Below are 288,358 nucleotides of genomic sequence, written 5' to 3'. Positions count from 1 at the left end.
GGTGAAAAGATGAAATTCCTCCCAACTTAACTTCTTTATTGTTACTGAGGTTTTCTCATAAAACAACAAGATGGATTTGTTAATTTAAACTTCATGTTTGTATTATATTATTTATAAGGGGAATATTAATTGAATCAAGTCATGAGGATTTCCCAAAGGGGAAGTGGTCATTGATATCCTCGCCATTTTCTGGAACTCTGTACGCCTAGTTTCGTCAGCAACAAGTGACAATTTCGGGGACTTCACACAAGTATGTAGGGCACTCAGCTCAGGTGGGTAGAGCACTCCAATGAAGCTGGTACATCGCTGTTATCAAGCGAGTAGGTTAATCTAATCAAGTAAGGTTGAGGGAATGCGCTGACTGCAGGTTTGCAGGAATTCTACAGGACTTCACTGCATGACGGCAGGACTTCACTACAGGACTTCAATACTGGACTACAGTACTTCACTACAGGACTGCAGGACTTCACTGTATGACTGCAGGACTTCACTACAGGACTTCACTACTGGACTACAGTACTTCACTACAGGAATGCAGGACTTCACTACAGGACTTCACTACTGGACTACAGTACTTCACTACAGGGCTGCAGGACTTCACTACTGGACTGCAGGACTTCACTACAGGACTTCACTACTGGACTACAGTACTTCACTACAGGACTGCAGGACTTCACTACTGGACTGCAGGACTCCACTACAGAACTTCACTACAGGACTACAGAACTTGACTACAGGACTTCACTATTGGACTGCAGGACTTCACTACTGTACTGCAGGACTTCACTATTCTTAAATTACAGGAATAGGGTGCTGTCTGGGCTGTAGTTCAACATCAGTGTTTGGCCTTGCTCCCCAGCACACTCTGTTTAACAGGGATTTGGACAGCTGTCAAGACAATGCAGCACAGCTCTGTTCAAAATGCAGGACGTCTGTTCAACCATTTCCAATCTGTTTCTGGGTGCGTTGGATTACATCCTCACACCACCCATGCATAGGAAGTTCAACTAAAACAACCACAAAATGTGGTAAATCAGGATTATTGAAACAACAACAAAATGCTGTAAATCAGCATTATTTAAACAACCAAACAATGTTGTAAATCTGGATTATTAAAACAGCCACACAATGATGTAAATCAGGATTATTGAAACAGCCACACAATGCGGTAAATCAGGATTATTGAAACAGCCACACAAACCTGTAAATCAGGATCATCGAAACAACCACACAATGATGTAAATATCAGGATCTTTTAAACTCCCATGCGATCTTGAAAATGAGTGACATTCCACTCCAGCTGCTCTGGACCCAAAACGGCCTTTGCCTGGCTAGTAACACAACCCACCTGACAGCACTAACCGAAGCCTGTACATGTCTGTGATCAATATGGAGAACACGAAAGGACGTATCCTACATAACACCCTATTCACTTTACAGTACCCTACTTTTGACCATCCCTACGGTTCAAAGGGAAAGCAGGAAGAGTGGAACAGTCTGCCACTGAGACGCGTCCGGTGTCAGACAAAGCTCCGCCCGCATCCTCTTGGCCAATCCAAAGGGACGTTGTTCCGTAGCGTCTGAGTGGAAGGCCATGTTGTGCATCCCGTTCCCCCCCTACAGTGCTCTGGGCTCTGGTCAACTAGGGTGCGCAGGGGAACCGAGGCGGTGCGGTGTGGTCCAGTCCAGTCATTAAAACAGAAGGAACTGGGTCGGGCCCAGGCCCTGAGCCGTTCACCAAGGACGAGGCATTCTGGTGAACAGCACCGCACCACACCGGGAAGAGGTTCGGGGCCCGGGGTCTCCGCATGTTCACTCAGGAAGGTCATTAATCTAATGGAAAAGGTTTGTTAGGCTCCACTTGTCTCTACTGGTTTGTGTTCAGAACATCAGAACCTGACTGCTATGTGTCTGTGTGTGTATGCGTGTGTTGTGTGTTTGTGTGCAGAACATCAGGATGTGACTTGTGATGGTCATGATGGCTGCAGCCACAGGGGAGAATGAGAGACGGGACAGGAGGGGAGAGAAGGAGAGACAGGAGGGGATGGAGGAGAGAGAGGGAGACAGGCAAGACAGAAGGAAATAAGGGTAGAGAGGAGCAAAAGCTAACTCAGTCAGCCGTACAGTACAGTATACTGTCTTGACTGTCGGACCAATTTAGCAGATCAGGAAGAGGCTTGTTCTCCCTGCCTGACATTGTGAACTCTGACAACTGTACTATTAAAACTACATCTATAATTAGGCTACAAGCATTGGGACATTGTTCTTTACATTTTTTGTTAAGAATGCAATTATGCCTGCTGTTAATAGAGAACGTTTTTGCCCTAATTCTATCCGGTATGCCAGATTTGAACGTGGCCAGTCTTGACTGGTGATAGAAAGTTCATTTGTTTTTACCTAATCGGGTCTTTGAGTGGTTCAGTGAAACGCATACATCTTTCGGCTGGTTTCCTTTAAGTCCAGAGCTCCCCATGACCCACTGCTGGCAAATGATAAACTGAACTCTAATTCAAAAATGAAGCTTATTGCTAACATGCTTTAGACTTGTACATGTGTGCTAAAACCTGATAACTTATTTATAATTTATAAAAACATTCATAACTAGTAACTTACTAAGTCTACAAAAAAAGTGTATCTCTTAATGAATTTTAAACTACCGTAGGTCAACTACAGTGAATTTTTATATTGTCTGCTGTGATGCCAATAAACCGAGCACACATTGTGTTTAGCTTCAGATTTGAACTTTAAATAGTAAATGACAGGCTTGATGAATTACGCAAGCCATAAGCTGTTTTCACAGGAACCACTTTGTCGGGAGGAGGAGGTGTGTGAGTGGGAGAGAATAGCGAGAGAACACAAATAATTCGCAAAACGGACTCAAGTAGTGTTTGATATCAGGACGAGACTGATTCATATGACTGTATGACCATATCATGAAACTTGAAATGAATGAATAAATAGATTTTGAAAGTCGCACTGGTGCAACCAATTAAAGCTTTTACTTAAAAAGCCATCAGAAAAGGACTTCAAAATGCATTCTGGAGCCCTGTCCTCAAAGTGATGGTTCATCTTATCTACTGTAAAGAGATGATCCAGCCTTAAAGAGACGGTTTAGCCTCTGGGTATTATTATGTACATTTTAAGAAAAGCTAAACAAAATTTAAGGTTACTTAAACTCCACGGCGAGTGGAGTTTAGACCAAAAAGCTCTATTTTTGTCTCATCAGACCACATGACCTTCTCCCATTCCTCCTCTGGATCATCCAGATGCTAACTGGCAAACTTCAGACGGGCCTGGACATTCACTGGCTTGAGCAGGGGGACCTTGCGTACGCTGCAGGATCAATGTCGGCGTAATGTGTTACTAATGGTTTTCTTTGAAACTGTGGTCCCAGCTCTCTTTAGGTCATTGACCAGGTCCTGCCATGTAGTTCTGGGCTGATCCCTCAACTTCCTAATGATCATTGATGTCCCATGAGGTGAGATCTCTTGTTGTTGCCTTCTCACCAAGCTGCTAGCTGCTTGTCCTGTAGCCCATCCCAGCCTTGTGCAGGTCTACAATTTTATCCCTGATGTCCTTACACAGCTCTCTGGACTTGGCCATTGTGGAGAGGTTGGAGTCTGTTTGACTGAGTGTGTGGACGGGTGTCTTTTATACAGGTAACGAGTATAAAGCATGTAGGGATGAGGAGCTGGTTTGGGATTCATACAAAGTCTGTGTCCTAAATGACTCTCTATCCCCTAGGGAAATACTACAGGACAGTTTACCCTAAGTAATTATAATCCACATCTTCATAAAAAAACGAAATGTAAATTCATGGGCTTGAGTTAAAAGTTTAAACTGATTTTAACTATTTGAAATCCTCTTGTACTGAAGTTCTGTTATCGTTTCATAGACTTTCTGCACCTACTCCCTGTAGAGGTTATATGTGGATAATACAGTGCGGTCTAAAGTAGTGCACTGCATTGGGAATAGGGAGCCATGGGCATCTGGTGTACTATTTAGTGCAACACATTTGCACTGGACCCGTATAGCGCTCCCACTGGGCTCTGATGAAATCTAGTGCACCTTGGGGTTGTGAGGGTGTAATTTGGGTCGCACTCTCCATCTCGCTAACCTGCCTGCCTGGTGTTATATAAGGAACCTCAGAAGGCGCTAAGACTGTGAAAATTACAGCCATAGAATTTGAATTAGAAGGAATTACAATGTCCTATTTCTATTAAAACTACTGCCTGCCGTACATGCCGACAGGAGTGAGGGAAACGCACCCGTCAAAAGCGGTAAAACGTCTTTATCCACTTCCTCAGGGTTACGGCAAACGGATGAGAAATTCAGCCAAACGCTAAATGCATGATTAGTCGGGTTGGGTGACGGCGAAGGCTTTTAATGAGGTGCAAGGATCGCCATCTTGCTATTTCCATCAGTAATGAGGTCCTCTGAACAGGACTAACTAATCCCTGGCAGTCTGACTGGTAACACCTTTAGACCTACGGCTCAATTCAGTAGGTGTTTTTCCAACAGTTAGATTACCTGACAAACGGGTCTTGGGTACTGTATAAAATCCTTTGGCTGCTCTATCCCCCTGCATCCCAATCACCCCCCCCCCCCCACACCTTTACTCGTCCTCTCTCACTCTGTCTCTCGTTCTCACTCTCTTGCTCTATGGGCTTCCTCCTCCCTCCTGTCTCATTCCTTCCTCTCCCTCTCCACATCCACCTCTTCCATTATATGGGCCTCGTTCTAATATAGAATAAATATGCATGTTTTAACGCTTATGTCTTTCCAATCAGTGTTTTAGGTATGAGGAACGCTGTGATTCATCTTCATCTACGCAACACACTTTGAATAAAAGCATCCCTTGAAATGGCATGTATTATTACTATTATTATGTGTAAAATAAATATTACATTTCAATGAGTCATTTTATCATTTTGTCAAATTTAGTTTGAGTGTGGATTGACCAGATTCTATTATAGTCACACTGGTAGATGCAACCGCATAGGCTGTGGCGCGAGCTGGGTGTTCATTTCAAACCATCCTACCATCGTATCTAAGCCGATATGATATACCAGTACTGCTGATCGCGTGCAGCCTTGACTGGACGTACGCAACACAACATGATCAGTTTGTACATTGACAAGAACCAACCTTTTTTGACAAGGTAGTTATTATAGGGTAAGCCAGAGGAGTTACTGCTTCCACCTTAGCACCAAACTTGGCAATTGGACAAGAGCAAGGCTATATCATTCATAAGGCCACCATTGGAGTTGGATCAGTTTGAAATAAGTACGGTTATTGGAGGAAGATTGGGTTTTTATTAAAGTGGCAACCAGGACTTTTCAACAAACATTTTGGACATAAAGAATTATGATATTGATCCACCGGTTCTTGATGAATATAGCTCATAAATGCCTCATGGGCTTTGTTTAACAACTGTTGTACCAGAATCCAGTGTCAGCTTGTTGAACTCCAAGTAAATCTAAAGAAACACTCTACAGCCTCAAAACATTATTCTGACTATAATGTGGATATCATGGATGGTCAGTCGTTGCATCAAACTCAACTTAGACTCCAATTGAATGTATTTTAACATACTTTGTTAGAAACAAGTGTGGACTATTTGTTATTAAAGCGAAAATGAAAGACATAACCACAGAATACATACACAATGTATTTTTCCATTACTGTTGGGTACATAACAGTAAATTGGCTATTTATATGGAGTACAAGTCAGTGAGTGGGTGTTTGTTCAGGTTTATGGACATGTAGGTAAGTGAAGCAGTTTTTTCCCTTCTTTTTCCAGTTGTCCAATCTATGATGAGCCACTGTTTTCTAGCATTTTTAAGAATGCTACCATCTTTTTGCTGGACCGCGTAAGCGGAGCCGACCAAGAGTGAATGTCATATTTATTGAGTGACTGATTGAGTGACTGACTGGGTTACGGACCACCCCTGGTTAAATAGCGTAGTGGTTAACGATGTGGACTGCCATGTGGGCAACAGGTGTTTGATCCTCGCCACGGACAAAGCATGTATTAGGATTTGTTCAAGATAGACACTGTGACTATTTCTGTGGGATTTTTCAAGTGCACGCTTTTTGCGGTAATATAGACCACAACCCCTTGCGCAAAAAGAGGATGGGTTTCCACAAATCTCTCATCATTTTACTTGACGAAAAGGTTAGTTATCGTCACCTATATTGATAGTTATTGTATCAATGTCATTCACAAATGAAAGAAAAATAATTGTTGTTGTGCCATGAAATGAAATACTTTGGCAGTGAAAAGTTCATCTTCAGTCTCGCTAGAAATTGCTCAATTCCATGTAGTAAGTAAATAGAAGTAGACCTGGCAATTAAAAGCTATACAGTTTATAGATAAAATTTCTGGTGGAAGTAAACCTAATAAGAAATGTTAATCAATTTAATACAATGATTAATGGTATCTAACTAAATATTCAAACTTGTTAATGCGAGACAAAAGTTTCAAGTTTCAAGGTTTATTTGTCAAACGCACCGAACAACACAGCGTCATCCTGCACAATGAAATTCTTTGACATTCGACAATTACGCAGTGAGGTTTAAGAAGGATATCCAGTGTAAGCAAAAATATAGCCAGACAAAAAAAGAAAAAAACGCTATACATAACACTCACGTCAGCCATGGTTAGGGACAGAGTGTAGTCGTCCTTAAAATGATCTAATGTTGAGACACAATTTTCTGATGAGGTTATATGTCTGAATTCGTCCCAATACTGGCATACTAGCGTACTATATACATAACAGTACATACTTCACCATCATCCGAAGTACATACTTGTAGTACGTAGTATGTCGTATGCGATTTGAGATTCAGCCAATGCTTCATGATTTCCTCTCAGTTCACAAAGCGTAGTAGTTAGCCATTCAACTGTTATTGCATGGATGACCATCTGCAGTTATCTTTGTAAAAGAGTACACTTTAGTTCCGTTAATAAACGTTCTGTTGCCCACGCAAAAATCTAATGGCTGGGATAAAAGTTGTATCTGGAGAATATACAGAGGTGGACTGACAACCTGCGAGCCCTGTGGTCTTGTGGGAACATCCCTGACCTACAATATTTTGACCCTGGTTCAATTCCCTTTTCATAACATTCCAATTTTTGTCTCAGAAATATTTATCCACTCTGTACTTTTCAGCCAGCGCACAGCAAAATGTATCCACTCTGTAATACCATGAATCTCATATATTTAGGAGAATAATTGTATTACGTGACCCTTTTATCCTGTTATTGTTTTCTAAAGAAACAAACCAGCCATGGAGTGATTAGAGTCATTGTTTTAAGGTAGGCTGTATAGGTATATCCTAGCCATCTACAGTAATTGTTGTACAACAGTACACTTTAATTCCATTAATAAACGTTCTGTTGGCCATGTTATTTCAGCAAAAATGTTATGGCTGAGGTGAAAGCTGCATTCCCGCTGTTTAAACAGCGTTATGGTTAGAGACACAGTCTGCCACATAGAAAATCGCAGATTGAAACCAGCCAGGGACAATGACATTAATTTCATCTAATCGCAGGCTGGCTGAACTAGGCTTGCCTGGTTCCTTTTCTGGTTATACCAATCTACTGTAACTAGCTAGCTTGGTTAACACCAATGGCAGGCTGAAAACCTGGAACAGTTACTACTCAATCTGCGACATGTGACTAGAATGTTGTTGTGTAGTAAAGCTGAACACTTTGAATCTCGTTAACATCCTTTGCTCAGGTTGGGTGCTTTTGCAATACTAGCGCAAAAACATGCATGCGTACATTCAACTTTGGGAGAACCTCTAAGAGTACTAATCAGGCTGTTTAGGAAAATTCCTACAGCATGGTCGTGGTGGCAGGTGAACGCTGTCTGTTTTTGTTTTTTTTGTCTTTCATTTGTTATTACTCTATGGCTGTGTACTATAACAGCAGCCAGACAGTTCAGTGCAGGGCCAGCAACACAACAAGTGTTAAAGTATGCATGTATGCATGTGTGTGGGTTCTAGGCGGTTGTGGTTGTTGGGTGCTGGGTGGCTTACCGTGTGCATCTGTATGAACATCACTCCAAAGGAATGGCTGATTCCACGGCAGTGGTTGTAAACATTCACATTTTAATGTGCATTTCAATATGCACACAGGCAGCCATACACGAAATGAATACAATTACAAAAAGGGTTGAAAGTAGAAGAGCCTTGCCTCACCTACGCATGGCAACAGGTGCTGGTTCCCCTGTGTGTGTGTTTGTGTGTGTGTGTGTGTGTGTGTGTTTGATACGTGCTCCTACACAGCAATACGCTACCCTGTATATCACGCATACAGGGATGCTATGCAAATGTGACATATGGTAATGAAATGACATTCAGTGTGTTAGCTGACTCCAGGAGACTAGCAGAGAACAGAGACAGAGAGGCTGAGGGAGCTACAGAATCAGGTAGAAAGGAGAGAGAGAGAGAGAGAGGTGCTGAATGACAGAGGGAGAGGATGATAGGGAGAGAGGGAGGGAGAGAGAGAGAGAGAGGTGCTGAATGACAGAGGGAGAGGATGATAGGGTGAGAGGGAATGTGAGGGAGGAAAGTGGTGAAGTTGTAATCCGTGATTGCTGCATCCATTTCAGTTTTAATATAGGCTAGATACCGGCTGATCCTTGAATGTCATTTATTAATATCTCATGAGGTTAGTTCAGTTGGCGTGCCACATCAGAACCATTTGCGACAGCTTGTGATACGTCACCAGAACCTGTACTGTGAAAGCTGGTGTTGCCACCAGAACCCGTACTGTGAAAGCTGGTGTTACGCCACCAGAACCCGTATTGTGAAAGCTTGTGTGACGCCACCAGAACCTGTACTGTGAAAGCTTGTGTTATGCCACCAGAACCTGTACTGTGAAAGCTTGTGTGACGCCACCAGAACCTGTACTGTGAAAACTGGTGTTGCCACCAGAACCCGTACTGTGAAAGCTTGTATTACACCACCAGAACCCATTCTCTGAAAGCTTGTGTTACACCACCAGAACCAGTACTGTGAAAGCTTGTGTTGCCACCAGAACCCATACTGTGAAAGCTTGTGTTACGCCACCTGAACCTGTACTGTGAAAGCTGTTGTTGCCACCAGAACCCATACTGTGAAAGCTTGTGTTACGCCACCAGAACCCATACTGTGAAAGCTTGTGTTACGCCACAAGAACATGTACTGTGAAAGCTGGTGTTGCCACCAGAACCCGTACTGTGAAAGCTGGTGTTGCCACCAGAACCCATACTGTGAAAGCTTGTGTTACGCCACCAGAATCCGTACTGTGAAAGCTTGTGTGATGCCACCAGAACCTGTACTGTGAAAACTGGTGTTGCCACCAGAACCCATACTGTGAAAGCTTTTGTTACACCACCAGAACCCATACTGTGAAAGCTTGTGTTACACCACCATAACCCATACTGTGAAAGCTTGTGTTATGCCACCAGAACCCGTACTGTGAAAGGTTGTGTTTCACCACCAGAACCGATACTGTGAAAGCTTGTGTTACTCAGCAAGTGTAATCATTTGATGTCATGGGTGCTTTGTCCTTGCCTCCATTCCTCTGTCTACAAATCCGAGAATGGGTAAATATTTCCAGCCCTATTCCCTTTCCTGCTTTTTATCAAAAACATTGTCTGCTTGGCCATTTTGTTGTTGTTTGGTCTGCAAATTGTAGCTTTAAATGGAGAACATCCATCTACGAACCATTTATGAATTTATGAAGGGTTTAACAGATTTGAAGGAAATTACATTATTATCAGTGTAGATAGTGCTCCACAGACACACAAACACACACACACAAACACACACACAAACAAACACACACACACAGACGAGAGTTTCCTCTGGTTCTCTCCATTATGTTGACCAGCGGTATTCACATCTTACCCCAGAGGTCCGGAATTATTTAACTATTACCTCATGAGGTCCAGAGTACTGCTGGGTTTCTTCTCTTCACGATAATTAATTTGGGCCAACTGTTGTCCCAGGCCTAAATTAGGTATCTGATTAGAGGGCAATAATAAAATACAGGCATGGAGTTTTAGGTACAGATTTGATTTTGAAAGAATCTACACTGTACTTGGCTGTTCTGGGCTGTTTGTGTGTCTGTGTGTGTGTCATTTTGACCACTGAAGGGAAAAGGTGGTTTTATCAACAACACACGGTTCTGCTGTCAAAAGAGTCTGGTTTGGTAACTCTAGTCACACATTTGTTTTCACAGACAGAATGTTTAACCTTTAATGGATGGACCAGAATTTATTCCATTTTCAGTTTCCTTTCTCAGCTTGGTAGTGTAGCTACACCCTAATTGGTCAAAAGAAATGCAGAGGATCTCAATTGTCTTTGCCCAACTATTTTCACCTTACATGACTCCAGACAGAGTCCCCTGACATCATCCATGATATCATCCATGATGTCATCAGTGAATTACATAATCTGTGACCAACACGGCGACAACCAGAAAAATAATGCTCATCAAAACTATATGAATGGAAATTGAAATTCCCCAGGATATCAGTGCTTTCAAGACAACAGTGACAAAATAGCTCCTACTGAGAAATCATTTTGAATCTTAAGTAGGAATTCGAATTTCACACAACATCCTAGAGAGGTGTATTTTTGCCGGACCGTGTAATTTTCAAAGTACGAATCCGTGCATGTGTTTTGGGTCAGAATATACACTCACCTAAAGGATTATTAGGAACACCATACCAATAATGTGTTTGACCCCCTTTCGCCTTCAGAACTGCCTTAATTCTACATGGCATTGATTCAACAAGGTGTTGAAAGAATTCTTTAGAAATGTTGGCCCATATTGATAGGATAGCATCTTGCAGTTGATGGAGATTTGTGGGATGCACATCCAGGGCACCAAGCTCCCGTTCCACCACATCCCAAAGATGCTCTATTGGGTTGAGATCTGGTGACTGTGGGGACCATTTCAGTACAGTGAACTCATTGTCATGTTCAAGAAACCAATTTGAAAGATTCGGCTTTGTGACATGGTGCATTATCCTGCTGGAAGTAGCCATCAGAGGATGGGTACATGGTGGTCATAAAGGGATGGACATGGTCAGAAACAATGCTCAGGTAGGCCGTGGCATTGAAACAATGCCCAATTGGCACTAAGGGGCCTAAAGTGTGCCAAGAAAACATCCCCCACACCATTACACCACCACCACCAGCCTGCACAGTGGTAACAAGGCATGATGGATCCATGTTCTCATTCTGTTTACGCCAAATTCTGACTCTACCATCTGAATGTCTCAACAGAAATCGAGACTCATCAGACCAGGCAACATTCTTCCAGTCTTCAACTGTCCAATTTTGGTGAACTTGTGCAAATTGTAGCCTCTTTTCCCTATTTGTAGTGGAGATGAGTGGTACCCGGTGGGGTCTTCTGCTGTTTTAGCCCATCCGCCTCAAGGTTGTGCATGTTGTGGCTTCACAAATGCTTTGCTGCATACCTCGGTTGTAACAAGTGGTTATTTCAGTCAAAGTTGCTCTTCTATCAGCTTGAATCAGTCGGCCCAATTCTCCTCTGACCTCTAGCATCAACAAGGCATTTTCGCCCACAGGACTGCCGCATACTGGATGTTTTTCCCTTTTCACACCATTCTTTGTAAACCCTAGAAATGGTTGTGCGTGAAAATCCCAGTAACTGAGCAGATTGTGAAATACTCAGACCGGCCCGTCTGGCACCAACAACCATGCAACGCTCAAAATTGCTTAAATCACCTTTCTTTCCCATTCTGACATTCAGTTTGGTGTTCAGTCCTGAGTTTGAATCTATTGAGAGCCATGAAACATGAAAAAGTTAGTTGTTATTGATAGTTATTGTATCAATATCATTCACAAATGAAAGACAAAAGTACGTTGTTTTGCCATGAAAGAAAAAAATATGTTCTTATGCAATGAAAGAAATCGCTTTGGCAGACTCGCTAGCAATTGATCAATTCTTATGACTATTCCAGTAAGTTATTAGATACCAGTAAAGCTTATTACTGGCTAATACACTGTTAAAACGGCCAGTGCCAAACGCCATACATAGACGCTTTTTGTGGTCGAGGTAAACTTAGTAAGAAACGTTAGTCAGTTTAACTGTATCAGTGTCATTCACGAATGGCCATATAACTGTTAAAATGGCCAGTGACAAAAGAGGATTTGTTCAGGATAGAGACAAGAGGCTATACTGACACCCAGCAAATATGCAGCTCTGTGTTGTTGTGGTTAATGACACAGCCTTTCATGTGGGTGACCCGGGTATGAATCTAGAGAGGGTAACATTTTCAATTGCGGGCCAGCTGAACTAGGCTTGCCTGGTTTCTTGTTTCTCTACGGTGAAAAAAGTTGTAGTTCAAGCTCAATATTATACAAAAAAGTAACCTTTAAGTTAGATCATATGAAAACATTGAGTTGTAAATGTTTTTGTCATTAGGATCTCTTAACATTGATAATCAGACAAAACCTTTTTTTATTGCCTCCATCTTTATCAAGGATGCCAGTAATTCTAGAGGGAATATATGTGTATTTTTGTGTCATCATCACTGTTCTTTTGCATTGGCACCATTTACCTTCACCTTTATACCATTAAAGCATATTCAATATGATTTTAATGAATTGATCTTTTCAAGGTAGAGGGAGCAAAAGAGATGTAGAAATATTTTATATTATTTTCCACAGAGGATGTTGTCACTTCAAAATATTGTATGGAAAGAGTAAGGACAGATGAAATCATTGTTTACAAGCCATAGTTACTTGAACGTAATCACACAAATTACTGAATGGAATAAAAGCTTGAACTCAGTAAAATAAATCTGCATTCCAACTACTATATCATTATATAGTTGTGCTCATAGGTTTGCATACCCTGGCAGAAATTGTGAAATTTTATTTAATTGCGAAGTCTTTTATTTAAGGATAGTGATCTTATGAAGCCATTAATCATCACATAGCTGGTTGGCTCCTTTTTAAATCAGAATAACAGAAATCATTCAAATGGCCCTGATCAAAGGTTTACATACCCTTGAATGTTTGGCCTTGTTACAGACACACAAGGTGACACACACAGGTGAAAATGGCAATTGCTGGTGAATTTCCCACACCTGTGGCTTTTTAAATGGCAACTAGTGTCTGTGTATAAATGGTCAATCAATTTGTTAGCTCTCAGGTGTATGCACTGAGCAGGCTAGATACTAGGCCATGGGGAGCAGAAAAGAACTGTCAAAAGACCTGCGTAACAAGGTAATGGAAAATCATAAATATGGAAATGGATATAAATAGATATCCAAAGTCTTGCAAATCCCAGTCAGTACAGTAGTGTTCAATCACTTATTAAGAAGTGGAACATTTGGGGATCTCGTGATACCAAGCAAAGGTCAGGTAGACCAAGAAAGATTTCCGCCAAAACTGCCAGAAGAAATGTTCGGGATACAAAGAAAAACCCACAGGTAACCTCAGGAGAAATATAGGCTGCTCTGGAAAAAGATGGTGTGGTTGTCTCAAGGAACACAATACGACGATACTGCATGGTCAAGTTACCAGAATGAAGCCTTAACTGCGCCAATGCCACAAAAAAAGCCCAGTTACAATATGCAACACCTTGACACGCCTCACAGCTTCTGACACACTGTAATTTGGAGTGACGAGACCAAAATAGAGCTTTATGGTCACAACCATAAGTGCTATGTTTGGAGAGGGGTCAACAAGGCCTATGTTATGACCTACAGTTGAATGTGAATCTCATAAGAAATAAAAATCTGTTTTGCTTTCTCACATATGTTTTCTTTACAAATGGTACATATATTACCAGTTCTCCAAGGTTATGCAAACTTTTGAGCACAACTGTATGTAGTGCATTACTTTTGACCACAAAAGGGGCAGACACATGGTTTAGGGCTTAGGGCCCTGCTAATTGCTAACGCACATTTCCTGAATGTGTACTACATTTTCTCAAAACTATGAACATGTTTTCAAAACTGACGCCATATCAATTAAAATTCAGACTCCTCATACAAAACGGACTCAAAAACCATGTTATCTGTTGTATAAATGTTACAAATGCCACACCAGCATCAGATACAATGACACTACTAAATACCCATTGAAAAGTGCTGTAAGAAACTCAAAAAACTATTATAAAACGGTATTAATTAATAAATAACCTTAAGGTGTTCCAGATTTGTCCCTACTAATTTCATACTTTCCATAAAATTTGACCGTGCATTATGTCTAGAGATGGTGCTGAAGTGTACAGAAAGTACAGAAATACCATAATTGTTCATTTTTGTTGGGGGTGTTGAACTATAATTTACCATCACTTGAAACTAAGACCAATAAGACAAGAGGGAAGTGTTTTTAACTGTAGGGTTATACTGACACCCCAAAGAAGACAGCTTGCCGGTCGAATTGTTGGTATTAAATTGTTGCATTGGAGCATACAAGTGTTATTCTTTACCAGTGTTTCAATTCACCAGCTAGCACCTTGCCTAACTAGGTGCGTGTTTTCTCCACTTTTTACTTATAGGGTTATACGCATGAAAATAATTATTCATTCTGTCTCAACATCCTGTCTCAGACCTGGGACAGTAATATTTCTATTTTGGGAGATATTTTCTGACTGTTTCTATACGTTGAAGAATGCAGTTTTCTTTAACAGTTCTGCGTGTGCTAATGCATACAGATTCAGAATACAGAAAACAGGATAGTCAGCACAGTGGTCAGATAGGTAATTTATTGTAAATGTATCTTTATTTCTTGAAGTGCAGACAATGCAAAAGTGAAAAAGCTCAGGTTAAGATGTACCCAGCTTCCATACAATACAGAACAACATGGTCAAGTCCAGTGAGATGATTGTTCTTCATCCTCCCTCTCATCCATGTCTTCGTCTTCCTCTATCTGTTGTCATCCATCATTCCAAAACACAGGTGAGCTTACCTGTGGCCCTTTTTATTCATGCCAAAATCCTGACTGCATGTTGACAAATTATACTTGTCAGTGTTTATACTTCAACCACTGTGTTGAGAACGTTAGAATCAAAATGATTTGGCTTTGGCTTCAATTTCCACATCAACTTCCAGCATCTGCTCCCTTTTCTCTGCCCAGAGCTGCTCTTCGGGGGTCCTTCATTCTTCCACTGACGAGGCTTGATTGGAAGCAGGTGTGCCTCATCAGGGGTGGCAGCTGGGCTGCGTTCAAGAGCCCTGTGTTCTTGAATGCATCTGAGCTCCCTCCTCTTTTGCCTCTCCCTCTTATATCTCAATCCCCTCTCTCCCCCCTCTCCCCTCTCTTCCCTTCTCTCATCTCCACTCTTTTCTCCTCCCTCCTCTCTGTTCTTCCTTCTCTCCAGTTCTTTCCAACTGTCTTTGTCTCCTTCCACTACTACACATAATTTTTTTCTTACTTGTTACTCAGTGACTGTAGCATCATTTAAAAACAGGAAAATGACAGCAATATAATTTAACATGAGACAGATTCTGCAGTATCCTTTAACATGACAGCGACACTGTAGTATCCTTTAACACGAAACCATCTCTGTAATATCATTTAACATGAGAGAGACTGTAGTTTTCTTTGAAGGAAGTAGGGAAAGGATACAGGAAGAGGAAGACAGAAGAGGCTGGAGAAAGGAGGGGAAGGACAATTATTTGGTTGAGGTTTGAAAGCGTATAATTGCCAGATAGTGAGGGAGAGAAATAGAAAGAGATACAGAAACAGGAAGATGAAGAGAAAGAGGGGCAGAGAGGAAGAGCTAGACACGGAGTGAGAAAGGATGAGAGAGATGCTAATTGTAGCAGCAAGGGGCGGTGCCATTACAAGGCTGTTTGGGATTTAATGTGAGAGGTTTGAGGGGAACTAGAAAGGGAGATATGATTAGAGAACAGTGGGTATAATAACTGGTAGGGAAAGAGAGATCTAGAGTGAGAGATAAGGGAGAAAATAAGAGAACAACAAGGATATAGGAGACGGAAGAGGAGAGAGGAGAGGTGAGATAGGTGGAACAAATGGAGTGTAATTGTCCGCAGTCTCCGGAGTTCTGTCAGTCTTTCCCGGCGAGTGGTAACAACCATATCTCTCTCCCTCCCTCACTCGCTCTGTGGACCAAAGTACTGCTATAGGCCGAGGGGCCTGGTAGTCATTCTTAACCATGTTTCAGGGGGAGCCGAAGAGCAATTTGGAAGACAAGGAAGAATGTCACACAGGGATCGGAGACTTTGGACATGGTGGAGATGCCTGAGGGGATACGGGCAGCGAGGCTGGGGGTTCAGTATGACTACTACTTACTGGGGAGAAGCCCTAGAATATTCATCAGTACATTGGACCTTCAGGGAGTGTTGTGCTTGGCCAATGAGGAGGGCGATCCGGAGTAGGGTTTTGAAATCAGGTTTACATGGCATGATGTCCTAGGGAAGACGGGTGTGCTAGTGTGGGCTCCTGGCCTAATAAAACATGTAGGAAATTCTAAATTCCCTACCTACTTTTGAAAGGGCTTCATGCATTACAATGTTTACATGGCCAAAGCAAGGGAAAGAAATAATAATAATAATGATAATAAATAAGTAGTAGTAGGTAGAAGTAGTAGGTGGTTGTAATAATTGTAGTGATCGTAGTAGAAGTTAATAGTAGTAGTAGAAATAGTAGGTACAAATAGTAACTTGGTCATAAATGAAACTGATTTTCAGAGTCAAGTATGGCGAGGCGGAGCAAACATTTCCAGTGGCCTTGCCAGTTCCTTGATATATAAATGTTGAATAGGTTACGGTACATTAAAATATTTCTGAATTGTTAATCAAATGAAATGCTATTAATTCTAAACAGAGTCTGTCATTTGGCTTCGTCTCAAATGCATTTTTTAAACAGCACCTTTACTGCCCTTTCAAACAGGACCTCCACTCTCTCAGTCAGACCTGAGACAGAAAGTAAACAACCACAGACCAGAGACAAAGTTGGTAGGCGTATAGAAATAGTCTCTATTGGAGGTCAGAAGAATAATTAAAAGTCTATACTGGTGGTCAGAAGATCACTTAAAATAGTTTATACTGGTGGTCAACAGACCAATACAAAGAGTCTATACTGGTGGTCAACAGACCAATAGAAAGAGTCTGTACTGGTGGTCAACAACGGATGGTGTTAACAAAGTCTTCCAATTCCATCCGTATACACATTTTGATTGTAGTGTTTTCTAATCAACCATCAAACATGACTAAACCACAAATTGCGTAATATAAGATAATTAATCAAGAACTTGAATTATTTTGCAAGTGACTGTATGTTTTGTAGGATTTTGTGATGTTCCCCAGTCACTGATTGACATGTCATTGTGAGTGCATTCTCATAGGAGCATTATACTTTGTAGCGGTGTGGAGAACAAAGAGGCCTGACGCGGAGCTGCAGGGAAGCCCTAGGGCGTTCATTGTAAATCTCAACACAAACTAAAGGGAAAACAAAAATACTCCACGACCAAGGGGTCAATGAAGGTAGCTGGAGTGCAGGCCTGAGGACCCAGCCTTCACTCTCTGGAACACACAAACCACAGTCAGCTTTTCAAGACTCTCTCCCACCCATACCTGTCCAAGAGTCCGTTTTATCCTGGCCCTGACGAGGCCTGTTGGACTCCAGGTGTGGCTTGTCAGGGCTGTTGGTTTCTCCTCTGATGTGCCCTATGGGTACGGTGGCATGACACTGCCCATCCACTCCGGCGTCTCCACGCCACAACTTGTATACACACCACCATTCAAAAGTTTGGAGTCACTTAGAAATTTGCCTTTTTTTCATAAAAACATACATTAAATAAATTGCAGTAGGACATATAGCAAAATCAACATTAGAAATAATGATTTTTTTTATTGAAATTATTATTTTGTTCTTCAAATTTAGCTTTCGTCTAAGAATCCTCCATTTTCGGCAATTACAGCCTTGCAGACTCTTGACATTCTCATTGTCAATTTGAGGTAATCTGAAGAGATTTCACCCAATGCTTCCTGAAGCTCCTCCCACTAGTTGGATTGGCATGATGGGCACTTCTTACGTACCATACGGTCAAGCTGCTCCCACAACACCTCAATAAGGTTGAGATTCGGTGACTGTGCTGGCCACTCCATTATAGACAGAATACCTGCTGGCTGCTTCTTCCCTAAATAGTTATTGCATTGTTTGTAGCTGTGCTTTGGGTTATTGTCCTGTTGTAGGAGGAATTTGGCTCCAGTCAAACGCTGTCTACAGTGTATGGGCATAGCATTGCAAAATGGAGTGATAGCCTTCCTTCTTCAATATCCCTTTCACCCTGTAGGAATCTCCCACATTACCACCACCAAAGCACCCCCAAACCATTGCATTGCCTCCACCACCTTGACAGATGGCATCAAGCAATCCTCCAGCATCTTTTAATTTGGTCTGCGTCACACAAATGTTCTTCGTTCTGATCCAAATACCTCAAACACAGATTCGTTGGTCCATAAAATGTTTTCCCAATCTTCCCCTGCCAGTATCTTTGCTCTTGTGCCCATATTCATCTTTTCTTTTTACTGTCCTGAGAAATAGCTTTTTTTCCAACTCTGCCTCGAAGGCTAGCATCCCAGAGTTGCCTCTTCACTGTTGACGAGTTTCAGAAGAAAGTTATTTGTTTCTGGCCATTTTGAGCCAGTAATCGAACCCACAATTGCTGATGCTCCAGACACTCAAGTAGTATAAAGGACAGTTTTATTTCTTCTTTATACAACGTAACAGTTTTCAGCTCTACTGTACTACATAATTGCAAAAGGGTTTTCTAATGATCAATAAGCCTTTTAAAATGATAAACTTGTATGCCCTGTAGATATTCCATTACAATAGCCATTTACAACAATAACAATGTCTACACTGTATTTCAGATCAACTGGATGTTATTTAAATGGACAGAAATTGTGCTTTTCATTCAAAAACAATTACATTTCTAAGTGGCCCCAAACTTTTGAACGATATATATTTTTTGCGCTTCTCTAAATCTAGTAATCTAGTAAATTACCAATAACGTGGTGTTGAAGTGTATGCTTGTTATGTTTAAATAAAAAAAGAACTGTTTATCTGTACACAGGAAGTCACTTTCATTCAAAGCACAACAGTAATTAGCCAATGGGCTTACAGTACTTGGATATGTAGGTTGGGATGTCTATAAAGCTGAGGTACAACCAGAAGTTCTTTGAGATGAAACTGAGTTTGTAAGACACTGTGTATGAAGACCGAGTCTGTAACATCATGAACAATAGACTATCATGCTGCAATAAATAACTGAATTACTCTCTCCCTTCACGCCCATCATTATTTCAACCAATGTACGAAACAGCTGATTTCTAACAGTGGTTACATTAAGAGAGTGGAAGGTAAGCTAAAGACACTGGTCCTCAGGTGATTGCACAAAGTCTCTCAAGTCTTCCAAAGTTATTTGGGCAAAAACACGATTTGACATTTGCACAGGATATTGTTTTCACGGAGGAAAGGCGTCTGCTGGTGACGATACTGTGGAGGATTTTCCTGAGGTTGCTGTTGACACAGATTCCACAGTAATTATTGTGATTAACTTTGTCTCCACTTTTGTGGATTGGGGTGATCAGGCCTTGGTTCTACTGGAGAAGGTACCAAAGCTGAAGATGATGTTAAAGAGTTTAAGTATAGCCAACTGGAATTTGGGGTCTGTGCTTATCATTGCATGTAGGATACCATCAATACCCCAGGCGTGTTTAGGTTTGAGGGCTTGTATTTAGTCTAATGTAGTTTATTTTCTCGCCACCAGTTCTCCATCTTTTGTCCTGCTGTCTCTCCCCCTGTCTTTCCCTCTCTCTCTGTCTATCTATCTTTTCTCTGATACAGAAAGAAATGTGAGTACTGGTCAATTAGTGTAACTGGTATGAACTGCTCAAAACTCAAAAGACATACCTAAACATATTTTAGTCTTTTAGCAGACTTATACTGAGCCAGAAATTAAGGTTAATTGTGCTTCACAATGAGAGAACAAAATCTGAGAGTTGATCTGGCAACCATTCCTTTACTGGTCACACACAGACAAAGAACACACACACACAAACAACCAAAGAACACATAGACACCCATACACACAAACAAAGAACACAGACACACATACAGATACCTACTGATATCTCTCTCATCTTAGTAAAGGCCTGCTGATATCAGTGTCTTCTCAGTAAAGGCCTGCTGATATCAGAAAATCGTGAATTTGTGCTGTTAGCGGTATTGGCTCGCGTCTTTCAGAATATCAGGTCAACAAGGCGGCCATGTCTTGCAATTTACATGTCCTTATATAAGCGGCAGCTATTTACAACACGGCCGACAGACCCCATTACATTGGACCCAGCGTGTAAAATACAGAACCAATTGTGGTTTGCAGGGTATAACAATGTACTAGACTGTGTTTTGATAGACCCTGAAACCTCGTCGTAGCAGTAAATTGGAAGTATCCTCGCCAACAGCAGCGTTCTGGTATACGTAATGAGATACAGCGGGTTCGGCTCCGTGCTGTGGTCTGAGGCGTGCCGGAGCAGTTCGTTTCCCCTTGGATCTGGGACCGGTCCGGATCTGCTGTAGCTGCATCCATCAGCGTTGTTCTTGTTGTAGGATGACGTGCATCATCGTGGGTGACAGGAGTCTTTACGACCACACAGAGGTCCGCCACAACCTCATCAGAGACAGTCACTGGCTCATTCTGGTGTCAGTCCTTGTCCTTGCATTCAGCACAGTTTTCCGTCAGCTGGAAGTCCCAGAAGTCCTAAGGATATGTGCCGAGTGTTGGGGATTTATGGAAGTATGATCAAAAATGCTAAGAACACACAGGCGATATTCAAATTCCAATACGATTTTTGGCTCCCAAAGAGTGGTGAATGACAGGAGTGTCATGCGAGCCTGCCCACACACTTTGTCTGTCCGTTAACTGTTTTTCGGTCCAGCCAAAAGTAGGTCAAAAGTAGTTTTTTGAACTGTATGTTAATAACGTAATTGTTTACGCGAAATTATTTTGACTTTGTGTTTATGTCACATCACATTAAATGAGTAGCTACATATGATCACAGTGTATTGGATACTTCAGGCTGTACCATGAAATCGGTAATAAGCATTATTTGTTTCAAAGCACTTCTATACCATATCCAAATAGACCCTAACCATGTAACGTTGAAGTAGTGCAGGACAGAGGCGCGGAGGTTCATGACGAAGGTTCTTTAATCCAAGCAGTAAGCCAAGATATAAACGTCACACGAGACAGAGGCGTTGCATGAAACAATGACAGACAAGAAACACTGGGGCAGGGGAAACTTAAATAGGGACATATCAAGAGGCAAATGAGGAACAGGTGACCAGACTAAACGAGACATTGTGAGACCAATGAACCAAGGGGAACCAAACTGAACATAGAAACCAAGAAACTAGAACAGAAAGACATATAACATAGAAATATAACAGCCGGCAACAAACCAAGTGGCCCCAATGCTCTGGCCAACTCATTGACTTTTGAATAGTCACTGTTAAGTATGTTCAGCGATTGATATACAGGTTTCAATATAGAAGCCAATAGCAAACGCAGCACATCACCATAATCTATCAGAACACATAAGTTAGCTGCACATATTCATTTCTATTTTGACACTAACAGACTAATTTGTGTCTGTAAAAGAAAACACATTTTATTCTTTAGCTTCTTCACCAGCTAAGTGATGTATGTTTTAAAAGACAGATTTTCATCTAACCAAATCCCAAGTTATTTGTAGGAAGGAGCACATTTTATGACAGAACAGTTTAAGGGTAGTCATTTTGGGGTTATCCAAAAGTAAATTGTTTGACCTATAAAATATATCATATTCTTACTTTTATTTACATTTAGCACCAAGCTAAGAACCAAAGGTGAGTATTATAATATTTTGTCAGACTGCAGGTGTGCCACAGCCTGTCTAAGCAAGAGAGCCTGTACAGTTCTGTTTAATCAGCATGAAAATTACATTCCTCAAAGAGTTACAGATGCCTGTAACATACAGAGTGAAAAACTATGAACAAAAGGATATTTTTCCTAATTCTGAATTTTTCCTCATATCCAACTGTCTCCAACCTTTAACCAAAACAAAAATAGCTTTACTTAGGTGGGAATGAGTGAAATTAGATTTTTTGGAAAACATTAACACACATATGACTATAGTATATTAGATACTGACTTGGTAAGGTAATTGTATAGTTACAGTGGATATAAAAAGTCTACACACCCCTGTTAAAATGCCAGGTTTTTGTGATATAAAAGAATAAGACAAAGATAAATCATGTCAGAAATGTTTCCACTTTTAATGTGACCTATAATGTGAACAATTCAATCTGAAAACACCCTTAAACTAATACTTTGTTGAAGCACCTTTTGATTTATTACAGTGGATCCACTGTACCTCGACAACATATCAAGAAGCTATTCATTAAAAGTCTATTAGCATCTTATAACTGGCATTACGTGCATCACTGCGATGACTGCTAAATCTCACCATTATGGTTGTGCTCAAAGGGGTGAATCTGCTGCGCCAAAAGCCTAAACCACATTTTGAAAGTCAATGCTGATTTATAAGCCCCCTCTGTTATGACCCTCAACTGCACAATTTGATTGGCGAAACTGAGCCTAAAGACTCCCCGGCATGGACGTTCACACGTCAATGACCTCGGCCAGCAGCAAAGGGCCTGTAAGGGCCCCGGGGAGGGGCCCACCAAAGGCCATATATCACCGTGGTCACCAGTGGCTTGGCCTTTTGGCCTGCTGATGACATTACTCCATCATGGTAACAATGCATCTACAAAGAGCTGCTGTCTGATCAGCGCAGCTCCTGAGCAGCAGATCTATCTGTAGATGTGTTTTGTGGTGATTTGAGGACTATTTTTTATTTCTTGTGTACAATATTGTTTTTCTGTGTTTGTATTTTTTAATTGTGTGCGCCACTCTGTTTTGTCAAGTCTTGCAGCCATATGCCTTTATACCTGGTTGTCATAATATATACACATTGGTTATGTATTGACTTGCCTAGTTAAAAAACAATGAAATAACCAAAATAAACATGAAATCCCTACAATGGATGTGGGCTAAGTTCTGTTCCACTAAATAAGAATGAATCCCCTTCCCCCTGATTCCCAGACAGGATTCTGGGAAATTTCAGCTCAATGAGTCCATAGCGATGTGGATTTTACCACAAGGAGCTAAAAGTGGCAACACAAACTTAGGTTTTTGTCTACAGGAATCTGAAGAGGCTTTTCCTCATCATCTTTGGGTGTTGGGGGTTTGACTTATCATGTTCAATATGACAATCAGACTACACACTGATTCAACTCTTATTCAAGTTAATGGTTCTCAAACCGCAGGGTATGTGTGTGTGCGTTTCTGTGCATCTCTGTACGCGGTGGTGTGTGTGAGCGCCTGTCTTTGTGAGTATGTGGGTGTGTGCAAGTAAGCTTGATTTTTTTTGTGCCCATTTTTGTCTGTTTGCAGAAATCGCATCGCCGTGAGGAAAGACACAGCTTCAAACACAAGGACACAGCTCATCCTCTCCTCTCCCCTCCTGTCTTCTGCCCTCCTCTTTTCTCCCCTCCTCCTTTCTCCCTCCATTCTGCCCTCTCCTCTCTCTACCTTTCTTCTCTCCCCTCCTCCTCTCAAACACCTTGCCTTCTCCCTTCCACTCCTCTCTTCTCCTCTCTGACTACCTTCCCTACATTTCCCTTCTCCTCTCTACCTCCCTTCAATACCTTTCCTCTCCCCTCCTCTTCCTTTCCTCTCTTCTCCTCTCATCCAATTATGTTTTATAGACTCAGAATGAATCGATTACTCTGTAATTGGCTCCATATCTCTAACCATCACCCGTAGCCTTTTTGCACACATTATTCACACGTGGAGTTAAAACGTTTAGAGAGAACCACGGCTATTATCAGGATGCTGTTGTTGGCCAAAGAGATGAAAATACAATCAGTATTTAGATAGGACGAGAGACAGGCCCGGGATTCAACCCACCGCGGGTCACTCCACAGCCAACGTCAGGCCTTTACCCAGACATTTGCAGAGACTGCATTCATGGCAAATGCTGTGTGTTTCAGCTCCAGCATAAATTAATCATGGTTGAAAGTGTGTTACAGTGTGCCACTCTGTAACGCAGCTTGGATTACCAGACTGTGTGTCCACACCAAAGATGCATTTGATTGTTTCAGTGGTATCGGCAGGCCTGTAGTGCTCAGCTGGGACCGATAACTTACACAATAAGAGATCACATTTCTCACTTAGAGTTCTCAATGAGTTCTGGTCTGAAGTAATGCACTACATTATATAGGGAATATGGTGCCATTTGGCCAACTCCTAAGTGGTGAACTATATTGGGATTAGGGTGAAATGGACTCTGGTCTAAATTAGTGTACTACATAGAGAATAGGGTGATATGGGCTCAGGTCTGAACTAGTGTACTACATAGGGAAAAGAGGGACATTTAGGACAGAGAGACTGTATATTCATGTAATTATCCAGTCAGTCCCATGAAAGCTCATATTTGTAAAGTGTTGTCAAGTTCCTACTCAGAACCAATCCATCTCTCTCTTCCTCACTCCCTCTCTATCTGCTTCTTTCAGGAAGAAAAATACTCCCCTCAATGCGGAGTGAAAATCAACAAATCAAAATTCCAGGCAAAAATTTATCTTGTATCAATTTAGATGTTCTCATTCAAAGAAATGTACGTTTGCCATCTCACCTTTAATTGAATCGTCTATGTACGCTGAACTGCAGCTTCTCTGAGAGACAACGTTGTTTTTGTGTGATTTTCAACTACGCCTCGTCTCCCTCACATTCCAGCTCAGAAGCAAGTGCTGGGTCTGTATTCAATATTTACCAGGTAGACATGGCAGCTCATTGGCAGAGGAAGGGGAACGTGTTGTTACTGTATGGATTCAGCACTGAATAACAGTGTAAATAAATCTCCTGGGGTCACCAAAACCAGAGAGACGTAAAAGACTGCTCACTGCAACACAAAACACACAGACACATAATAAAAACTGCTCTCCGCAACACAAAGCACACAGACACAAAATGACTAGACTGCCTCCTGCAACACAAAGCACACAGACACGAAATGACTAGACTGCCTCCTGCAACACAAAGCACACAGACACGAAATGACTAGACTGCCTCCTGCAACACAAAGCACACAGACACGAAATGACTAGACTGCCTCCTGCAACACAAAGCACACAGACACGAAATGACTAGACTGCCTCCTGCAACACAAAGCACACAGACACGAAATGACTAGACTGCCTCCAGCAACACAAAGCACACAGACATTTAATAAAGACCGCTCACCACAACACAAAGCACACAGACATTTAATAAAGACCGCTCACCACAACACAAAGCACACAGACATTTAATAAAGACCGCACACCACAACACAAAGCACACAGGCACGTGATAGACTTCACACTGCAACACAAAGCACACAGACACACAGACTGCAACACGACACACAGACAGGTAATATAGACTGCTCTCTGCAACTCAACACACAGACATGTAATAAAGACTGCTCTCTGCAACTCAACACACAGACACGTAATAAAGACTGCTCTCTGCAACTCAACACACAGACACGTAATAAAGACTGGTCTCTGCAACTCAACACACAGACACGTAATAAAGACTGCTCTCTGCAACTCAACACACAGACACGTAATAAAGACTGCTCTCTGCAACTCAACACACAGACACATAATAAAGACTGGTCTCTGCAACTCAACACACAGACACGTAATAAAGACTGCTCTCTGCAACTCAACACACAGACACGTAATAAAGACTGCTCTCTGCAACTCAACACACAGACACGTAATAAAGACTGCTCTCTGCAACTCAACACACAGACACGTAATAAAGACTGCTCTCTGCAACTCAACACACAGACACGTAATAAAGACTGCTCTCTGCAACTCAACACACAGACACGTAATAAAGACTGCTCTCCGCAGCACGACACAGATATGCACACACACAGAAAAAAACTATCCTCGAGACCAGGAAAAGGATTACCTGATTTCCCAATCCCCTGTTCTTAAATCTTATTGTAGTCTTAACCCAACGTTTACATCCTCTTAGAATCTACTGTTAGAACACGCCTGCATTGATAGGCTCCATATGAAACACATCTGAACAATACGGTATAGTAATGCCTTATGTAGGAACATTATATATGTATACACTGTACTGAAATAACTTCTGTATTAACACATCTGTTATCGCTCTCTGGTTTAAACTTTGGTATAAAATTTTAACTAAACATATAAACATGATAACTAGAACAACCTTTTTTTTGCAGCCCATGCTGATATTCTTAATTTAACCTTACCTAACCCTAACCTTAACATCAATAACCTAACTTTACCCTAATGCCTAATACTAAAACGAATCCCTAATGTCTAAAGCCAAAAATGAACACACTGATTCAAACACTAACCAAAACCAAACTCCTAAGTCAGAAATAGACTATTTCCTTGCCTGGAACCACCCAACAACCTAGCGACAGACACACACAAACTCAGGAAGGAGCGATGACATCCTGTATGATTAGGTATACCTCTTTAAGGAGCATGTTCTTCGACATACACTATCAAGGATGTCATTTTGAGTAATAAGGAGTGTAATTTTAAGGTATTATAGTCATGTTGTAGAAATGCCTTTAAATCAAGGAAAGTTTAGGTGCAGTCAGGAATATGGCAGATGTACTGGTTCCTTTTTGCCACAAAGGCCCCCCTGGGTAAAAAAATTATATTTCAGGACCACCTTACATGAGAGATGAAAGTCTTCTATTTTTTCTCTAAACGTATTTGAAAAATTGCAGGTTTTCATTGTATTCTTTAATGTGTAATTGCTTGTTGCCAGTACTCTCAGCCTACATTGCTTGATAATACATGTCCTTGCAAAAAAAATTATGTTAATGTTGAACAAATACAGAATGTGAGAATTGTAAATGCTGCTCACTCAACTCAGTGTGCACTGTTGCTGGCTTCTGGTAATAATCTGGTCACGACATGGAGAGATCTTTGACAAGGTAACACGCATGTCATCCTCAAGGGTTAGCCTTGCCCGGCATTTAGTTTTCAGGGCTGTCCATTCATTCAACTTGTCAAATCTTTTATCGAGGGGCCAGAATGTCATGTTTTAAAAATGTCAGCAAGACTGAGCAGAGAATTTGAAATGGTCAGGTGAGAGGCAGTAGCTAATTGGCAGACATTCCAGGTTTGGCAGATTTTATAACAAGAAATGATTGTATGAATTATTAATGAGTTGACACAGATAAAAGAAACAATTACCTTACCACAGGCCTCTACCTCTAAACCATTTAAGTCTCTGTCACATTTTCTGGATAAAATGTACTATGAACTGATGCATTATTGGTCAGCCTTTGGAAAAGGAATCCCAAAGAGCATTTAAAAGAGGTTTGAGAAAAAGTAATACAAATGCATGTATTAGGACAGGGGTGCAAAATAATATATACGTTTTTGGATATCCCAGTGAGCACAGGTAGATCAATAATCAGGAAGTGGAAGCTACATCACAACACCCAGCCACTGCCAAGTAAAGGTTGTCCCTCAAAACAATTAGACTTGTGAAATTAGCCTTATGGCCCTTTTCCACTGCATGATACTGGCTCAACTCTACTCATGTCTACCCGCTTTGGGAGCTTTTCCACCGCTAGTTCTACTCGCCTCGCCTTTTCTGCTTTTCCATTGGGCAAAAGCAGAGGTGTAAAAAGTACAAAGTAAAAGTACTCAACTGGGTTCGGCTGTGTTCACCACTTTTGGGAAGTATCTAATTAAGATCTAAATAACCAGGTAAAGGGAGTTCAAAACTAACTAGTGATCAATTAGCTATCAATTTAACCCTTCTTTAGGAACTTCCCAAAACTGGTGAACACAGCCGAGTACTTCTACTTTGTACTTTTTACACCCCTGGGCAAAAGTTAGGATAGAACCTAGTATTAGATACTTTTTTAGTACCTGCTCCGCCAACGTTCCAAACGAGCTGAGGCGATACCAAAGGGTGACGTGAAAACACGGAAGACTTCTGATTGGACAAGAGTGACTCAAAGCATGCAGCAAAGCAAAACAAGCTGTTCTGCTGTTAGCCGTCCAGTGTCAGAGAATGGTTTCATGAGACGAGAACGGCTAGTCTTTGCCAGTCTGTCCCAGGGGTCCTTGCATAGAAATGTATTAATTTCAGTGCTAAGGACCAGACTAGAAATTTAAGCTATTGTATTTTCCCAGAACTCCTCTTGGTTTGGACCTATGTTCAGGCGTTGAAATCAACTCCTTATCCCTGTAAGAGACCCACAAAGACGTGCAGTTTTTGTAGCCTACAAAAGGACCTCGTCTTTTCCCTCTGGGTTTTTCTATAGGCTAACTGGCATACATTGCATTGGTCAAAGTATTAATGTCAATTAAAAAAGAAGCAGCCTAACAAGCTTTCTAACATTTTTGCAGTCTGCAATGTATGACAAAAGTTTATGCTCATGCGTGCTTCCTCGCTACTATCGGTATAAACGTGCACAGTAGGCTACTCTTTGAGTCAGTCCGTGTGGTATTATAGCCGGCAATTAACAAAGGCTGTTATTTATACCATTTAATCGAGATGGATGGGTTAGGTAGTTTTTTTTAAATGTGTTGGTGTTGAAGTGTATACACTTAAATCTAAAAGAACATTGCAGTTATGTCATCTTTTGTACTGCAGGGTGATAATTCTAATCTTATACTTTTTCACTGTTTATCAAACAGGGTCTGTGACCATGTTATCCAGATGTAGTTTACTTTTAATCTGCCACTTTATGTTCCAAGCTTGTCAATTTAAAAGAAAATTGATGGAGTTCATTCAATAAATGTTTCTGAACACTGCAGGGTTTACGTTACTTGGCAAATGTTGGCTTTTCGCCGGTATCAGGTGTAGTTGTACGATATCCTCCATTGTTATTCCCGTGTGTCGTGTTGGAGGTGGCGTCACAGCAGTTTTACTGTGATGTCAGTATGGGAGGGTACAGGGTACTATCTGCATTGGAAAATGACCCAAGGCGGGGCGTGTAGAGCCGAGTTGAGCTGGTACATAGCGGTGGAAAAGTCGAGGTGAGTAGAGATTATTGTGGCTGGGAGTAATGGTGCAGTAATGGTGCACCAGTTAAGAGTTCTGCATAACACTGGCATGTATGGAGGGGGGATAGAAACCGTTAAAAAAACCATCTGAAAGCTCAAAAGATCCACCTGAAAGCATAAGAGTGGATGCAGGTGAGATGAGGAAAAACTATTGAGATTTCTGGCTAAATCTCCAAGGAATGTATGTGACAAAAACATACCACTGCACAAGCCCCAAAACTAAACATCCCTGCAGTGATGTGTGGTAGTGGCAGCATCATTGTGTGGGGATACTTTTCATCTGCATCCAACAGTGGTACAGTCACATTTCAATCCCATTCAAAATCTGGGGCTGTATTTAAAAATGGTGGTCCACAAGCATTGCCCAACCAACTTAAACACCCTGGATGTACCAATGTTGGTACATACCTATCCCAATAGACTTAAAGCTGTTATTGCAGCAAAAGTTGGGCAACAACATACATAAATGTGTCAGGGTTGAATACTTACGCAAGGAGAAACATTCAGTTGTTTATTTGTCTTACAAATATAACCCAGCATAAAACTAATGTCACCACACAATAATGGAGTTTGTTTCAGTGTTTTGAAATCAAATATCTAACAGAACGACATTTCAATATACTATTTGTAATTCAGTAATGTGAGAGAATTTGTCACGGATTTGAATAGTTTTTCAAGGCACAGTATTTCAAGTGCTATGTGGATTATTTATTTAGTCAAATTTATGTCAAATAGTTATATTTTACCATGATTCTTCCTTGTCATCTCAAGGCCCCCCTGGCAGCTCTCTGAGGCCCCCTTTGGGGCTTAGATCCCCCTGTTGTGAGCTGCTGTTCTAAGATTTTATAGTTCCCTGATCATCTCATCTTCATCCGCTTCCCTGATATAGATATCTTTTACTGTAATCCGTTTTTTTAGGCACTACTCAGAACACAGGAGGACATCGGAACACACAACGTGTTCCCATGATCCTCTGTGCTTCCATCAGAATTATTCTGGTATTGGCCTGCTCATTATGCCCTAATCGTTAGGCTACATAAAATATTTATCAGCACATCTCATAACACCAAATTATCAACAATGAAATGTGACAAACTTAAAATAACCACTGCAAAATGCCTTCCAGAAGAATTCTTGACATTTCTGTTGCAGATTAAAAAATGTCAGGACAACAAAAGCAAAGACAGCAATTCTCTCTTAACAAAACAAGAACTTTGACACTTCCTGAATTCCCAATTGAATTTCCCTTTTTTTATTATTCTAGCTAATCCTGAGTTTCATTAGAGTCATCTGTAAGTGCTGGTGTATCATTCGTCTGACACCCCTATGTTAGAGGAACGTTAATCACACCCTGTTCAATCCCTTTCTAAGCCCCCAGCTTGGGGATCAACACTTTTCTTCTAACTCCATTACAAAAATCAATGCCTTCAATTCTGGAAAGAGACGTTTGACCAAACTTCAGAGTCCTTCAAAGCATCACATTAAAGCGATAGTTAGGGGTTTTTGCAGTAATGCCCTTTATCTAATACCCCAGTGGAAGATGAACTTGAGGATACCATTTTTATGTCTCTTCATCCAGTAAAAATTATGTTAAGAGATACCTATGCAACCTAATGCTAGCTAACATGAGCCCAATGCATGGAGGTTTATGGTATCTACTAGCTGCAAATACCACTTTTCCAATCATGTGTATAAAATCTGCTTGTACCATGTCCAAAGGAGTTCCAGTCATTGCACTAATTTAAATGAACAAGTGTATTAATGCTAGTTAGCAACTTCTTGAAACTGCACAAAGCGTTAATGTTTTACAATTATTTATTTCTGGTTCTGTGTTCCAGCACTTTGGATTTTAAATGATTCATTAACTTGAAGTGCAGACTGTCAGATGTTTAGTTTAGAGAGGGGGGATCTGGGGAGTTGTAAGCATTGCCTCAAACAAGCAACTGGGAACAGCAAGGCTGATCAGGACTATTAATGCTAGATGCATGTACCTAGAGTCTTCAGCTCTTTAGCACTTCATATTTAATTGGGTTCAACGCTTTACTTAAACTACAGTATTACAACCAACAATCTCTACTGACTGGGTGAAACATTCAATTCTTTGTCAGTTTGTTCAAATATGTTTTTGTTCTATTTTGATCTTATAAAAGCAAGGGGTCCCTTGACAAATTTACATAAAGTACACCTATTGAAATGTTTTAATAGGTATACTTGTGGGTATTACTGAAGTGGAGGGAGGGGGTCATGTCTGTGGGTATTACTGAAGTGGAGGGAGGGGGTCATGTCTGTGGGTATTACTGAAGTGGAGGGAGGGGGTCATGTCTGTGGGTATTACTGAAGTGGAGGGAGGGGGTCATGTCTGTGGGTATTACTGAAGTGGAGGGAGGGGGTCATGTCTGTGGGTATTACTGAAGTGGAGGGAGGGGGTCATGTCTGTGGGTATTACTGAAGTGGAGGGAGGGGGTCATGTCTGTGGGTATTACTGAAGTGGAGGGAGGGGGTCATGTCTGTGGGTATTACTGAAGTGGAGGGAGGGGGTCATGTCTGTGGGTATTACTGAAGTGGAGGGAGGGGGTCATGTCTTTGGGTATTACTGAAGTGGAGGCGCTGTATCCATTACACTTTGAGCAGCCAACTGGCCAACATTAAATATTGCTCATTTCCCAACAAGGTTGCTCTCCTCAACAAAACATGGCTTTATTGTTTCCATTTTGGCTAAATAAATAAATAACACATGAAGACCAAAGGCTCCTGCTGCTGTTGACATCTGTGACGTGCTGGGTGTCGAGGACCATAACATTTCATGTAGAAAAAAAAAAACATATGGTGCAAGTGGGTCTGATTAGATTTGTCACTTTGTATCAGAGCTCAGTAGATGGTCCTGTATCTCTATCTCTCTTTCTCTCTATCGCTCTTCCCTTCTTCTCACTCCCTCTACTTTCTTTCTTGCCCGCATTGCACTTTTTCCATACCTTTCTCTCACTCCCCCTCCTTCCCACTATCTCTCCTTTTCTTCTTTCATTCCTCTCTCTTGCTTGTCCTCCCAGTTGCTCTCTCTCTCTCCTTCTCATTCCCTTCTCTCTTGCATCGCCACTCTCTCCGCTGTAACTCAGTTTAGGCAAAGTGAATAGTTGGTCAGCGGATTTGCATAATGTACTGTATGTATCTTCAAAGTGCCGTCAGGAAGTTATTGGTAAGAGATGGAGTCTGTTAGTGAACTGATTTGACTCTTTATGGATTCATGACCTGGGCTTGAACAGTAGTAGGATACAGTAGTACACATACCACGCACACGCAACACTCGCACACACAGGCGCCACGCACACACATACACAGGCATACACCACAAAAATAAGTGGTTCAAGTAAAAGCTTTGAAATATTTCTGTAGCGCTTGAAGTAGGAGTTTAATCGTAAACCCGTCATATCAAAGGCCTGACTGTTTTGTCACATTTATGCCAGTCATAATCACATCAAACTCCTGACTGGTCCTATCAATGCTAGTTGACAAATACAGCTTAGTAACTTTCTATGCCTATGTGAATAACCATATGAGTTTTACAATTTGCAATTTATTACATTGTGGCACAACCAGTACAGTAGCTATAGTTAGCAAAGTCTCTAAGGCAATGTGACACTGTTATCACATGCTGGTACTATCTGACTCACTGTTATCACATACTGATACTATTTGACTCACTGTTATCACATACTGGTACTATTTGACTCAGCTGTACTAAATTATATTCACTGCATCCCCATTCATTGAATCTGATTGTGAAAATCTGATTGAATATGCCAAATGATTATGCAGGGATATTAAAACTTAATCAACACTTAGGATTCAAAAGAGTGGTGTTTTATTCTTTCAATAATGTTGCACTATACTATTATATTCCATCATGTTATGTACCCTAGAATACTGATGCTTAATCATGATGTGATCTAGCAGACATTCAGCTTTGATCAAACCCTATTAAACTCACCAGAGTAGCCTGTCTAGTAGAGAAGCGCATGTAGAGAATAAACACATCGGCAGAATGCTAAAGGTTTTCCTCCTTCAGCAGACTAAATATACTGAAAAAGTCATATCCACAGCCAGTAATTACATATAATATGGATTATTCAAGAGCAAGTCATTTAGTCATTAAAAAGTCATTAAATGCTTTTAAGCAAGCCTGGGTCTGGATCTGTTTGTGCTATCACCCTAAGTCCATTGTTCACTGTCAAACAAAGCATGTTGAGTTGTTATGAACACTGAGCTGATATAAAAAACATTATATTTTTGCATGAAATGCTTTGATCATTGTTTTACTGTCACTCTTTTGCATGGAGGCAGGACACAAGTGCAAAGGTTATCAAGGGCAAATGTAATAAGGCGTATTGAGAAACAAAAGGCACAAACGGTAGGAACAGGCAACAGTAACCTCAAACAATGACCAACAAGAAACCCTGGGGCAGGAGGAACTTATATAGGGACACAACAAGGGGCAAACAAGACACAGGTGTAAAGAATGAGGACAAGGACAGGCTGCATTAAAAAAACAAAAAAAGACTAAACCAAACAGAACAGAACCTTTTTACACTTACACTAATTTACACTAATCCTCTCTACTTGTCCCCGGTCTGGGTTTCACCCATCATCATGTCCATGCATATTGACAGATCATTATGACATTTCATTTAATGTAAAGGCAACCAGAAGCAATGTTTCTTGTTGTTTCTCACCAAGACCACCTTTGTGCTGTTATTTACACAAACATGACATTAACGGATTCCCAATGGCACTCTATTCCCTATGTACTGAGTCTATTCCCTATGTACTGAGTCTATTCCCTATGTACTGAGTCTATTCCCTATGTACTGAGTCTATTCCCTATGTACTGAGTCTATTCCCTATGTAGTGAGTCTATTCCCTATGTACTGTGTCTATTCCCTATGTACTGAGTCTATTCCCTATGTACTGAGTCTATTCCCTATGTACTGAGTCTATTTCCTAGGTACTGAGTCTATTCCCTATGTACTGAGTCTATTCCCTGTGTACTGAATCTATTTGTTACGTATTGAGGATATTCCCTATATCCCTAAGTATGTGCCCGAGTCAACATGGAGGTGGATCACAGCCTTCCTGTCCATCAGGAGGCAGCACATGAGGTTGGGGAAGCACTTTTCTAACCACCTGACCATCAACACTGGCTCCCCCCATGGCTGTGTCCTGTCCCCCCATACTCTTCTCTCTGTACACCAACAGCTGCACCTCCAGTCACCATTCTGTCAAGCTCCTGAAGTTTGCGGATGACACCACTTCCATCTGTCTTATTTCTGATGGAGACGAGTTCTCCTATAGGTTGGAGATTGACCGTTTGGTATCCTGGTGCAGTCAGAACAGCCTGGAGCTCAACTCCCTAAAGACAGTGGAGATAATAATGGACTTTAGAACAAGCCCAGCTGGCTCCCGAGTCAACTCGGTGGAGTCCTTTCGCTTTCTGGTCACCACCGTTGCCCAGGACTTCAAGTGAGAGCTACACATCACCTCTCTTACAAAAAAGCACAGCAGCGGATGTACTTCCTGCGGCAGCTGAAAAAGTTCAACCTGCCAAAGACTATGATGGTGCCCTTCTACACTGCCATCATAGAGTCCATCCTGACCTCCATCACAGTCTGGTACACTGCAGCCACTGCCAAAGACAAGGGCAGGCTGCAACGCATCATCCGCTCTGCAGAGAGGGTGATTGGCTGCAATCTGCCATCTCTACACAACCTCTATACCTCCAGGATGCGGAGGCGAGTGGCAATGATTGGGGCTGATCCCTTTCACCCTGGAAAATGACTATTCAGAGCTCTCCCCTCTGGCAGAAGGTTGAGGTCTATCAGAACAGTTTCTTTCCTACAGCAGTTGGCTTCATGAACTGCCCCCAGAAGCAAACTGACTATAGCCCAGTCCCCACATACACACACAACAATCAACTAGTCAAATCTATGAACCCTCCCCTCATAAACACACAACCCTCAACTGGACAAATCTTGCATCTTAAATATTGTTTTGTAATTTATTAATGCTCAGTCTACTGTTTTTATGCTCATTCCACTGTTCTTATTGTTTTTATCTCTCTTATTCCTTTTGTATAAATTCTTGCCCCAACGGACTTAAACAAATTGTTTGTTGTTAAACTTACTTGGCAATAAAACCCTTTCTGATTCTGATGTAGTGAGTCTATTCCCTATGTAGCATATCTATACATTTTGTAAGATATTTTACTATGTATCAGGCCTATTCCCTCTGTAGTTAGCATATTCCCTATGTGGTTTACCTATTCACTACTGTAGGTAGTGAGCCTATTCCCTCTGTAGTGTGAGAAAGCATGTATTTTCCTGATAATATAGGTGAATTTTTGTTTGATACTTTTGTGAAAGAACACAACACAGAGGAGTGGTACTTTGCTACCTTGTGCTATATGAAGTATCGTATTGCAGTTGGTATCAATTATTGAGGGGCCCCAGACAACCCAATAAGTGTGTGTGTAGAGCCTAGAACTCAAGAGGGGACACTACACCAGGCCCTAATAAGGTTAGGATGTCGAATACACTTATGTAAATGGAAGACAGCCAGATGTGGAGGGGATGTGCTGAAGGTTTGGTCTCATATAAATGTGCTGTTTAACACAAAGATATTTGGAGAAGAACAAAGACATCTGGAAAGAACAAGGAGAGAGAGATGGAAATAAGTCTGAACAACATGGAATGCTTCTCCCCCAACTTGGGTCCATTATTATTCTGCAAAAGAGCCAGAAGCCAACAGTAGTGAGCATATTCCCTATGTGGTTGGCCTATTCACTAGGTAGTGGGCCTATTCCCTGTGTAATGAGCATATTCCCTATGTGGTTGGCCTATTCACTAGGTAGTGGGCCTATTCCCTATGTGGTTGGCCTATTCACTAAGCAGTGAGCTTATTCCCTGTGTAATGAGGATATTCCCTATGTGGTTGGCCTATTCACTAGGTAGTGAGCCTATTCCCTGTATAGTGGGTATATTCCCTATTTAGTGAGCCTCTTCCCTATGTAGCAAGCTTATTCACTAGGTAGTGAGCTTATTCCCTATGCAGTGAGCCTATTCAATATGTAGTGAGCCTATTCCCTATGTGGTTGGCCTATTCACTAGGTAGTGAGCTTATTCCCTATGTGGTTGGCCTACTCACTAAGTAGTGAGCATAGTCCATGTGTTGTGAGTCTATTCCATGTCTAGTGAGCTTATTACCTATGAAGTGAGCCTATTCAATATGTAGTGAGCCTATTCCCTATGAAGTGAAGCAATTCACTAGGTAGTGAGCCTTTCCCTATGTAGTGAGCCAATTCACTAAGTAGTGAGCCTTTTCCCTGCATAGTGAGCCTATTCCCTATGAAATGAGCCTATTCACTATGTAATGATCCTTTTCCCCATGTAGTGAGCCTATTGTCTATGTAGTGAGCCTATTCCCTATGTGATTTGCCTATTCACTAGATAGTGAGTCTTTTCCCTATGTAGCAAGTCAATTCATTAGGTAATGAGCTCATTCTCTATGTAGTGAGCCTTTTCACTAGGTAGTGACCTAATTCCCTATGCAGTGAGCCTATTCACTAGGTAGTGAGCTTATTCCCTATGCAGTGAGCTTATTCCCTATGCATTGAGCCTATTTACTAGGTAGTGAGCGTATTCCCTATGTAGCGAATCTATTCTATGTGTAGCAAACCTATTCCCTAAGTGGTTTGCCTATTAACTAGGTATTGAGCCATTTCCTAAATAGTGAGCCTATTCTTTATGTTGTGAACCTATTCATTAGATAGTGAGCCTATCCACTATGTAGTGAGCCTATTCCCAAAGTAGTGAGCCTATTCCCAAAGTAGTGAGCCTATTCTCAATGTAGTGAGCCTATTCATTAGGTAGTGAGCCTTTTCTCTATGTAGTGAGTCTATTGACTAGGTATTTGGTGTTTTCCCTATGTAGTGAGCCTATTCACTAGGTATTTAGCCTTTTCCATATGTAGTGAGCCTATTCACTAGGTATTTAATATTTTACCTATGTAGTGAGACCTTTCCTTATGTAGTGGGCTTATTCCCAAAGTAGTGAGCCAATTGCCAAAGTAGTGAGCCAATTGCCAAAGTAGTGAGCCTACTCCCAATGTAGTGAGCCTATACATTAGGTAGTGAGCATATTCCCTTTGAAGTGAGCCTATTCCCTATGTTGTGAACCCATTCATTAGATATTGATCCTATTCCCTATGTAGTGAGCCTATTCCCTATGTAGTGAGCTTATTTACTAGGTATTCAACCTTTTCCCTATGTAGTGAGCATATTCCCTTTGAAGTGAGCTTATTCCCTACGTAGTGAGCCTATTCCCTACGTAGTGAGCCTATTCCCTATGTAGTGAGCCTTTTCCCTATGTAGTGAGCCTATTCATTAGGTAGTGAGCATATTCCCTTTGAAGTGAGCCTATTCCCTATGTTGTGAACCCATTCATTAGATATTGATCCTATTCCCTATGTAGTGAGCCTATTCCCTATGTAGTGAGCTTATTTACTAGGTATTCAACCTTTTCCCTATGTAGTGAGCATATTCCCTTCGAAGTGAGCTTATTCCCTACGTAGTGAGCCTATTCCCTACGTAGTGAGCCTATTCCCTATGTAGTGAGCCTTTTCCCTATGTAGTGAGCCTATTCACTAAGTATTTAGCATTTTCCCTATGTAGTGAGCCTATTCACTAGGTTTTTAGCCTTTTCACTATGTAGTGAGCCTATTCACTATGTATTTAGCCTTTTCCCTATGTAGTGAGACCTTTCCCTATGTAGTGAGCCAATTCACTAGGTATTTAGCCTTTTCCCTATGTAGTGAGCCTATTCACTAGGTATTTAGACTTTTCCCTATGTAGTGAGCCTATTCACTAGGTAGGGAACCACTTCAGGTTAGTCCGTGAGGAAACCTTCTGAATGTCACCACTGGACCTGGAGGCCATACTCTGATCAGCACCTTGTATACACAAACACACACACAGACACACATATGCACATTCAAACACAAACACGCACGTCATACATTGTCAGGGCAAGTTACTGGAATGCATTTATATGATGAATATTCATGATATCTCTTGATTATCAGTAAAAATACATTTTAATAGGAGAAACCAGATTTCCACCATGATTTACATATTTACCTCTGTGGTACAGTGTATTTACATTTCATCAGTTTAGCAGACGCTCTTATCCAAAGTTTCTTGCAAGAGACATCAGGGTTACATCCCAACCTCAAGGGCAAAAATAGTGTTTTTACTTTTTTTAAATAGTTTAAATAACTTATGACAATTAATCTACCAATTTATATACATTTTAGTTTAATATATATATATATATATACTCACCTAAAGGATTATTAGGAACACCATACTAATACTGTGTTTGACCCCCTTTTGCCTTCAGAACTGCCTTAATTCTACGTGGCATTGATTCAACAAGGTGCTGAAAGCATTCTTTAGAAATGTTGGCCCATATTGATAGGATAGCATCTTGCAGTTGATGGAGATTTGTGGGATGCACATCCAGGGCACCAAGCTCCCGTTCCACCACATCCCAAAGATACTCTATTGCGTTGAGATCTGGTGACTGTGGGGGCCATTTCAGTACAGTGACTTCATTGTTATGTTCAAGAAACCAATTTGAAATTATTCAAGCTTTGTGACATGGTGCATTATCCTGCTGGAAGTAGCCATCAGAGGATGGGTACATGGTGGTCATAAAGGGATGGACATGGTCAGAAACAATGCTCAGGTAGGCCGTGGCATTTAAACGATGCCCAATTGGCACTAAGGGGCCTAAATTGTGCCAAGAAAACATCCCCCACACCATTACACCACCACCACCAGCCTGCACAGTGGTAACAAGGCATGATGGATCTATGGTCTCTTTCTGTTTACCGCAAATTGTAGCCTCTTTTTCCTATTTGTAGTGGAGATGAGTGGTACCCGGTGGGGTCTTCTGCTGTTGTAGCCCATCCACCTCAAGGTTGTGCGTGTTGTGGCTTCACAAATGCTTTGCTGCATACCTCGGTTGTAACAAATTGTTATTTTAGTCAAAGTTGCTCTTCTATCTGCTTGAATCAGTCGGCCCATTCTCCTCTGACCTCTAGCATCAACAAGGCATTTTCGCCCACAGGACTGCCGCATACTGGATGTTTTTCCATTTCACACCATTCTTTGTAAACCCTAGAAATGGTTGTGCGTGAAAATCCCAGTAACTGAGCAGATACTCAGACCGGCCCATCTGGCACCAACAACCATGCCACGCTCATAATTGCTTAAATCACCTTTCTTTCCCATTCTGACATTCAGTTTGGAGTTCAGGAGATTGTCTTTACCAGGACCACACCCCTAAATGCATTGAAGCAACTGCCATGTGATTGGTTGATTAGATAATTGCATTAATGAGAAATTGTACAGGTGTTCCTAATAATCCTTTAGGTGTGTGTATATATATATATATATATATATGTATACTTTTTTGGAAACGGGTTGTGTACTCAACTAGTCTAAAGAAGGCCAGTTTTATTGCTTCTTTAATCGACTTAACAGTTTTCAGCTGTGACGGTTGCCCCGCGTGGCGTGATGTGCTCTCACCCTCTCCAGGGCTCCACCTTGCCAAACAAACTACCAACTGGCTGTTTCTTGTTGATCATTCTCAACTGGGCCGCTCAGTTTCGAGACGTTTTTGACCAACTCACAGAGGGGCGGGATGGGGGCGAGCGGCTTATGTGCCTTAGGCAGGGAACGAGCACTGCCTCGGAGTACGCTCTGTCATTCAGGATGGTGGCCGCGTCCAGTGGCTGGAATGAACTGGCTCTGTGGACCGCTTTTTGCAGAGGAATGGGGACTGAGGTCCAGATGGAGCTGGCGTGTGTAGACGTTTCCATGCCGCTGGACGTCTATATCGCCCGGGCCGTTGCCATCGATTGGGCTGCCCCGTGACCATTACGGATTTGACGCGCCACACCCATCCCTCTCCCTCTCGGGTTGAGCCGGAACCTGAGCCCATGGGACTGGGAATAACGAGGCTCACCGCAGAGGAGAGAGAGTGACTGAGTCTACGGGGTCTGTGCCTGTTCTGCCGTGAGAAGGGGCACTTCCGGAAAGGGTTGTGACTCGGCCCAGGCGCGGAACAGGAAGTGGGTGAGTAGCCAGGCAGCGCAGGCTGGCACAGTAGGTGCCTTGCTTTTACATAATATAGCAGGCCCTTTCTGTTGCTCGGTGGTGTTGTCTGGCTTTCCTTCTCATACATCCACAGCCCTGATTGACCCCTGGAGCTGTGGGGAGCTTCATCGACCGTTCCCTGGTATCCGCTCTCGGTGTGCTGTTGCGTGTTTGAGGTCCATCCAGGCTTTAGATGGCCGTCCCGTGGGGAAAGTTCCATTACCCAAGTGACCCGCCTGCTCACTCTCCCCATCAACGGCTGCCTTTGAGAGAGGCTGGAATTAATAGTGATGTCATCCATCCACCCCATCATCCTGGCTCCAGAAACACAACCCCAACATTACCTGGAGCAAGCAGAAGATCCTGAGATGGCTCCCGGAGTGTCAGAAGATCTGCTTTACCATTACGTGTGGAGCTACATCAGTGGAGAACCGTGAGGGCGCCTTCCCAGCCAACATCCAGCCGGAGTATGCAGACTTACGTGTGGTGTTTTCCAGTGAGAAAGCCAGGTGTCTCCCTCCTCACCGTTCTTGGGACTGCACCTTTGACCTCATACCAGAAGCCGTGACCCCCCAAAGCCGGATCTACCCCATCTCGGTGTCTGAAAATGACGCCATGGAGACTTACATCAAGGAAACGCTGGAGCAGGGACACATCCGCCGCTCTACCTCCCCTGCTTCAGCAAGCTTCTTCTTCATCACGATGATGGACAGGGGGCTTCGGCCCTGTATTGACTACTGGAGGCTGAACAACATCACAATCCAGTACAGGTACCCGATGCCCCATGTCCCTTCGGCCATCGAGAGGGGGGCACGCTTCTTCATTAAACTCGACCTCCGGAGCGCATTAAACTCGACCAACCTGGTGCAGATCCGGGAGGGAGACAAGGGGAAGACAGAAGACGGCCTCTCTGAGTATTTGGTCATGCCATACGGGCTGGCCAAAACCCTGCAGTGTTCCAGTCCCTCCTCAATGAGGTATTCCGGGATATGTTGAGGAGGTTTGTGGTAGTTTACATCAACGACATCCTGGTGTACTCCTCAACATACCTGGAGCATGTGGCCCACGTGCGTGCTGTCCTACCATGTCTGTGCGACCACCAGCTCTACGTCAAAGGCAAAAAGGACTCACTCCACCAGCCCATCGTCTCCTTCCTGTAGTACCGCATTTCTCTGGAGGGCGTCCAGATGGTGGAGCTGAAGGTAGAGGCGTTAAGGTCATGGCAAGTCCCGAATACCATCAAGGAACCGCAGGCCTTGATCGGATTTGTCAACTTCGGTTCAGCAGGGGATTTAGCACCATTGCCACGCCACTCACATCATTGCTGAAAGGCCAACCTCAGCGCCTCCACTGGAACCCGGAGGCAGAGAAGGCCTTCCTCGACCTAAGTGCAGATTCACGAGGTGGACACGTTCAAGGTCGGAGTTTGGGCGGTCCTCTCCCAAGGGACTCGTGACTCTTATTCCATGAAAATAACCAGCTCATTTGGAACAATAAATTCGTGAAGGGCAACTAGGGAGTTGTAGTGAGATGTGCAGAGCATTTCCTTAGTTAGATTTGTTGAAATGACCTTAGCATTTTTGTTCATTAATGTGAGAAGTTGTTTAATACGCTGCAGTATATGTACAGGCTATCACTAGCTATAGTAGTTAAAAGTTTACATTGGTAGTGCTAAAATGTATAGACAAGAGCTCAACAATCAAACAGATGAATGTGCATTTGCTTTACATGTCCACTGGCTTTGCATCATTTTATATGAACAAGCAGCAATCTAGCATAAACTACTGATCTGATTCGCGGTAGCCAGCGTTGTGTGAGATTTTAAATGCCTGCACCACTGACCAGTAGTTCTGCCGGTTGTCAACTCGCTCCCAGCCTTATTTTGGTTTCTTCAATGTCGTCTTGAATAATTGCTAGTCAAAACATTTTTGAAAATGTTTTTATTGGCACAATAATTACGTAGGATAGCTACTTCTGCAGTGCTGAATGTGTGAGCAATGTTTGTGGTGCCATTATTCCAGCTCCACGGGAAAACATTTAGACGTTCTAACCTGACAACATCCCAATCACTGCTCTACAGAACATACATTTCTGTTGATCTGTTATTAAGGTTTGCACCAATAATAAAACCACAAGGCTGCATGACAGGCTACATCCAGAGGGTTCAATACTGAAGCATGCATATATGTGTATATATATGTGTATATATATATTGCATCACAATACTCAATCACTGACACAAAAGTGAGTTGCGCAATTACAGTTCAATGCTGAGAAGGCAGACATGATTTGTTTCAATAATAGAAACCGATTTTAATATTCAGCTTCCTAACATACTAAGTAATGCCCTAGGTATTGGTAGGTAGGAGCCCATTCGACCACAATCATTGACTATAGTCATTTTGAAATCATCCAAACCTAGAGAACCACATACAATTTGTTTAAATTGCATGTTGTACCAACTTCACATCTGCTACTTTATTTTGTAGGTCCTGAAAATCCGACTGTAAGTGTGAACTGCATGTGCAAGAGAGGGAGCAGCTATGTTTAATATTGTGATAGGCATGAATATTAAAATTACTGTGGCATTGTGTCCATGCTATGGTATCCGTGTGAATACATTGTTATGAATTCTGTCTGTGTATCGCCTGTCAGTATATCACAAGTATAGTGGCATATCCATTTCACCAGTCCAAATATCCTCTGCAAATAAAGGTGATTCTGATAGATGTCAAGTTACGGTACACTGCAAACATTATTTTATTTGTCAGGAGTGGAGTGTGAAATGTACTGTTTTGTCCCCAAGCCACAGTGAGCAGACGTTTCCTGTATGGTTTGGGTCTAGCTGCGCTGACATTCAACAATCAATTAATTGCATTAATGAAACAACTGAGCCAAATAAAGCAAAATAAGTGATTTCATGTTCAGACTCCTGAAGTTTAATTATTGCAGATCTAATTTCCTCCCGGCACATTTGTTTGTTGGTTGCAGCGGGAAAGGCAGAGCTGCAGGACTGTGTATCAGTCTTGCCATAGGACTCGTTGTGGGAAAACCAATGACTCTAAACACGAAACACGACTCTTCAATCAGAAATAAACTGATGTTTAAAAGAAGGAATAACTTGTAAACTGTGCACCACTAACGCAGACACACACACACACAGCAAACTTTGCTTGACATCAGGGGAGATCGGAATACATTTTCGTTAGACATCTGATTTGTAGTAACACCAACCTAAACCTGACCTTTAATAGTTACCCCAATAGACAAATTTTAACCAAACTTAACTCAATGTTGCTGTTTTAATCACAGTTTCTGGGCATGAATGGGGGTCCTCAGTTAGAAGCCCGGTTATCTAAGAGTAGAAATGGACGAAACAGTGTCTGTGCCAACATTCCTAACAGTCTGGGCAACTTTCACAAGGTTACTGGAAAGATACACTTTTAATCGTTATTTTCCTAGTAGTTTTCACTGCCTGAGTCTTATTAGGTTTCCACCAGTGCTTTCCATCAGTCACCCTGACAAACGTAAAACCCTAGTCATCAGTGACTCCATTACCCACATTATTAGACTAAAGATGTATCATCCAGTGATCATGCATTGTCTACCAGAGGTAGATAATGTAGAGGCCAGTCTGGTGTTGGTGCCAAACTGGCAATTATAGAGTACAGAGATATTTATCCACATTGGTCACCAATAGCGATAGGAGGTAATCTAGTTAGGAAGATGTATTGACATCAAATCATTTTCTCTGATCACCTCCTAGTTAGGGGTAGTGATGAGATCTACAGCAGACTCACACAACGTAGTGGCTGGCAGAAAACAATTCTGGGATTCACCGTCAAAAAGAGGGAAGCCCAAACTACTGAAGAGTGACTGACTCCAGTCTAGTTGGTGGTGCTCTTCTCCAGGTACATAGACAGTCCTGTAGCCTCACCGTGAGATAAGAAGGGGTCAGTCAGGCATTTGGTCTGCTCACTGTGGAGTCTGTCACTAGTACAACAGAGTCAAGAATGTACTGCAAGTTCACTCAAACATCTAGCCTGAAGTGTCACAGATGGGGCTGTCCAACTGGTACCTTTTGTGTTGCTCAAATGTTGCTCAAATGGTTGGTGCGTTGCCATGGAGACCTGTCCCGTGTGTTGCCGAGGACTGTGGATTTGCGCCCAGCTGTTGAGCCATGGAGTCTCAGTGGAGGATGCCCAAACGTAACACTGAGTCACAAAAGAGTCTATGTAGTGTCTTAAGATAATCTGCAGACTATCAGTGCAATTGTAACCACCTACTAACCCTAACCTTTATCCTAATCCTAACCTTAACCCTAACCATACCAAGCAGCTGCTCATTAACGCATTGTAATACTATCAACAAACTATCTATTGGACATCTTCCGATGGAAATTGGGACTCTCAAAATGAAGTGTATTGTGCAAAAATCAGGATTTGATGATTTCATTGGTGTGGCATAGTGTGGTCAGCTCAGTCCTCTCCTATGAGACTGTGACTGAACCTCAATATAGGGCGAGTGAATGCAAACATGGTGGCGTTTACCACAGCAATCCTTCTCCCAGTTCAGTCATGAATACAAAAGACTGATAATACCTCATCTCAAAATGCCCCTACTCAAGGTTAAATCCCTTACTTCAAACACAATCGCCATCAATGAACTAATCACTGATCATGAACTGCATGTGATTGGCCTATGTGATACCTTAATTAAGCCTGATGAATGAACCACCCTTTCTGAGGCCTCACTTCCTGGTTACGCCAGGAACCATGTCCTTGTGCTTCCTGCAAAGCTGGATGTGTGGCTAACATTTCAGAGATCAACCGTTCATTTGTGGCCAATGCAATGACTGCATTTTCACCTCTTGATGTCATGAAATGTATGTAGTCAATCACTTTTTATAGCTTCTGTCGACAGACCCCTTTGGCCATACAGAGGATTTCTAAATGATTTCCCAGAATTCCTAATGGACTTTGTAGTCTTAGCAGAAAATTGGGACTTTGATGTTCATTGCTGAAATGCCAGAGTTGATCAAACGGGATTTTGTCCAGCATGTTACATTGCCACAATCAGTCCGGGTGTTCGATAACCGTTCAATTCCACCACGCGAACAACAATAATCAGCACCCCCAGCACCAAACATCTTCCCTCTGCTCTGGATCTAAGGTATGTTTTGGTGTTCCTCAAGGTTCTATTTTAGGACTTTTGTGTTCACCATACACACTGCCTCTTGGTGAGGCCATCTTGAAAAATGTACTTTTAACTTTACTTACAATAATGCTATGTGTCTCTCCAGCTACCCAGATAAGACACTCAAACATGTTAAGTTGTTATTTTCATTCTTTTATTCAGTGTACCTTCAGTACAATTTCTGACCGAGCGTAGTCTGGGGGTACCCAGGGGTATGAAGGCTCTGGGTGGAAAAATACATGCGTGCTGCCTCTGTCTGGCAGTCTCCCTTCTCTCTACTGGGACACTCTGCCTACGACTTTACTGCGGGGGCTGAGTCACTGGCTTACCCCCGCTCTCCCATGCCGCTCCCAAGTGGGTTTACCCCGTCACGCCAGGACTTTTTACCGTACTTGATGTGAGTGTGGTTGAGTCACTGAGAAGATCAGTGGTCTGTTGAAGTCTCTTTGGTGGTCTTGAGCTATTCTTGGCAGAGTGACTGGGGCTTTTGTCCCTGCCTGGCTGGCCATGCCCGGTGATATTCTTGGATGAGGCCACAATGTCCCCCCGACTCTCCCCACCTCAGTCCCTGGCATTTATTCTGAAACAGTCTATGAGAATTGGGTTTAGGGTCAGGCAGTACTGTCCGGTGTTTTGTCTCAGCTGATGTCCCATTGAATATTTGGTATGCTCTCTCTAATTCTTCCCCCTCTCTCACTGCAGGACAACCGAAGCCCGAGGACCAAGCCCAGGGCTAGTTGTCCTTACGACGACTCCTCACCGTCCTTGTCTTAGAGACAGGGTGATGTCACTTTTAGACTTAATTATTTAGAACGCTCAGTTATGAGAGGCCAACTGACATTTACATGGAGCATACTCTGAAGGAGCAGTTTTTCTTGCATATTTTGATTAACTATTTGATGTAAAAAAGCTATGTTTTCATAATCTTTTTCACACAATACTTTTTTGGACTTTTATCTAGACATTTAGTCTAGATGTCTGTACATGCACATAACTGTTGATTTCAGAAGGTCTAGTGTAAAAAGGCTTTCTTTGATTGAAATAGATAAATAGCAAATGTTTTTGTGAGGTGTTCAAATGTAAGTAGGTCCATTTCTCTTTAAAATAATTTTGACTATTTCATTGAAGCTTACTTCTTTGAAATACCAGTTATTTGTCCTTGAACCGTAATGTTAGAGACGGGGCAACCGGCTGTGGAGCCACCAGCGCGTATTTAACATAAGTCTTATTAGCCTGTTCGTCTGTGTAGATTTAATTGTAAAATTCATCCTGCAATGCAATATTAGTTTCTTCCTGAACGTTTGCAGCCTTTAATGGGTCAGTTTCATTGCACAGAACTGATGTAGTGAAGTCAATCGTTTAACCTTGGCACTCCAATTTGAAAATGTACGGGGCAATCCAGCTATCCAAAGAAACTTCAAGCAATTCTACCTCGCTCATGTTTTAGTTAATGTTAGACTTCATCTTATTTCTGTGCAGGATCTACGTGCAGAAGTGTGAGTGCTATTGTATGTTATCTTGACATTTATTGCTTTGCTGTAGGCCTACTTGGCTAATACAGTTCCCCTTTTCCCTGAAAGCTTTCCCATCTATTTTCTTGTTTGTATTACATTTGATACTGGTGCATCGACTGTTGATGTACTTTCAAAAAGGCTCTCACACATCTGAGCTATGCCAATTAGATAACTTGAAAGGAAAGAAACTGGCACACTGCTCTTAAAAAGCTTATCACTGTATTTTTTTAAGCTTAGAGTGGGCCTCTTGGCCTTCGTCAGATGTTTGCACTCTACTAATCTAAATACACCATCTTTAGCATTATAATAATTGACTCAATTTCAATAGTGCTTTTGATTGCAATCTCAACAAGGCGCATCAAAAGCAGAGCCAGCGTCGAGAGTAGCACAGCTAACGCTGGCCAACCAGCAGACACCAAGTCTTTATGTGCATCCACCAAGATGGCGAGCTTAATGAGAATATTTTCTGATGAAGATCATGTCAGATGGCTATCTCCTACTTGACCTCTGCACAGTTTGTGATGACTCAGCGGCTCTGGATGCCGGAAGGCTCACAACACACATCACATCAGTAAGGTTAGCGGTCGTCCTCATTACCCTCTGCCACAGCAATGAGTTCCTCTCACGCAGCTACCATTACTTAAAAGCATCAGACGTCCTCTACCGATACGACTAGCTCTACTGCATGTTCAGGGTGACTCCTAAATGCACTGTTCCAAATGCTTGCTACTTGGCAAAAAAAATATAGAAAAAAAACAACAGGCCTCTGGTGTTATGATGGCGCTACATACAATTGTTTTCCGTTTTATGTGTGAAACGTTAACCCCATGGTACGAAAACGCCGCAAAAATGTTTTGAACAGTTCGGGATCACAAGTCAAAAGCTCACTCATCACCGAATTCTGCCTTGAAAATCACAGACACGACACGAGTCGCAGCCTGAGCTTCTTTGTCTTCCAAGTTCCCATTGGTCTTGAATGCTCCTCTCCCCTAATCACTATGTCAACTCTCCTGTCCGACCCCCACACTCCTAAAGCTCAGTCCTGTAGTGGCTCTGGTCTAAAATGATGCACACTAAGGGGGCAGGGAGCAATTTGGGATTCATCCAGTCTCTGGGCCAAGTGTTATAATTCCTGCCTTGTGAATTGCAGTAAGAAATATATAATTATATTAGCAATGTGTGGTGCAGAGAGATTTGTGAACCCAATTTGTTTCACATTACAGATATGCATGGGACTTACCAAGTAAATGCTCTGATTATAACAGAGAATGTAGCTGCTGCACTCCTTGATTGCTTGACACTGAGAGCTACTGAATGAATTGCTATGGTTTTTAAAATCACAAGCTGTGGGTGGGTGGGTGGGTGGGTGGGTGCACTGGGCCAACGTCAGAAACCATACTGTATGTTCTCTCTAGGTATATATAATGTTAATTTTGAATTAGCATAATACCGAATATTGAATTCCCTCAATGAGTGTTGGAGGGGACAGAGAACATAAGTAATCATTGCCTGTGTACCTCTTTCTTTTGTCCCGCCATCTACACAACTTTGTATTGTGCACCTTTAACCATCACACTTTCTTTTTTAGTATGCAATACATTGACATTTTGTGAAGGGTAACTTTCTTCACCTATCCTTTCCTCACTAATCCAGTGGGCCCTTTATGAAGCTGTGGCAGTATGGAGATCAGGCTGTCAACATCTGGGTCTTACTTCATTTCCTGACAGCGTTTGATCAGCGAGCCGGGGGCCCAAAGGCATGCTTTCCCTACATTGTGCACTGCCTTTGACTGGAGGCCATACACTGGTGCACTACATGACGTACAGGGTGTCATTTGGGACATGCATGGGGTGAGATATGATCTAAAGACAAGGAGGAATGCTTTAGTCAGCAAGACACGAGTGCACTGTCCCGTGGCATCCTGCCTCCCATTGGACCCAGTCAAAAGTACCGCTATTCATATAGAATAGGGGGCCATTTGGGACTATTCAGAGGTGACGCAATAGAAGAGAAACGCTTGAAGTACAAGGTTCCTTTCTAAACAACAGCAGCATATATACACTCTCAACAACAGTAGAAGGTGAACACTCTCAACAACAGTAGAAGGTGAACACTCTCAACAACAGTAGAAGGTATACATTCTCAACAACAGTAGATGGTATACACTCTCAACAACAGTAGAAGGTGAACACTCTCAACAACAGTAGAAGGTATACACTCTTAACAACAATAGAAGGCATACAATATCAACAACAATAGAAGGTATACACTATCTACAACAATAGAAGGTATAAACTATCAACAACAGTAGAAGGTATACACTCTCAACAACAATAGATGGTATACACTCTCAACAACAGTATAAGGTACACAGTCTCAACAACAGTGGATGGTGAACACTCTCAACAACAGTAGAAGGTGAATACTCTCAACAACAGTAGAAGGTATACACTCTCAACAACAGTAGAAGGCATACACTCTTAACAACAATAGAAGGTGCACACTATCAACAACAGTAGAAGGTATACACTCTCAACAACAGTAGAAGGTGAACACTCTCAACAACAGTAGAAGGTGAATACTCTCAACAACAGTAGAAGGTATACACTCTCAACAAAAGTAGAAGGTATACACTCTTAACAACAATAGAAGGTACACACTATCAACAACAGTAGAAGGTATACACTCTCAACAACAGTAGAAGGTATACACTCTCAACAACAGTAGAAGGTATACAGTCTCAACAACAGTGGATGGTATACACTATCAACAACAATAGAAGGTATATACTATCTACAACAATAGAAGGTATAAACTTTCAACAACAGTGGAAGGTATACATTCTCAACAATAGTAGAAGGTATTCAATCTAATTAAAAATAGAAGAGTGTATTCTACATAAACAACGGTGCTGGTCTTTTACCTCTCCAATGCATGGCTAGCATGCATATTAAAGGGTGCCCTATTCCCTAAGCAATGCGCTACTATAGACCAGGGGCCATAGATTCCTGAAGTGAACGTAGTCGGGGAAGAGCCTGTATGCAGCCGATTAATGATGTATTTTCTCGAAGGAGGGTCACCTGTGGCAACAGAGGCAATCCCAATCACACCCTCTTCCCTATCTAATGCACTAGGACAGATGGGAGTCCAGTGAGTGTGGTGTCATTTGGAACACACTCCCTCAACATGGGATAAAGATACAAAACAATGGATTGTATACCTGCAGGCAGAGTGAAGGAGCCAGTCAACTGTGACTGCATGCATGTGTGTTTATGTCTGTGTGTTTGTGTGTGTACGTGTGTGTGTGAGTCTGTGTGTAAGCATCCAGTGAGGAGGAAGAAGAGAGGCTGTCATGCCCCAGGGCCTCTATTAATGAGCAAGCAGAGGAGAGGAAGCAATGGTTGTATAGTGGAGAATAAAGCACTATCACATGACATGGTCACACTTCCCTTCATCTACTACAGAACATGAAATCTGTATTATGAAGAAGAAAATCACAGAGAGCATACCAACGCAATACAGAACATCACATAGAACGTGACAAACGTCTCGCAGAATGTAACACTCGACAGGAGATAACATAATTTACAGTGGAACATAAATTAATCTAGAACATAACATAGAACATTGCAAATGTCGTTAAACATAGCATGCTGACGTCAACAATGCTGTGTGGAACACAATGTATTGTTGAACAGTACAGCATCGCATAGAACTTGACCAAGAAGATGACAACATGTCGTCGGTCGTGTTGTTTAAACCTGAAAGCTGATTGCCTCATAGCTGTGGTGTATGAGACCGTATACAATGGGAATGGCCTGACTTGGCTATTTGGCTGCTCTAATTGCATTGGTAATTGGTTTATAAGTGCAATAAGGCATCTCAGAGATTTGTGATACATTGTCAATATAGCATGGCTGAACACTGAGTCCAGGTGCTACATGATGAGTTGTGTCTGAGAACAGCTCCGAGTCATGGTATATCGTGGTCATGTACCACAATACTGATGTTTAGCCCCATTCAGTTTCATCAATATGAATGCGGCATCTATAGAATATTACTGACCATGACAATGATGAAACTGAGTGACGGAGTTGCAATACATGCAATACATGCAATACATGCAATACATCCCGATAACACAAAAAAACATCACAAAATCATATACAACCCCATTTCCAAAAAAGTTCCGACCCTGTGTAAAATGCAAATAAATACAGTGTGGGTGGATGAAAATCACAAATCTTGTTATTGCCATCAGCGAAATAAGTCCACATTTAGGCTATTATTTGTATGTGCATTTCACACTATGTTGAGGTAAAAAAAATTTACTAGGATGCTTGTATGGCTGTCAAACCAAATATAAATGTTCATGTCATCGTCACCAATCGACCGCAACAGCGTTCACTTATTTTATACTTGAAACAGAATTTGTTTTTGTTATGTTATGCCGTTAAAACAGACAAATATCCAAACTGGACTTAAGCTCCTAATTTGTAGGCATGTTACAGTAAATTAATCATTGAGAATTTGAGTCTTCTTCTATTCCATAAGGTCTGCGTTCCATTGACCACTTCACCACATTCCTGCTGCAACAACTCCATGCATTCTACTTCCATTTCCATTACCATAAAAACAATTGCATTAATGTAAAACACTAGTGTACTATCATGATGCCACAATATTAGTAATATAAATTAACAACCGTCTACTCTCCAAAACGACATTAGTATTTTTAATAAAAACAGTGTACTCACAGTACTACAGCAGTAGTCATATCAAAACACTAGTACAGAGTTTGTTTTATAACCCCTTGTTCCTGTCTGCGGGTGTTCTCTCTGATGACAGTAGGAACACACAATGTCTGGAATAGTGTGGTAAATTGTGCTATGTGAAAGGGATCTGTTCCCGGCCTATATGGAGGAGTGATAAATCCTGCTCTTGCCACCAGAGCAGTGCTCAGAAAACCTTGAACTGATTGATAGAGCTCAGAGGACCAGAAGGGATGGAGAGAGAAATGAAGAAAGAGGAGAAGAGAGAAGGAGGAGAGAGACAGTTAGAGAGGAGAAGAAAAAAGGATAGAAAAATAAGGGAGGAGATGAGAGAGGAGGCGAGAGGAGGAGTTGCTGCCATTACTCACGCGTTTGTGTGTATATTTGCAGGGGGTGTGTGTGTGTGTATTTGCGTCAGTGTGTGAGTGTGTGTGTGTGCGTGCGAGTGTGGTGTGTCTGCATTTCAGAGAGAAGGAGCTTTCCTATGGGTGTCTATCACTGCCATTTCTCATTTAGCTGACAGGTGGTTCTCAACCCTGTCACTGTATCTGGCATATGATATCTAACCCAATGCCTGGCTCAGGGATGGGCTCTTTTTCTTCCTCTCACAGAAACAAACTCCTCTCCTCAACTCTCTTCTCAATCAGAGGACCAGAAATAAATTCTGCATTATCACAAACCTGTGCACACTGACCTTTAAGTAGTTAACCTCTAATGATCATGAAGAGGAAATGCCTTGGAGATATGCCAGATGGAAATGTGTATTCTGACAGACCACTGTCATAAAATGTTTAACTTCAATCAAAACCACAGAGATAAGGAATAACTGTAAGATTATATTAGCAGGAACCCTGGTTTCTTTCAGGAACACTCCCCTCTCTCCCTATCTCACTCCCTATCTCACTCCCTAACTCACTCCCTATCTCACTCCCTGTCAGGTGGTTTCATTCATCACTCAAATCCGTCCCCTTCTGACTCCAATTATATTTCACGCTGCTCCACCTGTAGTACGTGTGCTGTTGGGAGAAAGAAAGAGAACTATTCCCCATGTTTCACAAAAAAGCTCAGAGAAAAAGGCGGTGAAGGTTCTGGAACCTGCCATTTGCATCTGCATGTAGGTGCAACAGTACTGGCTCGTGGGTTTGTGCGTTGGTGGGTCCGACAGTCAGACGGCATGTATGCACAAGCAGTCCATTTTTTATATTTCTTACCTAGTCTTTTGAACACTCAAATCAGCACTGAAAATGATCGGATGTAAAGGGATTTGGTGTGAGGGGGGCAAAAGAAAAAGATGTGAATAGTACCATGATCTAGCCCCTTCTCAAATTAATCTTTCAACTTTAAACTACACTGGGGATTTGATGAACTGCCGATTTTGCTGGTTTTCCCACTTACAAAGCATGTAGAAGTCAGTAATTTTTATCATGGATACTCTTCAACTGTGAATGACGGAAAAACTGAAATCCAGAAAATCACATTGTATGATTTTTAAGTAATTAATTTGTATTTCATTGCATGACAAGTATTTGATACATCAGAAAAGCAGAACTTAATATTTGGTACAGAAACTTTTGTTTGCAATTACAGTGATCATACGTTTACTGTAGTTGTTGGCCAGGTTTGCACAAACAGCAGCAGGGATTTTGGCCCACTACTCCATACAGACCTTCTCCAGATCCTTCAGGTTTCGGGGCTGTCGCTGGGCAATACGGACTTTCAGCTCCCTCCAAAGATTTTCTATTGGGGTCAGGTCTGGAGACTGGCTAGGCCACTCCAGGACCTTGAGGTGCTTCTTATGGAGCCACTCGGGTTGTTGTCATGCTGGAAGACCCAGCCACGACCCATCTTCAATCCTCTTACTGAGGGAATAAGGTTGTTGGCCAAGATCTCGCGATACATGGCCCCATCCATCCTCTCCTCAATACGGTGCAGTCTTCCTGTCCCCTTTGCAGAAAAGCATCCCCAAAGAATGATGTTTCCACCTCCATGCTTCACGGGTGGGATGGTGTTCTTGGGTTTGTACTCATCCTTCTTCCTCCAAACACGGCGAGTGGAGTTTAGACCAGAAAGCTACATTTTTGTCTCATCAGACAACATGACCTTCTCCCATTCCTCCTCTGGATCATCCAGATGGTGATTGGCAAACTTCAGACGGGCCTGGACATGCACTGGCTTGAGCAGGGGGACCTTGCGTCCTCTGCAGGATTTAAATCCATGACGGCGTAGTGTGTTACTAATGATTTTCTTTGAGACTGTGGTCCCAGCTCTCTTCAGGTCATTGACCAGGTCCTGACGTGTAGTTCTGGGCTGATCCTTCACCTTCCTCATGATCATTAATGCCCCATGAGGTGAGACCTTGCATGGAGCCCCAGACTGAGGGACATTGACCGTCATCTTGAACTTCTTCCATTTTCTAATAATTGCGCCAACAGTTGTTGCCTTTTCACCAAGTTGCTTGCCTGTGGTCCTGTAGCCCATCCCAGCCTTGTGCAGTTCTACAATTTAATCCCTGATGTCCTTACACAGCAATCTGGTCTTGGCCATTGTGGAGAGGTTGGAGTCTGTTTGACTGAGTGTGTGGACAGGTGTCTTTTATACAGGTAACAAGTTCAAACAGGTGCAGTTAATACAGGTAATGAGTGGAGAACTGGAGGGCTACTTAAATAAAAACCAGAATTCTTACTGGTTGGTAGGTGATCAAATACTTATGTCATGCAATAAAATGCAAATTAATTACTTAAAAATCATACAATGTAATATTCTGGATTTTTGTTTTAGACTCCGTCTCTCACAGTTAAAGTGTACTTATGATAAACATTACAGACCTCTACATGCTTTGTATGTACGAAAACCTGCAAAATCGGCAGTGTATCAAATACTTGTTCTTCCCACTGTGTATCTACTATTGAGTAACGTAGAGACTGAGTCGGTTCAGGTGGCTAATCTGTTGTGTGTCACCCTAGATTGCAAGCTGACACAATTCATCAGATTCCACCAAATAAGTCCTACAGCCCCTGTTTTATCTGCTGGACTATTGCCCGGTTATGTGGTGAAGTGACATAGGCAGACTGCAGTTGGCAGAGTGTAGACAATGGCCTTAAGATGAGCACTAATATATATTGATGTCAATCAGTCCTGGCTCAAAGTGGACGAGAGACTGACTGAACCATTAATGGTATTTCTAAGAGGTATTGAAGTGTTCAAAGCACCAAACTGTCGATTCAATCAGCTAACATACAACTTAGAAAGCCACATATATCCACAAGACCCGACACCTGGGGTCACTTCACAGTCCCTAAGCCTAGAACACCAGGGATCACTTCACAGTCCCTAAGCCTAGAACACCAGGGGCCACTTCACAGTCCCTAAGCCTAGAACACCAGGGATCACTTCACAGTCCCTAAGCCTAGAACACCAGGGATCACTTCACAGTCCCTAAGCCTAGAACACCAGGGATCACTTCACAGTATCTAAGCCTAGAACACCAGGGATCACTTCACAGTCCCTAAGCCTAGAACACCAGGGATCACTTCACAGTCCCTAAGCCTAGAACACCAGGGATCACTTCACAGTCCCTAAGCCTAGAACACCAGGGATCACTTCACAGTCCCTAAGCCTAGAACACCAGGGATCACTTCACAGTCCCTAAGCCTAGAACACCAGGGGCCACTTCACAGTCCCTAAGCCTAGAACACCAGGGGCCACTTCACAGTCCCTAAGCCTAGAACACCAGGGGTCACTTCACAGTCCCACAGTCCCTATAGCGTCACTCAGGGCCAGGGGGTGATACAGGAATATAGTGTCACTCAGGGCCAAGGGGGTGAGACAGGAATATAGCTTCACTCAGGGCTAAGGGGGTGAGACAGACTGAGCCCTACTTTTCCCCATTTTATATCAACAAATTGGCCAAGGAACAGCTCCTTCAACACTGTCATCAAATCCTCATCTCCCCCCTCTCGGGGCTGAGCGTCTAAAACTCTGCCTCTTGGACTGCATCCTACTTCCTGCAGCTCAACACTCTACAGACTGAACTACACAGGACCACGCCGTAAGACAGTACTCAAACTGCATAAAACCTTAACCAAGCTCTCACTCCAGTAGAGACATGTGAGGGGTGTGTTCATCCAGTTGCCAGTCACACCTATTTCTGTGAAGAGGGTGTGGGCAAAAATGTACGTTTTTATCGGTTTTCTCCTGAACCTTACTTTAATTGTGTCCCAAACGGACACGCCCCTTTGTAGCTCACTCCTTTCCAGCAGAGGCCTATGGGTCAGCGTGCACTATGTAGGGAATAGGGAGACATTTGGACCTCATTGCCAGTCAGCCAGGGACCAAACTGCTCATTACAGCCTGAATGTATTATCTAGATTCTGGAGTGTCTGTCTGTCTCCACACCCTGAGATATCATCACTCTGAAGAATAGAGTGAGGTACCAGCTTGGCACATAGTCACTTTAAAGATAATATCTAAGAGTCTTGTCCCACGCCCACAACCGAGCCCCTCCCCAAACAATATAAATGTATATTAGCCAAAACTAGGGCAGGGTTGAAGCAGAATTTCAATAGAGTGCATTTTTGTTTAGACACGCAATTTTGGCAGTAACCGCCACCAAGCCCGGAATATCAATCATCGGATGTTAGCGTGATGTGGTGGAGGGATATGGAGTCAGAAGTCAGGGAGAGATGGAGCGAGAGAGGCAGGGAGGCTGAGGGAGACAGAAAATGACAAAGGGAGGGAGAGACCACGATAAAGAGTGAGAGAGGGAGGGGGAAAGAGAGAGACAGACAAGCAGATGGAGACAGAGAGATACTGAGCCGTCTTCGGGGAGATACAGGGAGGGAGAGATAGAGAGATACAGGGCAATCTACTGAGCTCATACAAAGTGATAACTCAGACATTTATAGCATAACCACAAGCACCATTTATTTGTTTCTACTTTAATTATCTGTCTGATATGAATATTGAATATGAAGCACAACCTTCAGACACACATCCACAAACAAACATCCACACACTTGCTATTCATCTGATAACTTACCTCCCTGACATTACTCTATACATTACCTAGCAAAAGTACCCTTCCCTACATTACTCAGTAATGTTAGCCTTCCATACATTACTCAGGACCATTAATTCTGTTTTCAGATGCGCTTTCCATTTTTTTGAAACTGTTAGTGGCAAATAAAAGCTGGAGATAAAGAGTGGGGGAGACAGGGAAAGACAGCAAGATAGAGGGAAAGACAGAGGCAATAAAAGAGATCAAGATAGAAAGAGTTAGAGAGACCAAGATTCAGAGAGAAAGGGGGGGGAGATGTAGAGAGAGGGAGAGAAAGGGGGATTGAGAGAGGGAGAGAATTAGACAGAGAGAAAGGGAGAGATATACATGGAGGAAGGGATAGAGAGAGTTGATGGATCCTGAGGGTTTAGTGTATTGGGCTTAATGGAGCCTGGTTTATGGTATAACCATGAACTGTTGAAATATGAATTGCAGAGCACCACTCAAACTGCTGCGCATCGAGTACTTAAATCACAGCGGCGTAATGCATAAATAAGGTTTGGATGCTTCAGTTGGCAGGATCATTGTACATTCGATAAGGTTGCCACATGTTTCTCTGAGGCGAAAGAAGCCAACATATCCTGCACAAATGGTATATTTTAATTCAAATTTGAGAACATAGACGGAAGTATGATTAAGAATAATAATTAATAAAACTATACTGTGCCCTCTGTAAGTATTGGGACCAGGCTTGGAATTTCGTTGTTTTAGGGGCAAGGCCATTTGGCCTTCAGTGTCACAAAAATGTTTAGGGCAAAAAGGCCACATTGCCAGGGAACAATTGAGTAAAATAGGAGGATTTGGAGCTTACAAATAAACAACTTGAATTGCTGATAAGAAGAAAAAACATGCGTGACATAAAAACATACATTATTCACTTTTTTAATATAATTCTTTGAATAATAACAGCTTATTATTACTGATATGGTTTCTCCAGATAAAAAGTTCAATTATGTTGTTTTAATCCTTGAAATTAAATCTACTCCTCGTTCAATTTTTATAGATTTTGGAAATCAGGAGTTTTAGTTGAGAGCATTCACATGTCGACACCAAACAGGCAGCTGCATTGATAGTCAAGTCACGTTAAGGTTAACTAGCTAACATTACCCACTTCCCAGTTGCTCATGAACGCTCCAAAACAGACGTTTGATTCAGTTAAGCCCTAAACAAGTCAGCTATCTATCGATAGCTGATGTAGTCCATTCTTGTGGTTGTTCTCAGTTGCAAACTACAAACAAACTTACAAACAAACAAACCGATTGCTGACCATGAGATTTTTAAAGCAGAAGGAACAAAAAGGGCGTACAATGACTTTCCGGCAATAATGAAATTCATACGCTGATTGGGGCAGTGAAGCTTTTTCTTCTCATGGCTCTATTCTATATATGTTTTTATTTAATACAAAACATTACTATTAGGTTACAGATGTGAAGGTTTTATTTGAGGGTATTTGTGTTTTGATTTCACCATTTAGAAATGACAACACCTTTTAGTCTGGTGAGTTCCATCACAATTTCTGCTGGCATCAGAGAACTATCAATGTCTAATGTTGATTCTAGGCTTTGTGTTATTAGTGTCTAGTCTGGTTTTGTTGTCTGTCAAGCCTTTATGGCTGATCACTAAAAAAGAAAAGAAAAAAATCTCTAACATAGCTTTAGACTTAACAAAAACAACAGATCGGAATATCATTAATATCAAGGGAAGCACTTGTGACCTCAACAATCGCAAACAGTGAAGAAAAAAATGAAACATCCATCAGGTCAGGGACACTCTCCTGGAAGTATGGACGGACGTGCCAGCCTCTATCATAGATCACTAGCAAATCCCTTAGATGGGTATGGAGCATGGAAGTTCACTTAAGTGGTCCAGGTGAGTGAGCGCGACCTCAAGCACTGACCCACATGACTACCTGCTTGGGTGAGCAGGATGGGGAGAAAAGCAGAAAGGCCTTGTACAGATGCTTTGAAGGGAAGCATAAAGCAGTGTTTGACTCATCCATGCCCATTGGGAGTTGTTGCAATGAGACATAGGTACAACTGGATATCAAGAAATTGGGGGAAAAAATGAGGTTACATTGGGTTGGAATATTTTCAGCATATTTTACCATTTAAGTTAGCTGATAACGCATTATCATTCATGCCAGTAACCTGGGAACAGTTAGGGTTTCGTCATCTTGCCTGCTGACCAGTACAGACGCTTGACATGCTACCACCTGCTTTGCCAGTTTAATTTACTATGGAGTTCGGAGTTACATTGTTGCAGCACAGGGCTGCATTAAAGTTCAAACACATTGGATGCTTATCTGAATACATATTAAACCGTTCCTTTCATCAAAGTCTCCCAAATAATCTGTTTCTTATATAAAGCTGTGCAGATATCTACTGGCATGGGAGTCAGGGCTTGTCATCTAGATATTTAATGTAGGCCGCCTTTTTAATATTTATTTTCTAAAACATGCTAGTCATAATTTACAAGCTACTAGTACATATTCTTAAGTACAGTGAGGGAAAAAGTATTTGATCCCCGGCTGATTTTGTACGTTTGCCCACTGACAAAGGAGATTACTTTTAATGGTAGGTTTTTTTGAACAGTGAGAGACAGAATAACAACAACAAAAATCCAGAAGAACGCATGTCAAAAATTTTATAAAATGACATTGCATTTTAATGAGTGAAGTAAGTCTTCGACCCCTCTGAGTAGGTCTTTGAAGTATTTTTATATGCTTGCACTGCTCTGCGTCTGTCCACCACTTACTCCCGCAGTAATTTTGATGCTCCTTGTGCTCATGGTTAAGCATTAGCTTTTTCAAATCAATACCCAACAAAGGGAACCTACAGACATTTCTGAATTAAACTGTTATGTGAATCACTAGAATTTAACACAGATGGTGGCCAATTAACTTGCTGTGTGATATGGAGGTGATTAGTTACACCTGAAGGTAATTTAGGATTGCTTTTACAGGGGATGGGGTGGAGATTTAATACATCAATTGATGTGATATGTAAATTTTTCATGGTGTGTAGATAAGTGAAAATATTATGCAGAATGTACTATAAACTCTGAGGCACTGGCACGAGAAAAAGTAGACAAATAAAGGTAGTGTTGACTTTCTTCAGGCATTGACAGCAAAACATGTAAAGGATGTTGAAGGTGGTGTAGACTTTCCTCAGGCAGTGTAGGTCCAAAAAGTCAACATCATAAGCCCCGTGTATACTTACATAACTACAGCCTGGACCTGCCACAGTTGGAATCAGCCGACGGAAAGGCAGACCATCCCGGTGTAATATACTGTTCACTTCACGTCTGCTAGATAACTGGTCTGCCGGATCTCTCTTCTCTCCATCCCTGTCTGGTTTAGCCTCATTAGTGAGTTTAGAGGAGAGGAGGAGGAGAGAGAGAGAGAGGGGAGGAGGAGAGAGAGGGGAGGAGGAGTAAGGGAAGAATAGGGGACAGGAAAGGGCTTAACAGAGCGTGAAGACCAGAGTCTCTCTAACACAAACTGAGGCTGCCTCCCGAAAGGCACCATGTACCCTCTCTGTCTTCCCACTCTCTCCCCTCTTTCTCTTCTCTGCACCTCCTCCCTCCCCCTCACTCCCCTCACTCCCCATTGCTCTTCTCTCTCCCTCCTGAATCCATTTTGATTTCACGGTGTGACACAATAAAATGTGGAAAAGTCCAAGGGGGTGAATACTTTTGAGAGGCGCCGACTGCTGGCTTCAGGAGACTTGATTTAGACGCTGTGAGGTCATTCGTTGCATTCAGCCTGTTGCTGTGAGAAAAAACCGGGGGGAGATCGCTTGGTAATTGTCTTGAACACCCAGATTTCCCCCATTAAAACCAATCGACCTACCCATAATGAGGCCTTCTCTCAGGATCTGTGGCATCTTGCAAATTACAGCCATGCTTCTCAATGCACACAGGTCCATGTGTTTTTCATAACTGTCATCATAATCTCCTGAATCTCCCTGTAACAAAAGAGAATCACTGACTGAGCACAGTGGAATGCTTGACATGTTATCCTGTGGTTCTACGTACATTTTAGTAATTTCGGGAAATACTTTCATCCAGAGAGCATATTTTTACAGGATATTTATAGCCTCCAAGGACTCGGGCACTGTATTCAGTAGCACAGAGGTAATTCAGCCCAAACACCCACTAAACGTGGGCAAAAACTGTTCAATGAGCCAAACTTCGGTAACTGAACTTGGGCAACAATAAAAGTCAAATAACAAGATTTGTCAGCAAACGTTTGTCTATCACATTACTGCCATAACACCACATAGGAATTGAAGTATTATTGTGTCCACAGTCAATGAAATATCCTCCTGTGGTCCACAGGTCCCCACGCTTCACTGAGTTGCCTTTGAACAGCGTTGACTAGCTTGGTATCCTTACCTCAGAAAGTGACACAAACGGCTTTTAACCCTAATTTAACGCTGTCGTGTTAGTATCGTGGGCAGCACATAAGCCATGTCGTGTTTTGCCGATTGCTATTTACGGCAGTCTCAACTACATGGACACATTTCTGCATGGCAGCCTTTCTTCCTTCATTCACAAGTTGTAATGTCTATGTTTTCATCATTTGCCAACTAGCTAGCATTAAAGCACATGTACACAGTATACACACAAACACACGTTTTTAGTGCACAAAATAATTAGCCCAAATGAACTGTGCGCCTCACTCAATTAGCTCGTCACAAGGCTAGCTCGTCACAAGGCTAGCTCGTCACAAGGCTAGCTCGTCACAAGGATAGGGGTGCACAAAGTGTAAGTGGGCTTGGGGGGTGTCAGGCTTTACTCAGCAGTGGACACAGGTCTGGATAGATGTGAGCATTTCTCACTTTTACAACAGAGCACAAGACACTCTGGTTTCAACTCAACTATGGTGGCCATACCCATGTAGCCTGTCCTGGCAAAGAGAGGGTGCATGCAGGACAGGGAACCACTTACACAATGAGCAACTTATTTTCTAAAATAATGATAAATATAGGAATTTCATCATTTTGTAGTAGTCACACGCCAGTCCACTGGTCCCACTGACACACCAGTCTACTGATCCTTCTGACACACCAGTCTACTGGTCCCACTGACACACCAGTCTACTGATACCTACTGACACGCCAGTCTACTGATCCCTACTGACACACCAGTCTACTGATCCTTCTGACACACCAGTCTACTGATCCTACTGACACACCAGTCTACTGGTCCCACTGACACACCAGTCTACTGATACCTACTGACACACCAGTCTACTGGTCCCACTGACACACCAGTCTACTGATCCCTACTGACACGCCAGTCTACTGATCCCTACTGACACGCCAGTCTACTGATCCCTACTGACACGCCAGTCTACTGATCCCTACTGACACGCCAGTCTACTGATCCCACTGACACACCAGTCTACTGATCCCTACTGACACGCCAGTCTACTGATCCCTACTGACACGCCAGTCTACTGATCCCACTGACACACCAGTCTACTGATCCCTACTGACACGCCAGTCTACTGCTCCCTACTGACACACCAGTCTACTGATCCTACTGACACACCAGTCTACTGATCCTACTGACACACCAGTCTACTGATCCCTACTGACACGCCAGTCTACTGATCCTACTGACACACCAGTCTACTGATCCTACTGACACACCAGTCTACTGATCCTACTGACACACCAGTCTACTGATCCCTACTGACACACCAGTCTACTGATCCTACTGACACAATAAGGGTTAACAAGGCTTACTGACTGACTGGTTATGATGGAGGGACAACTGGCTGGGTAGGATTAAGGATTAACTAGGCTGGCTGACTGACTGGTTATGGTGGATGGACAGCTGGCTGGATAAGATAAAGGATTAACTAGGCTAACTGACTGACTGGTTATGATGGTGGGACAGCTGGCTGGATAGCAGCTATACACCATCATAGTTGCTCTGCTGACCTCTGACAATAGCTTGGCCTTCATAGTGTTCCATTCCAGGTGTTTCCAATTAGTTCGAAATATCATTCTGCTATGGATGACTAACTCCACAAATATTATGATTGTATCCTATGCACTACGCAAATTAAACACTTATAATCATATGATCACTATATGTTCAGGAACACTTAAAACCACTTGCAAAAGCCAATTTGGTGGTTAGTTGGCATAGCTATATGTGTAATGAATTAAGTAGTTCCTATTAACTTAAATATAGAACTATTGATTACATTGTAATCATATAATTTGATGACCTGATATTTTCTATAGGTGGAAGGTCATATATCTCTAATTACCTGATCTTTTCTAACGGTTAAAAGCCATATGATCTGATGTCTTGATCTGTTCTAAGGGTTAAAGGTCACATAACATTTAGACCTGATATATTCTTAGAGTTAAAGGTCATGTAATACCTATCTAAGGTATTATAATTACGACTACTTTGCAACATGATTTTAAGTCCACATAAAATGTTGTACAACACATCCACTTATGTAGGGGGTTCTGTAAAATGCCTAACCTCCAATTGTCAAGGGTGTTCTGTAAATGACTTCCACTTGTCAAGGGGGTTCTGTAAAATGCCTAACCTCCAATTGTCAAGGATGTTCTATAAATGACATCCACTTGTCAAGGGTGTTCTGTAAAAGGCCTGACCTCCACTTGTCAAGGGGGGTCTGTAAAAGGCCTGACCTCCACTTGTCAAGGAGGTTCTGCAAAAGGTCTGACATCCACTAGTTTAACAACAGATCTCTTTAGCAGCTCCATGCCTGTTTTCAGTCTTTCAGGAGCATAAACACGTGTGTGTTTGTCTGTAGAACCGGCAAGGTGTGTAACTTCAGAATGTTTGAGGCGTGTGACGGTCGTTACGTTCATAAATCACAGAGGTGTTATAATTAGCTGTAATTGTGATGTCATGCTAACTAGCAGAGGAAAATAATTGCACTAATGTCTCCTCTGTGGCCACCTCTCCACTGATTCGACAGGAGAGAGACAGACAGCCAGAGAGAGAGAGGGGACTCTGAGAGGACAACAGGGTGAGTGAGGGAGGAAGAGAGATGATTCAGTAGCAAGAAACAGGTGGAGGAATAAATGGATTGTGTCAGGCTTTGACAGCTCCTCTCCCATGCATACACAGCACACTCACAATGAACGCAACCAGAGAAATAGGAGAAAATATAGTACGTCTACATTAGGGAAGAAGTGGCATATTGGAGGATGTGCTTGACTGCCTAAAAAACAGCATGACAAATATGGCGTTTTCAGTTTTAGAATGTTTATGACTTACAGAGTGTGAACGTTGGTAGTTCTTGTACTACAATCCGGTGAGAACATTGGTGTGTTGAAACCTTACAGCTTAATGAGAATGTTGGTGTGTTGAAGCCTTACAGCCTGGTGATCATTTGTGTGTGTTGGAACCTTACAGCCTGGTGAGAATGTTAGTGTGTTGAAACTGTACAGCCTGGTGAGAATGTTAGTGTGTTGAAACTGTACAGCCTGGTGAGAACATTGGTGTGTTGAAACCTTACAGCTTAATGAGAATGTTGGTGTGTTGAAGCCTTACAGCCTGGTGATAATTTGTGTGTGTTGAAACCTTACAGCCTGGTGAGAACATTGGTGTGTTGAAACTGTACAGCCTGGTGAGAACATTGGTGTGTGGAAACCTTACAGCCTGGTGAGAATGTTAGTGTGTAATTAGATGGTTTGACTAGATGGAGCCTCCTCTGACATCACTATGATAGAACCACACTAGTGTTGTGGTGTTGGGCAATGGGGAGGGGGTGATGGTATTGGCAGGTTAGGGGTCACTTGTGTTGGGAGGGGTGTGTGTGCGTGTCTGTGTGTTGGGAGGGGTGTGTGTGCGTGTCTGTGTGGTGGGAGGGGTGATGATTCTGCAGCAGTCCCAGAGCTCCAACTAGGGGAATCTCAAATGGCCTCCCATTCACTTCACAGTGCGCTACTGTAGACCAGGGACCAAACATAGATGCCAGTGTAACGGCACTCACAGATCACCAGTTTGGGTAGGTGGGGTTGGGAACTTTGGGTGGGAATTGTAGGGAAGCATGAATGGAAAGGTAGCTGTGTTTCCTTTGCGTGTTTCATTTCCAGCACCTCCGCCCGTGTAAAAATGTCAATGCGAAGTCGTACAGACATCTTTACTGTGTCCATTCAAAGACCGCAGAAGTGCCTGTCCAGCTCGAGATACTTTTAGTAACATGGCTGCTTGGTTAACTCACTGTGGTTTATAATGTCCCTCACAGAATAATTGCTTCCATCTCTGAGTCTTAATGAGTAAATTTAAATTTGATTCTTTTGTAAGCAGCTGTTTAATGATGACTTTGTTTATAATCTGGCTTTAACAAGGACATTGAGTACAATGACCTTGTTAAGAGACAGAGAGATGGAGGCTAGAGAGGCTGCAGCCAAGTTCAAACACACACACACAGAGACAGACACTGAACCAGCACTGGCAACCAAGCAGACAATTAGGTATCACTCCTTGTTGAAGAATATCGATTTTCGTATCCTCAGGTGTGACCAGATTATTGAAGCGGTGTGTACGATACATGTCATTACCAGAGAGGAATCTGATAGTAAAAAAGTGCTTTTTAGCCAAATGCATTTCTCGAGTGTGGTGGTGGTGGGGGGGGTTGCTTCTTCAAACTGTTTAAATAAGAATACAAATGGCAAATTACTACCATTGGCAGTGTAGTGCCGGGAAAATACAGAAACCTTCCCATTGGCCATGGTTGGCTGGAGATGCTGGACTTATCGTCAGCCCAGTTATGCTTGGCCTGCAATGGCCTTCGTGTGTGTCGGTTAATATCAAGGGTGTTTTAAAAGATCACAGCCATGGAGAACGTGGCACTACTCTCAACAATAACTCTGAATGTAGCTGGTTCTGTGACGAAAGAGAAGTTAACCGGTACCGACAGACCAGGAGCTTCTGGCCTTACCGTTACTGGCGACATTACAAGAAAACAGTTGTGTGGTAAAAATCTGACATTGTGCCACGCTGTCACAGGCTGCTGGACTGTTGCTAGCTCATCGATACATGCGTATGTTTTTCCAGGACAATAGCCTACAATTAACAAGGTTTAACAGGCTTGCTCAAGGACAGACACATTTATTTTTCCACCATGCCATCTTGGGGATTTGATTTAGCTGTGTATGTTTGCCTACATTTTCCTTAAGTTAAAATAGCCTACCACTCAGTAGGTAGCTTTGAGGCTACTCGGTCTTGAAAGCTTTACTAGTCTACCCTACTCTGTCTTTACTAGTCTACCCTACTCAGTCTTTACTAGTATACCCTACTCAGTCTTTACTAGTATACCCTACTCTGTCTTAACTAGTCTACCGTACTCTGTCAAACAGAGTCTGGTGACTACTTAAAAAAGATGGGTGGGGCTATGACTTTGACTCCTTAAGCACAAAAATACAATTCTGAATATATTTTGACTTTTTGCGTAAATGGCTATGTTTTGATCAGATTTGAGAGAGACATCCTGTTTACACATTGTCTCAACATGTAGCTTTTGTCCAGCTTTTGTCCACTTTCTGATTGTGCCAGCATTTTTGTCAGATCCCTATTTGTTTAAATAGACATCAGGTCAAGAAGAGGATGAAGGCCAGATGGTAATGGCAGGTAAAAACTGGGCTAGCGAAGACAGAAGTTTACACATGAACATTTGAACTTGAAACGCAATCACCAAAACCTGAAACTAGCACCAAGTTCCTAAACCAAGTCTGCAAAATTCCAAGCACAATTCCTGCTTTACACTCAGTTTTCTATTCTATGTCACACTTTTTGCAAAACACTACACACAGTTCCCTACAACATTAAACATTTTAATATGTTTTGTCCCTTTGGAAAGCAAAGCCAATCACAATGCCAAACTCTATACGGCAATTAGAGCTTTTTCTGGTACCAGTCATATCATATTTGTGCCTCTTCTGCAGAACTGAGAGACGGCCAGACCATGGTGGAAGACACCGGCTGTTCACACCAGAACAGGAGGCCACTATTGTGAACATGGTGGTGGTAAACAACACTATTAGACTACAAGATATCCAGAACCACATAATTTTAAACAACAGAATATTCAATAACTTTAATCAGGTGGGCATCTCTACATTGGATTTTGTATTACTGCGTAACCGAATCAAAATGAGTTTACCATTTGAGCAAAACTCAGAGAGGGTTAAAGAACATCATATTATATCAGCACTGTATAGACACATTACAGAAATGTAATCCAGTGTATTGTGCCTCACCATATTGACTTCTCAAGGTCTAGTTCACATATTGTCATGTTGTCTGTTTCAGAGAGTCTTGGAGCTGGATGCAGCTACAATTCATTTTTGAGTTTTGCGCTTGGTGTTTGTGGTTTTGTGTTTAGAGTTTTGGGAAAATAGGCTCAGCAAATGTGTGTAAACAATCGTGAAAAAAAAAAAAACAGGGTACACACATGCACTCACTCACACACTTACACACAAGATACACAAGTACAATTAGGGTACCGGTAATGCTGCTGAAAGGCATTTTCACATCTCTGTTGTGAGGAAATACAGGCAGAAAGCTACCAACCATGCCAATTCAAGCCCTCGCTGAGAGGGGCTTGTTTTCCAAACTGCACACTATTCCCATGCAGTGCACCGTTTTTGACCAGGACCTATAGCATTAAATATGTAATAGTTTGCCGTTTGCGACACTAGCAGGAAAAGCTTTGATATCCAGCCAGGACCTGGACCGTCTCTTTAAAGTGTCAGTTTGACAAAATATAAGTGCAGGGCTGCGTGGGATGTCTGTCTCACTGATTGTCACTCAAATTACTTTGAAAACAGGAGAAACTGTTTTAATTCTTCATGAACCTGTTCACTCCTCTCTCTCTTTTGCTCTTTCTTTTTTTCAATCTGCTTTAATGGTGTGATGTAACAATGTACTGTATATGCAGTTTGGAAATAATGATTAGTTTACAATGAAACATATTTTAATTCAAAATATTAATAATTAATATTGTCACACAGGATAGTAAGTAGAACATTAGTAAAATGCTGAAAGTGGACTGAAAGAAATTGAAAATCAATACACATCAATAAATAACAATGGCATCTGGCATGTTTGTTGATGTGTCAGGTATTATCCCTTATGTCCGGGAGAAATGTGTTGCCAATTCCAGAAAACTGAATTTATCATAAAGGATAACCAATCTTAATTTGGTTTCCCATCCTTGAACAGGAATAGGACAGAAATGCAGTCACATTTGCCACGACATTTTGAACAAGATGATGAAATGTAGATTATTTTCTAGAGGTGTCAATCAATTAATCAATCAAATGTATTTATAAAGCCCTTTTTACATCAGCAGTTGTCACAAAGTGTTTTACAAAACACCCGGCCTTAAACCCCAAGGTGCAAACAACAGTAGTGTTGAATTTCAGTGGCTAGGAAAATTTGATATACTGCATTTGGCCTTGAAGTGACAAAATCAAACATTTTACCTCAAATATCTCCGGGAAGATGCCCTCTCTTGGTATGAGAGAATGTGAATGTTGGTGTAAGAGCTGAGTTGTTATTACCACCCATCATGATGGCTTGGTTTAGAAATCACAGGAAGCAGGCTGTAAATTGTTTTGTGAATAGTGATGGTTGTAGGCCAAACAGTTTTTCTTTTGCAATAGCCTGTGAAAACTTTATAACCAAAAATAGAAGTATGATTTGAGCACATACGACCAGGTAATATCTATTTGAACAGCCCCCTCTAACTGGTAATTACTATGGAGAAACTAATCTGTCATCTTGAGTTCTGAGGTCTCCCACATGCTGTCATCTCATGTTACGTACTTAGGAGACAACCCTAAACCAGCCTATCTGATCCAATTAGTCAGTTAATCATCAAGCCTTTTGATGAATTGAATCAGGGTTAGGATTTTCCTAAAAGAAAGTATGAACTACTATGGCCGATCACTGAATATTGTGTTGTCCCCCCTTCAACCGACCAATGGGAGTGTTTGAAACATAACCAGTACCTGGAGAACGTGAAGGGATTTTCGTTCTTTATTCATTTCTGTCAGGGGCAGGGTATAGTATATGTTTTAAATCAGGGCTGGCCAACCCTGTTCCTGGAGATCTACTGTCCTGTACAGAAGGTTTTTTCTTCAGACCACAAGGATGTATAATATAATCTTAAACTTCACCTGGTCTACAATAGATTCTAAAAATGTACCTGGTCAACAATCTAATATATAATTCCAAATGGTCTGGAATATATAAAAAAAATGTACCTGGTCTACAATATAATCAACATTTTTTCCTGGTCTACAATATAATTAAAAAATGTACCTGGTCTAAAATATAATCTAAAAATGCACCTGGTCTACAATATAATCTTAAAAATCACCTGGTCTACAAAATAATCAAAAATTCCTCCTGGTTTACAATATAATAAAAAAAATTCACCTGGTCTAAAATATATATAAAAAAACAATGAATTAACCTGGTTTACAAACTAATCTAAATATCCATGTGGTCTTCAATATAATCTAAATACATGTAGTCTACAACATAATGAAAATACACAGTCTACAATATAATCTAAATATCCTTGTGGTCTACAACATAATGCAAATATCCTACATCAGTTCTGTCAGACATGTCTGACAGCAGACAGAGTGCATGCCTTTTCATAGATCCCAAACCCCTGAGATTTAAAACATATCTTCACAATCAGAACAAAAGACATAGAAGACACTAAAGCCTATTCATATCCAGGCTTAAATATAAGCTCTACATGTAATTTCTGCTTGGCTGTCGATGAACTGAAAGATTAAGCAAGAAAGGCTTTTTAGGGTATCAACAGACAAATCCACATTTACATACCAATTAAAACCTGGCGCAAAATGTTATAAATCTACAATTGAACCAATGGACACAATGGAAGAAAATGTGTGGTCCAATCAAGATTTTAAAATGCATTATTGTATATGCTGATATTGTACATGCAATAAAGGTAATTAATGAACAAATGTTTCATAAAGAATATGTAAACAGGAAGTCCTAAGATGTATTTAGGTGGACATAAAATCATGTGCTCCTCCGACTCACCGAAGTGGATATAAAATCACATTAACAACCCCTGACATAACGAGGTGGATACAAAATCATGAAGTCATCTAGCATAACGAGTTCATAGCTAACCTTTTAGAAAATCATAGCTAACCTTTTCTCTCTATTCCTCGTGATGGTTTGGTTCCCTGTCTGATCCGCCTGATCCCAGGCTCCCACTGGTCCTCCTATTCCCTAAGCTGTGCACTGCTGTACATCTCATATGGGCCGCCTGGGAGTTGGTTTTTGCTTGTGACATATTTTTTAAATCTACTCCCACAAGCTTCATGGTGTCAGTGCTACAGAACAAGCTTTTGTTTTAACATGTAGATATACATATTTGGAGTAGGAATTGTCGGCATCTTATTAGAAATAATCGTAAACATCTGGGAAAATATATTATGGTGCACTGTAGTTTAACTCATCCCACGCCCTTTAACATTGTACAGCTGTTGATGTAGTCGCGGGAACCTGCAAATCTGGGTCGTTGACACTTGTTTCATGTTCATGGTGTAAAGAGAGAAGGCAGGGGGGTTTAGAGAGGGGGAAAGGAAAGAATAAAGATTGAGAATGATAAATAAAGTGCAAGAGTGAGGATGGTGAAATAAAGACTATCACCTGCAAATGAAACTTGAGGAGCAGTAGAACAAGCTTAAAAATGCACATTTTTGTTAAATAACTTTTTAGTTCTATTCGGTTCTATTCTAAATTATGTTACAGTTCTATTTGGTTCTACTATAAATTCAGTTTCAGTTCTATTCTGTTCTCAACTCGTTTTTCATATGAAATGGCATCCTACTCCATAACAAGACAGCCAAACATGTGGCAGATCCTAGTGATAAAGTAGTGTGCTATTCAAGGTGAAGGGTTTCAATTGGGACACACGCTCCTCCTCTGCCTGTGACCTCTGACCCTAGAGAGGATTGGTGTGTCTCAGTGATTATACATCTACCACAAATCCGAATCTAGTCTCTAAACCCTTCACACTTGCTCTGAAGGCCCTGCATGGGGACGTTCTTCTGATGAAACCCTGAGGGTGACTTCCACAGAGTGGCGAGTGGTCCAACAAAAGCATCAACTTTGGGACACACTCGTGACTTGAATTACACAATTCATTGTCCAATTTTTAATCACTAAAACAACCGTGATGTTCACATTTACAAATCCCTCTTGTGGTTACCTTGTGGTGCTATATAATTGGACAGGTCTGCCCATTGTGTTGCGTGAAATTGCGCCAGCTAGAAAATAACCCGATGCCTCATGGGATTCCACTCCACTGGTGGAGGTTGCATAGCCGCACCAGGAAGGAAGGGGTCACCCTCTGATTCGCCCCTGTACCCAGGACAATTATCGCTCCCTCAGCTTGGTGACACTTGTACAAATGTCGGATGCCACTTGGAGGGACTAGGGAGGAGTGGAGGAAGGAGGGGCCGCCATGAAAGCTGCTGGTCTACTGCGTATGTCGATGCAAATGCATGTGTGTGTACCTGTGTGTGTGTGTGTGTGTCAAGGGAAGTGGGAAAGTTCCAACCTCCGAGTGGGAGAATATGGGAGAATAGACCTGAACGCTATTTGAGAGACCTGAACGCTATTTGAGAGCTCTGAGAAGTAACGTCGGGTATATAATAAGTTATTATTCAAAGTATGATATTAGAAAAGTTAATCATGTATGTTTTTATGTCATGCATGCGTTTTTCTTATCAGCAATTCAGTGGCCTTTTTGCCCTAAACATTTTTGTGACACCAAAGGCCAAATGGCCTCCCCCTAAAATGACGGAATTCCAAGCCTGGTGTGTACGTGTTTTCATCTCACAGGTCACATTAGAACCAGACATGCTAACCAGAACAGTAAAACATAAACAAATTGCCCTTATTACGACGTTTTCCCCAGAAGGATAAATTCAAATTCTGTTTAGAGATTCGGTTTGGGTTCAAACTTACAATTGGGGTTAGTGTTAGAATTGGGATTACCTTTAGATTTTGGCACCACAGGTTAAATTTAGGCCCTGAGATGAACATCAGGTATTTCAACATGAAATATTCCTTTAAATATGAAACATTGATTACTTGGTCTTGTGTGTTGTACTTGGTCAATCTAAAATGTGCTTGAGGTATTCTGAGTTGTGGAAAATGTACTTGTGAAAATAATACCAAAGCAATATAAAGAAAATGGTCAAAAACTGAGATCTCTTCAATAGATAAACAGAGAACCCTATGGTCTGTTAATAATAATATCAAAACATCATATTATTGGTTCTCATTTTCAAATTTCTATAATATCAGAACTTTGGAAATCTAAGAGTTTAATTGATATCCAAAGACAAACCATTAAAGAGGTGACCCCAGTCCCACCACTGAAATAGCAAGACATTATTATAAATACATGTTATGTTACTGAAACCACTACCAACCCAATTTCAATAATCCATCCCAAACCAATCACAAAACAAATCAATTGCAAATACATTACAAAATACCTTAAGTAAATTTCAATATTTTTTTGACCATGAGTTGGCCTTGCCATTGAGCACAGCCTTGTCATTGAGATTGGTCATCACAGGCATTAAGTTTTAAAGATAAAGTATGTTACAAGTGGCATAATAGTTGTGAGGGTACAAATGGCAATTCTAAATGGCATTCTAAATGTGCGATCTAGGCAAATTGAAGGAGTAAGGTAGCATGTGCAACCGCGATACAGAGATAGCAGCAATGAGGTCCCTGAGGTAGACATGTATATGTAACAGATGAAAAATGCAAGTACAATGGCAATTCTAAATGTGCAATGAAGGCAAATTAAATGTGCAAGGTGCATGTGCAACTGAAATGCAGGGATAGCAGCAGTGAAGTTCCTGAGGTAGACACGTACCTGTAACTACTGAAAACGTCCATCAGACTTTGCAAGGCAGTGTCAGAGTTGTACAAAGGGAGTAGTGCAACAAGGTTTCTGAGAGGCAGGAGGGGTATGGTTAGTGATGGGTTGCAGAGTTCAGCCGGATTACTTCCGACTGGCTACGGAGCAACCGCTATACCGCAAAATGCTTTCGATTGTGCAGCGATAAAAGTTCACAAGGATCTTGGAAGGCAGGCAGGCTTTCTTCAGTCTCCTGAAGAAGTACAGGCGCAGCACCTGTAATTACAATATTCTCACTATTAACATTTCTACCAGGAAATTAAAATTACAACTGTGTCTTTCTAACTACTAACCCACCACCAAGGACATTAACAATACAAATGTGTCTTCTCACAATTATTGTTGCCATTTTAACTGTATTGTCGTGTTAATGAGTATCAATTAGTGATAGCATATTATCATTTCCTAGATATGTGTCTATGTGTATACCTTGGCAAGGTACCTATGTGGTTACACTTTCCATGCTGATAAAGCTTTTTGAATTTAACTAAATTGGAAGAGAGAGAGAAGATGCGCAAGAGCAAGAATAAGTAAGATAGCTATTAATTAAAGTGAGAAAAACCCAGAAAGAGAGAGAGAGAAAGGGATGGAGAGAGATGGAGGGGTGGAGAGAGATGGAGGTAGAAGGCACAGGGTACAGAAGGCAGTAATAATCTTATCCATGTTAGTCAATTAGCAGACGCTCTTACCAAGAGTGATTTCCAATTGGTGAATTCATCCTAAGATAGCTAGGTGAGACCACCTCACAAGCCAGTAATATCAAAGTACATTTCATTGAATGAAGTAGCTATCTGCTAAGTCAGTTCAAGAAATTGAATAAAATATATAAAAAATGAAAACAGATTAAAAAAGGCGAGTCTGTGGAATAATTTTAGAAGTTCCTTAAAAAGGTACTGTACGCTTCCAGAAGATTTGCTGTCCTAGCTTCAAGGTAAGGCTGGTTCCATTACTGGACAGAGAACAGTTTTAAGTGGGCTGAGAGGGAGCTGTCGGGTTGGGACAGACAAGAGACCAGCCAGAGGTGCTACAACCAAGAGCTAGGGGAATCAGGTGATGTTACATTTAGCTGGATGCCACAAAAACAGCAACAGTAATTACAGGATCGTATTCAATGGTGGAGTGGCACTTATGTAAATATAATCATTGTAATAATGACTTACAATACCCATTACAAAACAGGTTGTAGTGGCAGTTATGTAAACATAATTATTGTAATAATGACTTACAATACCCATTATAGAACAGGTTGTAGTGGAGATTATGTAAACACAATGTAATAACAAACATACAATACACATTATAGAACAGGTTGTGGTGGCGAATATGTAAACACAATGTAATAACAAATATACAATAACCATTGTAGAACAGGTTGTGGTGGTGATTATGTAAAGACAATGTAAAAACAAACATATAATACCCATTATAGAACAGATTGTACTGGCAGTTATGTAAACATTATGTGGTGATGAACACCCATTGTAGAACTTGCTGCAAGTATAATTTACGAATCCCATCCTTCCTGTTCTTACCCTTCCTGTCATCCTTTTTATCTGTCCTGTTCTCATCCTTTCCTCATCCATCTGTTCTAATGCCTCCTTGTCATCCCCCTTTCCTTCCCTTCCCCAGTGAATCTATCCATCTCTCAGCCTTGCTTTGCATCTGAAATATGCCACTACAAATACGTCACAATTAGCACCCTAATGGCCAAGGGCATACAGACTGGCTGTATTCTGCATTCCACTGAGTATGTGTGTGTGTGTGTGTGTGTGTGTGTGTGCAAACAAGTAGGTATAGTGTTTTGTGTTTTGATAAGGTAATAGAATAGGTTGAATGATGAGATGATCTTTGTTAGGCTGATGCTGAATAATCATGTCCAGCAGGTTTGATCTTCGTTAGGCTAATGCTCAATAATCATTTCCAGCAGGTTTGATCTTCGTTAGGCTGATGCTGAATAATCATTTCCAGCAGGTTTGATCTTTGTTAGGCTGATACTGAATAATCATGTCCAGCAGGTTTTTTATCTCCCATCACAGTGGTGGTTGTATAGTGTTGAACTCTGACAGTAGAGCATGGTGTTTTCAATACCAGCATTATGGGATCAATTCCCACAGTGGGCCAGGCGTGCAATATGACATCTGATCTAAAATCTAGATCAGATGTTCTAGATCAGGTGTCCTCGATCAGAAGTCATAGATCATATGTAAAAGATCAGTATTGTAGGGAAACCGAGTCGGTAGCCAGTAGGATCTGGTGGGGAAAGCGAACATTTATCTTTGTGAGGCCTTATAATAGTCAAGACTATTTTTTGAAGGTAACGAATAGGCTATCATAACCTTAACGGGTTTATTTAATTTAAATAATCCCATAATAGTTATTTTTCAAATAACGCGCTACTCAATTTCCCTCAGTGCAACGTAGCTTTACGTAGAGTTTAGGATGGCAACAAAAGGATGCAAAGATGGCAGCACAAGCACTTACTACATAACTTCATGACACCTACCAATGCCACGTTCCCAGCTCTCATTCATTTCAAATCGATGTGTAGCGTCGACAAACGATTGGTGCAGCGGACCGCTGAGCTGCGCAACTCAGGCTTGGGAGCGGGAAGCAGTTTAATTTTTCGACCAAGTCACCCTCGCCTACAACAAATTACCGGGTTTGTTGTTAAGTTCTGCTGGAATCTGTTGGCTGTTGGACAACTAGGGTGACCAGACGTCCCGTTTTTCCTGTGACAGTCCCATATTTCAATCCGTTTTCAGTTAGAAATCATGTTTTGTCCCGAATTTTCACTTGGTCCTGTTTTTTTATTGGTCCGACCTACCGTCCATTCGAATGTGACAGGTTGTTTTGATTTACCACCACTGTCAGTTTTAAATTGCTTATTTGCTTTAGATCCAATCACATTTTAGTTCTCGCAGGTACCCAAGCGCGCGAAATCCCACCTCCCTGTAACAACCATCCATGAAGATAATGTTATTTGTTTGTGTATATGTTGCATTAAAGTGCATAGTGCACAGCTTTCAATGACAAACTCATTGAAGACAAGCTGACTCTGAAAAAGATTGGTTCCTGGAAAAGTACAACAGGCCACCGATTGTTCTGAATCATTTCAAAACAGATTTAGTTATTTTTTACCTCTGAATGAAGTCATGAAACATTAATGGATTATGCACGCTATTGTAAAGAGATTTAAAATTGCAGATATTTTTTATTTTTTTATTTATTTATTGTTCACTGCAAAGGATCTATCTAGTATAAGTCTCTACAAATAAGTGACCAACATGTGAATATAGAATCAAAGGACGTACTGTATCTTAAAGTAACCAAGTAACTATACGCCTTACTTTCTACAGCAAGTAACTAAGTCATGTAACTAGTTACGTTGTGGGAACACTACATGCAACTATGTCAGCTATTTTGATTAACTGATGCCACACATAAAAAAGTGATCTTGTTTTCTGGCCTCACAAGTATGATCCCCAGTGTTTAAGAACCCCAGGCTCACAGGCAAAAAGCAACTAATTTAAATGGTGGTGCTTTGAGCAGGCTTCAGTGTGAACTTCCTAATACATTCAGGGGTGCAAAATAGAGCTCTGCTGAACTTCTGTTCTTTACCTCCTGGTTTGCTTTACTGTGTGTCCTCACACTCTCTGCCTCTCTCTCCTTTTACTTTACTCTCTCACACTGTCTTTCTCGCTCCATCTCCCTCTCCTTTTCCCTCTCCATTACCCTCTCTGTTTCCCTCTCCCTCTGCCTCTCTTTCCTTACCATTTGTCTTGGTCCTGGTAATTGATATTGATTTAAGAACAGTAGTTGTTATGCTTGGTAATGAGCAAAGCAAAATGTATAATGTACACCCCCCCCCCCCCCACACACCCACACACACACACAAACACATAGATTAATTTTGGTTCGAACCACCAAAACTGCCATCTTGGAATCCATTATTCATCTATTTATCAAGTCAAGGTCTTCTCAGGTCCTTAATGTTGGATCCGTTCCGAAATGGACTCCTCTCCCACCCAACCCAATAATTATGCATACTTACAATACATAAAAAACATACCAGCTCTGAATGGACTTGATTACAAAGAGATCTCTCCTGAAAATTACATGAAAGAAGAGAGAAAAAGACCTGTGCCCGTTTGCATCCGAGAGAGTCATTCGAACCAAAAGTCTAAAGAGAATTTTCTTTGTAAGCAACTAGCTATTTACTGCAATAGTTAAGTGATAAAGTGACTAAGTGATCTAAATGCCTGCACAAGTTAGCGTTGGCATTCACAGACATGTTTCATCACTTTCTGTCCAAATTATGGAGCAATTCAAACTGAAACATACTATCGAGAACACTGGAGGCCTGAAAAAACAAAATCTAAATAGCATGAGGATGTTTTTTGGATGAACTAACTTACGCCTTTCCTGTTTTTCGGTGGCACTGTACACATAGCTAGTTATGCAGCAGCCTGGGGAACTTTACCGGCACTTAAAGGCTATAAGAAATAGAAATGTGAATCACTTCATTAGCTATAGTGAACCTAATGTCATCTTAAATTATCATGTTGTTGTCAAATAGCAAATATGCAAGTTTCCATTTCGTTGTCAGGCGGATTGGGACCAGGTTGGTAAAAATCATGCATTGACAGACAGGCCAAAGAAGTGGGTGTGCAATGTTGACATCTAGAAAACTTGGAATTGGTTTCTGTACTGTCCCTCAGATTTGCGCTCATCTAGCTCTGGTTAGTTCATTGCTGTTTGATTTGTACTCTGACCTTCCCAAATGTAATGACCACTGTCTTGGTAAATACATATTCGTATTCAAACTATTTTCTAAAGTCACACAATGGCCAGTAAACACACAGCGAAAGAGACGGCACTACATGTGAAGAAAACCTTTATTTGCATATAGGCCTACTGATTGCTAAATCAGGTTCTGATGGCACAGGTCTGGGTAGCATTTAAGGCTGACACATTTTTATTCACTGGTGTGAATTATAATACAAGTTAAGCCGCTCAGTTCCCAGGTCAGATCTCTGACTTTTGGTTCCAGTGGATCCGTGAAGACCTTTATTATCAAGCACTTCACTAATTGAATCAGGGGTGCCAGTTTAGCTGAAATGTGAAATGTTTGGGGGGCCTCAAGGGGAGGCCATGAACTAATGCTTACGTTTCCCATGACTGTGCTGTTGTAATGTTAACCCTGTTTAGAATCCTCTGTTACTTAGAGCATTTAGAGCACCTGGCTGACCCAAGGTTGAAGCTTCTTAAGAGCTCTTAGAGCACCTGGCTAAACTGTAATGAGGCCTTTCGAACTTAGAGCTGCTAAATCTTTTAAAGCATTCAGTCAATCCTGTGCTAACGTAGTACTGGTTTACAGACTGGCCAAAACACCCATATTCTCTGTGTTCCCTGTTTAATTGTCAGGAGAAGAGCCCAAAGCTGGTTTCCTCTGGTGACGCTGTTCTCTGGTGTCGCCGCCATGGCTGCTGTCACATTGTCCTTTCACTCATACCCTCAGGTTAGAAGTTCCTTTTGAGAAAGAGTCCCAAATCCCAACCCGTCCCCTTTATCTTTTGGACTCTATCCAGCCCTGGATAAAGGAGGGCACTACACCAGCAATAGGATGTGATTTGGGATGAATTCTGTGTGATTAGCTCCTCCCCCGCCAGCCTGACAACGGATGGATCTACAGTGACACAAGAAAAGACGGTTTAGCATGAATTTAAATGTATTAACACCTTTTTAATCATTCTGCGGCAATGTTTCCCCAACGGCACCCTATTCCCCACGCGGGGCGTTCATCTTCGCCAGCGCCCAGCGGGGAGCAGGGCACTATGTGTGGAAACTAAGATGTGATTTTGGAGGCAGGCGCTGGCATCACAGCAGGACTGAGTCAGGCATCATGGAGGAGCTTACATCTACCGCCTCGGTGGGTCAGTGTCTTTAAACCACGACAGCGGCTTCACTCATTTGGCAGAACGGCACCTCTCCAATCACAGTGACTTCAGAGGGGCGACTTCAGAAAGCACCCAAATTCCTTCTGATGTGGGTCGAGCGTTGTCACGAGAACATTAGAGTTAAGTCCAAAGCATTACATGTAGCCGTTTACTCTTCAACCCTGATTTATGTAATAGCTTCAGTAAAGGAAGATATTAAACTATACAGTATTGTAACAACTTCCAAGTGGCGAGATAGTTTCACACTATGTCTGCAGAAAGATTGTATGTATAATAAGATGTAGTTACTCATTGTACACCCATGATCATGATTCCATCACAGAGGCTCCAGTAGCAAGAGCAGCTGCCAATATGCAGTATTTAAACAAGTGCCATCATTTATTGAGTGCTGCTATTTCCTGAATGATTCCTCTGCTCCAAGTCCCGTCCTCATGCAGCCAGTCCAGTGCCTTTATATAACATGTTGAAGTCGACTGTACAGGATATCTGTTTACCTACTGGAGCTTACAGTACTCGATTAAATAGGATATACATCTGTTAACTACAGTAGCCTATCATAAAAAAAAATATATATCTGTATTACTGTTGTTAAAGTCCTATCTATATATACAGGTTTTTTATATGCCCTTTGAAATGTTCTTTTCCATCTGAGTCATCTTCCTTGTGGTGCATGGGATTAAGATGAATTTGAGGCTTTTATTAGGCACCGTTAAACCAGTATTTCGCTTGTTAGTTATAACCCCCAGAGTAGTTTACCAATATTAATATAAAAATACCAAAAGATAAAATATAAAAAGAGCCAAAACATTATGACCACCAGCTTAACATGCTCTTGGTCCTCCACTTACCACCAAAACAGCGCTGACACGGCTTGTTATGGACTCTACATGAACCCTGAAGGTGTGCTGTGGTATCTGGCACCAAGACATCAGCAGCAGATCCTTCAAGTCCTGTAAGTTGCAAGGTGTGATGCAGTGTTTGTTGTGACACATTCCTCTCGTAACCCTCGTTGAAATATTCTGTGACTTGTGCCACAGTAAACCTTCTGTGGCACAAGTCACAGACGGGAACAGACGGGATAGCCTTTGTCGATGAGTTGATGAGCCTTGGGCACCCAACACCCTGTTGCCAGTTAGTGGTTTGTTCTTCCTCGGACCACTGTTGGTTGGTACTCACCACCACTGATCAGGAGCACCTTACAATTCTTGCCGCTTCAGAGAGATATCTGACCGTAACAGTTTGGCCCAGAGTTACTCAGGTCTTTACTCCTCCCCAATTCTCCTGCATCCAACAAACTGACAACAGGAACTGATTGTTCACTTACCATCTGATGTACCCAGACCTTGACAATGCGCCCTTGTTAGGAGATGATTAACGCTATTAGCTTCACTGGTGAGTGGTCGTAATGTTTTGGCTCATCAGTGTATATTCCTGTTCATGATATAGACTACAGTAGTTAAACAGATATCCTGTACTGCCAATGTATATATAATGTGTATATAGACATACAGAAACATACATACACACACACACACACACTCACCCTATAAGGATAACTATGGCATCCTACTGTATAGGATGAAGCAAAGTATATAATTATAATACTGTTGGGGGGCAGCCATACCAAAACAGTGCAAGGCTGGCTGGGAAATAAGCATGAATTCAATTAAAGGTGAAGTTTCTTGTGTCTTTACTTTGGTGAAAATCAACTGAACAGTTTGTTTGTCACAAACCAAGAAATATTGAAATATACCATACAGCCACCGTGGGCTACCCAGTGTTTTAGGGAGGACAGTTGAACAGAGCAATGGCACTGCAATGTGCTGGGTTTAGGAACTGAATAAGTGCGCCACAACTGTATGCGTCCGTGTTGTCACTCCACAGAAGATCAAGACTCTGTGTCTCCAAACGTGAATACAGATGGTACATAACATTTGTCTCTGTTGGATATTTTAAGACTTAAAAACAATTATTGTAAGGTGACATTTATTTTGTGTGACGGGTTGAACATTCAGGTGAACAAAACCAAGCGAGACAGCTTGAATAAAGAGACAAGGGGCTTTGTTTTCAGTTCTCTCAGTATAGAGTTCAAGTGTTGTTCTGCTTTGCTTTCTTTCCTTTTCATAACAAATACGAACAGATATGCAGAAGCACGGGTATTTGTGTCTGGAAGTACAAAAGTAAAACAAAAGACAACATCCGGCATTAGGCATCGGCCAAAATAAAAGAAACAGGTGGGATAAGTACCTACATATGCGAGCCTGTGGCTATTCAAGGGGGAAACATCTATGGTTCTGACTATCAGTAATCAACAACTAAAGCAACACTCCGTTATACAGGATAAGTCGGCTTTAAAAGGAAGGAACTGGCATCAAGATGCTTCTCCCCAGTATCTGCTCAAAATAGGCTGATGGCTAGATGCTCTACACCTAAACAGAGGGAGACACAGAGCTATTAGTGGACCCAGGTGTGACTAATTGAGGATTACACTGATTACCTAACCTCTTGAGAGGTCACTGTCATGACATCTTCCTCTGGTTGTCCAATGAACTACTACAGTTGGGAAATATTTTTAAGACAAAACATTAAGAACGTTAAAAAGGCTATGAAAACATTATCAGCTGGCCCTTATACTCAAAATGTTACACTAGTCGGCCTTTGTGAAGTAATTTCTTCTTTGAACAAGTGTCACGATTTGGCACCCCTAGAGATTTTGTATGACCCAAATATTGTAACATCTAAACCAAATAGGGTAATAGTATAGAGGTGCCCAATTTCTGTACTGTATATATTTTTCAAACTCATCTGAGTCATTAGGAACTCAAATGGTAATACTACTTCCTTTTTCTGTGGGGTATAAATGAGGTGACACGCATGCCTTTCTTCATCAAGATGGGAAGGTCAGAGAAAACACAAATTAAAATGCAAAAGGTGGTTGACCTCCATAAACAAGAGAATGGCTGTAAAGAATAAGAGAATGGCAGTAAATACCTCTTTCCACTACTAGAGCAATAAACCTCAAGTTTACAGTAAATCAACTGGTGTAGTGATTAAACTCCCTGAAAGACAATGCAGGTGTATGTCCCCACAAACAGCGAGGAGGATTACTGAAGATGTAACATTTTCCATAAATTGCACTTAACAAAATTATAAACGCAACACTTTTGTTTTTGCCCCCATTTATCATGAGATGAACTCAAAGATCTAAGACTTTCTCTATGTACACAAAAGGCCTATTTATCTCAAATATTGTTCACCAATCTGTCTAAATCTGTTTTAGTGAGCAGTGAGCACACATATCAAGATGCTGATTAGACAACATGATTATTGCACAGGTGTGCCCTAGGCTGGTCACAATAAAAGGCCACTCTAAAATGTGCAGCTTCACTGTATTCGTCTGGCCATGCAAGAACTGGGATGTTTTCAGCTTCCAGGAATTATGTACATATCCTTGCAACATGGGGCCGTGCATTATCACGCTGCAACATGAGGTAATGGTTGTGGATGAATGGCATTCAAAATGCCATCAATAAAATGCACCTGTGTTCGTTGTCCTTAACACATGCCTGCCCATACCATAACCCCACCGAACCACAACATGGGCCACTCGAACCACAACATTCACAACAAACCGCTCACCCACACGATGCCATACACGCTGCCTGCCATCTGCCCTGTAAAGTGAAAACCGGGATTCATCCGTGAAGAGTGCACCTCTCCAAAGTGCCAGACGCCATCGAACGTGCCCATTTGCCCACTCAAGTCGGTTACGACGACGAACTGCAGTCAGGTCGAGACCCCGATGAGGACGACGAGCATGCAGATGAGCTTCCCTGAGAAGGTTTCTGACAGTTTGTGCAGAAATTATTTGGTTATGCAAACCGATTGTTGCAGCAGCTGTCCGGGTGGCTGGTCTCAGACGATCTTGGAGATGAAGATGCTGGATGTGGAGGTCCTGGGCCGGTGAGGTTGCATGTGGTCTGCGGTTGTGAGGCCGGTTGGATGTACTGCCAAATTGTCTGAAACGCCTTTGGAGGCGGCTTATGGTAGAGAAATATTCAATTCATCTGTGGCATTGTGCTGTGTGATGGAACTGCACATTTTAGAGCGGCCTTTTATTGTGGCCAACCAAAGGCACACCTGTGCAAAAATCATGCTGTCTAATCAGCATCTTGATATGCCACACCTGCAAGGTGGATGGATTATCTTGGCGAAGGAGAAGTGCTCACTAACACAGATTTAGTCAGATTTGTGAACAATATTTGAGAGAAATGGGCCTTTTGTGTACATAGAGAAAGTCTTAGATCTTTGAATTCAGCTCATGATAAATGGGGGCAAAAACAAAAGTGTTGCGTTTATAATTTTGTTCAGTGTACATTGGAGAATTTCAGAAGTTTTCAGGTCACCAAGTCTCCAAACTACAATTACACGCCCCCCTCCCCATGCCATCAAGCTATTTGGCATCTAGCCTAAAGAAAGACTCTGCTCTTATCTACTTACTGTACAGTCATGTGAAATTTTAAGCACCTCCCCTGGAATGTAGTTTTTGTTCACTCTGATATCTATGCTAAATTCCAACCACATTCACTGATAAAGGCAACCCGATTTTATAAATCACGCAGAAAATTATACTTTGAAAACATTTATACAATAAAAACAAAGATTATATTTCACAGTGTTGAATATACATGCCTAACTTCAAAAGCATGTGTAGCCGTATTTTTCTGAAATAAGCAGTCTTCCATCAACTGGCAGGAATTTTTTACCCACTCTTCACAGCATTCCTTCAACTGTATCATGTTTGATGCAGTGAAACATCTCAACCTTCGACTTCTGTCCAGACCTTATTGTTCCAGAAGCTTTGGTCTTTACCCAGGTGTTTTCTGTAAAACATCAGTTGTGTCTTGACATTATTTTTTGAGAGCAGATGCCTTTACTCTTTTGACATCCCATTAGGGGCAATTATGTGCAGTCTCTTTCTGACTGTTGACTCATGCACTTTGACATTGACTGTGACAACAGATGCCTGTAGATCCATTGATGTTACCCTGGGATTTATAAAAATGTCTATTATCATCTTTTGTTCATGAAATTGTGCAAAAATAAATGCAAACAATAAACAAACTATTTGTTGTGTTTTGGGTTCAAACAAGTGTCAGAGCTGTACAGATGAATTACAACACAACTGCTAAAAACAGAAAGCATGGTATTGATTAGAAGGATTATTTTCTGCAAAACAGAATAGTATTGGCACCCCTACAATCAATATTTTGTGAAGCCTCCCCTGGAGCGGATAACAGCACTGAGCCTCTTCCTATAAAGTCTGACAAGGTTGGTGCACACTTTGGGGGGGATCTTTGACCAGTCCTCCATGCAGGACATTTCAAGATCATTGACTAAGTCTTAGATTTGTGCTTGTAGACTGTCCTATTCAATTCAAACCACACGTTTTCAATCGAACAACCCAGATGGGGAGGTGATCATTGTAAAACATAGATTTTCTGGCCCAGCAACCCTAAATTTGTCGATTCTTTTGTATTTTGGGGGTCCATCCAAGTCTCCGCCAAGACTTTATCTCCTGGAGGGCAAACAAGGTTTTGGGCTAAAATATCCTAGTACTTAGTAGAATTAATTAAGCCATCAAACCTAACAAAAAAAAATACGATACAGCACCATATTTGACTGAGGGTATCAGTTGCTTTTCCTTGTATGCCAAACCCTTTTGCTGCCAAACTTTGCCAGTGGTGTGTGGGGACAAAAAGTATAATATTTGTCTCCTGTGACAATAACACAGAATCCCAATTGTAGGTCCAATTGGCAATGTTCAGGCACCTTAATGTGTGGGTTTGGCTCTGTAAGGTCTTTCATGCAACCCTTAGAAAGACCTTGTTGACATGGTGGTGTTTAACAGTTGATTTTGAAACTTGATATCACCAGGATTCTGTGCAGTTCTGAAACTGTGATTTTTGGATGATTTTTTGCCTCTTCCACCATCTTGCTCACTATGCGCGGGGGCAATATACAGTTAGGTCCGGAAATAATTGGACACTGACACAAGTTTTGTTATTTTGGCTGTTTACCAAAATAACATCCAGATTGGAGGAAGGGTTTAGGAATTACAGCTCTTTAATTTATAACCCCCTCTTTTTCAAGGGACCCACAGTAATTGGACAATTGCCTCAAAAGCTGTTTTATGGACAATTCCCTCGTTATTTCTTCATCAATTAAGCAGGTAAAAGGTCTAGAATTGTAAGCTGTTGCTGTGAACCCACAACATGTGGTCAAAGGAGCTCTATATGCAAGTCAAACAGGCCATTCTTAGGCTGCAAAAAAATCCATCAGAGAGATAGCAGGGACATTAGGAGTGGCCAAATAAACAGTTGGGTACATTCTGAGAAAAAAGAATGCACTGGTGAGCTCTGCAACACAAACAGGCCTGGACGGCCACATAAGACATCAGTGACGGATGATCGTAGGATCCTTTCCATGGTAAAGAAAAACCCATCACAACATCCATGTGAAGAACACTCTCCAGGAGGTAGGTATATCATTATCCAAGTCTACCATAAAGTGAAGCCTTCACAACAGCAAATACAGAGGGTTCACCACAAGGTACAAACCATTCATAAGCCTTAAGAATAGAAAGGCCAGCTTTTGCCCAAAAAAACTTCTAAAAATGCCAGCCCAGCTCTGGAACAGCATTCGTTGGACTGATGAAACTAAGATCAACCTGTAACAGAATGATGGGAAGCAAAAAGTATGGAGAAGTCTTGGAACGGTTCATGATCCGAAGCATACCACATCATCTGTAAAACACGGTGGAGGCAGTGTGATGGCATGGGCATGAATGGCTTCCAATGGCACTGGGTCACTAGTGTTTATTAGGGGTATAATGGTAAAGTTTGGTACAGGACCTTCGGTTTGGTTGCGTTGTGATCCGATTGAATAGTCTAGTTTTAATCACACAAGTTACTTTTTTGTGTTCGAAACGAACATTTTAAATGAGTTTCTAAATGATGGATCTTGGAGCCGTAACATAGCAACTGAACTAGCCTATAACATGTAACTTTGTTTGCTGGGGGTGGGCAACAGCCAATCGAGAAAGGCATGTCTGGTACACTTTTCCTTTTACAACAGTTCCAACCTTTCCTATAGCAAAATGGACAAACATTTTCTCATTCGTATCGTTGGTTGGGAATGCTACTAAAAAGCAGGATGACATTTAATTTGATATTATAAAGTTACGTTGTCATCCAATACAGAAACCTACAACACTACAGGGGCCTCCCCCAGATAGGGCCACAGTGTCACTGGACCCCCCTGTCTCAGCCCCAAGTTCGTACGCTGCTATATTATTGTTGCTGCTTTATTATTCTCCTTCTCCACTATAAATCCTTGTAGATCAAAGGAATGCATTTTCAAAATGTTCCCAGTCTCCTGCTGTTTTAAACTTAGGAGGATATGAGGTCCTGGCCCACACCTGAGGAGTACCAGGCTTGAAAGACCCGTTGCTGTCCCTGTCCAAAGTCCTCCTGGTTGTGTTGCAGATCAAGACGATACCTGACGATTTCAGCTGCCAATGCAAGGACAACACTCCCCCATGTTGTCCCTGTCCTTGTCCATGTGGTCATGCTTCCGACCTGGACTAGGATTAAATAGACTCAGCCCACATGCATTTATTAATTATTACAATTTTTACTCTTAATATGTTCACCCGGCACAGCCAGAAGAGGACTGCTCAGCCCTCTAAGCCTGGGTCCTCTCTAGGTTTCTTCCTAAATTTCGGCCTTCCTAGGGAGTTTTTCCTAGCCACTGAAATTCAACACTACTGTTGTTTGCTCTTTGGGGTTTAAGGCCAGGTGTTTTGTAAAAGCACTTTGTGACAACTGCTGTTGTAAAAAGGGCTTTATAAATAAATTTGATTGATTGATTTTTATTCAACTCCTTGAATTTAAGCTGAAAGTCTGCACTTCAATTGTATCTAAGTTGTTTCAATTCAAATCCATTGTGGTGGCGTACAAAGACAACATTATGAAAATTGTGTCAGTGTCCAAATATTTCCGGACCTAACTATAAACATGTATTCTCTTTTTCTTTTATGAATAAATGACTGCGGAGTATAATCTTTCATTTGTTAAATTATGTGTCTATAGTATCAAAGTGAAATTAACATATCATTATGCTCTAATGCATATAAAAAAAGACAACTTCTTCACATTAACTATATATTGTGATGCTTTTGTCCTGTCAGTGTCTTTCTAGCAGGGAGAGAACACAGCATTGGCAGAAGAACAGGACCATGGACAGCGCACAGCAGGAGCTTGCTCCGGTTGAACGAGACACACATCAGGGAAATGCTAGAAGAGTCGGAGGCCGTTTGTTTTCTCAGTTTGGTTTTGGTTAGTTTGACTTTTAAGAAAACACCCGTCAAATTCATTTAAGGCAGTGTCCTTTGCTATTTAGGCTAGAATGTGGTGAGAATGGGTTCATGTGGGGGCCTGTTAACAGTAGCTTTTTTATATATGTATATGGCAACAACCAAATACTTGTCTTTATTGGATGATTCCCAAATGCACAAGGTAGGGAACTTGAATAATAGTCAAAGGCATAAGACAATGTGGGTACATATGTTAATCCACAAGCGTTAAACAGCAGAGATCTGCAATTTATGCACAGCATGGACGCTGTTTGTTAATTCAGCTATCATTATATGTTTTAGTGAAAATGCATCTGATGACAAAATTAACACATAGCTTAGACTAGCAGGATTTTTTTTTACATAATGACAACCTTGCTCCTAGTAAGATGTTAACAGGTGGGCATACAGTGTCTTCGGATGAGTTGGAAACGAGAGGTTGAAGGAACGCACCAATAGGGGTGGGGTGGGGGGGGGGGGGGGGGCGGGGGGGGGGGGTGCAAGGAGACTGGGAATAGCACATCCTACATTAATGGATGTGTACTAATGCGCTTTTTTAGTCACCCCCGTTTTGATGGCGCTACTATATACATTTATAGTGAGAGGCACAAAATGGACACATCAGTGTTCTGGGCACAGCAGGGCATTTATTAACAAAAAGTAACTGAGGAAAAAGAATCAAAACCCAACCATGCAGAACAGTGTAGCGCAGCGCAGAGCCGGGTAGCGCAGCGCAGTTTTCTTGTCTGTCTTCTGCTTTTTATCTTCACCCCGACAAGGCCTGCCCCAACATGGACGCAGCTGAGGGTGCATTTGCGCCGCATACTGCGACAGTAGAAATACCCAGTGAAGGCACCTTTTATATTTTAGTCCATGAACAGATGCTCTTACTTGGGGCGACTTCTAGTTAGTACATTCATCCAAGGATTGCTAGGTGAGTCAACCACAGAACACAAGCACTTACGTATCACACATCAACACCATGTGGCACAACCAAATACCAGGACTCACAACCATATACTGTGTAACGTATCACATCCACAGTCTGCTCTCCCCTCCCGTACCCTCCTCTCCCTGTTGCCTATTCGGGGCTCCTCTAATGTCCTCTCTTTTCAGAGAGTAGAGGCCTGTCTGTGGAATAGAATGGTCTCTTAGTTCGTGCATCGGCGCAATGACATCATAAATCACCTATGTATCTAGCTGAGCCTGGTGCCTTTGAGACTTCTTTCTTTTGACACATCCCTCTCCCTTTCCATAGCTCACAGAGGAGATTCAACAACTCTGTCCATGGCTCACAGAGGTCATTCAACAACTCTCTCTCCCTATGGCTCACAGAGGAGATTCAACAACTCTGTCCATGGCTCACAGAGGACATTCAACAACTCTCTCTCCCTATGGCTCACAGAGGAGATTCAACAACTCTCTCTATGACTTACAGAGGACATTCAGCATCTCTCTCTATCTATGGCTCACAGAGGACATTCAACAACTCTCTCTCTCTATGGCTCACAGAGGACATTCAACAACTCTCTCTTCCTGTGGCTCACAGAGGACATTCAACAACTCTCTCTCTATGCCTCACAGAGGGCATTCAACAACACTCTCTCTCTCTATGGCTCACAGAGGACATTCAACAACTCTCTCTCTCTCTATGGCTCACAGAGGACATTCAACAACTCTCTTCCTGTGGCTCACAGAGGACATTCAACAACTCTCTCTCTCTATGCCTCACAGAGGACATTCAACAACACTCTCTCTCTCTATGGCTCACAGAGGACATTCAACAACTCTCTCTCTCTCTATGGCTCACAGAGGACATTCAACAACTCTCTTCCTGTGGCTCACAGAGTGACATTCAACAACTCTCTCTCTCTATGCCTCACAGAGGACATTCAACAGCTCTCTCTCTCTATGGCTCACAGAGGACATTCAACAACTCTTTCTCTCTATGGCTTACAGAGGACATTCAACAACTCTCTCTCTATAGCTCACAGAGGACATTCAACAACTCTTACTCTCTATGGCTCACAGAAGACATTCAACAACTCTCTTCCTGTAGCTCACAGAGGACATTAAACAACTCCCTCTCTATGGTTCACAGAAGACATTCAACAACTCTCTCTGTCTATGGCTCACAGATGACATTCAACAACTCCCTCTCTATGGCTCACAGAAGACGTTCAACAACTCTCTCAATGGCTCACAGAGGACATTCAACAACTCTCTATATGGCTCACAGTGGACATTCAACCACTCTCTGTCCCTATTGCTCACAGAGGACATTCAACAACTCTCTATATCGCTCACAGTGGACATTCAACCACTCTCTGTTCCTATTGCTCACAGAGGACATTCAACAACACAAGACAATAAAAAAGTGTATTTACTTTTTCGCAAAAAATATTCCCTTTCACGAGACAAAATATTAATTAAGTCAGAAATGCTGAAATGCATTAATTTTATATTTACCATTGAGATCTTTCTTGCTCAGTATTGTTCCACTGTCCTCAAAGAGTTACTGAATCTCCTTTCCTTAATGTTGCTTTTCACATCCTGCGCTTTAGCTGTAGAGCGAGGCTATGGTAAGCGGTGATCATTTCCCTTTGTCTGTGTGGATGACCTCTCCACTCCATTTGTTCACATACAGTACATATATTGTTCCCTTACTGCCTCATAAACTGAAGTCTTGTCGTAGAGTTGTTTTTCTCTTTCTGCCTCATAGACTGTACTCTGGTCACATAAACTGTTTCCTGTCTGCCTCCTAAACTGTAGGGTAGACACAAATATTCGGTTTTCTACCCCGTAGACTGTTTTCTACACATGTAATGTTCCCTTTCTGCCTCATTGACTGTAGTCTGGTCACATTGACTGTTCCCTTTCTGCTTTGTGGACTGTGCCTACTAGATAGACAGTTTCCTTTGTGCCTCATAGACAATCATCTTGTCACATAGATCGTTCCCTCTCTGCCTCGTAGATGGGAGTTTGGACACAAATATTCTCTGTTTTCTGCCTCGTAGACTGCCTCCAGTCGAACTGACGTTTCTGTTTCTGCCTTGTAGACCATAAGAAAAAGAAACATGCTGCTGTAAGAACAAGGATTTTTCCCCCAGAATTTTTATGTTCTTTTCTAACTCAGTCAAAAGTCTAAAAGCAAACAACAATTGAAAATGGCTGCATTACCGACCTGGCAGAGCATCACCAGCGGAGACACCCAGCAACTGGTGGGTTCAATTGGCTGCAGGCCTCAGGCGGATTTATAGCACACAAAGAATATCCGACTAAATACAATGTATAAGTGCATAATTGGGAAATGATATCAACTCTAATGAAACAGAGGGATCACAGGGATCTGGTCAGATACGGGAAACACAGGGATCTGGTCAGATTGGGGAAACACAGGGATCTGGTCAGATGGGGGAATCACAGGGATCTGGTCAGATGGGGGGATCATAGGGATCTGGTCAGATGGGGGAATCACAGGGATCTGGTCAGATAGGGGAATCACAATGATCTGGTCAGATGGGGGAATCACAGGGATCTGGTCAGATGGGGGAATCACAGGGATCTGGTCAGATGGGGGAATCACAGGGATCTGGTCAGATGGGGGAATCACAGGGATCTGGTCAGATAGGGGAATCACAATGATCTGGTCAGATGGGGGAATCACAGGGATCTGGTCAGATGGGGGAATCACAGGGATCTGGTCAGATGGGGGAATCACAGGGATCTGGTCAGATGGGGGAATCACAGGGATAGGTTTATATTTTAGACACAATGCTAGATTCCTTTCTGAATGCTCTGACATCCCAAAATGCTAATTCCCATGCAAAGTCCTGGGGGAATGCACCCGCACCAGATGCTCACAGTTTTGTGTGTCCCATTTTTAACAGAAACACCAAATGGGATACTTCCAATGTGCTCATCCAGCGACAAAGTACCACATTTGTATTCTAAACATGTTCTCTTCATGGCTGAAATGATCTTGACTGGCATACTAAAGAATGAGCACTGAAGTGAACATAGTAGCTCTCATTTATCTATTCAACATGAAATAGAAGACTACATGACCAAAACAGAACATATTACGTTCCCTAATTACAGTCGTATATCAGGGATAATACATCCGGACATTCACTTCCTCATATTCCATATGAAAGCCGACATGAGGATGCTTCCGGGCCAACGGAGTATCTGCCTGCAAGGTACTGCATGTCTAGCCTACATTCCCGCTGTCTGGAGGTCTCCGGTTATAAGCTGCTGCTGAGAGCGCGCGGAGCGGCGTGTCTGTGATTGGACTCATCCGGGATTTCGAGCTCACACACTCCGCGCGCAGGTGAACGGACTCCGACAGAGCGAGCAAGGGGAGATAAAACAACGCTTACGGACGGAGCGAACCAAATCCATTAGAAATAGAGAAAATCAGTAAACGTATGCATTTAACCCATGTTTGACCAAAGGGACAGTTTATTTTGTCTCTTGTTTGTTTAAAAAATATTCTCATTTTAATGTCTCTTTATTGCGTCCAGCCACCCTATTGCGGACAGCTCCAGACTTTGCGCACCACTGTCTGACGTACAGTCTATATCAGTTAAAAGTTGTAACTATTACATAGAATGTTTTTCATGATTCTGGTTTTTCAAACCATGCTTTGGAATCTAGCGTCTACGTAACGAGGAGAATCATCCCTGAACAGCACCGTGTGTTTTTTTTTATCCTGTCTCTGGTGCCAGTTTCCACATCAAGAGTGCATACATCTCTTATATCTCCAACCACACTCAGGATTGTTTCGTTAGGCTACAAATACTGTTGTCGCCTTGCAGAATGGACTCCGTATGGCTGTTCTTTCTCCAGCTCGCTCTTTTTGGTGAGTTCTGACTTCTGACTTTATTTTAATTAAAATAATGTTAAGTCATTGCGCAGGGTTTGGCAGTTGGTGAGAGGTGAAAACGAGACTTATATTTGGTGTCTTTGGTGGAAGTACTGAATTCTGAAATGTTGTTTTTGTCTGGTGGAGTAAATAAATGTAAGTAATATTTTTGTGGAGGTGGAGTAATTCAATCCAAGTAATGTTTTTTTTTTCTTTTTCAAACAGTGTTTGTAAACACTATATTCCCATAAGCTATATCCATGTTCGTTTTAAGGAAATAGACAAGCTACAGTTCTAAGTGAAAGTATTGCGCTTGTAATGTGGTGTAGTGACTTGCAATAGGCTGTAAAAGGCTGCAGAAGCATTGTGTATATTCTATACCCTTTTCTACATGGTTTCATTTGAAAATGCTTGCGGTTGTTCAGGTCTCATTTAACTTCATAGACGCACATTCATGCAGCCTACTCGGTTTAGGCTTATGCGGTCGCCTATGGACGTGCTTTGGTCCAGCACATTTGGAGTGGGGTGATTGAATCTTAGAGTGTGTGTGTGTGTGTGTGTGTGTGTGTGTGTGTGTGTGTGTGTGTGTGTGTGTTTACAATATGCAATGCATCGTCGTTTTCTCAAGCATAGTCATTTTAAGTGTGTTACGGTGAATCGACAAATGTGTCTCAACGCTATGCTCTGATTTCTCAATGCTTGACTTTAGGTGTGTGAGAGCTGCGTAGACTCTAGAGCATTGCGTTACAGTTATTTTAGCTGTGGTCCTTATGAGCAAATACCTAATATTTTATTGTGAATGTTAAATGGCACCATTCGAGTATAATAACGTTTTATAAATGCACCTAAATGTAGTTATATTTGTATATATATAGAACGTGTTTTACAATACAGCAGTGTTATAAATATACAGTGGCTTTGGAAAGTATTCAGACCCCTTTACTTGAGTCACATTTAGTTGTGTATAGACCTTATTTATTACATTATTATTGTCATAATTTCACCCTCAGTATTCCATGATGACGAAACAAAAGCATGTTTTCAGGAATGTGTGCCACTTAATTGAAAATACTAGTGTACATAAGTATTTACACCCTTTGCCATGACACCCCAAATTGTGCTCAGACGCCTCCAATGTCCTTTAATCCTCCTTGAGATGTCTCTAGAACCTCAGGTTATTGAGTTGCACCGAGGTCCCTCTGAGTTTTTTGAGAGAAAAAATGTAAACTGGCATTGCGAGATCTGACAGCAAATCTCTTTATTTTTTGGGATCTGAAAATAAAAACATGTCTGTCATCCTCTTCTAAAACACCGGCTTCCAAGATAGGCAATTTTGGGTTTTCAGCATGAAATGTACAACTGTGTGTCGAGATAGAATTGTGTCAAGGTATAGCATCGATCTGGCATAGATCTGGGGAAGGTGATTGAAAAGGTTATACAAAAATGGCTAAAGCATTGAATGTTCCCAGGAGCACAGTAGGTTCAATCATTGTGAAATCAAAGAAGTTTGGCACCATCAATATTCTTCCTAGAACCGTCCCCCAAATTAAGTAACCAGGCAAGTAGGGCCAACGTTATGTGGCAATGTGACCAAGAACCCAATCGCCACTCTAACAAAGCTTCAGAATTTCTCTGCTGGGATATGGGAGAACCTGCCAAAAGGACATGCCTCCTAAGAGCATTATTCCAGTGACCAAAATCAAACAACTAGGCTCGAATGCCAAGTCCTGTGTCTGGTGAAAACCAAGGTACCGCTCATCACCGGGCAAATACCATGCCTATGGTAAAACACGGTGATGCTACGGGGATGCTTCTCAGGGGGAGGAAGTCAGGTCAGGATTCAGAGAAGGATGAAAAGATTAAAATTCAGAGTGGTCTTAGATGAAAACCTGATCATGAGAGCATGGGGGCTCAGACTAGGGGGCAAAGATTAATCAGCACAACATCGACCTGAAACACAAAGCAGAGACACCACTGGAGTACCTTTGGGACAAGTCTGTGAATGTTTTGAGTGGGCCAGCCAAAGCCTTGCCTTGAATCCCATTTTAAATATCTACATGGAAACCTGAAGATCGCAGTTCATTGACGCTCCCCATCCAATCTGACAGAGCTTGAAAGGATCTACCACCAACCCTTGGGGGAAAAAAACTGTCCATATGCAGGTGTGCAATGCTGGTTTACTCATACCCAAGAAGACTTCAAGCTGTGAACACTGCCAAACATTCTTCTAGAAAGTATTAAATAAAGGGTCAAAATACTAATGTATTTGAGATATTTCAGTTTTTTGTTTTCAATAAGTTGGCACATATTTATAAAAACATATTTTGTCCTTTGACCTCATGGGGCATTGGGAGTAGATTTATATATAAAAAAAAGATTAAAAAAAAAGAATGAATCAACTATAAATGTGCATTAACTTAACAAAATGTGTTGTAAAAATGAAGGGGTCTGAATAATATCCAAAACCAGTGTTTGTGTATGCGTGTATATGTCTGTGGGTGAGCAGGATGGAGAACCAATTAAATAAAAAGCAGTAATTCCCTCAGAAACAGGTCCTCTGCGAGAAAGATTTAGTTAACCGACCATATAACTACATTACCTATCCATCATAAACAGATCCTCCACAAGAGAGAACTAATCACCCAACGATTACAACTACATTACCTGTCCATCAAGGGCAGGTCCACCACCAGTGAGGGTTAATAAACCAATCATACAACTACATTACCTATACTTCAGAAAGAAGTACACCTCCAGAGAGAACTAATAAACGTATAATACAACTACATTATCTGTCCATACTCCCTCAGTCTCTCTCTCTCTGTCTCCCTATCTCATTCCTGCTCTCTTTCTGTCTCTGTACATCACTGTTTCTTCATCTCGGTCTGTGTCTCTCTCTGTCAGTCTCTCTTCCTCTCTGGGCCCTAGCTGCTAAACCATCACCACGTCTTCACATCGCAGCTGGAACCAGGCTGCTAAACAATCAACACACTATCACATAACAGCTGGACCCTGGCTTCTGAACAATCACCACACCATCACATCACAGCTGGACCTTGGCTTCTAAACAATCACCACAACATTGCATCACAGCTGGAACCTGGCTACCGAAAAAAACAAAAATAAATCACAACTCTATAAAATCATAAAAGATCTCACAGTGTCACATCAGTATTCAGCAATTATCCAGATGGGAGCTGAACATCTATTAGTGGACTCTGGACAACCAACCTGCATTGTTGTGGCCCAGAATGGTCATTTACTGTGCAAAAAAAATGACAAATCTTCAGCCGACAGAGCCAGAAGAGGATTGACTACCCCACAGAATCCGGTTCCTCTCTAGGTTTCTTCTTAGGTTCCAACCCTACAAGGGAGTTCTTTTAGCCACTGTGAATACATTTTTGTTGTTGCTTGCTCTTTGGGCTGGGTATCTATAAAAGCACAACTGCGGTTTCTAACCCTTTCAGGCCTGAATTATGTTCCGGTTTTTCATAAGACATCCATAAATGAGACCAAATATTAATAATACATATTAATTGTATTTTTTTGTCCATTTCAATTTCAATACAAATTGTTGGTCTATACTTTAGGTTTCTTCTCTTTTTAGGCCACAAACCTGTCAAATATATCAATGAATATGAATAAAACCATTGAAAATGTTCATTATTACTGTGTTTGGAGCGAAGTGCTTTCCATGGCTCTCTTCAATATAGTGGATTGTTTTCAAATTACGACATGCAGAGCCATACTGCCACTTCATTGCTTTACAAGCGTCCAATCTCCTGAACTTCAGGCTTTCAATGAGACAAAAAAAGGGCTGTTATGTGATGTTAAAATTAATGTAATTGAATGATTGAAAATACATTTGAACATAAGGCAAACGTGTTAAAGAATGACATCTGTACTTGTTTATGTCCTAAACTAAAGGCTTTGATGAAGAATTATTTTATTCCGATTTTGAAATCAATCGGTTTTGAATAACTTACCATGTCTTCCTGAGCATTGTTCTGAAGCTGACAGTGCGTTCAAAAAACCTGAACAATTTAGGTGAAGGAACCAAGATGTTAGGGAGTACACTGTAAACAAACTAAGCTGGCCTGCAGTCGTTTTCTACAAATCTGGCTTGTTCTTTTGTCTTAAAAAATATTTAACACAACCGTTAAGGTTTGGAATAAGAGGAGGAATAAGAGGAGGAAATCTTAGAAATATCTGAACTGTAAAACACCATAGCAGGAGTTTCAACAAAACTGGGATGATCGCGAAGGAGGGACTATGATGGACCAGGATCAGGCATTGTAAGGAATGTGAAATGTGAATGTGATATCTTGGTTCTGTACAGTATGGCTAAAAGTTAGTAAGCTAGCTGGCTAATACAGGTCATCACTTCTGAATGGAGAAACACCTGTGTTGCAAGCATAGCAAAGATTTTACTTGCTAAGTTTCACTAAATTGAACAACATGAATTGAAGCGAGCAATATACAGCATTTTGTGAATTCCTTGTTCTATTTTTAGTATAATTTACATAATATGTAAGTGTGGGATCCTAGCTAAGATTTATCAAGTCTATTTATTCTTACATTTGTCTATCAGGGAGATGTAATTGGTGGTTTACCACAATCAAAGCCAATCTCCAAGTAAAAGGAAACCTGGAGCAACTTCAATAGAGAGTTCTTAGATATCAATCCTGCTGGTAATACTGTGAAGGTTTTGCTATGGACTGGACATAAATTCTATTAGGATGAAATGTGATGTTGTGTGGGGTTAGGAAAAAGCAAATTATGTTCAATAAATTGTAGGCTTTTTGGAACTGGAAGTTACATAATTGATCTGGTCTCAGTAATGCCTGATAATATAGGTGTGGATACTTTTTTTTTCCATATCATTTGGCACCACAGACTGACTTAGTGCGTAAATGCTGGTGTGGAACAGTTTTTCATTTTTCAGCTGGTAGGGCAGTATGCTGCTATTAAACCAAAACAAACTGTTGCATGGGTGGCTAAGGAGATTTATGAACCAATACACCAGAACTTATGGTTGGACCTGGTGGAGCATGTGTCCTGAAGGGACAGTGCAACACAATGGTGTCGAACAGTTCGCTTTTCCACCTACATCTTCTTTCAGTGGTTCCAGTGGTTCCCAAACTCTTTTGTTACTGTACCACCAGCAGAATCCTCATGTTCATTTCTCTAGCAAGCCTATGGTGTCGTGACTTTTCTCAAGTATGGAAGTATGATATCTGGAATGGCTATGTCCCCCCAGGGGTCCTAGGACCCCTGGTTGGGAACCACTGTTCTTAGACAACCACCCATGAACACAGCCAAAATCACAACACCGGGCAAGATGGATTGCATAGCTGAACCACCGTTGCAATTCCGAGTCCTGCTCCTCTAGCACTGTGACAGAAATAAGTTAAAATGAAGTTTCCAGCTCTGGCGTCGACATCCCACTAATAGACACTGCTGCCTAATCACGGCCACTACACAAATGGCAATTGAGGACAATTTGGATGTAATGGCCCGCCTCAGTGCCCTTCACTTCTATAGTGATTGTGCCTCTACAGTGGTCTCCAGATAGGACTCCTGATGTGCTGGGTGTGTATCAGCCTTGTTTGACTTTTTGTCCCATTCCTTACATCATACACACAACCATTACTAAGTCTGTGCGACAATCAGGTTTTAATATGCCTCCTTTGCCATCACTTTGTCCTTGTCCGTTTACACTAATGACCACAATTGGATCGGAATGTTTCTTAAAGTTATCCACGCCTGTCCTTACTTAAAAATAAGAGGCTTCAGATGTCTTTATCGCATGTAGATGAGCAATTCAGATTTTGGACCATAAATCCTGTAATTTTCCTTTATGGTAGAGTGAACATTCATCAGGTTGAGGCTAGGTTTAATGAGAGGGATGTGTATCACTGTTAGAGCAGTCTGCCTAACCACTTGTCTGACTCCTCAGTCGCTCAAAGCCACGGGATCACAGGATGCCAGGAGTCAGGAACCCTGTTGCGGTTCTCTAAACATGTCAGAAATCAGGAAACCTGTCGGGCTCCTCTGAACAAGTCAGGAGTCAGGAACCCTGTCGCGCTTCTCTAAACACAGAGATGCCATTATAGTCCTTGGCGCTCACCTCTGCTCACATCAAAGTATAGCCGTTCGTCATGACACTAACACACGGCTACTTTTCAGCGAGCTGGCACAGAGGCGTCCCTCTTTCATAGTGTTTTTTCTGCTTTCCCCTTGTCAGGGAGATGTCAACACTTTAGAGAATATTTTACGGTGGGCCATCTCGCCGTCCATCAAGACACATTGAGGCACAGCCATTGCGGCTCCAGCTGGAGCCGGAGGCAGCTCCAGTCACTGCAGGTGATGGCAGGATACTAATGTACTCTGAGTAGCCCTGCTGCTGCTTTGTTTACACAGTGGAGTGTTTTTATGTGTGTTGTTTGTTTATATATATACAACACACTGGTACTCCTCTTCAGCACCACCCCCCAGACTTCTCCCATCCCCTTCATTCCACCCCCCTCCACCCCTCCCGTCTCCACCCCCCTCCACCCCTCCCGTCTCCACCCCCCTCCACCCCAATCTCAATAAAGGTTGGACTAAAGACACTGCTTACACGTAGTGAGTATTTCTAGTTTTAATTTGTCTCTAAGCGTGGTGATGGTTCAGTGATTGCACTGCAACATTCTCATCATGTTGTAATAATATGTTTAATAGGTTGACTGGCTTTCTGCTGATGTTGTTTTCATGAAAAAAAATCCAATCCTACATTTTGGACAGAAATGAACTGAGAGACTGTCCTTGACTTGAAATTAACTGAATGACGTACCTTGAAATTAAATAAACTGAAAGACTTATCTTGAAATTAAATAAACTAAAAGACTTACCTGGATGTGAAATAAACTGAATGATTTACCTGGATGTAAAATAAACTGAATGATTTACCTGGATGTGAAATAAACTGAAAGACTTACCTTCGAATAAGGATATTACTAATAATATCATTAAATTCTGTGTATAGGAAACAAAGATTTCCTCAATACTCAAATAATTTCTCTGTATATAAATGAAACAGCTCCTGAATACATTCATAAAGTTTGAAGTCTGAGACGTTATAAATGCCAGTTTTCTTCAATTAGCTTTTTAGAAATCTTGCTGTTGTTGCTAAGGATTTTTGAGCTGCTCACAGGGAAACAGGTTTAAACCAGACTGTAGGGTGAAGTCTGGGATGGATCTTAGGTTCTGGTAAAATCAAAAGAAAGACAACAGAGGGCCTGCTTTATATGGCAGAGCTTTAGGACTAGACGTATTTGGTAATACACAGCCCAAACACACACCCAAACACACACAAAAACACACATATCACACACAAAAAAACTACACAAACGGTAAACAACACAACATTAACCATTTCACACTCCTCATCATTCTTTGCATGACTGAGGTGAAGTGGTGACATGGTGAGAGGGCGACATGGTGAAATGAACAGCATGGTGAAATGGTGGCCTAGTGAAAAAGCAACATGATGATATTGTGACCTGGTGAAATAGTGAACATGGTGAAATAAGCAACATGGTGAAATGGTGACCTGGTGAAATAGCAACATGGTGAAATAGCAACATGATGATATTGTGACCTGGTGAAATAGTGAACATGGTGAAATAAGCAACATGGTGAAATGGTGACCTGGTGAAATGGTGACCTGGTGAAATAGCAACATGGTGAAATGGTGACCTGGTGAAATAGCAACATGATGATATTGTGACCTGGTGAAATAGTGAACATGGTGAAATAAGCAACATGGTGAAATGGTGACCTGGTGAAATAGCAACATGGTGAAATGGTGACCTGGTGAAATAGCAACATGGTGAAATGGTGACCTGGTGAAATAGCAACATGGTGAAATGGCAACATGGTGAAATAGCAACATGGTGAAATGTTGACCTGGTGAAATAGCAACATGGTGAAATGGTGACCTGGTGAAATAACAACATGGTGAAATAGCAACATGGTGAAATGTTGACCTGGTGAAATAGCAATATGGTAAAATAGCTTCATGGTTTAATGGCAATCTGGTAAAGTGGTGACATAGTGAAGTGGTGGTTTGAGATTTTGATGAATTACTGGAATTAAGGAATTAAAACATGACCCCCCACTTCTCACCATATGGAGTGCAATATGCCCAACCTATATAGGGTTAGGATGCCATTAGGAATGGAGTTGGATTTAACAGTGGAAGTGAAGGACAGACAAGCCCCGGTTATGTTTCAAACCTGTCTTAGTCCTTTGTTGAGGGAGATTACACCGCAGAGACAATTACCCTGCTAGCGAGTCCCGGAACGAATACGACATTTATGTAACTAATACCCACAGGTAGAAGCAGACAGAACAGGAAATAAAAGCCTGTAATTTGTCTGAAGTGATTGCATTTGAATAGACTTGTCAGGGTAGGATAAGGTAAGGTTGTATAGCTGGAACTTTATGGCATGGAGAGACAGAAAGGTGGTGGAGGGATGGAAAGGTTTTGGAGATATTGAGAGATGGAAAGGTAGAGAGGTGGTGGAGAGATGGTGGGGTGAAGACATGGGGATGGAGAGATGATGACAGACCTTTGACATTCTCCGTAAATGTCAATGTGGTGACAACTGCAGGTTTAAGCTCCACTACATTTGTGGAGTACTTCCTTAGATCACACAAGAAGTTGTCCAGGTAGCGGTCCTCTCAGGTCTGGACCGTTATTAGGGCTCTGTACTAGTGCCAACAAACCCTTGCAACTTACCCAGAATGCTGTGTTCAGCTGACTGTCATCTGCATGTGTGCCTGCCTGCCTGCCTGCCTGTTTGTGTCACTCTAAAGGCCAATCTCGAAACCCCTATGTGGCATCACGATTGCAAATGTGGACAGACAGATACAGCAACACAAATGAGATGTTCCAATTTTGGGTCTCCACCCTCTTCTTTAAGCAACAAGGCCTGAGGGGTTGTGGAGGCGATGTGGCCCTCAACCAAACACCACAAAACCTGAAGGGCCGTACTGCTTTTATTACCCGGGCACCATCACAATTAGAATGGCAAAAAAGCATGTGATGTCATATCCGTGCCATACATACCCACAGACCATCGCTTTTAGCCAATCTGCATTCAGGGTTTGGACCCCTCAAGTCATCATATAGGTGGTGCCAGAGCTTTGGAACCTCAACTGGCCATTCCTACAGCACTTCCTGGCCTCAGGGTGCACCGCAGTTCTCCGTCCTTACGGTACATCACAGCAATGTCCAACCGGCGTCCTTTTATCAAAGCCTCGTAAATAGTTACCGCACTGTGCCTGTACATGTCAAATATGTTACAGTGAGGAGTTTGGAGGGGAGGCGGTGACTGGTAGCCATTGTGACGTCTCCTCTCCGGCTAGGCCCTGGGACCCAGGGAGCTAATTGAATCCTAATCAAGTTTGGTTTAGGTGTAACACAGCTCATATGTGGCTCGGCCTCTGGTGAGCCTCATTTTGTTAGGGCTGTCTTCTTTTGTTGTTCAACAATGGATGATGTTTAAAAACAGGATGATGTTCAGCATAGAATGACGTTCATCACAGGATTGTGTTCAACAACGGATGATGTTCAAAACAGGATGATGTTCAACAATGGATGATGTTTAAAAACAGGATGATGTTCAACAAAGGATGACATTCAAAAATGGATGACGTTCAACACAGGATGGTGTTCAACACAGGATGACTTTTAACAATGGATGACGTTCAACACAGGATGATGTTCATCACAGGATGATGTTCAACACAGAATGGTGTTCAACTGAGGAATGGTGTTCAACACGGGATGATATTCAACACAGAATGGTGTTCAACAACGAATGGTGTTCAACAATGGATGATGTTTAAAAACAGGATGATGTTCAACAAAGGATGATATTCAAAAATGGATGACGTTCAACACAGGATGGTGTTCAACACAGGATGACTTTTAACAATGGATGACGTTCAACACAGGATGATGTTCATCACAGGATGATGTTCAACACAGAATGGTGTTCAACTGAGGAAGGGTGTTCAACACAGGATGATGTTCAACACAGAATGGTGTTCAACAACGAATGGTGTTCAACAATGGATGATGTTTAAAAACAGGATGATGTTCAACAAAGGATGATATTCAAAAATGGATGATGTTCAACACAGGATGGTGTTCAACACAGGATGACATTCAACAATGGATGATGGTCAACACAGGATGGTGTTTCGATACCGGATGACGTTCACCACAGGACACACAGGATGATTAGATTAGATTCAACTTTATTTTCATTGAACAAGTACAAGTACAGTACAATGAAATGCAGTTAGCATCTAACCAGAAGTGCAAATAGAAAAGGGCAGAACATTTACAAGTATTACTTATATGTATAATACAAGTGGAATGTATAGATTTACAATTTGCAATGCAAATACAGTACAAATGGCAATACTAAATGTGCAAATAGAGGAGGGCAAAAAATGTACAAGTATTAAATATAAAGTATGTTACAAGTGTGATAAATATATTTCTAAATGGCATACTAGATGTGCAATCGAGGCAAATTGAAGGACTAGGGTAGCATGTGCAACCGCGATACAGAAATAGCTGCAATGAGGTAGACATGTATATGTAACAGATGAAAAATGCAAGTACAATGGCAATTCTAAATGTGCAATGAAGGCAAATTAAATGTGCAAGGTGCATGTGCAACTGAAATGCTGGTATAGCAGCAGTGAGCTTCTGGTAGACACATACCTGTAACAATTGAAAACGTCCTTCACAAGACTTTACAAGGCAGTGACAGAGTCCAGTAGTACAGAGGAAGTGGTGCAACAAGGTCTGTGAGAGGCAGGGGTTATGGTTAGTGATGGGTCGCAGAGTTCAGCAGGGTTACAGTAGATGGAAAGAAACAGTTCCTGAGCCTGTTGGTGTGGGAACGCATTGAAAGAGACCTGTACTGCCTGCCTGATGGTAGGAGGGCGAACAGTTTATGGCATGGATGTGAAGTGTCCCTGGTGATGCTGCACGCCCTGTGCTGACACCGCTTGCACTTGAGGTCTATGATGGTTAGGGGCTGGGCACCAGCCGTTTCACCACCCGTAGCAAAGCCTTCCAACCGCAGTTAGTCTTTCTGACCAGGGCTGAGGAGTTGAGGGTCCAGGAGAGGTCCTCGGAGATGTGAACACCCAGGAATTAGAAGCTGGACACACGCTCCACCTCAATGCCGTCGATGAGCACAGGGTGTGACTGCTGCCTTTAGACTTCCTGTAATCCACAACGAGCTCCTTGGTTTTCTTTGCGTTGAGGGCCAGGTTGTTGTCAGTGCACCATGCCGCCAGGCGCATGACCTCCTGCCTGTAGGCTGACTCGTCATTGTCACTGATCAGGTCTACCACTGTGGTGTCGTCTGGAACTTGACAATGGTGTTGGAACTGTGTACAGGAACACAGTCGTGGGTGAAGAGGGAGTACAGGAGGGGGCACAGCCCACAGCCTTGTGGAACACCAGTGTTCAGTGTCAGGGTGGAGGAGGTGAAGTTGTCTAACCTGACAGACTGGGGTCTGTTGGTTAGGAAGTCCAAAGTCCAGTTGCGGAGAGAGGGGCTGATCCCCAGGTCATGGAGTTTGTTGACCAGCCTTGAGGGGATGACCGTGTTGAATGCTGAGCTAAAGTCTATGAATAGCTTTCTCAAATAGGTGTTGGGTTTGTCCAGGTGGGTCAGGGCAGAGTGCAAAGCTGTGGAGATGGCGTCCTCTGTAGACCTGTTTGACCAGTAGTCAAACCGGTAGGTATCCAGTGTCGGGTGGAGGCAGGACTTAAGGTGGGTCAGAACTAGAATGCGACAGGTCGGAAGTCATTCAGGCTAGATGCTGTTTACTGCTTTGGCACTGACACAATGGTTGCGGTCTTGAAGCACGTGTGAACAATTGCCTGGGCCAGTGACATGTTGAAAATGTCAATAAAGACCTCACCCAGCTGCCCAGATCATGTTCTGAGCACACACCCGGGGACGCCATCAGGACCAGCAACACATGATTGTCGATACAGGATGCTCAGTGCGTTAAAGATTGGATGAAGTGGGGCTCATGTTTAACATGCATGTTAAAAATCTAGAGAATTTAATATTTTCTAATGGTGGAGTGTATGGAGTTCATTCTTAGATTATGGGACTTAATGGTACTCATTCTAATTGGCTGGAACTGTGTGGCGCTCTTTCTGATTGGCTGGAACTGTGTGGAACAAATTCTGTGGTACCTTATCAGGCTACTCACTGCTCAGTTTGTTCAGATGGAGGTAGAGTCTTGAGGGGTGCTGTTCACTGAGACAGTAGGACACAGTGGTGTTCTGTGGAGTTCTGAAAACACAGAGGGTGATCTGTGGTGTTCTGAAGACACAGTGTTCTGTGGTGTTCTGTGGTGATCTCAAGAAACAGAGAGTGATCTGTGGTGTTCTGTGGTTTTCTGAAGAAACAGAGAGTGATCTGGAGTGATCTGTGGTTTTCTGAAGACACAGAGGTTGTTCTGTGGTTTTCTGAAGACACAGAGTGATCTGTGGTGTTCTGTGGTGATCTGAAGACACAGAGAGTGATCTGTGGTTTTCTGAAGACACAGAGGGTGTTCTGTGGTGTTCTGAAGACACATAGGGTGTTCTGAAGACACAGAGAGTGTTCTGTGGTGTTCTGTGTTGTTCTGAAGATACAGAGGGTGTTCTGTGGTTTTCTGAAGACACAGAGAGTGATATGTGGTGTTCTGTGGTGATCTGAAGACACAGAGAGTGATCTGTGGTGTTCTGAAGACACAGAGGGTGTTCTGTGGTGTTCTGAAGACACAGAGGGTGTTCTGTGGTGTTCTGAAGACACAGAGGGTGTTATGTGGTGTTCTGTGTTGTTCTGAAGATACAGAGGGTGTTCTGCAGGTCAGCATAACGACAGGGGTTGGTGTTCTGTGGAGACAGTGGGTGGTGTCAGGGTGGTGTTCTGTGGAGACAGTGTGTGGTTTCATGGTGTTTTGTAGAGATGGTGGGCAGTGTTCTTTAGGACAGGATGAGCGGGTGGTGTTCTATAGAGACAAATAATTTGGTTCTGTAGAGACGGTGGGTGGTGTTCTGTAGGACAAGATGAGCGGGTGGTGTTATGAAGACACATAGCAGGTGGTGTTACGTAGACACATAGCGGGTGGTGTTCTGAGTCCTGGGTGAGATGCCAGACTGACAAGATCCTATTGAAAGGTACACATGGCACTAAACCAGAGGGGGCTGGCACTTGAATGTGCATTGAAATGGATTTTATTATGTTACTTTGCCTTTCTAAAATATGTTTAAAAGAAAGAAAACGGCAAAACGATATCTGCTAAGCCTCTCTGCACTTTCTGCAAATAGGTCCCATCTGTCTCTGAGAATGCAGCCTGGAATACTGTGTGTGTTACATCTTACATTGGAGAATCAGCTTCCCATCCGATTTCCTGTTTTCGCAGTCTCTTATAATTCAGCAATGGTTTTACATGCGGCTTTAATTTAACAAATGACTACTTCATGTGAATTGTTGTTATTGCAAATGAACAGACAGGATCAGGCAAATTACATGGAATACCGTGGCCTCTTAAGAAACACTGCATGTACGGTGCGATGGAAAAACAATTAGATCGAGAAAGAATACAAATCACACATCTTTGAGATGCATTTACCACATGCATTTACTGTTTCAGAAAACACCTACAACACGCTTACATTTGTGAACATTCTCAAGCAGACGTTCGTATTGATATATCACACACTTTGAGTAGAAATTATCGCACGCATGGTTATTGCACAGATGTGTGTACACAATGGACGCTTGATAAATGGGTCTATTAACAGAGGGAATACAAGAACAACATGCCTCTTTGAAAGCAAAATATAATTCTAGCCATAATGCCAAAAACATTGGATGCCCCTGATGTAACTCCAACCCTTACCCCTGCTCTAGTCCACTGATTTAACCCTAACCCTGCTTTAGTCCCCTGATATGACCCTGACCCTGCTCTAGCCCTCTGATGTAACCCTAACCCTGCCCTTGCCCCCTGATCTAACCCTAACCCTGCTTTAGTCTCCTGATCTAACCCTGCTCTAGCCCCCTGATATAACCCTGACCTTGCCCTAGCCCCCTAATATAACCCTAACCCTGCTCTAGCCCCCTGATATAACCCTAACCCTGCCCTAGCCCCCGATCTAACAATAACCTTGCTTTAGTCTCCTGATCTTACCCTGCTGTAGCCCCCTGATATAACTCTAACCCTGCTCTAGCCCCCTGATCTATCCCTGATCCAGACACTTACTGGTATTGGAAGTTCTTCCTTTTTCACATGCCTACCAGAGGCATAGACAGAACTACTGTAGCAGTGTGAAAACGCACAAGCCACAGTTAGGCAGGACGTGCAGCGTTCCAGGCATAAGTGGAACCAGGAGGATGGGCAGACGTGCAGTGTTCCAGGCAGAAGTGGAACCAGGAGGATGGGCAGACGTGCAGTGTTCCAGGCAGAAGTGGAACCAGGAGGATGGGCAGACGTGCAGTGTTCCAGGCAGAAGTGGAACCAGGAGGATGGGCATACGTGCAGTGTTCCAGGCAGAAGTGGAACCAGGAGGATGGGCAGACGTGCAGTGTTCCAGGCAGAAGTGGAACCAGGAGGATGGGCATACGTGCAGTGTAGCAGGGAAGCGGTAGAACTGGGGGCGTAGACAGAGTGTGATTGCGCCAACGTGGCTTGGCCAAAACACAATAATGCTGTGACATATTTAAATGAAAACCATTGCAATCCAGTTGCATCATCTCACACGCGATAACCCAGGATATATGTGACAAAAAACAGCTAAACGAATGCCCATATTAAATAAGCATGTCATCACTGCCAGCCAAGGAGACATAGAAGCTGCAGAACGAAATACAGCAACACACTGCTGAAAAAACTGGCGAGAGAGACAAAGAGTGAGAGAGAGACGACTGCAGCAGACAAGTGCTGTGAAGTGTCTTCAGACTGACAGTCCAACCTCATGAAATAATCACTGATGCTCAGATCCACCACTCCTACTAAAAGTATCCACAGTACAGATTATACAGGTGTATCCAGGACATGGTCAGTGCGTTGGCTGGAGTCAAGGGAGATAAGTACAGCAGAGGAAAATTCATAAACAATCATTGCACATGCGCAAAAAGGATAGAAAAGTGTTGAAAGCTCAAACGTACACACTTTGAACTCACCAGCACACTTGAATCAATAACAATATGAAACTGCCCAAACAAGGCAGGCATAAAAAAAATTAATCACATAATATCAGAGTGGAATAAAGTATGAATAGCTCACTTTGAATAACCAAAGTGCTACGGCATTCAAGCATGAGGACATTAAATAATTACACATAATACCAAGACTGGTATGAATATTGTATTCAGCCGCTCACTTCGAATCACATACATATAGGCCTGACTTAGCAAGGAAGACATTAAAACTAAAGCTAAATAATAAATAAACAGTATTCGGGTGGCCAACATTTCCTGTCCATATCTTGTTATATAGCAAAAGGCATAGACGTCTAGTCTTGTTTAAGTCATTGCTTCCCCTCTGAAAGACACTATGGGACAAGGTTCTTGAGATGTACAGGCATCATATAAGAACTGATGGACATTTTACTCCAGCCTGTAATGGAAGAGTAGTGACCGTTAGTAGTCCATTGATGTTATGAAAAACGTCAGGGACTGGATTCTACTGACCTTGCCCTAGTTTCCCCAAGTTTACTCAACAGAGACATGATAGTGATCACATCCTTTTAGTGCGGAATTCCTCAAATCCAAACATGGCCCTCAAAGCCTGTTCCATTGCATTTTTCTATTGCAACCCCCGAATCAGGGACTTCTGTTCTCACTCATCATTAATTGAATCCACCTGGTTTCCCGGATCTAAATATGTCATGGATTAGGGTGTTGCTATGACAAAATCAAGTGGAACTTGCAGTGAGGGCCATATTTGGATATCGCTGAACTAGACCCTGGGTGACACGTCACTGTTTCAGTATTATAGTCCTGGACCCTGGTATTCACCACTGTTTCAGTATTATAGTCCTGGACCCTGGTATACAACACTGTTTCAGTATTTTAGTCCTGGACCCTGGTATACAACACTGTTTCAGTATTATAGTCCTGGACCCTGGTATACAACACTGTTTCAGTATTATAGTCCTGGACCCTGGTATACAACACTGTTTCAGTATTATAGTCCTGGACCCTGGTATACACCACTGTTTTAGTATTGTAGTTACAGTCTTCAAAGGCTTTGTGAGAGCACAGACAGCATGGAAACTCAACTATGCCTTCTCAAAATGACCTTCAACATGTTAAAATTTTGAAAAGTGGCTTTTCAAAATGTATTTGCGCAGTAAAAGTTGGCAAAATATTATCTTTGTTCCTTTTGGGTCAATTACAAATAAAATGCTGTTGACTGGCTAGTTACAAAAAGCCCAAGACCCATACAAATTGTCCCAGCTAATGACTGCAACAGTCCAACATGGATAAAATGCAGAAGATTGGGGTTTCGCGCCCAAGGTGGGGTGGATGAAATGTGAGTGGAAAACCTAACTGTTATGGCATGTTTGATGTCTGTTACTGTGGAAGATGGCTTCCAAAGGTTAGGGAGAAAGAATGTTAAGCTGCCTAGGGGGCGGACATCCGTGGTGCCTGCTGTGTCACCCATGGCTTTTTCCGGCGTTCTGGTCGGCGCTGGCATTGCTCTCTTCGGAGTCCGTGGTGGACATTATTCATGTCCCTTTTGTAGCTGCTGGAGGAGAGTTGATCCTTCTTCGCTGTAAGGGGGTTCATTTTTTATTCGGTGTGTGGGATTGGGGGAGCGTTGCAGGGGGCTGGCCCCTTCCTTCTAACGGAGAACCATTTCTGTACTCTTAGAATGTTCTCTGTTTGGCCCAAGTGGGCCTTGGGGGCACATTTCTCCTGGTCCTGGCTTGGTCAACTGCATGGGAGGCCTCCTTCTTTGATGCCTCCTTCCTTCGCTGCCTCCGGCTGATGCCTCCGGCTGATGCCTCCGGCTGATGCCTCCGGCTGATGCCTCCGGCTGGTGCCTCCGGGTTTCGCCAAAGGCTGTCTTGGGTCTGGGTCCCAATTCTCAGATCTCTTTCAGTGTCTGTGGACCAAATGGGGGGGGGGGGGCGGGGGGGGGTCACATCCCCCGTGTCCTGTGCACATTTTGGAAGCGACCAGCTCTCGGACATAGTGGTGCCGGCAGAGTGACGGTCGCTTTCTCGCGCAGTAAGGCTGTCTCCACTGCGCCGCAGGTTTAACTTGTGTGTGAGGCATTATCATCCTTCTGCCACAGCTCCGAGTCAGGCCCACTCCGGCTTATCCTGGGGCTCCTGGGGCTAGCCTGCCCAGGGCCCGCATTTAGTAACCTCCCCGTCCGGCTTGTGCTTTCCACCAGTATGGCACAGAGTGACCGGCCGAAAGGGAACTGTAGATTAAAACATATAACGTGCATAGGTCAGACTGGGGAGGTGGTGCCCCTCGCAGGTCTGCACATGCTAAGCCTTACAAGGTTTGACTGAATTGGTGTTCAGGTCACACGCGTCGGTGTGCGCATGCTTCCCCTAGCCATAAAGCGAAGTGTCTGGACTAGGTAAAACGGACTTCTGTATTTTTGCCCCACAGAAGTGCAATGAGCTGGTCCAAAATGTGCTGTCTTGAATGCTTCTGTCTTCAATACATGTAGAGCGTTGCTGGAGGTTTTGCTTGAAGGAAAATGTGTCTGCTTGCTATGCATGATTCTGTAAGCAATTGTAAAACATTTCATACAGATTGCTCCTATTTTAACATATTTAATAACACATTGCACTTTTATCATATGTAGGAATGTTGTTTAATCAGGTGATAAATGCCTTTTATTGAAGAAAATAATGTCTGAATGTCTGACAACAACACAGAGCCCAGGGGTTTGAAATGTAGGCAAGATAGATCCCGAGGGGAGGCCTGACATGGGGAAAACTTGAGACGGTTGAACACCAGACGAGATGCTTGAATTCTGGGTAAGATGGAGGGGTTTGATGATACAAGCAGGAAGCCCGACCAAGAGAAGCGTTGAAAATCACACTTGCTCGCACGCACGCACAAACACACACAGACACAATTATAGTTTTTCCTGATTGCTAACAAGCATCAGTCAATACTAAATCCACTTTTGCAAAACTCTTCATACAGTCTGCCTTTTTAACATGTATCTTAGCCAAACAGTCGATATCACCTCCAAAACTCACTAAAACCACCAAAACACTTCATACATGTCTCAAAATAAGTAATACTAACTCTGTGATCGTCTTACATCATTCAGGACAGAACACATCTTCTCAACATTAAAATGTCCTAACCGCAGATATCCGATTTATTACATCATACAAAACATGCTTATATCTGTTAAAGACCAGGCTTTACAGATTGATAGAGGTCGTATTACTGAGGTGATCTTCTACTACTGTGCATTCAACAGAGGCTACAGTAGGCTAATGGGTTGCCGAATGAAGTGTGTCACAAAGTGCGACCTGGTCCCTGTGAAGTGCTGTAGGGATGATCCAAAGCAGTGCACTACTCAGGGTGAAGGGCATGATTTGGGACACAGGCATACAGGAAATTAGATTCAAAAGCTTTACTGAAAGGTACAAAGTGGTTTAATTAAATGTATACTTCTCCAAGGACTCAGTGCAACATGTGAGTGATATCTCTTTGCGAGGCTTTCCTTCTTTGTCTCTGTAGTCAATTCACTTTAATTGTATTATAGGGTATGCCTATGTGTGTGTTGATCTGTGTGTGTGTGTATTATGTGTATGTGTGTGTATAACAATCTGTCTGTGTAAGCGTGCATGGACATGGATATCTCTCTCTCTCTCTCTCTCTCTCTCTCTCTCTCTATATATATATATATATATATATATATATATATATACAAACCCGATTCCAAAAAAGTTGGGACAAATTGTGAGTAAAAAAGGAATGGAATAATTTACATATCTCATAAACGTATATTTAATTCACAATAGAATATAGATAACATATCGAATGTTGAAAGTGAGACATTTTGTCATGTAATGCCGAATATTGGCTCATTTTGGATTTCATGAGAGCTACACATTCCAAAAAAGTTGGGACAGGTAGCAATAAGAGGACAGATAAGGAACAGCTGGAGGACCAATTTGCAACTTATTATGTCAATTGGCAACATGATTGGGTATAAAAAGTGTCTCTTAGAGTGGCAATGTCTCTCAGAAGTCAAGATGGGCAGAGGATCACCAATTCCCCAATGCTGCGGCGAAAAATAGTGAAGCAATATCAGAAAGGAGTTTCTCAGAGAAAAATTGCAAAGAGTTTGAAGTTATCATCATCTACAGTGCATAGTATCATCCAAAGATTCAGAGAATCTGGAACAATCTCTGTGCGTAAGGGTCAAGGCTGGAAAACCATACTGGATGCCCGTGATCTTCGGGCTCTCAGACGGCACTGCATCCCATACAGGAATGATACTGTAATGGAAATCACAACATGGGCTCAGGAATACTTCCAGAAAACATTGTCGGTGAACACAATCCACCATGCCATTCGCCGTTGCCGGCTGAAACTCTATAGGTCAAAAAAGAAGCTGTATCTAAACAGGATCCAGAAGCCCAGGCGTTTTCTCTGGACCAAGGATCATTTAAAATGGACTGTGGCAAAGTGGGAAAGTGTTCGGTGGTCAGACAAATCAAAATTTAAAGTTCATTTTGGAAGACTGGGACGCCATGTCATCCGGACTAAAGAGGACAAGGACATCCCAAGTTGTTATCAGCGCTCAGTTCAGAAGCCTGCATCTCTGATGGTATGGGGTTGCATGAGTGCGTGTGGCATAGGCAGCCTACACATCTGGAAAAGCACCATCAATGCTGACAGTTATATCCAAGTTCTAGAACAACGTATGCTCCCATCCAGACGTCGTCTCTTTCATGGAAGACCTTGCATTTTCCAACATGACAATGCCAGACCACATACTGCATCAATTACAATGTCATGGCTGCATAGAAGAAGGATCCGGGTACTGAAATGGCCAGCCTGCAGTCCAGATCTTTCACCCATAGAAAACATTGGGTGCATCATAAAGAGGAAGGTGCGACAAAGAAGACCTAAGACAGTTGAGCTACTAGAAGCCTGTATTGGACAAGAATGGGACATCATTCCTGTTCATAAACTTGAGCAACCTGTCTCCTCAGTCCCCAGATGTTTGCAGTATGTTATAAAAAGAAGAGGGGATGCCACACAGTGGTGTATATGGCCATGTCCCAACTTTTTTGAGATGTGTTGATGCCATAAAATATAAAATGAGCTTATTTTTTCCCTTAAAGTGATACATTTTCTCAGTTTAAACATTTGATGTCATCTACACTCACCTAAAGAATTATTAGGAACACCTGTTCAATTTCTCATGAATGCAATTATCTAATCAACCAATCACATGGCAGTTGCTTCAATGCATTTAGGGGTGTGGTCCTGGTCAACACAATCTCCTGAACTCCAAACTGAATGTCAGAATGAAAGAAAGGTGATTTAAGCAATTTTGAGCGTGGGATGGTTGTTGGTGCCAGACAGGCCGGTCTGAGTATTTTTACTGGGATTTTCACGCACAACCATTTCTAAGGTTTACAAAGAATGGTGTGAAAAGGGGAAAACATCCAGTATGCCGCAGTCCTGTGGGCGAGAATGCCTTGTTGATGTTAGAGGTCAGAGGAGAATGGGCCGACTGATTCAAACTGATAGAAGAGCAACTTTGACTGAAATAACCACTCGTTACAACCGAGGTATGCAGCATAGCATTTGTGAAGCCACAACACGCACAACCTTGAGGCGGATGGGCTACAACAGCAGAAGACCCCACCGGGTACCACTCATCTCCACTACAAATAAGAAAAAGAGGCTACAATTTGCACCCAATAGAGCATCTTTGGGATGTGGTGGAACGGGAGCTCTGTGCCCTGGATGTGCATCCCACAAATCTCCATCAACTGCAAGATGCTATCCTATCAATATGGACCAACATTTCTAAAGAATGCTTACAGCACCTTGTTGAATCAATGCCATGTAGAATTAAGGCAGTTCTGAAAGCGAAAGGGGGTCAAACACAGTCTTAGTATGATGTTCCTAATAATCCTTTAAGTGAGTGTATACATACATACACACACACAGTACTCCAGTACCTCATTCAAGGGAATTTCTTCTGGGAGCAAGGTTGTGTTGTGATACTTGGGCTGTGTTATGGAACTGTGGTTTGTTGTGGCAGTTTGGCTGCGTTGTGATCCTCTGGCTTTGTTGTGGTTGGAAAACCAAACGCATTTCTTTTTCTCTGGAGAAGAATGGAGACGTCACACAACCATTCCATTACGATCGCTTTTTAGATTCTATTCTGTAAAATGTCATGTCCACGTCCCAGCGTTTGGGAGTAGGGAGGCAGAGTACACAGAGAAATGGAAGGATGACGAGAGCAAATATTATTCTGGAGTCAGGAAGTAAGGGATGTAGACAGAGAGAAACGAGAGAGAGAAGAGAAAGAAAAGTGTAGAGGGAAAGCAGCAGTGAGAAGGAGATCTCAGACACCTGCTATAATCCTAATGGGCCTTTGAAGCAGAAACAGAAGGCATACAAGCACACACACACACATATATATATACACACACACAAAGACAGATACACACATACAGTATCTCAAAAAAGTGAGTACACCCCTCACATTTTTGAAATAATTGTATTATATCTTTTCATGTGACAAATCTGAAGAAATGACACTTTGCTACAATGTAAAGTAGTGAGTGTACAGCTTGTATAACAGTGTAAATTTGCTGTCCCCTCAAAATAACTCAGCACACAGCCATTAATGTCTAAACCGCTGGCAACAAAAGTGAGTACACCCCTAAGTGAAAATGTCCAAATTGGGCCCAAGTTGCCTTTTCCCTCCCCGGTGTCATGTGACTCATTAGTGTTACAAGGTCTCAGGTGTGAATGGCAAGCAGGTATGTTAAATTTCGTGTTATCACTCTCACACTCCCTCATACTGGTCATTGGAAGTTCAACATCATGGCCAAGAACTCTCTGAGGATCTGAAAAAAATTATTGTTGCTCTAAAAAAAGATGGCCTAGGCTATAAGAAGATTGCCAAGACCCTGAAACTGATCTGCAGCATGGTGGCCAAGACCATACAGCGGTTTAACAGGACAGGTTCCGCTCAGAACAGGCCTCGCCATGGTTGCCCAAAGAAGTTGAGTGCACATGCTCAGCGTCATATCCAGAGGTTGTCTTTGGAAAATAGACGTATGAGTGCTGCCAGCATTGCTGCAGAGGTTGAAGGGGTGGGGGGTCAGCCTGTCAGTGCTCAGACCATACGCCACACACTGCATCAAATTGGTCTGCGTGGCTTTTGTCCCACAAGAAAGCCTGCAAACAGTTTGCTGCTGACAAGCAGACTAAGGACATGGATTACTGGAACCATGTCCTGTGGTCTGATTAGACCAAAATGAACTAATATGGTTCAGATGGTGTCAAACGTGTGTGGCAGCAACCAGGTGAGTAGTACAAAGATAAGTGTGTCTTGCCTATAGTCAAGCATGGTGGTGGGAGCGTCAGGGTCTGGGGCTGAATGAGTGCTGCCGGCACTGGGGAGCTAAAGTTAATTGAGGGAACCATGAATGCCAACATGTACTGTGACAAACTGAAGCAGAGCATGATCCCCTCCCTTAAGAGACTGTGCCGCAGGGCAGTATTCCAACGTGATAACGACCCCAAACACACCTCCAAGACGACCTTGCTAAAGAAGCTGAGTGTCAAGGTGATGGAATGGCCAAGCATGTCTCCAGACATAAACCCTATTGAGCATCTGTGGGGCATCCTCAATCGAAAGGTGGAGGAGTGCAAGGTCTCTAACATCCACCAGCTCTGTGTTGTCGTCATGGAGGAGTGGAAGTGAACTCCAGTGGCAACCTGTGAAGCTCTGGTGAACACCATGCCCAAGAGGGTTAAGGCAGTGCTGGAAAATAATGGTGGCCACACAAAATATTGACACTTTGACATTTTCACTTAAGGGTATACTCACATTTGTTGCCAGCGGTTCAGACATTAATGGCTGTGTGTTGAGATATTTTGAGGGGACAGCAAATTTACACTGTTATACAAGCTGTACGCTCACTACTTTACATTGTAGCAAAGTTTTATTTCTTCAGTGTTGTCACATGAAAAGATATAATCAAATATATTGAAGCCTGTATGGAATCAGAGCTGTAATGTTCTCCTTCATGTTGAAAACTTTATGCAGTCAGAGACACTACGTCCTCCATCATATTGAAGCCTCCCTGTATGGAGTCAGAGTTACAATGTCCTCCATCATATTGAACCCTGTATGGAATCAGAGTCACAAAGGCTTCTTTCATACTGTAGCTTTTATGGAATCAGGGTCACTACGTCCTCCATGATATTGAAGCCTTTATGGAATCAGGGTCACTAAGTGCTCCATTGTCAGGGCTGTGATTTAAATTCGCCCTGGTCTTAAAAACTTAGCAGAACTGAACCTCTCGGCCACAGCGTCACACAGAGGACAAGCCTGTAACCAGTCACAGTGCAGGTTGGTGAACAATGTCAGGTATGTGGGTGTTATGGCAGGGAGCACTATGGTGACCGTGACCGGCTATGGGAGATGTTGAGAATGTCAGTGAAAACACCTGCCAGCTGGAGAGCAAGATCACAGTCATCCGGAACAGCGTGGGCTCCCATGCATGGCTCTGTATCGTTTACCCCAAAGCCTGGCTAGGAGGCCTTCAACCCAGCTGGACGGGCAGGCATGAGACAATTGGTGGCAGCTTTCTGTGAGCTTCCGTGTGTAAATGGGGAGAAGGAGGACCGAGTACGGTGACTAAAGGCAGTTTTGAGGGTCAAAGGTTATGCACGCCTGCAGCTGAGTAGAAATGGTCCAACTTGGTCCAATCTGACCTCGGGTCATCCAGGAGACAAATGTCGACAGGAAAGGAGGAATGTTTCTAACCTCTGGTCGCGCAGTAGGCATTATGCCAGGAATTACACCTGATTTCAGTCTCCTGCCTCAAGAACTGAAGTATCCAGTCGGGACTTGTGGTTCTACAGTCTGTTTAGTGACACTGTCAGATTGTGGTGGGATATCAAACTGTCAAATATACAGGAGCTAAACTTCTTGTCATATGCAGCTCTTCAGCATATGATGAGGTATTCTAGTTCCTATGAACTAGGACTTGGGGGGGCTTCATGAGTAATATCCCTGAGACTCTTCAAAGAGGTAAGGGAAGCTTGTCTCACCAATAGGGTGCCAGGACAGAGAAGAGTTTTAACTGGGCAGGCCTCCAAAATGGCACCCTATTCCCGAAACAGTGCACTACATGAAGCGAGAGCCCCTATAAGGGAATGGGGCGCCGTTTGGGAAGCAGTGTTTGCCTGCAGTCAGGCTCATTCAATTTGAGGAGACTTTTAGCTGAGCTCTGTCATGTGGAACAGTGAATATGAGAAGGAAAAGCTGACTGATGCACACTGGAGGCCCTGCTGTGATCAGAGGCAGAAAGGGGAGGGGTGGACTAACAAATGGAGGTGCAGCGCAATTCTCGGGCCCCTATGATCTCCAGAGTCAACCAGACACATCTTTCTTCTTTACATTTAATTAGCGTCCCTCTCTCCATCTCTCTCTCTTCATCCCCCCATCCCCGTCTTTCCCCTCCATCCCCCTTTCTCTTTCCCCTCTGTCTCTCTTCCTCTCTTCTTTCATTCTGCCTTAATCTTTCAAATCCCTGTCTCTCATCCCTACTTCTGGTATGGGTGACCCTGTCCCCTCTCCTTGATCTCTAAGGTCAGTCTGTTTCAGAGTTTTGACCTTTAAGATTTCAATTACCGGGTGGTCTGGGTTCCAAGCGTCATCTCCGGGGGCCCGTATGAAACCGTGTGGCAGGTCAGGTTATCTCTCCTAAGGGTTCATATATTTTCGTCTGGCCAGAGAGAGAGAGCCCTGTGTCCCAAATGGTACCCTATTTCCTGTATAGTGCACTGCTTTGACCCAGGGCCATAGGGAACTGGGCGCCTACTGAGTTGATCCAGGGCTACTTACCGAGTCCATATGCTCACTACATTAGAAACATTAAATATCATAGGTCCTCTGGTGGAATACAGATAGTGACCACCCTGCTTCCAAGGCACTGAGCAATACGGGTAATTGGTGTAAGAATTCATTGAAATGCTGCTGTGTGTGAGAGCCGGATGATGGACATGAAGGGAAGAAAGAAGAACATAAGAAAGATGGACTGTAAAGAGCCCGGAATGAGAGGACCTGTGGACACTACAGGACTGATTTAGTTTGACGACAGGACTGATTTAGTTTGACTGCTGATCTGATTTAGTTTGACTGCTGAACTGATTTAGTTTGATGACAGGATTGATTTAGTTTGACGACAGGACTGATTTTGTTTTACTGCTGATCTGATTTAGTTTGACTGCTGAACTGATTTAGTTTGATGACAGGATTGATTTAGTTTGACGACAGGACTGATTTTGTTTTACTGCTGAATTGATTTAGTTTGATGACAGGACTGATTTAGTTTGTTGACAGGGCTGATTTAGTTTGAATGCACAACTGATTTAGTTTGACTGCTGGACTGATTTCGCTTGACTGCTGAATTGATTTAGTTTGATGACAGGACTGATTTAGTTTGTTAACAGGGCTGATTAGGTTTGACTGCACAACATATTTAGTTTGACTACCAAACAGATTTAACAGTATGTCTGTCACCATGACCTTGTGTCCAATAAGAAATCTCAAAAGGCTGTTAGAGATCCTGATCAAACCAAGGTTAAAGGTTAAAGGCTATGTCTAATACAAACCTGGAGGATCCATTTACTTGTTATGCCTTCAGGAAAAACCTATCCAGTGAAACTCACAGTTAATGCATTCATCTTAAGACGCCTAGGTTGGACAGCCAACTACCCAGTAATAATAGTGATATGTGCACTACAGTATTCCCCCAGCTATCCGCGGTTCCACATTTGCAAACTCAAGTCCCGCGTAAATTGTTCAAGAAGCCAGAAATTCTAAAAACACACTAATTTCAGCCATCCAATGTATTTAAGTGTTTTATATCTTCTATATTCTATATTTTATTTACATTTCACAATATATTTACAATATTATGGTGCAATAAGACCATGTGTAGGGTAACTGGGGTAATGGGGCATGTTGTGTAGGGTAACTGGGGTAATGGGGCATGTTGTGTAGGGTATCTGGGATAATGGGTCATGTTGTGTAGGGTAACTGGGGTAATGGGGCATGTTGTGTAGTGTAACTGGGGTAATGGGGCATGTTGTGTAGGGTAACTGGGGTAATGGGGCATGTTGTGTAGGGTAACTGGGGTAATGGGGCATGTTGTGTAGGGTATCTGGGATAATGGGTCATGTTGTGTAGGGTAACTGGGGTAATGGGTCATGTTGTGTAGGGTAACTGGGGTAATGGGGCATGTTGTGTAGGGTAACTGGGGTAATGGGGCATGTTGTGTAGGGTAACTGGGGTCATGGGTCATGTTGTGTAGGGTAACTGGGGTAAGGGGTCATGTTGTGTAGGGTAACTGGGGTAATGGGGCATGTTGTGTAGGGTAACTGGGGTAACGGGGCATGTTGTGTAGGGTAACTGGGGTAACGGGGCATGTTGTGTAGGGTAACTGGGGTAACGGGGCATGTTGTGTAGGGTAACAAGGATAATGGGGCATGTTGTGTAGGGTAACTGGGGTAACGGGGCATGTTGTGTAGGGTAACTGGGGTAATGGGGCATGTTGTGTAGGGAAACTAGGATAATGGGGCATGTTGTGTAGGGTAACTAGGATAATGGGGCATGTTGTGTAGGGTAACTGGGGTAACGGGGCATGTTGTGTAGGGTAACTGGGGTAACGGGGCATGTTGTGTAGGGTAACTGGGGTAACGGAGCATGTTGTGTAGGGTAACTGGGTGTTAGGGAGGGATTTTTAAAGGTTTGTCACATATCCGCGATTTTCCACATCGGCAAGGGTTTGCAGAACCGATCCCTGGCGGATACGGGGATGAACTGAACTCAGTTAGGTAGCAATTAGCAAACCCAGAGCTAGCTAGGAATACAAATAAATAAAGCTGGAAAATGGTTATCTCCTATAGAAAACCTGGATGAACCTGGGTTGAATCTGATGAGACTGATAATCCCAGCTAATTGGTTGAGATCCTACCTGATAACCCCTGCTGATTCGTTGAAATGGATCCCGATAGCTCTGGTTGATTCGTTGAAATCCTGCCTTGTAACGTCAGCTGAATGGTTTAGAAGGGTCCTGATAACCCTAGATAAACCCTAGAAGTAGCTTCTCTTCCTCTCTCTCTCTCTCTCTCTCTCTCTCTCACACGCACAAACGCCAACGCAGACACGCACACACGCACACGAGACATTTAGGGATAGAGACAGAGTAGAGGAGGAATATCCACAGTAATTTAAAGGCTACTTTCTTTAAGATCAATGACAAAACTGCCCTGCACTAAAAGTATATTTCATTGGGAATTAATTTAGAGATTTAGGTAATTGAAGAATGGAGTATGGGTTGACTGACATTTTTTTTTCAGGGCCAATGCTGAAACCAATTATTAATGATCAAGGAGTCCAATGACTGATACTTGGGGCTGATATACAAACACCAACACAAAATGTTCTTTACATGCATTTAAAAATATGTTTAATTAAATACTAGAAAACCGAACATTTAAACATTATATTTTGAAGAATAAAGTGCAAGGACCTCCAAGCAGCATTTCTTGTGAATTCAAATTAAAAAAAACTAAATAGCTCCCCAAACCAGGTACATTTGACTGTTTAATATTTGACGGGTGTCAAATTTATGAATATAGTAAAAGTTAACTGTAACTTTAGCATTTCTGTGGTGTAGCCATCTGCAATGAAAGGGGATTTCAAAAGAGAAAGTTAAGAGGGTCAAATATTAAAATATACCGAAATTACATACAAAAATTGAAGCTGCGAGCAGCGTTTCAGGGGGCCAAGCGGGGCACAGGAAGCATCTCACTGCATGCTCTCACTTGAGAAATGTTTTGCTATTTAAAAATGCCCAATGCCACTAGTAGTCAGGATGTCCAATTGAAGGAGAGGAAATCAAAACAAAACGACCTTGAAACCAGAAAAGGAACCAGGCAATCCTAGTTCAGCCGATTAGGAGGGATGAATATTGTTGACGCTGGCAGGTTTCAATCCCTGGTTTTCTATGTGACAGACTGTCTTTAATCATTACATTATTTAAACAGCAGAATTCAACTTTTACCTACGCCATAAAATTTTTGCTGAAATAAAGTGGACAAAATAACATTTATTAACGGAACTAAATAGTAGTCTTGCACAAAGACTATATAGCTAATAGCTTCACATCCTATTTATAATGAAAACAATGACTCCAATCGCTTCATGGCTGATTTGTGTCTTTGGAAAACAATAACAGTATATAAGGGTCACGTAAAACAATTCTCCTAAACATACGAGAATCATGGTATTACAGAGGGGATATATATTGTTGTGTGAAGGGTGGGAAGTATCAAGTGGATATACATTTCGGAAATACAATATTTGGGACACCTCAAAGGGGAATTGAACCTGGGACAGAATATTGCAAAACAAGGATGCCCCCACTACACCACAGGGGCTACTGTTTGTACCTACAGCTCTTTATCCTCTCCAAATGTAAATTTTACCCCAGCCATTACAATTTTGCTGAGATAAAGTTGGCAACAAAACTTTTGTAATGGAACTAACGTGTACTGATGTACAAAGATTATTATAGATGGCTAGCTAATAGCTATACATCCTACTTATAACGAAATCAATGACTCCAATCACTCCATGGCTGGTTCCTTTCTTTGGAAAACAATAACAGCATAAAAGGGACACGTAATACAATTATTCTCGCAAATGATAGTATTTTAGATATGTATTGTGGAAAGGCATTCATGAGATAGAGAATTTGGAATGTCTGAGAAGGGATTTGAACTGGGATCACGATATTGAAGGACCGGGATGTTCCCACTACACCACAGGGCCAGCTGCCTGACAGTATAGTCTCATCGGGTTGTGATCTATAATACCCGAAAGAGCACATGCATATTTTGAAAATCCACCAGAAACATTTACAATAATATAACTTTTAAAGACAATGGTCCAGTTGTCCTTTACACCAATTGTCATCCAAATCCATTCAGCTGTTTCGGAGGAAATGTCGTTTAAGTGTGTTTTTATCAACAGCAAAATCGTTAGAAACATCGGTTATGTTTATAGCGCCACCAAGAGGTATTTCTGTATGGGAGTTTTCCTGTTCATTCCTAACAGACACATTTACGAGGATGATTCGTTTCATAGCTGTTTGATGTTCCATTTGTGTTTAATGGACGTCTAAAGTCATAGACCCGCCCAGCTCAATTTAATTCGCTGATTTTGGCCATCTTGTTTGAGATATCAACTAACTTTATATAACATTTAAAGATAATGGTTCAAAGGTCCTTCACACCAAACAGCATGCAAATCTGTTCTGTGGTTTCGGAGATGTCGTTTAAGTGTCTTTTTATTAACGTCAAAATCGTGAGAAACATCGGTGATGTTTATAGCACCCCCAAGATGTATGTCTGTATGGGACTTGTTCTGTCCATTCTTGAGAGACATATGTACTAGTATGTTTAGTTTCATAGCTGTTTGATGTTCCATTTGGGATTAATGGACATGTAAAGTCATTAACCCGCCCAGCTCAATTTCATTCGCTGATTATTTGAGATATCAACTTTCCTTGTATAACTTTTAAAGATAATGGTTCAAAGGTCCTTCAAACCAAACAGCATGCAAATCTGTTCAACGGTCTCGGAAGAGATGTCGTTAACGTGTTTTTCACCAAATTCAAAATGAAGGAAAATCCAAGGGGCAAATTTGAAAGACCCCAGAGACTTTTTTGGTCAGCATGAGAAGGGGTATATCTGGAACTTGGTTGCATGTCTCTATGACATTCGGTTCATGAGATCTGATCTTCACTTTTTCCATTTTCGACTGAGTGCTACAGCGCCACCAAGAGGAGCATGGGTACCGTGATGGCCAAGGTCCTTTGGACCTTGGCCGTCTACAATCAGGCAAAGATTGGAGCGTTTTGAACCAGAGGGGACCGAGCTATGGACCTCTGAAAATGGCCCGGGAGAATAATAATAATAAATATAGCTGCAAGCAGCGATTAAGGGGACCAAGTAATGACAAAAGGAAACTTTGAAGACCCATGGAAGATACACTCACCTAAAGGATTATTGGGAACACCATACTAATACTGTGTTTGACCCCCTTTCGCCTTCAGAACTGCCTTAATTCTACATGGCATTGATTCAACAAGGTGCTGAAAGCATTCTTTAGAAATGTTGGCCCATATTGATAGGATAGCATCTTGCAGTTGATGGAGATTTGTGGGATGCACATCCAGGGTACGAAGCTCCCGTTCCACCACATCCCAAAGATGCTCTATTGGGTTGAGATCTGGTGACTGTGGGGGCCATTTCAGTACAGTGAACTCATTGTCATGTTCAAGAAACCAATTTGAAGTGATTCGAGCTTTGTGACATGGTGCACTATCCTGCTGGAAGTAGCCATCAGAGGATGGGTACATGGTGGTCATAAAGGGATCGACATGGTCAGAAACAATGCTCAGGTAGGCCGTGGCATTTAAACAATGCCCAATTGGCACTAAGGGGCCTAAAGTGTGCCAAGAAAACATCCCCCACACCATTACACCACCACCACCAGCCAGCACAGTGGTAACAAGGCATGATGGATCCATGTTCTCATTCTGTATATGCCAAATTCTGACTCTACCATCTGAATGTCTCAACAGAAATCGAGACTCATCAGACAAGGCAACATTCTTCCAGTCTTCAACTGTCCAATTTTGGTGAGCTCGTGCAAATTGTAGCCTCTTTTTCCTATTTGTAGTGGAGATGAGTGGTACCCGGTGGGGTCTTCTGCTGTTGTAGCCCATTCGCTTCAAGGTTGTGCGTGTTGTGGCTTCACAAATGCTATGCTGCATACCTTGGTTGTAACGAGTGGTTATTTCATTTAAAGTTGCTCTTCTATCAGCTTGAATCAGTCGGCCCATTCTCCTCTGACCTTTAGCATCAACAAGGCATTTTCGCCCACAGGACTGCCGCATACTGGATGTTTTTCCTTTTCACACCATTCTTTGTAAACCCTTGAAATGGTTGTGCGTGAAAATCCCAATAACTGAGCAGATTGTGAAATACTCAGACCGGCCCGTCAGGCACCAACAACCATGCCATGCTCAAAATTGCTTAAATCACCTTTCTTTCCCATTCTGACATTCAGTTTGGAGTTCAGGAGATTGTCTTGACCAGGACCACACCCCTAAATGCATTGAAGCAACTGCCATGTAATTGGTTGATTAGATAATTGCATTAATGATAAATTGAACAGGTGTTCCTAATAATCCTTTAGGTGAGTGTATAGGCAACAGAATTTCCTCACAACGGAGGTGAAAGCTTTATCATTAGCTAAGTTAACGTTACTTTTGCTAAACTTAGCTTTCATCTTGAAAAAAGCATACAAAATATATAAGGGCAAGTATACTGTTATATATTAATAGATAGCTAACGTTCTTAGTAGGGTATCTAGTTGCATTAGCACTGATGTCATTACACAAAAATATCACTTCATAGATAAAACAAACATTAGCGCTAGTTACCTTTTACTGCAACAAAGCGCATTAGGCAGGGAATGTAGCGGAAAAGGTGTTACTGCATTAAAAGCCATTGCTTTCGCCTCCATTGAATAAAAACCTTTATCATGTTTGCCCTACTAAACGGGGGCCCTGAAAAATCGCTTTCCAACGTCTCTTTTGTTCTTCTAGTAGACTACACCAAAACACTAATTTAGGCATTTTCAGTGGATTAACGTTATTCCACAGAAAATCACAGAAAAAGATCGTAATGATTGTGATGTTTGTTGCAATTTCAGTTTAGATTGTGATGTTTATTGCAGCAAAGTCAGTATTCTTACCTTTCAGAAACAGCCTCTCATTTCAGCCATGCATCTCTCTGCGTTCCTCTTTCCCATGTCTCCCACAAATATGACGTACAGTGTTGATTGGCTTTTTACTCCTGATGTATAACCAATCTGATAATTCTGTGGGCGGGACATTGAGCAATACATGCAGAAACCTTTCAGAGCAATACGGCTGCCAGAGAAGCACACTTAAAACAAGGGGTTTTATCAGGAATCATATGAGACAAATTAACGATTGCGATTATTGTAAAAAGTATGAATATCGGATCCAATTATCAGCCAGGCTGATAATGGGTCAACCCCTAGAATAGAGACAGAGTAGAGGAGGATTAGAGACAAAGTAGAAGATATAGAAGAAGAATAGAGAAAGAGTGGATGAATAAAGACAGAGAAGGAATAAAGATAGAGTATAGGAGGAATAGAGACAGAGTAGAAGAAACACTGAGACAAAGTAGTGGAATAAAGACAGAGTAGAAGAGAAATTGAGAGAGTAGACGTGGAATAGAGACAAAGTAGAGGAGGAATAGAGAGAGTAGAGGAGGAACAGAGAGAGTAGAGGAGGAATAGAGCTAGAGTAGAGGAGGATTAGACACAGAGTAGAGGAGAAATAGAGACAGAGTAGATGAGGAACAAAGACAGAGTAGAGGAGCATTAGAGAAGGAGTAGAGGAGTAATAGAGACAGAGTAGAGGAGGAATAAAGACAGAGTAGAGGAGGAATGCCAGGTTGGTTACAGACAACCTCTCTTAGCCTGTATGTAGCTAATGCACACAAACACACATACACCCATACACACACTGTGGAGCCAAGAAGCTGCCAGAGGGTGAGGGGTGATGGATGAGGTGGAGTTGCTGGATGATATTAAGGTGGTGAGAGGTGAGGGTGGGGCATAGGGGAGAAGTGGGCTGGAGGGAGGGAGTGGGGAAGGTTGGGGGGAGATAGGTTGGGGGGAGATAGATTGGGGTAGCGGGGGTAGAGAAAGGGGAGAGAGGTGGGTTAGTGGGGGGAAGTGAGATGGTGAACGAGAAAGTGGGCAAGAGGGAGACAGTGTTAGTGTGTGTGTGTGTGTGTGTGTGTAGTTCTGACAGTTAGGATGACTGAGCACCTCTGCATTAGGATTAGTCCAGATGCTTCATCACTTCTTTTCTAATCAGAAACCCAACTACAATATAAATAGAAGATAAACCCTACTAAAATATAAATAGAAGATGAACACTACTAAAATATAAATAGAAGATAAACCCTACTACAATATGAATAGAAGATAAACCCTACTAAAATATAAATAGAAGATTAACCCTACTACAGTATATATAGAAGTAGCAGCAATAGAGATAAACCCTACTATGATATAAATAGAAGATAAACCCTACTACGATAAAAATAGAAGCAGGAGCAATAGTAATAAACCCTACTACAATATAAATAGTAACAGCAGCAATAGTGATGGACCCTAGTATAATATAAATAGAAGAAGCTGCAATAGTGATATATTATGCTACAATATAAATAGCAACAGCAGCAATAATAGAGAACAGTGGAATGATGGTGTTGTTCAACAACACTATCTACCCACGGGTGGAGGCCGTGATGTTCATCAATGCCATCATCATCAATCATAGATAATGATAACTGACTGTCAACTGACTTACCTGGTTAAAGATAAGGGTTATTTTTCCCTTGGGTCCATATTTGTTGTCAAAATGGTAACGCTTTTTAGATTTTGGGTGGCCAGTGTAGAAATCATTGTCATTTCCTAGTTGCAATAAATCCATACATTAGTTACATTTGTGAGGAAACATACACTAAATGGTGTAGGGAATCATGTCACCAGAGAAATCGCGGTGAAAAATATGAAACTTTTTCTATAACATCAAATATAGGTTTTACGGCTATTTGAAATGCAGCAGGGGAGGGTGAGTTCTGTTTGAAGCATACTGTTCTTGTATGTAATCAACCACAGAATGTTTCACATAGGGGGCCAATCCAATATGTAGCATCTTAAAATTACTTCACTTGGTTTAAAGTTCAGTGGTATTTTATTTGTATTTATTTTTTTAACAATGGTACTTCTGAAAATAAAGGTTTCCACATAAAACACATTTTAATCTTCGGTTCAAACCATTTATTTATACGTGACTGTAACAAATCAAATCATTCTAGGAAAAACACTATGATTGGGTAAAAACAGTCATTTAAAAAAGATCAAGTTGTGCGACCTGTGTCACAGTACTGATTTGTAGTCCTGGAATAAACGTATCGTGTTGTTTTCTTGCATGACTGCACAGTTTCTGTTAGATGTTTCACCCGATTTCCTTCTAGTGGATGTGTGCAGGTGACCTAACCTGCTTTATGTGATTTGTTTGATAATCACAAACAAAAGCCATGATTTATGGTGAGAAACATGATTACAGCTAAAATACAACTTTGCTATTATGCCCATAAGTAAATGTGGTAGAATAGGGACCCAGAATGTCAGTTTAATTGTGTTTGTGTGTGTATGTGTGTGTGTGTGTGTGTGTGTGTAAAGAGCTCTGCTCAGAGGGACTTTTTACCACACTCACAATTCTCTGTAGATCACTACGCCACGGGAGTTAAAAACACTCAGACACACACAGGCTCTTCAGTGTAGGCGCTGGATTGTTTCCCGTTGCTGAAGGTCACATCCCGTATCATAGACATATTATTCACACCCCTCTGGTTGACCTATTTCAAATAAACCGTTCCTGTTGCCTACTGACTTGTGATGAAGTAGGTGCAGAAGGAGTGTCTTCTTCCGTTAAGAGCAGGCGACACTGCCCACAGGCAATGGCAGTGTGGGTTTATGCCCAGTTACAGTTACAGTAAGTTGACGGCGGCTGGTCCCATCGTCTTACAGTGTCCCAGTATTGTGTCCACTGTCTGGACACCAAGTTGGCTAACTGCACTATTTGGCTAGTGAATAAAGCACATCCATTTATGGTCTCGGCTACCAAGTGGTAAACACGTGGCATGGGTCCTGGGTGTCCTGGGTCCTGAGTGTCCTGGGTGTCCTGGGTCCTGGGTGTCCTGGGTCCTGAGTGTCCTGGGTGGCCTGGGTCCTGGGTGTCCTGTGTTCTGGGTGTCCTGGGTCCTGAGTGTCCTGGGTGTCCTGGGTCCTGGGTGTCCTGTGTTCTGGGTGTCCTGGGTCCTGAGTGTCCTGGGTGGCCTGGGTCCTGGGTGTCCTGTGTTCTGGGTGTCCTGGGTCCTGAGTGTCCTGGGTGGCCTGGGTCCTGGGTGTCCTGTGTTCTGGGTGTCCTGGGTCCTGAGTGTCCTGGGTGGCCTGGGTCCTGGGTGTCCTGTGTTCTGGGTGTCCTGGGTCCTGGGTGGCCTGGGTGTCCTGGGTGTCCTGGGTCCTGGGGGTCCTGGGTGTCCTGGTTGAACAGCCTTGATAAAAAAAATTGCCAAAAGACCGTCTTTAATTTTCAGGTCGCCATGATGATATGAGGGCCAGATTGGACCTTTAGCCCTGTCAACCGTGCAAACACCCCGTTGTCAGTCAGGCTATGTCCCCCTCACTGCCCTGGAACACTGCCCTGGATCTTGAGACTGGAGGGAAAGGTGCCCACTTTTGGTTTTCCAAAATAACTTCCAGCAGCTTCTGCTCCCTCATCCAGGGAGTGACAAGGCCCAAACCTGCTTGGCATGCAGGAGGACGTTCATCCAGTTGTGTGCTGAAATCCTCATTTTCTTTTCAGGGCCTGTTGGAGGAGAGGGTTAGAGTGGGGGGGGTTTCCAATTCACTGGTTTGGGGAGAGAGACAGCGATATTCACCATTTCCCTAAACTTATAACAGCACATCCTAACCTCTAAGTATACTGACATGCGTAGGCCGGATTTACAGGCAAGTGCAAGGTAAAAGTGGAATCAGACAATGAATGCTAACTCTTCCTTGTCTGTATTAATTTGTTCGATTCTGTCCACTTTTGATCCATGAACAAAATCATATAACCAAAAGTCAGGGATGAATTTGATCTTCCATAGTTCTTGCATGTCCAAAGTAATTACAAACACTCTTTCATGCCAAAACACATAGGAGGCGGTCAGTGATCCTAGCCAATCAATACACAGTCTATTACAAGAAAGGTTTAACCTACAAAATTCCCTTGTATGGTATTTTCCAGGGTCTATTCAGAGAGTCCTATGACAGTCACATACACAGTTCCTAGCAGGTGGTATGGACAGGGTGTTTAGGACCCATCAGTGATGGGACATTACATTTCCTACCTGGTGTCCTTTTGTCAGTGGTGTACAATTGTCAGTCAGTACTATCATGCATTGTGTCAAGATTAATTGCCGTTCATGACCATTCCAGATCCCACTTTTTGTGAATGTAGACTGGTGATTGGCTCTTGATTTTATAGAAGACCCTGTAGCTTCACAGGTCCTCTCAGAATGTGGACAGCTCTGACACAAGTCAAAGCTACTGCATCATCCAGAAACTAGTTGGGTTGGGTTAGTAGCAGAATCTGATCACGAATGTGTGTGTGTGTGTGTGTGTAAGTGTGTGTGTCTGTGTGTGAACCTGGGTGTGCAGTCAGTCCATTTCAGATGTGAATAGCTCGTGGCTCGGGTGTGTGTGGTCCTCATAAATGCTGCACTTTCAATAGATGTTAATGTACATAACAATGGCAAATCGTGAACTTTAACTCCTTCCCACAAAGCCACTGTTTTGTTCATGTAGAGGTTGTTGATTGTGCTCTTCACACATCCTCACTGCCATCCCTCGCTATGGAAACAGGATTTTCATATTGTAACATAGGTGTGTTACTGATGAAAAGCAGCTTTCCTGAGCCCACTGGTCTGCACCTTTCCACTCAGTAAAGCATTTATAGCAGCCTTCCTGAGTCCACTAGCTCACTGGTTTACTGGAAATCTAAAGAAGGTTCTTAGAAACATGTGCTGCATGTGGCTCTGACCCCCCGAAAAAAACATTCTGGGGCACTATTAAGTCCACTGACAATAAAAACACTTCCTCCCAGCTGCCTACAGCCATAAACATTGTATAAACATTGTTGGACAAAGCCAGAATAATTGAAATCTTTAATAATCAGTTGGTTATGGCTGTTCCTGCTGCCGGCATATTGCCCCTGTTACATGTAGCGTTTTCCCCAGCTATTATTGCAGTCCCTAATGCTGCTAAAACGAGACCTGAAACATTATATTATCGAAAGTGTTTGAATGTCTGGTAAACCAACATACATATCTCACCATTTTGTGTGACACTCAGGCTTCAGAGCAGGCCTAGCTTCCATAGACAGCAAACAGTCCTGCATAGCTATTTCTATTGATCCGGCCAGAGCCTTTTATTCTGTTAATCGTCTCATCGTGATCAACAGATTCTGCTAAGAGAACTGCCTTGTCTGGTTGAAAAATTACTTTTCCGACCACCCATGGTATTTCAGATCTGAGGGCCTGCCGCCTAGACCGCTGGATGTGCCAATGGGTGTCCCTCAGGGTGTCATTCTCTGGCCGACCCTGTTCTCTGTATGAGTCAGTAATATTGCCGGGGACTTTCTCATTTACGGGCGACGCAGGCGACGCTGTTCTGCATGCGTCCATTTCACAGCAAGGCCCCATCAAGGCGGCAAAACTTTCCTTAAAAATCACCATCTTACCAATCCTAGATTTTTCTGATGTAATTTACTTGGCTGCCACAACTGTCGCCTCAGTAAATTAGATGTAGTTTATCACAGCACCATGCGCTTTATCACCAGTGTCCCCCCGCAACACTCATCACTGTGATCTTTACTCTCTGGTAAACTGGCCCTCTCACAACACCAGACTCACTGGTACCTACTTATCTACAAGTCCCTCTTAGACAAATCTGCACTTTCCGACCTCTACTTGAAGTGTCGGCATACCTAATAGAAAACTAAGTGCATGGTACTTTACATCGGTCATTCCTAAAGTCAATGCTATGTTTGACCATCCTATGTTCCAGTTATCTGGAGCCAGTGACAAGAATGAACTAGAAAATACTCTAACACTTGATGCCATCATCAAAAACAATATGTGGTGAACCTTATGCCTCTGTACATAACTATCACGAGATATGTTGTAATTTATTAGTTTAATTTGTGTTCCAATGTAATGCCTTTGGCCAGGTCATCATGGCAAATGAGAATTTATTTTTAGTTAGCTTGCTAACAATTTATTTGGATAGTTAATCTATTGATGATTTATTTGTTACTATATTTAGATTATCAGTAACATTAAAATCAACTACTAATACTAACCCTAACCTTAAACCTCATCTTAGCCCTAGCCCAAACCCTTGCCCTAACATGTATTCTAAATCTAACCCTAACCTTAAACCTCATCTTAGCCCTAGCCCAAACCCTTGCCCTAACATGTATTCTAAATCTAACCCTAACCATAAACCTCATCCTAGCCCTAACCCTTACCCTAACACATATTCTAAATCTAACCCTAACCTTAAACTTGGATAGTTTCTTGACAGTATGAATGTCTGTTGTGTAAACAGGTTTATTCGTAAATACCCAAATAAAGGGTAACAAAACCTTGATTTAACTTTGGTTGTAATTTAACTGCTAGTGTTCTTTACACACATTCTGATGTAATCTGTTTGCTAGCATTAGTGTTTACTCAACAAAATATTGGAAAACTGTCTCCCCTGTTGATTCATCTGGCCCCCTGAGAAATCTTGAAGATATAAACATTGTTAATTAATAATGGTGGAGTCCTCATAGGCTTTTCTTCATAAATAAACTATATTATATATAAATAAACTATATTATATGAATATATATATATATATATACTCACTTATACACACACACATACCCACACATATAAATACCCCCCACATTCACACACACATATACCCACAGAAACACACACACACAGAAACACACACACGCAAACAAATATAGGTTTTACTGTCTAGATGTCTGATATATTTAAATGGTACTAAATTAACTATTTTACCTAACTCTAACCTTAACCTAACCTTGATCTAACCCAAACCTTTCCCCTCAATAACCTTACCTTTATCCTAATACCAACACCTAAAACTAACTTTTAATACCTAAACCTAACCCTAATTTTAGGCATAATTCTAACCTTAAACTTAACCCCTGGTCAGAAAACGCTTCTGGTGAAAGTGAGGAGTGGCCTAATTTAAGACATATTCTTTACCCTAAACTTAACCCCTAGTCAAATAACGCTTCTTGTGAAAGTGAGGAGTGGCCTAATTTTAGGCATATTCTTAACCCTAAACTTAACCCCTAGTCAAATAACGCTTCTTGTGAAAGAAAACATGAAAACATTTGCATTATGCCCGCTCAAATGAATGTGTCCTGGCTTCTTTTGGCAAATAGAGAAGCAGCACCCTACCTCTGTTCCATCTATGTCACATGATCATCTCTCTCAAAAGAGCAATGTCTGCTAGGGGCCAGTAAAATCCCATGATCGTTACGTGTTTGCTAAGTCTTAACAGTTTTCTCAATTTCCATTCAACTGAAAAACAAGCACGGAATAGTGTAGGGCAAAATTGTGTCATACAAATACAATACAATACAGTGGGGAGAACAAGTATTTGAAACACTGCCGATTTTGCAGGTTGTCCTACTTACAAAGCATGTAGAGGTCTGTAATTTTTATCATAGGTACAGGTTCAATTGTGAGAGACGGAATCTAAAGCAGATATCCAGAAAATCACATTGTATGATTTTTAAATAATTAATTTGCATTTTATTGCATGACATAAATATTTGATCACCTACCAACCAGTAAGAATTCCGTCTCTCACAGACCTGTTAGTTTTTCTTTAAGAAGCCCTCCTGTTCTTCACTCATTACCTGTTTTAACTGCACCTGTTTGAACTCGTTACCTGAATAAAAGACGCTTGTCCACACACTCAATCAAACAGACTCCAACCTCTCCACAATGGCCAAGACCAGAGAGCTGTGTAAGGACATCAGGGATAAAACTGTAGACCTGCACAAGGCTGGGATGGGCTATAGAACAATAGGCAAGCAGCTTGGTGAGAAGGCAACAACTGTTGGCGCAATTATTAGAAAATGGAAGAAGTTCAAGATGACGGTCAATCTCCCTCGGTCTGGGGCTCCATGCAAGATCTCACCTCGTGGGGCATCAATGATCATGAGGAAGGTCAGGGATCAGCCCAGAACTACACGGCAGGACCTGGTCAATGACCTGAAGAGAGCTGGAACCACATTCTCAAAGAAAACCATTAGTAACACACTACGCCAACATGGATTAAAATCCTGCAGCGCACACAAGGTCCCCCTGCAGAGGAATAGGAGGAGGTCATGTGGTCTGATGAGACAGAAATTTATGTTTTTGGTCTAAATTCCACTCGCAGTGTTTGGAGGAAGATGAAGAAGAACATTATTCTTTGGGGATGCTTTTCTGCAAAGGGGACAGGACGACTGCACCGTATTGAGGGGAGGATGGATGAGGCCATGTATCGCGAGATCTTGGCCAACAAGTAAGAGCATTGAAGATGGGTCGTGGCTGGGTCTTCCAGCATGACAACGACCCAAAACACACAGCCAGGGCAACTAAGGAGTGGCTCCGTAAGAAGCATCTCAAGGTCCTGGAGTGGCCTAGCCAGTCTCCAGACCTGAACCTAATAGAAAATCTTTTTGTAGGGAGTTGAAAGTCCATATTGCCCATAGACAGCCCCGAAAACTGAAGGATCTGGAGAAGGTCTGTATGGAGGACTGGGCCAAAATCCCTGCTGCAGTGCGTGCAAACCTGGTCAAGAACTACAGGAAACGTATGATCTCTGTAATTGCAAACAAAGGTTTCTGTACCAAATATTAAGTTCTGCTTTTCTGATGTATCAAATACTTGTCATGCAATAAAATGCAAATTAATTACTTAAAAAACATACAATGTGATTTTCTGGGTTTTTGTTTTAGATCCCATCACTCACAGTTGAAGTGTACCTATGATAAAAGTTACTTCTACATGCTTTGTAAGTGGGAAAACCTTCAAAATCAGCAGTGTATCAAATACTTGTATGTGAATGTGAATAATCATGTGAATCATATCTAACTTATTTGTAAATGAGCTTCAAGTTTACAATAAATAAGTCCTGATTATATACATATCTTGCATTTACTGCAGTATTTGATAATTTTTCAGCACTCCATCAATCAAGCCTTTATGGTAAATGACTAGCCAGAATCCACTCCTGAGTAAATGTCATATGACGTGCTGCCTGTGGGACTCTGAAAGCATGAGGGAAAAGATATCTGTTCTGATGAGACTTCTGATGATAACGAGGTACTGCTCATCACTTGTCTTATACCATCCCAACAGTGATGGTGGAAGCACCATGCTATGGGAACTCTTCTCAGCAGCAGGGACTAGGGACAGGGACTAGGGACTATGCAACCGGTTGCACTACGGTTGTATAGTTATTATTATTTATGTGTGTTTTTGTATTTGTGTTATTACTGATTGATTGTGTAATCTTTTTTTTTGTAATTATAATTACTGTTACTTTGTACCTTCTAACTGCACTGTCGGGAGTAGGAAAACCAAGCATTTTATTGCCGTAACTTGTTATTGCAAATGACAAATAAACCTTTTGAACAGTGTAAGAAAGGTGGGAAGGATGTATGGAGCAAAACACAGCAAGGTCCTTGAAGAAAACTTCATCCAAAGGGCTAAGGACCTCAGAGGATCTTTCAGCATGACAGTGACTTGAAGCACACAGCCAAGAAAAACTCTGGAGAAGCTTTGGGAAAAGTCTGTGAATGTCCTTTAGCGTACCACAAAAGTCTAGACTTGAACCCTATTGAACATCTGTGGGAAGACCTGATAATCACATTTTACAGACCCTCCTCATCCAGTCTGACAGCTTGAGAGGATCTAAAAGGAAGAATGGGAGAAACTGCCAGACTCCAGGTGTCCAAAGCTGTTAGAGGCATACCCAGAAGACTCAAAGCTGTGTCTCACTGCCAAAGGCAAAGTATTAAATAAAGGGTGTTGATATTTATGTACATGAGATATTCTGCTATGTCATTAAGGGGTATTGTGGAAATGCAAAAAATTTTATTCTCCACCACGTCTTTAGGGACCTTGAATTTATTACCCTGGATGGACGATGAACCGAATAAGGCTTCAGTGCCAAACTTCATTGCTCGTTTGGCTTGAAGACAAATGTGTTTGCTTGTGAAAATAGTTTTTGTTTGTGTTGATGTGCTTGCTACATTAAGATGTGTAACATGCATTATAAATACAGGTCAGACAGGTAAAATGGGATCTGTTCTCAATATGTCTTCCCTGTATAAATAACAGTAAAACAGTAAGTAATTGTAAGGAAAAGTTTTGCAGACACGGATTAAGCCTAGTCTAGGACTAAAACAACAAGCTCAGTGGAGTTTCCCATTGGACTTGATTTTTTGTCCTAGACTACGCTTTATCCCTGTCTACGAAACTGGCCCTGTATGTAACAAAATTTGGAAAAAAAGTAAGCAGGTGCTAGCTCAAAACTCGAACATTATCACAGTGTATGAAGCATTGTTAAGTCAACCAGTGATGTAACAACAGCAGGAAGTCTCTTTAGGACAGTAGGAATTATTTCTAGGAGAGTAGGAAGTTGTGTAAAGGCAATCATAAGTGCAAAGGCAACAGGAAGTCTCTTTAACACAGCAGGAAGTATTTTTAGGAGAGTAGGAAGTCTTGTTAAGGCAACCAGTAGTGTAAAGGCAGCAGGAAGTCTTGTAGCAAACTGAGCTGCAGTGTGATCCAGTCCCAGGTGGGCCGTGCTGACAACTTCACTGCTGTGATGCCTCTTTCTTAGTAGTAGCTGAAGACACTTTTGTTACTACACTGCAGTCTCTCTTTCCTATAACATTCTAACAGCCTTTTAACTTTCTGACTGAATATTCAACATGAGTATTTAACATCAGAAGCTCCTTTGAGACTATCATCAACATGAGTAGAATTCTCTTCTGTCTGTCAGCGCCATCAAACAGGAAGCCAGTTAGTGCCTGAGGGCTTCTTGCCTCTACCCATATTTAGATAATGGTTTGATCTAGTCTAATCTGTTAAATCTCCTCTTGGCTCCTGTGATTCATCTTTACATGCCGTTTGGATAAACACAACACAGCCTTGCTTGGGTTGATGCCTCTACTACACACCGAAACTGACACCAAATTAGACTCCTAAATGACACCTGAGTCCCTGTGTAGTACACTACTTTTGATCAAAGCCCATAACACCTTATTCCCTATGTAGTATACTAGGCCACAGCCCATTGCACACTATTTTCTAAATAAGGCACTACATATGAATCTGTCCAAGGTGCTAACGTGGGATTGTGGTGGTCTGGTGACTGGTCAAACTTGTGCACCAGATAGGGAATATGCTGTTATATGGGACATGAGCTTCCACATCTCTGAACCACGCAGGCAGGCAGATAGATGGTTAGCTACTCATTTCGTCTAATTGATTTCCTAATCAATTATATTGAACTGAAAGTTAACATCTCAATTAGTCCTTAATTGGAACCCTTCTAATGATGTTCGTTTTATATTCACCACACACACATTGTGTGTCTTGCTATCTTCGTGGGGACTTGAAACTTAACCCAGAAATCCATGTTCTCTATCCCCTAACCTTAACGTAACCCTTATGCCTAACATAACCCCAATTCTAATACTATGCCCATGTCTATGTTTTTCCCTAAACCTAATGCTTAAGTCGGAAGTCCCAATTTCCCTAGTGGAAACCAGTCAAAACAATCTTGTCGGACTAGTGTTTCAGGTTTTACTGTAATACTTTTATCTTTGCCTGGTAACTGTATTCCTCGATCACACACAATTTAGAGAACAACTAGGGGACACAGCTTTGTAAAATAAATTAGGACAGAATACCAATGTATATTTTATGGGGAAAAGATCTATTGCCATTATGACTAATATCTTTACACACATTTACACCATGAATAATATACGACACTATGAATAGTATACAGTATTTATATTGACACAATTTGAGCAACATTTGAACTGCATTATAGTCAATTTTGTCACTTCCTGTCCTTCATGTGATATTTCCACCTCTCGCTGTTTCCAGGATTTCTAAAAGTATTTGTTTTACTGGTCAGAAGATTTAGCCAATAACAATGAGGAGTAGATGTTATGAAATTGCCTGCATATATTTTATATAATTACCACTATTGAAAGGGAGCCTTTTTACCACCAATTAAGTCAGACTTTATTTACCACCAGTGAAGTGGGTCTTGCTTTTTTCACCACCAGTGAATGGAGTCTTACTTTATCCGTCCCGAGTGAAGGGAGTTTTGTTTTATTCACCACCAGCACTGGTGCCCCCGCCACCCTGATACAATCACTGGCCCCCCTCGCAAGTCTCATATTCATGATGTGCTTCTATCTGATATTTTACATTAGGTACTATTCATTTAAACGTGCAGTAAGTTGGATTTCTTCATGTAAAAATGTGACTCGGGTAGCGACAATGCAGCCAATCCTATCCTATTCCAACCAATCACCTTTGACAAGGCAGGGCTTGGTTCTGTTTGTGAACACACTGCCTTAAGGTAGCAAATGTCTGTGATAAAGAGCTAAGAAAACACTTTTCAGACAGAAGCTACAATGGCAGCCAGAGATAACAAAATACCAATTCCTCCATTGCCTACAGCAGCGTACACATCGAAAACTGCCAAGTAAAGAAATATTTCAGAGAGTAGTGCTATTCGTTAAAGAGCTGGATTAAGCAAGGGTGAAAACAATAATACATTTTGGTTCAGCAGCATTTTCAAGGTGGAAGAACAAATGGCATTAAAAGGGATGGAGTTCGAATCTAATTTAGTGCTTTTTCTTCTGGACAGGTAAATTGATTCATTCACATTGCTTACTGTAGCTTGCTCCCAATGCTGCTAAGCTAATGCTAGCTTGGCTAGTTACCCAATGACAAATGAGAAGTTGGACATGGAGTTAGCACTTTCTTTCTGGACAGGCAAAAGGATATGTGCATTAATATACAGATTGTTTAGCTTGATGTCATGTTACACTAGCCAACTGTAGCACCCAGAACCACTAAGCTAATGCTGGCTAGGCTATGTTCAGTTGTGTTAACCCAATTTACATTAGATATAAATTTGTCTAAAGAAACACATATAACTAGATAGTTAACGTTTCTGACCAGTGTTTTTTGCCATTGCATTTAGCTGGTTCAATACATTTTTGGTTCACTGTGTCTAACAGTAGCGTCAGATTGCCTACAAGTGCGTTCATGTAATTAGGAAAGAGAAACCCAGCGGTCAATCAAACCCAGGTTTGGGGGAGAGGGTGAATAGAGGGAACAATTGGGGCCGCTGTTTCTCACATTTTAATTGCTTTCAGAATGTTAACGGGTGCAGCTTTAAATCAATAATATATATTTTTCATAATAGTTCATATAATAATATAATATACATTATTAATAATAGTCCTGCAACGGTACACATATTCATAACTGTACGGTACGGGGTGCTATTCACGGTTCGCACAAGAACCCGAATATATAAGAAATTAAGTACAAAATAAATAAATAGTTGAATGACTCTCTTCATTAAAACAGATTGATATTAATATTTTCTGTGTATAGTAATTCTGATTAAATAAGAGTCATTGCCCATGTCGTAATTAATGTAGGCATTTTTGTAACTTTTCCTACTTATTGTGCCTAACCCAGAACACAGCTTGATCTACAACGGCGAGTGGTGGTGATGAGTTAATATTGCAGAGTCCTCCAGCTTCATTTAAATCTCCAGTTTGGCAGCATTTTGGCTTCCCAGTGGGCTACACAAAGGATGTACAGAGAACTGTTGATAAAACATTAACTGTATATGTCGCCACTGCTCAACAAAAGTTACCCCACTGCTAACACTTCTGTCCGTGTTGCATCTTTTGCCAATTAAACTAAAAACTGATATTTAATAACAGTTAGAATTTTTTTTTTTCGGTACCGAAAACATACCGTTCCGTGACCCTAGAACTGCAGTATGTACCGCACTGTGGGTTAGGCGTACCATCGCACCCCTAATTACTAATATACAATAATATGCATTATTGAGTATGATAATAATTCACCTAAAACATGTATATACAGATACGTAACACATTGAAACAGGATTGTTGTGGACCTCAAATGGTTAACTGTCCCATATTAGTTGATGCACATCATATAATTAGTAAAATGAACTGTACTAAGTTACCAAAGTATATCAGTATGTGATTCCTTAGCTCTCACACTGTTATTGTTTTCAACTAGCCTCTTAAATACAGCAGCGTAATAGAATTCCTAAAAATCAGTTATGGCTTTTGGTGTTGGCCCCATCTTGCCACCCCAATGAAAACTGTTGTGGAGGCACCACTGAGCACCGTCTTACTTTATTTACCACCAGTGAAGGGAGTCTTACCTCATTGACCACCCTTTACCCATCCATTGTTCACCAGTACATCAATTTATATTGTATTCAGAAATCTCGGTTTGACTCTTGCCTACGCTCTGGATTCACGGACAATGACATGACAACACAAAATCCAAAATCAAGGAAAAGGGATTTTGAAGAGGAAGCTTTCAAGTATTTATTATGGGATGTCTTCATTAAGGCTTGAAATCTTCTAAAGGATACTTACCACACACAGCTAAATGATTCTCTCTCTCTCTCACACACACACACACACACACGATGCTCACACTCACACACACACACACACACACACAAACACACAGCTATATGATGCTCTCTCTCACACACACACACACGATGCTCACACTCACACACACACACACAAACAAACACACAGCTATATGATGCTCTCTCACACACACACACACACGATGCTCACACTCACACACACACACACACACACACAAACACACAGCTATATGATGCTCTCTCTCACACAAGGCTCATACACAGCTACAGGATGCTTTCTCTCTTATATATACACCCACACAGCTATATGATAATTTATTTCACTCAAACACACACACACACACACGATGCTCACACTCAAACACGCAGCACAGACACACAGCTACATGATGATTTCTCTCTCATATGCACACACACACACACACACACACACACAAACACACACAGCTATATGATGCTGTCTCTCTCTCACACACACACACGCACACACACACACACACACACACACACACAGCTACATGAGGCACACAGATGCACACACTCACACGCACCAACGCACTGTTGTCTTCACAGTGATAAATAGCCTTTCTCCTCGGTTCCTGCTTCATAATGCAGTGAATCATGGGAGATCTGTGTATCAGAGACGACAAACCTGTAATTAAACCTTCTCACCACCATCCCTCACTTCTCTTTCCCTGACCACCTCCAAAATCCTCCTCTTCTTTCACCTTCTCTGGGCACCTCCTCCTTTCCTGCCTCCCACCTTCTCCTCCTCCTGTCCTGACCTCCAACCTCGTCCTCCCACCACATCCTCCCACCTCCACCCCCTCCTGTCCTGACCTCCACCCCCTCCTCCTCCCATGTCTTCCTACGAATCTCCTGGCCTGAGTTTCTCTCTTCTCCCGCTGTCTCTCTGTCTTTCAGACATTATTTACAGTCAAAACTCAAACTCTAAAGCCTGTAGTTTTTATTAGTCAGTTAATTATCCACTATAGTGTCAAGGTTAATGTTGTGTCTTTCATCTACGATAAGTGGCAATGAGAATATCTGTCCTGTATTTTCCCAACCAATGAATATGTATGATGAAAATAAAACACGATAACACACACAAATGTACACACAAGCATACTAAGTATTGTGATTCATACATAGTCCTTCAACTGCCTGTTACCGCCTGTTTTTCCCGTTGATATTTCTGACGACCATGAGGACATAACATTTGCATATCACAACGTTAACAAAACATTTGCATAATTTTCATAAACACAGCGCAATTAATGATTCATGCCAGAAAAGATCACGCACACACTAAATATTAATAAGAAGTTGATCATAATCGTATAGCATTGTGCCATCACTTACAATCAGGCTTTGTTCACCATTACGTTCTGTTAGCTAACAGCTGCTTAGCAACACTGTGTCACACATTCACCACAGATTTGGATGTAACTATTCTCTGGAGATCCGGACGTTCCTTTACACTATAGAATCGGGCATTATAAGGTGTCTATTAACTAAATAAGTATATGTGTTTATTTACGATATACTTTTTTTTTTATGTGGAGGTAAACATCTATTGGTTGTCGTCAATGATCAACTAACTGAAACAAAAACTAAACTAAGACAATATCCCTTTTACTGGTTAACTTTAGGGTTTGAAGTTAAGTGTTAACAATGTCAGAAATGATTAATTATTTGTACAATGTGCCAGAAACAAATGTAAATGATTGCATGAAAACATTCAGAAAAAAATTAGCTTTTACAGATACCAGTCTTTTACAGATACCAGTCTTTTGCAGATACCAGTCTTTTACAGATACCAGTCTTTTGCAGATACCAGTCTTTTGCAGATACCAGTCTTTTGCAGATACCAGTCTTTTACAGATACCCTAGCAGTGTCAAAACTTAGAAAGAAATCTAGTGAGGAACCAGACTGAGGGGTGGCCAGTCCTTTATTCGCTGTTCTGGGTGATGAATCTAAGAGTACATGACTTGTTATGCCACATCAATGTTTTTGCATGTCAAGACTAGCAGGACAACAAATGCTTGTGGACAATCAGGTGGGGGTGTAGGCAGTGTCCACTGGAATCATAAGCCAGAAAGTGATCTACAACACAACCAGGAGGACTTTGGACAGGGACAGCTACGAGTCCTCCAGGCCAGGTAGTCCTGAGGATGGGTCCAAATGCTAACGTCCTCCTAAGGTTGAACAAGACACCAAGAAAGTAAGAGAGAGAATTCCTTGGATTCAAAAGGATAGCTGAGCATACTTTTCAGACTCTCCCCTGTCACATAAACGAATGCAATGTAAACAATTGGGACTTCACCTGGCGCTATAATATAGCAGTGTAAAACTAAGGAAGGAGAGGTCGTATTTGAATCTCACTGAGGGGAGATTACAAACCATTTCCTAACAAAATAACTAGACTTCAACTGAAACTGCCATGATTCTTCTTCATTGTGATTCCAGCAATTCAATTAAATAGTGAAGTCATGTCAAATAACGTGGACAACCTCCGCTTCTAGCGTCTATTCACCACTCAGTGAATAGACAGACAAAGCGCCTGGGCCCATTCAGATAGGACTACTGTAGCTGTAAAAATAATTGGTAATAAGTATCTAAATACTTTTTATGTGTGCATTTATTTTCAAATCAAATAGCAATGGCCATTGACTTATGGTATTTTAAAAGTTAACCGGCCAACTGTGGCCATCAACCACAACACGCTAGTATGCCACCACTCTCTCCACCACCAAGAGGTGAGGAGGAAGGACAGAGAAGGAGGCAGGTGAGGAGGGAGGACAAGGGTGAGGAGAATGGAGGAAGGAGGTGAGGAGCAAGGGGTGGTCTCCTCCTACAACAACCCAGAAAACCATCACTTTATTTCATTTGAATAACATCATTGCTCCTCATGACTGGTTTTCACCTGGACAAACATGTAAAAGTAGACTGAGATGCATGTGGCTATACAGCGGTTATAAAAATTCTACACACCCCTCTGAAAATGCCAGGTTTTTGTGAGGTAAAAGAATGAGACAAAGATAAATCATGTCAGAAAATTTTCCACTTTTAATGTGACCTATAATGTGAACAATTCAATTGAAAAACAAACTAATATCTTCGAGGGGGAAAAATGAAAACCTTACAATAACCTGGTTGCATAAGTGTGCACACCCTCTGATAACTGGGGATGTTGCTGTGTTCAGAATTAACCAATCACATTCAAACTCATGTTAAATAGAAGTCATTACACACCTGACATCATTCAAATTGACTTTGATTAATCACAAATAGAGTTCAGCAGTTTTTTTCTGTTTCACCTCAAAGCACAAGCCATGGTCTGCAGAGAGCATCAGAGGGATATCATTGTTGAAAGATATCAGTCAGGAGAAGGGTACAAAAGAGTTTCCAAAGCATTAGATATTCCATGGAACACAGTGAAGACAGTAATCATCAAGTGGAGAAAATATGGAAAAAGAGAGACATTACCAAGAACTGGACGACCCTCCAAAATTGATGAAAAGACGAGAAGAAAACTGGTCAGGGAGGCTTCCATGAGGCCTACAGCAACATTAAAGGAACTGCAGGAATTTCTGGCTGGTACTGGCTGTGTGCTACATGTGACAACAATCTCCTGTATTCTTCATATGAATGGGCTGTGGGGTAGGGTGGCAAGACGGAAGCCTTTTCTGAAGTTTGCAAGAAGATACATCAAGTCTCCCAAAAGCACATGGGAAAATGTGTTATGGTCTGATGAAACCAAGGTTACATTTTTTGGCCATAATTCCAAAAGGTATTTTTGGCGCAAAAACAACCCTGCACATCACCCAAAGAACACCATACCCACAGTGAAGCATGGTGGTGGCAGCATGCCTCAGGGCAGTTTTTCTTCAGCTGGAACCGGGGCCTTATTCAGGGTGTAGGGAATTATGAACAGTTCCAAACACCAGGCAATTTTGGCACAAAACCTTCAGGCGTCCGTTAGAAAGCTGAATATGAAGAAGTTCACCTTTCAGTACGACAATGACCCAAATCCACAAAAGCATGGCTTCACCAGAAGAAGATTAACAGTTGGAATGGCCCAGCAAGAGCCCAGACCTGAATCCAATTGAAGAGGGCTGATCTGATGAGGGCTGTGCACAGGAGATGTCCTCGGAATATGACGGATATTTAGCTCTTTTGTCAAGATGTGCCATGCTAATAGACTCATTTTCTATGTTTAGTGTTGAGGTTTTTTGTGTCCACTGTTTGGTACTGGTTAAAATTTTAGGTGCTATACCCCCTGCTATGTTGAACACCACAGCAAACATCAAATTGAACAATGACATGTTGATTGTTTTGGATTGAGTCCTTCTAATTAGATATTTGAATATTTTCAAGAGCATTTATGAGTCAGGAAGGATTTGCATGTATAAACAGTTTAACTACCCTGGCCCCATTCCCCCTTCCTAATCAAGAACATACCTCCATAATCAACACGTCACTTCATAATTATTCTCACAACACGCTCATAATCAACTCGGTAACATATGTTATAATCTCTCTAACTTCATTATCATTGCCGAAACGCCCTCATTAGCGACCCGCAGTGCAACATGGGTAATAGACTCAGAGGGAGATCTATCCCAGGGTGCACTCTGCCTGGTGCCAGGAAACCTGGCTTTGATGTCCTCCTTTCTTTTTGCAAATTCTTGGGGGGTGTGAGGGGTGACGTGTCTGGTGAGCGTGCAGGCCATGGAAGGACAGGGACATTTTCAGCTCCCAGTAGTCGTGTAACCACCCCAACGACATGGGGCTGTTCATTATCATGCCGAAACATGAGATGCAGGCGGATGAATGGCAAGACAACGTGCCACAGGATTGTGTGACCATTGTGTTGCCCGTGGCTCATGCCTTTCCCATGTCAACTCGCTGACGTCCCGGTGAACCGCAGACGTTCCCGGCGTGGAACCCCAGTCAGGTCTAGACCCCGATGGGAACAATGAGCGCTCGCTGAGACAGTGTTCTTTGCGCAGAAATTCTCCAGCCTGTGCAAACCCGCGGTTTCACCAGTCGCCCGGGTGGCTGGTCTCAGATGATCGCGTACCTTCAGCTCATGAAACATGGGTCCAAAACTTAACGTGTTGCATTTCTATTTTGTTCATTGCATTTTAGCTATTGAACACGATCACAATAGGCCAATATTTACTTTAATTACCAGAACACAATTCCATACAAGCGTTATTTCCCCGGTCATTAAAAACATGTTGAATAGCTGCTTGTTGAATACTGCTGCTTAAGGACACATTACCACATAACCACCTAAATAAGTGGTTTCCGGTGGTTTTCTAGGTCAGCTAATGAGTTGATATTTATTCTATTGAGGTGACATAAGTAAGTTGGATTCATCTTTCTAAAGTTAAAGGTCTCATTTGGTATGTGCAGTGTATTGTATACACAGCATTGATGGAATTGATGGATAAATTATAGAGGTGACATATGAGCTAATTGATGGGAAATTATGGGAAAACATTTATATATCTACTGGCTCTTGAATGACAAAACCATACATGATCATTTTAGGAATAGGTCGATATTTTTCCAGACACATACTGCATCTAACCAATTCTTATTAATGTCACCTAAAAGGAGACATTAATTATCATTGCTGTTTATGGAATTATATTAACAAGATAATGTAATTATTTGGAGGACATGGGCAGCTACACCTCTACCAAAATGTACTATTCTGTGTCTTGAGAACATGGTTTGGAAAATCGACAAAATTGTTTTAAGAAATAATTTTACATGAATGAGAACAAAACTGTAATAGAATCTGAGCACAGGACAGAGCTTCCTCACAAATGGCTCCCTATTCTGTACATAGACACTTCTTCTGATCAGGACCTATGGAGAATATGTTGCTTTTCTATTTGGGATTCATAATAACTCTTCACTGATGAAAGCTTTCCACAGGACCAGCCCTAAGAGACAACATGAATTTAAATGTTAATGTTCCTCCTCATCGTCTTTGTAAAGGGGCTTGGCACTAGAAAGAGCTTATTTGTTGTTTTTAAATAATTCAAGACATCTTCTTGTTAGATAATCCTTTTGTTGTTTTGTAACTGACTCCTAGGCAATCTGAGCCACTCAACCTCCCTCCAGGCAAGATGAAATACATTTACTTATATCTCCCTCTCTCTCTTCCGCTCCCTCCTCTCTCACCCACTCTCTGGTCTCTCTCCCACTCCCTCCTCCCTCTCTCTGGACTCTCTCTCTCCCACTCCTCCCTTATCTCTCTCTCTCTCACCCTCTCCCTCCTCTCTCTGGTCTCTTTCTCCCCCTAACCCATGTGCCTCTCCATCTCTCTGTCTTTCTCAGTCCTTCCTCTCTCTGACTACTCTCCCTTTCCTCTCTATCTCCCAGTCTCTCCCCCTCTCATGGAGAGATGGAGAGAGCGGGGCATTAAAACTAGCCTTATGCTGGTGCATAACAGGCTTTGCAGGTGTGGTTCCGTTGTGTACTCTGAATAAATTTCATTAAACCACTGAAAAATCCTCCTACTTTCAGGCCAACAGATTTGCTCATGGAGTTTTTATTCAGGAGAGTTTTCAGGGCATTTATCTTTATCCATCCCTTTAGATATGGTGTACTTTTATATAATTTAGCAGACACTCTGATACACAGCGACTTCCAGTAGTAAGTGCAAGCAATTTTATTTATTTATTTTGATAGTAAAGCCCCTGGGAATCAAACCCACAACCTTGTTGTTGTAAAGTGTCATGCTCTGCCAACTGAGATACCCAGGAGTACCTACTTAATTAGATTTTGTTGACAGACTCACTAGAATACATTGACAGAAAGGGTTCAGAATTTTTAAGATTAATGAAAGAAAGACATCTGCATAAATTCCTATTTGTCACTGTAGAGGGAGGAATAAACCACCTTGACTCTTACCATTTGTGACGCGCAGGAATGCTGGCCATCCATGATTCTCTCACCTCTGTGAAGCGGAGATGTGTGAGATCACATGTCATGTGATCACCTGACCGGTCAGTCAACTCAGGTTATAGTTTAAACCCAGATGGTTATGAAGAGGGTTGAAGGTAACTGTTCAATCTCTTTCTGTCTCTCTCTGTCTTTCTGTCTCTCTCTCCCTTCCAGTCTTTCTCTCTCTGCCGTAGACATTTGGGTTCAGGTCCTTTTAGCCCAAGCATGTGTTCTCTGCCCAACCTCTTTGATTTATATTTAGATAAATACTTTGTTCATAAAGTATTTGCTTGTAATAACCAATGTTCTCGTCACCTATATTGATAGTTAGTAGTAGTAGTAGTAAGATACTAGTAAGATACTAGTAAGCCTTTTACTGGCTAATATGCTGTTAAAACGACCAGTGGCAAAAGCCCTTCAGTTCTTAGATGCTATTTGTGATGGAGGTAAACTTAAGAAACGCTAAATATTCAAACTTGGCCTGATGTTAATGTGTGGCAAAATGATCAAATGTCGAGACGCAATTTTGTGATGAGGTAGTATGTCCTAATCTAATAATTCACCATAATCCGCGAAGTACGTACTTGTAGTACGTGGCATGTTATATACGTGTTGAGATTCAGCCATTTCTTTTGATTTACATGGTAGTGCACCTAGCGCAGTGGTTGGCTATTCAACTGTCACTGTTTTCTAAACAAACAAACCTACTATGTTTCGACTAATTGGTCTAACAACGGGGAAGTATACCGACACCCCACGCACATATAGCTTGGTGGTTGTGTGGGTAAAGATACAGCCTGTCATATAGTCTGACCCCAGTTTGAATCCAGCGAGGGCCATTCATCCCTTCAAATTTTGGGCTGGCCAAACTTTTTTTTATTTTTTTTCATTTATACAATGTTAAGCAAAGCTAAGTGATTTATAAAACCATTCCCATAATTCTGGCATGTCATTACTGGCATTGTTTGCTTAAGCCTTATTCAATAGTTAGAGTAGGACACAAGAAATAGGCTTATGAATACATTTTGCATGGTCTTATATGGTGTTCCCTAAATTATACACTTACTTGAGAATATATCAATTGGTTTTAATCCATACTTGTCTATTTTAAATTCATGCTGTATTGGTTTAATCCAGGCCAGAACCGAACTCTCAAAACCAGTGCCGGCTTCTGTTTGGCTGTGTAGTGGGTGCAATGCAAAATGGTGAGAACATTTTTATTTCAATAGACATGTATTGTGGTCCCTTTAAGCAATCAATTATTGCTCAAATAAATCAAACCCATAGCTTGTAATTTTCCGCTCTGTTAACATCCTGGGCGAGAATAAATAATACTGTCAGTGACTAGCATGGGTATAAGCTCACTACATAACAGCATAGACATCAACAAAATCATAATTAACGCCACATGCTATACTGTAAAGTGAAAAATTACAAAATGGCAGGTTGACAGAAAATGTTACCAGATTGATAAATATAACTAGCGAACTAGAGTCTGATTCAAACAACTTTGAGAAATTCGAGATTTCTCGCCAAACTCATAAACCTATGACCAGATGTTATCGTAAACACGTGATTACTTGTAATAATATTTGTCATAATTATTTAAAGCCTTGATATTTCCCTCCTTCCCTACGCCCAAGGCGTTCTATAGCCTGTGATGGGCTGATATTTGCTGTCAAAGAAGTCCTGCACATCACAGATAATATCCATTATATGCCTGCTCTCAAACCTTGGCCGAACAATTTTGTATCAGACTTTCAACATTATCAATTGCTGTTATGACTGTGGCTGCCAGAAGATGTCACTGTTGAGTAAATGTTTAGAGTGTTTTAAAATGCCTCGACTGAAATGCTGCGTTCCACCATGTTTCGGTGAGCCTTGTTCTGCCCGCCGTAAAACGAAAGTGTTTCCGTGTACATTGCCAAAGCAAACATGGACAAATACAATTTATGATGACACAGATATATACAATGATTGAAATTAAATGCAATTGTCAATGTGTAATACTAATTAAATTCAGCAAGACAACGAATGTAATGTTTTGGTCCTGGTTGGTCGTTTCAACGGCTGTCCGTGTTTAAACAGTGGTGAAGACATAGGTTTTATTGTCTATGGCCTGTCTTTGCTCATTGTGTCTGTGCACATCTTTTAATCAGTATACTTTAATCAGTCACATTTTTCATATATATTCTTATTGTGGCATGGCATGGCGGTGCTTGATCAGTGGTCTTTGAATTATTTTGTAATTTTTGTTAACATTCTATCAGAACCTTAAGCGTTTTTTTGGTGTCAGGGCCTATATTTATTACTCCCCTCTTCCTCTCTGTCACTCCCTATCTCTGCATCTCTATCTTTCTCTCTTTTTCTCTTGAATGACACACAGTACCAGTCAAAATGTGGACACACTTACACTAACATTCACTTTTGATTGGTCCTTTTCATCTCTGGAAATGCTGATGACTTTTTATTGCTTCGTTATTATTTATTTAAAGATTGCGATACATTCACAAAAAAAACACCAATATTTTTGGTGGCAACCGCATTTATTTGTAGAAAGCTGCTCTGTGTGAATCTGTCAACCCTTGGAGAATGCTTAAATGAAACAAGAAGTGTGCAGTTACTGTGGCCACACCTGAACGGTTCCAGCTTATTTTTACAAATCAACACTTTGCAGCGCAGCTCAGCTGAATGATTCAGATCTTTCCCAAGAATTAGACTTTTTTTTACTCTTTGAGCACATTATGAGTGTATTCTCCCCGAGGAAGGATTGGGTGGTGCATCAACTAGAGCCTGGAAGTCTCTGAACACCATTCAACTCTGAATAGAAGTCTGGATCAAAACCTTCAGGTCTGACAATGGGACATTCAAGTGTGTGTGTGTGAGTGTGTGTGTGTGTGTGTGTGTGTGTATGTTTCTTAGAAGAAGTCAGTATCACTGTGAATCCTTGGGCTTTGTGCCATGTTGCAGCCAGGAGTGGATCAGAGAGATGAATGAGAGGCTTTACAGAGACAGAAGGTCATTCACCTACAGGGGCTTCCTCACAGCCTAGGGGATATCTACTGTACTGCAGACACACAGGACACGACCGCAGCTCGATGCAGGCTGAGTCATAGTGCTCTGCTTAAAAGTAGTTAGCTGTTTGGGGAATAGGTTTTATTCAAGACTTTACTGTGGGGGGAATCTACTGAATGTGCTGTTATATCTGAGTCACGTTGTTATTATTGTGTGCTATGGTGGTGCTATGTTAGCAAAGCATTTCCTTAACTAGGAGTTGTCAGACTTTTTTTTTCCTCTGAAATTGGGGTCATGAGAGAAACAGGGAAAGAATTGCTCTTGGTAGATGTAACCAGGGTTACGCAGTGACCCCATTCCTAAGAGAAGGCAGGAATTCAGACAGACAAACCGACAATATGAAAGACAGACAGGTGGAAAAACAGGCAGATAGATTGATGATGGATATAAATCAGTGGATAGATATAGATCGATAGGCTGGCAGGAAGAGAGAAGGAGGATAGAGATTGGCAGACAGGCATTTAGGCGGACATGGAGAGGAAGGCAGATAGATAGTGTCTAGGTCAGACAGACAGGCCAGCCCTGTCACAGCTCATTCCGCAGGTTAGCGTGAAGGTTAGCACAAGGAGCATAATCTTCTCTCGGCAGTTGGAATATTTATCACGTCTGGGTCTAGTTCTGTGGCTCATCTCCCAGTCACAGCTAGGCAGAAACAAGGAGAGAGAGAGGGAGTGGGAGAGAGAGGGCTGTGACGAGCGACAGGACCGATCTGGGCTTCAGGAGCAGTGCTGACATGCAGAGCATTATGGGAGATATGTGGGCTGGGACACACTCCTGTTCCCCCTTGGCTGGCTGACTGGTGATGAAGGCCCTGTCACCCAGCTGTCACAACTCCAACACTCAGCCATAATGCAGCAGTAAACACACACACACACACACACACACAATGAAACTCAGGCACAATAAACATGCACAATGCACACACATACACAAAACACATAGACAACCATGTTATAGGTTTTTCTTTGCTGCAATCCCATGCGGAATCCCTTTTTTCCTTAACATTACCGTGATCACTGGCCAGAGTTATAATGGAGGACCAAACCTGGGGAATCTGGACCAAGACTGCCACTGGAGAGTTCTCCATTTCGTTCAGCGGTTGGTTGGTAAGACTGGCAGTAGACGAAGTGTACAATTTTGTTCAATGGTAAATCACAATTGTGTTAGTAAGAATTGCCATGTTTGCCAATAATTATATGTTTTCTTACAGAAAGTATTGGCTAAGTGTTTTACATTTGCTTCAAATGATTGAAACATTAGCTTCAAATGATTTATTGTACAATTATGCAGTTTTATCAAGCCATCCTTCCAGAATAATGTTTCCTCTTGGCCCATACGAGGTATCCAGCAGCTGTCTTCCCCAAAGTTAATATGGTGGGGGAAATGTACATATTATCAACTCTTGGGGCAATGTCAACTTAGGACTTCAAACTCCTGGAGTCAAAGGGACCCTATACTGGCAAGAATGTGTTATGCTGGCATGTAGCCCCACGGGAGTATGTAGTATATAATACATAGCCTGGCTAACATTGCGCGCTAGTTAACAAAAACTCAACAGCCAGTAGATAAAGTTTGCAAGCATGTAATTATATATATATATTTTTTAAATGTGTGTGATTACAACATACAGTAGCATTGCTTCCCGTGGCATTGTTTCCAATGAACTACTTATGGACTTTGGCAAGCTACTGTTTCTAGGGAAGAAACCAGGTTGGGAAGAAACACGGTTCTGCCCCTCCATGGGGTCGCCCGTCCGCTTCTGATTGTGCCGGGTGAAGACTACATGAGGCCATTGCTTTTTTGGGCCACATCAATATTTTGGCATGTTCAGATGTCCAGAGTCTTCAGGAGGAATATTAATATTAGCTGCACAACAACAGTCCCTCACAGTTATTTGGGGAGATTTGGGGTTCTATGTTGACAGACGTCTTTGTGACTTCTGTCTCTCCTGGCCCTCTACCTTGGCAAAAAGTCAGCAGAACACAATTCCCGTAATCTGGTAATGCAACTGAATAAACGGTTTGTTTTGGCTGATTCACAAGAGTCTGCTGCACACAAAAAAAAAAAAAATGAAATGGTGTGTCTAGGACAAACACAAAATTAACTCTGTGAAATAGAATGAGATGACCTAATTTAGGCAAGCGGGGGTGCCATTTGACTTGAGGGCGTAATTTAGTTGGAATAGGTACCATTTGACATCTAGTGGGTTTAGAGCTCATTCCTTTTTTTGTGAACGTGTCAAGCGTTTCAGGATTAAAAAGTTCATCGATCTGAGGTCCTGGCAGTTCTTTGCAATCTTGGGACAACAGAGTTTTGGCAATGTATGCTTATCTGGCAAGGAGTCCTTTGGAACTTTTGTTGTCCTCAATCAGGTCAGAAGTATACTGATTAAGTTGATATAAGCACTTTTCAATATTGCATTTACCTGTCTTTCCAGCCTAGTCTAAATGCTTCTAATTTGGTGGAGCGCTATTGGTTTTCTGTTATTCTAGAGGCTGGAAAAGCCTCCCACCTTGTATGGGTTGTCAATGAATTGTACCACAGCTTTTTATGTCTTCAGTTGAGTTGCGACTTAGTTGTAGAGACAGTAGACATTAGAAATGATGGTCGACGTTCCAGGATAATGAGGAAAAACTGTTGGATCCACAACATCTATTCCACGAGACAAAACAAAGTCCCATTCCTGAAACCCACTGAGTCAGTTCTGGCTCCAGAGGCCTTTTGGAGAGGGTCATTGGACTTCTCCATGTGAATATTGAAAGATTAGTTATCAAACTTTGAACAATATCTGCAATGACTACAAATGTCCATTGTAGCTGTGAAAAGTCCCCACATACTATTGATAGTAGTACCTAGGTGTAGTCCTAATTTGAGGCCCCAAAAAGTGGTCTTTATTCTAGTAAGACTGCAATGGGGAACACCACCTTGTTTTACCTTGAAATGGAAAAAGATATGCTAGTGACAGACTCCAGAAAGCTAGCAGGCTGGCTAATTGACCTGCACCCTGATCAAATTGACCTGCACCCTGATCAAATTGACCTGCACCCTGATCAAATTGACCTGCACCCTGATCAAATTGACCTGCACCCTGATGAGGCTGCAGGAGTTAGACTTCTGTGTTGCTGGATACTAGAAGAGCACCACTCCGGGTAAGTTTGTCACTCTTCTGTAGGTCAGGATGCCACTTTTTATGGCTGTCCCAGAAAGAGACCCAGTCATCTACAAACTCGATCTCCTGTGACAAGCAGAACTCTGTTTTTCAGCCAGCGATTGATGCGAGTCAGGGGGCCTGAGACAATTACTTGATGCCGACACGTCTTTCTAGCTAGTTTACATGCTGAAGCTGTGTTTTACTTTGTAACCTTTATTCTAACATTGTTAGTGCCAACCTGGATGACAATGTTTATACGGTCTTTTTGCCTGCCAGTTTTAGACTTCCCCAGCACCAAACCCAGGCTGGCTTCTATGTTGATAGTCCCTGCTCCCTGGTAAAGAGTGTTCGATAGCTGGCTTCTAATATTGTGGGTAATGATGATTGGGGTTTTCTGTTTTTCGTGGCTTCTGGTAGAAAGTGTCTGCTGCTCAGATCCTATAAGAGATGACCGACTCTGATTCCGACTCATTATCTATCGGGGGAAGTGGGTTGGAAGTCTCTGTTGGCTCAGAAAGGGAACCACATTTACCAGGTCGCCAGCGTTTCTTTCCCCTAACCATGAGAAAACGTGCCCTCTGCCAGGACCGTACCGGGTAGGTTACCCTGCAAACACCGTTTCTGCCGGGCAGCACAGATGCTGTTTTTTTTTCCATTTTCTAGAAAAAACCCTCGCTTGACAACTGCATCTAAAGCAGAGCTTATAACATTGCTGTCTTTACCAGAAGACGATAGTTACCCTTAGATTGACAAGAACTGCCAGAATGCTACTTCCGGCTTTGGCTGGTCATGGTGGACCAGCTCCATGTATGTCCAGATAGGTTCCCGGTTTAAAAAAAGTTGAGCAAAGACAGAACCAACACATTGGTAACTCGTGAATACTAGACAGCGTCTCCTCCTGCTCCTCCCTTGCTCCTCCTTCTGCTTCAATCCGCGGCTTGACACGGCTCTAAGCTCCACCAGCACAGTCAGCCAGAATTGACAATTAAAGGGGCCCATTAAGGTGTATTGCCAGGGGGAGTGGATGGTGGGGGGCTCAGGTGCTCTCAGCTGGGAGGTGAATCCTAAATCTGTCTAAAAGCTGCTCTGCTTACCTCTAATCCTTCCTCTTGTGAGCTGTACATCCCATTGCCAAAGTCATGTTCGCTTTCTGTTGCTAAAGGGTTGTTTAGTTACTGGGCCTTGTCTGCCTCTCCTCTTTTCCACCCTGAGGATCAGCCCGGACTCTGCTGAGCCCAACCCTATACGGGCAGTAGGCGTGCGTGCGTGCGTGCGTGCGTGTGTGCGTGTGTGCGTAGGCCGAGGCAGTCTCAGTGTTTCCATGTGTATTATCCATCATGCTGTCAGTGTTTTTAATTGGCCGCTAGTCCACTGATCCGCTGCCTTTCAGGAGAGTTGACCTGAATAAGCTGTTGTTTGTTTGTAATGTAAAGGTCTGTACATTTTCTAATGATGCAGGGAACACCCTCAGACTGGTATTATTCTCACAAAGTGACGGCTGGCTGACTGACTGGGCAACCTATTCCCTACATAGTGTAATAGTTTAGACCAGAGTCTATAGCACCATATTCCCTACATAGTGTAATAGTTTAGACCAGAGTCTATAGCACCATATTCCCTACATAGTGTAATTGTTTAGACCAGAGTCTATAGCACCATATTCCCTACATAGTGTAATAGTTTAGACCAGAGTCTATAGAACCATATTCCCTACATAGTGCACTAGCTTAGACCAGAGTCTATAAAACCATATTCCCTACATAGTGCACTAGTTTAGACCAGAGTCCATGGTTGCTCAACAATATGATTGCTATTAGCTTTCAAGAGTAATGGCAAATGGCTGTGACGGGTGCTGCCTGCACCTATTTCTTACGAAGTACACTACTTTAGACCAGAGTATATAGCACCATATTCCCTATATATTACCCTACTTCAGACAAGAGTCAATAGCACCACATTTCCCACAATACAGTACAGTAGATCAGAGTCAACGGCACTTTATTCATACTGTATATAGCACACTGGTTCTGGTGTTTTATTTTGTCAGGGGAGTCCAGGGTTCATATCCAGGGGAGATGTCTAATATCCTGGGGAGTCCAGGGTTCATATCCAGGGGAGATGTCTAATATCTTGGGGAGTCTAGGGTTCATATCCAGGGGAGATGTCTAATATCCTGGGGTGTCCAGTGTTCATATCCAGGGGAGATGTCTAATATCCTGGGGAGTCCAGGGTTCATATCCCGGGGAGATGTCTAATATCCTGGGGGACCAGGGTTCATATTCAGGGACCAACCAATCAAACTACTGATCCATCCTCCCTGACAGCGTACCCAACCAATCAAACTACTGATCCATCCTCCCTGACAGCGTACCCAACCAATCAAACTACTGATCCATCCTCCCTGACAGCGTACCCAACCTGTCAAACTACTGATCCATCCTCCCTGACAGCGTACCCAACCTGTCAAACTACTGATCCATCCTCCCTGACATCGTACCCACCCTATGAAACTAGCAATGTAACCTCCCCGACATCCGAATGACCCATCAAAATAGTAATTCTCTGTTCCCACGTAACTTACCTGCCCTCCTTGACCAGAACCTACACAGAAATTGAGCTGTGCAAAATGAGAAGGTTCCACCAGTGACACATCTGTTACAGCGGCATATCTGCCCATAGCTCATGCACGGTCTGGGGCTAGGAGCAACAGGCAACAGTGCAGCGAATCTCCAGCCAGTCAATAATGATATGGAAAACTTGGGCACAATAAGAGTGTGCACATTTTGCAGGCCGTGTCTTACTGGGAATATTATATTAGTGTGTGTTACTACTGTGTGTGTTACTACTGTGTGTGTGGGTGTGCGTGTGTTTGTATGTGTTACTACTGTGTGTGTGGGGGGGGTGTGTTAGTACTGTGTGTGTGTGTATGTGTGTGTGTGTGCGCTCTGCATCTGTAAGTAGGAATCCAAGGATTCCAACACCACTCAGTTCAATCTTATAGGAGTGACGCTCTGCTTCGATAAACCTGGAAGGAGATGAAAGGAAGAGAGAGCTTTCTGGTAAACAACCTTTACTTAATCATTACCATTTAAATGTAATGCTATTGGCCCGCTATACAGCCTGAAAACAACTGGAAGGAAAATAATAAGTCCTTCATGTTATAATCAATATGATCAAAACATAGAAATCAAGAGAATACAGGATCAGTCGCAGACACATTACACTTCAACAAAATAAATACATGAATGAAATCAGAACACTTCAACAAGCCAAATACATGACTGAAATCCGAACATTTCAACAACAGAAACACATGACTGAAATCAGAACACTTCAGAAATCAGTGTGCTGCTCTCAGGAAACAATTTTAACTGCTTGCCCTCAATGTTGAAGTAGGCTGTTACAGACCTCCGCTAGACTTGTGAGAGATGCTATTATGACTCATAAATTGCATGGCAAACTATGGTACAGAGAAGTAATTATTGCTGTGGGTTTTAAGTGGAGCTGGTAAAAGCTGGCATCGGACAACTTCTGTGCTTGCTACGATATTGTGAATTTAATTCAGTTATTAGATACCCCTATATGACCCAATCTGAGGTGCTCTGAGAAATAAACTCTTATTGATCTTTTTTGTAATTTTTTCATAGTGAGATGTAAGAGACCAGTGTGCTTGCAGTAAAGTTCCTTGAATAAAAAAAATTATATATATATATATATATATATATATACGACAAAATATAGGTTTGTTTAATAATAATTTCCATGGAGAAACAAAACAGTTCCCACGTCCCTATCTCCTTGCTTGCAGACTTGCACAGCTTTGAGCTAGAAACACAATTTACCAAGATTGTTTTAAGTGATTTTACAAGTACTTTACATCTTGAAAGTTTTCTAGTTGTCTTGCCTGTGAGGTACAAATGCACCTTCCCTGCCAGCCTGTCCCGAGAGAAATTTTGTGAGTTTTGTAGATAATTTTTCTCATGGTGCATGCTTAGAAATATATATCACAAATGTGCATAATTAATTATCTACATTAATTTTAGGAATATGTGACTTTGGGTGGATCACTACCTGCTTGATAGTATAATTGTCGTGTGCAGAGCAATTTCCATACCAGCCTGTTGTATTGCCGAGTCTAGCCTGGTTGTATAGTAGAGCCTAGCCTGTTTGTATAGTAGAGTCCAGCCTGTTGTATTGCAGAGTCTAGCCTGGTTGAATAGCAGAGTCTAGACTGGTTGTATAGTAGAGTCCAGCCTGGTTAATGTGAAAACCAAAGCACTCAAAGCCTTGCCCTGAGTTAACTGAGCTTTTTCTCACAGGCCTAACATTCACAAACACGTTTACAAACAAGAAACCTGTTTGCCTCTGTGGCAACATTATATTGTCTGGAAACAGTGTGCCATGAGGTCCTAGAAACGCTTGTCCATGTACCCTTTATGTGAAAGTGGTTTGGCCTTCCATAACACTTCCTGAGCTCCCATCTAACCTGTGTATCTAGATTGTCCAGTGGAAAATGACAACTATCGCCTACAATCACATGGGTGTCTTTTTGTTGACTGTGCCGAAGACAGGCACGGAGTGAAAAGCGTTCCAGTTCTCTGGCCCTTCCACTTGGAAAGAACTTCAAAAGGGCATGAAATTGCAAGAGCCTGTCACTTTGGATGAGTTTAAAGCCGGAGTAAAAACTATAATGGACAATGAAGTGAAGGGCTGTCAATGCTTTGACCTCAAGCTGCACCACACCTCCCCAATGAATCTCATGGTTTTCTCAGCGGGGGACTTGATGTTTTAAAGTGTATTGTTTTTGTGACTTGTTTTTTTTATGTGTTTTCAAACTGAGTGCTGCTATTTTTGCTATTATAAATTCCATCCAACTTCAAGGCCTTGGCGCCTATAAGGAAGTTCAAATGTATGATACTTTTGTTTTGTGATAAAATGTGATTGCTTTTCTTAATGTGTGTTTTTGTGTATGTTTTTTTAATTTTTGTGATACAGGGCTCAACTGTAAGTGACCTGGGTCTCAGTTTGATTCCCCTGTTAAAAATAAAGATAACATTTAAACAAATCTATATCTGTCTAGCAATCTATCTCACCTAATCGTATCTATACTTTAGAGGTTACCAGTCTGGTGATGTAAATTACAAAGCACCTCAATACACTATCTCTTCCCACACATCATCAAGCTGTCCTGTCCCTCCAACCCACCAGGGTCATTTCTCATCTGTCATTCCATCCATCCATCCATCCATCAATCCATCCATCTTACTCTCTCGCCCTCTCTCACACTCTTTTGCTTTTGGACTCTCACGTTCTACCAAACACACCCACACACATACACATACACACACTGCCTCGCACCCACCCACCATAGTGATAATAGCTTGCCCCTCACAGGCCAGCCATGGTCCTCTACCGTATATCATCAGTGATTCTAGTAATTCTATACTACACAATCACACCTGCCAATTCCTCAATCAGCTGTAACTGAGCGTAGATCTGGGCTAAGCCACTAACGCTACATTACCAGTTTAGTTCACTATTTTGGACCCTTTCTGCTCTGATCTAAACTAGTGCACAGTGTAGGGAATACGGTTCTAGTTAGGACACTGGCCTGCACCATGCTCGGATATCCTTGTGATTACCGCCCAAAGCCATCTTCCTCAGGTCACGCTGTTTCTCCATTTATACATTCCAGTCATTTAGCAGACACTCTTATCAGTTATTTACATTAGCAAATTCATATATTGTTTTACTGACCGCCAGTGGGAATCAAAGCCACCTGTGTGTTTCCAAGCACCATGTTCTACCATCTGTGAGAATGTGGGACCTACTGTGCATGGCTCCAGGTCATGCTGTGTCCTTCATGTATTTCCGTCCATAGGAAAATGGAATGCAGAACTCCTCTGTGCCCAGACTCATTATAGCAGCTAGTAAAGATGTCCATGTAACAACCTCATTATAGCAGCTAGTGAGGATGTCAGTGTATCAACCTCATTATAGCAGCTAGTGGGGATGTCCATGTAACAACCTCATTATAGCAGCTAGTGAGGATGTCAGTGTATCAACCTCATTATAGCAGCTAGTGGGGATGTCCATGTAACAACCTCATTATAGCAGCTAATGAGGATTTCAGTGTATCAACCTCATTATAGCAGCTAGTATGGATGTCCATGTAACAACCTCATTATAGCAGCTAGTGAAGATGTCCATGTAACAACCTCATTATCGCAGCTAGTGAGGATGTCAAGGTATGAACCTCATTATAGCAGCTGGTGTGGATGTCAGTGTATCAACCTCATTATAGCAGCTAGTGAGGATGTCAGTGTAATAACTTTATTACAGCTGCTGGTGATGTTCTCAGAGTAACAGCCTTCATCCGTGAGTGTGTGTGTGTGTGTGTGTGTGTGTGTGTGTGTGTGCGTGTATTGTAACAGTGGAAGACCCAGGACAGGCCCAGTACTGTTGTTCAGGGCCCTGGAGGGTATTTTGTTAACCCAAATGACAGATTGAAGATACAAAAAGGGATAAAGGCAAATGACTGGGCAGGGTACAACGTCAGACTCTTCCATTCTTCCTCTCTTGTCCATAGCTGCTTTTCTGAGGCCCTTCCCTCTGATGAGGCCTGATTGGGGCCCTTCCCTCTGATGAGGCCTGATTGAGGCCCTTCCCTCTGATGAGGCCTGATTGAGGCCCTTCCCTCTGATGGGGCCTGATTGAGGCCCTTCCCTCTGATGAGGCCTGATTGAGGCTCTTCCCTCTGATGAGGCCTGATTGAGGCCCTTCCCTCTGATGAGGCCTGATTGAGTTCCTTCCCTCTGATGAGGCCTGATTGAGTTCCTTCCCTCTGATGAGGCCTGATTGGGGCCCTTCCTTCTGATGAGGCCTGATTGGGTCCTGGTGTGCCTCGTCAGAGGGAGCAGCTTGTCTGAGATGAAGGTCCCAGTTTTGGAGGCCTGTTCCATGAAGCTGGTGCAGGAGAGGGTGCATACCCTCTAGAGCTTGTGTGTGTGGGTGTGGGTGTGTGTGGGTACCTGTAATGAGATCATATCAACCCACATCCCTGTGCTTAGAGGAACTGAGGTCAATGTTGTGGTCCAAGAGTAATGTTGTGGTCATTGTTGTGATTGGACCAGAACTAAGTTGTTTTGTTTCCAATAGAACTGAACTATCATTGTTTGTGATGAAATCAGTGAGTGCGGGTGTGTCTCACTCCATCCCAACATCACATGCAATTTGATTCAACTTGGGGGGGGAGGATGGATTTTGCCACAGCGATCCAGCTTTTACAAATGTACATGGATTTGCCAGATGAAGGAGCTTAGAAAACAAATTCAAAATGTGTATGCTCCCTCTATCTCTGTATATCTGTATTTTCCCCTCTTAGGTGTTTTGCTTTAGCGTCTTTAAGGCGAGGTAATACCGAAAATGCAGGGTGTGTGTCAGTGTGTGGGTGGGTACATGTGGGTACAGTAGTGGGGCACAGCAGTGGGAGCGGCGGTGGGGGGGGAGGGGGCCGGGGGGGGGGGGGTTGTGCATCCATGTGTCAGTGTTGCAGGGAGATCATCTGGTGCTGTTCTGCAGAGATTACCTTTCAGGAGGAGTTAGGATCAAAGTGCGAATGCACCCCAGAGGACCGGGAACACATTCAGAACTTAGAACAATCTGTGAGAAACGCTGGAGAACCTAAAACAATCACCGGTTGTTCCTGCTGGATGACCTAGAAACAAATCAATCGTCTGTGAGAATCACTGAAGAACCTGTAATCAATCGTCTGTTGGGATAGCTAAGAACCTAGAATCAGTTATCTGTTCGAATGGCAAAGAACCCAGAATCAATCATGTTGTTAGTGCAGCTGGAGAACCTAGAATGACATGTTAGAACAGAGCTGTCTTCCTGCTTCCACTATACCTTTATAAGGACCACAATGGAAATGTGTCTGTGTTTATTTATTTGATTCCCATTTGCTGAAGTGATGGAACAGCTTCTCTTCCTGTATAAAAGACACCTGTCTACACACTCAATCAAACAGACTCCAACCTCTCCACAATGGCCAAGACCAGAGAGCTGTGTAAGGACATCAGGGATACAATTGTAGACCTGCACAAGGCTGGGATGGGCTACAGGACAATAGGCAAACAGCTTTGTGAGAAGGCAACAACTGTTGGCGCAATCATTAGAAAATGGAAGAAGTTCAAGATGACGGTCAATCTCCCTCGGTCTGGGGCTCAATGCAAGATCTCACCTCGTGGGGCATCAATGATCATGAGGAAGGTGAGGGATCAGCCCAGAACTACACGGCAGGACCTGGTCAATGACCTGAAGAGAGCTGGGACCACAGTCTCAAAGAAAACCATTAGTAACACACTACGCCGTCATGGATTAAAATCCTGCAGCGCACGCAAGGTCCCCTTGCTCAAGCCAGTGCATGTCCAGGCCCATCTGAAGTTTGCCAATGACCATCTGGATGATCCATCAATCAAATGTATTTATAAAGCCCTTTTTACAACAGCAGTTGTCACAAAGTGCTTTACAGAGACACCCGGCCTTAAACCCCAAGGAGCAAACAACAGTAGTGTTGATCCAGAAGAGGAATAGGAGAAGGTCATGTGGTCTGATGAGACAAAAATATAACTTTTTGGTCGAAACGCCACTCGCCGTGTTTGGAGGAAGAAGGATGAGTACAACCCCAAGAACACCATCCCAACCATGAAGCATGGAGGTGGAAACATCATTCTTTGGGAATGCTTTTCTGCAAAGGGGACAGGACATCTGCACCGTATTGAGGGGAGGATGGATGGGGCCATGTATCGCGAGATCTTGGCCAACAACCTCCTTCCCTCAGTAAGAACATTGAAGATGGGTCGTGGCTGGGTCTTCCAGCATGACAACACACAGCCAGGGCAACTAAGGAGTGGCTCCGTAAGAAGCATCTCAAGGTCTTTGAGTGGCCTAGCTAGTCTCCAGACCTGAACCCAAAAGAAAATATTTGGAGGGAGCTGAAAGTCCGTATTGCCCAGCGACAGCCCCGAAACCTGAAGGATCTGGAGAAGGTCTGTATGGAGGAGTGGGCCAAAATCCCTGCTGCAGTGTGTGCAAACCTGGTCAAGAACTACAGGAAACGTATGATCTCTGTAATTGCAAACAAAGGTTTCTGTACCAAATATTAAGTTCTGCTTTTCTGATGTATCAAATACTTGTCATGCAATAAAATGCAAATTAATTACTTAAAAATCATTCAATGTGATTTTCTGGAATTTTGTTTTAGATTCGGTCACTCACAGTTGAAGAGTACCTATGATAAAAAAGACAGAGAACCTGCAAAATCGGCAGTGTATCAAAAACTTGTTCTCCCCACTGCAGACTCTGCAGTCAATGCCCATTGCACAACAATGCAATCACATGAAAAACAGCAGTTTAATGCCTTTGTTCCAAAAAGGGGAGGGGGTCACAGCTGGTAATGGGTTTTGTTCAAAATATGGAATCCCAGCCTTTGTTCAAGCAGGGGACTCACACTCCTACTCTCTTTATAGCTCCCAAATATGCACTACCCAGTTTAAACCCGATGTAGTCAGCCGAGGTGTGGTTAAGCACCTCAGCGCCCTTCAGTGTGCCATGAGTGCATAAGAGAGAGAGGAGAGACATGAGGAGAGAGGGGTGAAGGGAGAGGAGAGGGAGAAGAGATGAGATTGACTCAAGAAGGAAATGGTGAGAGGAGATGAGTGAGGTAACTTGTACTAAAGGGAGAAGGTGAGAGGAGAGGAGATACAGAAGAAAGGTATGTAGGGTGAAAGGGAGAGAGGAGAAGGAGATGTAAAAAGGGAGAAGGGAAAAAAGGAGAGAACAAGGAGAGATAGAAGGGCAAAACCTATTCACTGGTAGGGGTAACTAGCCTTGCCTCAGATATTTACATTTAGTTTCATTCAGAAAAGGGAACTGAACTTGTTTATTAATTTGTATTCATTTGTATTGTTATCCTATGATTCCTTTAAGTTTTTGATTCCTTTTATTTTTAGATTCCTTATTTGTAATGTGTTCAACAAAAATAATGATACCAATCAAGGAATTATTTTGCAGTACATAGATACAGAATACAATTACAGTAAAAAGCGCAGTTACAAAAAGATAATGATTACTGCTGTAAAGAAAGTACTCTAATCTCTAATTACTGGAGGCTTACCAGTGAAAGTAAAAAGTCCTAGCCATGACAACTAGTATAGTGTGGTTACTGCACTGATTAAACACAAGCCTGTCACGGTAATGAAAATAGCAGGCCAAGAAAACCTGAAGACTGGCAGGAGGTTAATCATTAAACACTGTATGTGACATACAAATCCCTGTTCATTTACCTCGCGCCAGCCTTCATGTTAGTTAACCTTGCGCCAGTCTTCATGTTAGTTAACCTTGCGCCAGTCTTCATGTTAGTTAACCTCGAGATAGTCTTCATGTTAGTTAACCTTGCGCCAGTCTTAATGTTTGTTAACCTTGCGCCAGTCTTCATGTTAGTTAACCTTGCGCCAGTCTTGATGTAAGTTAACCTTGCGCCAGTCTTCATGTTAGTTAACCTTGAGACAGTCTTCATGTTAGTTAACCTCCTGCCAGTCTTGATGTAAGTTAACCTTGGCAATGTGTTTGATAAGGCCGCTAAAATATCATAACTATAATTTAAAAAATATATATTGGCACAAGCTCATGGGGCATGCGTCACCTCTATTCAATACCCTTATCTTTGGGAAAGTTGGGTCACCGTAAAGTTTATTTAGGGTATTATTTTCTCCTTGTTGGCTTTTTCTCCTTTTCTCCTTGTTGGTTGCATACACGGCAGATTTATATTGTGTATTATCATATACAGATGGGCAGGGCTGGTTCTAGGCATAAGCGACATATGCGGTCGCTTAGGGCCCCTGACCGGTAGGGGAAGTCAGAAACCTACGGAACCCCCAAGCGATCGGGGAGAGGAGACCCCAAATCAAATTTTGCTTAGGGCCCCCAAAAGGCTAGAGCCAGCACTGCAGATGTTTGACAAACACATGGAAGAACTGTAATAAATGAGTTGGAGGAACATGCAGATGCTTCTGTACAGATGTGTTGCATGATACAATTAAACAATTAACATCCTGTTATGCTCCGTGGGAGATTTAAAAATGCTGAGCAGGCCCGGTTGAGCACAATATTGAATAAAGAAAGCAAGAGGAAAGGATCTCAGTGACCGAAAGAGGGTTCATTATTGGGCATGCAGGGTCACTGAACGGTCCGATGAGTATGGAAATAATGTAAATCATACTGCTTTCGCAGCAACCAGATCTCAATACAGTTGAACACTGATGAGAGAATTTGGACCAGCTGCTCCCCACACCGAATATGGGAATATCTTTTGGAAGGATGATGTTTCATCCCTTCACCGGAAGGATGATTTTCCATCCCTCCACCGGAAGGATGATGTTCCATCCCTCCACCAGAGTTCCAGAGAGTCGTAGAATTCATGCCAAGGTGCATTGAAGCTTTTCTGGCTACTTGTGGCCCAATGCCCAACAATGACACTTTATATTGTTTCTTTCCTAAATTTTTCACCATTTGTGTGCATACACAAATATATACAGCTCCAGAAAAAGTTAAGAGACCACTGCACCTTTTTCTTTCCTTTCCAAAAAAGTTGAAAAGGAAGGTTTTGAGTGAGGAACAGAGGGGTTTAAATTAAGAGACCACAGCAAATTGAATGCTTCTGTTCCTCACTCAAAACCTTCCGTAACATCTTTTTTGGAAAGGAAAGAAAAAGGTTCAGTGATCTCGTAATTCTTTCCAGAGCTATATACAGTGGATATAAAAAGTCTACAGAACCCTGTTAAAATGCCAGGTTTTTGTGATGTAAAAGAATGAGACAAAAATAAATCATGTCAGAACTTTTTCCACCTTGTGACCAATTGTGACCTATAACATGAACAATTCAATTGAAAAACAAATATGATTAAACATTTTTTTTTACTCACAATAACCTGGTTGCATAAGTGTGCACACCCTTAAACTAATACTTTGTTGAAGCACCTTTTGATTTTTTTACAGGACTCTGTGAGTCCATTAGCATGGCAGATCTTGAGGTGGCAATATTTGCCCACTCTTCTTTGCAAAAGCGCTCGAAATCTGTCAGATTGCGAGGAACTCTCCTGTGCACAGCCCTCTTCAGATCACCCCACAGATGTTCAATTGGATTCAGGTCTGGGCTCTGGCTGGGCCATTCCAAAACGTTAATCCTCTTCTGGTGAAGCCATGCTTTTGTGGATGTAGATGTGTGCTTTGGGTGGTTGTTGTTCTAAAAGGTGAACTTCATCTTCAGGTTTCTAATGGATGCCTGAAGGTTTTGGATGTTTTTATTTGTAAGAAAAGGCTCCCGTCTTGCCACCCTACCCCATAGCCCATTCATATGAAGAATACAGGAGATTGTTGTCACATGTAGCACACAGCCAGTACTTGCCAGAAATTCCTGCAGTTCCTTTAACCCTTTGGCGCGTACGATCACACCAGTGTGATCAATCTAGAGTGGTCCCTGGAGCGTACGATCACACTGGTGTGATTAGAACGTCATGTTTAGAACGCACCATTAGCATACCTAGCTACAAGTAACGTAACAATGGCTGGTAAAACCGCGCTATTATTTACTCACATTTAGCTCAAACAGTGTTTATAACTATATTTCCTGATTGTAATTGTTTCAAGACCATACTATGATATTAACCAGGTAGAAAGCATTCAAATCGGGACAAGAAGTGTTAGTTACGTACCAACAGACAGCCAACACTAATGCACAAAAACGAATTATATTAGCGACTACTACCGATCAAAACCATTGCAAAAACTTTCTAGAAGTTACGTTCCCCGTTGTATGCATTTTATATAGTTTATTCATTTTCACTGCATTGAATAACTGGTCACGATTTGTTAGCTAGCAGGCAGCTGACGTTTGCTAGCGGTTAGCTGACGTTTTCTAGCTAGCTACAGTAATAAATCAACCAACTTTTGTAGCTCTTAGAATTCGAGTCAACGAGAGAAGCTTGCAATGCAATGCATGTAGTGTTCCTTACCTAGCAAGGTGACTGTTCAAAGGCTGGCGTGAGTTCAAATGCTGCAGAGTACCGAAGTCACGTGCAAAAAAACTCACGCTGGGGGGTCGGTAAGGAATATTTGAAACTCACGCGTGAAAAGGTTAATGTTGCTGTAGGCCTCTTGGAAGCCTCCCTGGCCAGTTTTATATATATATATATAAATATATATATATATATATATAGGCAAAATAAGTGAGTACAATTTTAAACCGGCAACTGACATCAGATAAAATGTTTATGGTATGTACCATAATCGATTGAGGTTCCCAATGTTGTGTTTTCGTGTTATTTTTCAAGTAGATAATCATTATTTCAAAAAGTTAAATTGCGTATTAAATCGTGTTAGTGAGGGGATAGGAGGAGATGAAGCCACACTCGCGCTAGCTCGACCCTGCTCTCCCTGAGTGAGAAAGGTGCGTGTATGGAGGGGCAGGCCAATGATTACTTCACGCAATTTATGAACATAGACAAACTCTATATTTGTCGTTGTTGCCCTTTAAGGGTGTTAAGCTCCTTGTGCTGCTGTCTGCATGAGCGACTTGAGAAACACAGAGCCCATTGTCCTCCACTGTCAGCCAATGCTCTCAGCCCGTTCCAACAGGTTTGGCTTGCAGAATGAGTTTTTTTACCTGCCACATATGCTGGTGAACCAAAAAGTTTACTTGAGGCCCCGCCGATTTCACCCCCAGGGATTCACCACGACCCACCCAATATGCAATATGCACTACTGCAAAAAATCCCAGGGGAAACACTTGTCTTTATTAAAAGAGTCCTAAATTCATCCAAATGCATAATGTAGGCTACTTGATATTATGGAAATAAAATTATACCACAAGGCAAGAATGTTTAGATTTTTACAAAATTATCAGTTCACCACTTCCATTCCACATAAGTAAAAAAACATTGAAAGAAATACATAGGACCCAATGGTAGGTACTGGTCTGGATGAAGGCTAGGTAAATGCTGAATGATGTCACAGGAGCATGTCGGAGGACTGAGGCTAGGTAATTACTGAATGATGTCACAGGAGCATGTCGGAGGATTGAGGCTAGGTAATTACTGAATGATGTCACAGGAGCATGTCGGAGGATTGAGGCTAGGTAATTACTGAATGGTGTCATAGGAGCATGTCGGAGGATTGAGGCTAGGTTAATACTGAATGATGTCACAGGATGGAGGATTGGCACCAGCTGCGGCTGGAATTTTCAACTGGGGTAGCTAAGACGGGCCTAGGCCAAGGACAGGTTGTGCTTGTCGCCCGGGGGGTGCCGACCACTTTGAACTCGAGTGATGTGCATGTCGTCAGAGAGTCAGCTCGACAGCCGCCCGTGTTCTGAACAGGAAGTCAGTGGACAGATGGCCATCAGCTCATGAGGCGGGTGACGATGCGTCCCAGAATGATCGCTGGCGGTGCTAATGGGGGCACTGGGCTTATGCCTTGGGGGGATTTGGCACCGTCTCATCCGCGACCTGGTGCTGCCCTTGAGCCTAGATCATCAAGATGATTTCAAAGGTGGATGTCATGAGATGAATAATTTCGTTAGGAATTTAGAAGATGATGTCACCGGACGATGTCACTGAATGGAGGAAAGGTATTTACACGATGATGTCACCGGATGATGTCACTGGATAGAGGAAAGGTCATTTCAAGATTATGTCACCAGACAACGTCACTGGATGGAGGAAAGGTCATTACACGATGATGTCACGGGATGGATGATAGATAATTACAGGTGTGAGATTATGGGCGTGAAAAGCTTAACACAATGCACTGAAGCGCTGACTGACAGCTGAACAAAGGACAATATAAAGGACATGTGATGCCCGTTATTGATGGGCCCCACGCATCCTGTCCAAACATCCGTCCTCACATCCTGTCCACACATCCCGTCCTCACATCCCGTCCACACATCCCGTTCTCACATCCTGTCCACACATCCTGTCCTCACATCCTGTCCTCACATCCGTCTACACATCCTGTCCTCACATCCTGTCCACACATCCCGTCCTCACATCTGTCTACACATCCTGTCCTCACATCCATCTACACATCCTGTCCTTACATCCTGTCCACACATCCTGTCCTCACATCCTTCTACACATCCTGTCCTCACATCCTGTCCTCACATCCCGTCCTCACATCCTGTCTACACATCCTGTCCTCACATCCCGTCTACAAATCCCGTCCTCACATCCCGTCCACACATCCCGTCCTCACATCCCGTCCACACATCCCGTCCTCACGTCCTGTCCTCACATTCCGTCTACACATTCCTGCAAATAAAGAAACTTTCTCAACTGACTTTCCGGTTTTATGATTTTGTTCATGGACAGAATCTAACACAGGGTAATTTCACAGAATGTAGGATGCGGTATGAATGATAGGTCATTATTGGATTAGGGATGAACGATCGGTCATTACAGGATGATGTCATGGAATGGAGATTAGATAATTACAGGATTAGGTAAGAAGGATAGGTAATTACAAGATAAGGGATGAAGTATGAATACCTAAAAGATGACAGATGGAAGATTATTACGGAAGGTAATTACAGGATGAGGGATGGAGGAAAGGTAACTATTGGATGAGGGAGGAAGAATAGGTAATTACAGGATGAGGGATAGAGGAACGTTAATTACGGGATGGGGGATAGGTAATTACAGGATGACAGATGAAGTATGGACAAATACTGAAAAAGGAATGGAGGATAGGTAATTACAGGATGGCGGGTGAGGGATGGAGACTGTGTAATTATTACAGGATGAGGGATGGAGGATAGGTAATTACAGGATGACGGATGAGGGATGGAGAATGTGTAATTATTACAGAATGAGGGATGGAGGATAGGTAATTAGAGGATGACTGGTAAAGGATGGAGAATGTGTAATTATTACAGGATGAGGGATGGAGGACAGGTAATTACAAGGTAGGACATTATTGCCTGTGAGGGCTGCCACAGGTAACATGTGGTTACACAGCACTTTATTTAATGTTTCTATCAGGCCAGCTCCTCCACTTCATCGCTCTTTTCTTTCCCATCTTCTCTCTCCCCTCATTTCTCTCTCCTTTTCTCATCCCTCTTTCCTTCCCTCCCGCCTACTCTCTACCTGTGAGTGTAACCATGAGTGTAGTCATGTTACAGCATCTGAATGACAATACGCCCAATCCTCAGTTTTTTCCCCTCTTCTTTGCTCCTGGCCTCACCTCATCTCCTGTCTTCCTCCTCTCCTGTGAGCTTCTTTCCCCCTCCTCTCCCCTATTCCTCATCGAATGTCAGCTCCTCTCATCCTCGCCTCCTCAGTGGCAGCAGGGAGCAGGTAGCTTCATTCACAGCAGCTCCAAATTAAATCAAGACTCCTGGGTTCCCTTTGGCCCGCTGGAGAACGGACAAATGTGACCTGGCCTTCTGCTCTGCCTGTTTGTCTCTACAATCCTCAGGTGCTCTGTTAACCCACTGCCATTGTGATAAATAGTGAACAATAAGCTGTAAACCCCATCTTCGTATCACTGTTGATATGGTGTAGGACTGTCAAACAACCAAACAACATACCATGCCAGGCTTCTGCTCCTTTTTCATGCTGTCTCACAGCCGCCGCGTCATTTCTCACTGTAGACTGTGTCCAAGATAAAGCAGGTTAAGAAACCTTCGCATCCATGAGGACAGACACCAAAACGGATGATAGTTAGCGACAGGACAGGACCCAATCATCTATACACTTTCAAACGCTTCCGTCCGAGGCGTCGTATTGTTTTCACACCCCAGGTATCTTCGCGATAGCCATTCGAGAAAAAAATAAAACATGACTTGATCTCTGGTGTGCAGAGTCACCTATCACAGTGGAGCCGCATTCTGAATAACAAACGGTTCCCACCATGCTGGGGGATGCATGCCGCTGGTCCAGCGCGGCTCCGTTGGTGGAGCATGTAATGCGCTTGTAATGTCAGGGTGGAGGGTTTCCATTAGACACTGAGGCCACCCGCGTGGAAACGCATGTAGACACACTGCCAGTGCTCACCGCCGCGATGGTGGAAATGCTGCACGCCGACAAACGAAATAAACCCACACACCCTGAAACCTTCCTGAAAATGGAATGTAACCCCTGCCGCCCACCCTAACCCCACCCTGCCGCCGCCCGCTCGCCCGCCCTAAACCCATCTCCCCACCCGCCCTGTCTTCATGTGGACAAGGCAGCTCTGGTTATCAACGAAAACACGCCAACAGCATTGTAGCTGAATGGATGACCGGGGGAAGGCGTTGTGATGACTCAGTCGCAGGTCCCTCAGAGGATAGGTGAGAGAGCACGTCCTTGCTGTTGTCGTTTCTGCCCTCGTCAAACGCACCGCCCTCAGACACATACTGTACGGCACGTGTTGCTGGCTGTCTGCGTTATTGCACGATGGGATCATCCTGTACTCGCCTCACTTCCTCTCGTCCTATCTCTTCTCCGGTCACCTCCCCTTGTCCCCCACCTCCTCTCCTCGCCCTCCAGCCTTCCCTTCCCCTCTGCTGTGTCCAGTAATGTTGGGTTGCAGCTAGTTACGTTTTGGAGGCTGTGGCCTGAAGAATGGGTCACGGAGTGTGTGCGGAGTGGAACGGGTCAGAGGCCTTGTCAACTGTTAATATTTAGAGCCAAGTCGCACTGGTTAATAAAGCAACAAGGCTCCATGCATTTGTAACACACTTCTCTCTTCTCCACTTTGCTCTCCTCGCTAACCCCCCCCCCCTCCTCCTCCTCCTCCTCCCGCCTTTCACCCCCCATCCTGAGTGGTTTGTCACTCCTGCTGCAGCCTGGCCCTCCGGGATAAGACAGGAGGGGCTGCATTGTGCTTCCCGCTGGTTGCCGACTGGGCATTTCTCATGACTGATGCTCTTAAGCATGAAACAGGAGTGATTTGAAAACGCAGCACAATTCAGTTGAGTCCCTTTCAAACATTGCTGTCACCCAGTATAAAGGAAGCAGCCCAGGGACAACAACCTGGTGCACAGACTACTGTTAACTGCCTGGTGTCACTACTCGGTTATATCTACTAAAGGTTTCTGCCAGAGTTATTTAGTGGCTTCTATATAGTACAGATTTCTTCCAGGTTTAATTACTGGGTTTTATGTAGTACAGTTTACTGGCAGTGTTATTTACTGGGTTGTATGTAGTACAGTTTACTGGCAGGGATATTTACTGGGTTGTATGTAGTACAGTTTACTGGCAGGGTTATTTACTGGGTTGTAAATAGCGCAGTTTACTGCCAGGGTTATTTATGGGGTTGTATATTGTACATTTGGCATAGGACAGACCTGTGGACAGAGGTCGAAATTTATGTTGACATTCTTCATTGAGGAATTTTTTGTTGTGCTATTTAACATCTATATAGATACAATTTGGGCACCAATCAGTTATTCTGAAGTTAGACAATGTCACAAAAAGATAGAATGACTTGTCCAACATTTGCTAGTTAACATTCTCAGCAAACTAATCTTCCTAATATCATCCAAGTCAGCCACCTATCCTTAGGTACTTCATATGAAACAAAATGGATGCTAACCAGTTCCGCAAGCAGACATTTTAATCTTCCACCAAAGCTAGCTAGCTGAAAACTCGCAATACCGGTTCTCACAAAGCCATTTAGTAGGACAATTTGATTTGATTAGAACATTTAAAATACATTAATATCGTTACACCACGCAACAGATACACATACCTGAAACGGTCAAGGATTTTCAATTAAGTCCAAAGACATGTTTCCATTGTGGCCCTCATTACAAGCAAGTAAACACACACACAAAATGTCCAACTTCAGTGAAATCATCTTTCTGTGTAGGGTAGTTAACCCATCTTACAGGATTGTTTAAACCTTTTCCTGGCAGAAACCATTTTCATTGCAGCCATGCTCCACGTATAAAGCTGTGTTCTGACGTGGACAACTCTTATAGTCAGCGACACTGCCTCTTGTGGCGTGAGAATGTGGCTCCCTGTCGTAATATAACGATTCGATGTGCCATGGTGAATCTGGTGGGCCAACACCACCTCATTAAGATGAATACCCTTTTTATCAACTGTTAGCCGCTGAAGTTCTTTGCGACAACACGTGCCTACAGTACATGTGAATGTGGGAACATATTTAGTATAATCCTTACTATTCTTTTCTGTGTCGTTCTTAATCATTTTTGGGGAGCTACTATACCATGAAGTGTGTGCGCACTAGCACTGTTCCAATTATTTCCAAGGTAGTCATTGATAAATGTTGCTTTCACGGCATGGGATTCTACATTCTGGTTAACCTTAGTATTAATGTCCTGTCCCATGCACTCCCCGGCCAAACACCGGTCTAAAAAGCAGCCTTGATAACTACCTCAGCCTAGTGCTGTAATTGCTGTGTCGCCGACCATGACATGAAAGCCCGGCGCTCTACATAGCGTTATCTTAAAGCCAAATAAAATGAACTCGGTTTTTCCCAAATTAAAGAGAATTTCATCATGGCTTAATGTAATCACAACATAATTGTATGATTACCAAGGTTCGCAATGATACATTTGTGTCGTAAACATTTTAGAAATATGGAACTATTGACTACTCTTTATTCGTCATTAAATACCACAATTTCCAGCATTCATAGTAGATGTAGATACAGCCTACCTAACAAAACAGCTATCAAGACAGTATGCTAGAAGTACTGTCGTGAATACTGAAATATGCACTTTTAAAACAATCGTTATTTTTTAAACACCTTCAAGCTAGCTCCAAAATATTTGCATGTTTTTTTTTCCCTGGCGGAAATTTACTGCATCCCAATGTAAGAATCTCACGGTAAACACCACACTCTTTATGCGTGAAGACTGTACGTTCAAATGGGAAAAAAGCGGGAGAGGACCCCACCACTGATGAATTCCAGGCCCAACTGGAGCTTTTGAATCGCTACTGAATTACCAGATATGGTGAAAATCATCCCCAATAAAGCCTGTGGAGAATATATTTCCCTTACTGCTCCATAGACAAGCCCCGTGATTTTGTATTGAATGTGAGTGCTTCAACTTCAGGCCAAAGGGAGGGAGAGTGTGAAGCGTGACGTGGAAGAACTTGGGAAGGCTGAACACCAGCTGGGCTGCGAAATTCTCGATAAGTCGCAGGGGTTAGATTGCACAAACAGGAAAGCCCTGTCAACAGAGAGCTGGATGAAATGGTACCCTGGACCCACAGGAGTGTACTAGCATAAAGCATCAAAAAGGATGCTCCCACTTTCAGTCAGTCTGGATAAGAGCTTCGGCTAAATTACCAAAATGTAAATGTATAGGTTGCATAAGGAATAGACTACCATTAAATCTGGTTTAAATTAGTGCCCCACAGAGTGAAAACCATTCAATTTAATCTGCTCTATAGTTGTGTACTATGTATGGAATAGGGTGCTATGGGTACTCAGATCTAAAATTGCATATCATATTCATACATACAACATTCCTCCAAAATACTGTTTGGAACATTCAGTTTGGGGCTTGTGTCCCACTTAGCATTTTACTCAATGCACACTCAATGTAAACTGATGGACGTTTGGTCTAAGATACATTGCTGAGGCTTGAGCACAAGATAGCGATCGCTAAAAACAATGCATTAGTACCTAAACCGTTTGTCATTATTTGCCTGTCCCCAAATTGCTTGTGGATGCACTAACATTTTTACTAGATAGTTAACATCTAGTCAACATTTCAGCTAGCTAGCATTAGCGTCAATAGCTATTTTTGACTGCCTGCTAGCTTATGACAACATTGCCATCTGTCAAGGTAAATGTGATAGTATGGTGATGATGGTAACGTTTTATGCTAAACATTTGCCTACTTTAGCAATGTTGTCGTATTTTCATGTCCATATAGTATTATTTATACAGTGGTAACTAGCCCCTGTTTAAATTCATTAGCCCTCCGTTCAACTTCAGGTCATCAGTATGGCTGCAGTGTAACGAAAGTGAAGTCATGTGCACTACATAGCTAATCGGTTACCAATGTCTCTGGGCTGAATAGGGTGCAAGCACTGGCGAGTTGTCCTAATACTGCTACATCAGCTCTGTGTTTGTGTCTCTTTGATGTCAGACCCCCAAGCCCACTGTATGTGACTCCATCATCCCTTTGTGTAAGGACCAAGCCTCTCCTCTGGACTGGCAGCTTTCCTCTCCTCCTCCCTTCTACCCTCCACTCCTTTCCTCCCCTCCCTCTCCTCCTCCCTACCCCTCTCCTCCCCTCTACTATTCCCTATCTTCTGCTGGCTTCTCCCTCCCTCCCCCGTCCTCTCTTATTTTCCTCCTCCCCTTGTCTCTTCTCTTGTTCTTAACATCTCCTCTTCTCTCCTGTCCTGGCCTCCCCTCTCCTCTCCTCTCCTCTCCTCTCCTCTCATGTCTCCTCCATCATCACAACGACTGGTTCTCTCTTGACCCCAGAACAAACGTCTTTCTCTCCTGAAAGACTCCTGAAAGAGTGTTGGTCATTCCTGTTAGATTAAAGGGGTCCAGTCAAATCAATTTACACTATAACCTACACAACCTCCAGTATGGCACAAATAAGTGATACTGGTCAGAAATGTTCCTTTTACATTATCTACAGTTTTTGCTTGTCGTTCTATGGTGATTCTTAGGTTCTCTGGTTCTGAAGTTTTCCTGATCTCTGCTTGTGAGGTTCTATGGTTTTATAATTCTGTGTTGTGTATTTCTGTAATGCTATCATTCTATAGTTCCCTGGTTCTATATTTCTTTGGTTCTGTCATTCTTTATTATTTTGGTTCTATATTTCTTTGGTTCTTTCATCCTGTGGTTCTATGAGTATTTTTATGCTATTGTATTTTAATATTTGTATCTTTTTCTTTGTAAAGCACATTGAATTGCTTCTATGTATGAATTGTGCTATATATAAATAAATGTGCTTGCTTGTTTGCTATGGTTCTGTCTTTCTATGGTTCTGTCATTCTTTAATGAACAGTTTTTTTTTTTCTTTCTGTGCTTCTGTTATTCTGTACTCATTCATTCTATAGGTTTGTGGTTGATGATAGTCCATCATAATCAGACCACGGTACACTCAACAATCTCTCATCAAACGATCAGTATGTGCTAAAACAATTTTAATTTTGAGGGGGTAATACAGTCTTATTATTATGGTAGGATGGAATAAAGGGTTCTTTCCTGTTTCAACGTAACAAACCGCCCTCATGGATACTTGCTATCTGTTCCCCTACAAAACTAAAAATAATTCATTTTGAAGATTTTAAAAGGTTAAACATTAGCAGAAAACAATTGTCAAAAACAATTATATCTGTATATGTATATAATAATATTGTGAATTGAACTGTTTTTGAATTTAATGAATTTTGTGAGTATAAGGGCTGGTGATGGAAGCATCCGGCAGCAACCCCAGCCTGGCTTGTGAGTACGAGCATATCCGTGTTACTGTTAATGGAGCTTATTTCTCTGCCCTGAAAATCAGGCGGGGCTGGGCATTCTGAGAGTTCACTCGCATAGGCCAGAGAGGTCGAGTAAAACGCGTACTCCCTGCCAAGAGAAGCGACTGGAGGAGGATAACCGAGCTGCTGGCAACACGGACACGCGTCTCTGGAATGAACTGTTCACCGTTTTTTCACTGTTATGTGCCAGTTAAACACATTTGAACATTGCAATAATTGTACCACACACGATGGTGCACGGCCCGTCCCCCCCACCCCTCACCTGACCGGGTAGATCTGGGTACTGTTGCTCATTTACCCTAATGCATTCAGTGGAAACGGATTGAGAACAGGTTGTTTACACATGTGAAATGAGAATAAAATTTTAAAGTGATAAAATGACTCAAAAAATATGCTGATCGTTAACAGTAAAATATGCAACTCTTGAAAGGAGCTAACCCATTCAAATGTTTGACACAAGGTATTTTGCACAAAAGGATAAGGACAAAAGCAAATACTTATTAACAACAACTTTCAGACTCTGCAAAAGTTTTAACCTTGATGAGTGTTAACAAAATGCAGTTGCAGTTATTTGAATTAATGTTGGAATAACTATTGACTATTAAATTAATTTGTAAGCTTTTACTTGAAGGAGCATATCTGTTAATTGTGTCATCTGAAGTTGATTGCATTTATGAAATATGACCTAATACACTCACCTAAAGGATTATTAGGAAAACCATACTAATACTGTGTTTGACCCCCTTTCGCCTTCAGAAGTGCCTTAATTCTACGTGGCATTGATTCAACAAGGTGCTGAAAGCATTCTTTAGAAATGTTGGCCCATATTGATAGGATAGCATCTTGCAGTTGATGGAGATTTCTGGGATGCACATCCAGGGCACAGAGTTCCCGTTCCACCACATCCCAAAGATGCTCTATTGGGTTGAGATCTGGTGACTGTGGGGGCCATTTCAGTACAGTGAACTCATTGTCATGTTCAAGAAACCAATTTGAAATGATTCAAGCTTTGTGACATGGTGCATTATGCTGCTGGAAGTAGCCATCAGAGGATGGGTACATGGTGGTCATAAAGGGATGGACATGGTCAGAAACAATGCTCAGGTAGGCCGTGGCATTTAAACGATGCCCAATTGGCACTAAGGGGCCTAAAGTGTGCCAAGAAAACATCCCCCACACCATTACACCACCACCACCAGCCTGCACAGTGGTAACAAGGCATGATGGATCCATGTTCTCATTCTGTTTACGCCAAATTCTGACTCTACCATCTGAATGTCTCAACAGAAATCGAGACTCATCAGACCAGGCAACATTCTTCCAGTCTTCAACTGTCCAATTTTGGTGAGCTCATGCAAATTGTAGCCTCTTTTTCCTATTTGTAGTGGAGATGAGTGGTACCCGGTGGGGTCTTCTGCTGTTGTAGCCCATCCGCCTCAAGGTTGTGCGTGTTGTGGCTTCACAAATGCTTTGCTGTATACCTCGGTTGTAACGAGTGGTTATTTCAGTCAATGTTGCTCTTCTATTAGCTTGAATCAGTCGGCCCATTCTCCTCTGACCTCTAGCATCAACAAGGCATTTAGAAATGGTTGTGCGTGAAAATCCCAGTAACTGAGCAGATTGTGAAATACTCAGACCGGCCCATCTGGCACCAACAACCATGCCACGCTAAAAATTGCTTAAATCACCTTTCTTTCCCATTCTGACATTCAGTTTGGAGTTCAGGAGATTGTCTTGACCAGGACCACACCCCTAAATGCACTGAAGCAACTGCCATGTGATTGGTTGATTAGATAATTGCATTAATGAAAAATTGAACAGGTGTTCCTAATAATCCTTTAGGTGAGTGTATATTGTTACCATCCTATTCTTGTACTTCTTAAACATCTTAATATACAATGATATATACCGGTCATGAATCCCTCAGCACAGGCAGAAGTGGTTTGGTCCCAGACACAGAGCGACAGGACAATTTATTAAAGGGTTTAGTCAGGAATCGTGGTCTGACAGCCAAATTGTCCAATACAGGCTGGCAAAGGTTCTGAACACTAGGCATGCAGTAGTCAAGAAGGCAGTCCGGAAGTCAAAAACAGCAGGCAAAAATACAAGGCAGGCAAGCAGGCAGTATAGTCAAAATGGTTAGCTAGAGTCAGTACACTGAGAAGGCTAAACTGAAATCTCTAGACAGGCTTAGTACGCTGAGTGACAAGTTACAAACAACAATACCTCCCAATACCAGAACTGAACAGACTAAGTAGGGAATGCTAACAGGCAACAGGTGTGTGACACAGGTGGGGCCAATAACAAAAGACACAAACTACGTTCAAGATAATGGAAAATAACAAACAGAATCCAAAAGACAAGAACGTAGAAAACATGAAAATAAAACAGAACAGGCGGGCACGGAACCTCACAATACCATTACCATCCAGGTGGTTAAATACATCTACAGAGGCAAAATATCCTTGATCAGTTCATATATTGTGATGGATTTATACGTCTACATCTTTTCATCAAATGGCAGTGAGTTCCATATCATGGCTCTACATTTAAAAAATGAAATATTTGTCTACTATTTCTGTGGATTTAAAAAAAAAAATTATTAGCCTTGGGGTTTGCTGTGCTCCTGACAGGTCAAAATTTCATTGAAGGTTTCAAGCCTAATTTAGCCTGCAGCCTCTTATAAAATCACCTGTTGGTTTTAAGAAATGTTAAAAGAAACTGCGGGTGATGGATACGTTCTGCCCGTTTGTTGCAATCAAGCCTTAATTATTCCAGCATAGGGCAGCGGTAGATTAGATTGATGGGGAGCGATAGCAACAGCTCTCCCAACATTCCTTTCATCACCTGTTAGTCTAACAATGAAAACCTCCGGCAGAGAATTATCCCTGGCATGGCTGATGATTCAGTTCGCAGCTCATTCAGACCAAAATGCCGCTGGCCTCGACATTTGTTTACCTTGCTAATTGATATGTTGTGTGAATAATTGATTGTCGTGGTGTTTAATATCTAATTGGTATGTTGTGTAAGGCTTAATTAAGGTGGAGTTGATATCTGATGGTCTGTTCCCCCGCCAGTAGACAGACAGTTAGCGTTTCGATCTAGGTCAATACATCAGTGAATCACTCAAAGCCAAATCTATTGTGGTCGTGGATCAATCCTCTTGGCCTGGCAATCCCTCTCTCCTTCGGGGTAGAGGCAAGTGTGTTTGTGTGTGTACGTCCGTGTGTGTGTGTGTGTGTGGGGGGGGGGGGGGGCAGGGGTGGGGGGGGGGCTGATTTGGAGGATGAGATGATAGTGAGCCTATCAGCTCGGTGCTACTGGAAATGGGGCCACCCCTCACTACGTACTGTAGACAGTTGCAAACATAGGCTGTACAATACATAGGCTGTGACATACATAGACTGTGACATACCTAGATTGTGACATACGTAGACTGTGACATACATAGACTGTGACATACACAGATTGTGACATACATAGACTGTGACATACATAGACTGTGACATACCTAGGTAGTGACATACATAGACTGTGAAGTACATACATTGTGACATATATAGACTGTGAAGTACATAGACTGTGACATACATAGACTGTGACATACATGGACTGTGACATACAGTGACTGTGACATACATAGACTGTGACATACATAGATTGTGACATACATAGATTGTGACATACATAGACTGTGATATACATAGACTGTGAAGCGCATAGTCTATGTATGTCACACATTGAGTGGTAAGGATGGATTAATCCATCACATCTCATTACATGATATGGTCTCTGACTTCAGTAAAGTGATATAAAGTAAATTACATTAAGCCGTCGATATATAATTTAATTACATTGAATGGTCTATCGAAAAGTAATGACTTCATGGATATATTAAGAACCATGGGCCAATTACCACTAAAAACTGTTGTGACAACAGTTCAATTTAAATAACATTTACACAATAAACATGCTTTTCTATTTACATTTGTAATGAGAACGTATCCCACCGAAAGGCAGAAACCATGGCCGCACATTGCCTTGACTTGTCAATATATGATATATGATATAAGATTTTTTAAAGGGAGACAAGAAAAAAAAAAGAAAATGACTGCAGTTTCATTGTTTTCCGGCTAGTACCAAGTTAAAGTTGACGCAAACTATTCCAAAATCACACAACACTTTTTGCAGGGACAGGTAAAATTAAAAGCTTTTGATGTGTTCAATAGATTCTTTGGACGTTTTAATTTTAACCAGCAAAATCCAGATGGTGTTCCGTAGCTACGCAATTTTGCAGACCAATCATGAGCTGCAATTATTTCAGTTTATTGACAGTCCTGAAATTTTTATTCCACCAAGGTCTTCTCATTGGACCTCCATGATTCTTGCTGTGTTGCTGGGACCTGGCGTCAACAGCCAGGTATGGCACCCTCAGACCTCAGGTTTTGGATCCGTGGATTTGTCCCCTTTCCGGGTGAATCTCTCCGATGGCTCTTCACACCTATAGATATCAAGCCTTTGAGTCCTGGTGCAGACACAGTAGTATTTCATTCTTTCACGGCTTAGTGGTTGACATTTTGTCATTCCTGCAAGTGCTGTTTGAGCAGGGCTGATCTGTTCCCACCCTGAAAGTCTACCTTGTGGCTATTTTGACCTGCCAAGTGGGAAATGGCAACGCATCACCAGGCCGGCACCACCTAGTAGGTCTGGTTTTGGCGGTAGCCCAACGGCCTCTCGTCAGTGGTAGAGATCTATTGCAGATATCTGTTCAGTGGCAGAATTCACCTCCACTCACGAGGTTTGAGGCTTTCATATAGTGTGCTAACGGCTCAGTCGGGAGCAGGTGAGTAAGTGGTAGCTTTTTTGTCTGCCCGGGGTGCTTTGGTGACAGCTCTACCAGGTTAGCCAGGTTTGGCCTCCATGTTCAGTGTACTGACTCTCCAGTGCTGAGACTCAATTCACCTATCCCCAAGTGAAAGTAAGAAAGGGAAATGTTTAGGGGAACAAGTTGCAGGGAAGACCAGGCCTTAATCAGGGCAGTTGTGAGCTCAGCTTTTGTGGTCTGGGAGGTGGGGCTCCCGGCTGCCTCAACACCTGTTTTTAGGCAAGGCATGGTTGGATTACTATTCGGGTGTGAGTGCGAGTCTCTCCCTAGACTGGCACCTCCTGCCCGCCCTCTAAGATTATAAACAGCACACAAAACAAACAAAACCCATAGATCCCCAAAACAGCACCACAGTAATACCCAACTAAATAATGAGAAAATTATGACTATTTGACACAATGAAAGAATCCACTGAGCAAATTGGAAATGTTACTTTGGCTTAGAGTGCACATTGATAGATTACTTGACCACTGTGGCTGACCAAAAGAAAAACCTTGACTATGTACGGACTTAGTAAGCATGGCTTTGCTATGGAAAGAGAACGCCACAGGCAGATGTTCATACTGCCAAAGAAATGAGGTGGAAACGGAGCATAACTTCTAACCTGCTGCCAAATGAATGAACTCATTAGATACACATATTTCCTACAAAGAATTTGTGCAAACACAGCAGCAACATTTTTAGCTGTCGACACTTGCTTTGGAAGCTTTTTTTCAACAGAGTATTTCTTATTTTCCACTTGCTTTTGAAATGTAAACAGATTTCTACCATGCCAATGAATGCCTTTCAAATGGAATGGAATCAAATGAAGGGGTGGAGAGAGAGACAGACACTGAACTATAAATCACATCTAACACACTGGACTATATACAACATCTAACACACTGGACTATATATCACATCTAACACACTGGACTATAAATCACATCTAACACACTGGACTATATACAACATCTAACACACTGGACTATATATCACATCTAACACACTGAACTATATACAACATTGTCCAAGAAATTGGACTATATATCATATTCCACAAACTGGACTATATATCACATCTAACTGGACAAAATATCATGTGTAACACCCTGGACTATATATCATGTAATACACTGGACTAAATATCATATGTAACACACTAGACTATATCTCTTGTAATACACTGGACTAAATATCATATTTAACACACTGGACAATGTATCATGTAATACACTGGACTATATATCATATGTAACACACTGGACTAAATATAATATGTAACACACTGGACAATGTATCATGTAATACACTGGACAATATATCATATGTAACACACTGGACTAAATATAATATCTAACACACTGGACTATGTATCATGTAATACACTGGACTATATATCATATGTAACACATTGGACTAAACATCATATGTAACACACTGGACTAAATATCATATGTAACACACTGCACTAAATATAATATGTAGCACACTGCACAATATATCATATAACACACTGGACTGTATAGGAGATCTAAAACACTGAAGGCCGATATCAAGGACACAGATAAGGCCTAGTCTAGGACTAAGAAATTAGGCTTAATGGAATTTCCTGTTGAGCTTGATTTTCTAGTCCTGGACTAGGCTAAAATTGTATCCGTGAAACTGGCCCTGAGTATCCTATTTGGTCTATGAACTGTTGGCTTTGCATACCTTGACAGATCAACTAGGATAAGGGGAGCAGGTTAATGTGTAATAGTTTCATTAATCAGTGCCTGCGTTGGAGGCGGAGTGGTTTATCTTCACCTACCTAAGCAATTAGCCATTTGTGCTGGGAGGCGAGTTTTTAATCGCTACTAGGTAATCAGCAATTAGTGGTAGTACCACAGTCCCTGTTGTTTCAGCAGCTGCTGTAAGCGGCAGTCTAGTTAAGTGATGGTATTGTCGCCCCAATTGTCCTGAGGACGGAATCCAAGGAAGGCTGTACACTTCTGTGTATGTGTGTGTTTCTCATTCTCATTCGCTATGAACCCTAATGTGGTGTATTACATAAGCCACTTTTCCACCAAAAAGTACCCGGAACTTTGAGTCCCAGGAACTGCTATTCAAGGAACTAAAGAGTTCTTTCAGCCCATTGTTATGTGCGTTTCCACTGCGGTCTAAAAACCCTTGAAGATTAGGCAAATTATTCCTCTGATTGTAAACCGGGTTCTATGGGCCCAGGACTAAATTAGTGTATTATATAGGGAATAGGGTGACATGGGCACTGGTGTAGAGTAGTGTAATATTTAGGGAAGTAGTGTATTATATAGGGAATAGGGTGACATGGGCACTGGTGTAGAGTAGTGTAATATTTAGGGAAGTAGTGTATTATATAGGGAATAGGGTGACATGGGCACTGGTCTAAAGTACTTTCCTTTGTAGGGAATAGGGTGACATGGGCACTGGTCTAAAGTACTTTCCTTTGTAGGGAATAGGGTGACATGGGCACTGGTCTAAAGTACTTTCCTTTGTAGGGAATAGGGTGACATGGGCACTGGTCTAAAATGGTGTACTATATAGGGAATAGGGTGAAATTAGCCTCTGTTGGAATTATGTAAAGAGCACATGTTCACTTCAGATGTACCCTTATCAGTGTTCAGATCCAAAATATGGTCACTTCCAGACATAATCACATTGTTGTAACCATGGTTACAGGTCATTGTTGTACCCATCGACAATGATTGGCATCACTAGGGGTGAAATGTCCTTTCAAGGGAAGACAGGATGCATTATGTCCTTGATCCCATTGGAATTAAGCAATATCTTAGTTTTTTGGTTGGTTTTAGCTTAGTAAAACAGTTGTTGGAAGTGCTGTGGCACAGTAAAGAGTTTTTGGTGGTTGTGGAAAAGCCAAGGTTCTGGGTTCAATTTCCATTGGGACCATCTACCAACGCACTCAGTGGATAAAAGCATCTCAGTGGCTTATATTATTTTATATATATTCTATGAATTGCAGTATACAGCCAAACATGAATGTCATCAGCTAGTTACATATGCCCCTGTGGCCCCAATGAAAGTGGATGAAAGCACATATTAAGTGGGATCATGGATTAATTTGAATCCTGACTCATACACCTTTTTCTTTACAGCATTAAGAGGTGTTTATTGAGAAATCCACTGTGTGTGCATGTGTGTGTGTTCGCATGCACACTCATGCGCGCATTGTGTTCTCTCAATTTATTCTGTCTTTAGGAACATTAAGTCATTTGACTGTTGCATACTTCAACATAATGTATTATAGACTTTACTTCAACATAATGTATAGTGGACTGTACCTAAACATAATGTATAGTAGACTGTTCCTCAACATAATGTATAGTAGACTGTACCTCAACATAATGTATAGTAGACTGTACCTCAACATAATGTATAGTAGACTGTACCTCAACATAATGTATAGTAGACTGTTCCTCAACATAATGTATAGTAGACTGTACCTCAACATAATGTATAGTAGACTGTTCCTCAACATAATGTATAATAGACTGTACCTCAACATAATGTATAGTAGACTGTTCCTCAACATAATGTATAGTAGACTGTACCTAAACATAATGTATAGTAGACTGTACCTAAACATAATGTATGGTAGACTGTACCTAAACATAATGTATGGTAGACTGTACCTCAACATAATGTATAATAGACTGTACCTCAACATAATGTATAGTAGACTGTTCCTCAACATAATGTATAGTAGACTGTACCTAAACATAATGTATAGTAGACTGTACCTCAACATAATGTATAGTAGATTGTACTTCAACAGGTTTTTTATTACAATGCATTTCAACATGTTAAATATTAGACTGTACTTCAATGTTGTATATAAGATTGTATATCAACATGTTTTTGGACTGTAGTTCAACATATTAAATATTAGAATATACTTCAGCATGTTGTTTATTAGATTGTAGTTAAACATTGCTGGTCTGTTTCTCTCTTTTGTTCTGACCTGGTCTGTCTCTGTCTTTAGTTCTGACCTGGTCCGTCTCTGTCTTTAGTTCTGACCTGGTCTGTCTCTGTCTTTAATTCTGACCTGGTCCGTCTCGGTCTTTAGATCTGACCTGGTCCGTCTCTGTCTTTAATTCTGACCTGGTCCGTCTCAGTCTTTAGTTCTGACCTGGTCCGTCTCGGTCTTTAGTTCTGACCTGGTCCGTCTCTGTCTTTAGTTCTGACCTGGTCTGTCCCTGTCTCTCCTTCACCATAGACTTCTCCATATGGGGTTCGCACATTACAATTTTGAAAGATGAGAGGGAGAGAGGAAGAGGCGATAGAGGGAAGGGGTGAAGTCACAGAGTTGGAGGAAAATAAAAGTAGAGCAACACATGAAGAGAGGATGGAGGGAGGATGGAGGGAGACTGGAAAGGAAGAGTGTGAGAGTGGAAGAAACGACCTTGGTCTTTGAGCAGAATCAATATGTGGTCCGTGAAGAGGAGAGATCTGACCCTGTGTATCTGTTTGACCAAAACCCTCAGTCATGGACAGAATCATAACCAGACGACACACTGCAGGACCGTCTGACAGGAACTGTGTGACTGATGGGCGGGCCAGTTGGGGGGAAGGGACAGTGGGGGGGGGCAGTGTGCATGTGTGAGACATCCGTTATGATGACAACAATGTTGCTATAAGGTGACTTATGAAGTGTTATAAGGTGTTATTATAAGAGCATTGTTATGAGGATGTTTAAATTGTATTCATTTCGCAGATCATAACCAGCTTATAACTAGTGAAAACTTGGTTTTCCCCTAAATGATATGGGGTTGTTGGTATAAATGCGTTACTATGAGGATGTTGTTATAAAGGTGTAAATATAAGGATGTTGTTATAAAGGTGTAAATATTAGGATGTTGGTATAAAGCTGTTACTATAAGGATGTTGGTATAAAGGTGTTACTATGAGGATGTTGTTATAAAGGTGTAAACATAAGGATGTTGGTATAAAGACGTTACTATGAGGGTGTTGTTATAAAAGTGTAGATATAAGGATGTTGGTATAAAGACGTTACTATGAGGATGTTGTTATAAAGGTGAAAATATAAGGATGTTGGTATAAAGCCATTACTATGAGGATGTTGTTATAATGGTGTTAATATGAGGATTATGTTATAAAAGTGTTCCCATAAGGGTGTTTTTAGAAATATGTTTCAGTAAGGGTGTTGAATACATGGTGTTATATAAAGGCTGTTATTAGAAGTTTTTAAGGGGCTCACTATAAGAATATTGTAACAAAAGTATTATTATGCGGGTGTGGTTATAAATAATTGGTTTTAAAGTTGTCACTTTTAGGATTTTGTGATTAAAGTGTTACTGTCATGTTGTTATAAACAATTTTCCATATTAGGATGTTATGAACATGTTACTATAAGGATGTTGTCATGAGGAGGTTTTAGAGGTGTAGAAGGGGTTAACAGGGTGTAGAGGTATGTGGTATAGTGGTTAATAGGGTGTAGAGGTGTGTGGTAGCGGTCAACAGGGTGTAGAGGTGTGTGGTATAGGGGTCAACAGGGTGTAGAGGTGTGTGGTATAGGGGTTAACAGGGTGTAGAGGTGTGTGGTATAGGGGTCAACAGGGTGTAGAGGTGTGTGGTATAGGGGTTAACAGGGTGTAGAGGTGTGTGGTATAGGGGTTAACAGGGTGTAGAGGTGTGTGGTATAGGGGTCAACAGGGTGTAGAGGTGTGTGGTATAGGGGTCAACAGGGTGTAGAGGTGTGTGGCGTGGTATACAGTAGGGCTTAATAGGCTTTCTGAGGCCAGATATGTGTTTGTATGGGGATTACAGGGATTAGACAGTCTAATACCTTCACTTGTGTGCATAATTGAAAAATGTGTCTGGCCATCGAAGAAAGAGACGACCACTGAGCTCAGCTAGCCACCAACAGTCACACACAGAGAGAAGAGGACAGGAGGAGAAGAGAGAGAGTAAAGAGCACGGGGGAGGGGGGACAGATAGGAGCAAGAGAGGAGAGATGAGAGAGAAAAAATGAGCGCTATGACTGTTTCGATGTTAATTTAGTGTAGAACTGTAGACGTATGTGTTAAAGATTGACATGGAGTAGAAGTGTAGAGGTGGTAGCAGCTGTTACCAGGGTGTAGAGGTGTGTGGTAGAGGTTTACATGGTGTAGAGGTGTGGGGTAGTTGTTATAAAAGTGTAGATATAAGGATGTTGGTATAAAGACGTTACTATGAGGACGTTGTTATAAAGGTGAAAATATAAGGATGTTGGTATAAAGCCATTACTATGAGGATGTTGTTATAATGGTGTTAATATGAGGATTATGTTATAAAAGTGTTCCCATAAGGGTGTTTTTAGAAATATGTTTCAGTAAGGGTGTTGAATACATGGTGTTATATAAAGGCTGTTATTAGAAGTTTTTAAGGGGCTCACTATAAGAATATTGTAACAAAAGTATTATTATGCGGGTGTGGTTATAAATAATTGGTTTTAAAGTTGTCACTTTTAGGATTTTGTGATTAAAGTGTTACTGTCATGTTGTTATAAACAATTTTCCATATTAGGATGTTATGAACATGTTACTATAAGGATGTTGTCATGAGGAGGTTTTAGAGGTGTAGAAGGGGTTAACAGGGTGTAGAGGTATGTGGTATAGTGGTCAACAGGGTGTAGAGGTGTGTGGTAGGGGTTAACAGGGTGTAGAGGTGTGTGGTATAGGGGTCAACAGGGTGTAGAGGTGTGTGGTAGGGGTTAACAGGGTGTAGAGGTGTGTGGTATAGGGGTCAACAGGGTGTAGAGGTGTGTGGTATAGGGGTCAACAGGGTGTAGAGGTGTGTGGTATAGGGGTCAACATTGTGTAGAGGTGTGTGGTATAGGGGTTAACAGGGTGTAGAGGTGTGTGGTATAGGGGTTAACAGGGTGTAGAGGTGTGTGGTATAGGGGTCAACAGGGTGTAGAGGTGTGTGGTATAGGCGTCAACAGGGTGTAGAGATGTGTGGTATAGGGGTCAACAGGGTGTAGAGGTGTGTGGTAGGGGTTAACAGGGTGTAGAGGTGTGTGGTATAGGGGTCAACAGGGTGTAGAGGTGTGTGGTATAGGGGTTAACAGGGTGTAGAGGTGTGTGGTATAGGGGTTTACACAGATTACTGACATGGAGTGGAAGTGTAGAGGTGGTAGTAGCGGTCAACAGGGAGTAGAGGTGTGTGGTAGGGATTCACTTGGAGTGGAGGTGTATCGAGGTGTGTTAATGGTTAACAGGGTGTAGAGGTGTGTGGTAGGGGTCATCAGGGTGTAGAGTTGTGTGGCACTGGGGTCAACAGGATGTAGAAGTGTGTGGTATATGGCTTAATAGGCTTTCTGAGGCCAGATATGTGTTTGTATGGGGATTACAGGGATTAGACAGTCTAATACCTTCACTTGTGTGCATAATTGAAAAATGTGTCTGGCCATCGAAGAAAGTGACGACCACTGAGCTCAGCTAGCCACCAACAGTCACACACAGAGAGAAGAGAGAGGAGAGATGAGAGAGCAAAAGAGCGAGGGCGAAAGAGGGAGGGCAAAAGAGAGAGGGCAAAAGAGAGAGGGCATTGGGTGTAGGAGCAAAAAGAGTGAAGAGAAAGACAGAGGAAGGGAGAGAAAAAACCCTTACAAACATGGTTTTGTCCTAACTCTCAAATCCAAATCAACACAGAGTGTGTGCGTGTGAATGTGTGTGTGTGTGTGTGTGTGTATTTGTCTGTCTGTCTGTCTATTCTGTATGTGTGTGTGTGTGTGTGTGTCATACTGAGTGCAGTGACATTGGTAGAGACAGCAGCTTCCTGTGAAGCCTTTGTTCTACTTCCAGCTGAGAGGAGAGAGAGACCAAGTAGAGAGAGTAAATTGTGAGAATGAAAGAGGGACTGAGGAGAAAGAGAGGAGGGAGAGAAATAAAGAGGATAGAGAGTGACTGAGAGGGAGGACGGAGCAGGGGGCTGCTACCAGTTTCTGGCAATAAAGCAACTCCGCTCCTCTGTCATCCTACCGCCAGGGCTATCTCAGGAAAGGTAGCTTTTTTTTTTCTGGACTTCATCCTTTTGTTCTGCTATTCTCTTTCTCCATCACATTCTCATCATCTGCCCGTCCCCATTCCCCAACCCTGTGATGTTCACCTCTTAGAAGGAGAAGTCAACTGTAGGATACCTTTTCATGGTAGAAAGGATAATTGATGTGTCAACCGTTAAAATGCCAAAAACAAAGATTGTCACAGCTTGGCAGGAATATTAATCTGCCCTCACGCTGAATGTCTCCCTAATAAAACGAGTAAATCATGGCCGTATCGTCGCTGCTGCAGGATTCAACAACTTGGATCCGGTTTTATCCATCAGGATTTGTCCCACGTATGAGTGACGCTGTACTGTGACATATGGATGCAGACAACAGAGTTATAAATGACCGGGGTTGGTGTAATTATTAACGTAAGATACATCAAATCATCCTGATGCCGTTTTATTTAATATACTATTTATTCAGGGAAAGGCATAGCTGATGCTATGTTAAAAAAAAAAGTGAGTGAGCTTCATCATAATGAAATGTGAGAAGCTTGGAACCACCGAGACTCTTACTAGAATGCCAAGCGCTGCGTCTGGACAAAAAAAGTTAGCTAATGTCCCCCTATTATCAACCATCCCCTATTATTGGCCGGTTGGAGAGAAAAAATTATCCGCTGGAAAACAACAGTACATTTTGCTATTAAATATACCCTTTCAGCTAGCCCACCACCATTTTTTTATAGAGATGAATGGATGTTAAATATATATATTTTTAAAGGTTGTGTATGGGAATTGTTCCAAATCATGAAATTCGACTTGCGCAACAGACCAGACATATGATATCAAAGTGATGTAATTACTGATCAGATGTAATTCTTTGTTCACCAGAAGGCATGAAAGGTAGCTAAAATGTTCTAGTAAACGCTTGAGAGAAGCCTGTGATCTGTCATTTGTAACAAATAAAAAGGAAATAAAACATTATTGAACATAATATTAAGGTGGCCGATAATAGGGGGTCATATTTTTTAGACATGTCGCTAACCAACTAGCTGAAAATATGAATAAGGCTCATTGATGCATGTGGGGAGCAATAGAGTGTGGTCTGTTCCAACAGACAAGCTACTGTAGCTCAATTTGCTGAAAAATGTGTCAATGCTGGTACTGATTGAAAGTTGTCAGAACACACAGTGCATCGCTGTTTGTTGCGTGTGGCGCTGTGTAGCCACAGACCAGTCAGGGTGCCCATGCTGACCTCTGTATCACTGCCGAAAGAGCCCACAATGGGCACGTATGGCAATGGTATTCCCTGATGTCATTGACCTCTATCAGCAAGATAATGTGCCCTACCACAAAGCAAAAACGTTTCAGGAACAGTTTGAGGAACACAACAACGAGTTCAAGGTGTTGACTTGGCCTCCAAATTCTCCAGATCTCAATCCAATTGAGCATCTGTGGGATGTCCTGGACAAACAAGTCCAATCAATGGAGGCCCCACCTCGCAACTTACACGACTAGAAGGATCTGCTGCTAATGTCTTGATGCAAGATATCACAGCACACCTTCAGATTCCTCGACATGTCAGGGCTGTTTTGGCGGCAAATGGGGGACCTACACAATTTTAGGCAGGTGGTCATTATGTTATGGCTGATTGGTGTACGCAGGCACTGTATATATGAATAAACTTTGTGTGTGTGTTTATGTATTGGTATCCATTCAAGTGAAGGGATGTGTCCATACATTATACATGCATATATGTATAATAACAGTATTATAAAACCTCAAATCAAGTAGACATGAGGAGTTCTATCAGGAGTGGCCTGTGAGTGGCTACAATCTGTGTGTGTGTGTGTGTGTGTGTGTGTTTGCGAGCGTTATCCCTCCAGCTCCATTGCTGTAATGTGTTTGAAACACAGCCACAGATCCAATCATTGTGTCCCAGCCTTGTGAATGATGACGTGTTTATCTGCAGCTCTTTCTGTTGTCTGTCCTTCCACATCACATGAAGTAGATAGATCGGTGTGTGGGTGAGCGCCAGCATGTCTGTGTGTGTCTGAAGGTGTTTTAGGGATTCTGATCCCTCTGTCTGTGGTCTAGGTCACCCATAGTGTATCTCTATAGGGAATAGTGGTCTATTGGCTATACTGAAAATTACCCTCAAATGAAAAGCACAGAGCCACAACAAATCCATCAACTAAATTGTGACTGTCCAAATACTGCTAGAACTCCATATATTTTATACAGACGCCCTCTGAAGTACTCCCCCTCGTTGGTGTTTTAGACATTCTGTTTTGTTACAACATGAATACAGAATGTATTTTCAGTGGTTTTTACCACTGATTGACACAACCAAGTCCAAAATGAAAATTAGTGGGAAATGTCAGTGAAAATCAGATCTTTTTTCAAACTTCATTTAAAATATAAAACAAAAAAATTATCGGTTGAAAGTAGTCATCCCCCTTTGCTGTGACACACCCGAATGATCTGTGATGCAGGTGATTGTCTTTAGAAATGTTTGACGTGATTTTAGGCAGAATACATATGTCTCTAGGAGAAGAAAACAAATCAGGAATGTGAAGAAACATTCCAAGCAAATACAGAATATGGTTCTTCAGAATCATCAGGGGTAGGAAATATGAAAAATTCATTGAATATCCCACAAACTACAGAAATGTCCATTATTAAGAAATGGAGAGAATATGGCATTGAATCTGTCTAGAACAGGCCCTCTTCAAAAACTGATTATCTGATTGAGAAAGATCTTGGTCAGGCCCTTGAAGAAAACCAGCTGAAGTCTGCATGAGACCTGGGACTTGAGATAACATTCATTTTCCAGGAAGACAATGACCCGAAAACATACTGCCACACTGGAGTAGAAACCAATTCTCCTATATAAATGTAAATATCAATCAAATGTATGTACAAAGCCCTTTTTACATCAGCAGTTGTCACAAAGTGCTTTTACAAAACACCAAGCCTGAAACACCAAGGAGCAAACAACACCAGTGTTGATGCACAGTGGCTTGGAAAAACTCCCTTGCTGTGCCATTTTAAGAGTACACATTGTAATAATTAATAAATGCATGTGGGCTGTGTCCAGAGTCTATAAAACATGATCCAGGTCAGAAGCACAACCAGATGGGCTAGGACAGGGACAACCCGGGGGGAGGGAGGGGTTGGTCTGGGGAGTGGCAGCTGGAATCATCAGGCATCGTCTTGACGTGCAACACAACCAGGATGACTTTGGACAGGCACAACAACAACAACAACAACAACAAGTCGTTCAAGCCTGGTACCCCTGAGGTGTGGTCCAAGACTTCAAGTCCAAGTTGAAACATAGCAGGAGACAAATACATTTTTTAGAGTGCATTCCTTAGATTAAAAAGGATTTACAATGGAGAAGGTGAACTGACCCAACCAACCAACCGCAACCACGCTGAAAGTGGGCAGAATATCGCCCACAGAATCCACTCCCATTGCAAGAGCAATTGAGAAACAACAGTAAGCCAGTGACTCCACCCCCAAATGGCGTTGGAGAGGGCATTCCAGTGGAGATGCGAGCCCATCTGGCAAGACAGCATGGGTGGACAGTATCAAGCCATTTCATTCTCGTTCACAACCCTGGGTCAGACTACATTTAAATCATAGGCAATTTTGATAAGATGAGACTTTAGTAGACACTTGAAGGCTTGCACGGTGTCTGCATCTCTAACCTTAATCCGCATTTCATTCCACAGTAGTGGAATTATCCACAGTAGGTATTATCAGCGCTAACCTTAACAGGCTGCCAGGCTAATACTGGAGTAATGTGTTCATTTTTTAGGAGTCTAGCAGCCGAGTTCAGCACTAATTTAAGTTTATTTACTGATTTATCAGGGTAACCGGAGAAAAGATTATTACAGTAATCTAATCTTAAAGTATCAAAAGCACTGATTCTTTTTTCTGCATCAGTTTTTGATAAAAAGTTTCAGATTTTTGCCATGTTCTGAAGATGGAAAAAAGCAGCTCTTTTTTATATGTTCATCAAAGGAGAGATCAGGGTTGACGGTGATGCAGAGGTTTCTCGCAGTTTTTTAGGATACGACCAGACAGCTATCGAGACAACCACTGTAAGATCTGCCAACAAAACTCTTTGTTTCATGGGTTCTAAAACGAGCATTTCTATTTTATTGGACTTCAAAAGCAAATGTTCTTCATCATCCACTTCCTAATATCTGAAACAAATGGGGCTTCTCTATGCTTCACTGAAACACTGGCTTACCTGGCACAGGAAGTAACTCTTTAAGTAGTTTTGTTGGAATCAGGTCTAGTTGACAATTGATGGGTTAAGAACTTATTGTTAATTTAGTGAATACAGGGACAAAAAACTGAAGTGCCCCTGATGATACCAATTTAGGGAAGTTCTGTGCATTCTCAGGACAACTGAGTTGTCGTGAGAAAGTACACTACTGGTACACTACAATGTACACTATAATGTACACTACTGGTCCAAGACCAGTGAATAACATCAAATGTTATCAAAGTAAACTGCCAGTTGTTCAGCTGCAATGGAATTAAGCCTTGAAAGTTGATGTTAACAATTCCTACAGGTGTTCCTACTTTTGATGATTAATTACAAACCCTCTGTCTGTATAAAAGCAGTGTTGGAACAGACTGTGTTACTACACCTTCATAAGCATGTTCTGGACAGTATTTTACTGTAGGTAGTAATATAGTAGTAATATATCATAATGGCAAGAAAAGACAATTCAGACAGATCTTTATAACCCTTCAATAGCTTGCATGATAGGTGGCTCACAGGACAACAGCTTCAAGCACAGCTGAACACTGCTCGAAGTAAGCAAGTCCAAGTTAAGACTTTGAGCTGCAGATTTGACAGGTCGAGTTGCAGTAAGAAAACCATTGCTAAGATGGCAAAATAATAAAAAAATAAGTTTATTTTTATTTTTTATAAAGCACTGCCAGTAGACTACTGAAGACTTGAAGGTCTTATGGACAAATGTGTGCAGTCATATCTTTCATCACGCAGGGCTTTTTGTACGCCGTTAAGTTTTACTACGTGTGTGACACCAACTGTCAACGATGGAGTAGGAAGCGTGATGGTCTAGACCATTATTTCTTTTTTGCCTCAAGTTGTTTATTTTTTCTATGCATCAATTTCAGAGTACATTATGTGGTTTTCAATAAATAGTGGGAAAATGGAGGTGTCCTCCAAGTTTTAACCGGTAGTGAATATATGTGTACATACATTGCTCAAAAAATTAAGGGAACACATAAATCACACATCGGATCTCAGTGAATGACATGTATTAAAGATCAAAATCTGTACATTGTGTAATTCGTTGAGAACCAAATGACATAACAACGTCAATGGAAACCAAAATCACCAACCGATTGAGGGCTGAATTCCAGCACACACTGAAAATCAAAGTAAACAGTTGAAATCACAGGCTGATCCAACTTGAATTTCATCATGGCAACTCATAATGTGACTCATGAGTGTGTATGGCCCCCACGTGCCTGTATGCACCTGATGAGATTGCGGATGGAGTCCTTGGGGATCTCTTCCCAGACCTGGATCAGGGCATCAGTGAGCTCCTGGATAGTCTGTGGCGCTACTTGACGGCGTCGAATGCGACGATGCATAACGTCCCAGAGGTTCTCAATTGGATTCAGGTCTGGGGAACGTGAGGGCCACTCAATGGCATCAATGCCTTCGTCAACCAGGACACTTTGGTCACATGAGGCTGGGAATTGTCCTGTACTAGGAGGAACCCAGGGCCCACTGCACCAGCGTAAGATCTTAAGGATTTCATCCCGGTAACTAACAGCAGTCAGGTTACCGTCGGCTAGCATGTGGAGGTCTGTGTGACCCTCCAAGGAAATGCCTCCCCAGACCATCTCTGACCCACCGCCAAACCGGTCATGCTGATTATATTGCAGGCAGAATAACAGCACGTTGTCTCCAGACTCTTTCACGTCTGTCACATGCTCAGTGTGAACCTGCTCTCATTTGTGAAGAGAACGGGGCGCCATTGGTGGATCTGCCAATTCTGGTGTTCTCTGGCGAATGCCAGTCGAGCTGCACGTTGCTGGGCAGTGAGCATAAGTCCCACTAGTGATGTCTGGCCCTCATGCCACCCTCATGGATTCTGTTTCTGACAGTTTGGTCAGAAACATGCACACCAGTAGCCCGCTGGAGGTCATTTGGTAGGGCTCTGCCAGTGCTCCTCCTGTTCCTCCTCACACAAAAGAGCAGATACCAGTCCTGCTGCTGGGTTGATGCCCTTCTACGGTCCTGTCCAAATCTCCTTGTGTAACAGCCCAGCTGGACTACCTGTTCAACCAGAATGGGCTGCCTCATGTACACACACACACATCGCCTCATGCTGCCAATAGTGACAAGGACACTAGCAAAATGCAAAACTTGAGAAGAATCAGCCAGTGGCCACCACCTGCAAAACCATTCCCATTTTGGTGGTTGTCTTGCTGTTGCCAGTGCACCTGTTATCACTTTCATTTGCACCAAAACAGGTGACGTTGATTCACAACCGCTTATGCTTCCTAACTGGACAGATTGATATCCCTAAAGTATAATTGAGTTGGTGTTAAACTGTGATGATTACGTGTTCCCTTTTAATTTTTTGGAGCAGTGTATATTAAAAACAAAAAGGTTAAAGTCCTGGAGTGCCTAGTCAGAGCCTGAACGTCAGTCCAATTGAGATTGTGACGAGAGCTGAAGATTGTTGATCACTAAAGGTCCCCATTCAACTTAACGGAATTTGAAAAATAAATGCTGTCTCCCAATGTGCAAAGCAGGTAGTGGCTAAGGCCAAAGAGAATCTCCGAATGCAGCCAAGGGCACCTCTACCAAATGTTGACTAAAGGTGGTGAATGAATACTTCAATCAGTTATTTTCTGATGTGTATTTGTAAACAATTTATATCATATTGTATCAGATAGTATTTTTCCTTTTGACATTATGTGGAACAGGCTGTTGAGGAGTTGAGTGGAGGATGTGAAAAGGCGAGAGGAGTGGAGGATGAGAGGAGTGGAGGATGAGAGGAGCGGAGGATGAGAGGATTGGAGAGGAGTGGAGGGTGAGAGGAGGGGAGAAAAATGGATGAAGGTGTAGACGTGATACTGTACACATTTCCTGCAATAAGACATTGGATCACTTCTACATTTCATTAGAAGTTCAGCTAGTAACATTTTCTTTGAGCTTTATTAATTAATTGCGCGTGTAGCCGATGAAGCAAGGATCTCTAATTGAAATGCAGATTAAAGTGAGGTGTTCAGGAGGAATTTGAAGCATTAATGTTTTTCAAAGAGCAACAATCTGAACGCTTCTGTCTCTGATGGCACCCCATTGTATAAATGCATCCCTGGACTAAAGTAGTGTCACTTACATAGTGCACAATGGGAAACTGGATGCCATTTAGAACGTATCCCAGGAGAGAAGAGGTAAAAATCATTACCTTTTCTTGTTATTGGCAGCACTACCTCTTAGCTAAAAATATGTTTGATGACATGAATTAAACTGTGTATTCTCTGAGACAGAAAGAGTTTGGTCCAAATGTGTTCTTTAGAACTGACACAGGAGTTCTGGTTGAATGAAACGTGAATAACCAATCACAGTTATGATCAGAGATGCAGTGAATAAAATAACGGGTCAAGCTTCTGTTGAACCAAGCCAAGATAATTAGTGGTACAGCCTATTGTAACTGTACCTCCATGTCTCTGTCTCTCTGCGATGGTAAACGTGTGGGTGACAATATCTCTGCTTTTGTAACTGTGTGTATATCTGTGTGTGTATCTGTATGGGTTTGTATGTGTGTGTGTGTGTGTGTGTGTGTGTGTGCGTGTGTGTACGGATTTCTGCTTGTGAGTATCTTTGTGTGTATGGGATTTTGACTATGTGTGTTTTTCTCTGCTTGTGTGCATCTTTGTGTGTGTGAATTGTGATGGTAATTCCATTGATCGACACTCTTAAAGGAGTAAGAAACAGAGACAAAGTTCTCTTGGCACATTCTAACAGTTTTATTAACTATTATGCAAATATGAGAGACACGTCGAACGCTTACAAACATAATCATTCGAGGAGTCTCAATATAGCTCATTCAACAGTATATATCACATACAAAAAGGGGTGTGGTAAGTTGTTAACCATCTGTCTTGTGTCACATAGGTTTTTACCCAAAGGGCAGGCTGTCCCCCCACTTTATCCTTCCTGCCATAATGTTTACTGTTGTGTTTACCTAAAGATCCCCCCAAGGACCACATTTCTGAGGATCAAAAGACTGACACCCTTCTTCTAGGCAGGAGGACATGGCCCAAATAGATAATGATCCTCTGATATTATACGGACATGTGTGTCACAATCAAAGTAAAGATCTACATACCAGCCAATGGAAAGACAGACATTTTTCAAATGCACCTTAGTCAAAAAGTTCCATAACAGTATGTGTGTCTGTGTGTATCTGTGTACTTGAATTGCTATTGTGAGGTGCTATATTGCTATAAGTGAGGACAGTTTGACCTTTACATTATTAAGTTTGGAGTTAGGTTTATAATAATGATCAGGGTTAAGTTTAGGCATTAAGGTTTAGGTTTGGTCTTAACCTCAAATCCAGGGATGGTTAGGGTAAGGGTATGTGTCCTAACTCTTTGTCATAATCTTTATAAGGGCTGTAATTACTTTTAATATCATTCACATTGAGCCCTCTCACTCTACAACACAGCATATTAAATCGAATTCCACAGCATCCTCTTTAGGCACCCTAATAGTTGGCTAATAGTTGCTGTTATGTCTCAACATTGCAATGCAGTCAATAATCACCATGGTAATGCAGTCAATAATTCACAAGATAATGTAGTCAATAATCAACTTGGTAATACTGTCAATGATCAACATGGCCCTGCAGCCAATAATCAACATGGCAATGCAGTCAACAACCAACATGATAATGTAGTCGATTACCAACTTGGTAGTGTAGTCAATATTCAACACGTTAATGTATTCAGTAATCAACATGTAATCTAGTCAGTAATCAAGTAATGTATTCAATAATCAAAATGGAAAAGTATACAATATTCAGCAAGGTAATGTAGTCATCAGTGAACATGATAATGTGGCCAACATTTCCTAAAGGAACCCACTGCCAATGTATGTTTACTCTTGTGTTTCTGTAAACAACTAACAGTTAATGAGGCTGTTCTCCTATTGATGTGTTTTTCTTATGTTGTTCATGTGCTCGTGAGGACGGACTGACCATTGTGGTCAACCGCACAGCACCGTGACCCCTGAACAAGGCTTCAGAACGAGTCAGACGAGACGAGCGGCTGAATCTGAATCTGTTATCACTAAGGACCAGACTGTGTGTGTGTGTGTTTGAGTGTGTGTGTCTGTGTGTCTGTCTATTGTTTTTGTCATTTATAAGGGATAAGTATTGTGACTAAAGCATGTAATCATTTGAAGTAAGAGAACAGCTAAAAACATTTAGTGAATATCAGTCTAACAACTAACAACATGGAGTGAATAGCAGTTTAACAAATAACAAAATGTAGTAATTATCAGTCTAACAACTAACAAAATGTTGTGATTATCAGTCTAACAACTAACAACATGTAGTGATTATCAGTCTAACAACATGTAGTAAATAGCAGTCTAACAACTAGCATAATGTAGTGATTAGCAGTCTAACAACGAAAAACATGTTGTGAATAGCAGTCATACAACTCCACAACTAACAAAATAAGTGCAAACATGCCCATGCAAGTTCCTTGTAGATCACAAAACAGGGACACCCTACTTTCTCTAAATCTCCTTAACGCTCTAGTCTAAAGTTGTTTACAACAAAGGGGATATTGTGTCATTTGGGACAAGGTGTAGTGTTAGTTATTCCTGTGCTGGCGGGGAACATGTCAAGGCTGTGGCAAGGAGGAAATCTGTCAGCACTCAGACATCATGTTGGATAGGAATCACAGTTACCAGCAGAAATGCACACTGAGCTATCTATATATAACTAGCTCCATCGCGACAACGCACCACACACACCCATGCAGACACACGCACACACACAGGGCTGTCTATATAACTAGCTCTAATACTTGACCTTGTCAGGACCAATCACAGCAGCCCTGCAGCTGAAAGCATGCAGTTTGTCTATTGTCATTGGTCTGATAGACAGATAGTGTTCTACCACTGTGGCACTGCACAGTTCCAAAGTAACTCGTCGTAGACATACTGACAGGAGTTGTGGGATTAACACTGTGATACCTAGTAAGTATATTATAGTGAGCTTAACCCTGTAGTACCTAGCTACATATATTATAGTAAGCTTAACACTGTAGTACCTAGCTACATATATATTAGTGGGCTTAACACTGTAGTACCTAGCTACATATATTATAGTGGGCTTAACACTGTAGTACCTAGCTACATATATTATAGTGGGCTTAACACTGTAGTGCCTAGCTACATGTATTATATAGTGGTCTTAATACTGTATTAACTAGCTACATATATTATAGTGGGCTTAACACTGTAGTACCTAGCTATATATATTATATAGTGGGCTTAATACTGTATTAACTAGCTACATTTATTATATTGTGGGCTTAATAATGCAGTACCTAGCTACATACATTATAGGGGGCTTAACTCTGCAGTACCTAGGTACATACACTCACCTAAAGGATTATTAGGAAAACCTGTTACATTTCTCATTAATGCAATTATCTAATTAACCAATCACATGGCGGTTGCTTCAGTGCATTTAGGGGTGTGGTCCTGGTCAAGACAATCTCCTGAACTCCAAACTGAATGTCAGAATGGGAAAGAAAGGTGATTTAAGCAATTTTGAGCGTGGCATGGTTGTTGGTGCCAGACGGGCCGGACTGAGTATTTCACAATCTGCTCAGTTACTGGGATTTTCACGCACAACCATTTCTAGGGTTTACAAAGAATGGTGTGAAAAAGTAAAAACATCCAGTATGCGGCAGTCCTGTGGCCGAAAATGCCTTGTTGATGCTAGAGGTCAGAGGAGAATGGGCCGACTTATTCAAGCTGATAGAAGAGCAACTTTGACTGAAATAACCACTCGTTACAACCGAGGTATGCAGCAAAGCATTTGTGAAGCCAAAACACGCACAACCTTGTGGCGGATGGGCTACAACAGCAGAAGACCCCACCGGGTACCACTCATCTCCACTACAAATAGGAAAAAGAGGCTACAATTTGCACGAGCTCACCAAAATTGGACAGTTGAAGACTGGAAGAATGTTGCCTGGTCTGATGAGTCTCGATTTCTGTTGAGACATTCAGATGGTAGAGTCAGAATTTGGCGTAAACAGAATGAGAACATGGATCCATCATGCCTTGTCACCACTGTGCAGGCTGGTGGTGGTGGTGTAATGGTGAGGAGGATGTTTTCTTGGCACACTTTAGGCCCCTTAGTGCTAATTGGGCATCGTTTAAATGCCACAGCCTACATGAGCATTGTTTCTGACCATGTCCATCCCTTAATGACCACCATGTACCCATCCTCTGATGGCTACTACCAGCAGGATAATGCACCATGTCACAAAGCTCGAATCATTCCAAATTGGTTTCTTGAACATGACAATGAGTTCACTGTACTGAAATGGCCCCCACAGTCACCAGATCTCAACCCAATAGAGCATCTTTGGGATGTGGTGGAACGGGAGCTTCGTGCCCTGGATGTGCATCCCACAAATCTCCATCAACTGCAAGATGCTATCCTATCAATATGGGCCAACATTTCTAAAGAATGCTTTCAGCACCTTGTTGAATCAATGCCAAGTAGAATTAAGGCAGTTCTGAAGGCGAAAGTTGGTCAAACACAGTATTAGTATGGTGTTCCTAATAATCCTTTAGGTGAGTGTATATTATAGTGGGCTTAACACTGCAGTACCTAGCTACATATATTATAGTGGGCTTTACACTCTAGTACCTAGTTACATTTATTATAGGGGGCTTAATACTGTAGTTCCTAGGTACATATGTAAGAGTGGTCTTAACACTGTAGTTACATATAAAAGAGGGGTACTAATGTCAAAACAATATTACTCATAGAATCCCTTTTCATAGGACTTCAAAGCTTTGTAAGAAAGAAAAATAATAACCCATATACCATGACAGTCCTGCCAAATAAGGTCAAGTGTGAACGCTGCAGGCCGCTGAAGATGAGTAGGGTCAGCTTGTGGCTTGAGCCGAGAGAGTTGGTCAGAGGACAGTAGGTGAGAACAATGGAGCCTGATGATAATCTTGTAGAGGTCAAACAGTCTGATTGTTAAGCCACTGGACACGGGACTGTTCCCTTCTGTGTGGTGCCCACTTTGGGTGACACCTCTAAAGCTCTGGATGCCAGACAGCTCAGCACAACGTTTTTTTACGATAGTAGCCTATTGTCAACACCATAAGTCCAATTCTTCCTGCAATTTAAGCAACAATTGTACTTATATAGTGTTCTCAAAGGATCCAACAACTGCCATTCGAGTGAAACAAAAAGCCGCTACAACGTTCGGATGTAGTTATCAACTAAAACATGTTAGCATGTAAGTCATTCTTCCAGTGTGGGGCTCAAAAACATCACATTACAGCTTCGGAAAAAATTAAGAGACCCCTGCACCTTTTTCTTTCCTTTCCAAATAAGTCGAAAAGGAAGGTTTTGAGTGGGGACCAGAAGGGTTAAAATTAAGAGACCACTGGAAATTGAACACTTCCATTCCTCAATCAAAACTTTCCTTTTAAACCTTTTTGGAAAGGAAATAAAAAGCTGCAGTGGTCTCTTAATTTTTTTCTGGAGCTGTATGTGTGCAACAAAGAAAATAAAACAAATGATAAAAATGTTGAAGTCTTAAAAACACAAAATAGATACAAATGTACAGGAACTTAGTTTTTAGGCTGCTACTAAGGCGCCATAGCAACTACAAAATAATAGGTATATAATATTCTGGGCTTTACACTGTGGTACTTAGATCAATATAGCAAAGTGGGCTTTAAACTGTGGAACCTAGATATTTTTAGCAGTGTGGGCTTTACAATGTGGTTCTTTGAACAATATAGCAGAGTGGGCTTTGCACTGTAGTACTTAGATCAATGTAGTATAGTGGGCTTTACACTCTGATAATTAGATCAATATGGTATAGTTAATTTCACACTGTGGTCTAAAATAGTGGAGATGCCATGGAAACAACTGGAAAGCAATGTTGTCGGGGATAGATTATGAATGTCCTCATTGACCTTCAGGTGTATTTCACTTTATGTTGAAGTAGAAATGTGAGTATCATACCTGTATGGATGTCAAACACAATACAATCTCACTTCCTGTCATGTCCTGCCTGCTACAGATTCAAGGTGTGTATTCTAAATTGTCTTTATAAAGAGGGAATTAACTAGCTTATCTATAGGATTGTTTTCACCCAACAGTTCTTACTCTGAACAACCCAACTTAGAAGCATAGCATGTCTTTTTTCCCAGTGTATTTAGAGTCATCTCCTGTGGACTGTATGAATAGACAGAAAGCTGTCTAAATGGACAACAGCATGCGTCCGACTCTCCTGGTGTCTTTGCGTTTCTCCGCTCTGTCATTTCACATAAAAGATGTGTTTATAAAACAGCGGGATTCAAATTGCAGCCCAGTGGATTTGACTGTCTTTGTGCGTGTTCTGTTCTAAAGTGAAAGCTACTGTAGTACCAGGTTTGTTCTAGCTTTGGTGATGATAAAGGATATTATGTCCTCCTAACTATGGAGTTGAAGGGCTGTGACATGAGTAAATCTACATGTGTACTGCAGCCATCCCTAGATGGATAGGTTGATGACTGGAGGCATCCATAGATGAATAAGGTAATGACAGGAGCCATCCCCAGATGTACAATGCATTCAGATAGATTCATAACCCTTCACTTTTTACACATTTCCTTGTGTTAGAGCCGTATTAAAAAATGGACTAAATATTTTTTTTTCCCTTATCAATCTATACACAGTACCACATAATGACTAAGCAAAAACAGGATTGGGAAATTAAATAAAAAAGTTAAACAGAAATATCACATTTACATTTTATATTCAGACTTTTTGTTATATGACATTGAGCTCAGAAAAGATTGGGCATGATTTTAGAAAGGCACACAATTGTCTGTATGAGGTCCCAAGGTTGACAGTGCCAAAAAAAAATCAAGCCGTGAGGTACACAGCAGCCTCCATCACTCTTAAATTATGGAGGCCACTGTAATTTCCAAACAGCAATCAGGGGGAGACAGGCCTTGGTTAGGGAGGTGACGAAAAATACGATGGTCACTCTGACACAGCTCCAGATTTCCTGTGTGGAAATGTCCTTCCAGAAGGTCAGCCACCTTTGCAGCATTGCACCAATCAGGCCTTTACGGTACAGTGGTTAGCCTGCTTGAAATTTGCCAAAAGGTATGTGTAGGAGTCTGAGACCATGAGAAGCAAGATTCTCAAGTCTGACGAAAAAAATCGAAATATTTGTCCTGAATGCCAAGCGTCACGTCCAGAGGAAATCAGCCACCGTCCATCGCCCGGCCACTACCATCCTTACAGTGAATCATAGTGGTGGCAGCGTAATGCTGTGGAGATGTTTTTCTACGCCAGGGACCAGGTGCAGCCACATTCCCTATCCAGCCTGATAAAGCCAAGCTTGCAGCTTCATACCCTAGACTCAAAGCTGTAAACGCTGCCAAAGGTGCTTCAGCTATGTTCTGAGTGAAGAGATTTTAATATTATTAGGGGATATTGTACATTCATATGGAAATAAATATTGAACACTTCTTTTGTTCACAAAAAACTTTACTTTTCAACTATTCTGGAAAGGAAAGAAAAAGGTGCAGTGGTCTCTTAATTTTTTCCAGAGCTGTAGAATTTGTAAAGAAAGCATGTGAGCAGGCAAAACACGTCTTTAATTTCATATGTGATTCAAATTCAACTGTAGGTCATAACAGAATGGCACAATCATAAAACACAACAAAGAAAGAAATGAATTGATCCCTGTTCAAAAGTCTGCATACCCTTAGTCCTTAATACTGTGTATTGCCCCCTTTAGCATCAATGACAGCGTGCAGTCTTTTGTAATACAATGCATGCACAATTATTAGGCAAATTGTATTCCTCAATATTTATTTTATTGTTGAACAAACAGTGCTCTCAGTCAAAGCAAAATATAATTGTACCTCAAATCTGAATGTTTAACAAAGGAAAAAGGAGTTTTGATCTTTCTCAGGGGTATACATAATTGTGCACAATTATTAGGCAACAATTAGTGGGGATAGAATTATTAGGCAACTAAATTACAAAAATAATTTCTCCTACTCTCTCTGTTTATTCAAAATGTTTAGAGGAAGTGCAACAAATAAGTAACACAAAATGAAAATGTTATAATTAAAAAGCTCATGGCAGTTATTGAAAATAGTTAATTATTTAATTTTCATTTTGTGTTACTTATTTGTTGCACTTCCTCTAAACATTTTGACTGCCATGCAGTCTGCCAGTTTCTTGATCTGTTCATGATCAACTTTCACTGAAGGAGCAACCACAGCCTCCCAAATGCTGTTCAAAGAGAGGTATTGTCTTCCCTGCCTGTAAATCCCATGTTTTAGAAGGGTCCCCAAGTTCTCAATAGGATTTAAGTCAGGTAAGGAAGGGGGCCAGGTCATTATTCAAGCATCTTTGAGGCCCTTGATTGCTAGCCAAGCAGTGGAGTACTTGGATGCATGTGAAGGAGCATTGTCCTGCATAAAGAACATGGCCTATTTGAATGCTGAGCACTTCTTCCTGTACCACTGCTTTAAGAAAGTATCTTCCAGAAACTGGCAGTAGGTATGGGAGATTAGTGTCGGTCCATCTTCAACACGAAAACTACCTCATCCTTAATGATAGTAGCCCATACCAGTACCTCCTCAACCTTGCACCTGACTCAAAGTGGTGCCGTGTCCATTAGTGACGGCCACAGACCCATCCATCTGGTCCATCAGGAGTCACTCTCATTTCATCTGTTCATAAAACCTTTAAAAAATCTGTCTTCAGGTATTTCTTTGCCCAATCTATACGCTTCAACATGTGAATCTTATTCAGTGGTGGTCTTCTTTCAGCCTTCTTGACCTTGGCCATGTCTCTGAGCACTTGACACCTTGTACTTCTGGACACACCAGGAAGGTTGCAGTTCTAGAATATGGTGGCACTGGAGGATAATTGGTTCCTAGTAGCAACACTTTTAATTCTTTTTAACTCTTTTGCAGTTGATTTGTGTGTAGTTATCTTAGCAAAATGCCTCCAGGTCATGCAAAGTCTTTGGTCATCTTGCATGAACGCATATTTGAGATGTCCCCAGAATGGCTCGATGACATTAGGAACCTTCACCTTTTTCTGCTGTAACCACTGGAGGGTCAACTTGGCCTTGTGCATAGGGTCCTTGCAGTGCTGGAAACTCCAAGAGCGTCCCATGCGCAGCTTTTGTGTAGAAGAATGCAAATTGTCTGCCAGTATTTTCTGATAACATGCTGCATTCATCTTGCCATCAATTTTCACAAGATCCCCAAAACTTCAGAGAGCCACCACCATGCTTCACAGTGGGGATGGTATTCTGTTCACTATAGGCCTTGTGGACACCTCTCCAAACATAGCAATTATGGTTGTGACCATAAAGCTCTATTTTGGTCTCGTCACTCCAAATTACAATGTGCCAGAAGCTGTGAGGAGTGTCAAGGTGTTGTTGGGCATATTGTAACTGGGCTTTTTTGTGGCATTGGCGCAGTAAAGGCTTCTTTCTGGCAACTCGACCATGCTGCTCATTTTTGTTCAATTATCGTCATATTGTGCTCCTTGAAATAACCACATTGTCTTTTTCAGAGTAGCTTGTATTTCTCCTGAGTTTACCTGTGGGTTTTTCTTTGTATCCCGAACAATTCTTCTGGCAGATTAGGCTGAAATCTTACTTGGTCTGTCTGACCTTGACTTGGTTTCAAGAGATCCCAGAATTTTCCACTTCTTAACATGTGATTGAAGAGTACTGACTGGCATTTGTAAGGCTTTGGATATCTTTTATATCCTTTTCCATCTTTATAAAGTTCCATTATCTTTTTACGCAGGTCTTTTGACAGTTCTTTTCTGCTCCCCATGCCTCAGTATCTAGTCTGCTCAGTGCATCCAAGTGAGAGCTAACAAACTCATTGACTGTTTATACACAGACACTAATTGCAATTTAAAAAGGCACAGGTGTGGAAATTCAAATTTAATTGACATTTTCACCTGTGTGTGTCACATTCAAGGGTATGTAAACATTTGATCAGGGCCATTTGGGTGATTTCTGTTATCATTATGATTTAAAAAGGAGCCAAAAAACTGTGTGATAATAAATGGCTTCATATGATCACTATCCTTAAATAAAAGACAGTTTTTTTTGCATAATCAGTATTTTTTTCAAAATCATAATGTCTTCATTTCTGCCAGGGAAAAGACCTGTGAGCACAACTGTAACTAAATGTGGATAAAGTGAAGGGGTCTGATGCATCAATTCTGGATTTTCAGAAATGAAAATAGATTACCTACTGTAAACATATCTGACTACTGTGCTGCTTATTTCCCTACTCTGAATCTGTATGCATTCACACAAAACAGTGCAGGAAAATTACATGATCTTTAAAATAACTTTATACTCTATAAAATATAACTGAATTATAATTAAATTGAGGCACCGGTTTATTGTGGGAGATTTCTTGACATGCATGATGTTTAGAAAAATCCAGTCAAGAATATTTAAAGACAATGGCCGTTTGTTACGGTATTGAGATCGTAAGAAAATATAGCCTTAGTAGTAAGTGAAGGTCTCTGTCCCAGGTCAGATACAGGATGCTGTATTTTTTTATTTTTATGACTATAACCCTATGCTACTCTTGTCGTCTTGGGGTGAATTTTAAGGGTTGGTGAACTACAGTGCAAAAAACAAACAAATATGGTGTTTGTGTATTTTCTCCTGCATACACTCAAGACATAAATTACAGTCTATAATATCATGCAGTCAAAAATTCATGAAGTGAAACACTTTTGAGGGCAAAGTTGTGTGCCAGAAAATATGGTTTTTGAGTAAAATGTTTAATTTTGTGCAAGAAATCTCTGTATAGCATATTAAAGTTGTTATTAAATTGCTGGTTGCAAGTTATTGAAAACAATGCCCAGAGAAATGGTTTTCTGTTGGTAATTTTACACAGATTTATTCAGCCCTTCCATACCAATGTTTACGCAGTGTCTTTATTTACAACATTTGTCTCGCCAGTACAATGTTAACATAATATTTTCATATACAACATTCATCCCACCATGACAGTGTTTAAACAGCGTCTTTAAGTTCAACAACATCATATTACGAACTGGCCTTTCTCCACCCCATCAAACATTTTAAGGGATTTTATTTATTATTTCAATTTGTTAAACTTTATCTCAAATGGCACCCTATTTCCCAGAAGCCTTAGCTAAAGTAGTGCACTATGATGAGAATAGAGTGCCATTTGGGAGTAAACCATAGACTGATATGCCTGTTAAGGTAAACTGATGAAATCCTTCTTCCCTCAGATTAGTCTAATAGTTTTGGCAGGGAGCCTGAGCTCAGGGCGGCCTCTTAGAGAGAGCTGGGCAGAGGAATCATTGTGATCGATAGAAACGCTCAATAACTCAGTCTCTGTGTGAAGGACAGATCTCAGAGACAGAGTGTGAGTCTCAAATGACTCCCTGTCAGCTGCATGCTACCATACTTTTGCCCAGAGCCCTTGCTCCCCACACACGGTTCCTGATGAAGTTCTCAGTTCTTTGTTCGACGAATAGGGTTTAGGGGTTAGGGAGGAACTCAGGACTCTGTGTTTATGATCTCATTGAGAAAGCCCTTTCAATAAACGGCAGCAGGGCTATTGTTGCTATTGGAGATCCATCTAATGAAGCAGTTGGGCTCTTCAGTGCCAGGGGAGGAATAATCAGATGGGAGAGTCAATAGGATTATTACCATGCTGGACCAGAACGCCTGCGTGCTAAACCACCCGATCCCCAGCATGGCGCTCTTCCTCCGACCAGAGTGCGATGGGCCCCGGATCAAGTAGCACCCAAGATGTTCAGGTTTGGGAAGGGTGGACTATTTCTCCAAGGTTTTAGAAATAATTATTGATGTTTTAGCTCCACCATGGTATCACTTAAACGCCGGTACATTCAGTCCACAGCGAGGAGAAACGAGTAGACATCCTCTGGCAGACTCACCAACTTACAAACAGGAAACATGTGTGAGTGTATGCCTGTCTACAAGCAGATATGATATCAGTCATGGTAGCAAACAGACAGACATGTAGATGGATGCTCTCCTCAAACACACACCCACACACACACACACACACAGACGCTTGCAGGCACACACCAATAAACACACATGCACAAATGCAATCTCATAATATGCAAACACACTTTCAGGTGCACAAGAGCGCACGGCACACATACTCAATGCTTACAGAAACGCACGAAAATGCACACCGCAAGCACACATACACTACACGTATAACAGCCAAGCCATGAGAGCCCAGAGGGGGACATGGTGGAGTGTTGAATGCTTCCCTGAAGGATCCCAGTCAGCACAACATCAGCATAGCGACACATCTTCATATCCTCTTTATGCCCTCCACATCCTCCTCTCCAGATCCTGTTTTATATATATCGTCCTCTGTCAGCCGTGGATCAGAACCCACAGTACACTTCATCACATGTAAACCGGCAAATCTAAAAACAAACAACTCTCCGGGACCACTGACAACAGCAGTGAGATCACAGAGAACGTCCCGTTCAGAGGACAGCAGGTCGGTGCGTTGCCGTGTGCTGGTTACTTTTAAATGTAATCCATTACAGGTACCGGTGTGAGTGAATGCCAAGATATTATTAAACTACTGAATGCGTGGCTGACTTGAACTAACCACTTGAAATATGTGCGTGATCCTGGCCAGAGGTCCCCACAAGTATACCAGACAATTTGGTCCCCGCAATATTTTTCAGCCCATCCTCACAAGAAAAAAAGCTGAAGTGTTAGGTTTAGGTTAGTCTCGCGAGGCCATATCCCCAGTCTCGTTAGAATAATAGCAATGCCTTGACTAAGAGGTTTGGGTTTAAATTTACAGCTGAGTGGCCTTGGTTGGTTCAATGGTCTGAGCCGCAGCCTCTGGCACTCATATAGGCCACAGCGTGGGTTTAAATATGGCCAACTGTTCCTTCAGAAAAAAACTCTCCTCTGTCTTTCCACACTTTCCTGTCAAATAAAGCACAATGAATGCTTGATGAAAAGATACTTAAAATGTTTTGAGTTACTGTTAGTTTAGGGTTATGAGTTAGGTTTAGGTTGAGGGTTAAGTGATAGTTTTAGGTCAAGTTCAGGGAAAATGGGCAATCATGTCCCTGGTCCCCTCAAGGATAGAAAAAAAAAAATATTTGTGTTATATGTGTGTAGTGGAATCACAGGTGCAACACTGCAATTTGTGTTTGAATACATTAGAAGTATAAACAAGGACTGAGGGAGTCAGGATTTGACAGATGGTGGGTAGGTGGGTAAAATGCCATAGAACCATGAAGCAGGGATATTCAGCTCTAGCACTAGAGGTCCAAAACTCTTCTGACTTCCATATTCTAATTTGACCGAGTCATACCCCGGGTCGACAGGTCTGTTTTATTAACTACCAGGTAGAAGCAGATCCCCAAACCATTCTGTCCCACCGTGTCGTTAAAGAGCCCAGCCATAACGGAAACATAGGTAAAAAGGTTGGGAGTGCCTGCACCAGTATCAGCTATATGGTCATTTAAGCCAGAGCACACAGATGGCCCAATCCAAACAAAAGGAGAGGCAAGAATGCGAAAAGGCAAGACAACCCAATTTGACTGCGAAATCCCCCAATCCCAAACGGTGCAGGTCATTTTCACCTTGGTGTAAATTAGATATTGGCAAAAAGGCAGAGTTTTGTGTTATAAAGCTGAGGTTATCTCAAAATTGGTACTATGGCCTGCATTGTCTCCGTAGAATTCTGTTCCAAAAACATATTCAGCTATTGACTCACACTTTCACTTGTTCATTCTCAGAAACGTTGTACATGAAGAGAAAGACTGTCATCACAGCTTGTAATGCATTAGACTTTCATTCCACAGTTAATAATATATTTGCAATAAATTGGATTAAGCTGTGCACTCATCGGAACAATGCCAACTTGTTATTTCAACAGTGTGGTGGTTTTGATGTCATGCAATTTTAAATGCAACTAACTGCAAGTAACAATAATTATTTGTTTCTTGTACCAGAACCTAACCCTGGCTGCAATAGCAGTTGCATCTGCTAAATACATAAAATGAATAATACAAATATTCCAAATATTTCCTACGTTTGAGTTAATAAGTGCATGGCTGGTGGAAGCAGTGGCGTGGTCACATTAGTGGCATGGGGTCTGGCATCTGTCACCTTGGAAATGAGCCTTGCCACCCCAATTGCCACCACAACTTGGATGTTAAAAAAGTTAAAATGAAACAATAAAGTTGTAGCTAACATTCTCGTTGATTAATAAAATAGTATCTTAACTTAATAATACCCTTCCATGCTCAGAACCTCCGGCTATGGACCTTAAGAAAAAGAAAAACGTCCATCTAAGATTGATGGTCATCCTAATGACTCATGCATCGACATAGTCAGTGGAGTGTAGTGAGTCTGTTCACTGTTGTTTTGGACGCTGGTGAATAGTACTGAAGTGCTGAATCTTATGTAAGAAGAGTAGAATGATAATCACTCTGTAGATGTTTGTATCTGTTCTAATACACGTCTCATATTCATGTGAAAGTGTTTTGTTTTTTTAAACAAAGAATCGTTTCAATCACTACTAATGCCTGACACGGCTTTACAGGGCTAACCATGGCAAAGCATTTCACATAGCTAAATATTCAAATGTCGTCTAGCAACTATCTCTGTAGTTATTATTAGCAGTTTAAACAAACTATTCATTGCTTTGTATAATTTGGTATTAAAATGATCAACATTTGTCACTAGACTAGCTACAAATAACAATCACATGCCTACTGTACCTAACAAGCTAGCTGCCCTACATGCAGCAACAATTATTGCTAGTATGCTAATGCAGGCTAATTATTTTACATGAAAACACCAGCTAGTAATTATGATATACATTATTCATTCTGAGTCATTGTTTTTGCTATGATATATTTAATGATCATTTATATGTTGTGTTGTTGTTTCTTGTGTTTTGCCTGCCACAGAAAGCCTAAATGAAGAGAAAAGCAGATCGTTTATTTGTTAAAAGAAACGAGGAAGGGAGATGGAGAGCAAGTTTGTGTGTGGTTCTATGGAGGATATTTTATTGCCATTTTCCTTTTCTTTAGTGGCTCAAGTTCCTGGCTGGTATTTAATACATTTTGAATCCAAACTATTCTCGTGTTGTTTTTCTGTACATGAAAGACAATTAGTTTGTCAGGGGCCCAGTAAGCTACTGGTTGAATAATGTATTGAATAGGCTAATTGTTTGATTTATATTTGTATAAATACAGAAAAGGGGCAGAAAAGTGTCGTAATGGTGTGTGGGTGTGTGTGCGCCTGGAAAGCAATTTGTGGGTCATATTAATTTAAATCTCTCACTATACACTCTTCAAAATTGTCACTCTGTTGAATAATGCCACTCAACTCTCCACTTTTACTGAGCACATGCAGTGGAATAGCACAGCAACACTAAACCTCTTCAGAGACAATTCTGAAATAACACTTTTTCAGAAATTAACTAGCCTAGAGTGGTAGAATTACAATCAGTTTTCTGGGTATAGTGTACAGTTGTGCTCATTAGTTTGCATACCCTGGCAGAAATTGTGATATTCTGGCATTGATTTTGAAAATATGACTGTTCATGCAAAAAAAGGATAGTGATCATATGAAGCCAATTATCATCACAGAGTTGTTTGGTTGTTTGGGGAATCTTGTGAAAATTGATGGCAAGATGAATGCAGCATGTTATCAGAAAATACTGGCAAACTATTTCCACTTTTCTGCACGAAAGCTGCGCATGGGACACTCTTGGACTTTCCAGCAAGACAATGAAACTAAGCACAAGGCCAAGTTGACCCTCCAGTGGTTACAGCAAAAAAAAGGTGAAGGTTCTGAAGTGTCCATCAGTCTCCTGACCTTAAAATCTTCAGGCCACTCTGGGGAGGTCTCAAACGTGCAGTTCATGCAAGACAACCAAAGACTTTTCATGACCTGGAGTCAGTTTGCCAAGACAAATGGGCAGCTATACCACCTGCAAGAATTCTGGCCCTCATAGACAACTATTACAAAAGACTGTACACTGTCATTGATGCTAAAAGCGTCATTACACAGTATTAAGAACTAAGGGTATGTACAGATTTTTTTGTTATCTACATATAAACTTTTGTACCTCAAATGTCCCAGTCATATTTCTCTGTTCTCTACACTAAGAGTCCCAGTCATATCTTTCTGTTCTGTACACTAGGAGTCCCAGTCATATCTATCTGTTCTCTACATTAGGAGTCCCAGTCATATCTTTCTGTTCTGTACACCAGGAGTCCCAGTCATATCTCTCTGTTCTGTACACTAGGAGTCCCAGTCATATCTATCTGTTCTGTACACTAGGAGTCCCAGTCATATCTCTCTGTTCTCTACACTAGGAGTCCCAGACATATCTCTCTGTTCTGTTCACTAGGAGTCCCAGTCATATCTTTCTGTTCTGTACACTAGGAGTCCCAGTCATATCTATCTGTTCTCTACATTAGGAGTCCCAGTCATATCTTTCTGTTCTGTACACTAGGAGTCCCAGTCATATCTCTCTGTTCTGTACACTAGGAGTCCCAGTCATATCTATCTGTTCTGTACACTAGGAGTCCCAGTCATATCTCTCTGTTCTCTACACTAGGAGTCCCAGACATATCTCTCTGTTCTGTTCACTAGGAGTCCCAGTCATATCTCTCTGTTCTGTTCACTAGGAGTCCCAGTCATATCTATCTGTTCTGTACACTAGGAGTCCCAGTCATATCTATCTGTTCTCTACATTAGGAGTCCCAGTCATATCTTTCTGTTCTGTACACTAGGAGTCCCAGTCATATCTCTCTGTTCTGTACACTAGGAGTCCCAGTCATATCTATCTGTTCTGTACACTAGGAGTCCCAGTCATATCTCTCTGTTCTCTACACTAGGAGTCCCAGACATATCTCTCTGTTCTGTTCACTAGGAGTCCCAGTCATATCTCTCTGTTCTGTTCACTAGGAGTCCCAGTCATATCTATCTGTTCTGTACACTAGGCAGGCTAGGCAACTCTCTCTCTGTGTATGTTATGCTAGATGTGGTATTCCGCTGTGTTTGCCACTCAAACCAGTTCAGGTACTGTTTTGTTTCAGCTGCGGTGGGCAACTTCACTATGTGGAGAAGAAACGCTCTGACTGTATCCTTCGCTGTCCACTCAAACGCTCTCCCCAAGAGAATATGCAATGGAGATTACGATTAGTACAGTAAGACCACATCAAAGCTCTATGTCTATTTATATAGTTAGAATCATGCCACTAATTTGTGGTGTCCACAATCAGTAATTAGTAATGTTGGGAACAAACTGATCAAGGAAGAAGTTGAAGGAGAGGGAGAGATAAATGAAGATGAATATATTCAGTGAGCATGGCCTTGCTACTGAAAGAGGCTGCCAAGGGCAGATTTGGCTCCCAAGAGAAGACAGGCTTCTTGCACACTGCCCACAAAATGAGGTGGAAACAGAGCTGCACTTCCTAACCTCATGACAAATGTATGACCACATTAGAGGCAATCAATCATACAGACTTTCAAAGCATTCAATGAACATAGAGAAGAGCCTTCTATTTCAGCTGGTTCTGGGGCTCTGTAAAGTGCCTGCTAAAGGGGTCTTTATGTCCTGTTCTATTTAAAAGACTTCTTGAAAATTATTATACATTATTATATTTTTATAATTATTATATACATAAATTTACAACCCTGTTTCCAGAAAAGTTAAGGACGCTGTGTAAAATAAAAATAAAAACAGAATACAAAGATGTGCAAATCATTTATCCTTATATTTAATTTAAAATAGTACAAAGACAACATATCAAATGTTAAAACTGAGAAATTGCAACACGTTTCAAAAAAATTGTGACAGGGACATGTTTACCACTGTGTTGCATCACCTCTTCTTAAGCATTTGGGAACTGAGAAGACAAATTGCTGTTATTTAGAAAGTAAAATGTATTCACATTCTTGATATAGGACTTGAGCTGCTCAACAGTTCAGGGTCTCCTTTGTCATATTATTTGTTTTATAATGCGATAAATGTTTTCAATGGGTGACAGCTCTGGACTGCAGGCAGACTCTTTTACTAGGAAGCCATGCGGTTGTAAAACGTGCAGAATATGGTTTGGCGTCTTGCTGAAATAAGCAAGGCCTTCACTGATAAAAACGTTTTCTGGATGGAAGCATATGTTGCATCAAAACCTGTAGATTTTGTTCAGCTTTAATGGCGCCTTCACAAATCTGCAAGTCACCCATGCCATGTGCACTAATGCACCTCCATACAATCACGGATCCTGGCTTTTGTGCGCCAGATGGTCCCTCTCCCCTTTAGCCCGGAAGACGAGGCGTCCATGATTCCCAATAATTAATTTTAATTTTGATTCGTCAGACCACAGGACAGTTTTCCACTACCCCTCTGTCCATTGTAAATGAGCTTGGGCCCAGAGAAGGCAGCAGCATTTATATATCTTGTTTATATATGGTTGATATTTTGCATGGAATAGTTTTAAGTTGTATTTGTGAATGCAGAAACGTATTGTGTTCACAGACAATGGTTTTCAGAAGTGTTCCTGAGCCCATACAGTGATGTCCACTACAGAATCTGTTTATACAATTTTTGTGAATTACTAAAACACTAAACCCCATTCTCTGAATCCAAGTAGTCATCACATGTGTAAACACTGTTGATCGTGTCCTACAGCATGCAATGTTTGTATACAGAAAGTATTCAGACCCGTTCACTGTTTCCATGTTTTGTTACACCACAGCCTTATTCAAAAATGATATACAACAAACTATCACCAGTTAAACAGTATGTCAGATGCTTCCCCCAAAAATCCCTCCCCCACCCGACATGGGAGCAGTTTCGGTACTGTGTGACAGGTGAGCCGCTGCTTGCTGTACCAAGTGGCTGCCAATATCCCCCAGATGGTTCACTAAGTCTGACCAGGGCCCAGGGACTGGCCCTGGGGACAGAGCCACGAGGTCCTCTGGCCTCTTTGAAGGGAGGTTGTCAGGGGAGGCAGCTGGAGGCAAAGAGAGGTTAAGCTTGAGCAGAGAGCATGTTCTGGGCTGTTGCTTCCTTAGTGTGTGTGTGTGTGTATGTGTGCGCGCAAAGAGATAGAGATGGGCGTGTAGCATGCAATAAAGAGAATGAGTGAAGAGTGATGGAGAGAGAGTGAAATTTTATTCAGTGGAGCGATAGAGGCAGCATACTGGCTTTTTTCTAACAGATCCTGTTATTCTATATTTACAGTGAAGTCATTTAGCTCTTATCTGGAGACACATTACTGGGTGCATACATATTCATACTGGTCTCTGAGGGCAACGGTTCACAGAACCACTCACAAAACCTCACAGAAGAACTGCTTACAGAACCACTCACGACACCTCAAAGAAGAACCGCTCACAGAACCACTCACAAAACCTCACAGAAGAACTACTTACAGAACCACTCACAAAACCTCACAGAAGAACTACTTACAGAACCACTCACAAAACCTCACAGAAGAACTACCTACAGAACCACTCACAAAACCTCACAGAAGAACTACTTACAGAACCACTCACAAAACCTCACAGAAGAACTGCTTACAAAACTACTCACGGCACCTCAAAGAAGAACAACTCAGAGAACCACTCACAAAACCTCACAGAAGAACTTCTTTCAGAACCACTTATGACACCTTACAGAGGAACCGCTCACAGAATCACTCACAAAATCTCACAGAAGAACCACTCAATCACACATACTGTATTATCTTGTATTAAATTCTGAATCTAAAATCAAATGAGAACAACTACCAGGTTGAAAATGTACAGAAATGTTAATAGGCAAATATATTTACATGAAGTAAAAACATTTTCTGAAAACAAATGTGCTTTAACCATGGTGTGTTCTGTATAAAGTACAGGACCATGTAAAAGCAATGCTTTTCAGCAGATGTTGCCTCAAACAAGTATGGTTGCCAGCACCCATCATCAGCAATATTGTATTTCTGACAATTAAGAAGGTGTTAATTTAATTTCCATGTCTAACATAATTGTTACATCTACAGCAACAGAATGACCAAGTAGTTCTCTAGGGACCCCATCAGTTACCATATGATAGCCTGTTTATTCACTGAAAGCAGATTATTTTCTAATATACAATTTCAGTATCTTTTATTATACTTTTTGCTGGATCAATCCTAAGTAAAAAACCCATATTCCACTGCGTTGAGGCCTATTATTAGAGTTTGAGAGACCTGTTGTTTAAAGGAACCTCAACACTGTGAACTCTGTGAACTGTTTCTGCTAAATTATTCCTTTCAGAAGCGTATGCGTACATACATTACCATCTAGTTTGTCGTGTAGCTGGTATTAATACAGGGCGTTGTCATTGACAAGTAGGAATAAAACAGTGTGATTGTCAATGTCGTATTAGTCCCAACCCAACATTGGCCTTGTCCTTACTGCTGCTAATCTCCACTAGGATCGTGAAAACATGAAGTGGCTCCTTATTTCCTATTGGCTCTGATGTAAAGTAGTGTACTATATAGGGATAAAGATGCTATGGGCCCTGGTGGTGTGCAGTAAAGGGAATAGGGTGCCATTTGGGATGTATTCAGTGTCGACAGTCACTTTTGGTTAGTCATGAAGTGCTGTTCCCTCCATGTTTTGCTGTACTAAACTTATACAGCAACTATCCAACCACTGGCTAAAACATACAATTATTCTCAATGTCAACTAGATTATTATATAAGAAACTAATTTCAACAAAATATCTTAAATATTCCCATGAATACTATTTTGGCAAGCGTCTCCCAGGCATAAATTAAAACCTGAAAGCTCAGTGTGGAGTCCGTTTAATTAATGTAGTGCTGGCCACGGCAATGCTCAGTCTGGGCGTGAGCAATCAGGCTTCACTTTTTTTGATATTCATTCAAGTTACAGAGGTCCCATTTGTTACTGTGCATCATAAGTTCGGCGGCATCCAGGAACCGAGCAGAACCAACTCTGCGGGCGCTGACGGTAAGATCAGACTAAATGGTTCTGACGGCTGCCAGTAAAACGTAGCTATGTTACATGATTGGTAATGCCCTGTTATGCTACTTAGCTTATTGGAGCTGCGTGACGGATCCATGGAGATGCCAGATTAGCCCCGGTTGACCTGCAGGGGTCATCACATTGCACAGAATCACCAGGCCGTTAAATCAACAGTAATTAGCAGGAGTCATTCCAGACCGCAGCTCAGCTGTGTTCGTGTGTGTTTGTGTCTGTGTGCATGTGTTTGTGTCTGTGTGTGTTTGTCTCTGTGCGTGCACGTGTGTCCACACGGCAGTTGGGTTGTACACTGAGTGTAAGTCTCTCTCTCTTCCTCTCTGCCATCTTAATTCCAGACTAACTTGCCAGAATGCTGATGACATTGTTGTGTTTTGATGGAAAGAATATCTTCTGGCCCTGTTGCTGCCGTACACAAATACTTAACTGGTTGTTCATGCCGTATTATTACGATGATCTACAAACTGTGTGTGTGTGTGTGTGTGTGTGCGTGCGTGTGTGATTAAGAAAGAAACAGAGAGAGATACAGAGAGAGATGATTTAACTGTGCTAGATAAACAGAGAGGCCTGCAGGATGGAACCAATGTGAATGACAAGCCAAATGATTTCTCATAATTGCTTTTGACGGAGTCTCTTTGAACTGTATGTGGTCTGCGGAGCGGCTCCCTTTCAGGGCGGTCTCATCTCCTATCATCATCTGGAGGACTGCTTAATGTTTGGAAGTCAGGTCAGACATACTTTATCTCCTCCATCCATGCCTATCTCATCCCCCTATCTCTACTCATCCTCCTATCTGTACTCATCCTCCTATCCCTATCTCATCCTCCTATCTCTACTCATCCTCCTGTCTCTACTCATCCTCCTATCTCTACTCACCCTCCTATCCCTATCTCATCCTCCTATCCCTATCTCATCCTCCTATCCCTATCTCATCCTCCTATCTCTACTCATCCTCCTGTCTCTACTCATCCTCCTATCTCTACTCATCCTCCTATCCCTATCTCATCCTCCTATCTCTACTCATCCTCCTATCTCTACTCATCCTCCAATCTCTACTCACCCTCCTATCTCTACTCGCCCTCCGTTTTCTCTTCTCTGTCTCCCTCTTCAGATTTTCCTCCACCCTTCTCTCTCCTCCATCTTTCTTCTCGTACCCTCTGGATTTGCCTTATGCTGAAGATATTTGAACACTGAAGGTGGGTCTTTGCCCTTCCAACCCGGGGGGATTTCCTCCTTCCTTGAGGCAGGGAATCTACCAAGCCGAGTCCGTCCTCCTTACCCGAGGCTCCAGAGACTAGAGAGATCCGACTGAACAGCCGAAGAAGAGATGACACTGAGGAAGAGAGAGAAAAATTAGCCTGTGGAAGAAAAGGAGAGACTAAGGAAGAGAGGGGAAAGATAGGTCTTAAGAAGAGATGGTGAGGCGTGGCTGAGGAAGAGAGGGGGAGATTAGATTAAGGAAGAGCTGATATGAGACTGAGGAAGAGGCAATATGAGAGGGCATGCCTGGAGTGGCTTACTAAGTGTCTCCTGTCCAGATCACAGCAGAGATGGGGAGCTGCTGTCTGCTCTGGAATGACAGACGTTTTCACACAATAGCAGGTAACCACAATAACAGCACTAACAAGCACTGCTACAACCACCTCCGACTCCTCCATATCTCAGTCCCCATTGGAGACAGGCAGGCAGGCAGGGGTGTGGTGGGAGTCTGATTGGTGGGCGTCTGATATGTGGGAGTGGTGGGAGTCTGATTGGTGGGCGTCTGATATGTGGGAGTGGTGGGAGTCTGATTGGTGGCCGTCTGATATGTGGGAGTGGTGGGAGTCTGATTGGTGGGCGTCTGATATGTGGGAGTGGTAGGAGTCTGATAGGTGGGCGTGGTCTAAGTCAGATAGGTGGGCGTGGTCTAAGTCTGATAGGTGGGCGTGGTAGGAGTCTGATAGGTGGGCGTGATGTGACTGATAGATGGGTGTGGTCTAAGTCTGATAGGTGGGAGTGGTAGGCGTCTGATAGGTGGGCGTGGTGTGAGTCTGATAGGTGAGCGTGGTGTGAGTCTGATAGGTGGTCGTGGTAGGCGTCTGATAGGTGGGCGTGGTGTGAGTTTGATAGGTGGGCGTGGTAGGAGTCTAATAGATGGGTATCGTCTAAGTCTGATAGGTGGGCATGGTAGGCGTCTGATAGGTGGGCGTGGTGTGAGTCTGATAGGTGGGCCTGGTAGGAGTCTGATAGGTGGGCGTGGTCTAATTCTGATAGGTGGGCGTGGTAGGAGTTTGATAGGTGGGCGTGATGTGACTCTGATAGATGGGTGTGGTCTAAGTCTGATAGGTGGGAGTGGTAGGCGTCTGATAGGTGGGCGTGGTGTGAGTCTGATAGGTGGGCGTGGTAGGACTCTGATAGATGGGTATCGTCTAAGTCTGATAGGTGGGCATGGTAGGCGTCTGATAGGTGGGCGTGGTTTGAGTCTGATAGGTGGGAATGGTAGGAGTCTGATAGGTAGGCGTGGTGGGTGTATGATAGGTGGCCGTGGTGGGTGTAGGATAGGTGGGCGTGGTAGGAGTCTGATAAGTGGGCGTGGTGGGTGTAGGATAGGTGGGTGTGGTGGGTGTAGGATAGGTGGCCGTGGCCGTGGTGGGTGTAGGATAGGTGGGCGTGGTAGGAGTCTGATAAGTGGGTGTAGTGGGTGTAGGATAGGTGGGTGTGGTAGGTGTGGTGGGTGTAGGATATACTCCCTGGTGTGTGTTTCCTGCAGAGAGAACTTAAGGCAGAGTGCCCTATATAGGGAATGGGGTGCCATTTTAGATGCATTTGCTGTCATCCCAGCCGAATGGTCCAAAACAAGTGGACACCACTATTACACATTAGATATAGGTCAGCTTGCATTAGCCTTTTAAAACGTTTGTTTTCTACTAACCTTGTCTAAAGTGGCATTAGCCTTTTAAAGGCCTGTGATCTATTAATTTATCTGAAGTGTGAGGAAGCAGAGACGCTGTGAGACCATAGCGCTGGCAGTACTAAAATTGTGGCCAACAAGAGTGTTGTAAACGCTGACCAGCAGAACAGCAGTAGTGTGGAAGTTCACTTCCTCTCAAAATGGACATCATCTGTTAGCTGCTGGAACAAACCCAATGTAATGAAACATAATGTTTTGTCATTCTCTTGCATTTCTCTGTCTCCTCTTCCCTCCATTTCTCTATTCATTAAGCGGTAGAAGGAGCTGTTTGGTTTGCGTACTGGTATTCACATAATTCACTTATGATAATGATTTTGGGAGACTGTCAAGTTGCTGGTAGCATAACATTTGTGAGTGTCTTATTTATCTAGATCTTTCTGCTCATCAACTGCAGCAACATTCTTTTTCACTACAGCATTTGCCATAGGAAACGTTACAAATTTGTCTCGTTCTTCAGAAAAATTACTTATCACTTCGGGATTGCTTCAAAAGCATGACCTATATGTTCATAAACACGACATATCAATTCAGAAACATTACGCAATTCTTCAGAAGCAGGAATTCATTTCAGAAACATGACATTGTGGTTAGTTCCAAACTCTGTCTGCTACATTCAATTCTGTAGCTGTCTTGTACCGTCCAGTTGACCTGTTGATATGTTGCACTTCAGTTCTGCAGAGGTAGTTAAGGACATAAGAGGTTTTAACCTAAACCAGACGTTCCTGGTATGTGAATAATCAAAGAAATGCATTGTCCTTACCTTTGTGTGTGTTAAGATTCCTGTCCTCAAGGGTGTTTATTGATTGAATAAAAGTAGAACAACATGTAGCTGTTAGTCTTCCCCGGGCACCTATGGGAAAAGACACTTTGCTGGAGGTTTCGCTCGAAGAAAAAGTAATCTTGTGATGAATGGCGATGTGTTTACTCTTGCTTTGTGAAACATTATCAAATACTTCTGTATTCATATTTTATTTTGCTTTATGTCACATCTACTGTGTATAGGCCTTTTAATAGTCAAAGAAAAAAACAAGGTTAATTGTTTTACCTGTCTAAATGAAGGTCAAATAAGCCAGGGATCATCAACTCTTACACTACAAGGGCCGGAGCCTGCTGGTTTTCTCTTCTACCTCATCGTTAATTGGAGCCACCTGGTGTCTCAGGTCTAAATAAGTCCCTGATTCGAGTGTTGCAATGAAAAAATGTATTGGAACTGGCTGATATCCAACCTTTAACCGGGTCCCTGTCCCTCGTCTTCCCCAGGTCTCCGTCTGTCCGTGTTTGCAGGGAGGGACAGAGACTGTCTAACGGCTGGGGACACCTGCTCCAGTGACGACTCATGCAGCCCTCGCCTGCGCACGCTGAGGCAGTGTGTTGCGGGGGACGGCAGTGTGAAGCTGGGGCCTGGCGCCAGGAACCAGTGCGAGAACGCGGTGGCGGCCCTGCTCTCCTCCCCGCTGCATGGCTGCTTGTGTAAACGGGGCATGAAGAGGGAGAAGAACTGTCTCAGCATCTACTGGAGCCTCCACCAATCCTCACTGCATGGTAAGGAGGGACATCACAAGGCTGATTTGATTTGATCTCATTTCAGGGTCAAACGTTTTAGGAAAACACATGATCGTGACAATCAACCATAGTAGTTACGCTAAAAACAAACGCACAGTGATTTATTAGTGTTAAAGTGCTGATTTGGAGAGGTGTGCTAGTTAAAAAGCTGCCTGAGGGGCTTAGGTGAAGCCTTTGGTTTTCCTGTTTGCAGGACTAAGCCTGGTGGAGAGTTTCCCATATGAACCAGAGGAACGAGGCTTCAACTACGTGCGCCTGGCCTCCATAGCTGCAGGTGAGTCTGGTTGTTACATCTAAATATCATGACACAGCTGGTACCTACCCTGGGGAACCAATTACCTGGCTGGTATCTACCCTGGGCTACTAATTACCTGTCTGGTATCTACCCTGGGGTAATAATTACCTGACATCTACCCTGGGGTACTAGTTCCCTAGCTGGCATCTAACCTGGGGTACTAATTACCTGGCTGGTAGCTACCCTGGGCTACTAATTACCTGTCTGGTATCTACCCTGGGGTAATAATTACCTGTCTGGTATCTACCCTGGGGTAATAATTACCTGTCTGGTATCTACCCTGGGGTAATAATTACCTGACATCTACCCTGGGGTACTAGTTCCCTAGCTGGCATCTACCCTGGGGTACTAATTACCTGGCTGGTATCTACCCTGGGCTACTAATTACCTGTCTGGTATCTACCCTGGGGTAATAATTACCTGACATCTACCCTGGGATACTAGTTCCCTAGCTGGCATCTACCCTGGGGTACTAATTACCTGGCTGGTATCTACCCTGGGGTACTAGTTACCTGGCATCTACGCTTTTTTATTATGTTTTTTTATGAAGATTAAAAAAATTATGATAGAAAATAGATAATAAAGGTAAAAAAAAAACATAATACCTCTATTAGCACCTCTCCGGGAGCCATCACCTTATCGTGGTGGAGAGGTTTGTGAGTTCCTATGAACCTGAGGGCTGTGTTGTCTGAGCCTCAGTGCTCCTGGTAGGATTTCCCATGGCAAAGTGGTCTCAGGGGAAGAGCCAGACTAAGAATGGTTAAAAAATGGTTACCCTGCCCGGAGGAAGCCCGGGGCCCCGTCTGGAGCCAGGCCCAGAGGGAGGGCTCGCCGGCGAACGCCTGGTGGCCGGGTTTGCCACGTGGCATCACCCTCTCTATCCTATGGGCCCACCACTCATGGGAGGAACCGTTGGGGTCGGGTGCGCTGCCATATGGGTGGCAGTGAAGGCCAGGGGCCTCAACGGACCAGACCCGGGCGGCAGGGGCTGGCTCAGGGGACATGGAACGTCACCTTTCTGTGGAGGAAGGAGGCGGAACATGTGAGGGAGGTGGAGCGCTATCAGTTAGATCTGGTGGGGCTTACATCCACACACAGTCTCGGTTCTGGAACCGTACTCCTGGATAGGGGATGGACTTTATTCTTCTCTGAAGTTGCCCAGGGTGTGAGGCACCGGGCGGGGGTTGGGATACTCACAAGCCCCCGGCTGAGTGCCGCTATGTTGGAGTTTACCCCAGTGGATGAGAGGGTCGCATCCTTACGCCTACGGGTTGTGGGGGGGGGGTCTCTGACTGTTGTTTGTGCATATGCCCCGAACAGCAGTTCGGAGTAGTTGGCCTTCTTTGAGACCCTGAATGGAGTCCTGTATGGGGCTCCAGTAGGGGTCTCCATAATTCTGCTGGGGGACTTCAACTCACACGTGGGCAATGATGGAGACACCTGGAGAGGAGTGATAGGGAGGAACGGCCTCCCTGATCTGAACTTGAGTGGTCGTTTGTTGTTAGAGTTCTGTGCTAGTCATGGATTATCTATAACGAACACCATGTTCAAACATAAGGATGCTCATAAGTGTACGTGGTACCAGAGCACCCTAGGCCGAAGGTTGATGATTGATTTTGTGATCGTGTCATCGGACCTGAAACCACATGTTTTGGACACTCGGGTAAAGAGAGGGGCAGAGCTGTCAATCGATCACCATCTGGTGGTGAGTTGGGTCAGGGGGTGGGCGAAGACTCTGGACAGACCGGGAAAACCCAAACGGGTGGTACGGGTGAACTGGGAACATCTGGAGGAGGCCCCTGTCCAAAAGATCTTCAACTCACACCTCCGGCGGAGCTTTTCTGGCATCCCTGTGGAGGTTGGGGGCATTGAACCTGAGTGGTCAATGTTCAAAGCCTCCATTGCCGAAGCAGCGGTGGGGAGCTGTGGTCTAAAGGTCTTAGGTGCATCAAGGGGCGGTAACCCTCAAACACCCTGGTGGACACTGGTGGTCAGGAAAGCCGTCCGACTGAAGAAGGAGGCCTTCCGGGATATGTTATCCCGGAGGACTCCAGAGATGGTTGCAGTGTACCGACAGACCCGAAGGGCTGCGACCTCTGCTGTGAAAGAGGCAAAACAGCGGGTGTGGGAGGAGTTTGGGGAAGCCATGGAGAACGACTTTCGGTTGGCACCAAGGTGTTTCTGGAAAACCGTCCGCCACCTCAGGAGGGGAAAACGGGGAACTATCCAAGCTGTGTACAGTAAGGATGGAACACTGTTGACCTCAACTGAGGAGGTAATTGGGCGATGGAAGGAACACTTTGAGGAACTCCTAAATCCCACTTACACACCCTCTATAGTGGAGGCAGAGCTGGAGGCTGATGGGGAAGCATCGTCAATCACCATGGCAGAAGTCACTGAGGTAGTCAAACAACTCCACAGTGGCAAAGCTCCGGGGATTGACGAGATCTGTCCAGAAATGTTGAAAGCTTTGGGTGTGGAGGGGATGTCTTGGATGACACGCCTCTTCAACATTACGTGGGAGTCGGGGAAAGTGCCTAAGGAGTGGCGGACCGGGGTGGTGGTTCCCCTGTTCAAAAAGGGGGACCAGAGGGTGTGTGCCAATTACAGGGGTATCACACTTCTCAGCCACCCTGGGAAAGTCTACTCAAAGGTACTGGAAAGGAGGGTTCGGCAGATAGTCGAACCTCAGATTGAAGAGGAACAATGCGGACTCCGTCCTGGTCGCGGAACAACCGACCAGCTCTTTACTCTTGCAAGGATCCTGGAGGGGGCCTGGGAATATGTCCATCCAGTCTACATGTGTTTTGTGGATCTGGAGAAGGCGTATGACCGGGTCCCCCGGGAGGTACTGTGGGAGGTGCTGCGGGAGTATGGGGTGAGGAGGTCCCTTCTGAGGGCTATCCAATCCCTGTACGTCCAAAGTGAGAGCTGTGTTCGGGTTCTCGGTAGTAAGTCGGACTTGTTCCAGGTGGGGGTTGGCCTCCGCCAGGGCTGCGCTTTGTCACCAATCCTGTTTTGTAACTTTTATGGACAGGATATCGAGGCGTAGTCGGGGTGGGGAAGGGTTGCAGTTCGGTGGGCTGGGGATCTCATTGCTGCTTTTTGCGGATGATGTGGTCCTGATGGCATCATCGGTCTGTGACCTTCAGCACTCACTGGACCGGTTCGCAGCCGAGTCCAAAGCGGTTGGGATGAGGATTAGCACCTATAAATCTGAGGCCATGGTTCTCAGCAAGAAACCGATGGAGTTCCTCCTCGGAGTAGGGAATGAGGCGTTACCCCAAGTAAAGGAGTTCAAGGATCTCGGGGTCTTGTTCGCGAGTGAGGGGACAATGGAGCGGGAGATTGGCTGGAGATTCAGAGCAGCGAGGGCGGTATTGCATTCGTTTTACCGCACCGTTGTGACAAAAAGAGAGCTGAGCCGGAAGGCAAAGCTCTCGATATACCGGTCAATTTTCGTTCCTACCCTCACCTATGGTCATGAAGGCTGGGTCATGACCGAAAGAACAAGATTGCGAGTACAAGCGGCTGAAATGGGTTTTCTCAGAAGGGTGTCTGGCTTCTCCCTTAGGGATAGGGTGAGAAGCTCAGCCATCCGTCTCCTATGCATCGAAAGGAGCCAGTTGAGGTGGTTCGGGCATCTGGTAAGGATGCCCCCAGGACGTCTCCCTAGGGAGGTGTTCCAGGCACGTCCAGCTGGGAGGAGACCTCGGGGTAGGCCCAGGACTAGGTGGAGAGATTATATTTCGACACTGGCCTGGGAACGCTTCGGGATCCCCCAGTCAGAGCTGGAAATGTCGCTCGGGAAAGGGAAGCTTGGAGTCACCTGCTGGAGCTGCTACCCCCGCGACCCGCTACCGGATAAGCGGATGAAGATGAGATGAGATGAGTAAAAAAGAAACTACAGTAAATAGAGTTTTTATGCATTCTGCTCATGCATTCTTTTTTTTAAGCCACCACACGCTCTGGTGTGCAAGGCCAAATAACTCTATTTACATATCATCCAACAAATGTAAAGTGTTGAAGTCACTAAACCACTTTAGCACTTGGATTGGAACTTTCGCTTTGGTCAGATTGTTAATTAAATCTGATCACACGTACTTCACTATATAGGGAATTGGGTGATATGGGATCTGATCTAAACTAGTGTACTATAAAGAGCATTTAGTGCTATGGGCTCTGGTCTAAAGCAGTGTACTATATAGAACAATGGGTGCTATGGGCTCTGGTCTAAAGCAGTGTACTATTTAGAACAATGGGTGCTATGGGTTCTGGTCTAAAGCAGTGTACTATTTAGAACAATGGGTGCTATGGGTTCTGGTCTAAAGCAGTGTACTGCATAGAACAATGGCTGCTATGGGTTCTAGTCTAAAGCAGTGTACTGGGAAATAGGGTGGCATTTAGGATATTACCTCTGTTTGGAAGCAGAAGAGGCGATTAATTCAAGTTGCTGTTGCACTCAACCAAGTGGTTATCTGTTGAGATCAGTGGAGAAATATTCTGTGAGACAAAGGCCACAGAGATAGAGACAGATAGAGGGAGAGATAGAGACAGATCGAGGGAGAGATAGACAGGAACTGAGAGAGAGGAATAGAGAGACAGGAAGAGAGAGAGAGGGATAAAGAGACAGGAAGAGAGAGAGATAGAGAGACCGGAAGAGAGAGAAAGGGAGGGATAGAGAGACAGGAAGAGAGAGAGAGAGATAGAGAGACCGGAAGAGAGAGAGAGAGGGGTAGAGAGACAGGAAGAGAGAGAGAGGGGGATAGAGAGACAGGAAGAGAGAGAGAGAGCGAGGGATAGAGTGAGAGTGTGAGAGGGAAGGGAGGGATAGATTGTTACAGACAATGAGATGAGCTACTGAGGGACTTAAATGATGGTTACTATGATTGGAATACAAGTCGTTCATGCATGGTTTTTAATGATCGTAGCCATCCTTTGCTGAAACTGCCAGACTAAGTTTCGTATCACAATGACTTTCTAAGGAGCTACACAAGTTCAGCCCTGCCATTAAATTGGATAATTCTGTTATGTTATTGTCCCAGGAGGAGAGTAGATGCTTCTCTGAGCTGTGCTTCCAGGTCTTACTGCTAGTATACAGCACAGTATGCTGTGCGGTAGCTTTATCTATGTACGTATATTTGTTTCTCTATAATGACATAACACTGCACAAAGGGACAAAAAAAAAGTATTCTCCTTCTCACAGCATTAGATGAATAAATAAACAGACTGAGATAGAACAGTAACTTAATTACCCAACTCAAAACTATCATACTAAAAAAAAAATGTCATTGGGTCACGTGTGAATGGTTTAGTTCGGGTCACGTTTGTTTGTCATTGGGTGGTCACGTTTGTTTGTCATCGGGTGATCACGTGTTTTTGTCATCGGGTGGTCACGTGTTTTTGTCATCGGGTGGTCACGTGTTTTTGTCATCGGGTGGTCACGTGTTTTTGTCATCGGGTGGTCACGTTTGTTTGTCATCGGGTGGTCACGTGTTTTTGTCATCGGGTGGTCACGTGTGTTTGTCATCGGGTGGTCACGTGTGTTTGTCATCGGGTGGTCACGTTTGTTTGTCACTGGGTGGATATGTGTGTTTGAGAAGCAGAGGACCCCTGGTTGGAGTCCAGTTTGTGGACAGCGAACAAAGGAAGCTGTACTAGGAACCAAACATAATAAAATCGGACTCAACTTTACGCTGCATTGACAGTACATTGTTGCAGTGCATCATATTTCAGGCCAATAGCAACTATTGATATATTAACTGTTGTAGAATCCAAGGTTCCTGTGCATCAGAACTAAAGGATAGAGGTCAGAGGTCAGTTTGCACCCCTTGATACAACAACACTGACATGATGGACTGCTGTTCTACCTTTTTACACTCCCTCTCTTTTCTCTTTCCTCTTCTCACCCTTTCTCTTCTCAGATGTGTATATGCATTAACATTGTGTGTGTGCATTAACATTGTGTGTGTGCATTGCATTGTAAATGGGGGGACTTGTTAGATTCAGAGTTGTTTTGCTTAGACTGCGGAGTGAGAAGACTGTTATTGGAGTGTCAGCCAAATGGCCATTCTGGTAAGCTTTGTGGCTAGTAGCTGTTGATAACCAGTAAAATGATTTAGTTTGTATTTGTGCTAAAACAATGAGATATTGCTATAGATGGCATAGTTTTAATAACAGTGGAGGAATGTCTGGCCATGAGGAGATTGCAGTCTTAAAAGGCTTCTGGTGTTGAAGATGGTGCAGAGTTCACACCTCAATTTGATCCTCTTCAATAATATGACTTGATGAATTAGATTACTATGTTTATATAATGTTAGCACCAGACAGTTACTGTCTTTCTGTGTCTTTAACCAACACTGGTCAGTGGTGTCATATGGTGTTTATAAATATTTATCATTATGATGCCTAGTACTTCCTCTCTGCTACAATGATCACGTTACTCCTGATAATATATACACTAGACAAATGAGCGCTCTTTCAATTCAAACATACTGGTGGCATTTTATTTTGGGCTCAGGTTGAAAAGGGTAAAAAATATGGGTAGAATTTTTGCCTCCAACAATGTAGTTTCTAGAATACATACATACATCTTCTTCCGCTTCATCCGGGGCCGGGTCGCGGAATTGGGACGAAGACAATTTCAAGACAATTTCTCACATTGATTAGTCAGCATGCCTGTCTTGGAGACTGAGCATAGAGCAACAGAAACATCCCTTATTCCTTGGGTGTATCACTGATAGTGTTTATGCAACATACTAAACACTATAAACTGTTACTAGCAGTGAACACCTGTTTAGCTAGGCAACGCGGTATAACGAGTTGCTGAGATAACATATTGTTATCGTGGGGTTGCGAGAACGTTAGTTGGTCCGACTGATAAGTTACCTCGTTTCCATACTATACAGCAATTCTTATTGTTAGTGTTTATATGTAGACTGGCTGCTACATTTATTTAAGGTGTTTTGCTTGGGTGTGACAGGAGTAATGTGTTACGAATGCTGAATCGTTACTTCAGAGGGAAGTGGAGAACGCGCCTTGAGCTGTCCAGCCAGTGCATCTCATACTAGCACCTGTTTTTAATAACCTTGCGTTTATGTTTTTATTGGATTCTAAATCAAAAGCACTGTGGATATGCTGTCTCTCCAGACGTTTACACTGAACTCACTCGCAGTACTCTGGGTCTTTTGGGGCCAAAGGGGTTTTTGGATAACGCCAAGGACTCGTGACTGGAACTGAAGGACCTGGTTCCAAAGATGAGGAACGTCGTTCCATAACTGCCCAAAGATCTCATTGAGCTGTAGCCAGAAGTTCCCAGGGATGATCTGTCAGATGCAGAACCTCCACTCGCTGTAGAGGAAAGAAACATGGCCGGTGGTCAGTAGGATACTCTGTGTTAACCAAACTGTCCAAAGCTAATAAGTTTTTCATGTTCAAATAGAATAATGAATTACTTGTAGTTAGAATCAAAGGAGCGTTTATTCGCCAAGTACATTCAAGTTACCATAACATCCAAGTACATATCTGGATACGGTGCTGCTAGTGGTCATTTATGGGACTAGTGGGGTATATTACAGCTGTTTTACCAAATACTAAATAAGAATTTCACCCTGGTTGGTTTGTTTGATGTCAGAGAGATTTTTTAGGTCAGTGAGATTTCACACGTTATTGGCCAGGAGCACAGGAGCATTATACACTCTATGATGCCACAAAATGTTTTGAAAAGAGAGCAAAATCGTTTTGTTGCATTTCACAAAGCCAATGTGTTATATTATTTTGTGATTAGTTTAGATGTACTTGTTTGAAAGAGCCATTGGATATCTTTTAGCAATGATATCTTTTAGCAATGCAGATGTATTAATAAATGTACAAGGTCTACATTCTTCTTGTTTTTACAGTTCTGGTTCTGGAGGCTTCCTGATCCAAAACTCCCCTAAGGTGTTTTTTTCTCAAACATCTTCCCAGCAGATTGGAAACTGCTTGAAAACTAACTAACCTTACATAAGACTCATCAACAAGAGGATTTGAGTGTGTTGAATATTTATGCTCTGCCGCATCAGCTGCTCTCTCGTGCCTATGTCATGTTAAACATGTTCAGATTTGGGCTTGCCTATGTCATGTTAAACATGTTCAGATTGGGTCTTGTCTATGTCATGTTAAACATGTTGAGATTGGGTCTTGTCTATGTCATGTTAAACATGTTCAGATTGGGTCTTGTCTATGTCATGTTAAACATGTTGAGATTGGGTCTTGTCTATGTCAACTGAGGAACAATGCATCAACTTACATTGTGGACATATCTTACTCAGGCAGTACATACGTTAATTCTATTAAAAGTCTACTTCTGGCCAGACAGCGTAAGTGGAGCTGGGCCAGGAAGAGCGAATGTCTCTTACTGACTGACTGGCTGACTGAATAGCGCAGTGCAAGCAATAGGTCCTGCGTTTGAATCTCGTCACAGTCAAAACAAATTATGCGTTTGGATTTGTTCCGGATAGACAAACACTTCGCTGGATACAACCTGAAGTAGCTACATTATAGTAAACCTACAATTAAACTGTTTATGGTTATATTGGGACTATTTCTGGTGGATTTTCGATTTTTGTGCATGTTTTTTGTGCATGTTTTTTGGGTCAGGATAGATATAAACTGTGCTGGCTACAGCCTTCAATAGCTATGTTATAGTAAGCCTAAACTAAAACTGTTTACAGTTAAATTGCAATTATTTCAGGTGTATTTTCGAGGTACACATCCCCGTGAATGCTTTTTGGGGTAATGTAGGCTAGATCAAAACCCCTTGGGCAGTAAAATAGTAGGGGTTTTACCGATTCTCTCATCTTTTCACACAGTCAGTTATCATCACCTATAATGACATTTATTGTATCAATGTCATTCACAAATGAAAGAAAAACTTTTCATCTTCAGTCTCGCTAGCAATTGCTCAATCATATAACTATTCCAAGTAGTAAGTTAGTAGATACTAGTAAGCCTATAACTGGCTAATAAGCTGTTAAAACAGCCAGTGACAAAAACCCATACAGTTCATAGATGCCATTTGTGGTGGAAGTTAACTTAATAAGAATTGTTGGTCAGCTTAATGCCATGCTTAATGGTGTCTAGCGAAATATTTGAACTTGGAGATGTCAATGCGTGACAAGATGATAAAATGTCAAGATGCTATACCGACACTGGGTGAATTTGTACCACTAGTGTAGTGGTGTAGGTCACTGCCTTTCATGTGGGAGACCCGGGTTCGAGTCCAGTGAGGGCAGCAGTATTTATCAATTTTAATTGCGGGCCGGCTGCACTAGGCTTGTCTGGTTCCTTTTCTGGTTTCTTTTTGCTAGATTTAGAAGCTACAGTAACTATCGACATCTGTGGCTAGCAATCATTACTGTACAGGTATATTCTTTTTTGACACAGGCTGCTGTCCATACAATATACCTGATACAGTCATCTAAATGGGTGAATACACACACTGGAAAGTTTTTTTGGACATATGGATTTGTAATGCTTAATGTATATACTTTGCCATCATCAAAAATCAATAGAAATGCATTGGTTTGTGTTGAAAAAGTACACCAGTTGAAATAATGATCTATGAATATGGTTGGAACATACCTAGGATATTCATGACAAAATATGTAAAAAAAATAATTTTAAAAAAATAAGAAAGAAAAAGCAGAAAAAAACAGCTTTCCAGGTTGTATACTCAGATGTGTCACGGTTTCTGCGTGTGGCGCGGCATGTTCTCTCCCTCTTTGGCGCTCCACCTTGTCAGCATACCAACCGCCGGCAGGAGATGGTAGCAGCAAGCGCACCTCACACACACCTGCTCCTTATCATGAATTATGTCGTCTATTTAACCTCCTTGTTTTCACTCGCACCTCACAGGTTATTGTTTCTATGTCGTTAGAAACCCTGTGGTGCCGTGCTCTTGATCAATATATAAAATCAAGAAACGTTGTTCTTCATGTCGTTGTCGTTTTGTCACTTTCAGTTTTGCCTGTCCTCTCTGCACTCGCTACCCCTGACACTTCACAACGTCTGCCTGTCGATGCTTCGGGATTGCACAACCTTGTATTTTATCGACAAATAATTATGACCACTAACACTAGTAATTAGTACATAATAACCTGATTTATGATGAAATTCCCCTTAAACAGTGTGCAGGCAGCTTGATGTTGGGAAGTTATTTCTGTTTGTCAGACAGATGGCTGATTGCTGAGGGTCACAGCTCATTCAGACGGCAGGTCATTGGGTCACGGTTGACCCGGCACTGCCAATCTTCCCTCCACTAGGTTTAGTATTATGCAGTTGTTTAGTTAACAGTATGATCTACTGAACATAGTCCTGTTAGAGAGTTTTTACACTACAATACTTTTAACGTCACAAATCACAATAAATCATTTAGATTTAGTTATAATCTTAAGTCAAGCCCTTCTAAAACCTGGGATGTTCAAAACAACCTTTTTAAGGACTCAAGCCGTGACCAACGTGGTTTGGATTGGGACATTTCTCCAGTCTATTTTAGCACCGGCTCAGTGACTCAGTATCAGACCAATGTCTTCAAACAGTCAACAGGGAGCAGAATCCTTAAGAAATGTTTCCAGCACTTTTCTCAATCCATGCCATGACAAATTTAGGCTGTTCTGGAGGCAAAAGCGAGTCTTACTTGATACCAGTCAGGTGTGCCTAATAAAATGGCCATTGAGGGTATATCATCTGGATATTTTCTTCTCATAATATAACTGGATTCAATCGGCATTTCACATATCACATCAATTCGAGATCCGTGGCTCAGTGCGTGATCCGACTTGGAATTGAAACTTGGATAATCGGATTCGGATTATTCCGTGAAGACCTCTAATGGAACATGTACTGCACATGAAAGGGATGTATATAGACCTTTGCCCACTCTTCTTCTGTCTGTCATTGGGAGTGCAACTGTCAGAGTTTAGGAGTGGGCTGCTGGGGTACAAATGGTCGGGGAAGTGTTCAGCAGGAAACACCTTCCTGGGCAGAGAAGAGTTTGTCCTGAGGAGAACCAGTCATTGTACAGAGGGAGAGGGCGGAGCTGCAGAACGGCAGGTCACCAGTCATGGTATGTGACTGCACAGTTATTACTGGAAATTGAATAAAGCTCACTTTTTGGTAGCCGAATTTCTCTCATTCTGTGGTTTCCCACAACACCGGTCACCCAATATTTCAAAACGGCTCCTCTGGTACAGCTCAACCATGACCAAAAGAAAATCACACCATCTGAGTAGCTTTCTTCCTGTGCTGTGGACCCTTAAAAACCATCAATCTGTCATCAATCTGTCTAAGAGACTAGTTAGATTACAACTATTGTCGTGACAACGATTTCACTTAACATAATATGTAGATACAGTATTCTATTCAAACTCTTGTTACGTAGTAAGATGATAGGCATGCATACACTGTGGTTTTTCCTGACCTAAAAGCTGAAAAACGTACTGGCCACGGTGTTTACTTGGTAACTAATGGCGCTTTTCCACTGCATGGCACCGGTTTGATTCTATTCGCCTCGACTCCACCCGCTTTGGGATGTTTTCCACGGCATGGTACCGGCTTGACTCTACTCACCTCGCCTCGCTTCTACCCGCTTTGGGACCTTTTCCACTGCATGGTACTGGCTCGACTCGGCTTGCCTTTTTTGCATTTCCACTGGCCAAAAGGTGGGATAGCACCTGGTAGTACCTTTTTTTAGTACCTTCTCCATCAAGGTTCCAAGCGAGCTGAGGCGATACCAAAAGGTGATGTGAAAACACGCAAGAATATCTGATTGGACAAGAGTGACTCAAAGCGCAGAAGAGCAAAACAAGGTGTTCAGAAGCTACAGTAACTATTGACATCCGTGCAGCTAAAACACCAAAACAGAAACTTTTATCTTGAATGAGATGAGGATTCACAGAAATGTAATAAATTTTTGTGGGATTTTATGTAAAGAACCAGGGTTTTATATTATACTGTAACATCCTTAATAGGACATAAGTATACACTTACAAGTTTGTCACATTCTGCATAAACGGTAAGTCAGGTCAAGCTAACATATTTCTGTAGGCCATAGCATCATCAGGACAAATACGAAGTTGCTACAAACTGTAGCTCTTCTAACTCATTGTTAAGATCAATGGGAGAGAACAATGTCAAGAAAATATGAACTGAGTAGAAAGTAAGGGCCTATTTACATTACAACGACTGTCGAAAGAACAGTTAATTTTACAAAAATGTACATAATGTAAATAAATTGTTGTGTATAGATTTGCAGTGAGGAAGTGCTGGTCTCAAAAAGATTGGTTGAAAACATGCACACATAGCATCTTGCCCTGTCAAAATATGATCGACTGCTTTAGTCCAATAGGGGAATATGTTTGGCAAGCATGTTGGTTTAGTTTGTTATATATTTAGCTTTTTTTTATCAAATGAAGTTTGATTTCAATAAAGCAAGTGACTATGGTCACATGGATTAAAATATTTTATAAGAATATAAAAAATTACTATAGTTGATTAATCTTTGCCCCAGTCCGAGGTCCTCTTTAAGGCCCTATCTGTATTTTGTTCTATTCATCGTTCCATTCATCTTGAACAGTCTCTCAGTCCATGCTGAGAAGCATTCCCACAGCATGATGCTCCCACCCACATGCATAAACATAGGAATGGTATTAGTCAGGTGATCAGCAGTACTGTTCTTGAAGAGACATTGTGCTTGGCTTTTAAGCCACTCTACAATAAATGCCTGATTACAGTGCTGCAAAAACTATTTTCCATTTAGCAGGTTTTCCCATCTCTGCAGAGAATCTGAAGCTGTGTTAGAGTGGATGTTGTGTGCTTGGTCGGCCCCTGGCTAAGGCCTCAGTTTGGCTGGACGATTCCAAACCTCTTCTGTTTCACAGTAATGAGTCCTCTGTGCTCCTGGGCACTTTCAATGCTTTAGCAATTTTTTTATAACCTTTCCTCAGATTTATGCCTTGACACAGTTCTATCTCTTAGGCCTACGGAGAGTTTGTTGGACTTGGCTTGGTTTTTGGTCAGATATTGTGAAGTGGGGGGACCTTATGTAAACCTTATATAGATAGTCAGGTGGGTGCCTTTCTAAATCATGTCCAATTAATTACATTTGCCTTCGGTAAAGTTATAGAGACATCTCAAGGATGATCAAAGGATATAGAATGCATCTCTGCTTAATTGAGTGTCATGGCAAAGGGTCTATATATTTATGTACATGAGATTAAAACAGTATTTTATTTCAGTAAATTCAGTAAATCCGCACAACTGTCAAAAATGCATTTTCGCTTTGTTTGTAGATTTATGGCAGTTTTTATTTAATCACTTATGAATAAATTCTGTTAGATATTGTCCACTTCTGATCCATGAACTAAGTCATACAACTGGAAAGTTATGGAAGGATATCTCTAATTGCATAATTATTGAATATATTACTCTCTGTAGATGTTACAGCATTCTCCATGGGAAAATGGTTAACACAGCCTTTTATGGCGGAATACAGAGGAGGCAGTCAAGGCAATGGTTATGAGCCCATCAGATGTCCTCAGACCTCTACACAGTCAGTAAATCAACCAATCACATGTGTGTATTCCTATATTTGACCCTTTAAAGGTATTATATCAGATATATATATAGTCAGGTTCCTTATCACTATACTGTATGTGGAATAGGCTGTTATGTTGGCACAGTCTGGTTCCCAATCACTATTCTGTATGTGGAATAGGCTGTCATGTTGGCACAGTCTGGTTCCCTAACACTATACTGTATGTGGAATAGGGTGTGATGTTGGCACAGTCTGGTTCCCAATCACTATACTGTATGTGGAATAGGCTGTCATGTGGACACAGTCTGGTTCCCTATCACTATATGTGGAATAGGCTGTCGTGTGGACACAGTCTGGTTCCCTATCACTATATGTGGAATAGGCTGTCGTGTGGACACAGTCTTGTTCCCTATCACTATATGTGGAATAGGCTGTCGTGTGGACACAGTCTGGTTAGCTCTGCATAGGGAATAGGCTGTCATATTGACTGAGACACAGGAAGAGTAAGACACTTATCTCAATGTTTCAGAAAGGGGGGTTTATTCAGGAATATTATAATAATCCAGTCTTTTTTACACATACACAATGCCCTCCAATGACATTGGGACAGAGTTACATGTTCTTGTCTATTGTTTCTATACTCCTTCACATTTGAGATCCAACAATTACCATGAGGTTACAGTTTAGACCCTCCGCCTGCATGGGGCCTTGGGAAGTCTCACACATAGGCACTGCCATTGCCTTTCTCATACCAGACAGGCTTTGTTCCAACCGCAATATCACCACAGGCAATTTTAAATTGTTCAGTGCTCAGCTTACGAACATCCTAGAGGGACAAAGAGAATCATACCTTCAGTGCCATCACTGGTAACAGCTCCAATAGCTTTGATAGCTGAGGTCAAACTCACCCTGGTTCGTCTGGGCGGCCAAGCACCATTGCAGTCAGTGTTATTTTTTTTTAAAGAGGGATAAGCTATACATTTCTATTTATTCAAACACAGCGTACCCGCCCACGGAACGCTGTGTACGACTACTGTAGGTCTGTAAGGAACGCATTGAAATGTTACAAAACACAGCTTCATTGTACTGTAGTGTGTAGCCCACTGCACAACAGAGCTGCATTTAGTTATTCTAATGCTGATGCTAAAAAGAGAGAACATCCACGGGATTGCACTCAGTCTGGAATGAATGGGGTCTGGTGGGCGTGAAGAAGAATCTCTAATGAGTTTAAGAGAGAAAGACCAAGAATAATCGAAGGAGGCACAGATGCAAAAATAATAATAAAAAAAAAAATGCAAAGGGTGAAAGGGCAAAGTGTTCAAAGGAAAAGCTAAAATCAAAACCAAACGTGCCTTATGCCAATGTCAGTGATATACAACACTTGGCAAGCGGCCTAATGCCATCATCAGTGATGTACAAAGCATTACCTGACATCCCTTCAAAAGACATAGTAGCTGTCCATAACAAACATGACAGGTACAATTAAACTATCAGACACCAGCACTGATGATTGCATGAGGCAATTATTTTCATTTTTCTTTCAGCAATTTTTCTTTTAGCATCTTGGCCTCCAATTATTTCTTTGCGTGCAGTTCTGAGTGCAAGTACTTGTACAATTTCATTATGCCACATCCCCGAGGTCAGAATCGTATACGTGCGCCATTTTAATGCCTTCATTCTTTCACCACTTTTTCACCAGGCTATAGATATATAACAGTTAGCTCTATTCAATTCTGTGATCAGCCCTTAATTAACAAATGATTATATCAGCTTGCAGTCGCTGCACAACACACACAATTACCCTATTCAGGTTCACGATTACTTGACTAGACATACAAAATGTGTTGGTTATGACTAAACTAGACATACTTAACTGGCAGACTATGACTTGGCTCAACATTGTGAACTGATAGGTTATAACTAGACTATCAATGTATTGTTTAGAGAAGATGGGCGTCCCACTATTAATTTGATAACCAGGCACTTCAAATTTGGCGCACCAAGAATCGTGTGTGGCGGCCAGGCAGACTTCTACAGCTTAGAGACTGATTAGTTCAAGTTTAAAGCGGTCAATTCAATCATTGAATTGGATTTTCAGTTCACTTCCTGACATTTGTGCCTTTGATTCCAACTGTGCATGGATAAATAGGTAGACACAGACAGACAGACAGAAACTGTGTTCCCATTCTCATGCATTGGCACTTACTACTCAATTTTATTTGGTAACTTCACATCAGAGTTCGATATATCAAATATTTATTGTCTTTTTCGGTCCAGTTGTATCACCCCTGGGATGTGTAATTTATTCCTATTTCCTTATATTTACATCGGACTCATTGACGGTACTCAGGTTCTTTTTGCGTCTGAGTATCCTGGGTAACAGAAACCCTCCCAGCCTGGAACTCTGTGAAGACTCTTCACTGGGACTCATGGAGGCGATGCCAGAGCTGAGCGAGGCCATGTCACAATTTCCCAAAGATCTTGCCCGCAGCCTGTCTATTGCAGAGCGTATTGAGCCGTTGATGGAGGCTCCCAGTGATGAGTTGTCAGATATAGAACCTCCGGACCCTGTAGGGGAATGGAACATGGTCGTTGGTCGAAAGGTACTTTCTCTCTTACATTTTGTCAACACTACAACTATTGGAATGAGAGCGCACTTTTACAAAGAACAAAAAAATGACAAGTTGTTAAACCTTTGGACTGCCAATGATTCTATATACATTTTCTGCTCTGTAACCAGAGAGTGTGAATCAGGACAATACTCACTGTATATTTTGTTGCTCATGCTGTTTGTTCGTCTTAATGGCCCCCGTTTCTTCAGGAAACTCCAGTCCTCCCAGTTGGTTTGAGACAGTCCTCCATCTCCATTGTTTTCTACCACCATCTCCTCTATCTTCTCCAGCAGCTCAGTGACCTGAGGTCCATCACCCCTGTATTTATTGTCCAAGACATGATACCTGTTTCCACATTTCTCAACAAGCCACAGGAGGGCCTTCCCTTCACTCTCAATGTGCTGCTCAATGGAGTCTCCCAGACAGTCCCCACGTGTGAACAACACTAAGGTTTTTCTCCAGACTGTCTCTCCGAGAAGCTCCAGGTGTTCCTGTACGGCCATTCTGTATTCCTCAGTGAATGAATCATCCCCCCGTATGACCAGGAGGAAAATGTGAGGTCCTGGAGGACAGATGGACCGGCTGACAACGATCTCCCGTCTAACCCGCTCGGAAGTCCATTTTGCGGGCTCGTTCCACCACCATCCTGGAGTGTCAACCACAGTGACCCAGCGTCCCGCTACCTCACCCTGTCTCTTCATGCACAGAGCAGTTGTCTCTTTTGAATTGAACAGTTTTTTGCCCAGGATGGTGTTTCCTGCTGAACTCTTTCCAGCTAATCTGTAGCCCAGCAGCACAATCCTCAGCTCTGGGAGTTGGAGTAAGTTATCTGGTGGAGAGACGCCAAGGAGAGAGTTCACCCCGTTAAAACCTGTTCTAATCTGAATACAGGTTTAAAGCAGCCATTACTGGTATCAGTGGATCGAGGTTGGAGCTAAGCTCCTGGCGCTCCACCGTCTGTGGCGAAAGTTAAAGGCAATTCATAATTTTCCACTGACCTTAGACCTCCCCCTTAATTCAATTGAGGAGGAGGAGGAGTGGAGGGAGGATTTGAAGGAGATAGAATGAAAACGGTAGAAAGACTATTACTGATGCTGTGAGGTTGTTTTACACTGCATAACGTTTGATTTGAGTCTAGAATCTCTATTCTGGGACTGGCACGCTTGTTGTGGTGTCATTGTACTTCCTTATGAGGCCGCAGTAGGATATCAACATTTATGATGTGCTATGTAATAATTAATTGGCACTATGAAAACCCTTCAGTTTTGATTTGTGAAATAAGGAACTTTTTTTCATACTTTGCTTACCAGAATCTGAGATTCTATCTCTGGTGGACATTTTTGCATCTTCATACGTGTGTCCTTTGTTGTCTGTAAAACATTTACATTTTCTGTTAATAAACAAACCTCCCTCCCAGATGACCAATAACAATTGATGTACAGTAAATATGTTAAGAAAATGTGCTATTTTGTAATTATTGTCTTTTTCATCACTTATTACTGTATTAGTTATTACTGTATTAGTCTATTGTAGATAGTAGTTTTTTTATTGTCAAGCAGAAACCTGCAAGTATTGTTTTATTTTTTTTTGGTGTTTTGTATGTATCCTTTGCATTCAACCACAAAAATAAACTTGAATACAACCATTATGTCAAGAAACCTGGACTTGTCTACGGTAGCTTTGGTGAAAGATATTAAACATTACATGTGCAAAATAATTTCCTGGTTTCATAAAGGCATACAATACAATGTTTTGTTCTACCAGCCAGTGGTGCAGTTTGTCTTTTTTGCCACCATAATCACACCACATGTGGACCTTAGGAAGAGAAGCTGCTGCTAATGGGGATACGCTTGGCCGCAAAGGAGGAGTCCAAGAATAAGTAGATCCCTCTATAGGGAGGCCAAGAAAAATCTGAAATCAGGAATCATGTCAGCCAAGCAAGTTTGGAGTCGGGAGGAAAAAACAATTCTCTACAGCTCTTCTGCCTGGAAAGGCATCAGACAGATCAGGAACTAAAACCGCAGCCCCCCTGTTGTTGCTGTGGAAACGGCACTGCTAAACAAACTTAACTGTTTCACAGCATAGGTTTGAACTCACAAAGGCCACTCAATCAGCGGGACACCTCGCCACCATCCCTCCCTTGCCACTTTCCCATCACTCAAACCCCCCCACTACACCAACCGCCAATTCCATTGAAGCCCCGCCTATCAGTGACCTTCAGATGAACCCCCCCACCTGCCCCAGGCTGCCCTCTACACCTTCCTCACGCACTACGCAAACTGCACACCACTACACACAACGCTACAATACAACACACCACGACAACACACACCATATCCAACCGAACACACGTTATACACCTATTTGAAAACAATTTCTCCACAAAGCAAAAATTACATTTCCTCTAATAGGTTAACGCAGCCTGCGGAGAGCTACATGTACACATATCTCTCCAGTGGCCTAGAGTACTACATTTTAAAGAATGCTGTCATTGGTTAGCGAAGAAAACATTGTGTTTTTTGATTGGCTGAAATTATCACTGTTTATGTTAGTACAACTAACATTTGCCAGCTTTTCTGACTGGACTAGCTACAATGCAGCATTCTATCACCTGAGGCTGGTAATCCCAGATGTGGACAGGCTTTGGCAGTGTTGCCCTTTGTTGACAGTAGAGCAAGCTTATCAAACCCTCTAAAAAGCAGTTCTCCATCAATACCGGCCCCTTCTGTCAGAAAATGTATCTGACCGATCGCATGTTAACACGTTTTTACACGATTATAACCATAACAAAACAGCTGACATAAATTCGCATGAAGTTTTTTTGTAACACTGTCATGAAACCTACATAGAATTGTTGTCATTATTTTATGGATGCTTGTGGTTATAAAATTGCAACAACCCATAAAACATTCCGTGCAAAAATCTGCCCCTAAAATCCAGATTAAACAGAAACATACTATTTACCAGTTTGGTGTAATAGAACAGTTTGCCTTGTATGAATGGTTTTGTGGGTTAGAGCAATTATGTTACAGTCGAAACCACCCAGAATGACGCAATACAGCTAAACTGCATATAAGTATGTCACTAGACTAGAAATACATCATTCCTGCGTGTTTCATATCAGACGTCATTGTTTAAACTGCACTGTTTGTTTGGATGGTTTTAGTTTTTGATGATTTTAGCTTGGATAACACAATGGATTTTGTGGTTAACTTCAGGAAAGACCTCCCCCCAACACACACATCTCCCCCTTGGGATTGAGGACTCAGCTGTGGTTGAATCATTCAAATTCCTAGGGACCATCGTGTCCCACAGTCTCAGGAGGGATGACAACATCACAGCGGATCACCAGAATGCGCGCCAGAAGATGCACCAATTGCAGCAGCTGAAAAAACACTAAAAAAAATCCCTCAGTCAATTCTGACCCGCCTCCACATCAATCGCAGAGCCCATCCTCACCTCTTTCATCACCGTCTGGTTTCGGTCTTTGTTTGCCCGCTGCTGAAGGAAACCGTAACAGCTTTCATGCCCTGGTCACCCACTGTTCCAAAAATGATCTTCCAGCCGTGCAGTACAAGTCAATCATGACCAAAAAGAAATCTCACCACCTGAGCTGTTGTTCCCCACACTGCGTGATGTAACAGATTGAAATGTTATCAGCGCCGAACGCTAACCAACTAGGCTTTTCACACCCCTCACACAGAGAATAATAGGACCATGTTCACCACATCAACGCATCACCACCTTGCTGCTAACTGATAACTAAACAGCTGCACCTCGCTGCACCGGGAACTCTCCACATCGAGATGAATGCACCTACTGGAACTGGAAAGATGTATCAGCTTGATATCCCTGTATGTTATATGCTCACAGCTCAACCCCTTATGTTATATGCTCACAGATCATCCTATGTATGTTGTATGCTCACAGCTCATCCACAAATGTTATATGCTCACAGCTCATCCCCGTATGTCATTTGCTCACAGCTCATCCACGTATGTTATATGCTCACAGCTCATTTACTTATGTTATATGCTCACAGCTCATCCCCATATGTTATGCTCACCACCAACTCTATGTAATTGTATATGTGAAGTTTGCGTTTCCATTTGTGTTGTCTGCTGTTAGCAGCTCAACCACCCAGGCGATGTATACCTTATATCCCCCAAAACTGTTACTGTCTATGGACTTTCAAATACATCCTGAATTTATTAAATGGGCTGACATTTCCTTACGCCCTATGAATATAAAGCTGTTTGGGACATAAATAACGTTTTGAGATAATCAGCAAGTGATTTCAGTGTCACACAGTTATTAAAGCAATAAGAAAAGGAAAGGTTTACGTTACCAGTTGCTCACACGCCTCCTGATGAGGAAATGAGAGAAACGCAGTCAACATTGTGTGTGTCTTTCTGCAAAAAACAGGCAGTGTCTTAACTTGTTCGATGGGTCCTTGTGCCAACCCACAGGTCCCATGTCACATCACTGATGTTTATCAGTCACAAACGCAGAATCTCATTTCTTCAACATTGTCCTGGGTTATTTATTTAGTTATTATTACTACCATGACCCCTACTGTAGGCCGTGGGTTTTTGGTTGGTGGAGCATGGATCACATCACCTGGGATGTAGCTTTTTGTGTCCCACGGGCGACCTATACAAGAAAAAGCCTGAACATGTGTTCACTCTACTGTGTTTATTTCTTCTGCTGCTAATATACTACGGCCATTACTAAATTACCATTACTACTGTTAATGATACTACAACTACCAGAATTACTACTACTACTGTTACCATTAATAACACTCCTATTACCAATACTAATACTACCACTTCTGCAACTGCTACTATTACTACTAATATAAGACCTTTTTAGGCTACTCCTACCACAATTACTATTGTTATTGTTCATTCTGCCCAAATTACTATTATGACTACAACTACTGCTATCATGTCAGCTTCTGTTACCACTACTATTACTACTCGTACATAAAGCTGTAATTACTGAGATTATTAGGACAATATGTAGATGCACCAGACAAAGAGATAGAGAAAGGGAAAGAGTGGTAGAGAAAGAGAAACACACACAGAAGGAGGGATACAGAAAGAGACAAAGAGAGAACGAGAGAGCTAGAGGTTGAAAGAGAGACAAAGAGAGAGAGATATAGAGAAAGAGAGCAAGAAAGACACAGGTAGAAAGAGAGAAATAGACACAGAAAGAGGTAGAAAGAGAGGCAAAAAGAGGGAGAGGGAGAAAGAGAGGCGAAAAGAGAGAGCGATAGAAAGAGAGGCAAAAAGAGAGAGCGGTAGAAAGAGAGAAAGTGCACATCAAGGCATTTTTGCTCTGTGGTTTATAGTGAAGTAGGAAAGAGTTGAACTGGATATGTGACAATCTTTACATTCTCCCTCTGAAACATGGCTGTCCCTCTCTGTTTAGTGCTGCCGCCTGCTGCATAAACACACACAAAAGGGTAAACAGGAAGTGGACGTTTGGAATTAAATCTGTTGTGGACTGATGGAGGAGGTGGTTTTCAGCCTAATAATAGTCCTCCCTGACACACAGACGCGCATGCACACGCTCACACAGGCGTCATTTTATATTGATGAGGACATAAAAGCATAATAAACCCTTAGGTTCACATAGATCAGATACCTCCAACACACACGCCTGATTTGTGTTCAGTGCTGCAAAAAGTTTCTCCGGATTATTGAATAACAATGATTGTGGTGTAGAATACCTTTTTATTTTGTAGAATGACTCATTACATTTAATTCATGGATTCAGCCTAGCAAGTCCCAAGGAAAGCGTCAATCCAGACTCCAATTGAGCCTATTAATCGTTGTGTGAAATTTAATATGCATCAAATTACCTAGACGATTAAAACTAAGAATGGCTCCCAAATGGCTTCCAATTCCCTTTATGGGCCATAGATCTCTGCTCTAACAGAGGGGACTACATAGGGACCCTATTATTTTTATGAATCATAGAGCTCTTTTCAAACTAAGGGGACCAGATAGGAAATCTAATCACTTTATTGGCCATAGACCTCAGTCTAACGGAGGGGACCAGATAGGGAAAAGGGATGTGACAAGTGGACATATGGTCTAAATGTTTTACGCTCATATTGTTTGTGTAAAATGAAGTGAGGTAGTCCTGTGTGACGGTCCTGCCATATTCACTGTAGTCCCGGCTACCAAAGCCCTGGCTACCAGTACCCTGTCATGACTGTAATGAGACAAAACCTATCGACTGTACGTGATCGATGGGAGAAAAGTTAAAAAACTGCGACTGTTGAGTTTCTTCAAGTACTTTTGGTTATTGTTGTTTTTTCCCCTCCGTCTGTGGCACATCTGTTGGATGTAGCTGTCAGTTGTTTGGCCTGACAGGAAGTGATGTTTGTGTGTCTGTCTCGGTAGTTGGGAGATGGCTGCACCATTGTTACCCAGCAACCACATATCCGCTCAGGATCCAAATATTGTTTAGAGATTTACACCGCTGAAATGTAACAGGCAGGAAGTCTTGAACTCTCCACCGATTCCCTGTTTTGTTTTTTCTACAGATGAGGTTGGCGTGACAACGATGAACCGCTGCCTGGATGCGGCGAAGGCGTGCAACATCGATGAGACATGCCAGAAGCTTCGCACGGAGTACGTCTCAGCCTGTATCCAGCCATCGGCCCGCTCAGGACCCTGTAACAGAGCCCGGTGTCACAAGGCTCTCAGGAAGTTCTTTGACCGGGTTCCTCCTGACTACACCCACGAGCTGCTATTCTGCCCCTGCACAGGTAGGAGGTATGGGGTGTGTGTTGTTGGGGTGGGGGGGGGGAGCGTGTTTGTTTGCAATGTGCGTGTTCTTTATGCTGTCCAATTTGTGATTATGGCCTTGCCCCAAATCAGGGAGACCGTCCACAGGCACGTCCCTTCTGGGTCGCAAATGATGCAGCTGTGCTATAATTACTGTAACAACGCCACGTGGGATTTAGGAGACGCCAGTGTAACCCTAACTCGGTCCAAACATGGCCCACACCAAGTCTGTTGCGTGTGTGTGTGTGTGTGTGTGTGTAGTAACACCTGGAAATGTATTCTGAACAAGGTGTCTTGGCAGGTCCACATTAGGTAAAAGGCTATTTTCGGGTTAGGATTTAGGCTCGGGGTCAAATTTGGGGCTGGGTTAGTTGGGAAAAGAATGACTCATTTATCTTGTCCCCTCACGGTTAGGAAAACATGCGTGTTTGAGTGTGTGTGTCTAACTGACACTGTCCTGCTCCAGACACGGCGTGCGCTGAGAGACGGAGGCAGACCATCGTCCCCACCTGCTCGTATGAGGACAAGGACAAACCCAACTGTCTGGCTGCGCTGCGTACCTGCAGAACCGACTACATATGCAGGTACGGGGAAATAGAGTGGGTGTCTTCAGAGGCGCGTGTGTTTGTCCTGTGCGTGTGTGTGCGCGCGCGTTTGTGTCATGTGTGCCCATGTCGGTGTTTTTGCGTGCGTGCACGTCTGTATGTTAAGAATATTTCCGTTTTCCTTACCGTTGCCTGGAGGCCTTTCATTTGCTGTTCCCTTTCACGTGATGGTAGGCTGGTGCTTCCTCAGCTCCTCCGAGACCTGTGCGCCAACAGTGCATCAGTGACAGTACTAATTTAGTATTGCACCTTTCATTTATTCATACCCTGTCACCTAAATAGATTTCTCACAAATGCTTTAGTTTATTGGACCTGAAGCCCCTTCTATTGAATGTTGACTGCTAAACCTCATTCAGATGTAAGCACTTAAGACCGTTAAACATTATCCCAACGTAAGCCTACCCCGTCAGAGCTTTGAAGAAGAAGTACAGAATCTATTACATCCCCCTAAAACTGTTAACCCTGTTAAATTAACCAAGTCCTCCTCTCTCATTCTTGCCATGCCTCACACACACCTGTTCCCAGTGAAAACTTCCCCCGAATCTCTGTCCTGCCTTTTCCTCGGACGAGAGAAATAAGTGTTTATCATACCATTCCTCCAATGAAATCAATGGCACATTAGCCGATGGGAGATCTGTTTTGATATTGCACATTCTACTTGTCATGTTTGTGTCACATGTATCGAGTTTATTCCTAACTCATCTATCTGACATATTCAGCGTTGAGGTGAACTCATTTAACATTAAAGTAATGGGCCATTTGTTATCTAAATATTTCTATAAAACACAATAATGCATCCCTTCTTTGGATGCAAACACACAAACTAGATGACAAGTTCTTAAACATTCCCTTTGTCTATGTCCTGACTCTCCAAAACCACCTTTATGTTCCAAGAAGGCTCCCACAAAAGTGAGGGCTATGACACTTCTCATTAGTGGCGTTGGTGGCCTTAACCGGTTTTCTCATCTGGGTCTTGTTCCTAGGAAATAATCATCCCCTGTTAACATTGTCCTCATATAGGGGCTGTTTATTGAGAATTCAAATAAAAAAAACATCTTCCTGACTCTGCAGTGCAAAACAGGACAGTTCTATCCAGTGATGTCATTCCTTTGATAAAACATCTCTTTCTAAGGGAAACACTATCATAAATGCATATTGTTAACTCTAGTATGCCATGCTGTACAGCCCTGATATACTCATTCATGTTTCAAAACCTGCAATCTTTTAGAAACGGGTCCAAATTGATCAACACAATTGAGCTTGGACCAAAGACATTATTTTGAGGTCGTCCGTGGGCCTCTCACAGAAAGAAAAAATCAGATTTTACATTGAGGCGCTTTTTCTTTAATGTTTTCCCTTTGTATCTTTTGTAATTTCTTCTGGAATAAGATCATGAATGTATGGTCCGCACCGCAACACAGAGCGAGCTTGTCAACTGGGCTGCGTTCATCATGGATAACGTACACATGCTCTCGACAACAATAAACCAATAAATAAACTTTATTAACAATGTACTGCTGCATTTTACAACACTACTCAACTGTCTGGCCTGCTCTAATAGAGTGATCCACTTATTCAAAAACATATTTTTCAAAGAAGTGTTGCCGTAATTACATTTTTGACAATGTTATTTCACCTGGGATACCTCTGAATATGACAGACCGTATAGGATTCCTCTATAGTCTACGATTTAATATGTATGCAATTCTACATATGTACAGCCAAACATACCAGTAGTTGTGTGCCAATGTATCCCCCCTCCCCTCTGTCTAAATTCACCTTCCTGGACAGTGGCCCTCCTTCATGAAACTTTCTCAGAAAATATCTCAAATTCAAGTGTGGGAAGAGACTTACGATCATTTCCAAGTGTGACTCATGAAACTGATGCGCCTGGGGAAAATGTGCGTAGATGTCATTGCAGATTGATAAATCGGAGAAAGCCGTGGACGTTTTGTTTATACACTCACCTAAAGGATTATTAGGAACACCTGTTCAATTTCTCATTAATGCAATGATCTAATCAACCAATCACATGGCAGTTGCTTCAATGCATTTAGGGGTGTGGTCCTGGTCAAGACAATCTCCTGAACTCCAAACTGAATGTCAGAATGGGAAAGAAAGGTGATTTAAGCAATTATGAGCGTGGCATGGTTGTTGGTGCCAGACGGGCCGGTCTGAGTATCTGCTCAGTTACTGGGATTTTCACGCACAACCATTTCTAGGGTTTACAAAGAATGGTGTGAAATGGAAAAACATCCAGTATGCGGCAGTCCTGTGGGCGAAAATGCCTTGTTGATGCTAGAGGTCAGAGGAGAATGGGCCGACTGATTCAAGCTGATAGAAGAGCAACTTTGACTGAAATAACCACTCGTTACAACCGAGGTATGCAGCAAAGCATTTGTGAAGCCACAACACACACAACCTTGAGGCGGATGGGCTACAACAGCAGAAGACCCCACCGGGTCAGAATTTGGCGTAAACAGAATGAGAACATGGATCCATCATGCCTTGTTACCACGGTGCAGGCTGGTGGTGGTGGTGTAATGGTGTGGGGGATGTTTTCATGGCACACTTTAGGCCCCTTAGTGCCAGTTGGGCATCGTTTAAATGCCACGGCCTACCTGAGCATTGTTTCTGACCATGTCCATCCCTTTATGACCACCATGTACCCATCTCTGATGGCTACTTCCAGCAGGATAATGCACCATGTCACAAAGCTTGAATCATTTCAAATTGGTTTCTTGAACATGACAATGAGTTCACTGTACTGAAATGGGCCCCACAGTCACCAGATCTCAACCCAATAGAGCATCTTTGGGATGTGGTGGAACAGGAGCTTCGTGCCCTGGATGTGCATCCCACAAATCTCCATCAACTGATGCTATCCTATCAATATGGGCCAACATTTTTTAAAGAATGCTTTCAGCACCTTGTTGAATCAATGCCACATAGAATTAAGGCAGTTCTGAAGGCGAAAGGGGGTCAAACACAGTATTAGTATGGTGTTCCTAATATTCCTTTAGGTGAGTGTATATGACACACCCGTAATTGATGTGGGTGTGGCGATCATCCACGTATAAATTGACAGCTTTCTGCATATATTACAGACTAAAAGCGTTAATTAACCAGCGTTATTTTGTACAGAAATATTGTATGCAAATATCAAATCATCAGAATATTGTTTTATACCATAGTTTTGCATCTGATTTGAGAGCTCAGAACTGATACAAGCGATTGCTGTTAACATAGATATAATTAGAGTAGATTCAAATGTATTGTCATTGAACAAATTCAGGTACAGTACAGTACGTTACTAAGACGTCCTGCCTGTTACATTTCAGCGGTGTAAATCTCTAAACAATATTTGGATCCTGAGTGGATATGTAGTTGCTGGGTAACAATGGTGCAGCCATCTCCCAACTACCGAGACAGACACACAAACATCACTTCCTGTCAGGTCAAACAACTGACAGCTACATCCAACAGATGTGCAACAGACGGAGGGGAAAAAATACCAGCAATTGTCAGTGAGTGTACCCCTCAAAGAACAATAACCAAAAGTACTTGAAGAAACTCAACGGTTGCAGTTTTTTTTTACTTTTCTCCCATCGATCACGTACAGTCGATAGGTTTTGTCTCATTACAGTCTGACAGGGTACTGGTAGCCAGGGCTTTGGAAGCCGGGACTACAGTGAATATGGCAGGACCGTCACACAGGACTACCTCACTTCATTTTACAACAATATGAGCGTAAAACATTTAGACCATATGTCCACTTGTCACATCCCTTTTCCCTATCTGGTGGAATCTATAGAAGTGCAATGAAGGCAAATGTGCAATTAAATTGTGCATTTCCCTGTACGATCCGGAACAATCCCATGTTAGGTTCCTGGCTCTAGAATGCACTATGAGCTATGATTGGTTAAAACAGGCGAGCCATTGAATATTATTGGTCAAAAAGATGACACCGGTATTGTTGCTCAACCAGGGGGGGTGAAAAAAATGCCACAGAACTATTTTAACGAGAGAACGAGCTGGAAATTGCATCTGGAAGAGTGACAAAGATGACAAATGTTCTAAAAAGATACTATGAATTTGAATGCAGATATTATGCACTGGCCCATATGGGTCTTTGTCTTTGTGTACTGGCCCGACTTTAGGTCTTACTGGCCCCGGGCCAGCAAGCCATCTTTAATGTTGAACCCTGAAATTTAAGGTATTGATGCAGTATTTAACATTTTACACATCACTCATTAATTTGCACACTATCAAAGTGAATCAATCAAATCCCAGGACACTGAGTGAAAGCCAAAACGCTGTTTTGTAGGAAAGAGCCCTCCAAGTCTGCATCCTCCCATGTACAAATAACCGGACAGCCGAGTATATAAACTGTGTCTAGTTATTCTTCACACCTCATTACATTTCCTGGTCCAATCGTTAGTACAAAGAAGGAAAGGCAGTGTTACTAGCACAGACCAGACCACCTGGTACAAGTAGGCCCATACCACTGAATGTCCCAATGGTCAGTTCAAATGCGTACATAACTGTGTGTATAGCTATGAGCGTTTCCATTGAATGTGTATAGTGCAAACAGTCAGTGTTGTTCATCAGCTTGATCTTACCTGTCATACTCATTAATTTCTCACCCTATGTCCCTCTTCCCCCTCTGTCTCCCTCTCCCTGTCCCTCCTCCCCCTCTGTGTATCTCTGTCCCTCTTCCCCTTTTCTCTCTCCCTGTCTCTCTTCCCCCTCTGTCTCCCTCTCCCTGTCCCTCCTCCCCCTCTGTGTATTTCTGTCCCTCTTCCCCTTTTCTCTCTCCCTGTCCCTCTTCCCCCACTCTCTCTCCCTATCTCTCTTCCCCCTCTGTCACTCTCCTCTGTCTCTCCCAGTCCTACCCCCCCCCACCACAACAGAACATCATCTCACTCTCCCTCCCTCCCTCCCTCAGTCTCTCTCTTTCTCACTGACAGAAAATCACCTCTCCCTCCTTCCTCCCTCTCCCTCCCCCCCCCACATTCCCCTCTTCATCTGACAGAACATAGTCTGCACTGTTTAATCTAGTTCCTCTTCAGATGTCAGGAAGACAAAAGAGTTCATCTGTCACAGCTATCGATCAGACCTTCCTCTACTAGCCGGGCCACAGGGTGTGTCTCCACAGTGTTCAGGTGTCCAATCTCACTCCAGTCTGACAATATTAACTAACTGCCAGTCTGGGATGCCTGCACACAAACACACATACACACAACAAAAACACCTACACAAATCCAGACACACACCGCCCTTCACGCACACCATCCCCATGACAGGAAATGTGTACCACAGTGGAGAGATGGCAAAAGGCACCTGTTTCCCTAGGTTGTACAATACTTTGGTACCCCATTCTCTGTCATACTGTCATGGTACCCTTTTACCTAAAGGGGTGAGTAGGGAGGAGAGAATAGCAGAGGTGGGGGACTCGAGTCACATGACTTGACTCTGAGTCACAATTTTCAGGACTTGTGACTTGCTTGATTAAAGTATGAAAATGACTTGACTTGACTTTGACTTGAGAACAAGTTACTTGAGACTTGACTTGACTTGAAGTGGAAGACTCGACAATGACTTGAACTTATAATAAACAAACAGCAATACAATTATTTTATATGCTGTGACATCAGCACCACTAATCAGCCTATGTGCCTTTAACGCTGCACAATTCAAACCGCGCCAAACATGGCAGACAGTAACGTTAGTTGAGCTCCATAAATAGTATCGTTTGGATACAAGCACTTTGAACTGGACCGTGTGAATAAAAAAAAGATTTGCCAGATGCAAAATATGCAACACAACAGTATCTGGCACGACAACTACAACGTCAAATGTCATTCGTCATTTTAAGAACCACAAGGAAAGGTAAGAAAGTAATCTCTTTATATTCAGTTTCACTAAGATCTATAACGATAAAGTTACTAATGTAATGAATTAATCTTTTGTTTGTCATAATTTGGCCTTGGTTGCATATTATGGTTTTTTTTCTTTCTTGTTAGAAATGTGACCATTATCATTACTGAATACGTCTGGTAAATAGATGTAAGGGAATTTGACTATAACAGTGGCATAGCCTGAATTTTAATGTTGATGGGCATCTTAAAATGAGCGGGCATGTATATTATTACACGTAGGCTATAATGTCTGTATTAAATGTGCGCATTTTCAAGTATTTGTGGACTGCGTGTGGAAACTAAAAAGCATTGTGCTTACACCATAACAGTTAACTTTACTGCATGAACGGCTATGGAGGCGCCGATGTGATTACTAGCATCTAAACTTTTCGAAGAGTTTTTTTTTTTTACTCATACAGACAAGAATAATTACAGCGTAATTACATATTAAGCAGTTTTTCAGTCACAATAATTAGTTTATAAGGTTGTTATTATTAGCCCTTATTACATGGATTGGCTGAATTCCAGTGCAGAATGCGTGTTATTTCTTGATAACAGACCGTTGCCATGAAAAACCGCGCGTTGCTATGGACGCAGCAGGATTCTAACCAGAGACGGAACGGACTATTTTCTTTAGAGGAAGCAATACAATCGTTTTTAAATCAATAAATTCTTTTTGAAATCAATATTTTGTGTCAAATTATTGATTTATTTGGTCGGTAGCCATGTAATAAGCGGGAGGTATAGCGAGGCGGTTGTTATAGCGAATACAACCCCTTCAGGCTGATTCAAGATCCCTCCGCTTCGTCCCCCCAAAAAATTGTACCACGGGGGAGAAAAATATTTGATTTTGAAATCGAGCTTATACCGAGCGCACGTCAGAAACAGAGGACAGTGTGTGTGTGTGTTCATCTCTTTAGTACTGTGACTTGACTTGACTTGAAACTTATAAGGACTCGACTTGACTTGCTTAGGGTGAACCCTTGACTTGACTTGACTTGCTTGATTTATCTGAACTGTGACTTGAGACTAGGTAGGTAGGAGAGAATAGTGATGAGTAGGGAGGAGAGAACAGTGATGAGTAGGGAGGAGAAAATAGTGATGAGTAGGGAGGAGAAAACAGAGCAGTTGGCTGCTCCTTGTGGCGCAAGGTTCTGCTGGCAGGAGCACATTCAGTGGTGTGCTGAGGCCATGCGTTTTATGTGTGTGCATGTGTGTGTGTGTGTGGGGGGGGAGGGGGGGGGTGTATTGGCAGTGCCTCTAAGAGAGCCACGCCGAGCCATGCGGAGGTAACTGATGTTCTGTGTCCTCATCCCCCCAGGTCTCGTTGGGCTCAGTTCCAGTATGACTGCCAGCCATCGGACCACTCTGCCAGTGGCTGCAAACAGGACAACCAAGCAGCCTGTCTTCTAGCCTACACCGGCCTCATGGGTAACAAAATACACTCTGTACCCTTCTAGCCTACACAGGCCTCATGGGTAACAAGATACACTCTATACCCTTCTAGCCTACACCGGCCTCATGGGTAACAAAATACACTCTGTACCCTTCTAGCCTACACTGGCCTCATGGGTAACAAAATACACTCTATACCCTTCTAGCCTACACATGCCTCATGGGTAACAAAATACACTCTGTACCCTTCTAGCCTACACAGGCCTCATGGATAACAAAATACACTCTGTACCCTTCTAGCCTACACCGGCCTCATGGGTAACAAAATACACTCTATACCCTTCTAGCCTACACAGGCCTCATGGGTAACAAGATACACTCTATACCCTTCTAGCCTACACAGGCCTCATGGGTAACAAGATACACTCTATACCCTTCTAGCATGCACCGGCCTCATAGGTAACACCAAAATACCTCAGATACTGTATATAGTAACGGTTGTGCTCATAAATTTGCATACCCTGGCAGAAAATGTAAAATTTTGGCATTGATTTTGAAAATGTGACTGATCATGCAAATAAAGTATTTTATTTAAGGATAGTGATCATCTGAAGCCATTAATTATCACATAGTTGTTTGACTCCTTTTTAAATCATACTGATAACAGAAATCACCCAAATGGCCCTGATCAAAAGTTTACATACCCTTGAATGTTTGGCCTTGTTACAGACACACAAGGTGACACACACAGGTGAACATGTCAATTAAAGGTGAATTTCCCACACATGTGCCTTTTTAAATTGCAATTAGTATCTGTGTATAAATAGTCAATGAGTTTGATTGCTCTCACTTGGATGCACTGAGCAGACTAGATATGGAGCCATGGGGAGAAGAAAATACCTCCACAACAAGGTAATGGAACTTTATAAAGATGGAAAAGGATATAAAAGATATCCAAAGCCTTGCAAATGCCAGCCAGTACAGTTCAATCACTTATTAAAAAGTGGAGAATTTCAGGATCTCTTGATACCAAGCCAAGGTCAGGTAGACCAAGATTTTAGCCAAAACTCCCAGAATAATTTTTAAGGATACAAAGAAAAACCCACAGGTAACCTCAAGAGCAGAGGTGGGCAATATTTTTCACTGGGGGGCCAAACTGAAAATGCCAGAGAGCATCGTGGGCCAGATTACTTTTTTAACCAACATGCCTAAAAAATCTGCAAACCTCGTCAGGTATTTTTTATTTTTTATTATTTTAAAAGTTTTGGATGTATCGTGGGCCGGATAGAATGACTCAACGGGGCAGATCCGGCCCGGGGGCCTTATCTTACCCAGGTCTGCTCAAGAGAAATACAGGCTGCTTTGGAAAAAGACGGTGTGGTTGTTTCAAGGAGCACAATATGACAATATTTGAACCAAAATGAACTGCATGGTTGAGTTGCCAGAAAAAAGCTTTTACTGCGCCAATGCCACAAAAAGGCCTGGTTACAATATGCCCGACAACGCCATGACACTCCTCACAGCTTCTGGCACACTGTAATTTTTAGTGACGAGACCAAAATAGAGCTTTATGGTCACAACCATAAGTGCTATGTTTGGAGAGGGGTCAACAAGGTCTTTAGTGAACAGAATACCATCCCCACTGTGAAGCATGGTGGTGGCTTACTGATGTTTTTGGGGTGTGTGAGCTCTAAAGGCACGAGGAATCTTGTGAAAATTGATGGTAAGATGAATGCAGCATGTTATCAGAAAATACTGGCAGACAATTTGAATTCTTCTACACGAAAGCTGCGCATGGGACGCTCTTGAAATTTCCAGCACAACAAGGACCCTAAGCACAAGGCCAAGTTGACGCTCCAGCAGAAAAAGCTGAAGGTTCTGGAGTGGCCATCACCATCTCCTGACCTTAATATCACCTAGCCACTCTGGGGAGATCTCAAACGTGCGGTTCATGCAAGACGACCAAAGACTTTGCATGAGTCATTTTGCCAAGACGAATGGGCAGCTATACTACCTGCTAGAATTTGGGTACTCATCGACAACTATTACAAAAGACTGTACGCTGTCCTTGGTGCTAAAGGGGGCAATACACAGTATTAAGAACTAAGGGTATGCAGACTTTTGAACAGGGGTCAGTTCAGTTTTTTCTTTGTTGCCATGTTCTGTTTTATGATTGTGCCATTCTGTTATAATACAGTTGAATGTGAATCCCATAAGAAATAAGAGGGGTTTTGCCTGCTCACTCATGTTTTCTTTACAAATGGTACATACAGCTCGGGAATTTTTTTTAAGACCACTGCATCTTTTTCTTTCCTTTTCAAAAAAGTAGAAAAGGAAAGTTTTGAGTGAGGAACAGAAGGGCTAAAATTAAGAGACCACTGCAAATTGAACGCTCCTGTTCCTCACTCAAAACCTTCCTTTTCAACTTTAATGGAAAGAAAAGAAAAACGTGCAGTGGTCTCTTATAAAAAAAAAATCCAGAGCTGTATATTATCAATTCTCCAAGGGTATGCAAACATTTGAGCACAACTGTATCTAAGGTAACTACTGATACTGTACTCTGACTGTAAGATAAGGACTAACTAGTCCCCTGCTCTCCAGTTTCCTCATGCCTGCGCAATTATGGATGACATCTGATCGAAATGGAGACGGCAGAAGAGACAGGAGAGAGGGAGAGGGACATGGAAAGGACACCTGGAGGGAGGTGGACAGAGAAAAAACCTAGGAGAGAAAGATGGCGAGAGTGAAAAGGAAAGAGTTATGGAGGAGGAAGGAAAGAGCGATGGAGGAGGGAGGAAAGAGTGATGGAGGAGGGAGGAAAGAGTGATGGAGGAGGAAGGAATGAGTGATGGAGGAGGGAGGAAAGAGTGATGGAGGAGGAAGGAAAGAGTGATGGAGGAGGAAGGAAAGAGTGATGGAGGAGGGAGGAAAGAGTGATGGAGGAGGAAGGAAAGAGTGATGGAGGAGGAAGGAAAGAGGGAAATGGAGGAAGGAAAGAGTGATGGAGGAGGAAGGAAAGAGTGATGGAGGAGGAAGGAAAGAGTGATGGAGGAGGAAGGAAAGAGTGATGGAGGAGGAAGGAAAGAGTGATGGAGGAGGAAGGAAAGAGTGATGGAGGAGGGAGGAAAGAGTGATGGAGGAGGGAGGAAAGAGTGATGCAGAGAGGTGGCAGTCGAGGGAAGGAGGGAAATGGAGGGAGAGGAAAAGAGCTACAATAATAAAGAATAATAAAGAAAGGAGAAATGGGAAACAGTGTCCTAGTGATTGTACCAGACATCTCCCATAGCAGAAGACTGAGAGAGCCTTGCGAGGTTCTGAGAGAGGCTTGCTGTTGTTTTGTGCTCAGGGACCAGAGAGAAATCGATGGAGGTAAATGGGTAGTTTTAGTTTTTGGGCCACACTAGCGCCTCAAAGTGCTGCAATTTCTGAAAAAGGTACTACTACAAGATTCTCTGACACAAAATAAAGCTTCATTCATTCCCCATACAACAGCCCTGAGAGGACTCTACATCAACACATCTACTCCCTATGGACTCTGGTCTAAAGCAGTGTGCTACATAGGTGATAGTGTGCTATGGACTCTGGTCTAAAGCAGTGTGCTACATAGGTGATAGTGTGCTATGGGCTCTGGTCTAAAGTAGTGTACTATATTTGGTGCACCCAGCCCAAAACAACCCAGTGAACGTCCAAACCGAGAGATAAGTAATGCAGTGGGCTTTTGGGTCTTTGAATGCCAACAGATCCATTCTCCTGGCGTGCTTTACCGGGTGCTTTAGTGTCTGAATAAATGTGAACGTTGTAATTTCATTGGTTGTGTGTAAACAGTGCGCCCCAGGTTCTGTTTGTTAAGACTGTTGGTGTATTTTGAAATGTAAATGGGAATGTTTGTCGGGGAGCCTCATCTTGATGTCATGTACCATTTAGTTTCCCCATTTCACTGTGACAAAATGGATTTTCTATTTCAATTCAATATTTGTTTTTCTACCCTCCACCTCCCTGTCCCTCCTCCCTCCACCTCCCTGTCCCTCCTCCTGCCCCTAACTCATCCACCTCCCCCTCCCTCCACCTCCCTGTCCCTCCTCCTGCCCCTAACTCATCCACCTCCCCCCTCCACCTCCCTGTCCCTCCTCCTTCCCCTAACCCATACACCCCCCCCCCACCTCCCTGTCCCTCCTCCCTCCACCTCCCGCTCCCTCCACCTCCCTGTCCCTCCTCCTTCCCCTTCCCCTAACCCATACACCCCCCCCTCCACCTCCCTGTCCCTCCTCCCTCCACCACCCGCTCCCTCCACCTCCCTGTCCTTCCTCCATCCCTCCACCCCCTTACCTCCCACTCCCTGGCCAAACCCATCTTCTGTCTTCTTGTTACTCAACCCTCCCTCCAATATCCTTACCCCTCCCTCACCCTCCCTCCCTCCCTCCCTCCTCTCTCTCCACAGGCAGTACCATAACTCCTAACTACCTGGATAACAGTACATCCAACGTGGGTCCGTGGTGTTCCTGCTCCGCCTCTGGCAACCACCGAGAGCAGTGCCATGACTTCCTAGAGTATTTCCATGACAACGTCTGCCTCAGTGAGTGACAGGGCCACTCCACCCACTGTAGTAGATCATCTGTGGCTGCAGTTACCGTTGTAACATTGCCAACAACATACTTTAAATGTATCTGCAGCTTAACTAGCAACACAGTCAGTTGCTATGACAATCATTGTAAACTAGTGTTGCGGTCAGACAGAACACATCATCATGATAGACAGTTTGACCTCTCCGTGCTATATGATAAACTGGAGTTTCAGACATGACCTCACCATGCTATATGATAAACTGGAGTTTCAGACATGACCTCACCATGCTATATGATAAACTGGTGTTTCAGACGTGACCTCACCATGCTATATGATAAACTGGTGTTTCAGACATGACCTCACAATGCTATATGATAAACTGGTGTTTCAGACATGACCTCACAATGCTATATGATAAACTGGTGTTTAAGACATGACCTCACCATGCTATATGATAAACTGGTGTTTCAGACATGACCTCACAATGCTATATGATAAACTGGTGTTTCAGACATGACCTCACAATGCTATGTGATAAACTGGTGTTTCAGACATGACCTCACAATGCTATATGATAAACTGGTGTTTCAGACATGACCTCACAATGCTATATGATAAACTGGTGTTTAAGACATGACCTCACAATGCTATATGATAAACTGGTGTTTCAGACGTGACTTCACAATGCTATATGATAAACTGGTGTTTCAGACATGACCTCACAATGCTATGTGATAAACTGGTGTTTCAGACATGACCTCACAATGCTATATGATAAACTGGTGTTTCAGACGTGACCTCACAATGCTATATGATAAACTGGTGTTTCAGACATGACCTCACAATGCTATATGATAAACTGGTGTTTCAGACGTGACTTCACAATGCTATATGATAAACTGGTGTCAGTGCAGACGCAAATCTGTCTCTCACTACACCTCATCAGTACTTCATCAACGTGGTGTGGTTTTCTTTGCAGACATTCAGATAATGCAGAGAAGAGAGCAGCATACAGTAGGATAATGAACAGTTATATACAGTATAAGGCATATAATATGAAAATGCTGGGGAGTTTCATACAGTGGAATAATGCTGAGGAGAGTTGCATGTGGTAGGATCATTGTAAAAAGAGAATTGAATACAATAGAAGAACTTGAAAACAATAATGACACCATAGTCTTAATAGTAAAATTAGTATGAGGGGGTACTTGAGGGGTGCTCCAAGCAGAGCAAATATCTGTTGGTGGTACAGTAACTGGAAAATGTTGAGAACTACTGTTTAGGATAATGCTATAAAGAGAGTTGCATACATTAGCAAAATTCTAAAAGAAAGTTACCTATGGTTGGATAATGCTGGGCAGAGGGTTGCATATAATAGAATAATGGTGAGAAGAGAGTTGCATGCAGCTTGATAATGCTGAAAGAATTGTCGCATACAGCAGGATAATGCTGAAAATAGTTGCATACAGCAGGATAATGCTCATAAGAGAGTTTACAATAGTTCCTTAAACAACTGAGACATTAGAGAGACCTCACAATCTGTCTTCCATTCTCCTAAAAAAGACAGTAAATCTGTCTTTCCTGTCTTCCCTCCATCATCTTTCCCTCATTCTGACTCTCCCTTCCATCGCTGCCTCTCACTCCCCTATTCTCTCTCCCCTCCCCCTTCTCTCTCTCTGTCCCCCCTTCCCCTTCTATTTCTCTAATGGCTGATAATGGCACACTAGCAGTCATGATCAGGATGAACACGTTTCTAATGGCGGTGTTCAGTTCACGGCCCAGTGGTCTGGATCATACTATCACCTAATGAGAGACACATTCATGCCAAGGCCCGAATGGCGACCTATCCCCTGGACAGTGCCCTAGAACCCCCAGGCCCCTGGTTGGGCATAGTGCATTGGATGAATGAGGACAGGGTGCGGTTGAGGAGCATCCTCGGGGTGTAAAACCCTTATCAGTCAGCCACTGGGTTTCAGGAGGAACTCAAAGCACACACAGTGATTCAGGGAAAGAGGTTTTGGATCGAAAACAAACAATAGTCAAATAAATACATCCATATTTAAAGAGCTTTATTGGCATGAGAAACATTTGTTTACATTGCCAGAGCCAGTGGGGAATATGTAAGCTATAATAAATAACAAAAGTGGAAGCAGGAATTACACACAAAAATCGGAAATTCAGAGTAGAATTAGTGGTTAGTTCATGAGTATTTAACCTCTGATGCACTTCAACGTGCTCGCGGGACTTAATATACCTGTGTTCTAAGGGGTACAGATGCATACCTCTGTTCTAATGAGTACAGTTACATACCTCTGTTCTAAGGAGGGCAGATACATACCTCTGTTCTAAGCAGTACAGTTACATACCTCTGTTCTCATGATTACAGATGCATACCTCTGTTCTAAGCGGTATAGTTACATACCTCTGTTCTAAGCAGTACAGTTACATACCTCTGTTCTAAGCAGTACAGTTACATACCTCTGTTCTAAGCGGTATAGTTACATACCTCTGTTCTAAGCAGTACAGTTACATACCTCTGTTTTAAGCAGTACAGATGCATACCTTTGTTCTAAGGAGAACAGATGCATACCTCTGTTCTAAGCAGTCCAGTTACATACCTCTGTTCTAAACGGTACAGTTATGTACCTAATGAGTAGTGAGTCCTGCCTGCTAGGCAACAGAGGTAGAAGTGTCCCCTGACAAAGCCAAAATACTTCACCATTTATCTGGGACATCTGGTGAGTGGACTTAACTACCAGATCCAAATAAAAGCATATTTTAAAAGAGTTTCAGACTCCAGTATCTGAACTGAACAGGCCTAGTACACTCAACATACCAGAGAAAAGTGAGAGACATAAGAAGAGCAAGACAGGAGAAAGAGGAGAGAGAGACAGAGAGAGGAGAGAGAAATGAGAGAGGAGGGAGAAATGGGAGAGGAGAGAGTGAGACAGAGAGAAATGAGAGAGAATGGGAAGAGAGGGGAGAGAGAGAGAGAGAGAGAGGAAGACTTCATATGGCCTTTGATGACTGTAATTCAGTTAATTGTGTTTCCTGCTGGAGAGTTAATGAGCTGGACAGAGAGGACTAATCCCAGGAACCACCCTCTACACTTTGAAGTGCACTATTAATCATATGCTCCTGGTCAGACGTAGGGCACTGTATAGGGAATAGTGTGCCTTTTGGGACATAGACGGAGAATAACACTCTGGGAAAGGCAGCCGTTGGCAGTCAGGGAGCGAAAAACTAAAAAAATGAAACATCCTCCGAAGTGAAGCTGTTCATCCAGGTTTAGAAACAGCTGTCAAACAGCTAGCTACCTGCATTATCTTCATTATTATAATGGTATAATGATTTAATGGGATAATGGTGGCTAGAGTAACTACTTCACCTTAACATGCCCAACAGCTTCTCTGGTCCTCAGATTGTCCCCATACTACCAGGTTACCACCAGTGGAGATTCATGGAGGTCACCATCATAACATGTCAGGTCCCAATTGCTTTTAGTTATTTTAGATTCTTTTTTTATTTCATCTCATGGTTCAATAAAATAAAATGAAAACAACTAAATGAACAATGTGCAGTAATGTATTGATTATTGGTGCTGTGTTTACGTAGTTGACTTAAATCATCCACAACAACGACAGAGAGGGAGCGAGAGTGAAAGAGAGAAAGAGCAAGAGAGTTAAATTGGGGAGACAGAGGGATGAGGAGAACAGAGGGATGAGGACAGAGGGAGGTGTGGAGGAAGAGAAAAGAAAGGGAGCGGTCACAGAGAGAGAGAGACTTTACAGAGCAGTGTGTCTAGAACATAACCAGTTAGTCTGTCAACACAACATTGAATTGCTGACTACAACTTCACCCGTCCCACCATTCATTACCACCCCATCCTCCAGCCAGTCTGGTAGTAGTTGTAGGTTTTTGTACAGTACACAAGAAAGGTCCGTGAGCTGATTAGACTGTTGGAGAAGAGCTACTGTGTGAATACTGCAGTGCCGGTTTGATTGAATTCAATCTTTGTGGCCCGGTGATTGACAGCAGTGGAGAGTCATAGCCTGCCTCTTTAATTATACAGCAGCAGCAGTACGCTTTAGCACTCAGGTGTGTGGTGGGGAATGCAAATGACTGCTGCTCTCTTCATTGCCTTTGTTTTCACAGTCATTATATGAAGCAGTCACTGTGCTTGTCTTTTGTTACGGAGATCAGATATAGACTCTCATCCTAATCACTGCTGAGTGACGTCTCCAAAGATACTAGAGTATGTCTAGCTTTATCCCAGACGGTGTTTGTCATAATGTCATGTCACGTTGTGCCTTGTGTTTATTGGGTAAATATTGACCTGCGTGTCAATATTGGTGCGTTAGCATGCTATTCAGAGTGTATTTACTCAACGTGTGATTCTTCAGGAAGTCATTATCAGAATTATTTCAATCAGTCGTACTCAATACAGATGAAGCTGTACTCAGTACAGACGGTGGTCAGAGGACAGGTCAGTAACACAATATCACAGGCAGACACATGATAATGTTAACTATAGCCTTTTGTAAAGGAAAGGCCTAGTTTATTTCTCTAACTACAGACGTGAAATGTGAAGAAGAATAACTTTCTGTTACAGGAGACATATTTTAGGTTCTCCCTATTAAAGTACCACATTAATGATGTATCATCTGGTTCATTTCTTCATAGGACCTGATTATAATTGAAGTGACTTTCATGCAGAAGTAACCTTTGAAAGAGGAGTCGGCCATTATCTCTGTGAACGTGAATCCATTAAATGTATATTTATAATTTATATTAATCATGACTGCTTCCCAAGTGGCACCCTATTTGCTATGAAGTGCACTTTTAACCAGGACATCAACTCGGTTCATGTAGTGTAGATTAAGTTCTATTCCTATCCTTCTGACCCACAGCTGCTCTGATATGAAACTTTCAGACGAGATATAAATTAATGAATGCCCCCTGGAAAGTCTCTAAGATGTGTGGCTTTTGATGGTAGACTGAACAAGTTGACACAAATAACCCTTTCAAACAGGTCCATGCAGGGTTAACACACACACACGCAGAAGAATACACACACACACACCCTTGCCCACATACACACGACCACGTACACACCTCACTGTACTTTGGTTCTGTATGTTGTGAACAGGGAAAGCCATGTTGGCGTTTGGTAACGGGACAGACAGCCACTCCCCTTCAACAGCCAACCAACCAGGGAGGCCCAGCCCTGCCCTCGCCACCCCTGACAATCACATCCAACGCCCGGCAACCACCATCCACAGCATCACCATGGAAATGGAACAGAATGTCCTGAGAGCACAGATACCCACTCAGGTGAGGAGAGAGATGGATCAGGGGAGGACGGAATAGAGGGGGACAGGAGAGGGGAGGAGAGATAGCTTATTAAATAAACTTATTGGAATATTGGATAGCAATTGTGGAAAGTTTTGTCAGTTGTGATGGTTTGTATATGTTAGAGTTTGGCCTAATGTGCAAACTGTGTAATGTACAGTAGCAAATAACCTTCAGCGCTTCAAAGGGTCATTTTGAAACATGTTTTACACTGTTTATGGTAGGATTACAGTTTTTCTCGAGTGCGAAGATACTTTTAATGAAACTGGGGTCAAGTTGATCTCCTTTTTAACCTAATGAGCACAGCAGTGTTCTTTGTATGCAAAACAGTAATTTCTCATTGCTTTCACACAGAACGTCAATGCTAAGCACATTTTTGCAAAAGAGCAAACACATCTCTCTACTAAAACATACAGTGTTTGGTCGCAGTTGATACAGATTATAGCATTGTCATTCTTTAATAATGTTACTGTTATTGCCAACATTTTAATAGAGAGTTGTTTCTCTTTTGCAAACATGTGGTTAGCATTGACATTGTACGTGAAATGAATGAGAAATTACTAGGCCTAACTGTTTTGAAAACAAACAACACCACTTTGATCATTTGGTTCAAATGGAGATCAATTTGACCCCAGTTTTAGACATGCGTCTTTCTGGCTAACTGTGCTTTAAAATTTGGACCTGCATGTTAACTGTTTTAAAAAATGGGAAGTCTGCATGGATAAAAGTCCTCAAGTAACTAAGAAAAACTGTAACTGTTTGTTACAATGACTTTATTGAGAGGACTGCATTACATTTTGTTTTGATGACTTACACTCATTACATTTCATTAAAAACGTAGGGGTTGAGTAGCTTGCACTTAACATCAAACAGCTTTTTTTCTGTAACTGGGTTAGTTAACATCAACATGCTTTTTTACATTTATTTGGTTAGTTAACATCAACATTATTTGTTACATAGGTTAACTAGGTTAGTTAGTTAGTTAACATCAAAAGGCTGTTTAAAAGAGAATACTTTGTTACAGTATTTGGCCTAGTGGCTTGTTTACAGGAACTAGGATAGTTGCCGTGTTACAGTAGCTAGGATAGTTGCCTGATGACAGTAGCTAAGATAGTTGCCTGGTTAAAGTAACTAGGATAGTTTACATCAACCCAGTGTGTTGGGCATTTATATACAGATCAGCCTTATAGTTCCTCTTCATAAATCACAATAAAGACTTTGCCCTTAATTGGCAATTTCTACTAAGTTAATATATGGAATAGTTTTAAGATGGTCACACCATGGATCATTTAGCAATTGGATTTAGAGTTTAAGGACCTATGTACTTTCATATAAATAAAAAAAAAGTATTGTAATGACAGTGCCATTACTGGCATGGTAAATGGAACCATGCTGTTAAACATAATTAACACGGACAAACAATTTGTAGGTAGTAGTTTGTAGGGATAATTAAAATGTGTACATTTATAGATAAAAACAAGTTTTATGCAGTTGAGGTAAAATGGATTGACTGGCTTTCCGTTATCGCATGTATTCATGAAACAGCACTGACTCTTGTGTCTTATTGTTTATGTCACCATGTGGGTGGCAGCTCAGTGAGGTAGCATAGGCTGGTCTAACTAGAACTTTACAATGTTTCCCTCATGAACAATGGTCTGTTACTAGGAGATAGAGGGAGGGAGGGAGGGAGGGAGGGAGGGAGGGAGGGAGGGACAGGGTGTGTTCCTGTGGAGTTCAGCTGACACAGAATAGCGGGCGCAACTCCAGGACGGTGGGTTTGATTCCCAGGGGTTGTCATTTTCAAACTTACTGTGTGCACTCACTACTGTTACTACTAAGACTTTCCGGATAAGAGTGTCTGCTAAATGACTTAACTGTCAAAATAAGGGGGGGCGGGAGTCAGTAAGTGAAGAAGAGGAAGGAAGAGGGACAGGGAGAGTATCAGAAGCCTCATGAATCTGTGTTTAACATGCACCCCCTTCATCCTCATCTTGACCTTATCGGCTCTGTTTCAGTGTGAAGAAAATGCATGTGATGTTAGACAGCTTGAGACGTGGTCAGTGGATGGACTGGAAAAACAAATGTTTCTTTAAACAGTCTTGTCCTTGGTTCAGTTATACACCACCGTTCAAAAGTTTGGGGTCACTTAGAAATGTCCTTGTTTTCCATAATAATTGAGTAATTGACAAACTTAGAAATAAAGATTTTCATCGAAATGATAAAATCCTCCTAAGAATCCTCCACTTGCAGCCCTGATGGCCTTGCAGACTCTTGGCATTCTAGTTGTCAATTTGTTGAAGTAATCTGAAGAGATTTCACCCCATGCTTCCTGAAGCACCTCCCACAAGTTGGATTGGCTTAATGGGTACTTCTTACGTACCATATGGTCAAGCAGCTCCCACAACAGCTCAATAGGGTTGAGATCCGGTGACTATGTTGGCCACTCAATTATAGACAGATTTCCAGCTAACTGTATCTTCCCTAAATGGGTATGGTGTGGCGTTGCAAAAGGGAGTGATAGCTTTCCTGCTTCAAGATTCCTTTTACTCTGTACAAATCTCCCATTTTCCCACTACCAAAGCCCCCCCAGACCATCACATTGCCTCTACCATGCTTGACAGATTGCATCAAGCACACCTCCTGCATCTTTTCATTTGGTCTGCATCTCACAAATGTTCTTTTTTGTGATCCGAACACCTCTAAGTTAGATTTGTCCAATCTTCCCTGGTCCAGTGTCTGTATTTTTTTGCCAATCTTCACATTTTCTTTTTATTGGCCAGTCTGAGATATAACATTTTATGCAACACTGCCCAGAAGAGTCACCTCTTCACTGTTAATGTTGGGATTGGTGTTTTGCCTATGCTATTTAATGAAGCTGCCAGTTGAGGACTGTTTCTCAAACTACACACACTGTATTTGTCCCCTTACTCAGTTGTGCACCAGGGCCTCCCACTCCTCTTTCTATTCTGGCGCTGTTTGTGCTGTTCAATGAAAGGAGTAGTACACAGCATTGTACGAGATCTTCAGTTTCTTGGCAATTTCTTGCATGGAATATCCTTCATTTCTTAGAACAAGAATAGACTGATGATGTTCAGAAGAAAGTTATTTGTTTCTGGACATTTTGAGCCTGTAATCAAACCCACAATTACTGATGCTCCAGATACTCAACTTGTTTTAAGGAAGGCCAGTATTATTGCATGTTTAAATGCAAAAGGGTTTTCTAATGATCAAAAATGTGCCTTTTAAAATGATAAACTTGGATTAGCAGACAACATGCCATTGGAACACAGGACTGTTGGTGGCTGATAATGGCCCTCTGTATGCCTGTGAAATTCATTTAAAACATTTACAATGTCTACACTGTATGCATTTCTGATCAATTTGATTATATTTGAATGGACGAACAAAGTGACCCCAAACTTTTTAACGGCAGTGTTCATTTTATATTTCCCTTTCCTAGCAGTGTGTGTTTTTGTGTCCCTCCATGCAGGTGAATGAGAACGACAGACTGTGGGCCAATGAGGGTGAAGACTCCACATTGTCCTCCCCGGGGCTGTTAGATCATGGAGCCTCACCTCTCCACCTCTCTCCCTTGGCCTGGACCCTGCCTCTGGGGCTCTGCCTGCTGCTACTCACATACCAGTAGTCTGGTCTGGCCTGGTCTGGACCAGGTCTGGTCTCGGTCTGGTCTGGGTCTAGTCTTAGCCTGGACCTGGTCAGGGTCTGGATCTAGTCTTTCCCAGGACCAGCTCTGGGTCTTGGTCTTTGACCTGAACAAGGCCTGGACCTGGTCTGGGTATGGACCCAGTCTATGTCTTGACCAGGATCTGGTTTTGGCCTGGGTCTAATCCAGGTACAGACTACATCACAGACCTGACTGACACAGGGGTGGAGAGAGAGAGAGAGAGAGAGTGAGACAGACAGAGGGAGAGCGACAGAGAGGGAGAGAGACCGACAGACAGGGAGACAGAGAGCGAGAGAGACCGACAGACAGAGCGTGATGGACAGACAGACAGAGAGACAGACAGACAGATGGACAGAAAGACATGTATATGTAAAAAAGAAAAGGGACTTTTCCATCTCTCCTCCTTCCTCCCCCTTCCTCCCCGCTTCACTCGTATCTCTGTTGGCGACTCAGTGGAACTGTGGTCTCATTCTCTGTGGCCTCGAAGCAGGGGAGAGAGGCCACTGAGATGACAGGGGGACACACACAAGCCCACACACCGCTGAACGACACCCATTCTAGTCTGTACAGTATGTATGTAAGCTCCAGCGAGGGCCTGGGTGTTGAAGGTATCTGGAAGGTGTACAGAAGAACCGCAGAGGAGCTGTTTTACACGGAACCCCTCGAATCAGCGGAACTCTGGTAGAATGGACCAACTAGGTTCTAACGGTTCCAGAACATCCAGTACATTCCTCCATGGTGTAATATATTGACGTGAACATTCTGAAGACTCTCCTCCCCCAATGACATCTCTCCTTACACGGCAGCACAGTATGAGAGCAGAGCCTTAGGCCTGGTCCCAAAACACAACATATCCGCTATGTAGTGCACTACTTTTGACCAGGGCCCACAGAACTCTGATCAGAAGTAACACACTACATAGGGTGCAGAGTTCCATTTGGGACATCTTCTCATGGAACCACTCTCCTGTTTTGTTTACATGTACGTTTTGAATTTAGTGATGACATAGTGAACCAACTTTGTTAACAGCCATACTAAGCACTAGCACACAGAAGGAGGGTGGGTTTGTTAATATTTGAATAAAACATTTGTTACTGTATAGTTCTATGTTACAGGCAGACAGTATGTAAATTCTGTCCTGATGTCACAACTTTATTTACAAGGTGAAAGGAAGAAGGCTGAGTCCCAAATGGTAGCATATTGCCAATCTAGTGCATTACTTTTGACCAGGGCATGATAGAGCACTAGTTAAAAAGAGTGCACTAAATAGGGAAGAATGCCATTTGGACTCATACCTGGGAGTGATTCCCTGATAATGTAGATATTTAAATGAAATGTTCTAAATGATGGAGAACTACGAACTAAATCTATTTTTATGTATGTGGACCTAATCACACCAAAAATCTATTTGTCATGTGTTGCAATCATGGAGACATTGGACACATTCCCTTTTCCCATGTTCTTTGTTAGTCTGCTGATTGCCATGGCCCATATCAATGTATCAGGCTACCATTTTAATGGTTACCATGTCTCCAACAGCATGTCAATCTACCATTCAAATGGTTACCATGTCTCCAACAGCATGTCAATCTACCATTCAAATGGTTACCATGTCTCCAACAGCATGTCAATCTACCATTCCAGTGGTTACCATGTCTCCAACAGCATGTCAGTCTACCATTCTAATGGTTACCGTGTCTCCAACAGTCCCTCAGTCTACCATTCTAGTGGTTACCATGTCTCCAACAGTCTGTCAGTCTACCATTCTAGTGGTTACCATGTCTCCAACAGCATGTCAGTCTACCAGTCTAATGGTTACCATGTCTCCAACAGTCTGTCAGTCTACCATTCTAGTGGTTACCATGTCTCTGACCTGCAGTCAGTCTACCATTCTAATGGTTACCATGTGCCTGACACACATACCAGTTTTACTTACTCAAACATGTTCTAAGGGCAGAAAGAAATGTATTTCTGCCCTCAGAACGTTTGAGTTAATAAAACTGGTACGTGTGTCTCGCACCTGACAGTCTGTCAGTCTATCATTTTACTGGTTATTACATACCTGGTACCCTGTCAGTTTGTCAGTCTACCATTCTTCTGGTTACCATGTCCCCTGTCATTCTGTATTTCATCAATCAGAGGGTGTGTGCAGTTGATCTCCTGTACCTCCTGAAGTGTACACATCTAACAGCATTGGAAGGAGTTGTCTGAAGGAAGTTTACCAGACCTTTCCTTCCAAATCCATGGGGAAGTTTTGAAATGCACACTTCAGGAATAACTATAGATATTTAGGGCACCGCTTTATACAAACACTGTCCCCATATCAACCTACCTCTCGTAGGGAACCTCTCCCTACATGGGACAAATAGAACAGATGCATCTGCCCCATTCGCTTTCATCACTACTGGACGCCTGCGCAGTTCAGTTGCCCTGCCCTTGTTCTGTTCTGATTGGTTCTGTTGCCCTGTTCTGTTCTGATTGGTTCTGTTGCCCTGTTCTGTTCTGATTGGTATGTTGTGTGAATAAAAAAGAGAATCCATCGTAGGTTCACGTGATGTTCTTCTACACCAAGACGACCAACAAACCTGCTTCCTGTCTGCTTACTGATTGGAGGATTTGATGTGTCACTTCCAGTTCCCACCAACAGAGATGTGCATCATCTCTGTGGTTGCTTGCTCTTTGGGGTTTCAGACTGGGTATCTGTAAAAGCACTTTATGACAACTGCTGATGTGGTCATTTGCTCAACGTTCTCTGATCCTGCATTCAGAAATACCACACGGCGTGCTGAATTCCAATGCTCAGGAGTGAACATGAGAATTCAAATTCAGAAATCCCCCAAAAGCATGGAGGATGGCATGTTAAGTTTTATTGCTATGCCCCCCCCAAGGCTCACTGTTACTACCTCGCAACCGCTGTGGGCCTAATCCCAATTCAAGCACTAAACCCTTCACCTTAGGCACCAGAGATGTAAGAGGATTTAATGGTGTAGTTAACATGGTGAAGCTTCCACCTAGCTTACCAGAGGGCAAGATGGATCTTATATCATATTGCGTACACCCATCAAATCCACCTAATATGTAGGGTTTAGGGGTCATTTTGGGATAAGACCATAGACTCATTGCGACAAAATTGCCCACAATCCACCAGATGTTCATGTCAAATCCAAAGTCAATACACTGAGCCAGTAAAGGGGTTGGGATCTAATTTAATGGTAATGAGTGTTATGATTACAGTTAGGTTATGTAGTGTCATAATATACCATATCTGTGTGTATGTGGTTTGTGTAAGTTGCTGCAAAGTAAAAAAAAAAGAAAAGAAAAGAAGAGTATTTTTAACTCCCAACTAATCGGATTTATCTGAATTATGGAAACAAGCAAAAACAATTATCAATTATCAATGTGAATAATTTATTTGCAGAAATTGTTCTGAATTCTATCAAAGGAACTGATTTGAAGTGGTCTGAGGACTATCTAAGGCAAATATTGAATTAACATTGTAAAATGGATGATTACATTATACTCGGCATATTCTTCAATTACAGCGGTACAGACATATACAGACTTTTATGCTCTCGACATGATCATGGAGGGAGAGACCATTTCCCCTTGTGTTACACCTCATTCTATCAGGGAAGTTAGTTCATATACAAAACCGAAAGGACTCACGTGGTGAAAGTACCTCAACCCCAACGAACCCTGGGAGAGACAGAGAAAGAATATCAACAGATGATCCTCTAATCAATTCTGACTGGTTTGTATTAAAATGAGCTTTTGGACAATAACATTACTGCAAAGTGACATTCTAATCACATAGCACAATTCCAGGATGTAAAGAAAGTAGCTCCACTGATCACAGAGTTGACAGGCTATGCGGACAAGTAGCTTCATAGCTTGTTCCGGTGTTGCATAACGTGAAAGAAATTTGGCCAGAGATGAAGGTTTAAATTAGTATTTGGTCCTACTGAGCTATAACTATTCAATCCACAGTTCTACTCAGGGCATTGATTAATTGAAGAATATCAATTCTATAGGTAGCTAACTACGAATTGATAAGCAATACAAGTCCAAATTACATTTTCCATTCTATCGGATCTGTAACTGCCCAGACAGACTAGAACTAGATTAGCTTACGTTAATTGGCTGCTATTTGAATAGCGGCAAAGCTAATAAAATTACTTGGCTAGTTACTATAATCAAAAAACTCTCAAATTACTAACTTAATCAAAAAGTACTTTGTGCACAAGTCTGTTTGGTCTGCTAAATAATGTCACCCTCTTCTGAGCCATATATGTATCATCATTCAGCAGGCCAGGTGTGTCCGTGCGTCACTATCCTTGCATTGTTGGTGAGAGCAACTCAACCTTTCTAAGACGTGAACAAAGGAATAATTGCGTGCATTTGATATGCAGGGGCTGGGAACTGCGCTAGCATTCCCAACAGGAATATTTAGTGTTAGGATACAATTGGGTAATTCACTATCCAATTAGATCATTCACTATCCAATTGGGTAATTCACAATCCAGTTAAATAATTCACTATCCAATTAGGTAATTCACTATCCAGCATCAGTGTGTTTGTGAGTGGTGCTAGTTTGTATGATGAGCAGAGCGGGTGTAATTTGGCAAAATGTTGTAATGGCAGCCATCTGTCCCGATCCAATTTCGCCGTTGTACGGCTAAGCCATGTTCCAGGCAAGCTCCGACCAGCAATTTCAGTTTCCTTCACCCTTTAGATTTGGTGGGTGCTTTTCTTACATAACCTACTTCAAAACCAAATACTAGTCTAGATAATCACAAAATTTGATCTTTGGCAAATGTTTTTATAAATACAGTCAAAAGGAGCGGTATTGTTTTTTGTTGATGTGTAACAATTTGGGAAGTGGAAAAGGATTGTTGAACAAGAACATGAGTTCTAATGTAGGTTTCAGCTCCATCACATACCCTCTGTTTAGGATAGTTCCACACTCCCTCCTCCAGATGGCAGCACCAACTGAGCCTAGGTGCTCTGCTGCCAAGGCTTGATAATGGCCTCAGGTGCATCCAACTAAGGTGTGGTCATGAAGTTTTTTGTTTGTTTTGTATTATTTCATGTTTCCTTTTGTATATGTATTTACATGTATGTAGTTAGCTCCAGAAATAATTGGACACTGACACGTTTTGTTATTTTGGCTGTTTAGCAAAATATTTAGGGGTGGCCAAATCAACAGTTTGGTACATTCTGTGAAAAAAAAACTTTGTACATGTGAGCTCTGCAACACAAAAATACTTGGTCGTCTACAGAAGACAACAGTGGTGGATGACCTTAGGATCCTTTCAATGGTAAAGAAAACCCCCTGCATAACATCCAGCAAAGTGAGGAACACTGTGCAGGAGGTAGGCATGTCATTATCCAAGTCAGAGGTATTGCTAGGATCACAAGGCTGAAGAGTGCAAATACAGAGGGTTCACCATAAGGTGCAAACCATTCATTACCAAAGAATAGAAAGACCATCGGACACCAATCGACATACCAAAAACATCAAAAAAAAAAAAAGCCTCCCCAGTTCTGGAACAGCATTCTTTGGACTAAGATAAACCTGTACCAGAATGATTAGAATAAAAAAATATGGAGAAGGCTCATGATGTAAAGCATACCACATCATCTGTAAAACACGGTGGAGGCAGTGTGATGGCATGGGCATGCATGGCTTCTGGGTCACTAGTGTTTATTGATGATGTGACAGAAGACAGAAGCAGCTGGATGAATTCTGAAGTGTATAGAGATATATTATCTGCTCAGATTCAGCCAAATTCAGCAGAGTTGGTTGGACAGTGCTTCAATTTTCAGATGGACAATGACCCAAAAGAAATTGTGAAAGCAACCCAGGAGTTTTTCAAGGCAAAGTAGTGGAATATTCTGCAATGGTCGAGTCAATCAACTGATCTCAACCCGATCGAGCATGCATTTCACCCACGAACAAACAACAACTGACGACCACCGCAGTAAAAGCCCGACAAAGCATCACAAAGGATGAAACCCAGCGTTTGGTGATGTCCATGCGTTCCAGACTTCACGCAGTCATTGCCTGCAAAGGATTGTTGACAAAGTATTAAAATGAACATTTTATTTATGATTGTGTTAATTTGTCCAATTACATTTGAGCCCCTAAAATAATGGGACTGTGTATGACAATGGTTGCAATTCCTAAATGTTTCATATTATACTTTTGTTCAACTCCTTGAATTAAAGCTGAAAGTCCACACATCTTGGTTCTTTCATTTCATATCCATTGTGGTGGAGTACAGAGACAAAATTAGGAAAATTGTGTTAGTGTCCAAATATTTCCGGACCTAACTATATACACCGATCAGCCATAACATTATGACCACTGACAGGTGAAGTGAATAACACTGATAATCTATATAAATATATACACCAATCAGCCATAACATTATGACCACTGACAGGTGAGGTGAATAACACTGATAATTTCGTTGTCATGGCACCTGTCAGTGGGTGGGATATATTAGAACATTCTGTCCTCTAAGTTGATGTGTCGGAAGTAGGAAAAATGGGCAAGTGTAAGGATTGAGCGACTTTGACAAGGGACAAATTGTGATGGCTAGACGACTGGGTCAGAGCATCTCCAAAACTGCAGCCCTTGTGGGGTGTTCCCGGTCTGCCGTGGTCAGTACCTATCAAAAGTGGTCCAAGGAAGGAAAAGCAGTGAACCGGCAACAGGGTCATGGGCGGCGAAGTCTCACTGATGCACGTGGGGAGCAAAGGCTGGCCCCTGTGGTCCGATACAACAGACAAGCTACTGTAGCTCAAATTGCTGAAAAAGTTAATGCTGGTACTGACAGAAAGGTGTCAGAACACACAGTGCATCGCAGTTTGTTGTGAATGGGGCTGCGTAGCCACAGACCAGTCAGGGTGCCCATGCTGATCCCTGTCCACTGCCAAAAGCACCTACAGTGGGCACGAGAGCATCAGATCTGGACCACGGAGCAATGGAAGAAGGTGGCCTGGTCTGATGAATCACGTTTTCCTTTCACATCAAGTGGATGGATGGGTGTGTGTGCATCGCTTACCTGGAGAACACGTGGCATCAGGATGCACTATGGGAAGGAGGCAAGCCGGCGGAGGCAGTGTGAGGCTTTGGGCAATGTTCTGCTGGGAAACCTTGGGTCCTGCCATTCATGTGGATGTTACTTTGACATGTATCCCCTACCTGAGCATTGTTGCAGACCATGTGCACACTTTCATGGCATTGGCCTCTTTCTGCAGGATAATGCACCCTGCCACAAAGCAAAAATGGTTCAGGAATGTTTTGAGGAACACAACAATGAGTTCAAGGTGTTGACTTGGTCTCCAAATTCCTCTGATCTCAATCCAATCATGCATCAGTGGGATGTGCTGGACAAACAAATCCAATCCATGGAGGCCCCACCTTGCAACTTACAGGACTTAAAGCATCTGATGCTAATGTTTTGGTGCCATATACCACAGCACACATTCAGAGGTCTAGTGGAGTCCATGCCTCGACGGTTCAGAGCTGTTTTGGTGGCCAAAGGGGGACCTACACAATATTAGGCAGATGGTCATAATGTTAGGGCTGATTGGTGTATATATTTTTTAGTCTGAACAACAACCTGAAATAGCTGACCACGAGGTGAAGAGAGCCAGAGCTGAACCTGGTAATATATGCTCAGTGATCACATCAATGCACACATTCATTCAGGTTCCAGAACCATTGTGCCTGAGGCCCATGTAGCCAGACCAATGGCAACATTACGCTGTCTAGTTGGCACTGTAATATATTCGGCAGCTAGCTGTCCACAACTGCTGGAAACAGCTTGGGTTGGAATTCAATTAAACACACCACAGAAATGTAAAGTAACTATATTTAAAATATTCATTCTGTGCCCACACACTTTCAACTCTGAAAAGTGAAATCATCTCTAAAGTACGGTTGCAGTCGTAGGTTTTCACAGCTAAGACCAGTCTGAGAGTTAATTTGGGCAATTGAGCTACTGTGTAAATACTGCAATGCGGGTTAGAAATTATATCAACTTGAAATGGCCCTGGATGTTCCTGCAGTCGAAGCTGCCTCCAATACGTGTGGGTTTAAGTCCGGCCCATTGCTTTAATTAACAACCCTCTCCTCTATTTAACGAAATTAAAGGACTTGATAAAAACAAGCATCCAGCCCTACTAGCAAGAAATGCTTGTCAGCTCAATGAGGAGGAGGCTTAAGTTTGTCAAACATCTGTCTTAAATGTAACCATATATTGAAGTTTGCAGGAAATCAGTATTTTGTGTGCGTGTGTCTATATAAAAAATACAGCAGTACGTCTCACCCTTCTCTGTCTGGCACTGGGTGCGTTCCAAAATGCACCCTATTCCTTAAGGGCCCTAGTCAGAAGTATCTGTTCCTTGTTTGAGATTAGGGTGCGGTTTGAGCCGGGCCCCATGCACCACCTGTTTTCCCCACTCTGACATGATTTAAGTGTCCTAACTGGTTGGAGAGGCTTGACTGGCCCCGCTGCCCTACATCCACAAACACCTGCCACTACATCATGTGGTACGGAAGACGAGAGCTGGTCAGAATGTTTTGGGTCATCAGCTATCTGGGACACACACACACACACTCCGCCCCCTCCGCGCTCACACACACATCCTGCTGCGTCAGACTGGGACCGGGGCTGACGCAGTAACCGCCCTGAAAACATGGACACATTCCAACACAGTGGAAACCCTCCCTGGTAAATACGGAGAGGGAACGTTCCAATACAAAACACAAAAAAGGAAGACAGAACTGTGAAATGCAGTGAATACCACACCCAGTAAAAACGTAATTGGATTTGTATAGCTTTTTGATATACACGTCCGGTAAACTGATTATAGAGTTTTGCACCGAGTCCGGGGGGGGTGGGGGGGGGGGGGGGCGCGGTCGGGAAGGTCCATCGCTTGAGACTGGGCATGTGGAGACGGAGACTAGGGAATCTCCAGTTTCTGGAGGATGGGGGAGCAGCGAAAACCCACAGCAGTTAACCTCCTACGCCGAGCCTTCAGCCACTTCCTTCAGCCCTCTTAATCCTCATAGAAGTCTATGCTTTATCTTTGAGCAGCGCAGAGCCACTTCCTCCAGACTTCTTGATCTTTATAGAAGTCTGTGCTTTATCGTTGAGCAGATCCTGTACATACATCTCACATCTTAATAAAAAGCTCAAGGCAGATCCGCTTCATAAGACACAATCTGTGTCCTAAACAGAAGTCTTTTACTTTAGACTAGAGGCCCACGAGGCCCACGGGTCCCTGGTGTGAGGTAGTAGGCTACGTGCAGGCCTAGACAGTAGGATGCCATTGGGACCACAAACCCTCTGTTCCTCCTTACACATCAAAGAAAACACATGAAGAGGTAAAGCTGACAGATAACCACTGGCTCTGAATACCACACTTTCCATTATGAATCCCAAATTGTGCCCTAGGCCCTATGAAATGCACGACTTTGGACTAGAACACAACGATGGAAAGCAGTGACCTATATAGTGAATAGGGTGAACATTTTGGACGCGGTCTCCGCATAATTCTGTCAGCGGAACGGTAACAGAATCTGAATCGGCCTCAACACAAGCACCAAAGCAGCGTTCTGACAATTACATTTTGCTGTAAGACTTTTTTTTTTTTGGTTTTGTTTAGCATATTGAATCTAGCAGGGAGAATTGACAGATGTTATTATAGCTGACATCTTCATGCAAAACCAACATATCCACTCAGTCGGAAGGGGATTTCATTAGAATGTGTTTTGGAGGGGAAGGAAAAACAAAACGGGTCCCAAATGTCACCCTACATAGGGCACTTTTTTTTTGCTATATGTCCTGTACAAGTATTGCATTGTATGGAATAGGGAGCTGTTTGGAATGCGACAGCAGTGACTGACGCTTCTGAAAACTAAACTCAGGTAAACTTGGGTCCAAAGAGAACAGCTAATTATTTCCAATAAAGAAGATTGTTCCAGGTCAGATTTGAACCGTGGCAGAAGGACCACCTCTTCTGCTGACACGGCATCAACACACCCCATCAACACCTCCACGCTAGATTCACACGAGGACACTGAATCAAAGGCTGATACAGCTCATCTAATCATCAGCATACAGGAGTGGGTGGGGAGCAAGACAGACGGGGAGGAAGGAGGAAATGAAAGGATGAGAGGATGAGAAGAGCAGTGGACGAGGAGCACTGGGGGAATTTGATTATGTGCCCCAGGCAGCCGGATAGGTTGTCGTGTTCTCAGCTGACTGACGGATTGTTCTGGAACAGGGCTGACTCCTGGGTGTGAGCCGGGTGCCCTTTATTATTATTACCCTCCTCTTCTCCCATCACCAACTCCATGCCGGGAGGTCTGGGGGGGTGGGGATTATAAGTGGACCAGTGGTGGGATTTAGGATTTAACCTGAGATTAACATCCACGCCTCAACTGAACGCAAGGTCCAATCAAAATCTGAATTCCTTTTCCAGCCCTACAAGTCTTTTTGGTTAATGGTAAGATGCTTCAACTGGTTGGTTCTTCCACCTTATCTGGAACTGGGTACATGGGGAACCGTTATGTTATCGGGGAGAGAGGGGGACAGGAGAAGCGGCCTCCGCAAACGGAACTCTAATCTGCTCCAGAATCTCCTTTCCATTAAATAGCTTTCATTGGGAAGGCAGATCATGTTTTTATCCAGAGGAATCATTGTCATATGGAAACACATTTCCTCCATTACTCTACATGCTTTCCTCCATTTCCTTCTGAGCCATCTTCACACATCACCTGAAAGCATCCAGCTCATATCTGAAGGCTCCCGTTATAATAAATGCAATTCACATTCAGATGGTGTGAAACGCCCATCCAGAAATTAGGCAATTTTAAAGGCCCAATATCACAAATCAGAGGTCTTGTTGTAGCCAGGCTCTACCAATCAGAGGTCTTGTTGTAGCCAGGTACTACCAATCAGGGGTCTTGTTGTAGCCAGGCTCTACCAATCAGAGGTCTTGTTGTAGCCAGGCTCTACCAATAAGAGGTATTGATATAGCCAGGCTCTATCAATCAACCAGAAAAATCTTTCTGGTATTAGTGGGAAATCCTCTAACCAGTTCATGAAAAAAAAAAGGACATTTTGGGAATTTTACCATACAGTTACTGACACAATACAGCAATAAACAAAGACTTCAACAACACAGCAAAAATACAACACAAGTGAATTTTACCATTTAATTTAAAGACAAAAATGTCTGTCATTCTTTTATGTACATTTGTAAATACATGATCACCAGTTAAGGTAGTAATCCTCAGTTTTCTAGTTTAGCGTTTTAGTTCGACTTTACATTACCTGCTGTCTTACATACAAAATACAGCTATGTACTTTACTGTACTCACATTTTAAAAGCCTCAGGAGTTTGCCATACATGATTTTCAAAACCATTCAACAAATATATAATTCACAATACTTTCTCATTATGTACAGAACAAACAGCATCGCTGCTAAATTATACATATTAACAAACTACTACCTCAAGTATCTACAATGCCGCTATAGAGAGAGATGGAGAGAGAGAAGATGAAGATGAGAAAAGAAAGACGAGAGAAGAATAAGATAAAAAAGATGAGAATAGAAAGATGAGAAAAGATGGAGAGAAAACTGAGAAGAGCAGTTTGAGGCTTAGAGACCATAAGTGATCTCTGTTGGACCTGCTGGTTCATGGGGTTGTTTTGTATTTCTTCAATGAGACCAGGAACCAACATCACTAAAAGACAGAATCACATCAGCTCCATTCATGGCACTTCTGTCTGCAGCGATGGACCACATCTATCTACTGAATGTGGCCCAGCTCCTGGGGGTTGATAACAGGAAGGTTAACAGAAGGATGTCGGCTGAGAGAATTACGATGAGTCCAGGTTTTTGATGTCACTCCGTAAGTCTGGATACTGAGTTCTGGATTCAGCCCAGTTATTCTGGATCCTAGGTTCTGGATTCAGCCCAGTTAGTCTGGATCCTGGGTTCTGGTATCACCCCATTAGTCTGGGTCGTGGGTTCTGCTATCACTCCATTAGTCTGGGTCCAGGGGTCTAGTTTCAGCCCAGGTAGTCTGGGGCTTGAGTTCTGGTATCAACCCAGGTAGTCTGGGGCCCAGGGTCTGGTCAAACAAGTTGGACACCCGTCCACCCATTCTCCAGAAATGATTGGTCAGCCTTTTCTGGTCTCAGTGACAGAAAATGTATAGCCATCCCATAATAGGCTACAGGTAGCTGAAGACAACAGTCTTTCTTGCCATAGGCCTACATTCATTTACAAAAGACAGTAATTCCCCTTAGAGTATTTCCCACTAAATTTAATAATAGCTAGCTTATGGGCAAATGTTGAACTACAAGTCTCTGGCTTGGAAATATATCTGGACATGAGGATGGGTGAGACAGAGACAAACAGTGAGTGACGAAAGTAACATCAAAATCTCCCTGCCAAGTACCTCCCCAGTACCTCCCCAGGCATTGTTCTCAGTTCGGGATGAGGGGGTAATGAATTGAGGTTAAAGGTCACAAGGTGATCGAAGGTGAGAGTCTGAAGGTCGGAAGGTGAAAAAGGAGGGTGTTCAACGTGAGCCTCAGAGAGCACATCTGTTATGATACACACTTATACTGCCTGCTAGCAGAGAAACAGACGGTCAGAGAAACAGACGGTCAGAGAAACAGACGGTCAGAGAAACAGACGGTCAGAGAAACAGACCGTCAGAGAAACAGACCGTCAGAGAAACAGACCGTCAGAGAAAAAGACCGTCAGAGAAACAGACCGTCAGAGAAACAGACCGTCAGAGAAACAGACGGTCAGAGAAACAGACCGTCAGAGAAACAGACCGTCAGAGAAACAGACGGTCAGAGAAACAGACCGTCAGAGAAAAAGACCGTCAGAGAAAAAGACCGTCAGAGAAACAGACCGTCAGAGAAACAGACGGTCAGAGAAACAGACGGTCAGAGAAACAGACGGTCAGAGAAACAGACGGTCAGAGAAACAGACGGTCAGAGAAACAGACGGTCAGAGAAACAGACGGTCAGAGAAACAGACCGTCAGAGAAACAGACCGTCAGAGAAACAGACCGTCAGAGAAACAGACCGTCAGAGAAAAAGACCGTCAGAGAAACACAGAGACGAGAGAGGTGAGACTTGTGAACAGTGAGTGGAAGGTGAGAGGAAGTGAAGAAAATGAACTCTAAAAGGAACTCTAAGCATCACTTCTAAGATGAACCACAGCAGTAAAGCCTTGACACGCATGTTGGTGAAACGGGGGAGCACCAGATTAAAACAAATGAAACACATTCAAAGAGATGTAACATGTAAGTATAAAACGAGGAAACTGCATATCAGGGAGCATGTTCATCTTAAATGGTGTGTGTGTGTGTGTCAGCTAGTGGTCAAATGTTCGTTCCAGGGCTGCTTCTAGTCATGACAGGAAATCTAATCCACAAGCTAGATAATTATACCATTTCATATTCGGTCATGGCTTCTACTCTCACTGACCTTTTCCCAGTGCTGAAATATCTGCCCTTTTAACAGGCTAGTGTTATAATACACTGAACACACTAGAGGTTGTTAGCAGAAACAGTTCTAGTGGGCTGCACACACGACAAGCCCGAGACAATGACAAGAGGAAGAGAGAGGAAACCAAAGGGAGGGAGAAAAAAAGAGAAAGGGAAGGGGAGAAGAGTACAGGGTTATTAAAAAAAGGAATTACAAAGTGACGTTCAGAGGAAGGGTAAAGATTAGGTACAGACGAGACCTAAAATGGCAACGTACTACACTACCCAGACTGATATGCAAATCCGTGGCCCCCCCTCCCATCTGACCAAGACCTCCTCCACTTACGAACCAAGCTCAGTGACCCCCCCCCCCGATGCTCTGAGCTTTTACGGCTGACATTCTAACCAAAAGAAGAAGAAAAAAATCTGAAACCTTTAAAGAACAGTTTCATTAAAAAAAGATCTGGTAATACAGATTTAATGTTAATAAAAAGCACAAACAGAAGTGTGTGTGTGTGTGTGTGTGTGGTTGAGTAAGAGAGAGCAAAGCAGTCTAAAGCTGTCTAAAAATCTGTAAAATATTTGAAATAGTTGTTGCACCTCCACATTATTATACATTAAATTATAATGATCCCCTGGGTATATTGTTCATTTATCCTCCTTAGAACTAGCCAATTAAACCAATGTTTTCATGATTGATATATATGAGATATATATATATATATATACGTATATAGTGATTAACAGATTGCATTAATGGTTTTGACAAGTAAAGTTTTGCTTAGTTCCTGCACACCCATCAGTAAAGCTTGTTAAACCACAACGGTCTGCTTTAACATGAAAAAATACAAAAGAAAAATGTTGACATTACATCAGTATTGCTGTTTCATGTCTGATGGTTTTAGTTTGCTGTCATAATAATTTGAATGTTTGAAGAAAAGTAAATGTAGCCTATAGTTTGATTTGGAAGTGACTTAACCACCACAAAAAAGCAGCTGTCCCTGACAACACTGTCTTAGTCCAGGACCCAGATCAGACAACACTGTCTTAGTCCAGGACCCAGATCAGACAACACTGTCTTAGTCCAGGACCCAGATCAGACAACACTGTCTTAGTCCAGGACCCAGATCAGACAACACTGTCTTAAGTCCAGGACCCAGATCAGACAACACTGTCTTAAGTCCAGGACCCAGATCAGCCAACACTGTCTTAAGTCCAGGACCCAGATCAGACAACACTGTCTTAGTCCGGGGCCCAGATCAGACAACACTGTCTTAGTCCAAGGCCCAGATCAGACAACACTGTCTTAGTCCAAGGCCCAGATCAGACAACACTGTCTTAGTCCGGGGCCCAGATCAGCCAACACTGTCTTAGTCCAAGGCCCAGATCAGAGCTTCATCTCTCCAGGATGTGTGATTCTGTACTTAAACAGATAGGCGTCTGTAAACGGATAAAAAAAAACAACTAAAATACTAAGCTTATAATTACAATCAGCAATTCCTTTGGAATTCATTTATGTTATGTATAAACTATCTGTCCAAAAAATCTAAATGCAAAACTCCAGTGGGTATTCAAGTTACAGAATGAATACGAGATCTGACTGCATCAAAAACTGAAAACAAACAAAACAATTAGCTATTTTCATTATTTTGTTTTTTTTTATTCCCTTGTAGAGCATTAACAATTACACTGTCCCCCGGACAGATGAGCATAGGTTCCTGTAGTGCGAAGGTCCTGCACTTTATGTAACCGGACTGCCACTCAAAATGAGTTCTGGCATTGATTTCAATGGGCGCTGGAACATTGAGCATTGGAACATTGGAGAACAGGTGACTGGGTGTCAAACAGGAGACATTGACAAATTGCATTTAAAATCTTATTTAAAAAAATCAGATATAATACTTTCTGGGGGAGGACACCCAGACCACCCGGTGTTATGTACCTTCACTTTTATACAAATTGAAGTGTGTGTGGGTGTTATGTGCATGCAAAAGTGTGAGTGACGGTTTGTGTGTTAGTACAACTATTTCACTATTGTAGCTGTTTGTGTGACGCTGTCAATAGGAATACATATCACCAAATGGAGCATTAGATCACTCTGGGGCACAACACACACACACACACACAGACAGACACCGCTCCGGGCTCCAGACTGATCTGGGCCACAGTGATCTGGGCCATTGAACAGGGACCTACATGCATTCAGAACATAAAACAGCTTTTAAGCTGGATGGATGTGTGAGGGAACAATTAGAGCGGTTCAAACCAGTTCAGACCCTCAGCTAGCTAGCTAATAGTCCCTCTCCCCAGCCTGACAATTAGTGTAAGTGTATGCGTGTGAGAGAGAGAGACAGATCGAGAGAGCAAGAGAAAGGGAAAAAACGGTACGTGTGTTCGCTTTTATTGGGTGTGGGAGTAGAGAGTAATTATGTGGAGAAGTGTCCATCAGCAAACTGGTTCCTGTCCAGCCTAGTGGACCAGATGAGATGAGATGGCAGATACACCCTAAGACAACTCCCAAATGGGCCCCTAGTCCTTCATACAGTACACAAGACCAGCAATGCCGAGGAGGGGTAAAGAGGCCTATTAGAAATGTCAGGGACCTTAAACGGGTGCTCCTCTCCCGGTCGGAGAAGCCTTGTTAGAGAGACAGGGCCAACAGCCTGGCAGACAGGCTACGTGTCGTAAGCCTAGACACACACACACACACACACACACACACACACACACACACACACACACACACACACACAGCGTCAGGACGTTCCCCACCTGCCACCTTGACACACACACACACACACACACAGTCAGGACGTTTCCCACCTGCCACTGCGACACTGGGCCATTACACTGAGAGCTGCGGCTCCCCGACCGAGAGCCAGATGTGTCCTGTCCAGCTCCATCTCTGTCCCGGTTAAGACAATCATGGATTACATGGAGTCGACATGACAGTCCACATGCTTACAGGGACCGGTGGAACGGCTGAGGTCACCGTCATTTTAATGGACACAGATTAACACTAACCAGAACTAAAAAGACAAATTAATCCTGGATGAAAACTCAATTGAGACTCTCCGGGTCCATGATGACCTCCCGTTATGTGGCATTTGTTCATCTGGCCATAAAGTATAAAACAATAAATTAAGTTAATATGCTAGTGTAGGGGTGTAAACAGACAAACAGATGGTCCGATGGTCAGATCGGTCTCTTCTAGCGTGTTGAAGCCGTTGTGTAGTTCTCTACTCGGAGAAGGTTCTAAAGGACGTCTGGACGTTCGTCCTTCTCTTCCCGACTTTCAAAATGTCTGTTCTTCAGGTGAGGTGTTCCAGGCTGTCTGTCCATCAGGTGCCCCTCACCCACTCACCGAAAACACCTCCCTCCCTCCCTCCCTCCCTCCCTCCCAGGGCTATAGTCTTTGGGGTGGGGGCTGGGATGGAGAAGGGCTGGGTTCCAGAGCTTGACAAGAGGCGTGGCAGTGGGCGTGGTCAGATACATGTTGAGGGCTGTGCAGAGGGTTGTTGCTTCCTGTTTCTCAGACCACCCGATTTCTCCTTGTAGCCAAGACCCATCTGCTGAGATACGTCCACCAGGGCAGAGGCCACCGTCAAGCCTGAAGACGAAACATGAAGTTATTAAACGTGAACGTGCGGCGTGTATTAAACACGTGAACGTGCGGCGTGTATTAAACACGTGAACGTGCGGCGTGTATTAAACACGTGAACGTGCGGCGTGTATTAAACATGTGAACACGTGGCGTGTATTAAACACGTGAACGTGTAGCATGTTTTAAACAGGTGAACGTGTAGCGTGTTTTAAACAGGTGAACGTGTAGCATGTTTTAAACAGGTGAACGTGTAGCGTGTTTTAAAAAGGTGAACGTGTAGCGTGTTTTAAACAGGTGAACGTGTAGCGTGTTTTAAACAGGTGAACGTGTAGCGTGTTTTAAACAGGTGAACGTGTAGCGTGTTTTAAAAAGGTGAACGTGTAGCGTGTTTTAAACAGGTGAACGTGTAGCGTGTTTTAAACAGGTGAACGTGTAGCGTGTTTTAAACAGGTGAACGTGTAGCGTGTTTTAAACAGTTGAACGTGAAGCGTGTTTTAAACAGGTGAACGTGTAGCGTGTTTTAAACAGTTGAACGTGGAGCGTGTTTTAAACAGTTGAATGTGTAGCGTGTTTTAAACAGGTGAACATGAAGCATCTATCAAATACGTGAATGTGTGGCGTGTATTAAACAAGTGAACGTGTAACCTGTATTAAACAGTTGAATGTGCAGTGTGTTTTAAACAGGTGAATGTGTCGCGTCTATCAAACATGTGAACATGTAGCATGTATCAAACAGGTGAACGTGTGCGTAGCATGTGCCGTGTCTATCTGGCACCTTCAACATGATCTAAGTTCAGATTTTAATATGTTTAGGGAGTAATAAACCCTGGCTGGTTAAGATAGTTTAGTGGAATGACCACAACGTGTCTGGCGAATGACCAAATCAGAAAGGGAATGGAGTGACTGGGACACTGTCTTTATTCCTCCAGTCTTATTAACAGCTAACAGATGGTTTTACAGAGTGATTAGAGCTACATACTGAGTCCATTAGAATAGGAGGGAGAGGTCCAGATGTTAAACACAGCATCAACCCAATTGCATACACCCTCTGGGGACACAACAATTATTCACATTCAGTCCTATTTCCTTTAAAGTAAAAAGCCTAACCTTAACTTGTATTCTAAACCTAACCCCTATGCAAAAAACACCTTTTTCGGTATGGGCACTGGCAAAATATTTCCACATGCCCAAACTGATGATCTGCTATCCTTGCTGGAATATTTGGTACTCATACGTAAAAACAGTAAACACACATGCCAGCCAGTCAGCCTGACAGACAGGTCCTCTGTGTCTTACCAGACTGTCCCGGAGGGGGGATGCCCCCAAGGCCTCTGGGTAAGCGGACAAAGATGGAGAGGACTGCTGCCTTGTTCCCATAACATGGCTCGAGGGCAATGGGCTTAGGAACCGTCTGAAGAGGAGAGACAGAGATGTTAGGAGTAGGCAGGCAGACAGGCGGACAAACTGCCAGACAGGGCATTCCTTGCAGCATGACATTCAATATTTGTTCTGATTCTATGTACCTAAAGTCCTGTTTATTGAAGACAATCTGTGACAAGAAGCTGTGAAGTGCGTAGAAACAGACTGGCTTACAGCAACGTCACCATAGATACAGGGTTTGTCACTGGCACTTAACACGTCACCATGGAGACAATTTATGTTCCAACCAGCTGGTCAGTCAGATCAACTCACGCAACCAACCAATGACCTCAGTACATGCATATGCCTAACCAGCCTGAGGGAGACTCCAGAACGCTATGAGACCAGATCCCTGCCAAAGTTGCCACCCAACCCGAAGGTGGTGCTTGACCAAAGGAATCCCCCAAGGAAGCCCCTGGTTACACAACAGTCAGAGTCAGAGCCCCTGGTTACACGCCAGTCAGAGTCAGAGCCCCTGGTTACACGCCAGTCAGAGTCAGAGCCCCTGGTTACACAACAGTCAGAGTCAGAGCCCCTGGTTACACAACAGTCAGAGTCAGAGCCCCTGGTTACACAACAGTCAGAGTCAGAGCCCCTGGTTACACGCCAGTCAGAGTCAGAGCCCCTGGTTACACGCCAGTCAGAGTCAGAGCCCCTGGTTACACGCCAGTCAGAGTCAGAGCCCCTGGTTACACGCCAGTCAGAGTCAGAGTCCCTGGTTACACGCCAGTCAGAGCGCCTTTGTATCTGGGATCTGGGGAATACCTGTCTAACACCACGAAACCTGTCTAACATCACGAAACCTGTCTTACCCTGGGATACCTGTCTAACCCTGGGATACAGGTCTAACACCACGAAACCTGTCTAACATCACGAAACCTGTCTTACCCTGGGATACCTGTCTTACCCTGGGATACCTGTCTATCCCTGGGATACAGGTCTAACACCACGAAACCTGTCTAACACCACAAAACTTGTCTAACCCTGGGATACCTGTCTAACCCTGGGATACCTGTCTAACCCTGGGATACCTGTCTAACCCTGGGATACCTGTCTAACACCACGAAACCTGTCTAACCCCATTCGGTTATCATTAATGATTCCCAAACGAAGGTCCTTTCCATTGGGTATTAACTCTGGGCTGGGAACTCTCCTTCAAGACATGTAATTACGCCTAATTTTGAATTAATTATGTTTTTTTTTGTTTGTGTTTTAAGCATCTGGGTAGTCAAATTGAAATAGCATTATTTCAATTTGAATCTATTTTTGGGGAAACACGTGAAGACTGTAAGGGGACTCACTGCAACAGCTCCACAGAGGCTGTCAACACGACAATCACGGCACACGACCATCAGCACACTCCTTCCAACGACAGGAAGGCACTAGGACGGCTGACTAGAACTGACTGGCTGGCCGACTGACTGTTTTCCTACCTACAGCTGGAGATAAAACACAGTGTTGGTTCGAATTCAGAGGATGTCCAACCATTTGCTGTCTCCTCTGCTTCTCTGTGTCTAAGCTGGATAGTGAACTGGGCCATGTCATGACGTCACACCCAGAGTCCACGGGTCCCCATCCCGACCTAGCACCCAGAGAGATGTCATGGTTTGACACTGCCACCGGAGCTGAACACACAGACCCACACCTCCCTTTCCGTGCGAGAACACAAACACAGTCTGAGACAGTAATAATATTCAAGCTCTGACCCATTTTTACACGCATTTATCCTTCCCTCCCACTCTCCTCTCCCTCCCCCTCTCCTCTCCTCTCCTACCTCTCTCCTCTCCCTCCTCACTCCTCTTCCTCCTCTCTCCTCTCCCTCCCTCTCCTCTCCTCTCCCTCTCTCCTCTCCCATCCTCTCTTCTCTCCTACCTCTCCCTCTCCTCACCTCTCCTCTCCCTCCCTTTCTCCTCTCCCTCCTCTCTCCTCTCCCTCCCTCTCCCCTCTCCCTCCCTCTCCCTTCTCCCTCCCTCTCCCTTTCTCCCTCTTCTCTTCTCCCTCTTCTCCTCTCCTCTCCCTCTCTCTCTCTCTCTCCCCTCCCTGTTTCCTCTCCCTCCCTTTCTACTCCCCTCTCTCATTCCACTCTCTCTTGCTTTCCTCTCCTGGCTGTCATCTCCACCCTTTTCGTCACTCCCTCCCCCCCGTCTTATCCCAGCCAAATCAAATGGACCCCGCCCCAACTCCACTCCACCCTTAGCCCTCCATATGCACAACTGTCCCAAAGCTGAGGGAGTATAAATGGTCTCAAATGGACCCCGCCCCAACTCCACTCCATCCTCAGCCCTCCATATGCACAACTGTACCAAAGCTGAGGGAGTATAAATGGTCTCAAATGGACCCCGCCCCAACTCCACTCCACCCTCAGCCCTCCATATGCACAACTGTCCCAAAGCAGAGGGAGTATAAATGGTCAAGGGGCCAATTAGACCCATTGGTGGCAGTTTCGAGCCAGTGTGCAACATTTAACAGAGGAATCCCATAAGGCACCACTTTATTTTTAAACCTGTGCAATTTCACACAAAAGAATGGATAGGAGTGCCTTAATGACATGTGCATTTGTTTCCATATGATTTCGTGACGTGACACATAATCAAAACAAAACATGTCCTAAATGAAATGCTGTATCGATGTTTATTTTTTAAATGGATTTGTAAATGAGAATTTCATGCTTGTCTTATTAAGTAAAATTGGACCATGAATTCCATCAGTCAACACACAAGCGTTCCAAGGTGGATGAGTTTATTAACCCCTCGCTATTCCTCAGAGTTTCAACAGCAACACGTGACCATGGAGGGCACTCCAAGATAGTGCCTAGGGAATATGGGTCAGTTTGATATTCACCATCCCACCTTTTCTTCTCCTTCCTCTTTTTATAATAACCCTCCCATCTCTCCTTTGCTTTCATTCAGCAAGAGTGTTGTAGCAGCCAGGGAGTGAATGTGTTGGCATTTTAAGCATAATGACAGTAGATAGGTTCTGACATACCTCAACTGTTCCCACCAAACCTAAGCTTTTCCTCAGAACATTGAACTACTCCTACCATACCTCAACTGTTCCTACCATACCTCAACTGTTCCTACCATACCTCAACTGTTCCTACCATACCTCAACTGTTCCTACCATACCTCAACTGTTCCTACCATACCTCAACTGTTCCTACCATACCTCAACTGTTCCTACCATACCTCAACTGTTCCTACCATACCTCAACTGTTCCTATCATACCTCAATAGTGCATTATTTATGCTACTGTTGTTGATACCTTCAGATGGTTTAAACAGCAGTCACTTTCTCAATTTTACCCATAAAATCTAATGAGTCAGTGCATTTTATTCAGGCCAAAATCTAATAAGGACTACACTGTGTGTGTGTGTGTGTGTGTATGTATATTTTCTAACAGAGTACATATAATTACAAACATATAATTTCCATTTAAATCTCTGTTCACCAATCCCAGCCTCACCCCAAAAAGAAATCAGGTGAGTTGACCTCTCTGACCGCAATCAATCTGAAACACAACAACAAGTTTGATGTTTCCTCTCTTTTCCTCTGGCAACATTAACCCCCCCCCCCCCCCCCCCCCCATACGTACAGACCCACACACACCCTTGCTGCACAATAACACCATTTATCTCTGTCAACAGACAGTACCTCTTCTCCTCTCCTCCTCCCCTCGTCTCTGGGCGGAAGTAAATTTATAAAATAAAACACCTTGCTGTAGAATTTAATTATGTATTCCTTCATTGGCAGTGTTTGTGATGTTCCCTGAAGGTAGAGTCTTCATCTCCGCTGAGGCAGTGTGTTAATGACATTTCTCAACAGATGTCTTTGTTTTAGCCCAAACTCACCCCACCCCCCACCCCCCGCCTCGTCTCCACATCTCCCCTCTCAGAGTCAACAGTCCCTACCTGCCTCACCCCTCCCCTCCTTGCCTCACCCTTTCATCTCCCCTGGCTCATTCACCCCCACTCCTCCATTCACAAATGTCTCACTCAACTCTCCCACTCCCTCCCTCCCTCTCCTCACGCCTCCATCCCCCTTGCATCCTTGGAGGAGTTATCTCTTCGGACCAGACAGAACAGAGAACTAAAGGAGAACTTCCGACGTTCTGTTACGTGAACTACAGTAAACTACAGTAATTGAAATGTGTGTGTGTGTATGCAAAAAAAGTGTGTGACCACAGTACATGTCACCAGAAACCCTTCCACATAAGAAACAACTCTTTCATCCACTGACTGGATTCATCTGGACCAGAGTTGAAACACCAAACCCACTTCCATATAAATTAATTTTCAGAATATCAATGTTTAAATTCCTGAGAAGATACTTTAAAGACACATTGTACGGGATCCTGCAGACAGACTAAACCATGACTAGATCAACTGGATCAGCATCCAATCTGGAGCCCATCTGGACCTGAAGCCAACATTAGCCCCTTC

At 42.4% G+C, this 288,358-nt stretch overlaps 3 protein-coding genes across 7 annotated transcripts in view; 1 reads left to right on the top strand and 2 right to left on the bottom strand.

Annotated features, from left to right (window-relative positions):
* The first annotated feature begins 91,292 nt into the window (after nucleotides 1-91,292).
* gfra4a (GDNF family receptor alpha 4a) lies at nucleotides 91,293-265,638 on the top strand. Of its 2 annotated transcripts, none has more exons than XM_010879402.4 (9): nucleotides 91,293-92,177; nucleotides 220,257-220,538; nucleotides 220,753-220,833; nucleotides 243,599-243,823; nucleotides 244,309-244,426; nucleotides 251,690-251,799; nucleotides 256,202-256,336; nucleotides 261,476-261,660; nucleotides 265,169-265,638. In XM_010879402.4, the coding sequence occupies exons 1-9, from the start codon at nucleotides 92,135-92,137 to the stop codon at nucleotides 265,322-265,324; spliced, it is 1,335 nt and encodes a 444-aa protein (XP_010877704.2). In that variant the 5' UTR covers nucleotides 91,293-92,134; the 3' UTR covers nucleotides 265,325-265,638. The 2 variants fall into 2 exon arrangements, with proteins under 2 accessions (XP_010877704.2, XP_034153118.1); XM_034297227.1 differs by lacking the exon at nucleotides 91,293-92,177 and adding an exon at nucleotides 217,558-217,648.
* On the bottom strand, nucleotides 234,966-244,621 carry LOC105015860 (GTPase IMAP family member 9). 3 transcript variants are annotated; one of them, XM_020053842.2, is made up of 6 exons: nucleotides 244,574-244,621; nucleotides 241,388-241,405; nucleotides 240,499-240,667; nucleotides 238,347-238,409; nucleotides 237,194-237,868; nucleotides 234,966-236,995 (listed from the first exon to the last, which is right to left on the bottom strand). In XM_020053842.2, exons 4-6 carry the CDS (start codon nucleotides 238,375-238,377, stop codon nucleotides 236,736-236,738), a joined length of 966 nt encoding a protein of 321 aa, XP_019909401.1. In that variant the 5' UTR covers nucleotides 238,378-238,409; nucleotides 240,499-240,667; nucleotides 241,388-241,405; nucleotides 244,574-244,621; the 3' UTR covers nucleotides 234,966-236,735. The 3 variants fall into 3 exon arrangements, with proteins under 3 accessions (XP_019909401.1, XP_010877613.1, XP_019909402.1); XM_010879311.2 differs by lacking the exons at nucleotides 240,499-240,667; nucleotides 244,574-244,621 and having other exon boundaries at nucleotides 241,388-241,406; XM_020053843.2 differs by lacking the exons at nucleotides 240,499-240,667; nucleotides 241,388-241,405; nucleotides 244,574-244,621 and adding an exon at nucleotides 240,004-240,473.
* Nucleotides 265,639-281,632: 15,994 nt separating the features above from the next.
* atrn (attractin) overlaps nucleotides 281,633-288,358 on the bottom strand; it is an 83,677-nt gene continuing 76,951 nt past the window's right edge. For both annotated transcript variants that reach the window (XM_010879314.5, XM_010879313.5), the window contains exons 28-29: nucleotides 283,797-283,911; nucleotides 281,633-282,506 (exon numbers count right to left, since the gene is read on the bottom strand). In XM_010879314.5, the coding sequence (XP_010877616.2) occupies nucleotides 282,382-282,506; nucleotides 283,797-283,911 (240 nt within the window). In that variant the 3' untranslated portion in view covers nucleotides 281,633-282,381. The remainder of the gene's footprint in view (nucleotides 282,507-283,796; nucleotides 283,912-288,358) is intronic.

The sequence above is a fragment of the Esox lucius genome, chromosome 15, assembly GCF_011004845.1.
Source record: "Esox lucius isolate fEsoLuc1 chromosome 15, fEsoLuc1.pri, whole genome shotgun sequence".
Lineage (NCBI taxonomy): Eukaryota > Metazoa > Chordata > Actinopteri > Esociformes > Esocidae > Esox > Esox lucius.
This window is presented reverse-complemented; position numbering and strand designations above follow the sequence as displayed.

What these genes read in the sequence shown, in the direction of transcription:
- gfra4a (XM_034297227.1), top strand. Translation starts at nt 217,597, where the DNA reads ATGGGGAGCTGCTGTCTGCTCTGGAATGACAGACGTTTTCACACAATA. An exon ending in CCACCAATCCTCACTGCATG is followed by an intron (nt 220,539 to 220,752) that starts GTAAGGAGGGAC and finishes TCCTGTTTGCAG; the next exon opens with GACTAAGCCTGGTGGAGAGT. An exon ending in AGAACCGACTACATATGCAG is followed by an intron (nt 244,427 to 251,689) that starts GTACGGGGAAAT and finishes TCATCCCCCCAG; the next exon opens with GTCTCGTTGGGCTCAGTTCC.
- LOC105015860 (XM_020053842.2), bottom strand. Translation starts at nt 238,377, where the DNA reads ATGTCCACCAGAGATAGAATCTCAGATTCTG. An exon ending in AGATAGAATCTCAGATTCTG is followed by an intron (nt 237,869 to 238,346) that starts GTAAGCAAAGTA and finishes TCTCTCCACCAG; the next exon opens with ATAACTTACTCCAACTCCCA. An exon ending in CATGAGCAACAAAATATACA is followed by an intron (nt 236,996 to 237,193) that starts GTGAGTATTGTC and finishes ATTCCCCTACAG; the next exon opens with GGTCCGGAGGTTCTATATCT.